The sequence below is a fragment of the Salvelinus fontinalis genome, chromosome 40 (genome assembly GCF_029448725.1).
Source record: "Salvelinus fontinalis isolate EN_2023a chromosome 40, ASM2944872v1, whole genome shotgun sequence".
Classification (NCBI taxonomy): domain Eukaryota; kingdom Metazoa; phylum Chordata; class Actinopteri; order Salmoniformes; family Salmonidae; genus Salvelinus; species Salvelinus fontinalis.
Window position 1 is genome coordinate 28,193,336 of NC_074704.1, and position 266,095 is coordinate 28,459,430.

At 43.9% G+C, this 266,095-nt stretch overlaps 3 protein-coding genes, 2 long non-coding RNA genes and 1 pseudogene across 10 annotated transcripts; 5 read left to right on the forward strand and 1 right to left on the reverse strand.

The window, feature by feature from the left end:
- Positions 1 to 2,973: 2,973 nt before the first annotated feature.
- On the reverse strand, positions 2,974 to 28,143 carry LOC129839140 (transmembrane protein 178A). Its single transcript, XM_055906418.1, has 4 exons — positions 27,274 to 28,143; positions 10,371 to 10,484; positions 8,162 to 8,299; positions 2,974 to 5,187 (listed from the first exon to the last, which is right to left on the reverse strand). The coding sequence occupies exons 1-4, from the start codon at positions 27,683 to 27,685 to the stop codon at positions 4,946 to 4,948; spliced, it is 906 nt and encodes a 301-aa protein (XP_055762393.1). The 5' UTR covers positions 27,686 to 28,143; the 3' UTR covers positions 2,974 to 4,945.
- Positions 28,144 to 32,278: 4,135 nt separating this feature from the next.
- LOC129839614 (mitogen-activated protein kinase kinase kinase kinase 3-like) lies at positions 32,279 to 117,503 on the forward strand (annotated as a pseudogene).
- LOC129839437 (uncharacterized) lies at positions 76,091 to 78,220 on the forward strand. Its single transcript, XR_008757022.1, has 5 exons — positions 76,091 to 76,344; positions 76,531 to 76,615; positions 76,953 to 77,008; positions 77,434 to 77,481; positions 78,026 to 78,220. It is a non-coding gene; the product is annotated as an uncharacterized LOC129839437 (long non-coding RNA).
- LOC129839438 (uncharacterized) lies at positions 93,639 to 101,693 on the forward strand. The gene is made up of 3 exons (XR_008757023.1): positions 93,639 to 98,472; positions 98,840 to 98,893; positions 101,654 to 101,693. It is a non-coding gene; the product is annotated as an uncharacterized LOC129839438 (long non-coding RNA).
- Positions 117,504 to 120,805: 3,302 nt separating the features above from the next.
- Positions 120,806 to 204,393, forward strand: LOC129839846 (son of sevenless homolog 1-like). 4 transcript variants are annotated; one of them, XM_055907517.1, is made up of 24 exons: positions 120,806 to 121,996; positions 141,439 to 141,564; positions 143,859 to 143,990; positions 154,295 to 154,459; positions 155,431 to 155,640; positions 155,972 to 156,115; positions 156,746 to 156,856; positions 158,945 to 159,043; positions 164,003 to 164,130; positions 168,465 to 169,126; positions 180,437 to 180,518; positions 182,900 to 183,022; positions 186,881 to 186,984; positions 187,149 to 187,371; positions 191,468 to 191,587; positions 193,109 to 193,271; positions 193,568 to 193,685; positions 194,035 to 194,207; positions 194,816 to 194,932; positions 195,857 to 195,907; positions 196,649 to 196,919; positions 197,584 to 197,628; positions 201,448 to 201,569; positions 202,665 to 204,393. In XM_055907517.1, the coding sequence occupies exons 1-24, from the start codon at positions 121,910 to 121,912 to the stop codon at positions 203,241 to 203,243; spliced, it is 4,155 nt and encodes a 1,384-aa protein (XP_055763492.1). In that variant the 5' UTR covers positions 120,806 to 121,909; the 3' UTR covers positions 203,244 to 204,393. The 4 variants fall into 4 exon arrangements, with proteins under 4 accessions (XP_055763492.1, XP_055763493.1, XP_055763494.1 ...); XM_055907518.1 differs by lacking the exon at positions 197,584 to 197,628; XM_055907519.1 differs by lacking the exon at positions 195,857 to 195,907 and having other exon boundaries at positions 120,807 to 121,996.
- Positions 204,394 to 207,638: 3,245 nt separating this feature from the next.
- Positions 207,639 to 221,691, forward strand: LOC129839123 (serine/arginine-rich splicing factor 7-like). Of its 3 annotated transcripts, XM_055906396.1 has the most exons (8): positions 207,639 to 207,749; positions 209,571 to 209,751; positions 210,097 to 210,273; positions 211,395 to 211,463; positions 217,139 to 217,210; positions 217,345 to 217,398; positions 220,846 to 220,866; positions 221,421 to 221,691. In XM_055906396.1, the coding sequence occupies exons 1-8, from the start codon at positions 207,722 to 207,724 to the stop codon at positions 221,473 to 221,475; spliced, it is 657 nt and encodes a 218-aa protein (XP_055762371.1). In that variant the 5' UTR covers positions 207,639 to 207,721; the 3' UTR covers positions 221,476 to 221,691. The 3 variants fall into 3 exon arrangements, with proteins under 3 accessions (XP_055762371.1, XP_055762372.1, XP_055762370.1); XM_055906397.1 differs by lacking the exon at positions 220,846 to 220,866; XM_055906395.1 differs by lacking the exon at positions 221,421 to 221,691 and having other exon boundaries at positions 220,846 to 221,104.
- The last annotated feature ends 44,404 nt before the right edge of the window (positions 221,692 to 266,095 follow it).

Here is a 266,095-nt window from a genome sequence, read left to right on the forward strand (position 1 = left end):
AAGCTTTAACTTCCTGACTGATTTTTTGAGATAATGCTTCAATATATCCACATAATTTTCCTTCCTCAATATGCCATCTATTTTGTGAAGTGCACCATTCCCTCCTGCAGCAAAGCACCACCACAACATGATGCTGTCACCCCCATGCTTCACGGTTGGGATGGTGTTCTTCGGCTTGCAAGCCTCCCCCTTTTTCCTTCAAACATAATGATGGTCATTATGGCCAAACAGCTCTATTTTTGTTTCATCAGACCAGAGGACATTTCTCCAAAAAGTACGATCTTTGTCCCCATGTGCAGTTGCAAACCGTAGTCTGGCTTTTTTATGGCGGTTTTGGAGCAGTGGCTTCTTCCTTGCTGAGCTGCCTTTCAGGTTATGTCGATATAGGACTTATTTTACTGTGGATATAGATACTTTTGTACCTGTTTCCTCCAGCATCTTCACAAGGTTCTTTGCTGTTGTTCTGGGATTGATTTGCACTTTTAGCACCAAAGTATGTTCATCTCTAGGAGACAGAACGCGTCTCCTTCCTGAGTGGTATGACGGCTGCGTGGTCCCATGGTGTTTATACTTGCATACTATTGTTTGTACAGATGAACGTGGTACCTTCAGGCCTTTGGAAATTGCTCCCAGGGATGAACCAGGCTGATTTCTTTTGATTTTCCCATGATGTCAAGCAAAGAGGCACTGAGTTTGAAGGTAGGCCTTGAAATATATCCACAGCTACACCTCCAATTGACCCAAATTATGTCAATTAGCCTATCCGAATCTTCTAAAGCCATGGCATCATTTTCGGGAATGTTCCAAGCTGTTTCAAGGCACAGTCAACTTAGTGTATGTACACTTCTGACCCACTGGAATTGTGTTACAGTGAATTATAAGTGAAATAATCTGTCTGTAAACAATTGTTAGAAAAATTACTTGTGTCATGCACAAGTAGATGTCCTAACCGACTTGCAAAAACTACATGTTTTATAGAGTTTTAGCTCTCATTCATATTCAGATCTCATTATTACCAGAATTGTCTTTCTTCATCTCCTCTAACTGACTCTCACTGGAACTCAGTCTGGCCTCCAAGGCTAAAATCTGAATTTTTTTGAATATTGAATTCAATAAAAGTGTTATTTAATAAAAGAACAACAGAAGGGTGGAGCATTTGATTTTATATTATGTTTGTTCTTTCACTACCTGCATTCCCATTCTTCAGTTCCTCCACCTGTCTGTCACTGGCTGTTACTCTGGCCTCCAAGGCTGGACAATAATGAATTCAAGAAATTACTTAAAGCGATAGTTCACACAAATTACAAAAGTTCCTCCAGCTGGCTCTCACTGGCCGTCACTCTATTGTCCAAGGCTGTTGTCACAAAATTGTTTGAAAATGATCAACAGTAGGCCGAACCATTCTTATGAAACTCATGATTTAGCACATTGAACATAGCTTATATTACCTGCATTTTCTTTCTTCAGTGTACTTCCGGAATTGACTGAATTGACCCCGACCAACCCCAGTCTCTCATGACAGGTTTAACTATTAAACGAATTGGAAGTGGCTGTGGATTAGAGCGTCTGCTAAATTATACCAAAACGGTAATGTTGCAAACCTGGGGCTGCTTAGAATAAATACAATGTCTTTTATGGTAAATAAGAATTTGTTCTTAACTGACTTTCCTACTAGCAGAAAGCAGCGGTAGAGCTGCAAGTGTAACAGTATAACTTTAGTACGTCCCCTCGCACCGACACGGGCGCGAACCAGGGACCCTCTGCACACATCAACAACGGTCGCCCACGAAGCATCGTTACCCATCGCTCCACAAAGGCCACGGCCCTTGCAGAGCAAGGTGCAACACTACTTGTAGGTTTCAGAGCAAGTGACGTAACTGATTGAAACGCTAGTAGCGCGTACCCGCTAACTAGCTAGCCATTTCACATCCGTTACACAAGCATTGTAGGATGCTGCATTTGCCTCTGACGTTAAGTGTGATGCACGTTGGCAACCGTCATTACACACACCTCCGACCAATCATTAGGCACACCTGGACTTCATCCCTACCCTGATTACTTCACCTTTATCTAGCACTGTAGAATTTATCATCAGACAGTATTGGTTCTGTTATCATGTCCAGACGCTTCTCCTCTTTTGTATTTGAGTTTAATGGTAATGTTCATTTACCATTAAACTCACCAACTGCACCTAATTCCTGACTCCCTGCGTCTCCATTACAGTGTGTTTGTGTGTGACAATTATAATTTAACAGCAGTGCTCCAAAGCTATGGTCTGCACAAATACTAATAATACATAGATAAATCGTTATGAGGCATTCTGCCACGACGTGACCTAAAACTGTTGAAGTTATGTTACAGACAAAGGGTTGGTCATGACACCCCTGGGTGTGGAGGAGGGAGACTTCCCCATCACCTACTCCATCGTGGTCCATGAGAAGATTGAGATGTTTGAGCGACTCCTGCGTGCTTTGTACACACCTCAGAATGTATATTCGTGCACGTGGACCGGAACTCCTCAGATGAATTCAGGACTGCAGTAGAGGCTGTTGTGTCTTGTTTTACCAATGTGTTTGTGGCAAGTCAGACAGAGAGTGTAGTTTACACATCCTGTTGAAGTCACCTGTCCAGTAGGCGCCGCTCCCAGCTCCCAACAAAGACGATTATGGCAATACTGCTCAAGATCTCTGGTATCTGGTATTTAAACCATGCTCTGATGTGCTACAATGGATTTACTGACAATACCTTGTCATGAGCGTATGAAGGATCCTTTATAATACCTTAAGAATAAAATAGGTTTTGTCAACTGATATGAAATGGTGCATTTAGTAAGGATCATTATGATACGATGATATGACATCATAAGGGGGTCTTGAAAATGCATTATAACAGCATCATGCAGGCCTTCGTAACGCCTGTAACACAGAGAGACAAAGCTCAACATAAGGCACGTCATAAAACTCTCCACATACGTTCTTGTTGATAATCTTTTATTTACAATTCATAGAGAAAACTTGAAGCTCATTGTACTGTTTCGGAAATGCTGCTCTGCTTCTGACACAGCACGCTGAGTCGAACATACATAACCTGCCAGGTCCACACGTGTCATGTAATGTCCCCACAAGCCATTCAAGGTCCCTACAAGTCGTCCAGGTCAGATAGAGTCGTTGCGAAAGCTGGCCCTTCCATGGGGCAGCAACTAACTTCCAGAGCCCACCCCTCACTGTTGGCTGCTCAGAATATCTGTGATGATGGTTCAGCACAAAAGTCTTACATCCATTCAAGCGGTGTCAACATGATCTCCTCCAGTTTCCACCGTTTTCACACTCCAATGTAGAATTGTGCACCGTTTGTGTCCATGGGCGAGAAATATGACTTTCCTCAACTATGTCAGCGACAAACCCTGTAGTCCTTCGTCTATCATTGTCAGCATTGTTCTCACAGTCTGGCGCACATTTTCAAATTATTTGTGATTATGCCTCGTCTGTTTGGGAAGGGACTGGTTAATGGGTTTGCTAAAAACTTTGTACAATTTGATTGCCACAACTGAAATGACCAATCGATCCATCGGATCTCATAGGCTGTGGGTTACAGTTTTTTTCAATCACGTCACAAGTATGTTGTACACAACTCCCAAGCACAAAAATCTAAACAGATAATGAAAATGGCTCATGTTTCAAAACTTCCAGCATAAATTGATGTCAAATTGATACATTTAGGTAAAAATATAGACATTTACAGTGTTCAACAGTTATCAAACTATATATGTTAGCTAGGCAGTACATAATTGTGGTTGTCATTTTGAGCAGTTTGATTAAGTGATAGTTTATAGCATTGTTAACAAATGACAAGAAACTCACATCAAAAGTAAAGTGGATATTGCGATTTTGAAAAGCAGATACTTTGATTGATTATGTATCCAACTTGAAAAAGTGATTTGGTGCAGTGAACAATTGACTTTGTGAATTTGTTTGTCGTACTCAGTCAATTGTAAATGTGCTTAAAGTTTTGAAACATGAGCGATTGTGATGATCTGTTTTGATTTTTGTGCTTGTTTTGCGAAAATGTACCACATACTAATGAAAATTGCGCCAAAGTGATTGAAAAAAATAATAATTGAATGTGGTAGTTCAAATGACTATATGGTGAGCCTATCATTATCTGATGTATTGGTGACAATTTTTTTTTACTTGTGGTATTTAAGGAAAACTTTGATTTTGCATTAATGACTCAGGGGTGAAATATGTGTGAAACCGCGATGAATGCACAGTCAAAAGTTCTGAACACAAGATAGGGGGCATTACACACGTTATCAGTTTTGTACTTAAGAGTTTTGTACTTAAGAGTTTTGAAAATATACCACTTACATCTGGAAAAAAAAGGATTTCTTGCTTTCAAAGTGATACTAGTATTTTTATACAATGTCCATTTGATTCAATCTTACCAAACCACCCATAAGAATGATGCCTTTTTCATATATATGGTAATATATACACACATGTTTTATGTGTGTGTGGTATGCCTGTGTGGGTATTTACGTTGTTTCATGTTTCATTCACTCTCATGTTGTTCTCCATGTCTTGGAGAGAGAGAGAGAGAGAGAGATAGTGAGAGAGAGAGAACTAACAATTTGTGTGTGTACTTGTGTACGGGTGTGTAGGTCCATATGTATGTGGGAGTTTGCCTGTGTGCACATACAAACACACATAAATAACACATCATAACACCTGCACCTTGCACAACACCTCGATAAAGGATGACGAGAGTCTACAAAAGAGCAACAAGATTCCCACATCTCACCGAAACACTATGTTTTCATCTCTGGTTTCGTAAAAATAAAACATCTCCTCTTATATTGGTTTTCAGTCAGCAACAAAATGTCCACACCAACAATTCATCCCCCCGCGAATCTACAAGGGGCATTCTCTCACACTGCTCATGCCGCTCATACTGAGGACTCCCGTGCGGTTTTGGAGTGCAGGGCCATGGTTTGGCTGAGGAACGGGTAGGTGGTGCTGAGGCAGCCTGATGCCACGGTCAGTCCCAGGCTGACCCAGGCGCAGAAGATGGACCAGCCGTAGCCATGGTCCACGTCGCCGGGCAGTCCGTAGATGAAGGGTGGGTTCCGGGAGAGGTCATAGGAGACGCTGGCGGCGTAGGTACACAAGGAGATGGTGCAGAAGATCCCTGGAGGGGACAAATTGTAACTTCCAAGATGTGTATTAAAGAGACATTGCAGGAGTAAAATAACAACAAAGGACAGGTTAGACAGTTGAAGTAAGATCATGAGGCATTTATAAATTGTATTCTTCAATGGCTTTATATATTAGTCATTTAAAAGTAAAAAAAATGGAGTACCAATCCGGATTGCCATTCACATGGAACGGAAATGAATGAGCATAACATAAATAAATAAAAAACACAAGTTGAAAGGAAATCTAAAACACAACTGAAATGAAAAATTAGCCGCCCTATTGTGTAATGTTATAAATATGTTACAGGAATGTTTGCATACAACCATAGAAAGTAGTCTCCTGTTTGTAGCGATGAGCTATTATGAATGCTTATGGCATGTTTTATTATGCATATTAACACCTGTCTGTAAGGTATTATGAATGCGTCTGTGTCCATTAGGCATTTACAAATTATGCTAAAAAAAAGAGCCTTTACTGTATGTGTTTGATGAACACTTTGGAGGAAGATTTGGACTAGAGAGAGAGTGTAATAACGGAGCTGTGAGTCGGGAAGCAGGTGCAGGTGAAACGTTTAATAAAACAACAAAAAACAGAAACGAGATAATTACATGTGGCTATACGCTGGTACACAAGAATAATACCAACTGGTAAGAAAACATAAGAGAGTGACATATAAAGGGGAAGAAATGATGAAGGTAATGAAGTCCAGGTGTGAATCATAATGATTAACAGGTGCGCGTAATGATGAGTGCTAGGTGTGCGTATTGAGGAATCCCAGGACCGGTGGTTAGTATTCTGGCAAAGTGGTACGCCGGAGGGGGGTAGCAGGATAAGATGTGACACGTGGCTCCAGCCGCAGAACGACTCCGCCAAGAGGGACGACCTGAAGATCTGACAGCGTATGCCGGACCCCCCCTCAATGTCCAAGGGGGTGGAGGTGTGTCGTGGGGGACAGTATCAGTTAAGGGACCAGGAACCACTGGCATGAGAAGGGAGACATGAAAGAGGGAGAGATGCAATAGCGACTGGGTAGTTGTAACCTGTACGTCACCTTGTTGACACTCCGGAGAACCTTGAACGGCCAAACCATGGGGCTCAGTTTCTTGCGGGATGGTTGAAGTGGGATGTTCCTGATAGAGCCAGACGTTGTCCCCAGAATGGAACACAGGAGTCTCACTGCGGTGGCAGTCTGCCTGTTCCTTCTAATGATGGAAGGCGCGCTGGAGTCTCACGTGCTCGTCGCTCCACACCTCCTCCGCACGCCGGAACCACTCATCTACCGCAGGAGCCGCGGTCTGACCCAGGGTCCACGGGGCCAGTCCTGGCTGGAAACCCAAAACACACTGGAAGGGGGTCAACCCAGTGGAGGAGTGACGTAGGGAGATCTGGACGTACTCTGCCCAGGGAAGGAATCGTGCCCAATCACCCTGATTCCTCAGGAACCTCCCCAGCTCCTGGCTCATCCTCTCCACCTGCCCGTTGGACTGAGGCCAATACCCGGAAGTGAGGGGGACTGTGACCCCGAGCTTCTCCAAGAAGGCCCTCCAAACTCATGATGTGAATTGGGGGCCACGGTCCAAGACGATGTCCTCCGGAAGGCCATAATGCTGGAAGACCTGCTGAAAGAGTGCTTCAATGACCTGGAGAGCAATGGGGAGACCAGGAAGAGGGATTAATCGACATGACTTCGAAAATCTATCAACTACCACCAGAATGGTGGTGAAAACATCAGAGCGGGGAAGATCGGTTACAAAGTCATTGGATAGATGTGACTAAGGTTGCTGAGGCACGGGAAGCGGCAGGAGCTTCCCAGCTGGAGCATTCCGGGGGTACTTGGTTTGAGCACATACAGAACAGAAGTTGACATACCGAGTAACATCCTGCACCAAGGTGGGCCACCAGTACTTCTCAGCAATGGAGTGGATGGTGCGAGAAATACCTGGATATCCAACGGCAACAGCTGTGTGTGCCCAGGTCAGCAGCAGATCCTTTATCCCTGTGGGAACATAGATGCGCGCGGGAGGACAATTCCAGGGTGCGGGCTCCCTCTCTAGAGCCTGGCGGATGTCCACATCTACGTCCCAAACCACTGGACCCACGACACAGCAAGATGGGATTATGGGTGCCCTCTGGACAGGAACCTCTCCACTGGAAGCTGCTACTGTCCGGAAGGTGAGCGCAGCAGCCATCTGATTCCCCTGCTGAAGCTGAAGCAAACACTCACTGCCCTCCGCGGGATGATCGACAATGCATTTAAACAGAGCCATGAAGCCCTCATAATAATCTAGCTCCTCCTCTCCTCTCTCCCAGACTTTCCTGCTGCTTCCATAGTTTGAGTTGGTATTCTGTAATAACATAGCTGTGAGTCGGGAAGCAGGTGCAGGTGAAACGTTTAATAAAACAACAAAAACAGAAACAAGACAATTCCATGTGGCTATACGCAGGTACACAAGAATAATACCAACTGGTAAGAAGACATAAGAGAGTGACATATAAAGGGGAGGAAATGACGAAGGTAATGAAGTCCAGGTGTGAATTGTAATGATTAACAGGTGCGCGTAATGATGAGTGCTAGGTGTGCGTAATGATGAGTGCTAGGTGCGCATAATGATGAATCCCAGGACCAGTGGTTAGTATTCTGGCGATGTCGTACGCCGGAGGGGAGGAGCAGGAGAAGATGTGACAGAGAGAGTGAAAGGGGGAGAAAACTAAAGATAGAGATATAGAGGAAGGCTGCAGTAAAAGAGGCACAGAGAGACAAAAGTTGAAAGCTGCCATCACAAAGAAACCAACAATGAAAGGGAAAGAGAACCACACACTCTCTATATCTCTCGCTGTCTCTCTCTCTCTCTAACACACACACAAACACACACACACACACATACAGGATAGGTAGGTCGTTGGCAATGAAAGCCCTAACACACACACAGGAAAGGTAGGGTGTTGGTAGTTGGCAGGCGATGTACCTGCCATGAGGAAGAGCAGGCCGGAGACGTGCTGGGTGAGGCTCTCCTCCCAAAAGAAGCCCACTGTGGCCACAATGCTGCCACACAGCAAAACGGCAGCCGCCATCCCCAGGAACCCTGCCGTGATTCGCCGCAGATCTGAGACACACACACATATAAACATAGCACTCACACACACACACACACACACACACACACACACACACACACACACACACACACACACACACACACACATATAGGTACACACACACAGACAAACACAAAGCGTACACACACACACACACACACACAAAAGAGCACAAACACAAGTGAAAACATTAGCACACGTGCACACACCAACATTTCCATGACAACCACCCCCCTGGTAAACCCGCTCGTGCTGCCCGTCAACAGTCTCCAAACAAACACGGGGAAAAACACACGTTTTTGTTAGGTAATACTATTCTTTTGATCACCCCTGTCCTACATTTGTTACAACCCTGTCATAAGAATGACACGATGCCTGTCATAACATAAAATGGCCAGCAACGACTGTTAAAAATAGGTGAATTTGAATGATTTCCTTAATGCATCATGACAGCATTGTTTTTCAGTAAGCATTATGTCACTCAACACACAGTTTTATAATGGGATATGTTGTTGGAAATATTCAATTCCTGCAACGTATGATATACTGTAACAACATTTTGACCCATTGATCATAAATCACATGTCCGATACGTTTAGGCCTGCTCTGCATCTCAGACATTTGTCAGATCGAGTTGCGGAATTCTATAACACGGGATCAAACTCGAACAGGAAAAACAAGGTCGGCGTCCCAAATAACACCGTATGCACTTAATAGGGAACAACTGTGCACTTAATAGGGAATAGGGTGCCATTTGGGATGCGGGCCAAAGAAAACCAAACGTATATTGACTTTGATGAATGTTCTTCCTCAGACTAGTTGTGCAGTAATAATAAGACTGTGTGGAGTTAATATGTTTTTCTTGTACGAGCTGACATTTACTTCCTCCCCGTGAACATGTTCTATAACCATGTAGCAATCCACTCATCAGGGGTTGGACATTGGAGTAGGAATACTAGCTTCGAAAAGGTTAACTTAACATATTCAGCATGTGGGTACCATAGTAGCCTTATTACAGATCATGGATGTCTGATGGGATCACTAGGGTTGTCTGAAGGATCTAAAAGTTCCACAGCATGAAGCCAAATGAATATGGAGCACTGAGATTTGGACCTCCACTGTTATTTCATTATCAAACCTAGACACAACAGACGGAACCGTTAGTCTGCAGTACTGTATGAAGCATTGAAAAACATATTTTTAAAAAACACACATACAAAACATGTAAATATTTATACAAAAAAACACACACAATACAAGGGACGGGAAGAGCAAGAACAGTACAAATATTTCCCAATAAATAATGAAATGATTGTTTGAGCAAAGATGGTGGTAGAAATTTGCCCCAAATCCGTAAGATGAACGTTCGGATCGCTAAGTTTTTGCACCAACCACTACCTGGAAAAGCTCATCTTGAAGGACCCGAACGCTACTCGTGACAGATGTCAGACTATCCCACCGCAGATCAGTTGTGGGGCACCTGGAATCAAACGTCTCACACCACACCAAGGCCATCTATCCATTGTTCAAAATACTTTTTGCTCAGACCCAGCTGGAAATGAGATAGCATTTTCTACCTCTGGTTCGTTTGGGGAAATGGGGGAAATGAATGGGGAAGGAGTGGGATTTTAGGATAAACACTGAAAATAAGATCTGAAGTTAACACAGGCTTAGGTGATCTTATATGTTTTGTTCTATGAGATAATATCAGTAAGATTACATGACCTTTATGAATTATAAAGTATTTATGTGCTTTGTGTGCTTGTTTTGATTACATAAATGCTTAAAAATTCACAAAGTGACGTTAGCTGAGGAAGATTATCTCATAGAACGAAACGTATAAGATCTCATAAGCCTGTGACCTTATACCACAGACATCATTTTTTACATTTATCCAACCCCCCCTCCAAAATAAAACATACATTTCCCCATAGGCTTTGGCCAACGATCTATGGTGCAGTTAGCCTCCTTTAGTTCCTACATAAAGACACAATTACTATTTCTCTCTATACAAAACTGCTAGCCATGCAAGCGGTTTTATTGCAGGTGGTTGTGGGACGTTCAGTCTGCAATACTTACGTAAGAGATGCCATTCATCTTGCTGAATGGTTCTCGTCAGGTTGAGCGGGATGTTTCGAAGCCGAATGGGCTGAGAGAAATGGTACTTGACAGTTGTGCATCGGTCCGCAATACCTGTGGAGAGAAAAGATTACTAAAAAGCTCTACGTTTTAACATTAGAACGCATTACTTTCGTTATGTAAAATCTTTGCCCGACTTGCATGTCTTTACTTGAAGTTACCATAATTACATTTAAAAAGGGATTACACTGGATTTTTACCTACATATCTACACAACCTACTCCACATATTTAAATTGAAAGAAAGTTTGAGAAAAATGTCTAAATGAATTCAAAATAAGATGTCTTGATTGCATGTGTCTTCACACCTCAGAGTTAATACTCGGTGGAAGCACCTTTGGCAGCCATTACAGCTGTGAATAATATTCTACCAACTTTGCACAACTCTTAGGACAACATACAGTACCAGTCAAAAGTGTGGACACACCTACTCATTCAAGGTTTTTTAAATAATTTTTTCTTATTTTCTACATTGTAGAATAATAGTAAATACATCAAAACTATGAAATAACACATATGGAATCATGTAGTAACCCAAAAATATATTTTATATTCTTCAAAGTAGCCACCCTTTGCCTTGATGACAGCTTTGCACACTCTTGGCATTCTCTCAACCAGCTTCATGAGGTAGTCACTTGGAATGCATTTCAATTCAACGAACAGTGAACCATCTGTTATAGCTGTCGCTCTCCTCATCCTCAGAAGAGGTGAGGAGAGAAGGATCTTCGGACCAAAATGCGGAGTCAGGGAAATATGCCATCTTTATTTATAACGATGAACTGATGGCAACACGAAACAAAACAAAATACTTTCAAAAAACTTACAAAATAAGAAAACGACGTACAACGGAACCTGAACATAAACTTACATGGACAAACGTAAACTTACGAACAGGAACGAACATCAAAACGAACGAACAGCAAAACAGCTCCAAATGTGAAAAACATCGACAACACGATAGACATCACAGGAGACAATCACCCACAAACACACAGTGATAACGCCCTACCTAAATATGACTCTTGATTAGAGGAAAATGCAAACCACCTGCCTCTAATCAAGAGCCATACCAGGCAAACCAAAACCAACATAGAAACGAATAACATAGACTGCCCACCCAAAACACATGCCCTGACCATAAACACATAAAAACAACATAAAACAGGTCAGGACTGTTACAGTACCCCCCCCTCAAGATGCGCACGCCGGGCGCACAAGCACAAAGTCCAGGGGAGGGTCCGGGTGGGCAGTTGACCACGGTGGTGGTTCCGGCTCAGGACGCTGTCCCCTTACCACCTTAGTCACTCCCCTCTTCTGTCTACCCCTTCTAATGACCACCCTAAAACCACTTTCCCCTAAATAAACGGCCAACACCAGAACAAGGGGCAGCACCGGGACAAGGGGCAGCACCGGGACAAGGGGCAGCACCGGGACAAGGGGCAGCACCAGGATAAGGACCAGCACCGGAATAAGGGGCAGCACCGGGACAAGGGGCAGCACCGGGACAAGGGGCAGCACCGGGACAAGGGGCAGCACCGGGACAAGGGGCAGCACCGGGATAAGGGGCAGCACCGGGACAAGGGGCAGCACCGGGACAAGGGGCAGCACCGGGACAAGGGGCAGCACCGGGACAAGGGGCAGATCCCGGCTGAAGGACTCTGGCAGGTCCTGTTTGGACGGCTCTGGCAGGTCCATGCTGGCTGACGGCTCTCTACGCTCATGGCAGGCTGACGGCTCTTGACGCTCATGGCAGGCTGACGGCTCTCGACGCTCATTGCAGGCTGACGGCTCTTGACGCTCATGGCAGGCTGACGGCTCTCGACGCTCATGGCGCTCTGACGGCTCTGGCTGCTCATGGCTCTCTGACGGCTCTGGCTGCTCATGGCTCACTGACGGCTCTGGCTGCTCATGGCTCTTTGACGGCTCTGGCTGCTCATGGCTCACTGACGGCTCTGGCTGCTCATGGCTCGCTGGCGGCTCTGGCAGATCCTGTCTGGTTGGCGGCTCTGGCAGATCCTGTCTGGTTGGCGGCTCTGGCAGATCCTGTCTGGTTGGCGGCTCTGGCAGATCCTGTCTGGTTGGCGGCTCTGGCAGATCCTGTCTGGTTGGCGGCTCTGGCAGATCCTGTCTGGCTGACGGCTCTAGCGGCTCCTGTCTGGCTGACGGCTCTAGCGGCTCCTGTCTGGCGGATGGCTCTGTAGGCTCATGGCAGACGGGCGGCTTTGCAGGCTCATGGCAGACGGGCGGCTTTGCAGGCTCATGGCAGACGGATGGCTCAGACGGCGCTGGGGAGACGGATGGCTCAGATGGCGCTGGAGAGACGGATGGCTCAGATGGCGCTGGGGAGACGGATGGCTCAGATGGCGCTGGGGAGACGGATGGCTCAGATGGCGCTGGGGAGACGGATGGCTCAGATGGCGCTGGGGAGACAGATAGCTCTGTAGGGAGGAGAAGGAGAGACAGCCTGGTGCGTGGTCTAGGCACCGGCTGCGCTGGAGAGGAGGAAACAGCAGGAGAGAGAACCCGGAGAGACAGCCTGGTACGGGGGGCTGCCACCGGAGGACTGGTACATGGAGGTGGCACCGGATATACCGGACCGTGAAGGAGGACACGTGCTCTTGAGCACCGAGCCTCCCCAACCCCACCAGGTTGAATGAACCCCGTAGCCTTGCCAGTGCGGCGAGGTGGAATAGCCCGCACTGGGCTATGCAGGCGAACCGGGGACACCACCTGTAAGGCTGGTGCCATGTACACCGGCCCGAGGAGACGTACTGGAGACCAGCTACGTTGGGCCGGCTTCATGGCACCCGGCTCGATGCCCAACCTAGCCCTCCCAGTGCGGCAAGGTGGAATAGCCCGCACTGGGCTAAGCACGCGTACTGGGGACACCGTGCGCTCTACCGCATAACACGGTGTCTTACCAATACGACGCCTTCTACCTCCACGGTAAGCACGGGGAGTTTGCTCGGGTATCTTACCCGGCTTTGCCACACTCCTCGTGTGCCCCCCCCCAAGAAATTTTTTGGTCTGACTCACCGGCTCCCAACCGCGTCGTCTCGCTGCCTCCTCATACCAGCGCCGCTCAGCCTTCGCTGCTTCCAATTCCTCCTTTGGACGGCGATATTCCCCTGGTTGAGCCCAAGGTCCTCTACCGTCCAAGATCTCCTCCCAAGTCCAGAAGTTCTTATTGCTCCGTCGAGCATTCCCATACCGCTTGGTCACTGTTTGTTGGTGGGTGATTCTGTTAGAGCTGTCGCTCTCCTCATCCTCAGAAGAGGTGAGGAGAGAAGGATCTTCGGACCAAAATGCGGAGTCAGGGAAATATGCCATCTTTATTTATAACGATGAACTGATGGCAACACGAAACAAAACAAAATACTTTCAAAAAACTTACAAAATAAGAAAACGACGTACAACGGAACCTGAACATAAACTTACATGGACAAACGTAAACTTACGAACAGGAACGAACATCAAAACGAACGAACAGCAAAACAGCTCCAAATGTGAAAAACATCGACAACACGATAGACATCACAGGAGACAATCACCCACAAACACACAGTGATAACGCCCTACCTAAATATGACTCTTGATTAGAGGAAAATGCAAACCACCTGCCTCTAATCAAGAGCCATACCAGGCAAACCAAAACCAACATAGAAACGAATAACATAGACTGCCCACCCAAAACACATGCCCTGACCATAAACACATAAAAACAACATAAAACAGGTCAGGACTGTTACACCATCGTATTCATGCATAAAAAACTAATAATGAAAGAAAAGCATTGCAAGTTTGAATTCTGTAAAGTTAGTGTGGGAGAGGTGGAAAAAATATTGTTATCGATCAATAATGGCAAACCTCCTGGCATTGACAACTTAGATGGAAAGCTACTGAGGATGGTAGCTGACTCTAAAGCCACTCCTATCTGTCATATCTTTAATCTGAGCCTAGAGGAAAGTCTTTGCCCTCAGGCCTGGAGGGAAGCCAAAGTTATTCTGCTACCCAATAGTGGTAAAGTGGCCCTTACTGGTTCTAACAGCAGACCTATAAGTTTGCTGCCGGCTCTTAGCAAACTGTTGGAAAAATTGTGTTTGACCAAATATTTCTCTGGAAACAAATTAACAACATACTTTCAGCATGCTTATAGAGAAGAGCACTCAACATGTACTGCACTGACACAAATGACTGATGATTGGTTGAAAAAAATTGATAGTAAGAAGATTGTGGGAGCTGTACTGTTAGATTTCAGTGCAGCCTTTGATATTATTGACCATAACCTGTTGTTGAAAAAACGCATGTGTTACGGCTTTTCAATCTCTGCCATATCGTGGATTTAGAGCTATCTATCTAATAGAACTCAAAGGGTTTTCTTTAATGGAAGCTCCTCTAATGCCAAAGCTCCTCTAATGCCAAACATGTAAAGTGTGGTGTACTGCAGGGAAGCTCTCTTGGCCCTCTACTCTTTTCTATTTTTACCAATGACCTGCCACTGGCATTAAACACAGCATATGTGTCCATGTATGCTGATGATTCAACCACAGATAATAAAGTCACTGAAACCTTAAACAAAGAGTTGCAGTCTGTTTTGGAATGGGTGGCCAGTAATAAACTGGTCCAGAACATCTCTAAAACTAAGAGCATCATTCCCTAGGTTCTAGACCTCAGCTGAATCTGGTAATGAATGGTGTGGCTGTTGAACAATTTGAGGAGACTAAATTACTTGGCGTTACCTTAGATTGTAAACTGTCATGGTCAAAACATAAAGATTCAATGGTTGTAAAGATGGAGAGAGGTCTGTCCGTAATAAAGAGATGCTCTGCTTTTTTGACACCACACTCCAAAAAGCAAGTTCTGCAGGCTCTAGTTTTGTCTAATCATAATTATTGTCCAGTTGTGTGGTCCAGTGCTGCAAGGAAAGACATAGTTAAGCTGCAGCTGGCCCAGAACAGAGAGGCACGTATTGCTCTTCATTGTAATCAAAGGGTTGATATAAATACTATGCATGCCAGTCTCTCTTGGCTAAGAGTTGAGGAGAGACTGACTGCATCATTTCTTCTTTTTATAAGAAACATTCATATGTTGAAAATCCCAAATTGTTTGCATAGTCAACTTACACACAGCTCTGACACACACACTTACCCCACCAAACATACCACCAGGGGTCTTTTCACAGTCCCCAAATCCAGAACAAATTCAAGAAAGAGTACAGTATTATATAGAGCCATTATTGCATGGAACTCCGTTCCATCTATTGTTGCTCAAATAAACAGCAAACCTGATTTAAAAAACAGATAAAGCAATACCTCACAGCACAACGCCTCTCCTCTATTTGACCTAGATAGTTTGTCTAAGTGTATGCATTAATATGTAGGCTACGTGGGCCTTGTTTTAAATGTATGTAGTTCAGGCCTTGAGCTGCTCTTGTCTATTAATGTTCTGTATTATTCCATGTTAAATGTTTTATGTGGACTTCAGGAAGAGTAGCTGTTTCTTTTGCAACAGCTTATAGGGATCCTAATAAAATACCAAATTGCTGTGCCTTGTTTAAAGTTAATTTGTAGAATTTCTTTCTTTCTTAATGCGTTTAAGCCAATCAGTTGTGTTGTGACAAGGTAGAAGTGGTATACAGAATAGACGTCGACCGATTAATCGGTATGGCCGATTAATTAGGGCCGATTTCAAGTTTTCATAACAATCGGAAATCAGCATTTTTGGACACCGATTTTTTTTCTTTTTTTAACACCTTTATTTAACTAGGCAAGTCAGTTAAAACCTCTACCGCTTCTCTCTCCCGGATCCGGGATCCTCCTCATCAAAAAAGCTGACTAGCATAGCCTAGCCTAACGCGACAGGGATATCATATAATATAATTTTCATGAAATCACAAGTCCAATACAGCAAATGAAAGATAAACATCTTGTGAATCCAGCCACCATTTCTGATTTAAAAAAAAGACTCAACCGCATATTTTCACCATTTTTCTACCGCATAGGTAGCTATCACAAAACCGACCAAATAGAGATATAATTAGTCACTAACCAAGAAACAACTTCATCAGATGACAGTCTTATAACATGATATACAATAAATGTATGTTTTGTTCGAAAATGTGCATATTTGAGGTATAAATCATAGTTTTACATTGCAGCTACCATCAAAAAAATCACTAAAGCAGCCAGAATAATTACAGAGAGCAACGTGAAATACCTAAATACTCATCATAAAACATTTATGAAAAATACATGGTGTACCGCAAATGAAAGATAAACATCTTGTGAATCCAGCCAATATTTCAGATATTGTTAAGTGTTTTACAGCGAAAACACAATATAGCATTATATTAGCTTACCACAATAGCCAAACACACAAATGCATTTATCAGCAGCAAAAGGTAGCGATCGCAAAAAAACAGCAAAGGATATAAAATTAATCACTAACCTTGACCAACTTCATCAGATGACAGTCCTATAACATCAGGTTATACAATACACTTATGTTTTGTTCGAAAATGTGCATATTTTGAGCTGCAAACCGTGGTTATACATTGTGAATATGTAGCATCGATTCACCAGAATCTCCGGAGATATTTTGGACACTCACCTAATCTGACCAAAGAACTCATCATAAACTTTACTAAAAAATACATGTTGGACAGCAAATGAAAGATACACTAGTTCTTAATGCAACCGCCGTGTTAGATTTTTTTAAATAACTTTACCATAACAAACAGCTTACGTTATAGCGAGACAGCGCCCGCAAAAAGGGCGGAAAATAGGACTCTACATTTTCCACAGAAATACGAAATAACATCATAAATGGTTCTTACTTTTGCTGAGCTTCCATCAGAATCTTGTACAAGGAGTCCTAGGTCCAGAATAAATCGTTGTTTGGTTTTAGAATGTCCTCCTCTCCTGTCGAATTAGCAACCTTAGCTAGCCATGTGGCGCGAACATGCCCATCTTCTCCTGACGCAAAGAAAGGAAAATGCCAAAAGTCGCAATAAACGTTGAATAAACTGATACAACTTGGTTGAAAAAAACTACTTTATGATGTTTTTATCACATCTATCAAATAAAATCAGAGCCGGAGACATCCACCGTCTATACCGAACGCTTTTCAGAAGCCAATGCTGATGTCCTTCCCGCGCCTAGGTAGAGAAAGGAAATTGTGGTCACGTCATTCCAAGAGCTCTTGTTCGACCTCAGATCAAGCTAGACACCCCATTCCACCTTCCACTGCCTGTTGACATCTAGTGGAAGGCGTATGCAGTGCATGCAAATCCATAAATATTAAGCAATTGAATAGGCAGGCCCTGGAACAGAGCATCGTTTTCAGATTTTTCACTTCCTGTCTGGAAGTTTGCTGCCAAATGAGTTCTGTTTTACTCACAGATATAATTCAAACAGTTTTAGAAACTTGAGAGTGTTTTCTATCCAATAGTAATAATAATATGCATATTCTACGATCTAGAATAGAGTACGAGGCCGTTTAAATTGGGCACGATTTTTTCCCAAAGTGAAAACAGCGCCCCCTATTCACAAGAAGTGTTTAAGAACACATTCTTATTTTCAATGATGGCCTAGGAACGGTGGGTTAACGGCCTTGTTCAGGGGCAGAACGATAGATTTTTACCTTGTCAGCTCGGGGATTTGTTTTTGCAACCTTCCGGTTACTAGTCCAACGCTCTAACCACCTGCCTTACATTGCACTCCACGAGGAGCCTGCGTGGCAGGCTGACTACCTGTTACGCGAGGGCAGCAAGAAGCCAAGGTAAGTTGCTAGCTAGCATTAAACTTATCTTATTAAAACAATCAATCTTAACATAATCACTAGTTAACTACACATGGTTGATGATATTACTAGTTTATCTAGCGTTTCCTGCGTTGCATATAATCGATGCTGGAGCCTGTTAATTTCTCATTGAATCAAAGCCTACTTCGCCAAACGGGTGATGATTTGAGCGCATTTGTGAAAAAAGCACTGTCGTTGCACCAATGTACCTAACAATAAACATCAATGCCTTTCTTAAAATCAATACACAAGTATATATTTTTAAACCTGCATATTTAGTTAATATTGCCTTCTAACATGAATTTCTTATAATTCGGGAAATTGTGTCACTTCTCTTGCGTTCCGTGCAAGCAGTCAGGGTATATGCAGCAGTTTGGGCCGCCTGGCTCGTTGCGAACTGTGTAAAGTCCATTTATTCCTAACAAAGACCGTAATTAATTTGCCAGAATTGTACATAATTATGATATAACATTGAAGGTTGTGCAATGTAACAGCAATATTTAGACTTAGGGATGCCATCCGTTAGATAAAATACGGAACGGTTCCGTATTTCACTGAAAGAATAAACGTTTTGTTTCGAAATGATAGTTTCCGGATTCGAGCATATTAATGACCAAAGGCTCGTATTTCTGTGTGTTATTATGTTATAATTAAGTCTATGATTTGATATTTGATAGAGCAGTCTGACTGAGCGATGGTAGGCAGCAGCAGGCTAGTAAGCATTCATTCAAACAGCACTTTCGTGCGTTTTGCCAGCAGCTCTTTGCAATATTTCAAGCATCAACTCCCGAGATTAGGCTGGTGTAACCGATGTGAAATGGCTAGCTAGTTAGCGGGGTGCGCGCTAATAGCGTCACTCGCTCTGAGACTTGGAGTAGTTGTTCCCCTTGCTCTGCAAGGGCTGCGGCATTTGTGGAGCGATGGGTAACGATGCTTCGGGGTGGCTGTTGTCGATGTGTTCCTGGTTCGAACCCAGGTAGGGGTGAGGAGAGGGACGGAAGCTATACTGTTACACTGGCAATACTAAAGTGCCTATAAGAACATCCAATAGTCAAAGGTACATGAAATACAAATGGTATAGAGAGAAATAGTCCTATAATTCCTAGAATAACTACAACCTAAAACTTCTTACCTGGGAATATTGAAGACTCATGTTAAAAGGAACCACCAGCTTTCATATGTTCTCATGTTCTGAGCAAGGAACTTAAACGTTAGCTTTCTTACTTGGCACATATTGCACTTTTACTTTCTTCTCCAACACTTTGTTTTTGCATTATTTAAACCAAATTGAACATGTTTCATTATTTATTTGAGGCTAAATTGATTTTATTGATGTATTATATTAAGCTAAAATAAGTGTTCATTCAGTATTATTGTAATTGTCACTATTACAAATAAATAAATAAAAATAGGCCGATTAATGGGTATTTTTTGGTCCTCCAATAATCGGTACCGGTATTGGCGTTGAAAAATCATAATCGGTCGACCTCTAATACAAAAGATAGCCCTATTTGGTAAAAGACCAAATCCATATTATGGCAAGAACAGGTCAAAAACCATCAAGCTCTATGATGAAACTGCCTCTCATGAGGACCGCCACAGGACTGGAAGACCCAGAGTTACCTCTGCTGCTGAGGATGTTCATTAGAGTTAACTGCACTTCAGATTGAAGTCCAAATAAATGCTTCACAGAGTTCAAGTAACAGACACATCTCAACATCAACTGTTCAGAGGAGACTGCGTGAATCAGGCCTTCATGCTCGAATTGCTGCAAAGAAACCACAACTAAAGAACACCAATAAGATGAAGAGACTTGCTTGGGCCAAGAAACACGAGAAATGGACTAGACTGGTGGAAGTCTGTCCTTTGGTCTGATGAGTCCAAATTTGAGATTTTTGGTTCCAACCAGTGTGTCTTTGTGAGATTTAGAGTAGATGAATGGATGATCTCCGCATGTGTTGTTACCACCGTGAAGCATGGAGGAGGAGGTGTGATGGTGTGGGGGTGCTTTGCTGGTGACACTGTCAGTGATTTATTTAGAATTCAAGGCACACTTAACCAGCATGGCGACCACAGCATTCTGCAGCGATACACCATTCCATCTCGCTTGCGCTTTGTGGGACTATCATTTGTTTTTCCCACAGAACAATGACCCAAAACACACCTCCAGGCTGGGTAAGGGCTATTTGACCAAGGAGAGTGATGGAGTGCTGCATCAGATGACCTGGCCTCCACAATCACGCGACCTGGATCACAGAGTGAAGGAAAAGCAGCCAACAAGTGCTCAGCATATGTAGGAACTCCTTCAAGATTGTTGGAAAACCATTCCTCATGAAGCTGGTTGAGAGAATGCCAAGAGTGTGCAAAGCTGTCATCAAGGAAAATGGTGGCTACTTTGAAGAATCTCAATATATGTCACGGCCGTCATAAGGAGGAGACCAAGGCGCAGTGTAGTAAGCGTACATTCTTCTTTATTAAAAGAACGAACACTGAACAAACGAAAAAAATAACAAAACGAACCGTGAAGCTAATATGTATAGTGCAGACAAGCAACTAAACATAGATCAAGAACCCACAAAACCAAAAGGGAAAATTGCAACCTAAGTATGATCCCCAATCAGAGACAACAATAAACAGCTGCCTCTGATTATGAACCAATTCAGGCCACCATAGACCTACATATACCTAGACTACCAAAACCCCTAGACATACAAAAACCCCTAGACAATACAAAACCAGCATACCCACCCTAGTCACACCCTGACCTAACCAAAATAATACAGAAAACATAGATAACTAAAGTCAGGGCGTGACAGTAACCCCCCCCCCCAAAGGTGCGGACTCCCGGCCGCAAACCTGAACTTATAGGGGAGGGTCCGGGTGGGCATCTACCCCCAGTGGCGGCTCTGGTTCTGGACGCCGCCCCCCTCTTTACACTGGTCCCTTCGCCTTTGTAGAGCCGGACCGCAGCTCTTCGCCGGAGGCCCCGGACTGGGGATCGTCGCCTGAGACCCCGGGCTAGGGACCGTCCCTGGAGACCCCGGGCTGGGGATCGTCGCCGGAGGCCCCGGGCTGGGGATCGTCGCAGGAGGCCCCGGACTGGGGATCGTTGCTGGAGGCTCCGGACTGGGGATCGTCGCTGGAGGCTCCGGACTGGGGATCGTCGCTGGAGGCCCCGGACTGGGGATCGTCGCTGGAGGCTCCGGACTTGGGATTGTCGCTGGAGGCTCCGGACTTGGGATCGTCGCTGGAGGCTCCGGACTTGGGATCGTCGCTGGAGGCTCCGGACTGGGGATCGTTGCTGGAGGCCCCGGACTGGGGATCGTTGCTGGAGGCTCCGGACTTGGGATTGTCGCTGGAGGCTCCGGACTGGGGATCGTCGCTGGAGGCTCCGGACTGGAGATCGCCGCTGGAGGCTCCGGACTGGAGATCGCTGGAGGCTACGAACTGTGGCCCGTCATAGGAGGTTCCGAACTGTGGCCCGTCATAGGAGGTTCCGAACTGTGGCCCGTCGTTGGAGGTTCCGGACTGTGAAACGTCGCCGGAAGCTCTGGACTGGGTACTATCGCCGGAAGCTCTGGACAGGGTACTGTCGCCGGAAGCTCTGGACTGGGTACTGTCGCCGGAAGCTCTGGACTATGGAAGCGCACGGGAAGCCTGATGCGTGGTGCCGGAACTGGTGGTACCGGGCTGAGGACACGCACCTCAGGGCGAATGCGGGGAAGAGGCACAGGCCGTATTGGACTGTGGAAGCGCACTGGAGGCCTGATGCGTGGTGCCGGAACTGGTGGTACCGGGCTGAGGACACGCACCTCGGGGCGAATGCGGGGAAGAGGCACAGGCCGTATTGGACTGTGGAAGCGCACTGGAGGCCTGATGCGTGGTGCCGGAACTGGTGGTACCGGGCTGAGGACACGCACCTCAGGGCGAATGCGGGGAAGAGGCACAGGCCGTATTGGACTGTGGAAGCGCACTGGAGGCCTGATGCATGGTGCCGGAACTGGTGGTCCCGGGCTGAGGACACGCACCTCAGGGCGAATGCGGGGAAGAGGCACAGGCCGTATTGGACTGTGGAAGCGCACTGGAGGCCTGATGCATGGTGCCGGAACTGGTGGTACCGGGATGAGGACACGCACCTCAGGGCGAGTGTGAGGAGCAGAAACAGGACAACAGGACGTACTGGACTGTGGAGGCGCACTGGAGGTCTGATGCGTGTTGCCGGCACTGGTGGTACCGGGCTGTCATAAACCAGGCATTGCATATTATACAGGGCATGCTTATAACAGTGTTATAAATTTGATGTGTCAGGTCGCATTGTAAAGGGCCATTGCAATACTCAATCTTTTTTTAACCCTCATTAACTGCCTCAAACTGTGACATTTGAGAGAGCTCTTGTATTTCCATGCAATGGCTCACTTGGTTGGAAAAGGGTAAACACTTTAACATTTACTTGGCTTTGAAGCAACCTATGACTTGGGTTGTCCAGTTTCCCTTACACACATGGTAGGCCTAGGTCTTCTGCAGAGTTGAATTGGTATAGTAATCAACTATATGCAGGACAAATTAATTTAACTTGGCCTGTGCTGTTGCTTACGTTGTTCTTTTTCCAAACTGGACAGGCTTAGACAGGTTCACATAGTGAGTGCTCAGTAACCCTTTATAAGGTACCCTTTTCAATTTGTTTATGATGCATTTACAAATGATTAAATAACTGTTATAAGCCATTTAGAAAATGTACCTTTATAAAGGCAACCTATGAAGTGTTACCAAGTTACCTGTGCTGCTGTTACGGTGTCTCTGTATGTGAGCTACTGTAAAACATTGTCTCTTTCTTGTTCGAGAGTACAGTAGACGCCCCATGAGTCCTATGTTGCTATGTTGCTGGTGAGAACGTCTGTCCTTATTTCAAGCTGAGCTCCCACAACTTGAATTGGTGGGACAAAATCTCGACAGTTTACCATCGAATGAAGCCCTGATGCTCTTTAAAACACTTGAATTATTCCAAATCTTAACACACATCCAAAAGCTCTATCATAGGTCTTGTGGTCAACATCTACATAATGCATGGGAACCGCTACCATTTCAGACTTGGTAGACATTACGAAACATCATCATGTGCATATCTGAGCAGGCACTTTGAAGTGAGCGCTGACACCTGTGTTTGGTCTCTCACTGCGAACGCGAGGCGTGTGAGGCTGCGAGCCGAGCATCTGCATCTCACGCTCAGAGAGTGGGGAGGTTGTTTGGTTATTTACAGTAGCCAACACACTCCGTGCCTTTGCATAGATATGAGTAGCTCTGCTCGCAGTCCCTGGCTGTGTCCCAAATGGCACCCTATTCCCTATACACTCGACTGGCCCCATAGGAGCACCCTTTTTAGTTCCAGTAGATAGTGATAGCGCTGACGTCATCCACGTATTCCTATGGAAAACCCTGGAAAACTCCCGATTGGCACATGGAGCCGGAAGTAAGTTCATTTTAAGCATGCCCTATGGCTAAACGGGGCTGAATGGCACTAAGGATCATAGTGAAAGTGGCTGTAACTAGCAAAGGATCGTGGTCGATGTAGTCGTTTTCATTCTGCCTGAGAGAGTGAACTGGGAGCCTCCTCGTAGCCCGTGATTGGTCTGTGTCAGCATGTGGTCCTGTGTAGTAGTCAGACCGGATCACTATTTAATTAAATACCTCAATTTGTAGGGAACTCTTAAATAATTCACTGTGGGGATCGAACTTGACCATAATAAACTAGATTGAGCCCAAAACGGCTGTCCACCCCAAACATTTTTGGCCGTTCTGACGATCGTAATTTACATACGTTTTCTAGGGCTTTTGGCACCACTATGTTGCTTCGCAGTAGCCAACCAGCAGAGCTCGTGATTTCACGCTCCAGACAGAACACTGGGAGCCTGGGTAGAACCCTTTTTGGTTCCAGGTAGAACCCTTTTGGGTTCCATGTAGAACCCTCTGTGGAAATGGTTTTGAAGGGAACCCAAAAAGTTTCTACCTGGAACCAAAAAGGGTTCTTCAAAGGTTTCTCCTATGGGGACAGCCGAAAAACCCTTTTAGGTTCTAGATCGCACCTTTTTTTCTAAGAGTGTATAGTGCACTACTTTTGACTATTGCTCTATGTGCCCTGGTCAAAATAAGTGCATTACAGGAAATAAGATGCCATTTGAGATGCAGCCACTGTGTAAATAATATGCTCATTGAGACATTATGCTGCCATTTAGGTCCAAGAAGGTCTAAGAGACAATGGTTTTGGTATGAGGTTGAGTAGCCTTAGTCTACACACTTAGAAAAATAGGTGCTAAGTAGAACCATACAGTACAGGGTTCTTTGGTTTGTCCCCATGGGGAACCCTTTTTGGTGCTGAATAGAACTCTTTGCGTAGAGTTCAGTGAAATACGCAACCGTCCCGTATTATATCTTACGGGTGGCATCCATAACCCATAATATTGCTGTTACATTGTACAACCTTCAATGTTATGTCATAATTATGTAAAATTCTGGCAAATTACAACGCAAGAGAAGCGACACAATTTCCCTAGATAATATTGCCTGCTAACATGAATTTCTTTTAACTAAATATGCAGGTAAAAAAATATATATTTCTGTGTATTTATTTTAAGAAAGGCATTGATGTTTATGGTTAGGTACATTTGTGCAACGATTGTGCTTTTATCGCAAATGCGCTTGTGAAGAAATGGTCTTCACACAGTTCGCAACGAGCCAGGCAGCCCAAACTGCTGCATATACCCTGACTCTGTTGCACAGAACCCAAGAAAAGTGAGACAATTTCCCTAGTTTAAAGAAATTCATGTTAGCAGGCAATATTAACTAAATATGCAGGTTTAAAAATATATACTTGTGTATTGATTTTAAGAAAGGCGTTGATGTTTATGGCTAGGTACACATTGGTGCAAAGACAGTGCTTTTTTCGCGAATGCGCTTGTTAAATCATCACCCGTTTGGCGAAGTAGGCTGTGATTCAATGATAAATTAACAGAATCACTGCATCGATTATATGCAACGCAGGACAAGCTAGATAAACTAGTAATATCATCAACCATGTGTAGTTAACTAGTGATTATGTTAAGATTGATTGTTTTCTATAAGATAAGTTTAATGCTAGCTAGCACCTTACATTGGCTCCTTGTTGCATTCGCATAACAGGTAGTCAGCCTGTCACGCAGTCTCCTCGTGGAGTGCAATGTAATCGGCCATAATCGGTGTCCAAAAATGCCGACTACCGATTGTAATGAAAACTTGAAATCGGCCCTAATTAATCGGCCATTCCGATTAATCGGTCGACCTCTACTCTGGAGACACCTGAAAATAGCTGTGCAGCGATGCTCCCCATCCAACCAGACAGATATTGAGAGGATCTTCAGAGAGGAATGGGAGAAACTCCCCAAATACAGGTGTGACAAGCTTGTAGTGTCATATCCAAGAGACTCGAGGCTGTAATAGCTGCCAAAAGGTGCTTCAACAAAATACTGAGTAAAGGGTGTGAATACCTATGTAAATGTGATATTTTTTAATTCATTTTTTTATACATTTGCAAAAATGTCTAGGCTGTAACATGGACAAAGTCAAGGTGTCTGAATACTTTCCTAATGAATTGTATATGTGGTTCTAAGTAGAACCCTTCTTGACTTCCAAAGAATCATCAAAGAACCCTTTTTTCCAAAAACGTTTTTTCGGATGTTAAAAGTTCTAGGTAGAACCCTTCGCCTTACAAAGAACCCTTCTTCTGATCAAAACGGTTCTTGGTATAACCCTATCCTTCCGCAAAGAACACTTTTGGAACCCTTTTTTTCTAAGAGTGTATGGGCACAATCCTTCACAGGTTGAAGCAGGTATCAAATTAAATCAACATTGACAGAAATCAAAGGGTAGGTGTTGAAGCTTGAGATCCTTCACATGACACCTTATCTGTTTTAAATGCAAGGTGGCAAGTGGGTTTCGGTGACATTGAGCCCCTGGCTTAATCAGGGCGACATTAATCTTGATGGACTTTACACCGTGGGGAAATTTCATCCCGATCGACCTTTTGAGTTTCAACCTTAAAAAGACTTTGTAGGGACTTGAACTTCAGCACATTGGGCATGAATTCACTGTAAGTTTTAGAAAAGGTTTATTCTGGCGTATCCCTGAAGGAGAAGCCTTTATGGCTGTAGGTAGAACACTTTCAATCAAATAAACCTTTTAGATCCCTTTTTTCCATAGAGATTATTCTTAAGAACCCTGTAGGATTCCATGTTGAACACTTCCCTGTAGAATAAAAAATGGCTTCAAAGGTTTTTTTTTGTGGGTAAAAAAAAGGTGCTATCTGTCCCTTCCAGGTAGAACCCTTTTGCGTCCAAGTAAAACCATTTTGGGTTCCATGTAGAAGCCTTTCCACATAGGGTTTTACATGGAACCCAAAATGGTTCTACCTGGAACCAAAAAGGGTTTAACTGGAATCAAAAAGGCTTCTCCTATGGGTGCAGCAAAAGAACCCTCTTGGAATCTTTTTTTCCCTAAGTGTAGTCAATCAACATTTTTGGCTTTTGTAGCCCTATGGATGGCTCTATTGACGATTTGACTGGGATAACAACATAAACAAACATTTCCAAGGCCAGTCTACAACGATTACCACTGTGGGAAAATGAGAGGGAAATAAATGTAAAAATGTTCTTCATAAATTAACCTCTTAATAACCTAAATCATTAGGCTATAATTTCCCAGCACCCTCATCATGATGCGACAATTATAGAAATAATAATAGCCTACTAAAGCAAGCTTTGGCAATGAGTTTGAAATGGCAATTCATGTTCCTGAAAATTAGTTTGGGCGTGTATAATCATGAGCCCTTGTGCATGAGCCCTCATAAACCTTGTTTTGACGCAATGCACGTATGCAGAATCATCACCACAGATGGAGCTACCTCGATTAAAGGAATGCAAAACAGTCCTTGCCTAATAGTCACGGATCATTGACAGAAAATTTCTGCAAACTGTTTTTCTTTTCTCACACTTTTTAGTGTGCACATTAAAACTTACCCTTTGATATGAGTTTATCGATATCTCGGTCCATGCCTTGAAAGTAGCATTTTCTCCACAGTCCAGAATATGTGGAGAACAACGGGCGCCCACATTCCGTCTCAAGAATCCCCATCCCCAGTATCGCCCTCCAGTTCTCAAGCAATTCCTCCTCTCTACTCCCGACGTGAATCGGCTTCATAAGCGCCACGTTCCGTTTGGAGTTACCGTTGTCCACAAGAGGCAAATGGTATATTGGCATCTCCCTGTTTTTCTGGTCGTTAGAATCCGACCCATACTCGTCGCAGTTCTCCTTATGCCTTCTGGTGTCTGTCTCGTACCAATGGTCGGTGAAGATAGCGGTGACCAGCAAGAGTAAAGAGACAACGCTCATGGACAAGCTCAGAGCCGTTGCAAGAGCTTGTTTCTCCATGGTTTGAACATCAGCGCTCGGCGCTATGCGCACAGTTTAGACGTGTTGACAGTCGGACGCCCTTCTTCCAGCACCTGCTATTCCAGTTACTAAGCATTTTTACGCATCCTCTGACCCGCGAGCACGGTCCACAGTCGAGAGCGCTTTGGCATTGGCTGCTTCCCACCCGCGGGTTGCTGAAACGGAAGATACAGCAACACAGGTGGATCGGTACGGTGTCCGCAAGCGTGCTGGGTGTGGGCTAAACTCCGCACTTGCCTCTCTGTGGTCGAGATTACTAGTGTTTACCTGCATAAACCACACCACCCCTCTCGCTCTTTCCCTCTCCTCAGCACCTGGACTTGAAGTCGTGTCCTCTAAAACGAAAGGCTCCTCCTATTCACATGGAGAGGGAAATGACTATCTCCCGGAGGCGCTTGTGTGAGGGAATGTCAAGGTTGTACTACTCTTTCAAAGTCAGTCTTAAAGATGGGTGTGTCTTTAAGATAAAATAATGGTTTCCTATGACTCCAAATGTAACTTAACCCTTGCGTCCTTATTTCGATGAAACATCAACACTCCCAAAACAACAAGTAACAGTTTGACAATTTTAATGTGTAAAACTTAAATTACTCGCTCTCTCTCAGATGCACACACATACATGACACACGCGAAACAGGCCAAAACATTTGTCTATCTACCTACCCCTGAATGAAATGAATACTAAAAAGAAACCTTGAATCTCCTTTTGAGTGAGGACCAGCTACACAATGTTGGAAGATGCACCTGTTCTGAACGCAATGGTCACACAAACTTTCAAGGAATGATAGGAGCCAATACTGCAGTACTCCCTCTCTCTATCTTACACACACACACACACACACACACACACACACACACATATGCACTACCAAACAATTGACTCCCATTCAAAATCCTATTTTCACTAACCCCTAAACCTAAACCTTAACCTAACCTTAATCCTAACCCTAGCCTTAACCCAAACCCCTAATCCTAAACCAGACCCTAACTCCTAACCTTTAGCCTACCCCCTAACCCTAATTCTAAACCTAACCCTAATTGTAACCCTAAACCTAACCCCTAAGCCTAAAATAGCCTGTCGAAAAGTCCCCAATTTTTCTTGTTTTACTATACTAGTGAGGATTTCTGGTCCCCACAAGGATAGTGAAACCAAAAACACACACACGCAAACAATGGACATATCAAAGTGAACTAATGAACGGAGTTCATGAACTGTATATTAAGCTTTCAGGGGACATATCCAAAATGTCCGGATTTTCAACAATCCCCTATCTGTCCCCAAACAAATGATCAATATACATTTCAGCATCATGCTATTGCAATTCTATTCTGTGACAGTATCAAAGTCTGAATTGAGCTCATAGTGATGAAATAATTGCCATCAAACGAGCATTGGTGAAATGGATTTGTGGGTGTTAACTTGGCTTGTTTGATCTGCGCCTTCGCCTGCTCTAATAATGGCCCATTAAAATGGAGCCTGGATGTGTGCCTGGCATGACAAAAATTATATAAATAAACATGTAAATGGGGACGACAAGGATTGCAATCTGTACTGGTGGAGTGGACATGGGAAAACATTGAGCAATTAAATTGGCACATTTGCTAGGTTAACCAAACTGGTGCAAATTACAAATCAAATGACATTTTATTTGTCACATGCGCCGAATACAACCTTAGTGAAATGCTTATTTACAAGCCCTTAACCAACAATGCAGTTTTCAGAAAAATTATTGTTAAAAAAGTATTTACTAAATAAACAGAAGTAAAAAAATATATATATATATATATTTAAAAGAGAAAATAGAAAATTAACAATTTATTAAAGAGCAACAATAAAATAACAGTAACGAGGCTATTTACAGGGGGTACCGGTACAGAGTCAATGTGCGGGGGCACAGGTTAGTCAAGGTAATTGAGGTAATATGTACATGTAGGTAGAGGTAAAGTGACTATGCATAGATAATAAAAAGAGAGTAGCAGCAGCGTAGAAACGGGGGGGGGTCAATGCAAATAGTCCGGGCTGTTCAGGAATCTTATGGCTTGGGGTGGAAGCTGTTAAGAAGCCTTTTGGACATAGATTTGGAGCTCCGGTAATTTTTAGGGCCTTCCTCTGACACCGCCTGGTATAGAGGTCCTGGATGGCAGGAAGCTTGGCCCCAGTGATGTACTGGGCCGTACCAACTACCCTCTGTAGTGCCTTGCGGTCGGAGACCGACAGTTGCCATACCAGACGGCGATGCAACCAGTCAGGATGCTCTCGATAGTGCAGCTGCAGAACTTTTTGAGGATTTGAGGACCCCATACCAAATCTCTTGAGGGGGAATAGGCGTTGTCGTGCCCTCTTCACGACTGTCTTGGTGTGTTTGAACCATGATAGTTTGTTGATGATGTGGACACCAAGGAACTTGAAGCTCTCAACCTGCTCCACCACACACCCGTCGATGAGAATGGAGGCGTGCTCTTCCCTCCTATTCCTGTAGTCCACGATCATCTCCTTTGTCTTGATCACGTTGAGGGAGAGGTTGTTATCCTGGCATCACACTGCCAGGTCTCTGACCTCCTCTCTATAGGGCTGTCTCATCGTTGTCGGTGATCAGGCCTACCACTGTTGTGTTGTTGGCAAACTTAATGATGGTGTTGGAATCGTGCTTGGCCATGCAGTCATGGGTGAACAGGGAGTAGGAGGGGACTGAGCATGCACCAATGAAGGGCCCCCGTGTTGAGGATCAGAGTGTCAGATGTGTTTTTACCTACCCTTACCACCTGGGGGCGGCCTGTCAGGAAGTCCAGGATCCAGTTGCAGAGGGAGGTGTTTAGTCCCAGGGTCCTTAGCTTAGTGATGAGCATTGAGGGCACTATGGTGTTGAACGCTGAGCTGTAGTCAATGAATAGCATTCTCATGTAGGTGTTCCTTTTGTTCAGGTGGGAATGGGCAGTGTGGAGCGCAATAGAGATTGTGTCATCTGTGGATCTGTTGGGGCGGTATGCAAATTGGAGTGGGTCTGGGGTTTCTGGGATAATGGTGTTAATGTGAGCCATGACCAGCCTTTCAAAGTGCTTCATGGCTACAGACATGAGTGCTACGGGTCAGTAGTCATTTAGGCAGGTTACCTTGGTGTTATTGGGCAGGGACCATGGTGGTCTGCTTGAAACATGTTGGTTGCAAAGTATATACTAGGAGTCAGGAAGCAAGTACAGGGAGTGAATATTTAATAAATAAACGAAAATGGAACAATACAAGAAACACGAGTAGCGTACAGACATGAAACACAAACAGAGTCAATAACGCCTAGGGAAAGAACCAAAGGGAGTGATAGATATGGGGAAGGTAATCAGGAAGGTGATGGAGTCCCAGTGAGGCGCTGGTGCGCGTAATGGTGGTGACAGATGTGCGTAATAATAAGCAGACTGGTGACCTCGAGCACCGGAGAGGGTGTATACGTGACATTGGTATTACAGACTTGGTCAGGGACAGGTTGAAAATTTCAGTGAAGGCACTTGCCAGTTGGTCAGCGCATGCTCGGAGTACACATCCTGGTAATCCATTTGGCCCTACATCCTTGTGAATGTTGACTTGTTTAAAGATCTTACTCACATCGGCTACGGAGAGCGTGATCACAGTCGTCCGGTACATCTGGTGCTCTCATGCATGCTTCAGTGTTGCTCGACAGTAAATGAAGTAGTTTGATCATTGGGGCATTGGAAAAGGTTACTTTCACATTGTGTGGGTGATTGCCTTTGTTTAATATAATTTTGTGCTGTGCATTCCTATTTTCCGATTAATGTAGGCCTAGGGAGTAGGGACAGATCCATCTAGTGACACCTGTTTTTCTCTGGAGGATAGTACACAAAGGCAGGACATAAATGGAAATTAAGAATAAGAGTGATTTGTGATATGGTCAAATGTAATAACGCATTGGCTTTGTATGAGTCATTTTTTCGATCATTCAGTAATAAGGACTTTTTATTGCAAACTTTCCACATGAACAAATTCTTAGTAATTCTGACTCACAAGGCAATAGAATATAATACATTAACACATTATGATTGTTTGTATGGTTATTATTTTGTGTGCTTTCTAGTTTTAATGACAAGTAATACATTCTATCAATATTGTTGCCTAATGCAACATATTATCTATTATACCATAATTATGGATTGATATAATCAAACTCATAAGATCGTTTTTCCAAGTTAATGATCTTCATTTTCCTAATTCTCAAAATCTATGCTATTCTACTCTATTGCACCTCTGGATATTTGTGAGAATGAGACGAAAGGATCCAGCTGTAATTAAGTAAAGAATTAAACCAAACCAGTCACTGGTTTCAGATCAGATCTGAAACCAGTTTTTCTGACGACGTGTTTTTTCAGATCAGATCTGAAACCAGTGACTAAACTCTGGTTTTAGATCTGATCTGTGTCCAGGGCAGACCCCAGCCAGCCCATTCCTTGCATTCCCTTCTTGGACAAGCCAGCTGGCTGCGGCGCACGCGCAGTGTGCAGAGAAGGCCAATGTGAAGTTTTTTTTGTTTTTAATATTGTATGTTTTTCGTTATTTGTCGTGTCAGTGTCCCAACAAATGTAACGACTGGATAACTAAACCGTGGACCTAAAAATGGCTTCCACTTTCGACCTTTCAAGGCGAAATCCGCAAGAGGATTTCGAGTTTTTACAGAGAATTGGGAGCGGGACCTACGGAGATGTATACAAGGTAACATGGGATTTTAGCTATACATTGTCTTTTTTGATAAACCATTGATATGTTACAAATAAAGACATTGTTATTAGTAACCTGACTACAATGTAGGAACTTGGAGTAGCCTTCAGGAGTTTAGCCAGTCGGGCAATAACTTGGCAACAGTGGTTGTTGAACTAGTATATCCAAGCTGTTAGCATTTTTACCAACCCGCTACAGATGTGTTCCAATTCACAAAGCCTAACGTAAGGAATTCGACCGGTTCTTGTGATAAACGCATACTTATCCCTGTGCAATTCCACGAACGATACTGTTACAATGTTTCAATTTACTTTCAGTGTTGTCGTCGCTATCCCTAGCACAATAATGGACGAAAGGAGTTCTAACATTACGCCTTAGAGTCAAAGGACCTTACATGTTCTGTTTCTTCTTCTATGGTATATTGGCGATCGCACAATGTAGTGTGCTTTCCGCCACCTACTGTACGGGATGGAAACAGGACCCCCCCCCCACCAAAAAAATAAACGAAACTAAATCAAACAACTTTTCTGATAAAACATCTAACAGATCTGATCACTGCACAGGCTCAAGGGGAAAGAGGAAGGGCGGGTCTTCTGGTACCAGTACCTCTTACAAGTCTTCCGATGTAAAAACTGTCCCAAAAACGGTTTTTCCCGCAGCCACAATAATATCCAGTTTCTTAGACTTCTTTGAGATCCGTGCCGTAGAGTTTATAACTGTGGCAATGAACGCCATAATATCCACCTTTTTAACACACAGTATCTTTTGACTGGCAGCAAACATTTACTACAGGCTGTGGTCGGTCCACTACCATGTCTTCACGAGCATCACTTGTTTTCTTTTCTTTTAATCTCCATTTGATTGACCGCTCTAACCTTTGCCACCTCAATCACCTTCTCCCTTACAGAGCACTTTGGGAACTCGGGATCGTGATCACCACCACAATTGCAACACCGCCGTCCTTCTACACACAGTATACTCTGTCTGTCTGCACCTCACTTGAACTTGGCCAAATCCTTTACAATTCTTACACTGCAATGGTTTGGGGACGAAAGCTCTTACATAACCAAGCTTCACATGCGTAGGTATTTGCTCTTTATCAAAAAAACAACAGGACCGACATATTTTCTTCTTTTTCTCCATTCACCCAATGGGTCAGACGCCGGGGAAACCAACCACACCAGGATTTCTCTTCAGGTATTCAACCTGAACATACGTCGTAACCCCTGAGATGATTCCTTTGACGGGTTCTCTACTCCGAAGTTCAAAACCTCTGCTATTCAGAAGAAAAAAACTAGACCACTCCCTGACAAACTCAACTTTTCCTTGTGCGTACTTCACCATTTTCGACACCACAAACGGGTCTCCCTCGTATGCATCCTTACTCAACAAACGCATCCCAACAAACAAGCAATTAATTATCATTCATATACGTATCCTCCACTCCAATTTGAGACAATTTCCTTTTTGTTCCAGATTTTGTTACTACTATTGTCCATTCAGAACATTCATCTTCACCAACTTTGCTCATCGCGGTGCTTGATTCAACCTCAGCAACCACTTCTGCCATCTTTCCCTCCTCTGTCCCCTCCCACGTGTTCTGTTTAACCCTTTAGACCTCAATATACTTCTAGAATGCTGCTGTAGATTACTGACAATTTAAGATAAAGTTAACATTTCAAGCAAACAGACATGGCTCAAAACAAAGAACAAATTACAATAACAAGTCATTATTATATATATATATATATTGCACACAAAAGTATGTGGACACCCATTCAAATTAGTGGATTTGGCTAGTTCAGCCACACCCGTTGCTGACAGGTGTATCAAATCGAGCACACAGCCATGCAATCTCCATAGACAAACATTGGAAGTAGAATGGCCTTACATCGTCATAGGATGCCACCTTTCCAAAAGTCAGTTCGTCAAATTTCTGCCCTGCTAGAGCTGCCACGATCAACTGTAAGCTCTGTAATTGTGAAGTGGAAACGTCTAGGAGCAACAACGGCTCAGCCGGGGAGCGTTATATGGAATGATGAATCACGCTTTACCACCGACAGACGAATCTGAGTTTGGCGGATGCCAGGAGAACGCTACCTGCCCCAATGCATAGTGCCAACTGTAAAGTTTGGTGGAGGAGGAATAATGGTGTTGGGCTGTTTTCATGGTTTTGTCTAGGCCTCTTAGTTCCAGTGAAAGTACATTTTAACGCTACTGCATACAATGACATTCTAGATGATTCTCTGCTTCCAACTTTGTGGCAGTAGTTTGTGGAAGGCCATTTCCTGTTTCAGCATGGCAATGCCCCCGTGCACAAAGTGAGGTCCATACAGAAATGGTTTGTCGAGATTGGTGTGGGAGAACTTGACAGGCCTGCATAGAGCCCTGACCTCAACCCCATCGAACACTTTTGAGATTAATTGGAACGCTGACTGCGAGCCAGGCCTAATCGCCCAACATTAGTGCCCGACCACTAATGCTCATGTGGCTGAATGATAGCAAGTCCCTGCAGCAATGTTCCAACATCTAGTGGAAAGCCTTCCCAGAAGAGTGGAGGCTGTTATGGCAGCCCATGATTTTGGAATGAGAGCCTCAACGAGCAGGTGTCCACATACATTTGGTCATGTAGTGTATGACCCCTCATTCATGTCAATAGGAATAACACTCATTTTGTAAAGACACTATCAAAAAACTATTAACACTCAATACAACAAAAAGCAGAGTAGTAAATTACTCACAAAAAAATGTACCAAGTATATTATACTTGTACAGTGGGAAGAAAAAGTATATGAACCCTTTAGAATGACCTGTATTTCTGCATAAATTGGTCAAAACATTTGATCTGATCATCATCTAAGTCACAACAATAGACAAACACAGTCTGCTTAAACTAATAACACACAAACAATTATAATTTTTCATGTATTTTTTGAACACACTGTGTAAACATTCACAGTGCAGGTTGGAAACCCTTGGATTTAATACAGGTTGACCCTCCTTTGGCAGCAATAACCTCAACCAAATGTTTTCTGTAGTTGTTGATCAGACCTGCACAATGGTCAGGAGGAGTTTTGGACCATTCCTCTTTACAAAACTGTTTCAGTTCAGCAATATTCTTGGGATGCCTGGTGTGAAATGCTCTCTTCAGATCATGCCACAGCATCTCAATTGGGTTGAGGTCAGGACTCTGACTGGGCCACTCCAGAAGGCACATTTTCTTTTGTTGAAGCCATTCTGTTGTTGATTTACTTCTGTCTTCTGGGTTGTTGTCCTGTTGCATCACCTAACTTCTGTTGAGCTTCAATTGGCGGACATATAGCCTTACATTCTCCTGCAAAATTTCTTGATAAACTTGAGAATTCATATTTATATAGATGATAGCAAGCTGTCCAGGCCCAGAGGCAGCAAAGCAGCCCCAAACCATGATGCTCCCTCCACCGTACTTTACAGATGGGATGAGGTTTTGATGTTGGTGTGCTGTGCCTTTTTTTTCTCTACACATAGTGTTGTGTGTTCCTTCCAAACAACTCCACTGTAGTTTCATCTGTCCACAGAATATTTTACCAGCAGCGCTGTGGAACATCCAGGTGCACTTTTGCAAACTTCAGACATGCAGCAATGTTTTTTTTGGACAGCAGTGGCTTCGTCCGTGGTGTCCTCCCATGAACACCATTCTTGTTTAGTGCTTTACGTATTCTAGACTCATCAACAGAGATGTCAGCATCTTCCAGAGATTTCTGTAAGTCTTTAGCTGACACTCTAGGATTCTTCTTAACCTCATTGAGAATTCTGCACTGTGCTCTTGCAGTCATCTTTTCAGGACGGCCACTCCTAGGGAGAGTAGCAACAGTGCTGAACTTTCTCCATTTATAGACAATTTGTCTTACCGTGGACTGACTTTTAGAGATATTTTTGTAACCCTTTCCAGCTTTATGCAAGGCAACCATTCTTAATCTTAGGTCTTCTGAGATCTCTTGTTCGAGGCATGGTTCACTTCAGGCAATGCTTCTTTTGAATAGAAAACTCAAATTTTGTGATGGTTTTTTATGGGGCAGGGCAGCTCTAACCGAAATCTCCAATCTCGTCTCATTGATTGGACTCCAGGTTAGTTGACTCCTGACTCCAGTATGCTTTTGGACTAGTCAGTAGCCTAGGGGTTCACATCCTTTTCCAACCTACACTGTGAATTTTTAAATTATGTATTCAATATAGACAAGAAAAATACAATTTGTGTGTTATTAGTTTAACCACACTGAGTTTGTCTATTGTTGTGAGTTAGATGAAGATCAGATCACATTGTATGTCAAATTTATGCAGAAATCAAGGTAATTCCAAAGGGTTGACATACTTTTTCTTGCCACTGTAAATATTATTTACATATAAATAGAACAATTATCCAAAATTTGACGAGAGGACAATTATTCCGAAAGTATTTCAAAACCCACACAAAGTATGCTATTTGATTGACAACGTTTCCTACTTCTGTAACAATGTAAAAATTAAAAAATATTCAGAGACTATTTCAAAATGTGGGTAACCTCTCTCAATAATATTTAGTATAGACCAGGCCTGACACAAAATGTAGAAATAGTAGCCTATTTCAACAACAGTTCAGTTAATGCATCAAGTATTAGATAGAGAAGATACAAAACACAACTGTTCCAGAGACAATAAAAGATTTTTAGGAGATTTCACACTGTCACTTTAGTATTGGCATTTAGCCTACAACATGTCATGGAACTTCTGGAAGCTCTGCCCCAGCCTGCAAAGTGGCACATAACACGTAGAGTACCCAAAAGAGATTTCTACACATCTCCTACTCTTTGCCCTGCGTCCACTCCAGATGCACACTCTCTAACGCCCTTCAAACTTCACCTGCTTTCAAATTAGTTACAACTCAGGCCTCCCCTCTTCCTGCTACTGTAGCCATGTCACAAAGTGAATGCACAAGCTGCATTTTGAACGCCTTCGGGGACCAGCGCCTGGGGTTTCTGGGAAGGGGCCTTTGCAGAGTCTCCCAAAATGTACGCATTTATGATGGCAATGTTGAGCATCCCCCAAAACACATACTTCCACCATTTCCTGCCTGTGCATCCAACATTGTATTAGCTCCTCAGTTGGTCAAGATGGTCAACCCCGCCCATTGTCTTGTTGTAATCCATTACAAGCTCTGGAACAGATAAAGGTTCGGACCACATTTAAAAACAACTCCGAAACCACTGTCGCTTTAGTCCAAGGCTGTGTGACAGTGGCAAATAGGCTCCCATTCCACACACACATTCTCTCTAGCTCTATAGCTATAGCAAGCAGCTTGTGCCATTTCCACATGAATTACATTGGTAGAAACAAGACAAAACAACCAACTAGTTAGCTGACTATATACAGCTTAACACGGCAACTATTTCCATGAGATAGAGAGCAGTCATTCTAGCTCCACCGCTGAAACCTACAGTGCTTTCAGAAAGTATTCAGACCCCTTGACTTTTTCCGAATTCTGTTACGTTACAGCCTTATTCTAAAATGTAATAAATAGATTTGTCCGCTCATCAATCTACACATAATACCCCATAATGACAAAGCAAAAACAGGTTTTTATTAAATGTATTACAATTAAAAAACTATCACATTTAAATATGTATTCAGACCCTTTACTCAGTACTTTGTTGAAGCACCTTTCGCAGCGATTACAGCCTCAAGTCTTATCAGGTATGATGCTACAAGCTTGGCACACCTGTATTTGGGGAGTTCCTCCCATTCTTCTCTGCAGATCCTCTCAAGCTCTGTCAGGTTGGATGACAGGTCTCTCTGGAGATGTTCGATCGGGTTCAATTCCAGGCTCTGGCTGGGCCACTCAAGGACATTCAGAGACTTGTCCCGAAGCCACTCCTGCGTTGTCTTGGCTGTGTGCTTAGGGTTGTTGCCCTGTTGGAAGGTGAACCATTACCCCAGCCTGAGGTCCTGAGCACTCTGGAGCAGGTTCTCATCAAGGATCTCTTTGTACTTTGTCCATTCATCTTTCCCTCGACCCTGACTAGTCTCCCAGTCCTTGCCGCTGAAAACCATCCCCACAGCATAATGCTGCTACCACCATGCATCACTGTAGGGATGACACCGTGTTTCCTCCAGACGTAACGCTTGGCATTCAGTCCAATCTGTTTCATCATACCAGAGAACCTTGTTTCTCATGGTCTGAGAGTTTAGGTGCCTTTTGGCAAACTCCAAGCAGCCTGCCGTGCCTTTTACTGAGGTGTGGCTTCAGTCTGGCCACTCTACCATAAAGGCCTGGTTGGTGGAGTGCTGCAGAGATGGTTGTCCTTCTGGAAGGTTCTCCCATCCCCACAGAGGAACTCTGGAGCTCTGTCAGAGTGAGCATCCCTGACCACGGCCCTTCTCCCCCGTTTGCTCAGTTTGGCCGGGCGACCAGCTCTAGGATGAGTCTTGGTGGTTCCAGATAGGGCTGGCCATCATATCATATGGTATTTTTCAAATTTATGATGGTATTTTATGTTTTGATTAATAAAAGTTCTACATTTGCTTTGTGTAGTGTGTGACCCTAGGGTGGCAACACATATATTCTAAATTATTTCAATGGGTCTTTCTCCATTCGGATTGTATTATACTGTTCAATTCAACTTCAACCCAAAATAATTTCCTGCATTTCTATCAATTTCTGCATTTCCTGCACTCATTTGAGATAATTTCCGCACTGCCATCCTAAGGGCAATGTTTATTATGATTCTGTAGTTAGAATATAAGTAATAGTAATAGTGGGCACAGTGCTGTTTGAATACAGTGCTGTTTGATATGACAACGAATGAAAATGCCATGGACGAGTTACTGTAACAGGGTAGGAAGCAAAGTGATGTTCAGTGTTTCCTAGGGGACCCTAAAATCTTTGGCTACATTAAATCTTTATTCATATAGCCAACATATTCATGCTTCGCCTATTACTCTTTGATTTAGAAGATACTGTTGCACAAACAACATGCTGATTTAAGCCTCCACCAGTGCTGCTATTATCAGGCTGTATTAGCTAACTACGCTTGCTCTGACTCAGTACTTCTATTAGCTAACAGACGCTAACTCCATTCTGTACAAATGTGCGGAACCGCGACATTCAAACGAGGCTGCAAAGAAAACTAATGGGACTGTAGCGACTGTGTTGACATCAAAATCTGTGGTGTTAACTACGTTTATATTCAAGCGTTGATTGACATGGTAATGTCTCTATAGTATTGGAGAAAAGTTGAAAAAACTGACCCCTCCGACGCTGTACGTTACATCGTGACGTGTCATGGCGTAACGTACAGCACGCATAAAGCAACTCATTCTGTCTTACAGCCTCTCTCCGCCAGGTGTAGCACTTCTCTCACCGTTTAAAACAAGAAAGGGACAGGGTAGGGTGGGGATACCTAGTAATTTTTTGCGTCCTCACTGCAAGCTATTATGACTCTCAAAAGCCGCTGTTTACTTCTGAAGATCACTTTAGCACCGCCCTAAAAACCCGACTCAAATTCGACACAAACCTTGAAATAGGTATGTAATGACACATTATATAAACTCTTTATAGTGTTTTATTTACATTTTAGAGGCGATAAGTTGGACAGATCGAGTGAAAAAAGCCGTTTCCCCACACGACATCTCTCCTTCTCACTATCACGCAATAGGTTTCGCTTCCTCACCCGCCATTTTTAAAAAGACCCGACGGAGCTCATTGCCTTCTTGAATCATGCAGAGATGGGCATCATGAAGGTCTCGTCATTGATTTTGTTGGAAAGGGGAGAAATTGTGCTTTACAATGGTATTGATATTACAGTTGATTTGGAAGTATTACATTTTTTGGGTGCTAAAATAAGGTCAATTGTACGAACCAGCGCGATGTACGAAAGTGAGTTAATTCACGTTAGTTAGCTAGCCAGCTAACTAGAGATTAGCATTAGTGGCTAACACGATTTAGCTCAACTTGCTTAGAAAATACAAACTAGCAGTTTGCAGACGTAAGAAACACAAACGAATATTGTAATTATAGAACGCCATTGGATTTATATTAAGATCAAAGTGGAAACAGCATCGATGTCATCAATATTGTTGCATGTGCTGTATTTACCATGCAGACTGAATGAAAGTGTCTCGTGGTCAAGCAAAAACAGGGTGGGACTAGGTCTGTGTGGAAAGCGGCATGGAGAGAGAGAGAGCAGAGCGGGATGACTCAAGTAGCGGAGTAAACTATAAAAATGGACGTTACACACGGCGTATCACATTTAACAAACCAAACATTAAAATACCGTTATAGAAGGTAAAGTAAAAACCCAAACCGGTCCGTGCATAAATACCGGTATATAGTAAAATACGGTATACCGCCCAGCCCTAGTTCCAGACTTCTTCCAAATGAGAATGATGGAGGCCACCGTGTTCTTGGTGATCTTCAATGCTGCAGACATTTTTTTGGTACCCTTTCCCGGATCTGTGTCTCGACACAATCCTGTCTCGGAGCGCTACGACAATTCCTTCGACCTTATAGCTTGGTTTTTGCTCTGACATGCACTGTCAACTGTGGGACCTTTATGTAAAAACACTGGAATGGTAGATTTGCAGTGGAAGAATGTGCAAAGTAGAGATAGAAATAATGGGGTGCAAAGGGCTAAAATAAATAAATAAATACAGTAGGGAAAGAGGTAGTTGTTTGGGCTAAATTATAGATGGACTATGCACAGGTGCAGTAATCTGTGAGCTGCTCTGACAGCTGGTGCTTAAAGCTAGTGAGGGAGATAAGTGTTTCCAGTTTCAGAGATTGTTGTAGTTCGTTCCTGTCATTGGCAGCAGAGAACTGGAAGGAGAGGCGGCCAAAGGAAGAATTGGTTTTGGGGGTGACCAGAGAGATATACCTGCTGGAGTGCGTGCTACAGGTGGGTGCTGCTATGGTTTTGGCTTTGTCAATATGGGATATTATGTGTAGATTGATGGGAAAAATGAATTTAAAAAGGCTGTAACGTGCCCAAACAACAAAATCTTGGCTGATTTCTTCTGATTTTCCCATGTCAAGCAAAGAGGCACTGAGTTTGAAGGTAGGCCTTGAAATACATCCACAGGTACACCTTCAATTGACTCAAATTATGTCAATTAGCCTATCAGAATCTTCTAAAGCTATGACATCATTTTCTGGAATGTTCCAAGCTGTTTCAAGGCACAGTCAACTTAGTGTGTGTAAACTTCTGACCCACTGGAATTGTGATACAGTGAATTATAATTGAAATAATCTGTCTGTAAACAATTGTTGGAAAAATTATTTGTGTCATGCACAAAGTAGATGTCCTAACCAACTTGCCAAAACCATAGTTTGTTAACTAGAAATTTGTGGAGTGGTTGAAAAACAAGTTTTAATGACTCTAACCTAAGTGTATGTTAACTTCTGACTTCAACTGTATCTATTTATATATCTCTCTCGCTGATATGAAAGATAAGGAACTGTTATATTTAACAATGTACAGTGTATATATCAAGATGGACAGGAAAAGTAGTTTACAGAGGATGACATTCGTTTTCCTATTGTTACATTCACAGTAGCCTATCTTTAACAAATTGTATTTTCAGGCCCAAGAAAACAATAGCTCAAGGGGCTCCCAAAGATAAAAATGCTGGCTTACACGGTTAATGGTTTCTCAGTTTTAACTTATTATGTGAATGTGGGTCATGGTTTGAAATGCACCCCAATATTTTTTCTGCTTAATCTTTGGCTAAGCTTGAATATTTTAAAAAGACTTCTAGCCTACTTTGTTTTTCTATCCCTTATGAAAGGTGCTTAGATGACTGGCCATATAATGAGTATCTATACATACTTCAACATTGGGATTCAACCCACTCGTCGATCCATTCATTCTGAAGGCTTTAGCTTACAAGCACCAGAGTGGACAGTTAGGCCCGAAAATGAGCTACTACACCAAAGTAAGTTGGCCCATATCACTTTAAATTACCAACAGTACACACTAAACCGTCCCTCTTGATTTGCATTTGTTTCTTACTTTTTTCATGAAATACTTTTTCAATTTTTTTATTTTATTTAACTAGGCAAGTCAGTTAAGAACAAATTCTTATTTACAATGAATGCCTAACCTGGCCAAACCCGGACGACACTGGACCAGTTGTGCGCCGCCCAATGGGACTCCCAATCATGTTCGAATGGGATACAGCCTGGAATCGAACCAGGGACTGTAGTGACGCCTCTGTGCTTAAGCACAGACAAAGGATATCAAGGATCTGGAAGGATTCTGTATGTAGGAATGGTCTAAGAATCCCTCCCAATGTGTTCTCCAACTCTTATAACATTTTAGAAAAAGTCTCCGTGCCCTTATCCTTGCAAGGTGAGGTATTGAAAACAGGGGTGTCAATCATTTTGACCCCTACCTTTTTTGAGGAAAAATAATATTACTTGTTGAACAAAATCTCTTTCTCTGGGCAATTGTATTAGTATAAAATAATAGAATTTCTGTTGCATACAATATAGCTCAGTATTTTCATAATTTTATACAGTCGTTCTTGTTAAATATTTTGATCAATAATTTTGGATCCCGCAGTATGGCGCTTTTAGACAAAAATGCCAATTGAGTTGATCACCAAAATAATTTGAAGTGCATTTTATTACTAATATATTGACAAAACCCAGTTGACGATATTTAAAAAAAAACTGCTAGGGGCAACTTCACCCAGTGGCTGCATTTGGCTCCATAAGATTGATCATCGTCTATCATCCTTGACTTTAAGATAACATTTTTGCATGTGAAAAAATGCTAACAAAATGTCTGAGTTCCTCCAGTGTTTTTTTGTGGGTAGGAGGACTTGGCTGTTCCAGACAGTGTGCAACTTGGTAACACCACTTCACTTGAAGTGTGTCATACTGTCGTAAGAATGACGGGACAAGTACAGTAAACAAATCAAATCAACGTTTATTTGTCACATGCGCCGAATACAACAGGTGTAGGTAGACCTTACAGTGAAATGCTTACTTACAGGCTCTAACCAATAGTGCAAAAAAGGTATTAGGTGAACAATAGGTAAGTAAAGAAATAAAAACAACAGTAAAAAAGACCGTGAAAAATAACAGTAGCGAGGCTATATACAGGCACCGGTTAGTCGGGCTGATTTGAGGTAGTATGTAGATATGGTTAAAGTGACTTTGCACATATGATAAGCAGAGAGTAGCAGTAGTGTAAAAGAAGGGATGGTGGGTGTCGGGGAAACAATGCAGATAGCCCGGTTAGCCAATGTGCGGGGGCACTGGTTGGTCGGGCCAATTGAGGTAGTATGTACATGAATGTATAGTTAAAGTGACTAGGCATATATGATAAACAAAGAGTAGCAGCAGCGTAAAAGGTTGTTGTCCTGTCACCACACGGCCAGGTCTCTGACCTCCCTATAGGCTGTCTCGCCGTTGTCAGTGATCAGGCCACTGTTGTGTCATCAGCAAACTTGATGGTGTTGGAGTTGTGCCGGGCCATGCAGTCATGGGTGAACAGGGAGGACAGGTGAGGACTGAGCACCCACCCCTAAGGGGCCCCCTTGTTGAGGATCAGTGTGGTGGATGTGTTGTTACATACCCTTACCACCTGGGGGCGGCCCGTCAGGAAGTCCAAGATCCAGTTGCAGAGGGAGGTGTTTAGTCCCAGGGTCCTTGGCTTAGTGATGAGCTTTGAGGGCACTATGGTGTTGAACGCTGAGCTGTAGTCAATGAATAGCATTCTCACATAGGTGTTTCTTTTGTCAAAGTGTGAATGGGCAGTGTGGAGTGCAATAGAGATTGCATCATCTGTGGATCTGTTGGGGCGGTCCGCAAATTAGAGTAGGCCTAGGGTTTCTGGGATAATGGTGTTGTGAGCCATGACCAGCCTTTCAAATTATTTCACGGCTACAGACTTGAGTGCTGCGGGTCAGTAGTCATTTAGGCATGTTACCTTAGTGTTCTTGGGCACAGGGACTATGATGGTCAGCTTGAAACATGTTGGTATTACAGACTCAGACAGGGAGAGGTTGAAAATGTCAGTGAAGACACTTGCAAGTTGGTCAGTGCATGCTCGGAGTACACGTTGACCTGTTTAAAGGTCTTACTCACATCGGCTGCGGAGAGCATGATCACACAGTCGTCCGGAACAGCTGATGTTCTCGTGCATGTTTCAGTGTTACTTGCCTCGAAACAAGCATAGAAGTAATTTAGCTCGCGGCTGTGCTTCCCTTTGTAGTCTGTAGTAGTTTGCAAGCCCTGCCACATCCGACAAGCATCAGAGCCGGTGTAGTACGATTCGATCTTAGTCCTGTATTGATGCTTTGCCTGCTGGAAAACCCCGAACGCAAGATTTGTAATTTCTGTGAGTCACACGGTGGAGGAACATGTTGCCTGTAGCCTACTGTACTGTGGTAAGCTGTAAGTGGCACTTCACTTTTTAATATGGGAAACTGCTGTGAGGATTTTTCTACAATATATCAATATTATGTGGAAATATGTGTTTGAGTGAACATTAGCAAGCTAGCAGCTCGATGAAACCAAGTGAATTCTCTCCTCCCTCTCTCCCCGGATTTAGCTTGTGGCTATCACTGTCTAGCTGGCTAGGTTTAGGATATTTACTTGTCCATACCAGTGACAAATTTAGCTATGTATTCGATATATGGCAACACAAAATCTATCTCACTTATTTTTCCAGCTCGAAAGAAATGGTCACAAATTGATTCAGAAAAAGAGGACAAGGATAGCATGGTAACGTTAGCATGGTAGCATGGTAACGTTAGCAGCTGCCTCTTCAAAGAGAAGAGACTGTGATGACATTGATCCTAAAATCAAAAAAGAAACTTCCACCCCTCCAAAGAAAGAATGGCTCTCGGGCTTCTCCAAATGCTGCCAGATCCGGATCCATGGCCGAAGCGGGGCATTTCAGTTGCGCTCGCACCTGGCAAGCTGTATAGATAACTCCCCCGGAGCCACAGAATGGCCAAATTACCACAACATGCAGCCCCCACAAACACCTTGTAAACTTGCTCTATACAGAAACGGTGACCTCCATCACGGCCAAAATTATTATTTCCCATAGGCTTGTACTGTCTATAGCAGTGATCACCAACCTTTTCTAAGTCAAGATCACTTTCGCAGTTAAAAAGCAAGCCGAGATCTACTGCTCAGATTTGTTTGTAAACATGACTTAAAATATAAGCCTATGCAACATTAATAAAAACAGTTCTGCAGGACTGAGGGGTGTGCAGTAGGCCATATTGTCACGCCCTGACCTTAGAGCTCCTTTTAATGTCTCTATTTTGGTTTGGTCAGGGTGTGAGTTGGGGTGGGTATTCTATGTTCTATTATTTGTATTTCTATGTTTTGGCCGGGTAGGGTTCTCAATCAGGGACAGCTGTCTATCGTTGTCTCTGATTGAGAACCATACTTAGGTAGCCCTTTTTTCCACCTGTCTTTGTGGGAAGTTGACTTTGTTTATGGCACATAGCCTTTAGCTTCACGGTTTGTTTTGTAGTGTTTATTGTTTTGTTCGGCGTCTTTTCTAATAAAAAGAAAATGTACGCTCACCGCGCTGCGCCTTGGTCCTCTTCTTTCAATGGCCGTGACACATATACTGTATTAACACTGCTTGGCCTGACAATATTGTTCTTTTAAGACCATATTATAATTCACAACTCAAGCTTTGATAACAAAATTGATCCCGTTGTATCACTTGCGAGGCACAGCTTTTTTATTTTACTGGACTGATGGTACTGTACCTGCATCTGTTGGTCAGTCTCAACGGGAGGGAGGGAGGGAGTGAGCAGCAGAGGGTCTGCCTCACTGTCCCTGCTCTTTCCTTTCCTCCATTGAGACTGACCAGAGTGGGGAAACCGTCCTCCCACTCCTTTTAAGTTGCTGAACTGCCTGTTTGGACAGTACGTCAGGCTTGGGTTTGGTTGTTTTGATAGTTCTGCGGCTTCTATGTGTCTAGAAAATGGTTTTGTATTGATTTCGACAATCTGAGGAAGCCCTATTGCCCGGGGAGGGAGTGTGTCAGTGTGGAGTTGGGATGGAAAGAGGAAAAATTGAGTTGGAGGAGGGCGAGGGAGGCAGATAAATAAATAGAGAAAAAGAGAGTGAGAGAGAGAGAACGTGGACAAGAGAGATATAGTGAGAGGGAGAGTGCGGGTCTAAAGGAAATATGGTGATGCTGCATATTTGCATCACAGCCCTGGTTTGAGTGGAATTTGTCCATTCTCTTTCTAAGGGCTGTAGTGGTTAACTGGGAAATGGATTGTGTAAGCAGATCTTCTCAGACAGGGCCTCCTTCAGACTCAATGGCCTTGTTAGAATACTTAAATGCATCCTTCCTTGTTTCCTTGAGGTAATCAACAGATCTATAAGTGATTGGATAGATGAAAGCAAGGTTACCACCCCGTTATTTTCACTGATCCAACCAATTCGGGATCTGTGATTACTTCAAGAAAGGGAGAAGGGGAAGGATGCATTTGAAGTATTCCAACAGGGCCCTTTGATTTTCCTGCATTTCATCTGCTACCTTAACTTTCAGGGGTGTATTCACTAGAAACCAAACAGAAGAAAACAAATGAAACGAGGAGGGACCTGCCTGAATTTGTCCAAACGAAGCTATCGTTGCGAAACGTTTTTCTACGGTGTGCACTGAATACACCCCAAGTCCAGCTCAACCCGGAATTCTTTGAAGTTTGGGGCCGAACTTTGAATAGACATTGACTGGGTGTGGTCCAGCAGCAGCCATTGTGTAGAGAGAGTGTAGTGAAGAGCCTACTTGGCATCCAGTCATCTCAGTCCATTTAAGCCATCCGGAGGCACGGCTATGGAGGGATGCGTTTAATTTGGTTAAGGTGATTAACACTTTAGCTTACTAATCCTCTTGTCTTGAGCCTTGTTGGCCTGCCTTCTTCACAACACGTACTACTCTCTCTCTCTTTCTGTTTCTCTCTTCCTCTGCCTCTCCCGTTCTCTCTTCTCCTCTTCCTAGCCTATTAGATACTAAACTGTTACATATTCAGTCTGTTGAGATCTCTCTCTCTCTCTTTTCTCTCTATCCCTCGCCATTCATCTCTCGGTAGGCATATATATCTCTTGGCATGTCTTTCTCATGGTGTGAGAATAAAATCAAAAGTCTACCCTTAGCTAGGAGACAGTGAGGCCATCCTTTTCATGTGTCAATACAAAGCATCTATTTTACCGTATCAATGAACTGTCTTTGTATAAAAAGCCTGTGGCGAAACACAAGCCGGCATCAATGTTCTTTTGCTCAACGAACCCTCATAAATGTGGTCACCCAATCCTTTCACACTTAGAATTTTTCATCAATTATTTACCCGAGTCCCACAACTGGGCCGTTGTCCCATTCCTGTTGCGCTATCACAGCGCCGAGATTGGAATCTCCCCATGCGGACCAACCGGGGCTCACAACCCTGACTTTGAACACCTCTGGCTCTGATACATCGTCAGCAGTGGTTTATTTGAAGGGTATGTACATAAGGCCTTCATAACACATTCATAACCCATACAGAACACATTCACAAGAGGCATATGAGCGGTTCATTCCAATTCTTACGTCACAACCGCTTTAAAATAGCCTGACACTTTGTTTAAATGTGTTGTCATAATGCCTAGCTACATAAGGTGGTCGCAAACACTACTTAATTGACATTACATAACAAGTTGACAAACGATGTCACATAACCAGACCCTAAACCCGTCTCCTTATTTTGTGCTTGAATGACATGCTTATGACATCTCTATGGAGGCATTATAAAGGAGCCTTTAAATAATGAATACATATTTCTAACATTACAGAATGGAGTTAATGATCAGACACTGAAGTCACACTAGACTGTCCTTCACAGGCACTTTGTATGAACTTGTATCCTCATCCTGGAATCATCTAAAACACCCTATTCAGGAGTCAAATGCCTAGAATAATAAAAGGCTTCCCTTTTCTGTCTTAGCACCCTTTAGGCCCCCCATCTACCCCTTTTCTGTCTTAGCACCCTTTAGGCCCCCCATCTACCCCTTTTCTGTCTTAGCACCCTTTAGGCCCCCCATCTACCCCTTTTCTGTCTTAGCACCCTTTGGGCCCCCCATCTAACCCATTTCTGTCTTAGCAGCCTTTGGGCCCCCCATCTAACCCATTTCTGTCTTAGCACCCTTTAGGCCCCCCATCTAACCCATTTCTGTCTTAGCAGCCTTTGGGCCCCCCATCTAACCCATTTCTGTCTTAGCACCCTTTAGGCCCCCCATCTACCCCTTTTCTGTCTTAGCACCCTTCAGGCCACCCATCTACCCCTTTTCTGTCTTAGCACCCTTTCGGCCACCCATCTACCCCTTTTCTGTCTTAGCACCCTTTAGGCCCCCCATCTACCCCTTTTCTGTCTTAGCACCCTTCAGGCCACCCATCTAACCCATTTCTGTCTTAGCAGCCTTTGGGCCCCCCATCTAACCCATTTCTGTCTTAGCACCCTTTAGGCCACCCATCTACCCCTTTTCTGTCTTAGCACCCTTTCGGCCACCCATCTACCCCTTTTCTGTCTTAGCACCCTTTAGGCCCTCCATCTACCCCTTTTCTGTCTTAGCACCCTTTAGGCCACCCATCTACCCCTTTTCTGCCTTTCTGGCTATAGTTAGCAGTAAGGATGTGCATCTTTCCCTTTCAAGACGATTCAATACGTATCTATTGGCCTCTGATACGATACAGGAACGATACGTTTTAGTTTGAATTGATTCGGTGCGATGCAGTTTGATTAGATGAACGAATGAAAGCAATTCGGCACAAAACGATTCAGCGCGCGAACATTTGTTGCATAAACACATTCATTTCCCGTTGTAAATTCAAAACCGCTGCTGATGGAACTCTGTGCTAGGCCTCTGAGCTGGATCTGTCTGAGCTGACCCCTCTCCCCGTCTGTCTGTCTGTCTGTGTGTGAGAATTATATACATGTGTACAGTATGTGTAGGCACCTGTGCTGAGCCATAATGCACCACCCCCACTGTCAGATAAGGGGGGCAATGTTTGCTTTTTGATCTGAAATCTACATCACCCACTAAATAATTTGTAATTTTTGCAGATTCAAAGTGTTTGAGCTAGTAATGTAATACAAAATCTGACATAGCCAATGACCATATAGCACAACTTTGGGTTTTATGCCCCATCTCAAAATTGAATGGTTCAGACCTTCTTGAGGTTTTCTGTCCTCGTTATGAAATGATCAACTTTACCCTGTATATCTATATAATTTATTTATTTATTTTTATTTTTATTTCACCTTTATTTAACCAGGTAGGCTAGTTGAGAACAAGTTCTCATTTACAACTGCGACCTGGCCAAGATAAAGCATACCAGTGTGAACAGACAAAAACACAGAGTTACACATGGAGTAAACAATAGACAAGTCAATAACACATTAGGAAAAAAACTAAATGAGTCTATATACATTGTGTGCAAAAGGCATGAGGTAGACAATAACTAGGCCATAGGAGCGAATAATTACAATTTAGCAGATTAACACTGGAGTGATAAATCATCAGATGATCATGTGCAAGTAGAGATACTGGTGTGCAAAAGAGCAGAAAAGTAAATAAATAAAAACAGTAAGGGGATGAGGTAGGTAAATTGGGTGGGCTGTTTACAGATGGACTATGTACAGCTGCAGCGATCGGTTAGCTGCTCAGATAGCAGATGTTTAAAGTTGGTGAGGGAAATAAAAGTCTCCAACTTCAGCGATTTTTGCAATTCTTGCAAATGACCATATACACTGAATGTTTAAAGCAAAGCTACCTAAACTATTGCTGATGGTAAACCTGAACAATCAAAAATGGAATGTAGCCTAAGCCCTGATCAGCAGGTAGACTATAGCCAGATGAGAGACATTTCTCAGGCAGTATCTTAGGCTACTTTATTCCTGTAAACACAACTTTCAACAGCGCATTTGATTACAATAACCTAGCAAATTACATTGGTTGTCACTCAACTAGTAAAGCCTAATAATGCGCAAGCCATTTTACAAATTTTTTTATGCTGAAGGTAATGCGCGGCCTACCTCTTGGTCAGCGTGCGAAGCAGCGCACAGTTTGACTAGGCTACTGATAATGTCCTGGTTGTTTGGCATGCAACATTACTTGTTGATCAATGACTGTCAACACAGTTGCTTAGTTCGACACCGACACACAAAAGGTTAGGTATTTTCGTAAAGGTAGAAAGTAATATGAGCAAAACATTTTTGTGAACCGCCGATTCGTAACGTTTGAATCAATTTCATAACCGATTCATGCTACGTTTGGATCGTTTTTTTAGAAAGCTGAGGAATATGCTCCCCCTGAGCTCTTAACGAACCTGTTCTTCGGTTGTCTTGAAAACCCAACCCTAAGCCGCAGTGATTTAGGGTATGGTTTCAATGATGGACTTCTTTAGGTATAGAGTAACTACGTCACTGCCTACGTCACTATCTTATCTGCTTGAATAAAATACAAAATAGTGGCTAGCAAGATGGAGATCAGTGAGTGCATTTCACAAGTGGCTAGTTTGCTTCAGCTACCTTCACTAAAACCACTGCAAAGGTTTTGCCAGCAAACTTACGCTTCGAATTGCGAACTTCTGGCATGTCTGACTCGTGATTTGTTGGGAAAGTTGTCTGTCTGAAGAGAACCCATCCTGGATTTATTATATTTTTTTCTTATCGAAGTTGCCAAAGGAGTCCGTCATTGAAACCAGCCCTAGGCTAGCCTAGGGTTGGATTTTAGAGACTAGTTTTAGAGACAACCCTTGAAATGAAATGATACCAGATTACTTTAGAATTTTTTGGGGGCGTTGACTGCTCAGATCAAATGATGTTGAAACACCGTGCGATGTTTAACGGTGAGAATCGCAGAATGGTGAACTTACTAAATGACTGAAGAGTTTGACTGTTTGATATTAGGTTGCTTCTTGTGTAAATATTTTCCGTCTGGATTTTAATGATTTTTTAAAAACATTTAAAACATCCAACCACCTGTTCATTGGTTTGACTAGTTGTGAGACTAGTTCATCAAGCCTTGAAGTTGGAAGACATTGCGCTAGCAACGTCAATATCGCCGGTTCAATTCCCCCAGTGATCACATGCACTTACTAAACTATAAGTCGCTTTGGATATAAAGCATCTACTAAGTGACATGTTTTATTATATTAGAAATATGTAATTCTGAGTGTCTGTCATAAGTACACTAACTCGGCTGGATTCTATCAAACCTACATTAAAAATCGTTGGCAGTATTTTGGTTGACATTTTTGTGCGTTACATATTTCAGATGTGAGTCTACTTGGTATTTTTTTATGGTTGCTACCCAAAACCATACACCAGTTTTACTTGACTCAGGAAAACGTTAAAGGGTTAGTTCACCCAAATTACAAAATGATCTATTGGTTTCCTTACCTTGTAAGCAGCCTATGGACAAGGTGTCTTGCTTTGGTTTTGTTTACCTGGCAACTGTCTCCAAGTGCTAACCTTTTAGCTTTTAAGGGACAACTACAATGCAAGTCAATGCATTCCATTTTGTAATTTGGGTGCTCTATCCCTTTAACGTGTGAAATACTGCATGGATGCCTTCTCTCCACTGTGAGTACAAGTTCAAAAGAGGGTCTTCTCTTTCCTCACCATGAAAAGTGAACATTAGCCACCCCTATCTGTCATACTCCCTTGGTAAACAAAGTTGCTGGATCAATGGTAGGTATTGTTTCACTCGGACCAGGAAGTGTGTGGAATTCCACAGCACTGCTATGAGCAGGCATGCAGAGGGGAAATAGGGTCATTCTGTGTGAAAATGGAACAACATATGACTTATTTCTCCATAATCCATTTGGAGACAGATGTGAAATATATGATAAACATATTTCCTCCAAAGGACATTCCTATGGATTACATTTCAGGAAAGTCCACAACGTCAGGGTCATTAGTTGCTCCATTTTCACATTAAATGACCCAATAAAGACGAGAGAGTTTCTGCCATGCGCGTCCTCTTTTAAGTCTCCCTCCGGACATGTCTCTGATGTTTGAATTTTGACATTCAGGACTGGATTGATCAGACACAGAAAGCGTGTCTCTCTGCATTTCTGGATAATATTTCCATCTGTTGTTCTTACGAACAATGACAGTAATTACATCACCTATTAAACACGACAAAACCGCTATAACTGACGACATCCAAAAGCAACACGGATACACATTGCCGTGAACATAGATACACGTTTTATCTCTCTCTCCTTTTCTCTCAATGCAGTGAAATAAATTCTGCCCTGGTGCAAAGGAAAGGTTGCTCCAGATTCTCCTCTACAGTCGGTGCGAACCCTGTGGCCCCTGGGGCCCGTGTTGCGTTGGCCTATGTTGTGATTTATTTTCTCCGGCTGTAATTACCTGAGATGGCAGCCAAATGCCCTGCTGCGCCCTGCACCTGTGCTGCCTGAGCTAGACTGAGTACATGTCGCTGGGACTGAGGAGAGTTGGGTCAGCGTTCTTGATTGGGGGGGGGGGGGGACCTGCAGGGGGAAGGTTGGCAGAAGGAGTAGAGGTTGGAGTTTTTAGACAGGTGTTAGGAAAGGTTTCATGGCCTGCCCCTTTACCCCAGTGATGGCGGTGGGTAATGATTTTGCCTCCATCTGTACCTTGCACCTGTGTTGCCTTGGCTGAGTGGTGCTGGCGCAGTTGGGGTGTAGTCTGTGGGGAAAGAGGCATGGGCAGCCTGCAGGGGAAGGTTGGAAGGAGTGGGGGTTGGAGTTCTTAGAGAAGTCGGAGTAGAAATAGTTGTGGGCCAGTCAGAGTAAAGGTTTCATGATCTGTCTGCTGCTGCTTTTCCTCCTCTTTGCCACCGTCACGGCGGTGGAAGGTTGGGTAATGTTGGTCGTGGAATGTCGCAGTGTGTGTTTGCAGTGGCATTTGCTGTAAGCTATTTTGCCTTAATCTCTCGTGGACAGACTACGTAGCATGAATGTTATTTTTGCGTCTATCAACAGACTGGGATGCGATGACTAGCGAGCAACATAGTTCCAGTACACTGGGTTTGAGTCACTGGTTATATCGACATTTTTTCAGAGAGGGGTATGAAGCCACCAAAGACTTTTCGGCTTATATCTAACACTTCTCCCCCCAGAACCTAATCAAGTACTTTGCGTGATTTTCTTGGTTCGGGGTTACTGAAATGATGTTCTGTTGAGAGCTAAAGAGTCTTGTTCTCTGCCCTTTGCAAGTGGCCCTTGACGATCAGAAATCTGAAAAGCCTGGATAGGTGGATCAACATGACAGCGACTTGTTTAATACTGTACAACTTCAAATGCGTGCACAATATATTGCATGTAATGGAACATAGCCTCTTGACCCCAGAAGGCTAGATGATGGTGCCATTGACATTCTGTCACCTATTATCTAACTTAACTTACCCCTCCTAAACTAAACACTAATCCTAAACCAATTTTGATTAACCTTTGAATCTGCTGGCTAAATGTCTGCCTTTTAAATCAAATCAAATTGTTTTGGTCACATACACATGGTTATAAGATGTTATTGCGAGTGTAGCGAAATGCTTGTGCTTCTAGTTCCGACAGTGCAGTGATGTCTAACATGTAATCTAACAATTCCACGACAAATATCTAATATCACAAATTTAAGTAAAGGACTGGAATAAGAATATATACATACAGTTGAAGTTGGAAGTTTACATACACCTTTGCCAAATACAATTAAACTCAGTTTTTCACAATTCCTGACATTTAATCCTATTCAAACTTCCCTGTCTTAGGTCAGTTAGGATCACCACTTAATCTTAAGAATGTGAAATGTCAGAATAATAGTAGAGAGAATGATTTATTTCAGCCTTTATTTATTTCATCACATTCCCAGTGGGTCAGAAGTTTACATACACTCAATTAGTATTTGGTAGCATTGCCTTTAAATTGTTTAACTTGGGTCAAACATTTCAGGTAGCCTTCCACAAGCTTCCCACAATAAGTTGGGTGAATATCGGCCCATTCCTCCTGACAGAGCTGGTGTAACTGAGTCAGGTTTGTAGGCCTCCTTGCTCGCACACGCTTTTTCAGTTCTGCAAACAAATGTTCTATAGGATTGAGGTCAGGGCTTTGTGATGTCCACTCCAATACCTTGACTTTGTTGTCCTTAAGCCATTTTGCCACAGCTTTGGAAGTATGCTTGGGGTCATTGTCCATTTGGAAGACCCATTTGCAACCAAGCTTTAACTTTCTGACTGATGTCTTGAGATGTTGCTTCAATATATCCACATAATTTTCCTACCTCATGATGCCATCTATTTTGTAAAGTGCACCAGTCCCTCCTGCAGCAAAGTACCCCCACAACATGATGCTGCCCTCCCCGTGCTTCACGGTTGGGATGGTGTTCTTCGGCTTGCAAGCATCCCCCTTTTTCCTTCAAACATAACGATTGTCATTATGACCAAACAGTTTTTGTTTCATCAGACCAGAGGACATTTCTCCAAAAAGTACGATCTTTGTCCCCATGTGCAGTTGCCAACCGTAGTCTGGCTTTTTTTATGGCGGTTTTGGAGCAGCGGCTTCTTCCTTGCTGAGCGGTCTTTCAGGTTATGTCGATATAGGACTCGTTTTACTGTGGATATAGATATTTTTGAAGGGTACTGTGGTGTTGAATGCTGAGCTTTAGTCAATGAACAGTGTTCTTACATATTTATTCCTCTTGTCCAGATGGGATAGGGCAGTGTGATGGCGATTGCGTCGTCTGTGGACCTATTGGGGCGGTAAGCAAATTGAAGTGGGTCTAGAGTGACAGGTAAGGTGGAGGTGATATGATCCTTGACTAGTCTCTCAAAGCATTTCATGATGACAGAAGTGAGTACTACGGGGCTGTAGTCATTTAGTTCAGTTACCTTTGCCTTCTTGGGTACAGGAACAATGCTAGCAATCTTGAAGCATATGGGGACAGCAGACTGGGATAGGGAGAGATTGAATATGTCTGTAAGCACACCAGCCAGCTGGTCTGCGCATGCTCTGAGGATGCGGCTAGGGATGCTGTATTGCATTTCTCCACAATAAAATTCACGTATTATCGAAATGGTGATTCCCTGATCCTGAATGATCATATGGTGGTTTTCAATCCATAATGACTTGAATATCTTTTCACTGAACACATGAAACATGAATCTCCTTGTGATCGACAATTCCTCACTAGACAGGTTGGGATAAAAAACAGAATATACAGTTGTCCCATTAGACCAGAGTCTCGAAAAACCGGAGTCATCATGACTATGCAAGTTTTATCTGTAGCTATTTAATGGCCCAGTGGGTTGGAATAATACTGTGAAATTTCAGCCTGTTTTGGTGGGATGGAGTTTTGTCCTGCCTGGTGTCATCACCTTAATAGACCAATAAGAAATAGAGTTTCAAATCGGTCTACCAGTAACAGCTAGTTTTCAGTTTTCCTCCCAACTCAGACCATTCCTCGACAGTCCTAGCAAAATTGTTGCTTGAGAAATTGCTCTTTGTTTAGAAAATATTGTTTATTTTTGACCATTTTAATTAAAAAATGATCACGGTAAGGTACTTAATTCTTACCCAGAAATGATTTGATATTCAGATAAAAACGACTGAATTGGACCTATGGGTCGAGCCCCGATTCCAAATCACGTCCTTCTCAAGGTGTGTTCTTGGTCAGCTCTCCATCGATCGCCCGTGGCTTTCTGTGTGTGTTTTTGGAGACTGGTCGATGTGCTCACCCTCTGTCTTGTTCGTCTTCCAGGCTCGGAACGTCACCACAGGGGAGCTGGCGGCCATCAAGGTCATCAAACTGGAGCCCGGTAAGAATCTTTGCCTCCCTCTTCACACACTCTGGGGTTAAGATTCCCCTACGTACAGATCTAGGATCAGCTAGACTGTCCTATTATTCCATTGGTCTCACTTAAACTTCTCTCCCCCACCATCCTACTTCTCCAGTCATTACTGTGCCTGTTTATGAGACCCACTAAACATTTGGAGGAATTGACTTAAGACCCTAGGCAAAATACAAAAGTGTTATGCAAATGAAGCCCACCTGGCTGCCCCAGGCCATATGCATACAGTATATTATGACCAAGTGGGAGCATAACATTAGTGGTTATGTTGGTTGGAGCATGTTGTTTACAGTAGAGTTGCGGGTTTAGATCCTGTATAGGCCACACACTGGCCTTATTAGTGTAAAAGGCATCTGCATCATACCTAACATATACAGTGGGGCAAAAAAAGTATTTAGTCAGCCACCAATTGTGCAAGTTCTCCCACTTAAAAAGATGAGAGAGGCCTGTAAAAGATGAGAGAGGCCTGTAAGAATTTGTTCTTAACTGACTTGCCTGGTTAAATAAAGGTTACACACACACACACACCACACTGACTAAAAAGTTATTTTGTTGGCATTTACGTATGTCCCCATTATCAGCAAGACATAATCAAAACCTATTTCTTTCACTTATTTGCTGTGCTGTTTTGTTGTTTATTTGTTCAGTTGTTTCAGTATCAACCAGCAATTCTATGGAACGCCTGTAACGGTAGTCCTCCTCCTCTTCAACCGAAAAGGAGGAGTAGTGATGAAACCAAGGCGCAGCGGGTTGAGAACACATAATTTATTTAAAGACAGACGAAAAACACGAACTTGACTATAAACTAACAAAAACAACAAACGGAGTAGACAGACCTGGACGACGAACTTACATTAAACACGAAGAACGCACGAACAGGGAAAATAGACTACACAAAATGACGATGTACAAAAACAAACCGAACAGTCCCGTATGGTGCGACAAACACTGACACAGGAGACAACCACCCACAACGAACACTGTGAAACAACCTACCTAAATATGACTCTCAATTAGAGGAACGCCAAACACCTGCCTCTAATTAAGAGCCATACCAGGCAACCCTAAACCAACATAGAAACAGACAACATAGAATGCCCACCCAAACTCACGTCCTGACCAACTAACACAAACAACAAACTAACAGAAATAGGTCAGGAACGTGACATAACCCACCCCATAAGGTGCGAACTCCGGGCGCACCAGCACAAAGTCTAGGGGAGGGTCTGGGTGGGCATCTGACCACGATGGTGGCTCAGGCTCCGGGCGAGGTCCCCACCCCACCATAGTCAATCCCAGCTTACATCTCCCCCTACAAATGACCACCCTCATATTACACCCACTCCATCCTTTAGGTAACATCGACACAAGGGGCAGCACCGGGATAGAGGGATAGCTCAGGACAGAGGGATAGCTCAGGACAGAGGGATAGCTCAGGATAGAGAGGTAGCTCAGGATAGAGGGGCAACTCCAGACTGAAAGGCAGCTCCGGACAGAGAGACAGCTCTGGACTGAGGGGCAGTTCTGGATAAATAGCCGCTCTGGGCTGAGGGACAGCTCATGACTGGCTGACGACTCTGGACGCTCATGGCTGGCTGACGGCTCTGGACGCTCATGGCTGGCTGACGGCTCTGGACGCTCATGGCTGGCTGACGGCTCTGGATGCTCATGGCTGGCTGACGGCTCTGGACGCTCATGGCTGGCTGACGGCTCTGGACGCTCATGGCTGTCTGACGGCTCTGGACGCTCATGGCTGGCTGACGGCTCTGGACGCTCATGGCTGGCTGACGGCTCTGGACGCTCATGGCTCGCTGACGGCTCTGGCAGATCCTGTCTGGTTGGCGGCTCTGGCAGATCCTGTCTGGTTGGCGGCTCTGGCAGATCCTGTCTGGTTGGCGGCTCTGGCAGATCCTGTCTGGTTGGCGGCTCTGGCAGATCCTGACTGACGAATGGCTCTAGCGGCTCCTGACTGACTAACGGCTCTGACGGCTCGGGACAGACGGGCGGCTCTAATGGCTCGGGACAGACGGATGGCTCAGACGGCGCTGGGGAGACGGATGGCTCAGATGGCGCTGGAGAGACGGATGGCTCAGATGGCGCTGGGGAGACGGATGGCTCAGATGGCGCTGCAGAGACGGATGGCTCAGATGGCGCTGCGGAGACGGATGGCTCAGACTGATCCTGTCTGGCGGAAGGCTTTGGCTGCTCCTGTCTGGCGGAAGGCTCTGTAGGCTCATGGCAGATGGGCAGTTCATGCGGCGCTGGGCAGACGGACAGTTCAGGCGCCGTTGGGCAGACGGCAGACTCTGGCCGGCTGAGACGCACTGTAGGCCTGGTGCGTGGTGCCGGAACTGGAGGCACCGGACTGGAGACACGCACTTCAAGCCTAGTGCGGAGAGCAGGGACAGGGCACACTGGATTCTCAAAGCGTACTATATGCCTGGTGCGTGGTACCGGCACTGGTGGCACCGGACTGAGTGCACGCACCTCAGGACGAGTACGGGGAGAAGGAACAGTGTGAACAGGGCTCCGGAGACGCACAGGTGGCTTAGTGCGTGGTGCCGGAACTGGAGGCTCCGGACTGGAGACACGCACCATAGAGAGAGTGCGTGGAGGAGGAACAGGGCTCTGGAAACGCACTGGAAGCCTGGTGCATGGTGTAGGCACTGGTGGTACTGGGCTGGGGCGGGGAGGTAGCGCCGGAAATACCGGACCGTGCAGGCGTACTGGCTCCCTTGAGCACCGAGCCTGCCCAACCTTACCTGGTTGAATCCCCCCCGTTGCCCGACCAGTGCGGGGAGGTGGAATAACCTGCACCGGGCTATGTAGGCGAACCGGGGACACCATGCGTAAGGCTGGTGCCATGTAAGCCGGCCCAAGGAGACGTACTGGTGGCCAGATATGTACAGCCGGCTTCATGGCACATGGCTCAATGCTCAATCTAGCCCTACCAGTGCGGGGAGGTGGAATAACCCGCACTGGGCTATGCACACGTACAGGAGACACCGTGCGCTCTACTGCGTAACACGGTGTCTGCCCGTACTACCGCTCTCCACGGTTAGCCTGGTAAGTGGGCGCAGGTCTCCTACCTGCCCTTGGCCCACTACCTCTTAGCCCCCCCCCAAGGATTTTTTGGGTGGTACTCACGGGCTTTTCGGGCTTCCGTGCTAGATGCGTCCCCTCATAACGCCGGTTCCCTTCTCCGATTGCCTCTGCTCTCCTCAGTGCCTCCAGCTGTTCCCATGGGAGGCGATCCCTTCCAGCCAGGATCTCCTCCCATGTGTAGCAACCTTTACCCTCCAAAACATCGTCCCAAGTCCATTCCTCCTTCTTGCGCTGTCCCTTCCTCTGATTACACCGCTGCTTGATTCTGGATTGGTGGGTGGTTCTGTAACGGTAGTCCTCCTCCTCTTCAACCGAAAAGGAGGAGTAGTGATGGAACCAAGGCGCAGCGGGTTGAGAACACATAATTTATTTAAAGACAGACGAAAAACACGAACTTGACTATAAACTAACAAAAACAACAAACGGAGTAGACAGACCTGGACGACGAACTTACATTAAACACGAAGAACGCACAAACAGGGAAAATAGACTACACAAAATGACGATGTACAAAAACAAACCGAACAGTTCCGTATGGTGCGACAAACACTGACACAGGAGACAACCACCCACAACGAACACTGTGAAACAACCTACCTAAATATGACTCTCAATTAGAGGAACGCCAAACACCTGCCTCTAATTAAGAGCCATACCAGGCAACCCTTAACCAACATAGAAACAGACAACATAGAATGCCCACCCAAACTCACGTCCTGACCAACTAACACAAACAACAAACTAACAGAAATAGGTCAGGAACGTGACAACGCCGTTTGGATCTTTGCGTGTCAAAAATTATACACGTGTCAAACAACACTATTTGACCAATCAAGACCTGAATATGACTGCACGTCACATAACTTGAAGCGTTCATGAATGTTTTACGTAGTTATTACACATTGATTACACTGTCACTCGTATTTCATATGTCACAACGATTCATCGATACATATGCTATGATGCTGGTAAAGTTGTCTTGCGCAACTACAGTAGAGGTCGGCCAGCTAATTAATCGAAATGGCCGATTTAATTAGGGTCGATTTCAAGTTTCATAACAATCGGAAATCGGTATTTTTGGACACCGATTTGGCAGATTTTTTTTAATGATTCTTTTTTTTACACCTTTATTTAACTAGGCAAGTCAGTTAAGAACACATTCTTATTTTCAATGACGGCCTAGGAACGATGGGTTAACTGCCTTGTTCAGGGGCAGAACGACAGATTTTTACCTTGTCAGCTCGTGGATTCAATCTGGCAACCTTATGGTTAACCAGTCCAACGCTCTAACCACCTGCTTTACATTGCACTCCACGAGGAGCCTGCCTGTTATGCGAATGCAGTAAGAAGCCAGGGTAAGTTGCTAGCTAGCATTAAACTTATCTTATAAAAACAATCAATCAATCATAATCACTAGTTAACTACACATGGTTGATGATATTACTAGTTTATCGAGTGTGTCCTGCGTTGCATATAATCGATGTTGTGCGCATTCGCGAAACAGGACTGTCGTAGCTCCCAACGTGTACCTAACCATAAACATCAATGCCTTTCTTAAAATCAATACACAAGTATACATTTTTAAACCTGCATATATAGTTAATATTGCCTGCTAACATGAATTACTTTTAACTAGGAAAGTTCCGGGTATACGCAGCAGTTTGGGCCGCCTGGCTCGTTGCGAACTGTGTGAAGACTATTTCTTCCTAACTAAGACAGCCAACTTCACCAAACGGGGGATGATTTAACAAAAGCGCTTTTGCGAAAAAAGCACAATCGTTGCACGACTGTAAAGGTAAAGGTAAAGTAAAAACCATAAACATCAATGCCTTTCTTAAAATCAATACACAGAAGTACATATTTTTAAACCTGCATATTTAGCTAAAAGAAATCCAGATTAGCAGGCAATATTAACCAGGTGAAATTGTGTCACTTCTCTTGTGTTCATTGCACGCAGAGTCAGGGTATATGCAACAGTTTGGGCCGCCTGGCTCGTTGCAAACTAATTTACCACAATTTTACGTAATTATGACATAACATTGAAGGTTGTGCAATGTAACATGAATATTTAGACTTATGGATCCCACCCGTTAGATAAAATATGGAACGGTTCCGTATTTCACTGAAAGAATGAACATTTTGTTTTCGAGATGATAGTTTCCGGATTTGACCATATTAATGACCTAAGGCTCGTATTTCTGTGTGTTATTATGCTATAATTAAGTCTATGATTTGATAGAGCAGTCTGACTGAGCGGTGGTAGGCAGCAGCTGGCTCGTAAGCATTCATTCAAACAGTACTTTCGTGCGTTTTGCCAGCAGCTCTTTGCAATGCTTCAAGCATTGCACTGTTTATGACTTCAAGCCTATCAACTCCCGAGATTAGGCTGGTGTAACCGATGTGAAATGGCTAGCTAGTTAGCTGGGTGCACGTGAATAGCGTTTCAAACGTCACTCGCTCTAAGACTTGGAGTAGTTGTTCCCCTTGTTCTGCATGGGTAACACTGCTTCGAGGGTGGCTGTTGTCGATGTATTCCTGGTTCGAGCCCAGGTGGGAGCGAGGAGAGGGACGGAAGCTATACTGTTACACTGGCAATACTAAAGTGCCTATAAGAACATCCAATAGTCAAAGGTATATGAAATACAAATCTTATAGAGAGAAATAGTCCTATAATTCCTATAATAACCACAACCTAAAACTTTTTACCTGGGAATATTTTAGACTCATGTTAAAAGGAACCACCAGCTTTCATATGTTCTCATGTTCTGAGCAAGGAACTTAAACGTTAGCTTTCTTACATGGCACATATTGCACTTTTACTTCCTTCTCCAACGCTTTGTTTTTGCATTATTTAAACCAAATTGAACATGTTTCATTATTTATTTGAGGCTAAATTGATTTTATTGATGTATTATATTAAGTTAAAATAAGTGTTCATTCAGTATTGTTGTAATTAGTTGAGAACAAGTTGTAAAGGCAGTCATTGTTGTTCTCCTCCTCAAACGAGGAGGAGCATGGATAGGACCAAGATGCGGATTGAGGGAAATAAGCCATCTTTTAATGAACACAGCAAAACAAGACACTACAAAACTACAAAACAACAAACGTGACTAACCTTCAACTGTCCTGTGTGGACACAGGAACAAACACCCACAAAACACCAGTGAAACCCTGGCTGCCTTTGTATGACTCTCAATTAGAGACAAACAATACACACCTGTCTCTAATTGAGAATCATACCAGGCCGAACACAAAACCCCACATAGAAATACAAACATAGACAAACCCACCCAACTCACGCCCTGACCAACTAAAATGAATACAAAACAAAGGAAAACAGGTCAGGAACGTGACAGAACCCCCCCCCTTAAGGTGCGAACTCCGGGCGCACCAGCACAAAGTCTAGGGGAGGGTCTGGGTGGGCGTCTGTCCACGGTGGCGGCTCTGGCGCTGGTCGTGGTCCCCACCCCACCATAATCAATCCCCGCTTCTTTATCCCCCTCCCAATGACCACCCTCCCACTAACCCCACCTAAATGAAGGGGCAGCACCGGAATAAGGGGCAGCACCGGGATAAGGGGCAGCACCGGGATAAGGGGCAGCACCGGGACAAGGGGCGGCAGGTCCTGGCTGAGGGACTCCGGCAGGTCCTGGCTGAGGGACTCCGGCAGGTCCTGGCTGAGGGACTCCGGCAGGTCCTGGCTGAGGGACTCCGGCAGGTCCTGGCTGAGGGACTCCGGCAGGTCCTGGCTGAGGGACTCCGGCAGGTCCTGGCTGAGGGACTCCGGCAGGTCCTGGCTGAGGGACTCCGGCAGGTCCTGGCTGAGGGACTCCGGCAGGTCCTGGCGTAGGGACTCCGGCAGGTCCGGGCGTAGGGACTCCGGCAGGTCCGGGCGTAGGGACTCCGGCAGGTCCGGGCGTAGGGACTCCGGCAGGTCCGGGCGTAGGGACTCCGGCAGGTCCGGGCGTAGGGACTCCGGCAGGTCCGGGCTGAGGGACTCCGGCAGGTCCGGGCTGAGGGACTCCGGCAGGTCCGGGCTGAGGGACTCCGGCAGGTCCGGGCTGAGGGACTCCGGCAGGTCCGGGCTGAGGGACTCCGGCAGGTCCGGGCTGAGGGACTCCGGCAGGTCCGGGCTGAGTGGCAGCTCCGGCAGGTCCGGGCTGAGTGGCAGCTCCGGCAGGTCCGGGCTGAGTGGCAGCTCCGGACTGTAGGGCAGCTCCGGACTGTAGGGCAGCTCCGGACTGTAGGGCAGCTCCGGACTGTCGGACGTCTCTGGCAGCTCCTGACTGGCGGGCGTCTCTGGCAGCTCCTGACTGGCGGGCGTCTCTGGCAGCTCCTGACTGGCGGGCGTCTCTGGCAGCTCCTGACTGGCGGGCGTCTCTGGCAGCTCCTGACTGGCGGGCGTCTCTGGCAGCTCCTGACTGGCGGGCGTCTCTGGCAGCTCCTGACTGGCGGGCGTCTCTGGCAGCTCCTGACTGACGGGCGTCTCTGGCAGCTCCTGACTGACGGGCGTCTCTGGCAGCTCCTGACTGGCGGGCGTCTCTGGCAGCTCCTGACTGGCGGGCGTCTCTGGCAACTCCTGACTGACGGACGGCTCTACTGGCTCGGGACAGACGGGCGGCTCTAATGGCTCGTGGCAGACGGATGGCTCAGATGGCGCTGGGCAGACGGATGGCTCAGACGGCGCTGGGCAGACAGATGGCTCAGACGGCGCTGGGCAGACAGATGGCTCAGACGGCGCTGGGCAGACAGATGGCTCAGACGGCGCTGGGCAGACAGATGGCTCAGACGGCGCTGGGCAGACAGATGGCTCAGACGGCGCTGGGCAGACAGATGGCTCAGACGGCGCTGGGCAGACAGATGGCTCAGACGGAGCTGGGCAGACAGATGGCTCAGACGGAGCTGGGCAGACGGGCCGTTCAGGCACCGCTGGGCAGACGGCAGACTCTGGCCGGCTGAGACGCACTATAGGCCTGGTGCGTGGTACCGGAACTGGAGGTACCGGGCTGAGGGCACGCACCTCAGGGCGAGTGCGGGGAACAGGAACAGTACTCTGGAGATGCACTGGAAGCCTGGTGCGTGGTGTAGGCACTGGTGGTACTGAGCTGGGGTGGGAAGGTGGCGCCGGATATACCGGACCGTGAAGGAGGACACGTGCTCTTGAGCACCGAGCCTCCCCAACCCTACCAGGTTGAATGGTCCCCGTAGCCCTACCAGTGCGGCGAGGTGGAATAGCCCGCACTGGCCTATGCAGGCGAACCGGGGACACCACCTGTAAGGCTGGTGCCATGTACGCCGGCCCGAGGAGACCAGATACGTTGGGCCGGCTTCATGGCACTCGGCTCGATGCCCAACCTAGCCCTCCCAGTGCGGCAAGGTGGAATAGCCCGCACTGGGCTAAGCACGCGTACTGGGGACACCGTGCGCTTTACCGCATAACACGGTGTCTGACCAGTACGACGCCCTCTTACTCCACGGCAAGCCCGGGGAGTTGGCTCAGGTATCCAACCCGGCTTCGCTACACTCCCCTTTAGCCCCCCCCCAAGAAATTCTTGGGTGAGCCTCTCGGGCTTCCAGCCTCTCATACGTGCTGCCTCCTCATACCAGCGCTCCTGGGCTGTGGCTGCCTCCTTCTCCTCCCGAGAGCGGCGATTCTCTCCCACCTTAGCCCAGGGTCGTTCTCCATTGAAAATTTGCTCCCAACTCCATTCCTCTTCTCTCCATTGCTTTAGTTCTTTTTCTCTCTCCTCAATCCGCTTGGTCCTGTTGTGGTGGGTGTTTCTGTAAAGGCAGTCATTGTTGTTCTCCTCCTCAAACGAGGAGGAGCATGGATAGGACCAAGATGCGGATTGAGGGAAATAAGCCATCTTTTAATGAACACAGCAAAACAAGACACTACAAAACTACAAAACAACAAACGTGACTAACCTTCAACTGTCCTGTGTGGACACAGGAACAAACACCCACAAAACACCAGTGAAACCCTGGCTGCCTTTGTATGACTCTCAATTAGAGACAAACAATACACACCTGTCTCTAATTGAGAATCATACCAGGCCGAACACAAAACCCCACATAGAAATACAAACATAGACAAACCCACCCAACTCACGCCCTGACCAACTAAAATGAATACAAAACAAAGGAAAACAGGTCAGGAACGTGACACAAGTTCTCATTTACAACTGCGACCTGGCCAAGATAAAGCAAAGCTGTTCGACACATACAACAACACAGGGTTACACGTGGAGTAAAACAAGGAGGAATTGGCCCTGGGGGTGACCAGTGAAATACACCTGCTGGAGCGCGTGCTACGGGTGGGTGCTGCTATGGTGACCAGCGAGCTGAGATAAGGCGGGACTTTACCTAGCAGGGTCTTGTAGATGACCTGGAGCCAGTGGGTTTGGCGACAAGTATGAAGCGAGGGCCAGCCAACGAGAGCGTACAGGTCGCCGTGGTGGGTAGTATATAGGGCTTTGGTGACAAAACAGATGGCACTGTGATAGACTGCATCCAATTTGTTGAGTAGGGTGTTGGAGGCTATTTTGTAAATGACATCGCCAAAGTCATAGGATGGTCGGTTTTATGAGGGTATGTTATACAGCATGAGTGAAGGATGCTTTGTTGCGAAATAGGAAGCCGATTCTAGATTTAACTTTGGATTGGAGATGTTTGATGTGAGTCTGGAAGGAGAGTTTACAGTCTAACCAGACACCTAGGTAGTTGTAGTTGTCCACATATTCTAAGTCAGAGCCGTCCAGAGTAGTGATGCTGGGCGGGCGGGCAGGTGTGGGCAGCGATCGGTTAAAGAGCATGCATTTGGTTTTACTTGTATTTAAGAGCAGTTGGAGGCTACGGAAGGAGAGTTGTATGGCATTGAAGCTCGTCTGGAGGGTAGTTAACACAGTGTCCAAAGGAGGGCCAGAGGACTACAGAATGGTGTCGTCTGCGTAGAGGTGGATCAGAGACTCACCAGCAGCAAGAGCGACATCATTGATGTATACAGAGAAAAGAGTTGGCCCAAGAATTGAACCCTGTGGCACCCCAATAGAGACTGCCAGAGGCCCCGGACAACAGGCCCTCCGATTTGACACACTGAACTCTATCTTTTGACTTTTGAAATTTGATTACAAAGTGGAGCTATTACCTTATTGCTTATACCTATCCAATCCAATTATTTCAGATCTGCAAATGGGTGGCTAGGGGTCAATGTGGAGTTTAGAACATCTCATTCTGTACAGTCATACGATATTGTATTGGTATTTTACAGGTATGGTGCTATTAGAATCTTATTAACATTGGTCTAAGTCGACTTTCATAATAATTTTACAGTTAACTGTTGCTGCTATAGTCGAACCAACCAAGGGGGTGGGAACTGGTGGGTGTAGGCTAGGCTACGCTAAAGAAATGTTTACTTACTTTTTCTTTCTATGAATCAACAGGGATTCACTTTGAGTTTGGCTTGTTAGACTGACAGTCAGCAAGCAGGTGGCAGGCTTGATGGACTTTTGAGTGTGTGTGTGTGCGAGTGAGTGTGTGTGCGAGTGAGTGTGTGTGCGAGAGTGAGTGTGTGTGCACGTGTGTATGGGCATGTGTGCGGTTATCTGTGCGTGCGTGTTTGCGTGCGTGCGTGTGTACGTGTACAGATATGCAGCCTGAGGCTTGTGGGGTACTATCTGATGTTGCGGATGGTAAGAGTTCAGACAGGAAGCAGCCTCTGCTTGTGCGAAGCACACTTGTGTGTGTGTGTATATGACCACTAATATTCAACTTTCAGGCAGTCTGTTAAATATACAGTACAGAATAGGATCTTGATTTGGATAGCCTGTTGCAAGAGTACATTCTTACAGTACAGGACATTTTAAACTTGTGGTGTATTTGAGGTTTTTAAAAAGGCTTCTGAAGTTTGTCATTTCCACTTTGACATTTGACTTAATTTTCCCTTACAAAAAATGTATCAACCCTTATGAAAATGTCCATTAATTATAATCCACATAAAGAAAATACATTTCCTGTTGCAGCAAACTGGCTCAAATGAAGTTCCTACATCTGTAGTTATCCAGTGTTGACTTTCATCATTTTGTGTGTATATGTGTGCGGCCGTGTGTGTTGTTGTCCTTGTTCTTCAACAACCAAAGCTATTCTTGGGTGAAAGGTTGAGGGGTCAGTCAGCATTGAACCGCCCCCTGACTCTCCCAATCCTCTCCTTTTAATGTCAAACCACCTCTTTACCATATCCGCTGTGACAGCTCCTGTCTTGCTTTTGGGGTTGTGCACTACACGCTTTTGGGGTTGTGCACTGCTTTTGGGGTTGTGCACACTAAAATTGTGCACTACATAGGGAATAGGGTGCCATTTGGGAATCAGGTTTGGTATAGACACTCAAGACTAGAGTATTTCTGCAAGGCTTTTGGACTGGGGGACCTCTGTCGTAGCGCTTTTAACTTTAACAGGTACTATTGATTTTGCTGCAACTTCCCTCTCCCTCCCTTTGTGTGTCTATTCTTGTAAGGACACTGCATAGTTCTACAATAACAGGAATTGATTTGGGGTTTATTTGTGGCATATTTTTAGGTTGTGCTCATGCCATGGTCACTTCTAACCTTTGATTTGTGTCAGTTGTGTTATCATCCACAGCTGACTGTAAACCATGTTTTATTTATATAAAGGGATAGTAAGCCAAAGAACAAAATGACATATTTGTAACCTTACCTTGTGAGCAGTTCTTACAGCATCATTGTCCATGGCATAGACTGCGTTCAGGTTAAGGTACCAAATAAGTAATTTTGTAATTTGGGTGAACTATCCCTTTAATCTCAAACAGGTGTGGATTCTAATACAACTGATATGCCTCATATCTTTAAATGTTCATTCATGAGTTCCATAGAACCATATTCTATACAACGTCACAGGATCTTCTATGCAGAGGCCTGTGTGACGATGGAGTTAACATGCAGGACTGGCGCCGAGGGACGTGCGTCAATCAAATCAATAGGCCCATAGGAGTGTATTTTGCCCTCTGCATGTAGTCGCTCAAGGCACTTTTTTCAAGGCCCCCTTTATGAAAGACCATCAATGTTAGGTGTGTGAGTCAGTTTATCATATAAGAACACTGTGCTGTGAAGTTGTTGGGAATACCAGTCACTTCAAGGTTGCGTCTCTGATGACTATTCCCTATATAGTGAACTACTTTTGACCAGGGCCCATTGGGCTCTGGTTATAAATAGTGGACTTATCATTTGTGACACATCCACGGGCTTAAGATAACGTCCGAGATTGGGTTTCTGATGTTGTTTGAACTTCCCTTGCGGATGTCTTTGGGTTAAATGCTTTATTTTCTTCTTACAGTACATTGGAGGTAGAGAACGCACCAGACAGGGCTTTGATGGATTGACAGTGACAATTGGAGCTGGAAATGGGTCAGAAGCTTTAAAGAGACAGAGATTGTGTGTGTGCCCAGATTTATCAGGTGGACCACATGCAGTTGATTTCGGCCCGGAGGTCTCTTATTAGCCATTCACGCTAACGCACTGCAGGAACCCCATCTATAATTAATGTGGCCAAGGTTTCCCCTATCTCCTTAAAATGCCAACAGCGAGGCATGACGAGGGGAAGGTGCCACAATCCACTGTGACAGCGTGGAGTGACATGGAGGTGCTTGTCAGCACGCATCACGGCCAGGGCAACTAGCACTCTTGACAGATTTCGCCATGATGTCGTCATGGTGTCCATGAGTGTGTTTCTTGGTGACAGGGTCGTTGGCTCGAGGTTCTGTTGCCAATTCCCAGGACCATGGAAACCTATGTAGCCTAGACATAGGCTGAGTGATTAACTATCATAGTGTGTGGAGTGGACTAACACTCCACACACTATGAAGTGGACTGACTTCCAAGGATGAGCGGCTGGGGCCAACCCGAGTGGCGCAGTGGTCGAAGACACTGCATTGCTACTAAAGATTCTGGGTTAGAGTCCAGGCTCTGTCGCGTGCCGTCCCGTGACCATGGGGCGGCGCACAATTGGCCCAGCATCGTCCGGGTTAGGGGAGGGTTTGGCCGGCAGGGATGTCCTTGTCCCATCGAGCACTAGTGACTCCTGTGGCGGGCTGGGTGCAGTGCACGCTGACCAGGTCGCCAGGTGTACGGTGTTTCCTCCGACACATTGGTGGCTTCTGGCTTCCGGGTTAAGTGGGCATTGTGTCAAGAAGCATTGCGGCTTGGTTGGGTCGTGTTTCGGAGGACGCACGGCTCTCGACCTTCGCCTCTCCCGAGTCCGTACGGGCGTTGCAGCGATGAGACAAGACTGTAACTACCAATTAGAAGCCACGAAGTTGGGGAGGACAAAGGGTTAAAAAAAAGACAAAATAATGGGTGGGCGGTTAACACCCTCTAACTTGTCACAGCTAACATGTCACAACCAACGCCGGACACCATATTCAGCACCTTGTTATATCTGCCAGTCTGTTTCAATCTCAAATGTAACACTGTTTCCCAAAGATGCTTTCAATGCAAGCCCAACTAATATTCCCTAGCAACAGTTTGCTGGGATCTCATTGGCTTATCTCGCTTTAGTGGCATGCTGTGCAGAATTCAAATAAGTCATTTAATATGTGCTTTTTTGACCTGTTCCAATTTGTTCTAATCTGTGTTTGATTTTCAAATGGCATCTCGGTCATAAATTCATTTTCATTTTGGCTGGCTGCCAGGCTTTATCTTCATCTTGTGCTTCGTGATGTCCATGTACAGTCCAAGAATCTGGGTTAGAGGCTGCCAAGATCTTTGTAACTGCTCTACTAGATTGCAACACAGCCAATCTGTTTGCACAAGGCCCCCTCACTCAAATCTGGATCCTGTTCATTAGGGCATGCAACTGGAAAAGTTTAAAAACATTTTGCAACGGAAAACCAAAATGAGCGTTTCCATTTAATTCCGTTTTTCTACCGTTTGGTGCCTAATGAGCACAACCCTGATGGCTTCCAGTCCTCCATGGTATTTGCCAACATTTGCTGTTCTTTTGCTGTTCTATTAGCCAACATGAGATCATATTATGAGGTCCTTGCTTACTGTCAGCGTATGTGAGCATCCCAAACGAGGCATCCTATTGCTTAGTACACTGCTTTGTTCCATGTCACCTTGGATGAAAGGAAAAATTCACTACTGTTGGCTAAATAGTCCAACTTAAAAACTACCATTGGTCCATACAGATACAATATGTAAGTGCTTAGTGACCAGAATGTAATTATTAAACACTGTTTTGTAACTGCAGATAAATACTTCATTCCGTGTATTTGTAGAATGTTGTGATCAAAAAGAATACATAAGAGTGAACGAATGACAAAATAAAAAGAATTACTTTTTGAGTTACTGTTTACGCCATGTTCTTAACTTTTAAAAAATGTAGGCAATTCAGCTAACATTACAGTTTATCCAAAGTCACTCCTTTGGTATTAGCACTTAGAGGTGATGGCAGTCCTACATACCCCTAGACCCTGATCTTGGGTCAGTTTAGCCTTTTCCCCACTAATGGTTAAGGTTATGATTGGAGCAGGAGACGCTAATCCTGAATCTGTACCTAGGGGAAACTTCACCCAGAGTATCCTACACAGTCAGTCCCTCTCTCCAATCCCTTCTGTACTGGGAAAATGTCACTGCGTCACCGGAGAAGGACAGGCTCACCACGACAGGAAGCGCCAGGGGCCATCTGACCTTGGTCACTGTTGAAAGTGAATCCGGGGACGCTCCCTCGGGAGGAGGCCGTAAGCAGAAAATGACCCGCAAAACCGCCCCTCCACCGATATTTAATTAATCATAGGGTCCGTGTAAACTTTATTAATAGGGCTTTTTCTTGCTGCAGCGCAAACTCTATTCACAACCCTCGCCTTGCATATCCAGCGTGTTCCATACATTTTAATGAGCCATTACATAAGCCGGCATACATATTTATTTTCATCTCTCATTGAGGCTACAGAAGGGATTTTGAACGCAGAGCGAATGACAGGCGTAGAAATATTGTAGAGTGGTGAGAGAGAGGTATAAAAAAAATAGATCAGCTTTTTAATGAGGCCTGGAGCGTCCATCATTAAGCCAGCAGTCACACTAAAGTGACTTTGTTCTCTCTCTCCCTCTCTCTCTCTCTCCTCCAAAGCGTTTGTGCCGCCGCGCATGAGATGACGCACATGCTTATAGATGTTGAGATCCGAGCCAGAGATCAAGGTCAGCCCAGATCGACGCCGTCAGGTCCACGAACCCCAGGGGACATTGTCGGAGGGAAAAAAAAACGTGATTCTCGCCCAATCAGCCAATCAACCGGGCCCTGTCTTCCGTCCCTTGGGCCAATCGAAGGCGAGGGAGAGCTTCATGGGCATTCATTTCTCGTTAAAACCAATAAACGTGCCCTGCTTCTCCCTCTGAAGAAGCATGGAGCTGCACACGATAGCTCTGCCTGGGAGGAATGCGCTGACACAGCAACAGTGCTGATGGAGAGTGCGGGGTTTGAATGGGCGGCACGCATCCCGTATTGACAGACATGCTGAAATCGGAACGCAACTATCCCCGCGGGTTTTAATCAAGGGCTATTTACTGCCGCCTTGTCATTGAGATCATTTCTTATCTGTGAGTGTGTGTGCATGTGTTTGAGTGCAACCTCGAGGAGACAGGCCTCCAAAACGTAGCTTCTATCGGTTTCTATATCCCCAGTTTCCAAGTCCATCGCACTCCCCCGCGTTAGAATAGCGTTGAGTGTCGGGAAACACTGGCCTTCTGGTGGTGTTGACAAGCTGCCAAACTGAACATTCCCAGCCTGTGTAATTATGATCTGTGGAATTGATTCCCCTCAGTGATCGTAGTTGGACGCCGTGCGGCTCATTGATTCTGAGATGTATGGTCCTCATTCGGGAGGTGTGTAGCTTAAAGTTTGCACCGATAGCTTCGCCGGTTTGACAGATGCCTTCATCAAAAGGGACTAGCGTAGATTACACACAACGCATTGATTCTGCTAAATCAATCCTCCGAGCCATTATCTCTGCGCATCGGGTCAGGTTGCAGACTATTGCACAGTTTAATTGTCTGCTTACTTTTTGGCCCATTCTGTAAGTTCCCAGCTAGTCTTGTCAGAGTGCTTTGGTTCAGCGAGGTTTATTTGGGCTATAATTTCTGAGGCTGGTAACTCTAATGAACTTATCCTCTGCAGCAGAGGTAACTCTGCGTCTTCCATTTATTTGGCGGTCCTCATGAGAGCCAGTTTCATAATAGATCTTGATGGGTCTTGCGACTGCACTTTCAAAGTTCTTGAAATGTTCCGTGTTGACTGACCTTCATATCTTAAAGTAATGATGGACTGTCATTTCTCTTTGCTTATTTGAGCTGTTCTTGCCATAATATGGACTTGGTCTTTACCAAATAGGGCTATCTTCTGTATACCACCCCTACCTTGTCACAACACAACTGATTGGCTGAAACACATTGAGAAGGAAAGAAATTCCACAAATTAACTTTTAAGAAGGCACACCTGTTAATTGAAATGCATTCCAGGTGATATCTCATGAAGCTGGTTGAGAGAATGCCAAGAGTGTGCAAAGCTGTCATCAAGGCTAAGGGTGGCTATTTGAAGAATCTCAAATATAATTTGTTTTTGATTTTTTTAACACTTTTTTTGGTTACTACATGATTCCATATGTGTTCTTTCATAGTGTTGATGTCTTCACTGTTATTCTACAATGTGGAAAATTGTAAAAATAAAGAAAAACCCTTGAATGAGTAGGTGTTCTAGACCTTTTGACCTGTAGTGTACACAAAACATTTTAAAGTTTGTATACATTTATGTGTGTATGTGTTTATAAATGTGTCTTTATGTACATATGTTAATTTGTCTCGCTCACCTTGCCTCACGTCTGCCGTCTCTCCACAGGGGAGGACTTTGTGGTGGTGCAGCAGGAAATCGTCATGATGAAGGACTGCAAGCACTCTAACATCGTGGCCTACTTTGGCAGTTACTTAAGGTAGCATATTTAAAGGCCCGCACCCCGTGCTTCCTCCGCCACCATCCCTAACCTACCCTTCCCTCCTCCACCCCTGCCCTGGCTCAGTCAATTCCCAGCCACTCTCGGGTTTTGAAGTACACACACACACACACACACACACAGGCTCAGCGTAGAGTCGTTCTCCACTGCAGCCAAGCTACGGTCAGAGCCTCCGTTCCAAGCCTAGCCGCACTAACGCTAGCATACTAACAATGTGGCTAATTGCTAGCTCCGGGGAAATGCTTTGTGTTGAACTGCTCAAGACAAGGGGAGGTGGAGGGTGGCCATTTTGAGAAGTTTTAACGCGTTGGTTGGCCGGAGGGCAGTTGTGGCCTAATAGCCAAACCGCATCATGCTGTGTCACAACCTAGAAAGACTCCCTAAAGCATTCATCCATACTCTCTCTCTGCCCCCCCCAGACTCCACCCCGCCTCTTTGCTTTTGCTTTTTACTCAGACTATTTTGAGCCGTACAGTATCGATTGTAATGTAATTTGTTCCCTTTTGCTCTTTACAGGAGAGATAAATGATGGATATGTATGGAATATTGCGGGGGAGGGGCCCTACAAGACATGTATCACGGTAAGCATACACAACAACATACAGCGCACAAACACACACACACACACCAGCATTTGAAAAATGACAGCTGGCTCAACCGGTTCGATGAAGCCAAATTCAATACGTTTCGGTGTGTGGTTTTAAGCTAATTCCTCACTCAAGCTAGACGTCCTCTTTCCTCTACGTCCCAAATGGCGCCCTATTCCCTTTATAGTACACTACTTTATACTACGGCCCAGGGGGAATCAGTTGCCATGTAGGACGTAACCTAGCTCCTACCACATAACCAGACAGACAGTGAACAGACTCTTATTATCTTGGTCGTTAAAGGGAAGATCTGCATTTGCTACATCCATTTTTGGACTTTAAAAGAGATGATATATATCCATTTTATTCTAGAAGAATATAACTTATATATTGCCTCACGCGCATAGTACAACTGTCTTACCACATCACAACTCAAAATATAAGCTGGTTTTACTCCAATCTTTGTAAACGTTGTAGTTGTAAACAAACACTGTATAGATTTAAAACATGGCTAAAACTATAAGTTTGATGTCATGGATGGTCAGTTTTTGCATCCATAGCTCCATCTATACATTTGAGTAGTTACATTTCTTCAGCCCCATCCCTGAGCTATTTTCGAAAGTACTGGTGGCGTGACCACTTTGTAATTGTTTGAACTGCAGATTGCCCATTTAATGAACAGGTCATTAGAGCGGCCGTCTTTAGCAGCTGTTGTTGCACTTGTGCGCACACACAGACACATACACACACTCGCACAGAGACGGTGTTGATTCTGCTCTTAATGACTGTGCCCGGGCTCAGTCGGCTGCGAGGCCCCTCGTTAGAGAGACAGAACAGCAGTCGACACCACCAACTACCGTTGATCTCATCCCTCCCACATATCGGCTCCCCCGCTGCCACGGAGACGACACGCTGCTCGTAATGTCCCCAACCCAAGGCTCCGTCTACGTCTCCGGAGTAAATAGAGGGTCATCGAAACGGGAAGGCTTACGTGCTCGGCGCACTGTCCCTCGTGACCTTCACAATGCCCAGTAGGTTTGTCGCAGCGTTACATTCCTTTAACCTCCATCGTTTTAGTCGTTGGGTATTCTTAACAAGGCTTAAGGGAGCATGTTGATTGGTCTAACATAGCTTCCTCTCCCTTTCTCCTTTCCATCTGCATTGATCTGAACATGGGGGATAGGTGAAAGCAGTATGGTAGACCCTAGCCGGGAGTATGCTGTCACCTGTGTAGGTTCTTTCAGGTCAGTGCCGATGAAAGAAAGAATGGAAAGGAAGGAGGTCATTTTAGACTGAGTTTTCGATTTGAAACACGTTAGGTTCTAACTCACGGACGATTAGTACATCTCAAACCAAGTTTATTCACCCTACGGATCAGACAGCTGAACTAACAAAGACATGTTTCCACCAGCACAAGTATATATATACCCCAATTTGGGTGAAGTCTCCTCCTTCCCTCTAAAGATGACGTCTTTATTGCTAGGTAGGAAGTTAAGTGATGCGGGTAATAAACTGTTCCTTCTCCCGTCATGTGACCTGACCTGACCTCTGCCCCCATTCCTCACTAATCCACAGCTCTCCAGCCTTATCAGTGACCCCAACCATGTGATTGCCTTTCCTTTACACATGTCCAACCTGAATTGCCTCCACCGTATACATTCCTCCTACAGATAACCATTAACTTCTGGTGTAGAAACCAGACTGTGGCCCTTCTCCTTTCCAAAGGATACCCGATGATTAACAATATTTCAAGTTAAGAAGTCAGAACCCATCAAACAGGATCAATGAGTTAGCCAGCTAACCTGTGTAACTATTTGGAAGTAAATCCCTCATTTTTTGGAACGATAAGCTTGAAAGGGGCGGCAGGTAGCCTAGTGGTTAGAGCGTTGGACTAGTAACCGAAAGGTTGCAAGATCGAATCCCCGAGCTGACAAGGTAAAAATCTGTCGTTCTGCCCCTGAACAAGGCAGTAAACCCACCGTTCCTAGGCCGTCATTGAAAATAAGAATTTGTTCTTAACTGACTCGCCTAGTTGAATAAAGGTAAAAAATAAAATGGGAATGTTATAAGTGATTCAACTGGCTAACTTGGTGACCCTGCTTTTTGATATACCCCACTTAAGAGAAAGTTAGATGAATTAGCTCCGTCATGTGACTAACTGCATCTTTTAATCAGACCCCAATCAACTGGTGCTATCATGACTTGCCATCTACTTAGTAGAACGTTTGAAGAAGATTCGTCTCTCAGTGGTATGGCCAAAGCACTCCCACCCACACAGCCTAGGATTGGAGCAGGATGGAGTACGATGTGTGTTCTCACTCGAACCGAAGACAGGCAGACAGACATGTGAGTCAATTCCGGAGGATCATGTTTGAATAGACCGTTATTTTATTTGTTTATACATGCGATCTCATTTGAGAATATGCAATTTACTGTATAGGACTATAAATGTTATTGAAATCTAAGAAGAACCTAGGAATCTAGCTCTTGTCTAATTCAGTAGCAAATATGTTTTTGTTCTGTTTTTAATAGGCTCCTGTTGTGCCTGGTCTGTTCAGTCCGGTCATAACTATTCTAGAGTCCCAATAATGACCTTCAAATAACCTAACGTTGCCAGGTAAAGCTGTCAGATCAACATCCAATTGTGAACCCTGAACCTACATTGCCCACATTGAACTCCTATTTTTGATTTGTGGTTGAAGCTGAGGTTAAATGACACAAAAACTGTACATTGATGATTTTGGGGGGCAAATTTAACCAACAAGCAATATTGATGTAACTTGAAATGCTGATGTGTGCCCACATAAGACTTTTAGCTGAAATAATACTAATGAAATACATGATACATTTGAGTTCAGGTACCAGATGTTGTCTCAATAACCAATGGCGAGGAACCTTTTAATAAAGCACCCAGTGCTTCTCAGGCTCCAACCATGTCTCTCCTTATCTTTCAGTGACGGGGCCTCTTACAGAATCACAAATAGCCTACGTGTCTCGAGAAACTCTTCAGGTACGTCCATTCAGTTTGCCTCCTCCAGCACTCGAGCATTCACTCCTCTTCAGACAGATGTCTTTCAGCTCAAAGCCTCTGAACTGCCTCTTACCTTTTCGATTTTATCCGTCCGCTCGAAATGAGATTGAAGACAGCCGTTAGCAATAGCAACATCGTAGGGCTATTGTTGTCATTGATTTGTTCGATTTTTGATACGCACAACTATTATATCATAATAAATCCATAATTACAAATCGCAAAAAAAATAAGCAAACAGACTATTGCTTTCCTGGTAAAATGACAATTCTGTTCTGCTTTGGAAAGGTATGTGGCTGATTTTAGTTGAATGTGAATTGGCTTAAAAGGGGCACCATATTAGGATGGGATGTTATTTGTGAAGAGGTCAATGGACTGACTCACTGTCTGCATTTTTCCCTTCACAGGGTCTCTACTATCTACACAACAAAGGGAAAATGCACAGAGACATAAAGGTAAGGTGGGAAAATGACAGGTTCCATTGCGTAGAATTGAGTGCACAAAGGTAAGGTGGGACTGGGACAATAACCATTTCAAGCAGGAATGCATTGTGTAGATTAGGATCGAATAGAGTTGATTGTCCTCTTCAAGAAAATAATTGTACACAAGCCTACACACAAGTAGACCAACACCTTCACCCAGACATGTACAAAAAAACATTTACAGTAGTTTAGTGTGTTCCTCTGGAATTTCTTGACATAGACGGGTAATAGCCATTATAAAAACATTTCTGACACCAATAGCCACCATTTGAATCCCCAACAAAACATCTTTCAAAGTCACTTCAGGCTTTTCCCGTTTGGTCGTTCCCATGCGAAGTGTCGTTCGATAGATAGCCTTGTTAAGAGACTGCTGCATGAATGAAACTGCATTGACAATGTGCAGATACAAGTTAGTTAGACATTTGATACGTTGTTGAGAAAAAATGCGTATAATCGTACTAAACGCTTACATAGGCCTATGCAACTGCAAATGTAATTTTCTTTTATCTGCACAAAGGGAGCAAACATACTGTTGACAGACAACGGGTACGTCAAACTAGGTAAGGAGTCCAGACGTCCAACTGTTTTCTTTGATGTGTGTGTTTCAATATGATGAATAATGGCAATTTGGTGAGTGTGTAATCGCCACCTGGCGATGATTGACAAGCTGTTAATTGCGCTTGGCTGTGAATAGCACCTTCTGCTTTCACGTTGTGTGTGTGTGTGTGTGTGTGTGTGTGTGTGTGTGTGTGTGTGTGTGTGTGTGTGTGTGTGTGTGTGTGTGTGTGTGTGTGTGTGTGTGTGTGTGTGTGTGTGTGTGTGTGTGTGTGTGTGTGTGTGTGTGTGTGTGTGTGTGTGTGTGTGTGTGTGTGTGTGTGTGTGTGTGTGTGTGTGTGTGTGTGCGCTTTTATATTCAATGTGTGTAGTAGGCTATATCAAGTCTGAGATGCTTGTACAGTGACTGGAATAATTGTATATCAGTGCTACCACTACAATTTATATCATATTCCTTTTGGGAATATTGCCTACACCAGCTTACAAAATATGTATAATTACTACAATACATGACTATTGCATGATTTTCATTGAGTTCAACATTGCTATGCATCATTTATAATTTACTACAGAGCGAACCAGGCTTAGGAATTGGTCATCAAACATGTATTAGACATTCACTGTATTAATGATAAACTGTTGATTGCATTTGGACATTTACAGTTGAAGTTGGAAGTTTACATACACTTAGGTTGGAGTCATTAAAACTCGTTTTTCAACCACCACACATTTCTTGTTAACAAGCTATAGTTTTGGCAAGTCGGTTAGGACATCTACTTTGTACATGACACAAGTCATTTTTCCAACCATTGTTTACAGACAGATTATTTCACTGTATCACAATTCCAGTGTGTAAGAAGTTTACATACACTAAGTTGAATGTGCCTTTAAACAGCTTGGAAAATTCCAGAAAGTGATGTCATGGCTTTAGAAGCTTCTGATAGGCTAATTGACATCATTTGAGTCAATTGGATGTGGATGTATTTCAAGGCCTACCTTCAAACTCAGTGCCTCTTTGCTTGACATCATGGGAAAATCAAAAGAAATCAGCCCAAGACCTCAGAATATAAATTGTAGACCTCAACAAGTCTGGTTCATACTTGGGAGCAATTTCCAAACGCCTGAAGGTACCACATTCATCTGTACATCTGAAATGTCCTCTGGTCTGATGAAACAAAAATAAAACTGTTTGGCCATAATGACCATTGTTATGTTTGGAGGAAAAAGGGGGAGGCGTGCAAGCTGAAGAACACCATCCTGTCAGAGCTGCTAGGAGTACTGGGTGGATGGAGTCAGGCGCAGAGAGCAGGTTTCAATAATGAGGATTTATTTTCCAAACGATCATGCCCTAAAACACACGGGCGCATGAAAAGACGAGTCCAAAAACACCGGACTAAACTGTAAACAGAAAATAACAAAATCCACATTACAATCCAACCACAACATAACAGAATACAAGCCCGCACAAGAGCCAGCGGGCTATCTGCCCTTAAATAGCCTATCCACCAAACTAAACTCAAAACAGGTGCACCCAATCAGCCCAAACTAACAGAAACAAAAATAAAGGAATCGATGGCAGCTAGTAGGCCGGTGACGACGACCGCCGAGCGCCGCCCGAACAGGAAGAGGCACCATCCTCGGCGGGATTCGTGACACATCCCAACCGTGAAGCACGGGGGTGGCAGCATCATGTTGTGGGGGTGCTTTGCTGCAGGAGGGACTGGTGCACTTCACAAAATAGATGGTATCATAAGGGAGGAAAATTATGTGGATATATTGAAGCAACATCTCAAGACATCAATCAGTCAGGAAGTTAAAGCTTGGTCGCAAATGGGTCTTCCAAATGGACAATGATCCCAAGCATACTTCCAAAGTTATGGCTTAAGGACAACAATATCAAGGTATCGGAGTGGCCATCACAATCCCTGACCTCAATCCTATAGAAAATATGTTGGCAGAACTGAAAAAGCGTTTGCGAGCATAGAGGCCTACAAACCTGACTCAGTTACACCAGCTCTGTCAAGAGGAATGGGCTGAAATTCACTGAATGTATTGTGGGAAGCTTGTGGAAGGCTACCCGAAATGTTTGACCCAAGTTAAACAATTTAAAGGCAATGCTACCAAATACTAATTGAGTGTATGTAAACTTCAGACCCACTGGGAATGTAATGAAAGAAATAAAAGCTGAAATAAATCATTCTCTCCACTTTTATTCTGACATTTCACATTCTTAAGATAAAGTGGTGATCCTAACTGACCTAAAACAGGGAATTTTTCCTAGGATTCAATTTCAGGAATTGTGAAAAACTGAGTTTAAATGTATTTAGCTAAGGTGTATGTCACCTTCCGACTTCAACTGTACATATGAGATGGGTGATGGAATATTTACACACAATTAAAGTGACTAAGATACCGTAGAATAGCGTGGAGCGCAGCTTATACATATGAGATGAGTCATGCTAGATACTGAAATGTTATTAAAGTGGCTAGTGATCCATTTCTAAAAGTGGGCAGTGATTCCTAATCTATGTCTATAGGCAGCTGCCTCTGATGTGCTAGTGATGACTGTTTAGCAGTCTGATGGCCTTGAGATATAAGCTGTTTTTCAGTCTTTAGTCCCAGCTTTGATGCACCTGTATTGATCTTGCCTTCTGGATGATAGTGGGGTGAACAGGCAGTGGCTCGGGTGGTTGATGTCCTTGATTCTTTTTTTGGTCTTCCTGTTTTCGCTTCAGGTGGTGTAGGTGTCCATGAGGGTGGGCATTTTGCCCCCAGTAATGCGTTTTGAGGCTATACAGTGTATGTTTTCAAGTAAAACAAGCTTACATTTTGGGTTCTGGCGGTGTACGGCAGTTGAGCTGAGCTCATGAGGCATTTAAAAGATTCTTAAAGAATCAATGGGTAAACATTTATTTAACAGTCCAAAAAAGGATGTCGCAATTGTAGAAAGTGCTTCAGTCTCCACGTAGCAACTCTGATTTACTATTAGCCTGCGGTTTGTGTTCTTAGAACTCGACCATGCTTATTACTCAAATAAACTTGGGACAGAGGAACCCGCCTAACTCTTACAGGCTCAACTGTTTTTACATTTTATCTTAGAAATCTTGTTTAGGTCTACCTCACTTAGAGTGCCTTTTTACACATTACTCTTTAGCCTTTTAATAATCTATTGCACAGGCATGTAATACAAATGTGATAATGTCTTGTGTCGTGCTTGTCTGAGGCAAATGGCACCGTATGCCCATATTTGGGTACGCAGCCTAAATGTGTTGTCTGTCTAGTGTTTGTATGCCAGTACATATCAGATGCACCACTTTAGCCCTGAATCTAATTGTCCTAAGGGGATGGATAAAGTTGTATCTTATCTCATCTTAGATAACATTTTCCCCAAGCCAAGCCAACTCCTATTTTTATTCAACTGCTATTTGGCTCAAGAGGGAACAACCACAGCAGGAAATGTATTATTTTTTTTTTATAATTGAGAGCTATGATTAATTTGTTTTACTCGATTGCATTTCTCATAATGCAAAATATCTGACACGTGGATTTTCTTGACTGAATCTGGCCCATAGTCTCCTATGGTTTGTCTGGTCCCAGATCTGTTTGTGTTGTCTTGCCAACTGCTATGCTCATTGCCCCATCAATAACCATAGGAGTTGGCAAGACCGCACAACCAGATCCGACACCAGGCTATCCTACAGTATGAACTCGGCTTCATTGTTGTCCCCTGATGTTTTCCCAGCATCCCTTTGTCTCGCAACCTCTAAGTCGCACGCTGGCCATCGAGCTCTTGGACAAGGCCAGCAACCCGGGACCACTCCTCCTACGACGACCACTTAGATGATGAGCCCGAGGAGCCCGAGGAGGTACAGTACAGCTGCAGACACTCCCGGGACACATCCTCCTTTAATCAAAACCGGTAACCTTTGCTAGTCTGTTAATACAATCTTTCCAACTCCTTGTCACTCAGTGTCAATCCAAACATTTGGCATAACTATTCCATAAGGAGTTGGCAAGATAGCAGAATCAGACTGGCACCCAGGCTAGGTTGCCTCTGAAGTCGCCATTTTTAAATGGTGACATCAATTCTCACAGCGGAAATAGTCATAATTTAGATTTTTTTTTGTCTTATCCTGTATTCCTGGTTACTGGTTTTGATTGATCAAGGCCCTAAATCATTTTAATTGACTATAAAGGACGATCATTGGTTGTAGAGCATCTATTGTACTTTGTCATACAGAACATTTTGTCACTGTAGGTTTTAGGGGTCAATTTAGTCTGTGTATAATGCACAGGAGTGTGTATAATTGTGTTATGTGTATAATTGACGGGAGTGCTTTTGCTATTCAAAGCCACGGTGTTCACACTCAGCAGTACTTTTATTTTTGTCAATATTATACTAGAATACACTGACTGAACATTCTGTCTTGTTCATTGGCACACTTAAATGCATATTTGTTAGACAATTACAGAATGTATAATATTATACAGCATCTATATATTTTTGTTTACATTTTAAAGATGTATTAGCCATAGCATAAGCATTAATTAGCCTCTTAGCTGCCTGCAAATTATTTTTTTAAATCTCAAAACATCGTCTCATCAAATGTACGCATGACTCATTCCAAAAAGTTGCACTGTCACTTAAGCTGGCAGTAGTCACATTGGCCAAGGCCCATAATAACTGACTGTAGGTGTTGACTCTGTGCCTTAAAGGAATTCTTTAGGCCGTTTCACCCCCTGCCCGGTCCTCAACTGCTCCGGGGTAAAGTTTCTCCTAGGTACAGATCTATGATCAGCTTCCCTTCCCCCAAGCCTAACCTTAACCATTAGTGGGGGAATTGCAAAACTGACCGAAGATCAGCATCTAAGGGCAATTTCAACCTACTCCTCTTCAACTCCTCTCATCAGTTGGGCTGAGTGTCTCTGCCTCTCTCCTTTGCCCTTAGTTGAAATACAACAGGGTGCTTTGGCTCATACTGGGGTGTGTTTCAACCCGTTGTCCCCCTATCTCGGCGACTCCCGCGCTTTTCCGTTGGCAGAGAGGTACCGTGTGTGTGCGTGCGTGTGCGGGCGTTGTGGGCCTATATGGGTGTGTTTGCTTGCTCTGGTAATTGAGATTGTGTGCACACAGACATAGATGTGTGGTTAGTTGTCTTTACGTTTGTGCATGGGAAGTGTGTTGGGGTGTAACATCAGAAATAGGCATGTGCTGAAGTTGTTTGACGTGGAGAATGGTGTGATACCATTGGGTCCTTGCTAAAGCTACAATGTATGTTACATTTACCATTTGAGTACTTAGTCCCACTTTACAGTGGGTGACCATAATAAAAAATGTACATCAGGTAGTGTAATTAGTGTACACAGTGTAGATACTGTAGAGCTGCATGTAAAAACAAAGGTATCGGGGACACTTATTGTAAATTGGAACCAAATGCTATTTGTCTTTAACGGTATGGATCAGTTGGTCGAGCATGACGCTTGCAACTCCAGGGTTGTGGGTTCAATTCCCACGGGGACCACTACGAAAAAGTATGAAAATGTATGCACTCACTGCTGAGTGCATACATTAGACAAGAATGGTCCTATATTATGTCCCAAGATTAAGTTGTGCTGGAGAAGCTACTTCAACCGCCCTTGGCTTCCGATGGTTTGGCTCTAAATGCTTTTAGTCTCTTCTTCAAAAACAGCCAGGCAGTGAAGGACGTCCTTCAACTGCCATTTTGTGCCCTGGAAATGTTAGTTCCACTGTGAGCCCTTCACATAAAGTAAAGTGCATGTCCTCTGATGCACGAGGGAGGACACACTGCTAAATAAATAACAGTGGAAGCCATCCTGGGACTGCCTTGGCGGCCCCCAAATGTCACCCTGGTCCCTACATGGGCTGTGCTCGTAATTAGTGCACTATATAGGAAATGGGCAGCCATTTGGGACGCCTTTCTTATAGTCAAGACACAGAAGAAGACTGGCAGCCAACTAATGATTTTCCCCACATGGCTTAGTGGAAGGGAGGGTCATTTTCATTACACGTGCCATCAAAGTGCGACATTCAGTGGTGTTATTTTTACACCAGCCTTTTTAATCAGGGAAATGTGGAAGGTTGCTAGGAAGACGTGACTCACTTGTGGATTGGGTCCCAAATGGAACCCTATTCCCTATATGGTGCACTACTTTTGACTAGGGTCCATAGGGGTCTGGTCAAAAGTAGTGCACTATAAAAGGAATAGCGTGCCATTTGGGATGTATGCGCCGGCTGCCAAGACGGTTTGAATTCTTGTTCTTCTCTCATCATCGTTATCGCTGATTGTCGTTACATTATACCGGTCTGTCCAGAGAGGAAGAGATGAAGCGAGAGGTTTCACTCGCGCCAAAATCTAAACTTGTCGCCTGCCTTCCGCAATGGACAAGACAACATGATCATCTCATCATTATATACAGATCTCTGATCTTACCTCTTGACGCTATATACAGTGCGTTCGGAAAGTATTCAGACCCCTTCCCCTTTTCCACATTTTGTTACATTACAGCCTTATTAAAAAAGAAATCCACATCAATCTACACACTACCCCACAATGGCATAGCAAAAACAGGTTTTTAGAAATGTTTACAAATTTTATGAAAAATAATAAACATAAATACAGGGCAGGGGGTAAATAAGTATTCAGACCCTTTGCTATGAGACTTGAAATTTAGCTCAGGTGCATCCTGTTTCCATTGATCATACTTGAGATGTTTCTACAACTTGATTGGAGTCCACCTGTGATAAATTCAATCGATTGGACATTATTTGAAAGGCACACACCTGTCTATATAAGGTCTCACAGTTGGCAGTGCATGTCAGAGCAGGATTGTGTCGAGGCACAGATCTGGGGAAGGGTACCAAAACATTTCTGCAGCATTGAAGGTCCCGAAGAACACAATGGCTTCCATCATTCTTAAATGGAAGAAGTTTGGAACCACCAAGACTCTTCCTAGCGCTGGCTGCCCGGCCAAACTGAGCAATCGGGGGTGAAGGGCCTTGGTCACTCTGACAGAGTTCCTCTGTGGAGATAGGAGAACCTTCCAGAAGGACAATCATCTCTGCAGCACTCCATCAATCAGGCATCTATGTTAGAGTGGCCAGACTGAAGCCACTCCTTAGTAAAAGGCACATGACAGCCCGCTTGGAGTTGACCAAAAGGCAGCTAACGAACTCTGAGACCATAAGAAGCAAAATTCTCAGGTCTGATGAAACCAAGATTGAACTCTTTGGCTTGAATGCCAAGCGTCACGTCTGGAATGCCAAGCGTCACGCCCTTCTCCCCCGATTGACTTTCACGGAGTAGGACATTTGATGCAACTATATAATCAAAAGTAGATGGACACCCCTTCAAATTTGTGAATTCGGCTATTTCAGCCACACCCGTTGCTGAGAAGTGTATAAAATCGAGCACACAGCCTTGCAGTCTTAATAGACAAACATTGGCAGTAGAATGGCCTTACTGAAGAGCTCAGGCACCGTCATAGGATGCCACCTTTCCAACAAGTCAGTTCGTCAAATGTCTGCCCTGCTAGAGCTGCACCGATCAGCTGTAAGTGCTGTTATTGTGAAGTAGAAACAGCTCAGCCGCGAAACACGTTCCCTGGAGTGATAAATCACGCTTCACCACCAACAGACGAATCTGGGTTTTGGCGGATGCCAGGAGAACGCTACTTGCCCCAATGCATAGTGCCAACTGTACAGTTTGGTGGAGGAGGAATACCGGTCTGGGGCTGTTTTTCATCTTAGCACTACAGCATACAATAATATTCTACACAATTCTTTGCTTCCAACGTTGTGGAAACAGTTCCAGCGTGACAATTTCCCTGTGCACAAAGTGAGGTCCATGCAGAAATGGTTTGCCGAGATCGGTGTGGAGAACTTAAATGGCCTGCACAGAGCCCTGACCTCAACCTCATCGAACACTTTTGGGATGAATTGGAACACCGACTGCGAGCCAGGCCTAATTGCCCAACATCAGTGCCTGATGCAAGTCCCCGCAGCAATGTTCCGTCATCTAGTGGAAAGCCTTCCCAGCAGAGTGGAGGCTGTTATAGCAGCAAAGGGGGACCAACTTCATATTAATAACCATGATTTTGGAATGAGATATTTGATGAGCAGGTGTCCACAAACTTATGGTCATGTATTGTAGAAGTGTACATTTTCTGTTGTTTAAACTTACTTCATAACATTTGCTTGCTCGTTTGCCATATTAGTCTGATGGGACCATACCCTACAACGGGAGCTAGCCTGCAACAACAGAACTTGATAGAGAATGTTTATTGGCAGGTGGAATGAGGTCCAATAAGGTTGCAAGGTTAAAGGGGGAGGCGGGATCAGGTCAGCACAGTATTGTCCAATGAGGTTGCTGGGTGAGCCCAACATGCACAACCCACATGCACTGATGTTGTACACAATTGTGCACAATGTTTGGGGACCCGTTTTGGGTTGTGAGCTCTACTTTCAAAACTACTGGCTGAAATTATAAAAACCTTTTTTATTTACGACTGCATCAAGTGAGTAGCCACAATCTAACATCTACTAAGGTCATTGTGACTGGGTATGACATCTATAATGTCACGTTTATAACAATGTAACGAAAGCCTTTTCAAATTTCTTCCCGAGCGGTCCTTCTCGTGACCTTTTGTGGTTAAGTATGGAAAACCACTCCTTCCTCTCTCTGCCTCTCCTTCACACTCGCTCCTTATCTTTCCAGCTCTCCTTTTTGTCACTCACTGAGTCGCTGAGCATCACTTTCCAAGAGACTTGAATATTCGCCCTGCATGTGCAAAAGGCGCATGGGGAACTGCTCACTGTTCATTCAGGGACTCTATATCTGAGGGTCTTAATCTTTGCCATTTAGTTTTGACTCAGTGCCCACAGGGATTATATAGGAGGGAAAGTGCCTGCACTAGTAGTAATATGCCCGTAAGCGATCTTTAGTGATATTTTGTGCTTTTTGTGCTCGAAGCATGCAGTTTTTAAAATGTTTTTATTGCCAGGCCACTGTGACTATATTTCGAAATGTGTTGTGTGTTCATTTCTTAGTACTGCAGTTTGTTTCATTCTCTGTGTTTCATTTTTTGACACTGATAGTCGATCAAGTCAAGTTTGATCCCCTGCTTAGGAAGGAGACTGAATCTCATCACGACCCAGCAGTGAGTGACTCTCCTAACACACACACACACACACACACAAACACGCACAGGCCTGCCCATCAACATTTCATACTTTTCGACCAACCAAATCACGCTTTGCAACAATAACGACTGTTTAAATTCAGAACCTCACAATTTCCATGGCTACTGCTATTGCTATTGCACTGCTCTCATACCATAACTGTGCATTGTATTTTGGATGAGGCATACTACAGTATTTGGTGATATGTTATATAGACTATATTAACTGTATGTGGTATTGTCACGTTCCTGACCTGTTTCTGTTAGTTTTTGTATGTGTTAGTTGGTCAGGACGTGAGTTTGGGTGGGCAGTCTATGTTTTCTGTTTCTATGTTTGTTTAAGGGTGACTTAATATGGCTCTCAATTAGAGGCAGGTGGTTTTCATTTCCTCTGATTGAGAGTCATATTAAGGTAGGTGTTTTCACACTGTTTGTTGTGGGTGGTTGTCTCCTGTGTCTGTGTATGTCGTTGCGCCACACGGGACTGTTTTCGGTTTGTTTGTATGTTCGTTCTTTTATGTAGTCAGTTTTCCCTGTTCATGCGTTCTTCGTGTTTCATGTAAGTTCGTCGTCCAGGTCTGTCTACGTCGTTTAATTGTTTTGTAATTTTCCAAGTGTTTTTCGTGTTCGTCTTCGTCTGTTCAATAAATCATCATGTCATATCACAACGCTGCGTTTTGGTCAAATCCCTGCTCCTCCTCTTCGGATGAAGAGGAGGAAGAAAGCCGTTACAGGTATAATAGCGACGACAGACGCCTGCATACAAAGATATATAGGAAACCCAGAGCGTGCACTCCAAATGACACCTTATGGTCCCTGGTCAAAGGTAGTGCACTATATATGGAATAGGGTGCCATTTGGGACGTACCCACAGTCAACAGATACGAGTTGTAGTTTGTATGTTGACTTCAAAATACCGAAGGGGTGAGAGTCTCACGTTGTTAAATACATTTTCTAACCCTTCCAATGAAATATCTAACCTAGCCTAAACAGTGTTTAAATGTAGCAGTGTTTGAATGTGTGTGTGTGAGTGTAAATCAACAACCAGTTATCAAGTCCTGTACACAGTACCTTCCAATCCTCCAGTCTTGAAGTATTCTCTTCTTTTATGCTTTTTTTTATAACCCCCCCAGCCACACACATTTGGGGGACTAAAGAATTTGTAAAAAAAAAAAAAAAAAAAAAAATGTTTCTTTATTATTCTAAATATATTTGTGTATTTTTTTGCAAGGAGAGTTTATTTATTTTTTATCATCAACAAAAAAAATCGTAGGCTTGTAATACCATGCTCTTTCTCTCTCTCAACTCTGTCTTTGATATGCTTTGGTTGGAGGGGAAGGTCGGTCACTTATTTTAGAAGCGCATGTCCATGAAAGATTATTTTCGGAAGGCCCCACTTGCATGGTATCCTTTTGGCACCTTGGCCAGCCTTTTGAGTCTCTCACCCCTTATGTGTGTTTTTGTTTATACATTTTTAATAACCCAACCTTCATCCCATCTCTTCAGAGAACTTAAACACAACTTTTTTTTTTAAACTGTGTGTGTGTGATTATTTTTTGAAATACCCCATGACTGTGAATAATCTGTGTTTTCTTGGTCTGTCTACTAAACAGCCAGAACAATACTACACTGCAAGATCCAACATGGTACTTCTGTTCCCATATTTTACCTCCGTTTTGTGTTGTCTCATCCTCATCGCAGTGCATACGTTGTCAGTTCACGTTTGGATGCTTTTCACTCGGTGAAGCCCTCTGTCTTGCTGCTTTCGTTGGCATCCCATAACACTTTCCCTTGTCATTGCATGTGTAACCTTTATTTAACAAGGCAAGTCAGTTCAGAAACAAATTCTTATTTACAATGACGGCCTACACATGTGAAGACATAAACCGTGCCCTTGCCACGTACCCTCCCTTTTGTAACATATAGTTTGCAGCCTATAGTTCCTTTTGGTTATTACAGTGTCCTGTATCACTGCACATGTATTAATGTCCTGTATACCTTACAGTGTGATCGATTTGTATTCCTACCTGGTTTTGACGTGAATGATGAAATAACACAGTAATATCAGCATGAACAATCACCAAACGGGTTACAATGATGAAATATCACATGTAAGTTGTCCCCTGGCCTATTTTGTAGTAAGTATTTTTTTTGACATACGCTTGTTTTTTTACAGGGGCACAGCAGCGATTTATTTTTAGGGCTTGTCACAATGCGAAGCGTCTCTTTTTTTCAAAGAGAGAAAGGTTGAAAGAGAGGGGGATGGTTATCAAAGTGCAAAGCCCTATCAATGATGGCAAACTCAGACAAGAGGGAGGACAGGGAGCTGGAGAGATGAGAGAGGGGTTGAGATGGAGATATAGGGATGGAGGTGTTGAGAAAGGGATAGGTTGAGAGCTAGAGAGCGAGGTTGAGAGAGAGAGAGCGAGGTTGAGAGCTAGAGAGCGAGGTTGAGAGCTAGAGAGCGAGGTTGAGCGAGAGAGCGAGGTTGAGAGAGAGAGCGAGGTTGAGAGAGAGAGCGAGGTTGAGAGAGAGAGCGAGGTTGAAATAGAGAGCGAGGTTGAGCGAGAGCGAGGCTGAGAGAGAGAGAGAGAGCGAGGTTGAGAGAGAGAGCGAGGTTGAGAGAGAGAGAGCGAGGTTGAGAGAGAGAGAGTGAGCGAGGTTGAGAGAGAGAGAGTGAGCGAGGTTGAGAGAGAGAGAGTGAGAGAGGTTGAGAGAGAGAGTGAGCGAGGTTGAGAGAGAGAGAGAGAGAGAGTGAGCGAGGTTGAGAGAGAGAGTGAGCGAGGTTGAGAGAGTGTGCGAGGTTGAGAGAGAGAGTGAGCGAGGTTGAGAGAGAGAGAGAGAGCGAGGTTGAGAGAGTGAGCGAGGTTGAGAGAGAGAGTGAGCGAGGTTGAGAGAGAGAGAGAGAGCGAGGTTGAGAGAGAAAGAGCGAGGTTGAGAGAGAGAGAGCGAGAGAGAGAGTGAACCAAAAAAGCCCAGTACAACAGAAAGCAGCTGATGCTAATTGAGGAGTCCATAAACACAAACAACTTCTGGCAAAATTGGAAAAAATTCAAGAAATCTAAACAAGAGGAATTAGCGATACAAAATGGTGACATATGGACAACCCATTTTAAAACACTCTACAACACCGTTCAAATTGACACAAACGCAGAACAACGCCAAATTCATGAGAAGTTGAATGGATTAGAAAAAGCTATAAAGGACAACCAAAATCCACTGGACTCCCCAATTACTGACCAGGAGCTCTATAAGAAACTTCAGGCTCTCAAATTTAAAAAGGCATGCGGACCTGATGGCATCCTAAATGAGATGCTCAAACTCACTAGTGCAAAATTTCAATTGGCCATATTAAAACTGTTTAATTTGATCCTGAGTGTAGGTTATTTCCCTGACATCTGGAATCAAGGACTCATAACCCCAATCTTTAAAAACGGAGACAAATTTGACCCTAACAATTACAGAGGCATTTGTGTGAACAGTAACCTGGGGAAGGTTTTCTGTAGTATTATAAATGTAAGAGTTCTAAACTTCCTTAATAAGCACAATGTCTTGAGTAAAAGCCAAATTGGATTTATACCAAAACATCGCACGACCGATCATATTTACACCCTACACACCCTGATAGGTAAACATGTCCACCAAAATAATACCAAAATATACGCTTGCTTTATCGACTTCCAAAAAGCATTTGATTCTATTTGGCACACAGGACTGTTCTACAAAGTTATTGAAAGTGGTGTAGGGGGTAAAACATATGACATAATTAAATCAATGTATACTGGCAATACGTGCAGCATTAGAATTGGCAAGAAAAGAACAGAATTCTTTAACCAGGGGCGGGGCCTTCGTCAGGGTTGTAATCTGAGCCCTGCACTCTTCAATATTTACATCAACGAATTGGCCACTATTCTAGATAAATCCTCAGCCCCTGGTGTTAGTCTCCATAATTCAGAGGTTAAATGCCTACTCTTCGCAGATGACCTATGCCTGTTGTCACCCACAGCACATGGCCTACAGCAGAGCCTGGATCTGCTAGAGCAGTACTGCCAGACCTGGGCCCTGGCAGTAAACCCCAAAAAGACTAAAATAATGATTTTCCAGAGAAGATCCAGATCTCAGGGAATTAGACCAAAGTTCTCAATTGGTACAAAATATATAGAGTACTGCACACACTACAATTACTTAGGTTTAAAAATAAGCTCAACTGGACACCTTAATGAGGCAGTGAATGAACTGAGAGAGAAAGCACGCAGGGCATTCTACGCAATTAAAAAGCAAATTCAAATTGAAATACCTATTAAAATCTGGCTAAAACTAATTGAATATGTCATTGAACCAATTGCACTTTATGGCAGCGAGGTGTGGGGTCCACTTGCAAAACAAGATTTCATCAAATGGGACAAACATCCCATTGAAACCCTGCATGCAGAGTTCTGTAAGATTCTCCTACATGTCCAGAGGAAAACTACAAACAATGCATGCAGGGCAGAATTAGGCAAATATCCACTAATAATAAAAACTCAAAAAAGAGCAATTAAGTTTTGGAAACATCTAAAATACAGTGACCCCCTCTCATATCACTACCAAGCCCTGCAATACCAAGAGCTGAGCAAAGAAAAGAGTCCCCTCATCCAGCTGGTCCTGGGGCTGAGTTCACAAACCTGTTCTACTAACACACTGAAGCCTCAGGACCAGAACATCCAATCAATCAGAATAAACCAAATTACAACACAGTCAAAACAAAACTACATTGCTTATTGGGAAACACAAGCACAAGCACAGAGCAAAATGCAGTGCTATCTGGCCCTAAATCGACAGTACACCTTGGCTAACTATTTGACTATGGTTACTGATCAAAACCTTAGAAAAACCTTGACAAAGTACAGGCTCAGTGAGCACAGCCTTGCCATTGAGAAGGGTAGACACAGGAAAACCTGGCTCCCTGTAGAGGAAAGGCTGTGCAACCACTGCACAACAGCAGAACTTGAGACGGAGCTGCATTTCCTGACAAAATGTCAAAAATATAAAACAATTAGAGAGTGTCATTTCCCCAAATTTGAAACTCTTATTCAAGGTTTCAAAGACCTCTCTGATGAGGATAGGCTAACCGTCCTGTTGGGGGAGGACGCAGAGAGCTGTGGGTTGGCAGCGCACTACATTGCTGCCTGCCATAAGTTGAGGGACAGTGTCTGACAGACCAATCAACCTGCACATGTACTCTACTGTATGTTTATTGTTATTGTTAAATGTATGGTTATTTTGACACTTAGTTATTGTTGTTACTGTTGTCCCGTTGACCATTTTGATTCTCATTTTTATATTGTAAATAAGCTTTGGCAATATGTACATTGTTACGTCATGCCAATAAAGCAAATTGAATTGAATTGAGAGAGTGAGCGAGGTTGAGAGAGAGAGAGTGAGCGAGGTTGAGAGAGAGAGTGAGCGAGGTTGAGAGAGAGAGAGAGAGTGAGCGAGGTTGAGAGAGAGAGTGAGCGAGGTTGAGAGAGTGAGCGAGGTTGAGAGAGAGAGTGAGCGAGGTTGAGAGAGAGAGAGAGCGAGGTTGAGAGAGAGAGAGCGAGGTTGAGAGAGAGAGCGAGGTTGAGAGAGAGAGAGCGAGATTGAGAGAGAGAGCGAGGTTGAGAGACAGAGAGCGAGGTTAAGAGAGAGAGAGAGCGAGGTTAAGAGAGAGAGAGCGAGGTTGAGAGAAAGAGAGCGAGGTTGAGAGAGAGAGAGCGAGGTTGAGAGAGAGAGAGCGAGATTGAGAGAGAGAGCGAGGTTAAGAGAGAGAGAGCGAGGTTGAGAGAGAAAGAGAGCGAGGTTGAGAGAGAGAGAGCGAGGTTGAGAGAGAGAGAGCGAGGTTGAGAGAGAGAGAGCGAGATTGAGAGAGAGAGCGAGGTTAAGAGAGAGAGAGCGAGGTTGAGAGAGAGAGAGCGAGGTTGAGAGAAAGAGAGCGAGGTTGAGAGAGAGAGAGCGAGGTTGAGAGAGAGTGAGCGAGGTTGAGAGCGAGGTTGAGAGAGAGAGAGCGAGATTGAGAGAGAGCGAGGTTAAGAGAGAGAGAGCGAGGTTGAGAGAAAGAGAGCGAGGTTGAGAGAGAGAGAGCGAGGTTGAGAGAGAGAGAGCGGGGTTGAGAGAAAGAGAGCAAGGTTGAGAGAAAGAGAGCGAGGTTGAGAGAGAGAGAGCGAGATTGAGAGAGAGAGCGAGGTTAAGAGAGAGAGAGCGAGGTTGAGAGAAAGAGCGAGGTTGAGAGAGAGTGAGCGAGGTTGAGAGAGAGAGAGCGGGGTTGAGAGAGAGAGAGCGGGGTTGAGAGAGAGAGAGCGAGGTTGAGAGAGAGTGAGAGCGAGGTTGAGAGAGAGGTTGAGAGAGAGAGAGAAAAAGAGAAAAATTGGGAGAGAAAAAAATCTTAACAAGAGGAATTAGCGATACAAAATGGTGACACATGGACAAGCCATTTTAAAACACTCTACAACACCGTTCAAATTGACACAAACTCAGAACAACCCCAAATTCATGAGAAGTTGAATGGATTACAAAAAGCTATAAAGGACAATCAAAATCCATTGGACTCCCCAATTACTGACCAGGAGCTCTATAAGAAACTTCAGGCCCTCAAATTTAAAAAAGCATGCCTACCTGATGGCATCCTAAATGAGATGCTCAAACTCACTAGTGCAAAATTTCAATTGGCTATATTAAAACTGTTTAATTTGATCCTGAGTGTAGGTTATTTCCCTGACATCTGGAATCAAGGACTCATAACCCCAATCTTTAAAAACGGAGACAAATTTGACCCTAACAATTACAGAGGCATTTGCGTGAACAGTAACCTGGGGAAGGTTTTCTGTAGTATTATAAATGTAAGAGTTCTAAACTTCCTTAATAAGCACAATGTCTTGAATAAAAGCCAAATTGGATTTATACCAAAACATCGCACGACTGATCATATTTACACCCTACACACCCTGATAGATAAACATGTCCACCAAAATAATTCCAAAATATACGCTTGCTTTATCGACTTCCAAAAATCATTTGATTCTATTTGGCATACAGGATTGTTTGTCACGATCGTCTTTGGGTGAGAGAGAGGACCAAGGCGCAGCGTGTGGAAAATACATCTTCTCTTTATTTAGAAGAAGAAAAAACAAAACAAAACAACGAACGTGAAGCTATAAACGACTAAGTGCAAACATGCAACATAGACACAGACACGGAAGACAATCACCCACAAACAAACAGTGTGAACAGCCAAACTATATATGGTTCTCAATCAGAGGAAAACGTCAAACACCTGTCCCTGATTGAGAACCATATAAGGCTAATTACAAGTGACCTAAACATAGAAACACAAAACATAGAATGCCTACCCCAACTCACGCCCTGACCAACTAAACACATACAAAAATAACATAAAACAGGTCAGGAACGTGACACTGTTCTACAAAGTTATTGAAAGTGGTTTAAGGGGTAAAACATATGACATAATAAATCAACGTATACTGGCAATACGTGCAGCATTAAAATTGGCAAGAAAATAACTGAATTCTTTAACCAGGGGCGGGGCCTTCGTCAGGGTTGTAATCTGAGACCTGCACTCTTCAATATTTACATCAATGAATTGGCCCCTATTCTAGAAAAATCCTCAGCCCCTGGTGTTAGTCTCCACAATTCAGAGGTTAAATGCCTACTTTTCGCAGATGACCTATGCCTGCTGTCACCCACAGCACATGGCCTACAGCAGAGCCCGGACCTGCTAGAGCAGTCCTGCCAGACCTTGTCCCTGTCAGTAAACCCCAAAAAGACTAAAATAATGGTTTTCCAGAGAAGATCCAGATCTCAGGGAATTAGACCAAAGTTCTCAATTGGTACAAAATCTATAGAGTACTGCACACACTACAATTACTTAGGTTTAAAAATAAGCTCAACTGGACACCTTAATGAGGCAGTGAATGAGCTGAGAGAGAAAGCACGCAGGGCATTCTACGCCATTAAAAAGCTAATTCAAATTGGAATACCTATTCAAATTTGGCTAAAACGAATGAAATATGTCATTGAACCAATTGCACTTTATGGCAGCAAGGTGTGGTTTCCACTTGCAAAACAAGATTTCATCAAATGGGACAAACACCCCATTGAAACACTGCATGCAGAGTTCTGTAAGATTCTCCTACATGTCCAGAGGAAAACTACAAACAATGCATGCAGGGCAGAATTAGGCCAATATCCACTAATAATAAAAACTCAAAAAAGAGTAATTAAGTTTTGGAAACATCTAAAACACAGTGACCCCCTCTCATATCATTACCAAGTCCTGCAATGCCAAGAGCTGAGCAAAGAAAAGAGTCCCCTCATCCAGCTGGTAAGGGGCTGAGTTCACAAACCTGTTCTACTAACACACTGAAGCCTCAGGACCAGAACATCCAATCAATCAGAATAAACCAAATTACAACACAGTCAAAAAAACTATATTGCTTATTGGGAAACACAAGCACAAACACAAAGCAAAATGCAGTGCTATCTGGCCCTGAATCGACAGTACACCGTGGCTAAATATTTGACCATGGTTACTGATCAAAACCTTAGAATAACCTTGACAAAGTACAGGCTCAGTGAGCACAGCCTTGCCATTGAGAAGGGTAGACACAGGAAAACCTGGCTCCCTGTAGAGGAAAGGCTGTGCAACCACTGCACAACAGCAGAACCTGAGACGGAGCTGCATTTCCTGACAAAATGGAAAAAATATAAAACAATTAGAGAGTGTCATTTCCACAAATTTGAAACCCAAAGGGAGAGAGGAGGGCAGAGAGGGGACGTTCACTGAGCCGGATCTTCTGTCAACTCTCCAGTCTTTACTGTGGAGGTAGAGTTTAAGCTCAGGAAAAGGGTTAAAAAGGCCTTTGCCATTAGTTTAACTGCCATGCCTGTTTTGTTCTGACCGTAAACTATGTCCTGAATTAGATAACTGCATTATTTCTGAGTTGCTGTGTCATTGTCGACCTTGGTCATTTGTCATCATTGTACTAAATCCTCACGTCTCACCTTTTAACGACTGTCTCCTTTTGACATGTTGGTGATACCTCAATTAGAGCGCCTGAAATGAAACCTTAAAAGATGAGTTGCCCCACTTAAAATACTTAGTTGTATCAACTAATGTGATATATTTAAAGTTTTGTCATATCAACTTGATTTCCTGAGTTTAAGGCTGTGGTCTAACCAATGGATGTATCTTATTGGGTGCATCTTATCTTTTAAAATGTATACTGTAAATATTAAAAATATTTTTATAGTGATCATTGTCATAACCAGTAAGGACAAGTATTGTGTCCAGCATGAACAGCTATTTGTTTGGTTCATATACAGTAGCTGCCATTACATGAAGTGTCAACCAACATGTATTTTGTTGACGTTCAAACAAACAGCTCAGCAGTCTTTATGGGAGTGCCATTGTTTTTCAATTCTCGGGTCGACTCTCTTCTCTGTATACATCAATGATGTCGCTCTTGCTGCTGGTGATTCTATGATCCACGTCTACGCAGACAACACCATTCTGTATACCTCTGGCACTTCTTTTGACACTGTGTTAACTAACCTCCAGACAAGCTTCAATGCCATACAACTCTCCTTCCGTGGCCTCCAACTGCTCTTAAATACAAGTAAAACTAAATACATGTTATTCACCCGATCGCTGCCCACACCCGCCCGCCCATCCAGCATCACTACTCTGGACGGTTCTGACTTAGAATATGTGGACAACTACAAATACCTAGGTGTCTGGTAAGACTGTAAGCTCTCCTTCCAGACTCACATTAAGCATCTCCAATCCAAAATTAAATCTAGAATCGGCTTCCTATTTCGCAACAAAGCCTCCTTCACTCATGCTGTATAACATAACCTCGTAAAACTGACTATCCTACCGATCCTCGACTTTGGCGATGTCATTTTGCAAAATAGCCTCCAATACTCTACACAACAAATTGGATGCAGTCTATCACAGTGCCATCCGTTTTGTCACCAAAGCCCCATATACTACCCACCACTGCGACCTGTGCGCTCTCGTTGGCTGGCCCTCTCGTTGGCTGGCCGCCAAACCCACTGGCTCCAGTCTCTGCTAGGTAAAGCCTCACCTTATCTCAGCTCACTGGTCACCATAGCAGCACCCACCCGTAGCACGCGCTCCAGCAGGTATATCTCACTGGTCACCCCCAAAGCCAATTCTTCCTTTGGCCGCCTTTCTTTCCAGTTCTCTGCTGCCAATGACAGGAACGAACTGCAAAAATCACTGAAGCTGGAGACTCATATCTCCCTCTCTAACTTTAAGCACCAGCTGTCAGATCACTGCACCTGTACATAGCCCATCTGTAAATTTACCCATCCAACTACCCCATCCCCATACTGTATTTATTTATCTTGCTCTTTTGCACCCCAGTATCTCTACTTGCACATTCATCTTCTGCACATATACCATTCCAGTGTTTAATTGCTATATTGTAATTATTTCGCCACCATGGCCTATTTATTGCCTTTACCTCCCTTATCCTACCTAATTTGCACACACTGTATATAGACTTTTTCTACTGTATTATTGATTGTATGTTTGTTTACTCCATGTGTAACTCTGTGTTGTTGTACGTGTTGAACTGCTTTGCTTAATCTTGGCCAGGTCGCAGTTGTATATGACAACTTGTTCTCAACTAGCCTACCTGGTTAAATAAACGTGAAATAAAAAAAAATCACCAATCAGCATAGTCTTTGCTTGTGTGTATCCATTACGTGCTTAACCAATTAAATGAATGCTATTATTAAGAGGTATTATGTATTTGCATGCATACATGAATGAATGACTGCCATGGGGCATGCCAATGAATAGATGTTCACCAACTGAATAAATCCAAAAAGCCATCACATTGCATTTCGACTAGAATTACAGTATACATAGCACCTCTGCACAACAAAACCTCTATCACCTATCAATCAAAGGAGATGGAGCTTTAGCATGTCATGATTTCATTTCAGTCCAACCTTATTCGTGTATCTTTCATTTCTAATACTCATCATCACGCAGTTATAATGACTTTCGGACTCTTGAGGAATAGAACATGCAAAGCGAAATGAAATAAGGCTTCTGTCTTGTACCCGTCTTCATTTCTCCTGGGACTTGCAGTTGGATTACGAAGCGGGATCTCCCGAAAGCTCCTTCTCGGGACGGCATAAGTAAGTGAGATTGCATGCATGGAGGTTTCAAGTTGTAATGTCCCGTGCACAAGTACAGTAAAATGCTAGGCTCTAAACCCAGCCAATGCAAGCATTTCGCTACACCCGCAATAGCATCTGCTAAACTTGTGTGTGCGACCAATAAAACATCATTTATTTGATTTGCGGTAATCGATAATGTCGTACTAAAGATAACACATGGTAGAACAAAAACACAGGTGAAATAAAAATAAGAACACAACGAAAGCTACAGAGTCAGTTCCAGTACCATATTTACAATGTGTTGTAGGGATACAGGAGTAGTAGAGGTAGATACAGTGCCGTGACAAAGTATTTGCCTCCTTTCTGATTTTCTCTATTTTTGCAGGCAGCAAGCTGAAGCTGACGCGCAGCTGGGTCATGCCGCAAGACTACTTGCAGGGTAAGGTGACTAGGCAAGTTGCATTCAGACCTGGATTCGATTATACTATTTGACATTTTTCAAATACTTTTACTGTTTTCTTCAGCTTATCTGGAGTGCACTTTTGCCACTAGGCAAGGCCAATCAAGCCCAGATAAAGTATTTGAAAGGATTTCAAATAGTATTTGAACCCAACTCTGGTTGCATTGCACTGAATCTTAATGGGCATCTTGAATATGTGTAGACTTTTCCCCAAAACTTTTCCACTCTCCGTTCGTATTTTATTGTTTATTTGTAGAGACAGCCATGAATGAAGGGGAGAGGGATAATAGGGGAAGATGGAGATTTGAGAAGGCCAGTGGGGCGTCGAGACAGATGGAATGACACACGAGTGAGCGATGGGCCTAGTCACAACCTGTGAAGTTTGAGCTTTTCACACAAAGCAATGTAGCACCCTTATATACATTATTAGTAATAATATGATAATTTGGTTATTTAGCTTAGCCACAACCCGTTAAGCTAGCGCTTTCCACACTAACAACGTACCATCCTGTCTTATACAGGACTAGTAATAATATAATATGGTTATTTAGCTTAGGCGCTACCTGTGTCGCTAGTGCTTTCCACACATAGCAATGTAGCATCCTTTCTACAGTACTAGTATACAGTATATTTGTTGGTAATTGACTTAGCCATAACATGTGAAGCTTGCGCTTTCCACACATAGCCTAGCAATGTGGCGTGCTCCCTCTGCTCTTATACAGTACTAGTAATAATGATTATGGTCATTTAGCTTAGCCACAACTCGTGTAGCTGGCGCTCTCCACACAAAGAAACATACTAGCATCCTCTCTTAAACAGTATCCTACTATGCAGACCCTGGCAACATCTCTGATCCAGTGCCACTATGACTATATCTCATGGTCCAGTGGCATAAAAAAAATCTGAAGGACAGACTTCAAATGGCCCAAAACCAACTGATGAGAATTATACTCGAGCTCAGCCCTAGAATGCACATTTGTCCTAATAAATTCAGGGAACTGAACTGACTTCCAGTTGATCTCTGGGTGGTGCAGATCAAACTGTTGATCGTTTTTAAAGTTATACATGACCTTGCCCCCAGTTACCTGTCTGGTTATTTTAATTTTATTAGAGACTCTCGTAGCCATCACACCAGAGCCAGAGTTACCAATATCAGATAAAATCCATCCCTACGCAAGGGTGTTTTACGATTAACCTTAAAGGGATAGTTCACCCAAATGACCAAATAACATATTGGTTTATGACAACAATCCATGCTTTGGTTTAGTTTCCCTGGGATTGTTCCAAGTGCATTTGTGGCACAAATCCCATTCAAGGACAAGGTATGACAGCAATGCATGATATGGTTTTGTGGGACAAATCCTAATCAAGTCATGGGACCGATATTAGTATTTTTCGCACATCATATTCAAAACATCTATAAGTGACTTCGTTAAGCTTCATAATCAATTTTAGATACTTTTGGATGATTTGAAAATGATGCACGAAAAATGCTAATATCGGTCCCATGACTTGATTAGGATTTGTCCCACAAAACCATATCATGCATTGCTGTCATACCTTGTCCATAGACTGCTTACAGGGTAAGGAAACCAATGTAATTTGGTGAACTATCCCTTTAAGAAATGGTTTATGAGCAAAATGTTTTAAAGCGACAGAGGCTATAAGAAAGTATAATTGTGTCAATGAACATTACTTGGTCATCTCTTTTATTCCGTTTGCTCTTTCTTCCCTATTGATGAGATGTATTTTGTTTTCATGTTGTATATTTTGGTTTTAAAGTATTTTCAAGAGGACCACAATGAAAATAAGTGTTTAAACTCATCCTCCATGATTTTAATGCCATTGCACTGTATCCACATGTGTGGTTGTATTGTGTTTAAATGGTCCCTCCCAAAAAATCTATGGTAATTTAGCGTAGCCACAACCTGTGCAGCTAGCACTTTCCACACAACGCAATGTAGCGTTCACTCTTATACAGTACTATTATTATGATATAATTTCGATGCATACATTTTAGCAGACCCTGCCAAAGCAATTTACAGTACACTGGGTATAGGTTAACTGTATGTGGCCCATGCAGGAATCAAACCCACAACTATTGTATTGCAAGCATCATGACATAATTGAGCCATTGGAACCACCAATAGAAAATTGAGTAGCTTACTGCTGAGCATAGTGTGTTTGAGAGGTTTTTGTTCACTAGCAGGAAACCCTTTCAGCTTTGATGTTTGTCTGCATTTGTTTTTGAATGTTCAGCCAACATTCTTCCTACCTATCGAGAGGTTTTGCAGAGTGCTAATTCATAAAACATAAATAGCCTTTTTTTTCTCCGACACAATCACTCTGCAATTTGTTTGTTGGAACTGCCCTCGTCGCACGACCCCGGTATGCACTAAATAATTTACAACCAAAACAAGGAGAATCGAGATTGGAGAAACAGGCGGCAAAGTTATTTTACAAAAAGGAACATGGCTCCACTGATATTTTTAGACAAGAAAGCGAAGGTGGTTGGGTACTTTCACAGCATCTTCCAAAAATCGGACACAAAACCTGCCTTTGAACAATCAACATCAATCTTTACAGTCAATAAAAGTCTTTTTGTAAAACCGTGTTTTTGTAAATCGTCTCCCTCATCCCCAACCACCCCCTGCAATTACCCATTGTGTTCAAATGTAAACAGCATCTCATCATTTTCTGTTTCATCTCTAATTATCTCCTGTCATTTTCTCGCAACAGGAGTCTTCTGAAATCGGTGGAGGAGGAGCTAAACCAGAGGTAGGCCCAACTATGTCTTTCCTTCCTGTCCCCATTTTTCTTGTTTTTACTCCCCTTTCTTTCTGTCTCTCTTTCTCACTGAAACTCATTTTTTTCCCATCTCTCTATATAGGACAGGGCTCAATTGGAAAAAAATAAACGTGACTTCCCTGGATAAATAAAAGTTATTCTTATCTCTGTCTTCTCTTTCTAGACTATTTTATTCTCATCCCTTTCCCCTCATATTTTTCTCATCTTCAGCCTCGCTTTCTCCTTCCCTTACTTTTTCGCTCTTCCTCCCCCCACCCCTCTCTCTCTTGCACTACTCAATATTTAATGTGACCTAACCTTCTGCCTCTGTGCTTGAGCGAGTGAAATGGACGACTAACTTGCTTTAGGACCACTTCCGCGGAGACCGGAGTGATTTCTCACCCTTGCTGAGGCGTTAAAGCCGTATGCCCAGTTATAGCGCAGAGAAAGCCGGCTGGGTGTCCCTGTATGTAGCCAACTCCAATGTTCGTTGTCTTGCCACACGTGATGTTTGGTAAGACAACTCAAATAGATAGCTAGACTCGGTTGAAAAAAAATAAGGCGTTGACTGTTTCGGGTGTCTTCTCTACTTTCATCTTTGTTGATGAAATGGCACTCTCAAATGTTGGCCGGTTCATTACTAAAGACGTCGGCTAGGCGAACAGAATGTGCTCTCATACTCCCTCAAAAGACCTCTGCTTGAAAAAAAGCGGAAATAGTACAGTTTGTTCGTTTTGAGACGCCATAGCCAGTATACGCTTCCTCAAAATAGTCCGAATGAATCCAAAATAACGCAAGAAACATCATTCATTTTGCCCTGGAGATCTTAGTCGTGCAATTTTACATCCTAACTAAGGTGTTTGGTGCAGTATTTCTCAACCAAAATAACTGCATGAAAACGAGTCACTGCTGAATGACAACAGACTTTACTACGGTTGAGCAATCACTGATGAAGGGACGTAGACTTCGGCTACCAACTTCAGTTTGCCTCAAGAAAAAAAACGTGTGCCCTGAAAAAACCCTCACCGAAGTCCAAAACAAATACATTATATGCACAAACTCTTCCGATCGGTTACGGCTTAAGGTAGACCTCACATTGAAATGAATAAGGGTGCATAGTATCACATTTCACTGTTGAAACGTTTTGGACATGAGGTGCCTATTAAGCATTTTTTTTACATTGGACATGAGAAGAGCATGCATCCCCACTGCTGAAATGCTGTTCAAAAGGATTGTTGTCATGGCGTGGATCTTTCCTCGTCTCTCATAAGCCCTTAGAAGGGAGCGCTCATCTGATTCTGAGCCACGATTGAGAAATGCCTCTATATGTGATTCATCAGACGCTTTTATCCAAAGCGACTTACAATAAAAACTGCTGTCGTTTATGTATGGGTGGTGACGGGAATCGAACCCACTGCCCTGGCATTGCAAACGTCATGCTCTATCAACTGAGCTACGAAGGAGCCTCTACCACTGTACCTCTTCAATTCAATACCGCTACAAATAGTTGGATTGTATTAATCCCAGAGGGGCAATTATAAAGGCATTAATAATTGAATAATTGAATTGAAATTGACACCCTCTTCTCCCTTAGGGGACACGAGACTCATTTAGATGATGATGATGATGATTGTGGTGACCATGATGATGAAAGGCAACAGTAAGTCCTACTGTCTTCAACCTCTTTCTCCTTTCAACTTAACAACTGTCCTCTTAATTCATAGATACAATTTATAGATTAAATGTTTTTTTGTTATGCAAATTATAGGAACTGGCTACTCTACCAGGGGCCAGGTTCATGTTCATTAAGCGTTTCTTATTGGACAAGTCCAGGTAGTCCGTCTTTTTATTTACTGTGTTTTCTTCCATTTGATGCCTTATAACGCCAAATAGTGCCTAATGAATGTGACCCAGGATATACACTGAGTGTATGAACACCTGCTCTTTCCATGACAGACTGAATCCAGGTGAAAGCTATGATCCCTTATTGATGTAACTTGTTAAATAAACTTCAATCCGTGTAGGTGAAGGGGAGGAGGCAGGTAAAAAAAAAAGATTTTGAAGCCTTGAGACAGTTGAGACGTGGATTGTGTATGTGTACCAGGGTCAATGGACAAGACAAAAATATTTAAGTGCCTTTGAACAGGGTATTGTCGCAGGTGACAGGCCCACCGGTTTGTGTCAAGAACTGCAACGCTCAACAGTTTCCCGTGTGTATCAAGAATGGTCCACCACCCAAAGGACATCCAGCCAACTTGACTCCTGTGAGATACATTGGAGTCAACATTGGCCAGCATCTTTGTAGAATGGTTTTGTTGCCTTGTAGAGTCCATGCCCTGACGAATTGAGGCTGTTCTGAGGGCAAAGGGAAGGGGGTGCAACTCAATATCAGGAAGGTGTACTTAATGTTTTGTGCACTGTATATGATACACAAATAAAGGTATAACTATTAGTACAATAGGTTGTTCTAATAGTTATGCCCTATCTCTCTCTTAGTGCCAAGGGCTCCACTATGCGGCCCAAAGAGCCTCCACCACCGCCTCCCAACTTCAAAAGAAGTATTCCTCAAATGACTCATTGTCCATCGTATGAGACTGAGAGTGTAGTGTTTTCTCACATATAAAGCTGCACGATGATCTATTTTCTACAGTGTACACACAGGAATCCTGTTGTGGCACCACTTTAAATTGAACATAGCACAACGTTTGTTTGTATTTCCTATAGCCCTATTGTGTGCAATAGAGCATAATATTCGAGGTATTTCTGGGTGTGACTTTACATCTAATAATGATGTTTTACATGTTGACGTGTGTGCTTTGATGCCGATCCTGTAGCGTTGGGGGTCAAATCAATGTCAACGTATGATTTTATTTTACAAATGTAATTTGTTTCAATTCAGTTGACTTCATTAAATGGGAATTTACCAGAACCCTGATATCCTATCTCTTTGTATTGTATTTTGCTCTTAGCCCATTCCCATTCCACAGGATGTTGCCAACTCCCCTGCACACTATGGCTCCCCTGCACACCATGGCTCCCCCGATGACCATGACGACAACGGGGGGACCATAAAGCGTTGTCCAGCCGCCGAGAGCCCCGCCCGCTCTGCCACCCATGTGCCGCCCAGGCCGCCGCCCCCCAGACTCCCCCCGCACAAGCAGCTTAGCTTAGGTAGGTAACGTAGTTTAAAGGCATGCTCACAAACTGAATGGGTGCATTCTGGGAGATGTAGACAATTCTGTCAAAAATGCATTAATGCGGGTTTTCTTATCTCCCCTGCACTTAGTTGGAGGGAAAGCTATGATCCCCTTGAATGAATGAATTAATGAATGAATGGGTCAGTGGGTGAGTGAGTCGAATGAATCAGTCAGTCAGTCACTTCAATTCATCACAATACCAAACCTGGACCACTTAGACAATAAGTGTGATGATGCTGAGATAAAAGCTTCCACTGTTTTCAGGGATCTCTCCTTCCTCCTTCCAACCCTGCCAACATCCTCAAGAGGCTCCGCCCCACCTCCTCCCTGTCTTAGCCAGTCAGATTTTTCAAAGTGGACCGTGCGCGTGTGTGTTTGTACACGCGCGGTTGCCAGCTAGTATTTATAGCCTGTCAGTTTAATTAGGAGCAGTGGTGTGTCTGGTGTTGGCATGCGATAATGTCACACGCCCTCTCTGCCACGAGTCACCCTCCAATGCACTCGCACAAACTTCCCCAGTTTCCACATCCTGTCCACTTCGAGTAGTCTGGTGGCAGGGGCCAACTTTCAAACGAAGTTGACTGTCCCTCACGTGTGCATCTCAATAGTTCTCCACCCCTCATCAGCTTTCCTTCATCTGCATTTGACATGAGAGAACTGGACTAGTACCTGAGCTATTCCATCCTATTCCATTCGCCCGTTCCTGTTGTTTTCAGATATGTCAAGGTGAAGGAGAAGAGACGAGGAGTGGACGCCACTTTAGACAAATCTTAGTTTAGTCACTGTGGTGATCTTAAGTCTTATCAGTGTCATGTTTCAGCACAATTGTTGGAATTGCTCAGTTCCCACAGAGCCACATACTCTCTTGCTTCCTCTTCACTCTCCACAGCACCATTCAGATTGTGGCGATTGGGGGAATCATTTCAATAAATAATGTAATATTTAATAATTAAGTTCCCTCCTAACAGGCAATGGGTTCAGCCCATCAGAAGTGAGCGGGGATGCTGGTGGTGCCGAGAAGCAGTCTACTATGCCACCTTGTGTCACCACGAGGAAGGACAGGAAAGAGATTCTGGTAACATCATAGTAATTTAGCCTTGGTCAGAAGCTGTGCGTAAAAATTGGTGGCGACACTTTTGGTGAATTTTCTGTATATAATTCACTTAAAGCGGATTCTGTCAAATCCATAGTGCATTATAAGACTTCCTGTAAGCATTATGTGTTACACATACAGGTAAGTGCATTATATTGATAACCGGTCATGGCTGTCATTAATTCATTAATATCTATAATGAGGTGTTCATTATGTACATAATGCGTTATTGCATAATTTATTCATAATGCACTGCACAGCGCTGGGTCATAGAAAGTGTTATTTAAAATGTTTCTGACCTTTTCACATTTTTAATACTAACTTTACTATGTGTTACCTGAAGGTAAGTTATTTGGTGAATAATTCATGTAAATGGTGATTAATTCATTAACATGTCCTAACAGCTAAGATAAGACTTACATTTTCATTGCAAAATAGATAATTATGCGGTTTTGCATTATGACTACACATAAATCTTCTCATTCTTCTTAGAAGTGTATTTCTATTTGCACCCAGAGCTCTGCACAAAGAGCATTTATTCTATGTTTACCTCATTAGTTAATCGTTAATAAGCAACGACTCATGAATTAAAGATCACTTATAGTTCAGTCAAAGTGCTACCGTGTCATTCCCAAGATATTACAGCACTGATGAAGACAGAATGATACCATTGTTAACGCATAGTTAAATAGAACTCTATAAGATCCACATATTATTTTCATATTGAATAATATTACAGTATAATATACAGTATATTTGAACTATGATTGTTAATTATTCTACGCTGACCTTGGTATGATGATGTCATTTCCTGTTTCCTCAGAAACCAATCAGTAATGGCCTTCCCCCCCACGCCGAAAGTGTGCAGGGTCTGACAGACAGAGCGCGGTTAATATTTTGACCAAACCCGCTGTGCGGTTTACCTTTATCTGCAATTGATTGGATTACTTTATTTTCAGTCTCACGCTACCAGGCGTCCCACTGTATTCTTGTTCGAGAAAGGCTTGGGAGAAACCTAGAACAGGAGTCTAGGCTAACTTGACTTTTGTCTTTGTCTTACTCACATGTCTTATTTGCAGTTTGCATGTGCTACTATTATTTTCCTTCTTAGGCAGAGTCCTAGGCAATGTGTGTATTGTCCAAGTTTACCGGCCTCTCTGTTATAATACTTCATTGTTTCATTCTCTGTTTTAGACCAATACCTGCTATTGGGTGCCGAAGAGGGCATTTACACTCTAAATCTCAACGAACTGCATGACTCCTCCATGGAACAGGTCGGTGTCTCAATATTTCATTTGAATGATCTTTTTGTCCGTACATTTCAATTGTTCCAACTGCTTCCAATGTTTTCACAGTGTAATGTATGAAATGGAATCTATGTATTTATGTAATGGTTGAAATATTCTCTATCACATCGTGTTACAGATTATAGTTCAATTTGAATGCTTGCTTCTCTGTGACGTACGTAAAGCATTTGAGGTTTGATCCAGAACTGGTCAACGAGACACGGATTACGATTTCATTTGACCACCTACAGAACTATTAAAAACAGATCAACATTTGTTTTATTTCCTAGCTCTGTCCCCGGAAGTGTATGTGGCTTTATGTCATGAGTAATAGTCTGCTCTCCATATCTGGTAAGGATTCATCATAGAAAACCTGTATTGCCACACATTGCTCATATATCTCAAGGATTAACTAGTACACACAAAGTTTTACGTTGTTTGTTTATAGTTTCCAGAATAGAATAGCTTCTCCAGACACGTCATTTAAATGCACCTTTGGCCACACACAATGGCAGTGACAGACATTAAAAACATAAATCATAAGCAGCAATCTGTCATCAAGAGCATTAGTCTAATTTTATCATGAAATATGCACTCGTAAATGTAAATACTACTTGTCAATACTTGCTCCAGATATACAAGCGGTTAGACGCTGCACTTTTTGCGTGAAATTTAAAGATATTATAATTGCCTTCAAAGCACTCAAAAGGTGTGTTCGTTGTGTTTTTTGGCAGGAAAAGCCACGCAGCTCTACTGTCACAATCTGGCGGGTCTGTATGAGCACGCTCGACAGATGCAGAAGCTGCCAATGGCCATCCCCACCCACCGGCTCCCAGACAAAATCATTCCAAGGTAAGAAGGTGGCGATGCCTCTGTGTGTAGGAGTTTTCTGTGGGTAGAGTCCTACTTTTCAGACTTTGTTATTGTGGTTTTTAGGAAATTTTCCATCTCCAACAAGATTTCCGACACCAAGGGATGTCAGAAGTGCTGTGTGGGTGAGTAGTCATGGACATACTCTTTTTCTCTCTCTCTCTCTCTCTCTCTCTCTCTCTCTCTCTCTCTCTCTCTCTCTCTCTCTCTCGCTCTCGCTCTCTCTCTCTCCCCCCCTTGGTTTTCATCTCTTTCTACGTCGGACCCATTACTTTCCCACAAGTTGCTACATAATCTTGCTACAAGATGGAGAGTAGATGCACCACTTCACTACGTGTAATAAACACAATAGTTCTCCATTCCCCTTATAACCAATTAGGACAACAACCTCTTCAACTGGGTACCAATAGTAGAAAAGTCTTTGAAATACATTGTGGTCACAGCTTAGTATGATTGACAACCCCGGCTGACCACCAAGTATTCCCCCTTAGTGAGAAACCCTTACACGGGCCACAAGTACTTGTGAGGAGGCTTCCAATCCAGTGTGGTCATGTTGGAATGGGTGGAGCCCATGCGGAAGTTCATGCTCATCAAGGTAAGAATTTTTGTGTCTGTGTGCATTTATTTAGCCATCTCCACGTGTTTGCCAGGCTCACTCTCCCCAAACCTTTTTGGAGTGCTGACAGCCCATGTCATAGCCATATAAGAGTTTGGCCATTGAGGTTTCAATCAAAAACAAAAAAGCATTCACACTAGCTATGATAATAGCTTCCGGGGAAGAATTGACTAATAACAGTCCACAACTTTCCCCTAACTGCCCTGTCAAATGGAGGTGTTTGAGAGATATGCTAAGAGACATCCCTTTACTTTGTAGCCTACATGCTAATGGAAAACACACTTCCCTCTTCCTAAAAACACTGACTTCCCCCTGCCCGCTGGCACCGGAGGTGGCTGTGTTTGAGATGAGCATGCTAACCCGCCAACATAGACTAAGCTACCCTTGCTTTGTAACCGATGAGCTAATGCTAACGCTTACCCTGTTATTTATGTTTTTTACGATATATATCATACATGTTGCCAATAATACTTTGATTGTAAGCCAACCCCGTCTGTTTTTACTTTGTGGTTCCGCGCGCATCGTTCTTGTTGGTAAACACCCCACCCGTCTACATGCCTAATGCTAACTCTCCTCCTCCCAAGAATAAAGAATTTGAGATTAGCATGATAACATGCTAGAGTCTAGACCATGTAGCATAATGATAATGCTAACCCTCTCTTCCTAACATTGACAAGGCTAATGTTAACGCTAACCCTCTCCTCCTAAGAACATTGACTTTCCCCTGCCGTGCCCGATGGAGGTTTAAGAGATGCTTGTGGTGCCCGAGCACCAGTACCCCCTCATCTGTATGGGCGTCAGCAAGGGCACGGAGCTCAACCAGGTGGTACGCTTTGAGACGCTGGACCCCAACACCGCTTGCCCCTGGCTCAAAGAGTCCGGTAAGGTCTCATTCAAAGACTGACCTTGAGTCCTCATTGACATAGACTTGACACAACTCTAGATTTTAGTGCTCCTTTAATATGGAACTTCATTGAAATTAAATAAACATTCAATATCATCATTTTTTTAAATCCCCATTTATTCTTTTTTTTTTTTATCGTAGCACACACTGAAGACTGACGTTCACATTCTACACATTGACCATACTGGAAATTGTTATAGAGAATTATACAATTATAGAGAAAATATAGTCCTATATCGTTGTGCACATTCATAATGGAACATGTTTGACGTTAATAAAGCAAAAGATGAAATGGTTAGTTGAGGTTTTTATGTGTTATCCATGTGACTCAACTGGAAAGAGACGCCATTCTTGTCTGCTTGGATCGTGAGTCTAGCAGCATGTCTTGACTATCCAAAAATCAGATTTGTATTGTAATATTATCCATATAGATTATACATGCATTGTACATTCATTCTATGCATTGCTAATAACATTATGACAATATTTGAACCGTGTATCATGTTTTATCACTGAGCTGTCCTTTAAATGACACGGGGGAAACTCACCTCAATAGCCACCAATATGTTGCACTCCGCCTGGATGGACGGCAGCCATTTTGTGCCTGGATGTCTTCAGTCTCATGTAATAGCATCATTGTTTAACTTCCATATGTCATTTTCCCCCCTCAGGATCCATTAAGATTGTGAATCTGCAGGGGAGGCTGGAGTCCAGTAGAAAGCTTTCAGCCGAGCTGACGTTTAATTTCCAGATTGAGTCGATAGGTAATCGCCCTTGCCCCCTTTGCTAGAGATTAGCTAACACACACACGTATCAACAGCTATTGAATGGAGAGGAGAGCAGAGTATCACAGTCATGTTATGATAAATGACATTGTGGTGAACTTTTGAATACGGTATATTAAATATCCATCTTTTCCGCAGTCTGCCTTCAAGACAGTGTTCTGGCTTTCTGGAGACATGGCATGCAAGGACGGAGTTTCAAATCTAATGAGGCAAGTTGTGTCAATGCTCCGGCGGACGCAATAACTGTGTATAACAATAGTATTTGAACTGTTTATTGTATTCGTTATTTTACCAGGTAAGTTGACTGAGAACACATTCTCATTTACAGCAACGACCTGGGGAATAGTTACAGGGGAGAGGAGGGGGATGAATGAGCCAATTGTAAACTGGGGATTATTAGGTGACCATGATGATTTGAGGGCCAGATTGGGAATTTAGCCAGGACACCAGGGTTAACAGCCCTACTCTTACAATAAGTGCCATGGGATCTTTAATGACCTCAGAGAGTCAGGACACACGTTTAACGTCCCATCCGAAAGACGGCACCCTACACAGGGCAGTGTCCCCAATCACTGCTCTGGGGCATTGGGATATTTTTTAGACCAGAGGAAAGAGTCCCTCGTACTGGCCCTCCAACACCACTTCCCGCAGCATCTGGTCTCCCATCCAGGGATTCACCAGGACCAACCCTGCTTAGCTTCAGAAGCAAGCCAGCAGTGGTATGCAGGTTGGTATGCTGCTGGCTCAAACTATACGATGAATATGATAATGACTGTGATGACGTGACTATTGGATCTTGTCCATATTCCCACCAGATTACACAGGAAATTTCCGACAACACCAGGATATTCCGACTCCTAGGATCAGACAGGTGAGAAATCCATTTTTAGATTGAGGCTAAATTCGTTTAGTAAGTATCATCAACTAGATTCAGCCTCGAGCCGGTTTCTTTTCATGAGCGCATGGTCAGGGGGCCGGAACATAATTACAAAGAATTTGTAACCTGCAAATTGACCACAAGAAGCCCAAACAGATATAACATTGACTAAAACATAATTATTGCAAACCTTCCTTACATTTGTATACAATCACATACTGTTACTGTGTATCTCTCTATTATGCGTGGGAATACTTTGGAACAGATTTCCAAAATTAAAATCACTTGGAGCTGATTTGCTGTTTTACAGTCTTATGTCTGGCAGTAAAATAATAACACATTTAAAATACAAATGTATTATTTTAAACTTCCTTAACTTAACTTCTTAACTTCTTCACTGTATCACAATTCCAGTGGGTCAGAAGTTTACATACACTAAGTTGACTGTGTCTTTAAACAGCTTGGAAAATTCCAGAAAATGTTGTCATGGCTTTAGAAGCTTCTGATCAAATCAAAGTTTATTTGTCACGTGCGCCGAACACAACAGGTGTGTAGACCTTACAGTGAAATGCTTACTTACAGGCTCTAACCAATATTGCAAAAAAGGTATTAGTTGAACAATATGTAGGTAAATAAATAAAAACAACAGTAAAAAGACAGTGAAAAACAGTAGCTAGGCTATATACAGTAGTGAGGCTATATACAGTAGCGAAGCTATAAAAGTAGCGAGGCTACATACAGACACCGTTTAGTCAGGCTGATTGAGGTAGTATGTACATGTAGATATGGATAAAGTGACTATGCATATATGATCAACAGAGAGTAGCAGTAGCGTAAAAGAGGGGTTGGCGGGTTGTGGGTGGGACACAATGCAGATAGCCCGGTTAGCCAATGTGATGGGAGCAGGGGGTGTTCGGCCTAATTGAGGTAGTATGTACATGAGTGTATAGTGACTATGCATATATGATAAACAGAGAGTAGCAGCAGCGTGAAAAGAAGGGTTGCGGTGGGGGGGGGCTCACAATGCAAATAGTCCGGGTAGCCATTTGATTACCTGTTCAGGAGTCTTATGGCTTGGGGGTAAAAACTGTTAAGGAGCCTTTTTGTCCTAGACTTGGCACTCCGGTACCGCTTGCCATGCAGTAGTAGAGAGAACAGTCTATGACTGGGGTGGCTGGGGTCTTTGACAACTTTTAGTGCCTTCCTCTGACACCGCCTGGTGTAGAGGTCCTGGATGGCAGGCAGGCAGCTTAGCCCCAGTGATGTACTGGGCCGTACGCACTACCCTTTGTAGTGCCTTGCGGTCAGAGGCCGAGCAATTGCCGTACGAGGCAGTGATGCAACCAGTCAGGATCCTCTCGATGTTGCAGCTGTAGAACCTTTTGAGGATCTCAGGACCCATGCCAAATCTTTTTAGTTTCCTGAGGGGGAATAGGCTTTGTCATGCCCTCTTTGCGGCTGTCTAACTGACATAATTTGAGTCAATTGGACAATTTAAAGGCAATGCTACCAAATTCTAATTGAGTGTATGTAAACGTCTGTCACACCCTGGCCTCTGTTATATTGATTTTCTTTATTAGTTTAGTTAGGTCAGGGTGTGACATGGGGGATGTTTGTGTGTTTTGTCTAGTTTAGGGTGTGTGTATTGTTTAAGGGGTTTTTAGTATGTATGGGGTTGTGTTCAGTGTAGGTGTTTAGGAAAGTCTATGGTTGCCTGATTTGGTTCTCAATCAGAGACAGCTGTTTATTGTTGTCTCTGATTGGGAGCCATATTTAAGGCAGCCATAGGCTTTAGGTGTTTGTGGGTAATTGTCTATGTTGAACGTTTGTAGCTTGTGTATGCACTTACGTTTGTAGCTTCACGGTTGTTTGTTGTTTTGTAAAAGTGTTTGTTTCGTCATCTTTAATAAGAGAAGATGTCTTCATATCCCGCTGCGCCTTGGTCCGCTTATTATGACGATCGTGACAGAATCACCCACCAACAAAGGACCAAGCGGCAGAATAAAAGCAACAGCAGCGATCGCAGGATTTCTGGACATGGGAGGAAATCCTAGACGGGAGAGGACCCTGGGCACAGCCAGGGGAATATCACCGCCCCAAGGCCGAGATGGAGGCAGCGCGGCGACACGTTAGGAAGCCCGAGAGACAGCCCCAAAAAAATATTGGGGGGGGGGGGGGCACTTGGAGCCGTCGGCGAAGTTGAGGGGTGAGTCTGAGATGGTCGAGGAGTTATTGGACAGATTGGAGGAGAGTGAACGAAAGGGAGATTATGAGACATTCGAGGAGTTGTTGACGAAATTGGAGGAGAGTGAAGAGAGAGAGCTGTTGATTTGGCAGAGTATGCATGGCATTTTCCCTGAGGAGCGTGTTAGCTGTCCGATGCCACCTGTGTCAGTTCCTCGTACTCAGCCTGAAACTTGTGTTAAAGTTCCGGAAGATTTGATGCCGGCTATACACACCAGGTCTCCAGTACACCTTCACAACCCAGTGTGTCCTGTTCCTGCTCCCCGCACTAGCCTTGAGGTGCGTGTCTCCAGCCCATTACCACCAGTGCCTACACCACGCACCAAGCCTCCTGTGCGCCTCCAGAGTCCTGTGTGTCCTGTTGCTGCTCCCCGCACTAGCCCTGAGATGCGTGTCCCCAGCCCGGTACCACCAGTTCCGGCACCACGCACCAAGCCTCATGTGCGTCTCCAGAGCCCTGTACGCACTGATCCTTCTCCCCGCACTCGCTCTGAGGTGCGTGCCCTCAGCCCGGTACCACCAGTCCCGGTACCACGCACCAGTCCTATAGTGCGTCTCGAGAACTCAGTGTGCCCTGTTCCTGCTCCCTGCACTAGCCTTGAGGTGCGTGTCTCCAGTCCGGTACCACCAGTTCCGGCACCACGCACCAGGCCTACTGTGCGCCTCAGCAGGTCAGAGTCGGACGTCTGCCCAACGCCGCCTGCACTGCTCGTCTGCCCAGCGCCGTCTGAGCTGCCTGCCTGCCCAATGCCATCTGAGCCATCCGTCTGCCCAACGCCGTCTGAGCTGACTGCCTGCCCAACGCCATCTGAGCCATCCGTCTGCCCAACGCCATCTGAGCCATCCGTCTGCCCAGCGCCATCTGAGCCATGCGTCTGCCCAGCGCCATCTGAGCCATGCGTCTGCCCAGCGCCATCTGAGCCATGCGTCTGCCCAGCGCCGTCTGAGCTATCCGTCTGCCCAGCGCCGTCTGAGCCATCCGTCTGCCCAGCGCCGTCTGAGCCATCCGTCTGCCCAGCGCCGTCTGAGCCATCCGTCTGCCCAGCGCCGTCTGAGCCATCCGTCTGCCCAGCGCCGTCTGAGCCATCCGTCTGCCCAGCGCCGTCTGAGCCATCCGTCTGCCCAGCGCCGTCTGAGCCATCCGTCTGCCCAGCGCCATCCGTCTGTCCCGAGCCGTTAGAGCCGCCCGTCTGTCCCGAGCCGTCAGAGCCGTTCGTCAGTCAGGAGCCGCTAGAGCCGCCAGTCAGCCAGGATCCGCCAGAGCCGCCAGTCAGCCAGGATCCGCCAGAGCCGCCAGTCAGCCAGGATCCGCCAGAGCCGTCAGCCAGCCATGACCAGCCAGAGCCGTCAGCCAGCCATGACCAGCCAGAGCCGTCAGCCAGCCATGACCAGCCAGAGCCGTCAGCCAGCCATGACCAGCCAGAGCCGTCAGCCAGCCATGACCAGCCAGAGCCGTCAGCCAGCCATGACCAGCCAGAGCCGTCAGCCAGCCATGACCAGCCAGAGCCGTCAGCCAGCCATGACCCGCCAGAGCCGTCAGCCAGCCAGGATCCGCCAGAGCCGTCAGCCAGCCAGGATCCGCCAGAGCCGTCAGCCAGCCAGGATCCGCCAGAGCCGTCAGCCAGCCAGGATCCGCCAGAGCCGTCAGCCAGCCAGGATCCGCCAGAGCCGTCAGCCAGCCAGGATCCGCCAGAGCCGTCAGCCAGCCAGGATCCGCCAGAGCCGTCAGCCAGCCAGGATCCGCCAGAGCCGTCAGCCAGCCAGGATCCGCCAGAGCCGTCAGCCAGCCAGGATCCGCCAGAGCCGTCAGCCAGCCAGGATCCGCCAGAGCCGTCAGCCAGCCAGGATCCGCCAGAGCCGTCAGTCAGCCAGGATCCGCCAGAGCCGTCAGTCAGCCAGGATCCGCCAGAGCCGTCTGCCAGTCCGGAGCTGCCCCTCAGTCCGGAGCTGCCCCTCAGTCCGGAGCTGCCCCTCAGTCCGGAGCTGCCCCTCTGTCCAGTGGCGCCCTCTGGGATGGTATTCAGTCCGGGACTCGCCGTTCCAAAGGCGCCACCAAAGCGGTTAGTGACTATGGTGGAGGGGGATCCACGTCCCGCACCCGAGCCGCCACCATAGGAAGGCCCACCCGGACCCTCCCCTTCTGTGTCAGGTTTTGCGGCCGGAGTCCGCACCTTTGGGGGGGGGGGGTACTGTCACACCCTGGCCTCTTATATTGATTTTCTTTATTAGTTTAGTTAGGTCAGGGTGTGACATGGGGGATGTTTGTGTGTTGTGTCTAGTTTAGGGTGTGTGTATTGTTTAAGGGATTTTTAGTATGTATGGGGTTGTGTTCAGTGTAGGTGTTTAGGAAAGTCTATGGTTGCCTGATTTGGTTCTCAATCAGAGACAGCTGTTTATTGTTGTCTCTGATTGGGAGCCATATTTAAGGCAGCCATAGGCTTTAGGTGTTTGTGGGTAATTGTCTATGTTGAACGTTAGTAGCTTGTGTATGCACTTACGTTTGTAGCTTCACGGTCGTTTGTTGTTTTGTTTTGTAAAAGTGTTCGTTTCGTGTTTCGTCATCTTTAATAAAAGAAGATGTCTTCATATCCCGCTGCGCCTTGGTCCGCTTATTATGACGATCGTGACAACGTCTGACCCACTGGGAATGTGATGAAAGAAATAAAAGCTGAAATAAATAATTCTCTACTATTATTCTGACATTACACATTCTTATAATAAAGTGATGATCCTAACTGACCTAAGACATGGAATTTTGACTAGGATTAGATTCAACTGTATCTCCCTCATATCTGACTGCAGTCAAATTAATTTTAAAAAACTATGCAAGTTAAAAAATATATATATATTTTTAAAGTTCCTCGATTAGTTGCCTGTAATAGATATTGTGGTGTTCCAGATCTTATTTTTTGCAGTCGCATCTCAGAAGATTAATATATCGTATTCTTGCAGTTCATGCTATGTTTAACACTTATCAAAGCATTGTGAGATCTGTGCCATCGAGACTGAAGTCTGTCTGTGGCCATAAAGTGACTCAGTGCTGTTCAGGAGGATGTAACAACATAAAAGGTTCAGATAGAAATGTTTTGTGTAGAACAGATATGATTGTCTGTCAGATGGAATAGGGACAGTAATGGGGCCAGCTCTATTAATTACATTTCTATCTGCAACATTCAGAACATTTCACATCACTGAATACACCCCTATTGTGCCTTTGATTGCAGGGTTGTAGTGCTGGAGAGCAGACCTACAGACAACCCCTACAGCGCACAGCAACCTATACATCCTGGCTGGACACGAGAACAGTTACTAACCACCCTGTGCTCTGGTAACCAGAGTCCTGTTCAGTAGGCACAAAACTTTCTGAAACAAAGTGATACAGAGATGTACTATCTGAACCTGTCCAATAAGAAACCTTAGGTTTCATTGTCGGTGTCAAAAACATTTTCCATTGTATGCCTTAATGAACATGGCCCGGGGTTGGTTTCAGTTACACTTTAAGAGATTATGAATCTGAATTTAATTCAGCCATTGAATATTGCAATTAGGTTTATTTTTCTGTTCATACATTGGAATTCATGTCCTGATGGGAACAGAATATGATGAGGAGGACATGTCTGACTCTGCAACTCCTTGGTCTCAGATGCAATCGGACCAGCCATCAAGCAAGCGACCTTGGATGTGTCCTATTTTTAGATACACCTTATGATTTTAATTGAAAGTCAACATTTATAGTAACACAAACCCACCTTCCTGGATATCGCACTATTTCAGTATTGACCAACTACTGAGAGCATGCGACCTTACCTAACAAGTGCTTGACCAATGTGTTTGTAATTCATGTAAATAGAATGTTGAGGTTGTACACTATGAGTATGTCATGTAGATAGCCATGCTGCATATATTTTGTACAGTTGCCCCCCCCCCCCCCCCCCCCCCCAACATTTGAGAGATATAAAGAGTTGTTGGCTAATCAATGTGGGGTACTACTTTTAAGGGCTTGTCAAGCAATGTAATTTTACAAAACTTAGTGGGAGGATGTCAAAGAGCAAAGTGTCTGTTCATTTTGATCATGAGTTGCCTTTTTTTTTTAATATGTTAGGCTCATTTTGATATGAAGCCATATGCAATGTCATTTTATTTTCACACTTCAATTCCAACCCCATCGAAAGTTGTCGATGCTCAGATATGCACTAGTTGTACGCAATGAGACACTTTATTCATACATTTAAGGTATGGTTCATTTGCACTTATAACAAAGTATCTGCATGGGTGCATTAGAATACATCATGCTATACACTTTAGATGTTAACTTAAGGCATTTAACCAGGCAATGTAAGGTTTATTTTTTTAAACTGCAGTAGAACTGAAGAGACTCTGGGCAGTTGTACCATCTTAGAGTCCCTTTCCTTATATGGTGGCCAATGAGTTGAATGTTGCCAAATTGCATTGTTCATATTGTATGTTATGGTGTTTGGGCGTGATAGTAAGACCTCTACCTCATGCGTTGGGGATTCAGTGAGAATATGTGGGGCCAAATTGAACATGTAACACTAAATGTCCCTCGCTGACTCCATGTAGCCTACACAACTAAAGGGGAGGGTAATGATGAGGTACAAGGATCTTCACACTTGGTTTCTTTCGCGATTGCTTTTGTGTCATGTAAAATAGGGTAAAATAAAAGTGCTTAATTGTTTAACTGCCAATATTTGGACATGTTACATATTACACATTTTAACTCGTGATGGGCTGAATTGATTGACTGATGAGCCGTAGGAAGCCTGTTTTATTTCTCTTTCAAATCTTAGATGATATGATGAAGTATAAGGAACGTCTCACTTGGTTTCTTTCCATGTTGCTTTTGTTTCATGTAAATACTGTAAAATAAAATTGCTTAATTTTGCCTGTACAACTGCCTATATTTGGACATGTTACATATTAAACATTTTAACCCATGCTGGGATACATTGATTGACTGATGAACTATAGAAAGCCTAAAGTTTTTCTCTCTGACATTTTAGTGGGTATACAGTTGAAGTTGGAAGTTTACATACACTTAGGTTGGAGTCATTAAAACTTGTTTTTCAACCACTCCACAAATGTCTTGTTATCAAAGTATAGTTTTGGTAAGTTGGTTAGGACATCTACTTTGTGCATGACACAAGTACTTTTTCCAACAATTGTTTACAGATTATTTCACTTGTAATTCACTGTATCACAATTCCAGTGGGTCAGTTTACATACACTAAATTGACTGTGCCTTTAAACAGCTTGGAAACAATGATGTCATGGCTTTAGAAGCTTCTGATATGCTAATTGAGTCAAATGGAGGTGTACCTGTGGATGTATTTCAATGCCTACCTTCAAACTCAGTTCCTCTTTGCTTGACATCATGGGAAAATCAAAATAAATCAGCCAAGACCTCAGAAAACACATTGGAGACCTCCACAAGTCTGGTTCATCCTTGGGAGCAATTTCCAAATGCCTAAAGGTACCACGTTTATCTGTACAAACAATAGTACGCAAGTATAAACACCATGGGACCACGCAGCCGCCATACCGCTCAGGAAGGAGACGCATTCTGTCTCCTAGAGATGAACGTACTTTGGTGTGAAAAGTGCAAATCAATTCCAGAACAACAGCAAAGGATCTTGTGAAGATGATGGAGGAAACGGGTAGAAAGTATTTATATCCACAGTAAAACGAGTCCTATATCGACATAACCTGAAAGGCTGCTCAGCAAGGAAGAAGCCGCTGCTCCAAAACCACCTTTAAAAAAGCTAGGCTACGGTTTGCAACTGCACATGGAGACAAAGATCGTACTTTTTGAAGAAATGTCCTCTGGTCTGATGAAACAAAAATAGAACTGTTTGGCCATAATGACCATTGTTATGTTTGGAGGAAAAAGGGGGATGCTTGCAAGCCGAAGAACACCATCCCAACCGTGAAGCACGAGGGTGGCAGCATCATGTTGTGGGGGGTGCTTTGCTGCAGGAGGGACTGGTGCACTTCACAAAATAGATGGCATCACGAGGGAGGAAAATTATGTGGATATATTGAAGCAACATCTCAAGACATCAGTCAGGAAGTTAAAGCTTGGTCGCAAATGGGTCTTCCAAATGGACAATGACACCAAGCATACTTCCAAAGTTGTGGCAAAATGGCTTAAGGACAACAAAGTCAAGGTATTGGAGTGGCCATCACAAAGCCCTGACCTCAACCCTATAGAATTTTTTTAGGCAGAACTGAAAAAGCATGTGTGAGCAAGGAGGCCTACAAACCTGACTCAGTTACACCAGCTCTGTCAGGAGGAATTTTGTGGAAGGCGACACAAAACGTTTTTCCCAAGTTAAACAATGTAATGGCAATGCTACCAATTACTAATTGAGTGTACGTAAACTTCTGACCCACTGGGAATGTGATGAAATAAATAAAAGTGAAATAAATCATTCTCTCTACTATTATTCTGACATTTCACATTCTTAAAATAAAGTGGTGATCCTAACTGACCAAAGACAGGGATTGTTAACAAGGATTAAATGTCAGGATTTGTGAAAACTGAGTTTAAATGTATTTGGCTAAGGTGTATGTAAATCCCGACTTCAACTGTATGTATTTTATGCCTATTAAACCTAACGAAAAATTTCTGCCAAGATGTAGATGTGTATTTTTAACATTTGGAATACTTTCTATAACATTAACTGCCTCACACATTAGTTATTGGAGGTGTCTTCTTTGGGAAGTCTCTACAAAAAGATAAATGGTTTCCATGATGTTTTCTCTGGGCTCTGCTAATCAAGTCTGCGACCTCACCGCATGAGTTAATCTAGCACTAGTTCGCATGCATCGTTGGCATGTTTCAAATTTCAGAAGTACAGTGAAATTACTTTCTTGCAAACTCAACACAAAAGTGCAATAATCCATAACTGGTTTACTAGAAAAAAAGCACACGAGAAATAAGAATAAGAAATACACAAAGTAATTAAGTAAGCATACGGTACTATATACAGGACATTTTTTTAATGTTAGTTCCAATACCATATTTACACGTGCAGGGATACTGGAGTGATGGAGGTAAATCTGTATAGGGGTAATGTGACTAGGCAACAGGATATAAAATATACAGAATAGTAGTAGTTTGTATGTGAGTGGGTGTGTCGAGTCAGTAGAAATGTATGTGCATATTATGTGTGAGTGAGCAAATGATGGTAGAGAGTGTGTGTGTGTTGGAGACAGTCAGTGTTTAGGGCCCTGTGAGTATGCAATGGTTTCAAGTGATCCTCATCAAGCGATCTTTTTCGTTCTATCGTTTAATCAATTATTGCTCTCGGTTTAGCCAGATTATATCCAGATTTTGGGCAGGCGCGATGATTATCGAAAACAAGCCCGAAGTACGTCATTAGCTATCCATTGCGCCTGTGCAATTCTTCTACCAACAACTGCACCCGACCAGAGTCATAACAATCGTCCAAATAAATAATTTTGACCAAAGCCAAACTGGTCATTAAAGCCAGCCTGTGCGTGGGATCTTGGTTTTCTCGATAACCTAACACAAAGCTAAATAGTCTGGAGACATGATTTGGAAATTATAAATTCATGAAGGATAACACGGGTATCAATATCCACCCTGTCGAAGATTCGGTGAAAATGGGCGATTATGCACCGAAGAGGTTTTTTTCCCCCAAAATATAGTGAATGATTCAACTGGCCGAAAAGGACGAACAGTATCGCAGTTCCCGAAACGTGAAGTGACACATTAATCTCCAAATTGGATACTAGCTAGACAGCTACGCCACTGTCCACAGATTGCTAGTTGATCACTACTGCCAACCATCTTCCGATTCGGATCGATCGGCTATGGCTGGTAACATCACCAGCTCGGCTGCAAGCTAGTTTGCTAAATTAGCGAGGCTAACGTTGTTGCCATCAACAACGTCCGTTCAGAACTTGGAATCATTTCCATTTGACAACGCAACGCAAGCTTGCTAGTTAGCATTTGAAGTATATTTGGTTTCGTGAATTTTGCCTTTTTTAAACTTAATGTCCGAAAGCGCAAGCCTGCTAGTTAACGATAGCTACTTGCTTAGGCAGCTGCAGACGGCTAGCTAGCGGCTATCAACATCTGCAGACGACCGATGCAATGGTCGCATTGTTAACTGTTTTGGTAGAGGAATGCTCATTGCGTGGATATTCTGAGGCAGCGGGCCGCACAGAATATTGCACCTCTCAGTTCCAACCACGGGCCACACTATATACTGTTTTGATGTGAAGAGTGGCCGTGAACACACATCGCTCGCTGGCTGCAAGATAGCGCACGAAGACGAACTGCTGAAGCTATGCAAGCGGCCCAGGTTCAGTACGACTTTTTCAGCGAGGAGAACGCACCGAAATGGCGGGGGCTATTGGTACCCTCCCTGAACAAGGTAGGCTAGGAAGTTGGCAGGTGCAAAGCGAACTAACTAGACGGCGGGGGTATACATTACAAGCAAAGTAGCTATTATTAGCTAGTCAGCTAACGTTAATTAGCTAACTCAAACTGTGTTGTCTTGTAGGAATAGATTTTGTTTGCAACATACATTGATGGTGCCATGTCAAAAACACACCATGTTGCCAGTGACACATGGTTTGGTTGGTCAAATCACATTTTATTGGGTGCATACACATATTTAGCAGATGTTATTACGGGTGGAGCGAAATGCTTGTGTGTGTGCTAATAGTACCAAGATAACGTTGTATATCGGCTACTGTTGTTAGCTGCCCCCTGCTCATTATTGGGGTGCACCCGTGGGGACCCGTGACAGAAGCACACATCCCTATGTTTGACTTAACTTTTTTTTGTTACACCTAAACTCGAACGTTGCTAGTTTCCCGTACATTACACCATTTCTACAAATGTCTCCTTTTATTTGTATCTGCTATCTCAGCGTCACTACATGCACATCTTGCCCACCGTGTCAGTTTGAGTGTGGTGGCACTGGCAGCTTCTGTGGGGGAGGACGCTGTCACACTCATAGAACGAGCTTCTGTGGGGGAGGACGCTGTCACACTCACAGAACGAGCTTCTGTGGGGGAGGACGCTGTCACACTCACAGAACGTTGTCCCCCCTCGGCAAGACTGCACTTTTTCCTAAGCTAAGGGACCCATAGCAACGTTCAAACTGGGCCCTCAATTTCAGACACGGAATAAATAAACGACTTGCCAGCAGCAACCCTGAATATTGTAGTATTAATCATCTTGAGAAATGCAAGAGTAGTCATAAGTGTCATTTATATTGTTGCTGTGGTACTCTGCTTGTCTGCTTCCACAGGTATTTAAAGAGAAATGAGGTTTTGAAACATTACATACTTGGGTCACAGCCCATCAAGATTGATGCAGCACATTTTTTTCAAGTCGATTCTGACTCTGTCTAGATATTTTGGGACACCCTCATATAGTCTCATAAAGGTGCTGGCCATGTTTTGGGCGATTTACCAACTCGCTGCTGAGTGAAATTGATGTTATTGATCAAACAAACGCATGTCGGCCTTTGTCGGGAGGGTTTGAAGTAACATGCCTGATGTGGGCAAATTTTAGTGACACACCACACATGTTACCTTGGTCTACACAGAGTGAACACTGACTAGAGCCTCTCCAGTTTGCGTGTGTTGGTAAATAGAGGCCTGTGACTGGCGTGAGGTGATCAGGGTGGGGGGGTTTTCAGCAAGATGCTGCGAGCAGGGGAATGCCGAGTCGGTGAACTTCAGTCACAGCCCTTAAGTGAGATGTTACAATGACAGCTGCGAAAATTGTTTCTTTAAAAAAAAAAAAATCTTTACATTTTTTTTGTTCACCCCAGTGCTTTCTCAAGATGAGTATTGTTAATGACTAGCATATATTTAGTTCACGACAGCCTAGGCCTAGCCCAAGTTGTTTTGCACTGTAAAGTGCTTAGCTAAACCCACTCCAGACTGACCAATTTAGGCCTAAAAAATAAAAGTATTAGGCCTATATAATGGCAGTGGTCAAGATGACGAAAAGGACACCTGAATGACAAACAAAATAAGTAGTCCAATTTACACTGGGGGTTTGACATGAAGGGGTAGGCCCAGCCTAAGCCCCACTATGTGTCATATTGGGCCAGAGGTAGTGATCAGGAAAAGAGAATGCTAAGAAGAACTGGGAGAATCAGAACAGTACTGAAACAGTAGGTTAATAATACTGAAACTGAATTCTAGCCTACTGAAAAAAAAACATCCTAATGGACCAGCTAGGACTGAATGATGTAATGATACAGTGTACCATTTGATATGAATCTGGAAATGACCTTTGACATGCCTCGGTTAATCTTTTAGCCAACGCCGCAGAAACAGTACACTGTTCATTATGTTTGAGAAGTTGGTCTTATGTGGGAGATTGAATGAACTGTGAAGGAATGCTGCAGAGAAACAGTTAAAGTCTTTGCTCGAGTTCCCACTGTTGGACGACTGGCACATGTGGCATCCCAACGATGGGGGATGGAATCTGCATTCCTGTTGTGTGTAGACTGGCAAGGGCCGGCAAATGCTAAAGTGCGATGATGCCGTAGCAGTGTAACGCCACAGGCATGGCAGGAATGTAGCCCGATGCATGAGGTTAGAGCAAGTCAGCCCTCGCAGAGAGCGGGAGTGAGAGACAACGGTGGGGAGGTTATAGCCCCAGTGGGTCGCATTAAGGAATTTTTTGCGACAAGCTTTTACCCCCTTCTCCACCCCCCTCGGATCCCTCAAGTGTGGCTTTCCCCGCTCAAGCTGTGTCAACAAGTCTAGGGGAGGTTATGGAAGACTTCAAAAGAGCCCCATGGCAAGACCAGCGTTTCCGCATTGAGCCGTTCAAAGTGGACACACTGTCTGTTAACCTTTATTGATTTAGCCATTGGCCTCTCGGCTTTAAAAAAAAGTGTTACATTTGTCTGGAACGTGCTGGCACAGGGAACTGAGAGGATTCGAAAACGTGCATGCGCTCCAGTGGATGAGCATTGTTCAGGTTTCTGCTGTGGAATGAAATGGGGAAATCGGGATTGTTTTGTCATGCCATTGTTTAAAAATGTATATTTCCTCCTTGGTTCATTGCTCAAGACATTTTGGCCAGCTTTGCCAAAGCCAAAAGGCCACGTTTGTCAGCTCTGCCATGAGAGTGCCATGAGAGGCTTTGTCAAGAGCAAGCCCTCATTTTATCCTCCCTGCACATTTCCAATGGAGTGAGTTTGCAAAGTCTTTCAAGTTCTCTGCTGAAATTTTTGTACTTAATGCGCAGAGTAATTTGCTCATTTTGTAGGCAAATTTGTGGTCAGGTTTTTCAGAAACCCAGCTGTAGTCTGTAGAATATTCCCTAATATTCTCCCAGCCCTGCTAAATATCAATGGAGATAATCTTAAATTGAAGATGGATAATGTCACACTAACTCAGCCATATGTACTTACAAAGACTTTTCACGTTACAATTGCATTTACATCCAAACATGCTGCATCTTGTGCCTCTACTCTTCGACAATAATTAATCAAATTAATCAGTTTAGCGTAGGCAATAATCACAATTTTCAAGCCCAGACAATTTTCCGTATAAACAGTGTGCCCCATTTTCCTCTTTTTGTTGTTCTCCTAGTCTGTTTGCTAGGGATGTAACTATTCACCGATACACATCAGTCCCCAATTCAAATGTTTAACATCCGCATTGGTCTGCGGACTCAAAACCGATCCAAATGTAGCTTGCATCTGTCAGAAAATAGATTTTAAACTTTACGAATCACCCGTTCGCAATTTTTTGGGGAGTCGTATTACATTATTTCTACCTTCTGAAAGTATCTAATCTTTTGCGACAACTGATGCGTCCTCTCCTTCAGTGTCGAACTGTGTGTAACTGTTAACAGTCATTGATCTACAAGTCATTTTGCATGCCGAACAACCCCAGACAAAATCAGTAGCCTAGACAAACTGCGCACTGTGCTCAGCTTTGGGCGCTGACCAACGTGGGGTAGGCAGCCTGTTCCTGATATTGCACATCTGCTCGGTACCTTCAGCATTCAAATTGTAAAATGGCTTGCGTTATATTAGGCTTTATTAGTTCAGCAACAACCTATGTGTTTGCTGGGTAATTGTTATCTATGCACTGTTGAAAATAGAGGTCGACTGATTTAATCGGCATGGCCGATTTCAAGTTTTCATAATCTATAATCGGTAATTGGCATTTTTGGACGGCGATTATGGCCGATTACATTGCACTCCACGAGGAGACTGCGTGGCAGGCTGACCACCTGTTACATGAGTGCAGCAAGAAGCCAAGGTAAGTTGCCAGCTAGCATTAAACTTATAAAAAACAATCAATCTTAACATTATCACTAGTTAACTACACATGGTTGTTGATATTACTAGTTTAACTAGCTTGTCCCGCGTTGCATATAATCAATGCGGTGCCTGTTAATTTATCATTGAATCACAGCCTACTTTGCCAAACGGGTGAGGATTTAACAAAACCGCATTCGTGAAAAAAGCATAATCGTTGCACCAATGTGTACCTAACCATAAGCATCAATGCCTTTCTTAAAATCAATACACAAGTATATTTTTTTTAAATCTGCAATTTTAGTTAAAAGAATTAAAAGAATGCATGTTAGCAGGCAATATTAACTAGGGAAATTGTGTCACTTCTCTTGCGTTCAGTGCAAGCAGAGTAGGGGTATATGCAGCAGTTTGGGCCACCTGGCTCGTTGCGAACTGTGTGAAGACCATTTCTTCCTAACAAAAACCGCAATTAATTTGCCAGAATTGTACATAATTATGACATAACATTGAAGGTTGTGCAATGTAACAGCAATATTTAGACTTAGAGTTGCCACCCTATAGATAAAATACGGAATGGTTCCGTATTTCACTGAAAGAATAAACGTTTTTTTTTTTTAAATGATAGTTACCAGATTTGACCATATTAATGCCCTAAGGCTCGTATTTCTGTGTGTTTATTATGATTTAGTCTATGATTTGATAGAGCAGTCTGACTGAGCGGTGGTAGGCAGCAGCAGGCTTTCATTCAAATGGCACTTTCCTGCGTTTGCCAGCAGCTCTTCGCAATGCTTGAAGCACAGCGCTGTTTATAACTTCAAGCCTATCAACTCCCGAGATTAGGCTGACAATACTATAGTGCCCATAAGAACATCCAATAGTCAAAGGTATATGAAATACAAATTGTATAGAGAAATATTCCTACAATTCCTATAATAACTACAACCTAAAACTTCTTAACTGAGAATATTGAAGACTCATGTTAAAAGGAACCACCAGCTTTCATATGTTCTCATGTTCTGAGCAAGGAACTTAAACGTTAGCTTTTTTACATGGCACGTATTTCACTTATACTTTCTTCTCCAACACTGTGTTTTTGCATTATTTAAACCAAATTGAACATGTTTCATTATTTATTTGAGACTAAATTGATTTTATGTATTATATTAAGTTAAAATAAGTGTTCACTCAGTATTGTTGTAATTGTCATTATTACATATATATATATATCTATATCGCCGATTAATCGGTATAGGCGTTTTTTGGTCCTGCCAGAGCCCTGCAAAATGACCTCCAGCAGGCCACAAATGTGCATGTGTCTGCTCAAACGGTCAGAAACAGACTCCATGAGGGTGGTATGAGGGCCCGACGTCCACAGTTGGGGGTTGTGCTTACAGCCCAACACCGTGCAGGACGTTTGGCATTTGCCAGAGAACACCAAGATTGGCAAATTCGCCACTGGCGCCCTGTGCTCTTCACAGATGAAAGCAGGTTCACACTGAGCACATGAGCACATGTGACAGACGTGACAGAGTCTGGAGACGCCGTGGAGAACGTTCTGCTGCCTGCAACATCCTCCAGCATGACCGGTTTGACGATGGGTCAGTCATGGTGTGGGGTGGCATTTCTTTGTGGGGCCGCACAGCCCTCCATGTGATCGCCAGAGGTAGCCTGACTGCCATTAGGTACCGAGATGAGATCCTCAGACCCCTTGTGAGACCATATGCTGACACATGCACATTTGTGGCCTGCTGGAGGTCATTTTGCAGGGCTCTGGCAGTGCACCTCCTTGCACTAAGGCGGAGGTACCGGTCCTGCTGCTGGGTTGTTGCCCACCTACGGCCTCCTCCACGTCTCCTGATGTACTGGCCTGTCTCCTGGTAGCGCCTGCATGCTCTGGACACTACGCTGACAGACACAGCAAACCTTTTTGCCACAGTTCGCATTGATGTGCCATCCTGGATGAACTGCACTACCTGAGCCACTTGTGTGGGTTGTAGACTCCGTCTCATGCTACCACTAGAGTGAGAGCACCGCCAGCATTCAAAAGTGACCAAAACATCAGCCAGGAAGCATAGGAACTGAGAAGTGGTCTGTGGTCACCACCTGCAGAATCACTCCTGTTTTGGGGGGTGTCTTGCTAATTGCCTATAATTTCCACCTTTTGTCTATTCCATTTGCACAACAGCATGTGAAATTTATTGTCAATCAGTGTTGCTTCCTAAGTGGACAGTTTGATTTCACAGAAGTGTGATTGACTTGGAGTTACATTGTGTTGTTTAAGTGTTCCCTTTATTTTTTTGAGCAGTGTATAAAAAGGGTAAAGTTGATCATTTCATAACGAGGACAGCAATCCTTTTTGCGAGGCCCACTGCGTGGTCGAAGCGAGAGTGGAAGAAAATGTCACTCTGTAAAAACTTCAAAAACTTCAAAAACCATTAGATTTTGAGATGGGGTGAAGTCCAAAGTATTGCTATATATTCATTGGCTATGTCATAGCTAATTTATAAATGATAAATATTGATACACTACTAGCTTAAACACTTAATCTGCTAAAATGACAAGTTAATTAGTGGGTGGTGGCGATTTTAGAAGAGGGGGGGACAAAAAACAGGCTCCATTACCCCCCCAGATCTGATAGTGGTAATGGGGTAGTAGATGCCTAGTCTCCCTTATTGCTCAGCTCAGGTGCCTACATAGTACACCATAGACATGCATAATTTACACACACACACACACACACATAAATCAGCTCAGACAGATCCAGCTCAGGGAGGCCCAGCTTATGAGTTCCATCAGCAGATTTGAATTTAGAATGGAAAATTAATGTGTTTTATACAACAAATGTTAGTGTATCGCATTGAACTGAATTGCATTGATTCATTCTCCAATCGAACTGAATCGTTTCAAACTGAAACGTATCATTCCTGTATGGGAAAGATGCACATCCCTACTATTTGCAAGTGGTGCCGTGCAGGCCCGCACTGGCTGGGGTTCCTGGGAATGAAATTCCTGGCATTGCTTTGAGTTAGTCTAGCATGCAGGAACCAGGGCCTTCTCTCCACCACACCCACCTGCCTGTGACGGGCAGCTCCAGCCCGGATTCCTTTTGCTCTTTTCCCCCATTTTTTCTAAACCCTTAGCCCATTCTCACATGATTCGCACAGACCTGACAGGACCTGGACAGGTGAAAGCAATATGGTGCTATTGAAGATCTACGTTGCAGATTAAGAGATCTGTCTGGTCCCTTCAGTTCTGCTAAGACTCTTGAGAAAAGGGCTATGGGCAAGGGTTGGGGACCGGAATTGAGCTGAGATTTGAAGGAGAAGCACCTGGGTACACCGGCTTGGTTGTCATCGGCAACCTCTGGGACAAGAGTGACACAGGATCATGTCAAGCGGTCATGTGGGGCTAGGGCTCACAAGGCCACCTTGCGCATCGGGAGTCAATTCACTTGAGCTTGAATTATCAACAAACTTGATTCACATGATCAGCAGCTTACTCTGGATTTGAGACTCCCGTACTACCTTCAAGAACGACACTCAGTCCACTCATAACTCGGGGTTGGAGAGTGACCTTGGATTTGCAACCAAGGGTTCAATTATACTCTTTACTTGATGTTATCTATCAGAGGACCACACTGCTCTACTACATATGTCTGGATGTGAGGACACAGACAGGCTGGAAGAACATTTAAAACATACAATACATTTTGAGTTGAAGTCCACCGTAGACATTGTTTCTGTGGGGGAGCATTGAGTTGCCTCCCAATTTTTAGTTGGAATAATGAGCCTTTCTTCCAATTTTTCTGGGAGAGTCCCATAAACCTATCCTCCATATATTATCTTGTGTGTGTCCAGATTTTATTTGCAACTCATTTATTCAGATTATTATTACCCTATTACAATGAGTTTAGAAAGTGAAAAGCATTAAGTTTATTTCTCATTTGACGTACAAGAAGGCAGAGCAAAGGAAGAAGACTAAAACGTTCTAAAGAATTGCAGCATGCAATGTATTCCAGCATACAGGTCCTCTACAAGCAGAGCTTTCTTGTCAATCTCCCTGTTTTTTCCCCCATCGGCAATCACGATGTAGCCTAACATGAGCCTTGTGTCCGGCTAGGCTACATCTTTTCCATTATCTCAGGACCTATGTTAGACCTTGATCGTTCCACACTCAAAACACACTGAAAGCACCTACGTATATGCCCAACAACAGATGAATACCTCCGCATTCCGACGCAAGCTGAGAAAGGTAGGTAGGTGTGTGTCAGTGGTCGTTGCCGTTTAAGATGAGGGAGGATTATCTTTTTTTATGAGCATTGTCTTTCTATTACAGCATATTGGATGACTCATTCATGTTCCATTCATCAAGCTCAATGTAACATCAATAGTTTCAGGCTACTACATGATACTCAAATGTATCCTGTACCCGTCATGAGGTTGCTACAACCTAGCCTATGAATGAAAGTTTACAACGTAGGTGCAGCGGTAGAGAGAATTTTCAGTAATCAAGATGAGAGACAGTGACGCATTCAGTACCACCTTGCCTGCATGTAGCTGATCTAGGGTATAATCATTAGTCCGACAGCTACAAATTAGTTTATATTGTACAAATTCAGGTATGTTTATCCCGGTTTTGTTTTCTTCAGTTAAAAAAAAAAAAAATTCAACAGAATCGGCGGGATGAATACACCCCTGATCACACGCAGACATAATTCACTTTCATAGCAGCCACATAAAAACAGCATGCTCACTTTGCTCGTTGTGTATATAATTCCTTCTCGCTGTAGACCTGTAGACCTTCATTGCAAAACAGTGTGTTTTAATCAATTATTTGGTGTTGTGAATATATTTATAGTTTTATCTTAAAAGAATAACTTTTTTTAAATGTTTCACCATTTCTATTAAATTCACTGAGGAGGATGGTTCTCATCAAATTTTATTTGTCACATACACATGGTTAGCAGATGTTAATGCGAGTGTAGCGAAATGTTTGTGCTTCTAGTTCCGACAATGCAGTAATAACCAACAAGTAATCTAACCTAACAATTCCACAACTACTACCTTATACACACAAGTGTAAAGGGATAAAGAATATGTACATAAAGATATATGAATGAGTGATGGTATAGAACGGCATAGGCAAGATCCAGTAGATGGTATAGAGTACAGTATATACATATGAGATGAGTAATGTAGGGTATGTAAACATAAATTGGCATAGTTTTTAAAGTGGCTAGTGATACATGTATTACATAGAGATGGCAAGATGCAGTAGATGATAGAGTACAGTATATACATATGCATATGAGATGAGTAATGTAGGGTATGTAAACTTTATATTAAGTGGCATGGTTTAAAGTGGCTAGTGGTACATTTTTACATACTTTCCATCAATTCCCATTATTAAAGTGGCTGGAGTTGAGTCAGTATGTTGGCAGCGGCCGCTAAATGTTAGTGGTGGCTGTTTAACAGTCTGATGGACACAAAAAGACAATAATAAAAAAAGACACAAAAGACAATAATACAAAAAACAACACTTCTATTGCCTCTCCCTCTACGATACGCACTTCCGGGTTGGAGCGAGTAGTTGCATTCCGCTTTGCTCCACAGGTAGTATAACATTTCATTTCATTACAGTACAACAGTTTGATTTGTTTGATCTTAGCTGGCTACATAGCCGTCTTTGTATCCAAGATAATTGTGTAGTCTAGAGTAATTGTCGAGGTTACCTAGCCAGTTAGAGGTTACCTAGCCAGCTACACTTTCAAACAAAGTCAACAACGCAGCCACTGCTAGCTAGCCTATTTCACCATCCAGCAGTACTATATCATTTTAGTCAATAAGATTTTTTGCAACGTAAGCTTAACTTTCTGAACATTCGAGACGTGTAGTCCACTTGTCATTCCAATCTCCTTTGCATTAGCGTAGCCTCTTCTGTAGCCTGTCAACTATGTGTCTGTCTATCCCTGTTCTCTCCTCTCTGCACAGACCATACAAACGCTTCACACCGCGTGGCCGCTGCTACTCTAACCTGGTGGTCCCAGCGCGCACGACCCACGTGGAGTTCCAGGTCTCAGGCAGCCTCTGGAACTGCCGATCTGCGGCCAACAAGGCAGAGTTCATCTCAGCCTATGCTTCCCTCCAGTCCCTCGACTTCTTGGCACTGACGGAAACATGGATTACCACTGATAACACTGCTACTCCTACTGCTCTCTCCTCGTCTGCCCACGTGTTCTCGCACACCCCGAGAGCTTCTGGTCAGCGGGGTGGTGGCACTGGGATCCTCATCTCTCCCAAGTGGACATTCTCTCTTTCTCCCCTGACCCATCTGTCTATCGCCTCCTTTGAATTCCATGCTGTCACAGTTACCAGCCCTTTCAAGCTTAACATCCTTATCATTTACCCTTGGCGTGATCCTGGACAACACCCTGTCGTTCTCAACTAACATCAAGGCGGTGACCCGTTCCTGTAGGTTCATGCTCTACAACATTCGCAGAGTACGACCCTGCCTCACGCAGGAAGCGGCGCAGGTCCTAATCCAGGCACTTGTCATCTCCCGTCTGGATTACTGCAACTCGCTGTTGGCTGGGCTCCCTGCCTGTGCCATTAAACCCCTACAACTCATTCAGAACGCCGCAGCCCGTCTGGTGTTCAACTTTCCCAAGTTCTCTCACGTCACCCCGCTCCTCCGCTCTCTCCACTGGCTTCCAGTTGAAGCTCGCATCCGCTACAAGACCATGGTGCTTGCCTACGGAGCTGTGAGGGGAACGGCACCTCCGTACCTTCAGGCTCTGATCAGGCCCTACACCCAAACAAGGGCACTGCGTTCATCCACCTCTGGCCTGCTCGCCTCCCTACCTCTGAGGAAGTACAGTTCCCGCTCAGCCCAGTCAAAACTGTTCGCTGCTCTGGCACCCCAATGGTGGAACAAACTCCCTCACGACGCCAGGTCAGCGGAGTCAATCACCACCTTCCGGAGACACCTGAAACCCCACCTCTTCAAGGAATACCTAGGATAGGATAAAGCAATCCTTCTGCCCCCCCCCCCCCCCTTAAAAGATTTAGATGCACTATTGTAAAGTGGCTGTTCCACTGGATGTCATAAGGTGAATGCACCAATTTGTAAGTCGCTCTGGATAAGAGCGTCTGCTAAATGACTTAAATGTAAAATGTAAATGTAATTTATCGCCCTCCAGGTTCCCTTGGAGAGTTCATCAATGAGCTTGACGCCCTGATAAGTTCCTTTCCTGAGGATGGCTCACCTCTCACAGTTCTGGGTGACTTTAACCTCCCCATGTCTACCTTTGACTCATTCCTCTCTGCCTCCTTCTTTCCACTCCTCTCCTCTTTTGACCTCACCCTCTCACCTTCCCCCCCCTACTCACAAGACAGGCAATACGCTTGACCTCATCTTTACTAGATGCTGTTCTTCCACTAATCTCATTGCAACTCCCCTCCAAGTCTCCGACCACTACCTTGTATCCTTTTCCCTCTCGCTCTCATCCAACACTTCCCACACTGCCCCTACTCGGATGGTATCGCGCCGTCCCAACCTTCGCTCTCTCTCCCCCGCTACTCTCTCCTCTTCCATCCTATCATCTCTTCCCTCTGCTCAAACCTTCTCCAACCTATCTCCTGATTCTGCCTCCTCAACCCTCCTCTCCTCCCTTTCTGCATCCTTTGACTCTCTATGTCCCCTATTCTCCAGGCCGGCTCGGTCCTCCCCTCCCGCTCCGTGGCTCGACGACTCATTGCGAGCTCACAGAACAGGGCTCCGGGCAGCCGAGCGGAAATGGAGGAAAACTCGCCTCCCTGCGGACCTGGCATCCTTTCACTCCCTCCTCTCTACATTCTCCTCTTCTGTCTCTGCTGCTAAAGCCAATTTCTACCACTCTAAATTCCAAGCATCTGCCTCTAACCCTAGGAAGCTCTTTGCCACCTTCTCCTCCCTCCTGAATCCTCCCCCCTCCTCCCTCTCTGCTGATGACTTCGTCAACCATTTTGAAAAGAAGGTCGACGACATCCGATCCTCGTTTGCTAAGTCAAACGACACCGCTGGTTCTGCTCACACTGCCCTACCCTGTGCTTTGACCTCTTTCTCCCCTCTCTCTCCAGATGAAATCTCGCGTCTTGTGACGGCCGGCCGCCCAACAACCTGCCCGCTTGACCCTATCCCCTCTTCTCTTCTCCAGACCATTTCCGGAGACCTTCTCCCTTACCTCATCTCGCTCATCAACTCATCCTTGACCGCTGGCTACGTCCCTTCCGTCTTCAAGAGAGCTAAAGCTAACTCTCTCTCCTCTGCTCTCATCCTTCTAGACCTATCGGCTGCCTTTGATACTGTGAACCATCAGATCCTCCTCTCCACCCTCTCCGAGCTGGGCATCTCCGGCGCGGCCCACGCTTGGATTGCGTCCTACCTGACAGGTCGCTCCTACCAGGTGGCGTGGCGAGAATCTGTCTCCGCACCACGTGCTCTCACCACTGGTGTCCCCCAGGGCTCTGTTCTAGGCCCTCTCCTATTCTCGCTATACACCAAGTCACTTGGCTCTGTCATATCCTCACATGGTCTCTCCTATCATTGCTATGCAGACGACACACAATTAATCTTCTCCTTTCCCCCCTCTGATAACCAGGTGGTGAATCGCATCTCTGCATGTCTGGCAGACATATCAGTGTGGATGACGGATCACCACTTCCGGAGACACCTGAAACCCCACCTCTTTAAGGAATACCTAGGATAGGATAAAGTAATCCTTCTAACCCCCCCCCTTAAAAGAGTTAGATGCACTATTGTAAAGTGGTTGTTCCACTGGATATCATAAGGTGAATGCACCAATTTGTAAGTCGCTCTGGATAAGAGCGTCTGCTAAATGACTTAAATGTAAATGTAAAAATTAATATGGTCGAATCCGGAAACTATCATCTCAAACAAAATGTTTATTCTTTCAGTGAACTACGGAACCGTTCCATATTTTATCTAACGGGTGGGATCCATAAGTCTAAATATTCCTGTTACATTGCACAACCTTCAATGTTATGTCATAATTACGTCAAATTCTGGCAAATTAGTTCGCAATGAGCCAGGCAGCCCAAACTGTTGCATATACCCTGACTCTGCGTGCAATGAACGCAAGAAAAGTGACACAATTTCACCTGGTTAATATTGTCTGCTAATCTGGATTTCTTTTAGCTAAATATGCAGGTTTAAAAATATATACTTCTGTGTATTGATTTTAAGAAAGGCATTGATGTTTATGTTTAGGTACACGTTGGAGCAACGACAGTCCTTTTTCGCAAATGCGCACTGCATTGATTATATATTTAAGTCATTTAAGTCATTTAGCAGACGCTCTTATCCAGAGCGACTTACAAATTGGTGCATTCACCATATGATATCCAGTGGAACAACCACTTTACAATAGTGCATCTAACTCTTTTAAGGGGGGGGGGGGATTAGAAGGATTACTTTATCCTATCCTAGGTATTCCTTAAAGAGGTGGGGTTTCAGGTGTCTCCGGAAGGTGGTGATTGACTCCGCTGACCTGGCGTCGTGAGGGAGTTTTATATGCAACGCAGGACACGCTAAATAAACTAGTAATATCATCAACCATGTGTAGTTATAACTAGTGATTATGATTGATTGTTTTTTATAAGATAAGTTTAATGCTAGCTAGCAACTTACCTTGGCTTCTTACTGCATTCGCGTAACAGGCGGGCTCCTCGTGAGGAAGGTGGTTAGAGCGTTGGACTGGTTAACCGTAAGGTTGCAAGATTGAATCCCTGAGCTGACAAGGTAAAAATCTGTCGTTCTGCCCCTGAACAAGGCAGTTAACCCACCATTCCTAGGCCATCATTGAAAATAAGAATGTGTTCTTAACTGACTTGCCTAGTTAAATAAAGGTGTAAAAAAAAATATATATATATATATATATATAATCCATTTTGGCGTCCAAAATTACCCATTTCCGATTTGTTATGAAAACTTGAAATCGGCCCTAATTAATCGGTCGACCTCTAGTAGAGACCATGCCCCCTCTAAGAGGAGGAGGGGAGTAGAGACACACAGAAATTGCTTAGTCATGCTCTGATAGGATGCCTTGGCTAGCGATGCGAACTGACGAGACAGGAGTGTCAGTGCAGTGTTCTCGTCGTTGGGCTCAGTCAATTACCAGTGACGGCTTTAGAGGCAGTAGTCCCACTCCATGGGCTTCGAACCCGTATACTTATTCCAACCTAAACTAAAGTAGCCTAATTGTGTACTTCTTCCCCTAATGTATTTGACCCATTACCAGCCATAAAGTCAAGATTGAATTCTTGTACCAACTCAATGGATGATGGTTTAGGAGATGCAGGACCAAAAGGTAGTAATGTGAGCAATGTGTCTTCATGGTTATGTTCGTAGCGACTGCGATAAACCTTCATCGCTGGTCATCTCTTTTTCTAGCCATGTTTGTTACTGTTTGAGTGACTGCATGAAAGTGGGCACAAGTTCGGCAGTAAGTCCACACAAAATTAGTTAGTGATAATGAGCACTTAAATAGCAATTTCCTGCTTGAAAAATATGAATTGACTTGGAAAATGGCTTTCATCAATATTCATGTAGCCTTTGTCTTGTGTTTGATTTTACAGCCAACCATGGGCTGTGTTTAAGGAGTTTGGAACTATGTTATGATGGGCGTGTTCTGCAAGAACTCCTCATGTAAGGTCTTTCTATACATTAACTTGTGACTGTTATGATTGAGTGCACTTGACTGGAATGCAGATGGGCCTATCCAACCAAAAGTATCTCTGAGAGTGTGAAGTCTAGCCTACTTTCAGTAAAACGTTGACTATTGTATTCTGTCTGTTTTTGAGTGGTCCAAATGAGAAATCCAACTTTTTTTCATAATTTTTTCTTTTTCACAAAGGGTATTTTCACACACAGTCCTTTTTCAACATGAACTCCGGGTTTATAAAATAAGGAAAGTAACTCTGTTCTCTTTGTATTCACACTGCCCTCGCCTTTGAATGAGGACTCAACTCTTTTGCCAGTTCACTTCACCTATTTTGTGTTCCGAGTTCTCTTTGTATTCACATTTGCTATGTTTAGTAAGGATCCTAGAGCATTTTCCAGCATTCCCTCAATGCACTCTGGGTTTTTACAAAGTGCAGGACAGGCCATTCCATCTGAATTTGTTATCAGACAGCTAGATTGGAAAGCTTAGAGATTCAGACACATTTTCGGAATGTTCAGGTCAGCAGAACCTTGACCATTGACCTCTATGGTACATAGCAGCAGTGGTGTAAAAATTACTCAATTGTTATACTTGAGTAAAAGTAAAGATACCTTTCTAATAGAAAAACACTCAAGTAAAAGTCAGTGACCCAGTAAAATACTATTTGAGTATTTAAAAAAATATATATACATAAGTATCAAAAGTAAATGTAATTGTTAAAATATACTTAAGTATTAAAAATTATAAATAATTTCAAATTCCTTATAAAGCAAACAAGACGTCACCATTTTTAAAATAATTGGAGAACACTCCAACAGACATAATTTACAAACGAAGCATGTGTGTTTAGTGATTCCGCAAGATCAGAGGCAGTAGGTAGATAGATGTTTTTGAGATCTGAAAGTCGTATTCCTATTAACTTCCAGTGTAGTGAGTGCAACTTTGTCATAGTGCTGCGTCATACCGGACGGATTCTGCCTGCTTGAATGCCAATAACTCCGATACACATTAAATCACCCAAGGGTATCGATAGAACATCACTCAGAGATGCACAAAAACAGTATAACATTCAAAATCGGTGAACCTTTCCTTTAAGTATTTTACACGAATGCCTGCATACATTTTGGAAGCTAATAGATTACAATTATTGGTAACAGAATAAATAGCAGAATAATAACTGCAGATTAAATAATGCTGTTATTGAAAATTGTATACCGAATGTAGGCTACTGCCTCTTTAAAAGCTTGAATTTATTTTGTACCCCATGTTGTGATTTTCACCAAATATGTTGTCTTCTCACACTATTCAAACCCCACAATTTAATAAACAGTGTATAAACAGTGTATGAAGCTATCTTAGCCTATAGATCACATATTGCAAACAAATACCGGTGACTAGAACCATTCAACGCTGGTCTGACCAATCGGAATTCATGCTTCAAAATTGTTTTGATCACCAGGACTGGGATATGTTCCGGTCAGCCTCAGAGAACAACATCGATCTATACGCTGACTCAGTGAGTGAGTTTATAAGGAAGTGCATTGGAGATGTTGTACCCACTGTTACTATTAAAACCTACCCTAACCAGAAACCGTGGATTAAGTGGCTTTCGCAAAACTGAAAGCGCGGACCACCGCATTTAACCATGGAAAGAGATCTGGGAATATGGCTGAATATAAACAGTGTAGTTGTTCCATCTGCAAGGCAATCAAACAAGCGAAATGCCGGTAAAGGGACAAAGCAGAGTCGCAATTCAACAGCTCAGACACGAGACATATGTGGCAGGGTCTACAGAAAATTACGGACTACAAAAAGAAAACCACCCACGTCACGGACACCGCCACGCTTCCAGACAAACTAAATACCTTCTCTGCCCGCTTTGAGGATAATACAATTGCCACCGTCGCGGCCCGCAAACAAGGACTGCGCCCCTCCCCCTTGGCCGGGTGTGAGTAAAACATTTAAACATGTTAACTCTCGCAAGGCTGCTGGCCCAGACGGCATCCCTAGCTGTGTCCTCAGAGCATGCGCAGACCAGCTGGCTGTTGTGTTTACAGACATATTCAATCGCTCCCTATTCCCAGTCTGCTGTCCCCACATGCTTCACGATGGCCACCATTGTTCCTGTACCCCAGAAGACAAAAATAACTGAACTAAATGACTACTGCCCCGTAGCACTCACTACCGTCATCATGAAGTGCTTTGAGAGACTAGTCAAGGATCATATCACCTCCACCTTACCGGCCACCCTAGACCCACCTCAGTTTGCATACCGCCCCAACAGGTCCACAGACGATGCAATCGCCATCGTACTGCACACTGCCCTATCCCATCTGGACAAGAGGAATACCTGTGTAAGAATGCTGTTCATTGACTACAACTCAGCATTCAACACCAAAGTACCCTCCAAGCTCATCAAGCTGGAGGCCCTGGGTCTGAACCCCGCCCTGTAGAATTGGGTCCTGGACTTTCTGATGGACCACCCCTAGGTGGTGAAGGTAGGAAACAAAATCTCCACTTCGCTGACCCTCAACACTGGGGCCCCACAAGGGTGCGTGCTCAGCCCCCTCCTGTACTCTCCGTTCACTCACGACTGCGTGGCCATGCACGCCTCCAACTCAATCATCAAATTTGCAGACGACACAACAGTAGTGGGCTTGATTACCAACGACGACGAGACAGCCTACAGGGAGGAGGTGAGGGGACTCGGAGTGTGGTGTCAGGAAAACAACCTCACTCAATGTCAGGAAAACAGAGGAGATGATCGTGGACTTCACGAAACAGCAGAGGGAGTGCCTCCCCCATCCACATCAAAGGTGGAAAGCTCCACGTTCCTTGGCGTACACATCACAGACAAACTGAAATGGTCCACCCACACAGACAGTGTGGTGAAGGTGCAACAGCACCTCTTCAACCTCAGGAAACTGAAGAAATGTGGGTTGTCACCCAAAACCCTGACAAACTTTTTTACAGATGCACAATTGAGAGTACCCTTTTGGGCTGTATCACAGCCTGGTACGGCAACTGCACCGCCCGCAGCCGCAGGGCTCTCCAGAGGGTAGTGTGGTCTGCACAACGCATCACCGAGGGCAAACTACCTGCCCTCCATGATACCTACAGCACCCGATGTCACAGGAAGGCCAAAAAGATCATCAAGGACAACAACCACCTGAGCCACTGCCTGTTCACACCGCTACCATCCAGAAGGCGAGGTCAGTACAGATGCATCAAAGCTGAGACCGAGAGACTGAAAAACAGCTTCTATCTCGGCCATCGGACTGCCAAACAGCAATCACTAACTCAGAGAGGCTGCTGCCTACATTGAGACCCAATCACTGGCCACTTTAATAAATTGATCACGAGTCACTTTACACAATGCCACTTTTAAATAAGGCCAATTTAATAATGTTTAAATATCTTACATTATCATATGTATATACTGTATTTTATACCATCTATTACACCTTGCCTATGCAGCTCGGCCATCGCTCATCCATATATTTCCATATATATACTCACTCATTCATCCCTTTTTAGATTTGTGTGTATCCGGTAGTTGTTGGGGAATTGTTAGATATTACTGCACTGTCGGAACTAGAAGCACAAGCATTTCGCTACACTCACATTATCAGCTGTTAACCATGTGTATGTGACCAATAACATTTTATTTGATTTCATCTGAACAAAACCTCCACACATTTTGGAATTTCTGTGCATCCTTAACAATCGCTAATCAGTATCCAAACATGCACTTCAAAAACATGTCATATCTCATAACAGCTGACATAACTTGTCATAACACTGTCATGAATCATATACTGCTCAAAAAAATAAAGGGAACACTTAAACAACACAATGTAACTCCAAGTCAATCACACTTCTGTGAAATCAAACTGTCCACTTAGGAAGCAACACTGATTGACAATACATTTCACATGCTGTTGTGCAAATGGAATAGACATAAGGTGGAAATTATAGGCAATTAGCAAGACACCCCCAAAAAAAGGAGTGATTCTGCAGGTGGTGACCACAGACCACTTCTCAGTTCGTATGCTTCCTGGCTGATGTTTTGGTCACTTTTGAATGCTGGTGATGCTCTCACTCTAGTGGTAGCATGAGACGGAGTCTACAACCCACACAAGTGGCTCAAATAGTGCAGTTCATCCAGAATGGCACATCAATGCGAGCTGTGGCAAAAAGGTTTGCTGTGTCTGTCAGCGTAGTGTCCAGAGCATGGAGGCGCTACCAGGAGACAGGCCAGTACATCAGGAGACGTGGAGGAGGCCGTAGGAGGGCAACAACCCAGCAGCAGGACCGCTACCTCCGCCTTTGTGCAAGGAGGTGCACTGCCAGCGCCCTGCAAAATGACCTCCAGTCACTTCAACGTTTAGATTTGCATTTGATTGCCTCGTCAACTAACGTGTAATCAACAAACATTTGAGCTGTGTCATTGGATTTAGGTTCAAAATTGGGTGAAAAAAATTACAAAATGTCTCATCCTTTAATGTTGATTTACTTTTTGCAAATTCAATCAGTTTTCCACGTTCATTCTATTCCATGGAAACACCATTGAGTCAACCAGTTTGGGCCCAGCGGCAATCTGTACTGAATTAGTAGCCTAGCCACATCTCTCTTAGTTTCTGTGTAAAGCTGCTGAGCCAGATGCACTCCAAGCTTTTTAACAGTTTATTTAAAAAATATGATAATCAACTCCACCTATACTGAACTCATACATGTTTACCACATTCTACCAATCCAACCTTTTTTAACAGTTTATTATTTTTTATTTTTTTGACACTTTTTTTTTTTTTTGACTCTTGAACTAATACACAACTCTGTCTCTGTGAAGGTGCTGAGCCAGGTGCATCCCAAGCTGTCGTCCCAGGAGGAGGCGCTGCAGTACATCGAGGAGCTGATCCTGCTGCTGCTCAGCATGCTCTGCCAGGCACAGCCACGCAGCGTGCAGGACGTGGAGGTGAAGATCTCCGTCAATAGCGCAACAAGACCTAAAACCTTGTTGACCCCCTTTTTTACAGAGGATAAACAGAGGGTGGTTTTGTACACTTCCAAAGCAATAACGGGAGCTTTGGACAAAAAGGTCCAATACATAGAGAAAAAGGGAATGTGTGCTTCAAATGTGATCTTTTACTAAAGCTTAGGCCCAGGTGATAAAATCACAACATTTCAATCACAATTAAGTTGAATCGTCGTGATTGTGTTGTCTAAGCTGTATTAAAAGATCCCGTTTGGGAGCAGAAAAAGAGTGAGCAGACCGTCCCTTTCAGAATCCCTCAGGGCATCAACAACAGATCAATGAACTGCGGCGAGGTAGAAGTTGCCTCTAAATCACAGGTCTGGGATCAGACGACTGTTCCCCTGATCCTCTCACTTGAACCTATTGTCCAGGAAATAAACTGACCCTTGACCAGTGGTTAGGGGCTACTTCTACTTAAAGGGGCAGTCAGCAGTTGCTACACTGAACAAAAATATAAACTCAACAAACACTATATAGCCTCAAAACATGGTTAAAACTATAATTTTGATATGATGGATGGCCAGTCCTTGCATCCATAGCTCTGTCTATGAATTTGAGTGGTTACATTTCTCTAGCCCCATCCCTCAGCTTTTTACCAAACCGGGGCAAGGAGTCCGCTTTGTTATTGTTTCAACTGCTGATTGCCGCTTTAACGTCGCTCACAGCGTATCATAGCATTCAGCTTAATTTTCTTCTGTAGCAGACCCACTTTTTATTGACAGCTGGTTAAGTCAGGGTTCCCGTAAAGGAGGATGTTGATTTATGTCCCCAACCAAAAAGGGGAAATTGTAAATGTTTGTGAAGTTGAATTTCTTTTCAGCTCAGATCACGGTGTTCTTTAGGCGGTTTGTTTTTGCACTGAGATATAACTCTGTTTTTGTCCATTTGTATTCTTATGAATCCAATCCAATCCATTTACCCAAAGTGAAAGGTAGAAAAGTTAAGCTATTTGCGGACAGGTATTTTGACTCCTATTGCTTTGACAATCATTTGAACAGAACTCGCAACAGTCTCATATTTTGAGTATGAATACCTTTTTTAGTTCTAGTTTGGTTTTATGTCATTTAACAGTAGAATGCTTTCTTGCGCATCATCACACTAATGGCCACTACTATTGTGTTGATTTTTTTGCAAATCTTTCTTTGTTCCGGCCATGTTTTAGAGGGCCAACCTGTTTTCACCTCTTGTTTTTTGTTTTGTCCACCTTGACTCATTTTCGCGAGCAGACGGATCACGTGAAATCCACAGGTGCTTTTTCGGGTCCATGGCCCTAGCCATGGGGCATGGTAAAGTCAAACCATGGATATGTGGTCTCTTTTTACCATGTTTACTCCTCCCTTAGTTCTGTGCTCTCACTTTCTGTTGACCTCTCCCTGTGACCCAGTCTGTAAGAACTTTAACCCTTGACCTGTGACCCCTTTTTAACCATTGACCTGCCAGGCTTGATGATTGGCCACACTCATTTGTGCTTGTGTGTATTGTAATACAAAAATGTGTATTGTTTGTTTACTATGTATGTACCCTACGTAAGAACTACATAACACATTCATAAGGAGTTCCTTAACACCTTTGTAGGCACAACATACATGTTTGATTCCCTCTAATGTACAACACAAACATGTTGTGAATGCCTAGGCCTCAGAAAGCCTATGTCGACTTGAAGTTGTTGACAAAAGCGCGTATTCATTTTTATGTAGTGCTTATGAAGATGTCCTCTGTTAACTGTGGATGTATTTTGTAGTGCTCACCCTTTTTTAAAGGGTTACAGTAACTCTTAGACCAACTCCTACGTCAAGGGAAGGACATCCTGGTAGTGCCTCTAGCGGAAAGTGTGACTTGACATGTACATGTCACGTACCCGCCCTCCCATTGACATAACCTGTTAATGTCCCTTTTTAAGGGAAAAGTCCCTTGTGAAATGTCTGCGACCATAAAAAAGTGGTGTAAAGTGTCATAGGGCAGCTTGAAGGAGAAGGAGGCATGTTTACCCCCAGTGAACGTCTTCGTTCACTGGGGGTAATGTTTGCTTTGCCTATGGATGCAGCATCAATAGAGTACCAGGAAATATGTAATTAAAGTAAATAAGAGATAAGTAAATCTGCAGCCCAAATGGCAACCTATTCCCTATGTATTCCACTACATTTGACAAGGGCCCATAGGGCTCTGGTCAAAAGTATTGCACTATTAAAGGGCTCTCGCTCTCCCTCACTCCTTCCCTCCTTTCCTCCCCTCAGGAGCGAGTGCAGAAGAGTTTCCCTCACCCTATCGACAAATGGGCTATCGCCGATGCCCAGGCGGCCATTGAAAAGAGGAAGAGGAGGAATCCTTTGGCCTTGCCCGTGGATAAGATCCACCCGCTGCTCAAGGTAACCCATAATCCCAAATGTCTGGGTCATGTTCAGTAGGGCAAAGCAATTTGAAAGGGAAAGCAAAAATGTACGTTTCTTACTGGACACTTTTAGCAGGATCTGACATTTAATGGTTGCCCGCTGGCCAGTAAAAACATGCTGGGCTAATATCTTCTCGGCACATTTTGTTTTTCCAGTTTACCTTCTGCGTCGCAGTATGCTATTGAAAACCTTTGAAGACTGCACATGCTCATGCTATTTGTATTTGAGCAAAATGATTGGCCGTTCATTCAACCACGCTCCTCGCCAATCACAACTTCTTGAGCATGCGAGCGGTACATGAGTTGATGCCTTCACACGGCACACATGAGCTGTCGAGAGTGAAAAGAAGTGCTCAACAATCTACTCACTAAGCTTATTTATTTTAGGGAAAGTAGTGAACATACTAGCAAAAATAATACATTGTCTATATTGCAAAATTATATTAGTTTTTTTTAATACAGTATATACCATAATGACCAAATGTAGCCTATTACTCGCTGAATATATATATATACACTGCTCAAAAAAATAAAGGGAACACTTAAACAACACAATATAACTCCAAGTCAATCACACTTCTGTGAAATCAAACTGTCCACTTAGGAAGCAACACTGATTGACAATAAATGTCACATGCTGTTGTGCAAATGGAATAGACAACAGGTGGAAATTATAGGCAATTAGCAAGACACCCCCAATAAAGGAGTGGTTCTGCAGGTGGTGACCACAGACCACTTCTCAGTTCCTATGCTTCCTGTCTCATGTTTTGGTCACTTTTGAATGCTGGCGGTGCTTTCACTCTAGTGGTAGCATGAGACGGAGTCTACAACCCACACAAGTGGCTCAGGTAGTGCAGCTCATCCAGGATGGCACATCAATGCGAACTGTGGCAAAAAGGTTTCCTGTGTCTGTCAGCGTAGTGTCCAGAGCATGCAGGCGCTACCAGGAGACAGGCCAGTACATCAGGAGACGTGGAGGAGGCCGTAGGAGGGCAACAACCCAGCAGCAGGACCGCTACCTCCGCCTTTGTGCAAGGAGGAGCACTGCCAGAGCCCTGCAAAATGACCTCGGTAGTCTAAACTGTGGCAGTTAATGGAGGAGTTTTCAGTCAGTCTCTCCTTTGGCACTAAAGTCCTGCATCATGCAACAACAACAAAAACGTTTGGTGGTCCTGGAGTTAAGAGAGAACTTGGGTAAATACAATGGGGGAATTTCACTTCATGTGGATTGATAATTTTCAAAAAAAAATAGGCACGGTAGTCTTTTGGTTTCTCTTCATCTAAAAAGAGAAATAAATCGTTCGAAATAACAAACTGAATTTATTTACAAATTAGTAAGAATGTCTCACCCCATGTTCAAGAATGGCCTTTTTCCCTTTATTCAGATTACAAATGCTCACTTTTGATTATTTGAAATGAAATCATATCCAACATATCCTTTTTTTTAAACAAGCCATAAAGTTAGATGCAATTTCAGTAAATACATTTTTAAAAATTGAAAAAAGTAATGAACTTGTCTGTCGGCCCTGGATTAAAGACCAAAATTGGTTAAAGAAAATTGTGATGAATAAAAATATACACCACCGTCTCTTGCGCATGTAATTTTCCTTTCATAATGCGTTCTTATTTACAAAGCGACTATTAACCCTCCATTATTATTAGATTAAGCCCCGTAGGGGAAATCTGGTCTGTGAGAATATCTAACGAAAAATGCCCCTTATATGTTCATTTTGAATCCCTCAATCCTCTAAATGTAATTATTGGCGGAGAGTCAGGCCGCATTGGCGTTGTTGAAGAGGGCGAGGAACGCGATGGTGTCACAATCCATGCCAGGCAAACATGCAGTTGTTGCAACTAAAATGTAGTTGAAATAAACAAGTTCGATCGGGTTTAAATCAGGAGACCTACAAAATATTTGTAGATATACTGTAGGCCTACCGTAGGCGACATGAGTCTCACTAGTGTTGAGTAATGTGCTGTTAAAAGTGGTGCAGGTCTTATTTAATTAATTAATTTTTATTTAACCTTTTATTTTACTTCATGAAGGTCTACTTACGGTACTCTGCTGGCATCTTGACCCAGTTTACGCCCTCATTTTCAATGCAAACCATAACGAATTACTGTGGGAATAAATGGAAGAGGCAAGTGGAAGGGGGGGAAAAGTAAGGAACTTCTCTGTCGGCCCTGGAGGCCTTTGGCTATTAGCAGGACAATAGACACGACGTTGTCCCAAAACCACCTCTCTCACCAGCTTTGATCCGGGCCTGCAGTAACCAAAGTTCTTAGATTGTCAGAAGAATTATTGGGTCAACTAGAGAACAGTTCAAAACAAGAGAACACACATGGTTAATGTTCTGGGGGGGGGGGGAATAAATATATATTTGAAAAAATGTCTTACAGAGCCTTTCCATAAGTCCACTTAAGTTTATTCAACTGTCTTCTGACTGTGATTAGAGCGATGTTGATTGCCTTTGCCGATCGCTCGTCATCTTCAACCATCAGTGAGTCCATCTTAGAGTCCACCAAATGCATTGTTTTCTAATAAGGTCACAGTTATGAAAACTTAGGACACTAAAGAGGCCTTTCTGCTGAAATCCCCAGGGTCCCTACTCATCTGCGTGAACGTGCCTTAGGCATGCTGCAAGGAGGCATGAGGACTGCCGATATGGCCAGGAAGAAGCCACTGCTCCAAAACCGCGATTAAAAAGGCAGACTATGGTTTGCAACTGCACATGGGGGACAAAGATCGTACTTTTTGGAGAAATGTCCTCTGCTCTGATGAAACAAAAATAGAACTGTTTTGCCATAATGACCATTGTTATGTTTGGAGGGAAAAGGGGGAGGCTTGCAAGCCGAAGAACACCATCCCAACCGTGAAGTATGGGGGTGGCAGCATCATGTTGTGGGGGTGCTTTGCTGCAGGAGGGACTGGTGCACTTCACAAAATGGAATGGCACAATGAGCAAGGAAAATTATGTGGATATATTGAAGCAACATCTCAAAACGTCAGGAGGTTAAAGCTTGTTTGCAAATGGGTTTTCTTAATGGACAATGACTCCAAGCATACTTCAAAAGTTGTGGCAAAATGGCTTAAGGTTGACAAAGTAAAGGTATTGGAGTGGCCATCACAAAGCCCTGACCTCAACCCTGTAGAACATTTTTAGGCAGAACTGATAAAGCGTGTGCTAGCAAGGAGGCCTACAAACCTGACTCAGTTACACCAGCTCTTCAGGAGGAATGGGCCAAAATTCACCCAACTTATTGTGGAAGGTTACCCAAAACGTTTGACCCAAGTTAAACAATTTAAAGGCAATTCTACCAAATACTAATTGAGTGTACGTAAAATTCTGACCCACTGGGAATGTGATGAAAGAAATAATAGCTTAAATAAATAATTCTCAACTATTATTCTGACAATTCATATTCTTAAAATAAAGTGGTGGTCCTAACTGACCTAAAACAGGGAATTTTTACTAGGATTAAATGTCAGGAATTGTGAAACTGAGTTAAAATGTCTTTGGCTAAGGTGTATGTACACTTCTGACTGTGTGTGTGTGTATATGTATAAACTCAGCAAAAAAAGAAACATACTCTCACTGTCAACTGTGTTTATTTTCAGAAAACTTAACATGTGTAAATATTTGTTTGAACATAACAAGATTCAACAACTGAGACATAAACTGAACAAGTTCCACAGACATGTGACGAGCAGAAATGGAATGTGTCCCTGAACACAGGAGGTGTCAAAATAAAAAGTAACAGTCAGTATCTTGAGATCCGGGCTCTTCGCTGGCCATGGCAGAACACTGACATTCCTGTCTTGCAATACGTCACGCACAGAACGAGCAGTATGGCTGGTGGCATTGTCATGCTGGAGGATCATGTCATGATGAGCCTGCAGGAAGGGTACCACATGAGGGAGGATGTCGTTTTCCCTGTAACGCTTAGCGTTGAGATTGCCTGCAATGACAACAAGCTCAGTCCCATGATGCTGTGACACACTGCCCCAGACCATGACGGACCCTTCACCTCCAAATCGATCCCGCTCCAGTGTACAGGCCTTGGTGTAATGCTCATTCCTTCGATGATAAAAGCGAATCCGACCATCACCCCTGGTGAGACAAAACCGCGACTCGTCAGTGACAAGCACTTTTTGCCAGTCCTGTCTGGTCCAGCGACGATGGGTTTGTGTCCATAGGTGACATTGTTGTCGGTGATGTCTGGTGAGGACCTGCCTACAACAGGCCTTCAAGGCCTCAGTCCAGCCTCTCTCAGCCTATTTCGGACAGTATGAGCACTGATGGAGGGACTGTGCGTTCCTGGTGTAACTCAGGCAGTTGTTGTTGCCATCCTGTCATTGTCCTACAGGTAAGATCTTCGAATATACCGATCCTGTGCAGGTCTTGTCACACGTGGTTTGCCACTGCGAGGACGATCAGCTGTCCGTCCTGTCTCCCTGTAGAGCTGTCTTTGGCGTCTCACAGTACGGACATTGCAATTTATTGCCTTGGCCACATCTGCAGTCCTCATGCCTCCTTGCAGCATGCCTAAGGCACTTTCACGCAGATGAGCAGGGGCCCTGGGCATCTTTCTTTTGGTGTTTTTCAGAGTCAGTAGAAAGGCCTCTTTAGTGTCCAAAGTTTTCTGTGACCTTAATTGCCTACCGTCTGTAAGCTGTTAGTGTCTTAATGACCGTTCCACAGGTGCATGTTCATGGTTCATTCAACAAGCATGTGAAATCCATTTATAATGGAGATCTCTGAAGTTATTTGGAATTTTACGAATTATCTTTGAAAGACAGTGTCCTGAAAAGGGGACGTTTATTTTTTTTTACAAATCTTGATTAGATCATTTTCAACCTACTGAGTCAATACATGTTAGAATCACCTGAGGCTGTGAGTCTTTCTGGGTAAGTCTAAGAGCTTTGCAGACCTGGATTGTACAATATTTGCACATTATTCAAAAGATTCTTCAAGCTCTGAAGTTGGTGGTTGATCATTGCTAGACATCCATTTTCAATTCTTGTCATAAATCGGCTTAAAAATCTATGTCTAACTAGGCCACTCAGGAACATGCAATGTTGTCTTGGTAAGCAACTCCAGTGTATATTTGGTCTTGTGAAAGGTGAATTTGTCTCCCAGTGTCTGTTGGAAAGTAGACTGAACCAAGTTTTCCTCTAGGATTTTGCCTGTGCTTAGCTATATTCCTACACTCTTTTTATTTATAAAAAAATTAACTTCCCTTGTCCTTGCCTGAGACGAGCATACCCATAACATGATGCAGCCACCACCATACTTGCAAATATGAAGAGTGGTACTCAGTGATGTGTTGGATTTTCCCAAAACATAAACCTTTTGTATTCAGGACAAAGTTAATTTCTTTGCAACATTGTGTGAAGTATTACTTTAGTGCCTTACTGGAAACAGGATGCATGTTTTTGAATATTTCTATTCTGTACAGGCTTCCCTCTTCACTATGTTATTTAGGTTAGTGTTGTCGAGTAACTACAATGTTGATCCATCCTCAGTTATCTCCTAAATGAAATCAAATGTTATTTGTCACATACACTTGTTTAGCAGATGTTATTGCAGTGATTTCAAGTCTATGTACATAGGGCAGCAGCCTCTGTGCTAGTGATGGCTATTTAACACTGATGGCCTTGAGAAACTGCTTTTCAGTCTCTTGGTTCCAGCTTTGATGTACCTGTACTGACTTCGCCTTCTGGATGATAGCGGGGTGAACAGGCAGTGGCTCAGTGGTTGTTGTCCTTGATGATCTTTTTGGCCTTCCTGTAGTAGTTTTCCCCCAGTGAGGCGTTGGGCAGACCACACCATCCTCTGGAGAGCCCTGCGGTTGCGGGCTGTGCAGTTGCCATACCAGGCGTGATACAGCCCGACAGGATGCTCTCAATTGTGCATCTGTAAAAGTTTGAGGGTTTTAGGTGCCAAGCCAAAAATTTTCAGCCTCCTGAGGTTGATGTGGCGCTGTTGCGCTTTCTTCACCACACTGTCTGTGATGTGTACGCCGAGGAACTTTAAGCTTTCCACTTTCTCCACTGCGGTCCCGTCGATGTGGATAGGGGGTGCTCCCTCTGCTGTTTCCTGAAGTCCACGATCAGCTCCTTTTGTTTTGTTGATGTTGGGTGTGAGGTTATTTTCCTGGCACCACACTCCCAGGGCCCTCACCTCCTCCCTCTAGGCTGTCTCGTCATTGTTCGTAATCAGCCCTACTGCTGTAGTAGTCTGCAAATTTGATGATTTGAGTTGGAGGCGTGCGTAGCCACACAGTCATGGGTGAACACGGAATACAGGAGGGGGCTTAGCACGCATCCTTGTGGGGCCCCAGTGTTGAGGATCAGCGAAGTGGAGGTGTTGTTTCATACCTTCACGTCCAGTTGGCAGCCCGTCAGGAAGTCTAGGACCCAGTTGCACAGGGCGGGGTTCAGACCCAGGGCCTCAAGCTTAGTGATGAGCTTAGGGCAGTGTAGTGCAATGGCAATTGCATCATCTGTGGATCTATTGAGCCGGTAAGCACATTTAAGTGAGTCTAGGGTGTCAGGTAAGGTAGAGGTGATATGATCCTTGACTAGTTTCTCAAAGCATTTCATAAAGACATAAGTGAGTGCTACGGGGCGATAGTCATTTTGTTCAGTTACCAATGCTTTTTTGGGTACAGGAAGAACGGTGGACATCTTGAGCATGTGGGGACAGCAGTCTGGAATAGGGAGAGATTGAAAATGTCCGTAAACACTCCATCCAGCTGGTCTCCGCATGCTCTGAGGACGCGGCTATGATCCTTGACTGGGCCGGCTGCCTTGCGAGAGTTAACATGCTTAAATGTCTTACTCAAGTCGGCCACGAAGAAGGAGAGCCCACAGTCTTTGGTAGTGGGCCGCGTCGGTGGCACTGTGCTATCCTCAAAGAGGGCGAAGGTGTTTAGCTTGTCCGGAAGCAAGACGTCGGTGTCCACGACGTGGCTGGATTTCTCTTTGTAGTCCATGGCTGTCTGTAGACCCTCCCACATACATCTATTGCCTGAGCTGTTGAATTGCGACTCCACTTTGTCTCTTTACTAATGTTTTGCCTGTTTGACTGCCTTACGGAGGGAATAACTACCCTGTTTGTATTCAACCATATTCCCAGTCACCTTGCCATGGTTAAATGTGATGATTTGCGCTTTCAGTTTTCCCGCGAATGCTGCCATCTATCCACGGTTTCTGGTTAGGGAAGGTTTTAATAGTCACAGTGGGTACAACATTGATACGGTGACTGAGTTCATCAGGAAATGTATCAGTGTGTATTAATTTATGTTATTCTTAGAGGCTACCCGAAACATATCCCAGTCCGTTTGATCAAAACAATCTTGAAGCATGGATTTCCGATTGGTCAAACAAGCGTTGAATAGTCCTTAGCACAGGTCCTTCCTGTTTGAGTTTATGCTTCTAGGAAGGGAGGACCAAAATGGAGCCGTGATCAGATTTGCCGACGGGAGGGCCTTGTAGGCATCCCGGAAGTTGGAGTAGCAGTGGTCGAGTGTTTTAGCAGCGCGAGTACTACAGTCAATGTGTTGATAGACCTTTGGCTGCGTTTTTCTCAGATTTGCTTTGTTAAAATCTCCAGCTACAATAAATGCGGCCTTAGGATATGTGGCTCCAGTTTGCATAAAGTCCAGTGAAGTTCTTTGAGGGCCGCCATGGTATCGACTTGAGGGGGAATATACACACACGGCTGTGACTATAACCGAAGAGAATTCTCTTGGATGGTAATACGGTCGGCATTTAATTGAGGTATTCTAGGCCGGGTGAACAAAAGGTGTTGAGTTCCTGTACGTTAACACAATCACGCCATGAGTAGTTAATCATGAAACATACACCCGTGCCCTTCTTCCCGGAGAGATATTTATTTCTGTCTGCGCGATGAACTGAGAACCCAACTGGCTGTACGGAGTCAGACGGTATATCTCAAGAGTGCCATGTTTCCTTGAAACAGAGTATGTTACAATCCCTGATGTCTCTCTGGATGGAAATCCTCGCCCTGAGCTCGTCAACTTTATTATCCAGAGACTGAACATTAGCGACTAATATACTCAGATGAAGAATATACTCTTCAAGAATATACTCTTGAATCAGTTCAATTGCCCTGGGGGGTATGAACAAAGGGTCCGGTGAGGGAAAGTTGTATTCCTGGTCGTAATGCTGGTGAGTTACCACCGCTCTGATTTCCAAAAGTTCTTCCCGGCTGTATTTAATAACACACATTTCCTGGGCTAATAATGTAAGAAATAACACAAAAAAACAAATACTGTAAAGTTTCCTATCTGTCGGCGCCATTTTCATTAATGGCTCTCACGGACATTCGATTCCGTAAATGTTCTAAAATCACTGTTGGCCTCATGGTGAAATCCCTGAGCGGTTTCCTTCTTCTCCGGCAACTGAGTTAGGAAGGATACCTGTATCTTTGTAGTGACTGTGTGTATTGATAACTGCACCATGCTCAAAGTGATATTCAATGTCTGCTTTATTTTTTTACCCATCTACCTACCAATAGGTGCCCTTTGCGAACCATTGGAAAACCTTGCTGGTGTTTGTGGTTTAATCTGTGCTTGAAATTCACTACTTGACTGGGGGACCTTACTAATTGTATGTGTGGGGTACAGAGATGGGGTAGTCATTTAAAAATCATGTTGAACTTCTATTTTTGCACAAGGTGAGTCCATGCAACTTATTATGTGACTTGTTAAGCACATGTTTACTCTTGAATTTATTTAGGCTTGCCTTATAACAAAAGGTTAAATACTTATTGACCCAAGACATTTCAGCTTTTTTAAAATTAATTTGTAAACATTTCTCAAAACAATTCCACTTTGAAGTTATGGGGTATTGATCAGTGACACAAAATCAAAATTCAAAAAAATGTGTAAAAACTCATGGGGTGTGAATACTTTCTGAAGTCACAGTAAAAAGTCCTGAATGTTGCAAGTAGGACTGTCTGTCATATATTAATTTATTCATTCATTCTAGCTGTTCTACACAGTATATCTGAAAGTGTTGTAATCCTCCTGCGCAGGGCCTGGTTACTGATGTCTGTGTTCTACACTTCAGGAAGTGGCAATGTTATGAAACAGAAAAAGGATTGATTGGACTGCTTTTGAAGTGACTCAATAAACAAAATAGACATTTTGTGTTGTCCAAAAAAAAAATCTGTTTCGGTTCTTACTAAAGGTATTGGCCACTTTTCTCACAATACCTATACTGACCAATAGAGGGAGACGTTGAACTGTGTTGTGGAATTGGTCACTTATTGAAAATCCAGGATGAACCGGTGATGCTTAACAAAATGTCTCCCCCCATGCCAAATACTTTGAAATTATATTAAAGGGGCAATCTGCAGTTGAAACAATAAAGTTTTGGGTAAAAGCTGTGGGATGGGTATGGAGAAATGTAGAAAGGCCAGTATGAGGTTTTGCACACAGGCTAGAATGAAGTGTGGCTGTAGAGATATCTGTAGAGTTCTCAAACCACGAGAAGTAAAATTCCAAGGAGAGGCAAAGATTGACTTAATTTAGACCATGCTTCAAAGAATACAAAAGGTTGAAGTTCTGAAAGACCTAAACTTTTTTGCACTTTTACGTTTTTGTACTCTTTCACCTATTGCCCCTTTAAATAAGGAATGATAGCAGTCTAAAATGTAAAGCCTAACTAACACCTAACCATAGATGCTTTGAGTGACCAAGCAACCTTTAAAAAAAAAAAAACATGCCTCTTTTTGGATACTTGAAGAATATTCCACTTATATTCTTTTAGACCTTTTTTGCTCTGAGCTCCTAGTGCTCTTTGTTTTAGAAATATACACATATACATTCATGTGCAGCAACAACAGAATTACTGTGGTTGACATCATTTTAAGAACACAGGTTATACAATTCTTAGCGAATTACCTTGCATCACCGTCTCACATGACTTAATTGCTATTCAAGTACCTGTTGTGCCCAATTGCTGTTCAAAGATGTGTACCGGTAACTAAAACGCTTGAAGGAATTCTTCCCCTGCACATTCTGCATTCTGTGGACCATTTAGGCCGACACCGTTTACATTAGTTTGAAAGTACAGTGGTCGGATTGTACAGTAGTTAAACCACACTGACCCTGCTTACCCAGGACTCATTTTGCCATGATTCCCGTTCTGTATTCAGGAGGCACTCGGGTACAATATCAACCACCAGTACAGTAGGTGGACGCGTACATTGTGGACTCATTTTCCCATAATTCCTCTCCCTTGTTCAGGAGGTACTAGGGTACAAGATTGACCACCAGGTGTCAGTGTACATCGTGGCCGTGTTGGAGTACATCTCAGCAGACATCCTGAAGCTGGCAGGGAACTACGTGAGGAACATCCGCCATTACGAGATCTCCCAGCAGGACATCACCGTGGCCATGTGTGCCGATAAGGTGAGAGGAACGCCTGTGTTGTGCATCACAGTGTGTTGTAATGCGTTATGAAGAGGGTCTTTAACATCGGCTACAATGAGATCTCCCAGCAGGACATCACTGGCCATATATGCCAATAAACAATTTCTAGTTATATAAGTGTTATTCTTCAAGATTCAATGACTACCAATCCCAGATTGTCCCTTTTTGTTGCTGTGAGTATGCAATTAGATTAGCTTGTAAATGCTATTGATCTTGTTGGCCTTAGTATGGCTGGTGGTGTGTGATGGTGAGAAGGCCCAGGAACCACACTGACTGGCCGATATTCCACTACAGCTGGAGTCCATAGGGTCATTTCTGAACATAAGCTGATGAAGAATGCCAGCTGTGTGTGTGTGTGTGTGTGTGTGTGTGTGTGTGTGTGTGTGTGTGTGTGTGTGTGTGTGTGTGCGTGTGCGTGTGCGTGCGTGTGTGTGCTCGCGCTTCTAAGCTTTGGTCTCTCAGGATCTATTTCAATTCAAGAAGTAAACTGAAATTTATAAAAAAAAAACTGTAAACTGAATTTTCTTTATAGACAATTACTGAAGAAAATTGGAATTTGAATTTCAGTTTACCTCCTGAATTGACTGAACTAAAATGAATTGACTCCAACCTGGTATCTATGCTGATGTCCCTCCTGTGTGACTATTCAACCAATAATTATTTATTTTTATGTAACTAGGCAAGTCAGTTGAGAACAAATTCTTATTTACAATGACGGCCTACACCGGCCAAACCCGGACGACGCTGGGCCAATTGTGCGCCACACTACGGGACTCCCAATCACAGCCGGATATGAAACAGCCAGGATTTGAACCAGGGACTGTAGTGACGCCTCTTGCACTGAGATGCAGCGCCTTAGACCGCTGCGCCACTTGGGAGCAAAAAGTATCTTTTTGAGTAATTGGTAAGAATATGTCTGGCCGCTTCTATCCCCTCCCCCCCATCTCCAGGTTCTGATGGACATGTTCCACCAGGATGAGGAGGACATCAGTGGTTTCCCCCTGATGGACGAGGAGCCATCCACCAATGAGGAGCAGACCTACTACGACCTGGTCAAGACCTTCATGGCCGAGGTCCGACAGTACCTGCGCGACCTCAACCTCATCATCAAGGTGTTCCGCGAGCCCTTCGCCTCCGACGCCGTGCTTTTCCCCCACCATGTGAGTAGTGATGGCGGTAGATGGAGATAGACACACACACACACACACACACACACACTTGCGCATACATGCACACACGTGTGCAACGATGGTCTTCCGTCATGACTTTGTTTGACTCTACTTTAGTCTTTTTACACTACTTCTCCCCTCTCTACCACCACTCTCTCACTTCTCTACTGCCCCCTTCCTGCATTACTGTGCTCCCCATCTCCCCCTTCCACCCATCTCTCTATCACCCCCCCCCTTCTCCCAACTCTCTCGCTGCCTCCCTCCCGTTCCTTAATTCCCTGTCTCCCATCCTCTCTCTCGCCCTCTCTACTACCCCCTGCAGGACGTGGAGAACATCTTCAGCCGCATCGTGGACATCCACGAGGTCACCCTTAAGCTGCTGGGCCTTATTGAAGACACGGTGGAGATGACAGATGAGGGGAGCCCACACCCGCTGGTGGGCAGCTGCTTTGAAGACCTGGCCGAGGTCGGTGTGTGTTTGTGTGGGGGTGTGTTTGTGGGTGGGTGGGTGCATGTGTGTATATGTGGTGTTTGTGGGAGCCCAGCTTGTTTGTGATGAGCAGCTGCTTCAAAGACCTAGCCATGGTAGGTGTGTGGTTGGGGGGATTGTTATGCATGTGTGTGTGAAGCTGTCTGTTAAGAAATTGATGTCTGCAAAAAAGTATGTTTGTGGGGATATGTGTGTGTTTACAAGCATATATATTGTGTGGGTGGGTGGGCTGTTTCTGCAAATAAATTGCTCCCAGGCACCCAAAGACAGCTAAGGCTTAGGCATTAGCTTGGGGAGCTAACATGAGTTTTCAGGTACCAGGCAAGGTTGCTCATTACACAAGTGTGGTTCACTGAACCACTTCTGTTACTCTTACACCCGTGTCTGAAAATACATTGCTCCTGTGCACCACAAGGCTGTGTTAGTCCGCCGAGCTTAAGCCTCGGACCTAGACATTAGCTCAGGGAGCTAACGCAAGTCTTCAGGTCCCAGGCAAGGTTACTTGTCCTTCACAGACCCCACTTACACCCTACGGTTGTGGCCAGTGTCAGCAGCACGACTGTTAAAGCACATGACATTTGATACAGCTTTCTTTTTTATTTCCAGGAGCTGGCCTTCGACCCCTACGAGACGTATGCTCAAGACATCCTGCGGACTGGCTTCCACGATCACTTCCTCAACCAGTTGTCTAAACCGGGAGCTGCCTTCTACCTCCAGGTCCGAGACCACAGCCCCCAGCCTATTGACCCCACTCCCAAGCCTGCTCATTACTCCCCCAGCCTATTGACCACACTCCCAAGCCTGCTCATTACTCCCCCAGCCTACTGACCCCACTCCCAAGCCTGCTCATTACTCCCCCAGCCTGCTGACCCCACTCCCAAGCCTGCTCATTACTCCCCCAGCCTGCTGACCCCACTCTCAAGCCTGCTCATGACTCCCCCAGCCTACCGACCCCACTCCCAAGCCTGCTCATGACTCCCCCAGCCTGCTGACCCCACTCCCAAGCCTGCTCATTACTCCCCCAGCCTACTGACCCCACTCCCAAGCCTGCTCATTACTCCCCCAGCCTACTGACCACACTCCCAAGCCTGCTCATTACTCCCCCAGCCTACTGACCCCACTCCCAAGCCTGCTCATGACTCCCCCAGCCTGCTGACCCCACTCCCAAGCCTGCTCATTACTCCCCCAGCCTACTGACCCCACTCCCAAGCCTGCTCATTACTCCCCCAGCCTACTGACCACACTCCCAAGCCTGCTCATTACTCCCCCAGCCTACTGACCACACTCCCAAGCCTGCTCATGACTCCCCCAGCCTACTGACCCCACTCCCAAGCCTGCTCATGACTCCCCCAGCCTACTGACCCCACTCCCAAGCCTGCTCATTACTCCCCCAGCCTACTGACCCCACTCCCAAGCCTGCTCATTACTCCCCCAGCCTACTGACTACACTCCCAAGCCTGCTCATTACTCCCCCAGCCTACTGACCCCACTCCCAAGCCTGCTCATTACTCCCCCAGGCTACTGACCACACTCCCAAGCCTGCTCATTACTCCCCCAGGCTACTGACCACACTCCCAAGCCTGCTCATTACTCCCCCAGGCTACTGACCACACTCCCAAGCCTGCTCATTACTCCCCCAGCCTACTTACCCCACTCCCAAGCCTGCTCATTACTCCCCCAGCCTACTGACCACCCCCCCAAGCCTGCTCATGACTCCCCCAGCCTACTGACCACCCCCCCAAGCCTGCTCATGACTCCCCCAGCCTACTGACCACACTCCCAAGTCTGCTCATGACTCCCCCAGCCTACTGACCCCACTCCCAAGCCTGCTCATTACTCCCCCAGCCTACTGACCCCACTCCCAAGCCTGTTCATTACTCCCCCAGCCTACTGACCACTCCTTATCATAACCCCAAAGTCAGGCTTGGTTACTCCATTGTTGATGTTTATGTCGTCATAGGAGACGTTGTAAACAACTGATGTATTCAAATGATGTTTTAAAGTTCTGAGTTGCTCTGATGGAATGTAAGTAATCGCGTACTCCAAATATTATTGGTCACGTGCTATTTACATGTGAATTTCATTGGAAGCATTTGCTCATGAACTTTTTTTTGTTGGTTGCCATTCTTGGATGTGCATCTGACACAGTTTGGCATTAAATTATGACTGTAAGGGCAACCAGGCAAGGTCCACGCCAGGAAGGCCCAGAAAGAGAAATACATTGAGAGTCAAGATGAAAGTGGACATTTTAAGCCCTTTTCTAGACCTGTACATGCCTCATGTACACGTTTTTGATTTGTGAACCGTACATGATACAAGACAGTGTCTTGGTGTCAGTGTGCTCCAAAATTTTTATTAGAATGAATGTGAACAATTGTATTTCAGAATCGAGACATACTCCTTATTTTAGAGGACACTATAATGAGTATAATTGCATCACGATGTTGGCATCGTGTACAGTTCATGGATCATAAGGTCTTACAGGAGGCATGTATAGGTCTAAAAAGGGCATAAAATATACACTTTAATCATAATTTTAAAAAATTATTGTGATTTATTAAAAAAAAGTACGTCAAACATTCCTCCCAATGCAGTTCCTGTGAGAATTGCCAGAACAATCTGAGATACTAGAAATGTTATTGGCCCTTTCTGGGGTGGATTTTCCCACAAGTAAGACATTTGTTTAAGAATTTCCCTCCCAGACCACTGTTTGCGTATATCACTGGTCTATATACCTTGATAAGATTTGACACTTTATTACCTGCCCAAGTTAACCCTCATCTCCCTCTGTCTCTGACTCCCCAGTCTATATGCGAAGGCTTTAAGGAAGCAGTCCAGTACGTCCTGCCCCGGTTGCTCCTCACGCCGGTCTATCATTGTCTCCACTATTTCGAGATCTTAAAGGTAAGCATGTATGAGGATTCCTAATGCGGTCCTCTGTAGTTCAATTGGTTGAGCACGGCACTTGCATTGCCAGGATTGTGGGTTTCGATTCCCAGGGCCACCCATACGTAAAATGTATGCACGCTGGACTGGAAATCACATTGGATGAAAGAGTCTGCGAAATGGCATATATTATAACGTTTAATAATAATAGTGTATTAGCGAAGGTACTGTATAGGGATCAGAATGCCTTGGATGGATGCAGGGGGCTGGTTTGTCCCCGACGATGATCCACCAGCCCACAGTGGATGTGGAATCTCAATGTTTTTCTTTTCTTTTTTTTCTTAACGTAATGCAGTTCAAAACGACTAAGGGATGGGGCAGGAGAAATGTAACCGCTCTCAAATTCATAGACGGACCTATGGATTCAAGGACGTGAGATCAACATGATCGTTCCTAACCGTGTTTTGAGGCTGTAAAGTGTTTGTTTACAAACAATGGAGTACAACAAGCTTATATTTCGGTTTCTGATAGGGTACGACAGTTGAACTGAGCGCATGAGGCATTTAAAAAATATTTCAAGAATTAATGGGTATATGTCATTCATTTAAAAGTTAAAAATGAATGTATCAATTGCAGATTGCCCCTTAGGAGGTTCCACACTCCTCCTCGTATTGTTTAACTTATTCAGACAGGTTTGAAGTCAGAGAAGGGAGTGTAGGTGGGAGGGACACGGGAGGATGCGACGATTGGTCTCTGGTGGGTAGTCGTGCGTGTGTTTAGAGCAGAAAGTGTTACCGCTGGACCACATGATCTGTACTAGTGTGGAATATCTGCTAAAAGTCACAAGGGCATGAACCGTGTGCCCCCTCCGAGAGAGCCTTAGTGGCGGGCTCCTTGTTCACACTTAAGGCCTAGATTTGGCCCACACAGTCCTTATTCTCCCCTAAGCCTCTTTCCAGCAAGCCATGGAAGTGGCGGCTGCTCCGGAGAGGGCTTTTTTTTTCTACCCCTAGCTTACTTGCTGCGAGTCCACGGTAAAGGGAAAGTGGGTGTGGAGAGGAGTCTCTTTCTGCATAGCCAAAGGGACAGCCATAGGATGCAAACACATGGGTCATGCAACTCCGTGGAAGGTTAGTTCCACTCCGCTGGCATATAGTAGAACACTCCTTCCACGTCGTTCATGATTTCCCATAGAAGGCATAGCCACTCATTGATAATCCTTTACATGTCATGCGTTTGCGCAGGTATACAAGACTATATCAGACCATGGGGCTCCCGAGTGGCGCAGCGGTCCAAGGCACTGCATCTCAGTGTACGAGGTGTCACTACAGTCCCTGGTTCGAATCCAGGCTGCTCAACCACATCCGGCCGTGATTGGGAGTCCCATAGGGCGGCGCACAATTGGCCCAGCGTCGTCCAGGTTTGGCCGGGAGTAGGCCGTCATTGTAAATAAGAATTAGTTCTTAACTGACTTGCCTAGTTAAATAAAAAATATAGAATAATAATATAGACACTGTTGCTACAGATGCAAAAGGTAGGGCCTTCTGTACTTTAACCACAGCATGCTAGCTACCTTATTAGTTTAGAGACTTGAATAAAACTGCAAAGAAGATGACATGGTTTAAGGATAGAGAGAGGACAAACTGACGGTTACTTTATGTCCGCTCACCTAAACACATTTGACTACCAGAGCCATGTACGTCTATATATGGCTTATACATTGCATTCAGAAAGTATTCAGACCCCTTGACTTTTTACACATTTTGTTACGTTACAGCCTTATTCTAAAATGGATTAAATCGTTTTTTCCCCCCTCATACATCTACACACAATACCCCATAATGACTATTCAGACCCTTTACTCAGTACTTTGATGATGCGCCTTTGTCAGCAATTACAACCTTGAGTCTTCTTGGGTACAAGCTTGGCACACCTGTATTTGGGGAGTTTCTCCCATTCTTCTTTGCAAATCTTCTCCAGCTCTGTCAGGTTGGATGGGGAGCGTCACTGCACAGCTATTTTCAGGTCTTTCCAGAGATGTTCGATCGGGTTCAAGTCCGGGCTCTGACTGGACCACTGAAGGAGATTCAGAGATTTGTCCCGAAGCCACTCCTGTGTTGTCGTGGCTGTGTGCTCAGGGTCATTGGAAGGTGAACTTTCACCCCAGTCTGGGATCCTGAGCGCTCTGGAGCAGGTTTTCATCAAGGATCTCTCTGTACTTTGCTCCATTCATCTTTCTCTCGATCCTGACTAGTCTCACAGTCCCTGCCGCTGAACCCCACCATGCTTCACCTTAGGGACCGTCCCAGGTTTCTGCCAGACATGGTGCTTGGCATTCAGGCCAAATAGTTAAATCGTGGTTTCATCAGACCAGACTTGTTTCTCATGGTTTGAGTTTTTAGGTGCCTTTTGGCAAAGTCCAAGCGGGCTGTCATGTGCCTTTTTACTGAGGAGTGGCTTCCGTCTGGCCACTCTAACATAAAGGTCAGATTGGTGGAGGGCTGCAGATATGGTTGTCCTTCTGGAAGATTCTCCCATCTCCACAGAGGAACTCTGGAGCTTTGTCAGAGTGACCAGGCCCTTCTCCCCCGATTGTTCAGTTTGGCTGGGCGGCCAGCTCAAGGAAGAGTCTTGGTGGTTCCAAACTTCTTTCATTTAAGACTGATGGAGGCCACTGTGTTCTTGGGGATCTTCAATGATGCAGTAATTGTTGGGTACCCTTCCCCAGATTTGTGCCTCAACACAATTCTGTCTCGGAGCTCTACAGACAATTCCTTCGACCTCCTGGCTTGGTTTTTGCTCTGACATGCATTGTGAACGGTGGGACCTTCTATAGACAGGTGTGTGCCTTTCCAAATCATGTCCAATCAATTGAATTTACCACAGGTGGACTCCAAGTTGTATAAACATCTCAAGGATGATCAATGGAAACAGGATACACCTGAGCTCAATTTCAAATCTCATAGCAAAAGGGTCTGAATAATAAGGTATTTCTGTTCTTAGTTTTTTTTTTATATACATTTGTTAAAGTTTCTAAAAACCTGTTTTCACTTTGTCATTATGGGGTATTGTGTGTAGATTGATGAGGGGAATATTTTATCAATTTTAGAATAAGGCTGTAAAAAAAATCAAGGGGTCTGAAAAATTGAATGCAGTCGTGGCCAAAAGTTTTGAGAATGACACAAATATAACATTTCACAAAGTCTGCTGCCTCAGTTTGTATGATGGCGATTTGCATATACTCCAGAATGTTCAGATGAATTGCAATTAATTGCAAAGTCCCTCTTTGCCATGCAAATTAACTGAATCCACAAAAAACATTTCCACTGCATTTCAACCCTGCCACAAAAGGACCAGCTGACATCATGTCAGTAATTATCTCGTTAACACAGTGTGAGTGTTGACGAGGACAAGGCTGGAGATCACTCTGTCATGCTGATTGAGTTCGAATAACATACTGGAAGCTTCAAAAGGAGGGTGGTGCATGGAATCATTGTTCTTCCTCTGTCAACCATGGTTACCTGCAAGGAAACACGTGCCGTCAACATTGCTTTGCACAAAAAGGGCTTCACAGGCAATGATATTGCTGCCAGTAAGACTGCACCTAAATAAACCATTTATCAGATCTTCAAGGAGAGCGGTTCAATTGTTGTGAAGAAGGCTTCAGGGCACCCAAGAAAGTCCAGCAAGCGCCAGGACCGTCTCCTAAAGTTGATTCAGCTGCGGGATCGGGGCACCACCAGTACAGAGCTTGCTCCGGAATGGCAGCAGGCAGGTGTTAGTGCATCTGCACGCACAGTGAGGCAAGACTTTTTGGAGGATGGCCTGGTGTCAAGAAGGGCAGCAAAGAAGCCAATTCTCTCCAGAAAAAACATCAGGGACAGACTGATATTTTGCAGAAGGTACAGGGATTGGACTGCTGAGGACTGGGGTAAAGTCATTTTCTCTGATTAATCCCCTTTCCGATTGTTTGGGTTATCTGGAAAAAAGCTTGCCCGGAGATGACAAGGTGAGCGCTATCATCAGTCCTGTGTCATGCCAACAGTAAAGCATCCTGAGACCATTCATGTGTGGGGTTGCTTCTCAGCCAAGGGAGTTGGTTTACTCACATTTTTGCCTAAGAACACAGCCATGAATAAAGAATGGTACCAACACATCCTCCGAGAGCACCTTGCCATAAGCCAAAAGTGATAACTAAGTGGCTCGGGGAACAAAACATCAATATTTTGGGTCCATGGCCAGGAAACTCCCTTGGAGTTAATCCCATTGAGTTAATCCCATTGAGAACTTGTGGTCAATCTTCAAGAGGTGGGTGGACAAACAAAAACCCACAAATTCTGACAAACTCCAAGCATTGATTATGCAAGAATGGGCTGCCATCAGTCAGGATGTGGCCCAGAAGTTAATTGACAGCATGCCAGGGTGGATTGCAGAGGTCTTGAAAAAGAAGGGTCAACACTGCAAATATTGACTCTTTGCATCAACTTCATGTAATTGTCAATAAAAACCATTGTCACTTATGAAATGCTTGTAATTATACTTAAGTATTCCATAGTAACATCTGACAAAAATATCTAAAGACACTGAAGCAGCAAACTTTGAATATGTATATTTTTGTGTCATTCTCAACTTTTGGCCATGACTGTGTATATATAAAGTAGGGAGAGACTTGCGTGGTATTTCCCAAAGGGTCATGCGGTTTTAGTTCAATGTTGGTAGCCATTTTGTTCCTTGGTCGTCGCTCAAGAAAGTAAGAATTAAGGGGAAACACTGGAGTTGAGGGGGTTGGGAATGAGAGAATGATGGAGAGATTATTTTTTTTTCCCTCAGCCGTAATCTCGCTCATGAGTTTGGCCTTACACCGCATCATGATCCTTCGCTAGACTCCCCCTACCAGCGAAACCACCTGATCCAACATTTTATTCTCTACCCCTCTTTCTCTGCCCCATCCCCTCTTTCCCCCCCTCCTTTCCACAGCAACTAGAGGAGAAAAGTGAGGACGAGGAGGACAAGGAGTGTCTGAAACAGGCCATCACGGCGCTGCTCAATCTGCAGAGTAGCATGGAGAGGATCTGCTCCAAGAACATGGCCAAGAGGAGGCTGAGGTAGGCAGGGGAGCGCCAACTTACAACCCCTCCTGGTCCATCCACACCTGGTTCTCTTTACCCAAGAAGATACAAAGCTAGCTCTGTCACACACAGTACATATGCACACACAATAATAGAAATCCACAAGCAAAATATGGAAAGATAACTCACACACACATAATGGCACAGACCAGACAAGCACCAAAAGGTGGATATGTCTCATATGTGCACTATATATGCTCAGAGGTGTTAACACTTGCACAGCAAAATACACACCTCACAATAGACACCCACACGAACACACACACACAGCAATTCATACTACTGCCTCATTGGTGTACTCCTCCCATCCTCTGCACACCCCCCCACCCTAAGCTCAGTCCTGAGTTCCCCTCTGGACCTAAAATAGTCTCGTGGGGGGGGGGGGTTTGGAGGGGGGCTCGCCACTGTGTTGTCGGAGGGAAGTTGTGTCAGGATTTGGGCTGTCCTGTTCTGCTATTATTGTTCCCGGCTTTGAGGGGAAAAAAAGGTGAGCATTTGAAAGGGGGGAGAGAAAAAATAATTCCCTTGCTTTCGACAGTGGACTTTAGCATCCAAACCTTGCGGACCATTTTTATCTCCATCCCTCCTTTTGTATTGGTGAAGAAAACTGTGTTTTTTTGGCTACATGCGGTTGTCACTCGTTATTTACTGGAGTGGAGGACTTAGGGTATAAACAAGAAGAAGATTACCCCTTTGCTGCTCTTTTTAAGTCGTTTTTTTGTTTATTTTTCATGGGGAAAGGATGGCTTATCTTACGGTATGTCTTTGCACCCCATACTTTGGCGGGAACGTGGGGACGGCGACACACATAGGAGGCTAAAATGGATGTTCCGAGAGGACACACTGAGTTGGGGTACCCGACAAGGGTTACCTTTATTGACTTTGGCCGTTTCGCTACACCTTTCCTGTCTCTAGGGGTCTTTTTGTATTTCGAGAGCCAGAACAAAGAACAACCCAAGAGCTCTGTCACAGCCATTTGAATTATGCCTGCTCTTTCGCAAGCTTGCTGTTCATTAGGAGAAACGTAATAAGCTCTTTGTCGCCAATGCTCTGGCAAGGTCCATCGCTGCCTGGGATAAATGATAGTTTGATAATGATGCTCATTATAATGTTTTGCTTTAATTAACTACATGATTCAATTCATTGCAAGACTGCTAGTTTAAAGATGAATGTGAATGCACGTCAAATATAACCTCTTTGATCAGACTTGAGAGTAGACGAAGTTTTGACAGTTTCTTTGAGTTTCACACTTAATGGATTGGGAAATGGAAATTGTAGTTTCTGGGGTGAGTTTTGTGTGTAGTCTATCCCTTGCCCTTCAGAGGTGCCCCTTGTCTCTCAGCGAAGCTAATTCGGGCCAGGTGAAAGTCATCCTGTACTTTGAGGTGCTGGTATGAAGACAAGCGCGAGTGAGTTGGCTTCGCCTGCCTCCCCCTCCTCTCAGGAGCACTGATGCAAGTCGTCGTGCCTCCACGAAAAACAAAGTAAGCCCTCCCGCGATTGTTTACAAGTAGTTTTAGTTCAGACGCACTGTACTAGCTAGCGGGTGTTAAATCCTTGTTGATTTTTTCCCTAATCACCCTCTCACTCAATCAATTTGTAGAATCCCCCCCAACAAATTTTTAACCACCCCAAAATAAAAATAAAAAATTTGGATATCTGAAATCAAGCCCCAGTGGCGCAATGCTGTTCGATTATTCTAAGTAGGTGGTTTTAGAAGTGATCATTGGAATTATTGCTCAGCTGATTTGTCATGAGCAGTACGGGTGAGGTTCTGGTGGGCCGCAGAGCTTTCTCGTCTTCTGTATACTTAAGTTTTGTCATTCTGGTTTTGAAAGAGCACCCGTATAGTGCTGGTTTTCACAGCAGTCTTTTTGTATTGAATTGCTAAAAGAGTTTTGAACTTCGTCCTCACATTACCTAATTATTACAGGGGGCATGGTCCTTAATAATAAATAAATACTGAAAATAGACATTGGTATAATATGAGAATAAAGATTGATTAAAACAGACTAGTCTACATTGTGGTCCTAAAAGAACTGGAATGAGAGATGCTCATTTTGAATATGATAATCATACCATAGACCATATTAATGGTACGACGAACCAAAACAATATTTAAATAGTGTCTGGCTCAAAGAAATATAATCAGATGCTCTTTATTCTTTTAGACTCATTCTATTCGTAGGCACTTTCTCATTTGGTCCTCCAAGGCACCCTGTTAACCAATGGGTTGTGGGCCCTTCCTCGGGAGACTACCGTTTTGTTTAACTGCTGGAATGGTGAGGAAGTTTAGTCAAATGGCCTGCTGGTCCACCAGTGTTGGGTGTAAACTGAAGGGACATGCCTGACCAGCATACTGATATTGAATTACCTAATTGGTTCTGGTTAAGTTTCGGGTTATTGGTGTGGTTAAAGGAAAACTCCATCCAAAAACGTTTAGTATTTATTGCTGACATGCAAATCATTTAGGGACTATATCAACAATGGACTAATGAAACAAAAACTAAAAGGTAGTTTTTGGGTGGAATTTTCCTTTAAGGTTAGGGTCAGGATTATAAAGTCAGCAAAAATAGAAACGTCCCTTTTTCAGGACCCTGTTTTTCAAAGATAATTCGTTAAAATCCAAATGGATCTTCATTGTAAAGGGTTTAAACACTGTTTCCCATGCTTGTTCAATGAACCATAAACAATCAATGAACATGCACCTGTGGAACGGTCGTTAAGACTAACAGCTTACAGACTGTGAAACTTATGAAAGTTTCACAGTTATGAAAACTTAGGACACTAAAGAGGCCTTTCTATTGACTCTGAAAAACACCAAAATAAAGATGCCCAGGGTCCCTGCTCATCTGTCTGAACGGACCTCAGGCATGCTGCAAGGAGGCATGAGGACTGCAGATGTGGCCAGGGCAATAAATTGCAATGTCCGTACTGTGAGACACATAAGACCGTGCTACAGGGAGACAGGACAGACAGCTGATCATCCTCGCAGTGGCAGACCACGTGTAACAACACCTGCACAGAACTGGTACATCCGAACATCACACCTGCTTGACAGGTACAGGATGACAACAACAACTGCCCGAGTTACACCAGGAATGCACAGTCCCTCCATCAGTGCTCAGACTGTCCGCAATCGGCTGAAACAGGCTGGACTGAGGGCTTGTAGGCCTGTTGTAAGGCACCAGCAACAATGTCACCTATGGGCACAAACCCACCGTCGCTGGACCAGACAGGACTGGCAAAAAGTGCTTGTCACTGACGAGTCACGGTTTTGTCTCACCAGGAGTGATGGTCGGTTTCGAGTTTATCATAGAAGGAATGAGCGTTACACCGAGGCCTGTACTCTGGAGTTGGATCGATTTGGAGGTTGAGGGTCCGTCCGTCATGGTCTGGGGCAGTGTGTCACAGCATCATCGGACTGAGCTTGTTGTCATTGGAAGCAATCTCAACGGTGGTCGTTACAGGGAAGACATCCTCCTCCCTCATGTGGTACCCTTCCTGCAGGCTCATCCTGACATGACCCAATGCCACCTGCCATATTGCTCGTTCTGTGTGTGATTTCCTGCAAGACAGGAACGTCAGTGTGCTGCCGTGGCCAGTGAAGTGCCCGGATCTCAATCCCACTGAGCATGTCTGGGACCTGTTGGGTCGGAGGGTGAGGTCTAGGGTCATTCCCCCCAGAAATGTCAGGGAACTTGCAAGTGCCTTGGTGGAAGAGTGGGGTAACATCTCAGAGCAAGAACTGGCAAATCTGGTACAGTCCATGAGGAGATGCACTGCAGTACTTAATGCAGCTGGTGGCCACACCAGATACTGACTGTTACTTTTGATTTTGACCCCCACTTTGTTTACGGACACATTATTCCGTTTCTGCTCGTCACATGTCTGTGGAACTTGTTCAGTTTGTCTCAGTTGTGGAATCTTATGTTCATACAAATATTTACACATTTTCTGAAAATAAACCCAGTTCACAGTGAGAGGATGTTTCTTTTTTTGCTGAGTTTAGTTATGGGTGGGGATGCCAGTCACGTTGCTTGTTATTTGTAGGAACCCCCTCCTGGACCAGGTTTAGTTGTACCGCTGCTTTAGCCACCCACACCGACCCTCCACTCAATCTCAGTCTCGCTGGCTTTGTTTTCCATTGTCAATGTGCTGTGAACATCAGACCCACATTTCCCTTCCTCTCTTCTCCCCCTCTTTCCCTTTTTTCTCTCACATTCTTTTTCTTACATTCAACTTTCTGTCATTTTATCTCTTTTTCATCTTTTCTTTCTCTCTCTCCTCAAACTCTTCGGCGGCACCAGCGAGTCGGCCTGCCGCTTCTACAGCCAGCAGATGAAGGGCAAGCACCTGGCCATCAAGAAGATGAACGAGATCCAGAAGAACATTGACGGCTGGGAGGGCAAGGACATCGGCCAGTGCTGCAACGAATTCATCATGGAGGGGACGCTGACACGCGTGGGCGCCAAGCACGAACGGCACATCTTCCTCTTCGACGGCCTGATGATCTGCTGCAAGTCCAACCACGGCCAGCCGCGCTTGCCTGGCGCCTCGTCCACCGCCGAGTACCGCCTCAAGGAGAAGTTCTTAATGCGCAAGGTTCAGATCAACGACAAGGACGACAAGGAGGGCGAGTACCGGCACGCCTTTGAGATCATCCTCAAAGACGGCAACAGCGTGGTGTTCGCCGCCAAGTCGGCCGAGGACAAGAATGGCTGGATGGCGGCGCTCATCTCACTGCAGTACCGCTCAACGCTGGAGCGCATGCTGGACTCGGCCATGCTACAGGAGGAGAAGGAGGAGCAAATGAGGCTTCCCGGGGCGGAGCTTTACCGGTTCGCCACGCCCGACTCTGAGGAGAACGTGGTGTTCGAGGAGAACGTGCAGTCCAAGTCGGGCATCCCCATCATCAAGGCGGGTACAGTGCTCAAGCTCATCGAAAGGCTCACCTTCCACATGTATGCAGGTGAGAAAAAGCACATGACACAGCAAAGGTTTCCTATGATGACCTGTTATGACCTTTTTGAAATGTGTGCCTTTTCCATACAGTAGGCTATACAAATACCTCCCTCAGATGTGTGGAATAACAGTAGTTGCTAAATCCTAGTAGAGAACATCTCGCAGACCCTTTCCTATCGTAGAACAGGGGGAAGGGGCCGGGTTTTGGTTTTAGAGAGGAGGAGAATCCTGTGGAAAAAGTAGTCGGTAGGAGTCAAATTTGGTGTTCAACAACAGGTGTGAAGGTTTAACCCTTTACAGTCGTGGGATTTGGCCTATATGGATAGGGCTAAATTGAAATGTTTTTTTTTAAAGAAGAAATATGAAATGCATAAGCATAGTAGCAATTGAAAGGGAACTGGAGATTATGGGAACATTATTTGACCAAAGTTGAGGATACGACAGTTCACCTTTCACAAGACTGAATCCAAACATTACACTGTTGATTTTATGTCCGTTTTACCTTTACTGTACTTTTCGCCGCATTTGTTGATAAGGAAATCTGAAATTACTCTGGATACATTCAGTAACATGATAACAATATTCCGGGAAAATGTGGGGTAGGTGCAACATAAGACAAAAAAATTGTTTGAGTGAGAGGACCAACTGGCGTGCAGAGTTCCTAAGTAATTTCAGTGCACTTTAATGACTCAAAGAAGAGTCTTCAACTATAAGATGATTTTTTTTGCGTTCTCCTAGCTGAGCCGTTGAGCAACAAGAGCAAGCACACTTGTAGTTGTTTTGTTTGTAACACAGACATGCTTCGCCGCCAATTACTGTTGTTCATGCAATCCAAAAACAGCCCATTTTATAAATTGCAATCGGAGTCAGCTGGGCGTCATGAAAGCTTGTTCTATTGCCAACATGACTAGCTAAATTATAAAATGCTATCTTACGGTGTTAGGCCTTCACAGGGCAATTCAGAGAAACGGATCGTAATTTTGGTGCGCATAGAAAAGAGTCATGCTTTAGACTGTTAGGTTCTAATTGTTCAGAGTAAATAACTCACGGACACTAGAGAAGCTTAACCAAGTTTAATATCCCACTTAAGACACTCCTCCTTCTTTCCAATCCTTATTATTCCCTTCAGGGGATCTGACCTGACCTCAACCCCTCCTTCGCCTAATCCACAGATGTCCATCCGCTTCCCCTATAGCAATCCTGTGATCTCCTCCCGTCCACCCAGCACATTCCAAAGCCACTCTGTCTTTCTACAGATCTCGCTCCTTTATATACTCTGCGTCTGATCTATCATGTCTTTAATATCTCAATGTTCAACGTTTAGAATCCAACAGGACAAACAGGCTCATTCTGTTCAGAACAACCGAGGGTATGACACCATGTCATCTTGTAATTGTACATCAAACATAGTGGTCATAAACGTTGACACTGCATGTTATTGTATAGCCACTGTTGTTCCAATTTAGGCGCTTAGCAGTGCCCGAATACGCCATTTTCAACCCGTATACAGGTACGAGTGTAAAGAGCTACAGGGAGCAGGAAGTAGATATGGGTCACATCTCAAATTGCTCCCTCTCCACATTTAATTTATTTAAAGTCAGAGAACTGGACAGGCGAAAGCGAATGCCAAGAAACCTAGATATTTTCTGTATCTTGTTCATTTCCGTCCTGACTTAGGGCCTGGTCTCTTACTCGCGTTTCCCAACCATTGTACACCTCCATTGTTTGTGTTTATGCAATACGCACTTGCCCAGTGCCTGGAGTGCCTGTTCCTGTTATCACCTTGTTGTTCTACACACAAAACCTTGAGCTTGGCACAGACGCAGTTTGTGCCTAAACATAAAAGACAAGATAGTGGAAGGCCTATTTCTTCCCCCCACTTTCGTCATCCCCACATCCATTTATAGCTGTTTTCACACGGCTTGTAAATATTTGGCCACACTTGACGTCAGAACGCGGGATGTGATAACCTGCTTCGTTTCAGTGTCAGTTTAGCCCCAGATAACACAACGAGAGCTGATAAAGAACAAAAAACAAGAGGACGAAGCCTATTTATCGTCACTTCGCCATTTTGTAAGTGACCGGTAGTAGCAGATCTTTCCTGCCTGTTTTTAGTGTTTTAAAGGGGAAGTTCAGTATCCTCACCTTGTGTGTAGCTGTTTACAGAAAACCATGGGTTACAGTTTCTCCGGGCCCATAGACTACTTTCAGGGTCATGAACCGTCTAGCATCATGTTATAAAATACTGAACTTCCCCTTTAAACACAGCCCTTTGTGGAGTGTTGGTGAGCTAGCCATTAGTGTTGTTGAGGTAATCACTTTGCAGACTTCAGTGGCACCTGAACTCCTTTAGTGATTCCTCACTAAAGCCCAAACAAAAAAATTACATTCTTTTTGGAATGTTCATGAAATGTAATCCATAATATAGTCCTTTTGGAGGAAGAATTGTTGACATATATCTTGTATCTAGAAGTTGGCATATTTATGACATTTTGGCCCAGGCCTCCTTTAAGACTCCATAATGCTTCATCTGTAGGTGCTACAAAGCAAAAATGGATGTCATATGAAGCTTTACCACTTGCTCTGTAATACGAGTAGTATTTTAATAGTAAAAAATAGGAATTTATTTAGTTCCCCTCTGGAACTTTGATATGCCCGTAGAATAGGCTATATTATGTTCAACAATATATGTTTTTAAGCAAATCAAACATTTCTATATTCATATTTATATTTTTATATATTCAAAAATGTATGAAAAAAAAGTGATTGAAACCAAAATACTACTCGTATTACAGAGCAAGTGATAAAACTTCATAAGACACCAATGTTTGTTTAGTAGCACCTACAGATGAAACACTATAGAGTCATAAAGGAGGCCTGGACAAGGCCAAAATATCAGAAAAATGGCAACTTGTATTAAATATTAACACAATTATGCTTTTAGACACATGTCAACAATCCTTCAACCAAAGGACTATTTTATGGACTATATTTTGTGAACATTTCAAAAATCATGGTCTTTCTTTGACGTTTCGTGAGCAATCGCTCTTAAGAAAGGCTGAATGACCCAGCACACACAGCAGTTGTTAGACCGTGGGATCTGTATTCTTCTCCACTGACGGGTGCCGTTGTACCTAACCAGATACAAGGATGCGATTGGACTAATAAGCTCTTCATTAATTAAAAGTCATGATGTCATTTTGGGGAAATAAATCACCAAATCCAATCGCTCAAAGTCCCAAGTGGATGTGGCCTCTGGTAATCCGGGGAGCAAAACATTTAAGGCCAATCGCTTTTGAGATTTGTTCTGTTTCTCTGCGTTGTTATGCAATGTCATGCAAACATACAGGTGTTGTATAAAATCCTCTTAAAGACACACGTTTTCCTTTGTTTCGCACGGAAGCCTTTCTGAACTCTTACACAAGTTTGTGTTTTCATCTCGTTTGTTTCTGGAAGTCTAGAGCGGGGTTTCTCAACTGTGGTAAGTGAGTACCCCCAGACTGTACACATTTCTGTTGACGCACACCTGATTCAACTCACCCGGGTGCTTGATAATTAGTTGACGAGGTGATTCAGGTGTGCTTGTCCTGGGCTACACCAAACCTGTGTGCTGTTGGGGAGTAGTGAAGGACTGGAGGTTAAAAAACACTGGCCCAAGGTTAATGCAGCACAATACAAGGCCAGAAGAGAACATTCCTCGTATGGGCGGACTGTCCAGCTCACACCCCTGTGTAAACTTCCTCCCCCGAATAAAGGGTAGGGTGTAAATTTAGGCCACTATTTTCCTTTTTAGTTTTCAACCGTCTGTGTGCCACTGATTTCCAAATAAGCCAAGGGAAATGAGCCTTTTGAGGAAAAAGTGTGTCTGTGTGGCCAGGGTCATTTGAAAAAGGTGCTTCCTGTGGGAAAAAGGTACTTCCTGTGCGATGCACCTCATGCCTGGACACACACCCTGCTCCCACCCAGGAGACAGCAGGGGAGGGACAACGCACGCTTTCTCTCTTGTCTCTCTGTCCCGACTATCTGCATTACAATTTGCATGGATCTACGCTTCTGTTTTTGCCATAAATTGTCATCAAGAATCCATATAGTGATTTTTTTTGAAGGTCTATGTCCCTAGAGTTGGAAAATGTGTGATAGCAGTGTAGCAATGGTAGCTTTCTGCGTGTAATCTTTCATCCCTCCGTCCCATCAATTTTTCCCATAGGGGTTTTACCCTATGGCAAACAATATCAGTATTGCTCACTTGTACTCTTTAATCTTGTATCATTGGAAAGCTTAGAGATTCAGACACATTTTCAGGAATGTTCAGGTCAACAGAACTTTGACCATTGACCTCTATGGTACATCGCAGCAGTGTTGGAAAAAGTACTCAATTGTTATACTTGATACCACAGAAAATGACTCAAGTAAAAGTGAAAGTCACCCAGTAAAATACTACTTGAGTAAAAGTCTAAAAGTATTTGGGTTTTAAATATACTTCAGTATCAAAAGTAGATGGAACTGCTAAAATGTACTTAAGTATCAAAAGTAAAAGTATAAACCATTTCAAGTTCCGTATATTAAGCAAACCAGACGGCACAATACTTATTTTTCTGTTTTTTATTGATGGATAGTCAGGGGCACACTCCAACACTCAGAGGCAGTAGGGATGACCAGGGATGTTCTCTTGATACCATTTTCCTGTCAAAATGTAGTACTTTAGGGTGTCAGGGAAAATGTATGTTAAAAAAAAAAAAAAAAAAAAATGTAAAAAGCACATTATTTTCTTTAGGAATGTAGTGAAGTAGAAGTTGGCAAAAATATGAATAGTAAAATAAAGTACAGATATCCCAGATATTTTTACTTAAGTACTTTACACCACTGCATATCAGAATGACCTGTAAGCCATTAAAGAGGAAACCCTGATATATTTTCAACTTTGTTTGACAAGTGGTTCTGAAAGGACATGAAATTACCTTTCAAATGATATTTAATATAGTGCATTCGGAAAGTATTCATACCCTTTGACTTTTTCCACATTTTGTTACGTTACAGCCTCATTCTAAAATGGATTAAATCTATTAAAAATAAACTGATCACATTTATGTAAGTATTCAGACCCTTTACTCAGTACTTTGTTAAAGCACCTTTGGCAGTGATACAGCCTCGAGTAATTTATTTTAATTTTATTTAACCTTTATTTAACTTGGCAAGTCAGTCTTCTTGTGTAGGACTCTACAAGCTTGACACACCTGTATTTGGGGAGTTTCTCCCAGTTCTTCTCTGCAGATCCTCTCAAGCTCTGCCAGGTTGGATGGGGAGCGTCGCTACACAGCATTTTTCAGGTCTCTTCAGAGATGTTCGATCGGGTTGAAGTCCGGGCTATGGCTGGGCCATTCAAGAACATTCAGACACTTGTCCCGAAGCCACTCATGTGTTGTCTTGGCTTTGTGCTTAGCGTTGTTGTCCTGTTGGAAGGTGAACCTTTGCACCAGTCTGTGGTCCTGAGCGCTCTGGAGCCGGTTTTCATCAAGGATCTCTCTGTACTTTGCTCTGTTCATATTTCCCTTCATCCTGACAAGTTTCCCAGTCTCTGCCACTGAAAACCATCCCCGCAGCATGATACTGCCTCCACCATGCTTCACCGTAGGGATAGTGCCGGGCTTCGTCCAGATGTGACACTTGGCATTTAGGCCAAAGAGTTCATTCTTGGTTTTATCAGACCAGAGAATCTTGTTTCTCATGGTCAGAGTCCTTTAGGTGCCTTTTGGCAAAAATCCAAGTGGGCTCTCATGTGCCGTTTTACTGAGGAGTGGCTTCCGCCTGGCCACTCTACCATAAAGGCCTGATTGGTGGAGTGCTGCAGAAATGGCTGTCCTTCTGGAATGTTCTCCCATCTCCACAGAGGAACTCTGGAGCTCTGTCAGAGTGACCATGAGGGTTCATGCTGGGCGGCCAACTCTAGGAAGAGTGTTGGTGGTTCCAAACTTCTACCATTTAAGAATGATGACAGCCAGTGTGTTCTTTTGGACCGTCAATGCTGCAGAAATGTTTTGGTACCCTTCCCTAGATCTGTTTCTCGACAGAATCCTGTCTCGGAGCTCTACAGACAATTCCTTCGACCTCATGGCTTGGTATTGCTCTGACATGCACTGTCAACTGTGAGACCTTATATAGACAGGTGTGTGCCTTTCCAAATCATGTCCAATCAATTGAATTTACCACAGGTGGACTTAAAGTTGTAGAAACATCTCAAAGATGATCAATGGAAACAGGATGCACCTGAGCTCAATTTAGAGTCTCATAGCAAAGGGTCTGAATACTTATGTAAAAAGGTATTTCGGTTTTTTATTTGTAATACATTTGTTAACATTTCTAAAAACCTAGCTTTTGCTTTGTCATTATGAGGTATTGTGTGTAGATTGATGAGGAACTATTTTTATGTAATCCATTTTAGAATAAGGCTGTAACGTAACAAAATGTGGAAAAAGTCAAGGGGTCTGAATACTTATCGTGTGTGTGAGAAACCATTTGCTCACACACACATAACATGCACACACATTTATACTGACTCAACACAACTCAAAAGTTTGGACACACCTACTCATTCAAGGGATTTTCTTTATTTGTACTATTTTCTACATTGTAGAATAGTAGTGAAGACATCAAAACTATTGAATAACACATATGGAATCATATAGTAACCAAAAAAGTGTTAAACAAATGAAAATATATTTGAGATTCTTCAAAGTAGTCACCCTTTGCTTTGATGACAGCTTTGCACTCTTGGCATTCTCTCAACCAGTTTTATGAGGAATGCTTTTCCAACAGTCTTGAAGGAGTTCCCACATACGCTGAGCGCTTGTTGGCTGCTTTTCCATCACTCTGCGGTCCAACTCATCCCAAACAATCTCAATTGGGTTGAGGTCGGGTGATTGTGGAGGCCAGCACTCCATCACTCCTTCTTGGTTAAATAGTTCTTACACAGCCTGGAGGTGTGTTGGGTCATTGTCCTGGTGAAAAACAAATGATAGTCCCACGAAGCGCAAACCAGATGGGATGGCGTATCGCTGCAAAATGCTGTGGTAGCCATGCTGGTTAAGTGTGCCTTAAATTCTAAATAAATCACAAACAGTGCCACCAGCAAAGCACCATCACACCTCCTCCTCCATGCTTCACGGTTGGAACCACACATGCAGAGATCATCCGTTCACCTACTCTGCGTCTCACAAAGACACGTGGTTGGAACCAGACATCTCCAATGTGGACCCATCAGACCAAAGGACAGACTTCCACCTGTCTAATATCCATTGCTTGTGTTTCTTGGCCCAAGCAAGTCTCTTCTTATTGGTGTCCTTTAGTAGTGGCTTCTTTGCAGCAATTTGACCATGAAGGCCTGATTTACACAGTCTCCTCTGAACAGTTTATGTGTCTGTTACTTGAACTCTGAAGCATTTATTTGGGCTGCAATCTGAGGCTGGTAACTCTAATGAACTTATCCTCTGCAGCAGAGGTAACTCTGGGTCTTCCTTTCCTGTGGCGGTCCTCATGAGAGCCAGTTTCAGCATAGCGCTTGATTGTTTTTGCGACTGCACTTGGAAGAAACTGACTGGCCTTCATGTCTTAAAGTAATGGACTGTCATTTCTCTTTGCTTATTTGAGCTGTTCTTGCCATAATATGGACTTGGTCTTTTACCAAATAGGGTTATCTTCTGTATACCACCCCTACTTTGTCACAAAACAACTGATTGGCTGAAACGCATTAAGATGGAAAGAAATTCCACAAATTAACTTTAACAAGGCACACCTGTTAATTGAATTTAATTCCAGGTGACTACCTCGTGAGCTGGTTGAGAGAATGCCAAGAGTGTGCAAAGCTGTCAAGGCAAAGGGTGGCTGCTTTGAAGAGTCTAAAATCTATATTTTTTTGTATACAGTGGGGAGAACAAGTATTTGAAACACTGCCAATTTTGCAGGTTTTCCTACTTACAAAGCATGTAGAGGCCTGCAATTTTTATCATAGGTACACTTCAACTGTGAGAGACGGAGTCTAAAACAAAAATCCAGAAAATCACATTGTATGATTTTTAAGTAATTAATTTGCATATTATTGCATGACATAAGTATTTGATCACCTACCAACCAGTAAGAATTCCGGCTCTCACAGACCTGTTAGTTTTTCTTTAAGAAGCCCCCCTGTTCTCCACAAATCGGCAGTGTATCAAATACTTGTTCTCCCCACTGTATATGTGTGTTTTTTATATCCTTTTTTCTCCCCAATTTCGTGGTATCCAATTGGTAGTTAGTCTTGTTCCATCGCTGCAACTCCCTTATGGACTCGGGAGAGGCGAAGGTTGAGAGCCGTGCGTTCCCCGAAACACAACCCAGCCAAGCCGCACTACTTCTTGACACAATGCCCGCTTAAGCCGGAAACACCGTACACCTGGCGACCTTGTCAGCGAGCACTGCGCCCGGCCCGCCACAGGAGTGCGCGATGGGACAAGAACATCCCTGCCAGCCAAACCCTCCCCAAACCAGGACGACGCTGAGCCAATTGTGCGCTGCCCCATGGGTCTCCCGGTCGCGGCCAGCTGCGACAGAGCCTGGACTCAAACCAGGAACTCTAGTGGCACAGCTAGCACTGCGATGCAGTGCCTTAGACCACTGTGCCACTCGGGAGGCCAATATATTTAGATTTTAACACTTTTTTTGGTTACTACATGATTCCATATGTGTTATTTCATACTTATGATGTCTTCACTATTGTTCTACAATGTAAAAAATAAAAACCCTTGAATGAGTAGGTGTCAACATTCGACTGGTCCTGTGTGTGTGTATAGTGGCAAGAAAAAGTATGAAAACCTTTTTGGAATTACCTGGATTTCTGCATAAATTGGTCATAAAATGTGATCTGATCTTCATCTAGGTCACAACAACAGACAAACACAGTCTGCTTAAACTAATAACACACAAACAATTATATGTTTTCATGTCTTTATTAAACACACTGTGTAAGCATTCACAGTGTAGGGTGTAAAACGTATGTGAACCCTTGGATTTAATAACTGGTTGACCCTCCTTTGGCAGCAATAACCTCAACCAAACGTTTTCTGTAGTTGTGGATCAGACCTGCACAATGGTCAGGAGGAATTTTTAACCATTCATCTTTACAAAACTGTTTCAGTTCAGCAATATTCTTAGGATGTCTGGTGTGAACCGCTCTTTTCTTCTGTTGCAGCCATTCTGTTGTTGAGTTACTTCTGTTTTCTAGGTCGTTGTCCTGTTGCATCACCCAACTTCTGTTGCGCTTCAATTGGCGGATAGCCTTACATTCTCCTGCAAAATGTCTTGATCAACTTGGGAATTCATTTTTCCGTCGGTGATAGCAAGCTGTCCAGGTCCTGAGGCAGTAAAGCAGCCCCAAACCATGATGCTCCCTCCACCGTACTTTACAGTTGGGATGTGGTTTTGATGTTGGTGTGCTGTGCCTTTTTTTTCTCCACACATAGTGTTGTGTGTTTCTTCCAAACAACTCAACTTTAGTTTCATCTTTCCATAGAATATTTTGCCAGTAGCACTGCGGAACATGCAGGTACTCTTTTGCGAATTTCAGACGTGCAGCAATGTTTTTTTTGGATAGCAGTGGCTTCTTCCGTGGTGTCCTCCCATGAACACCGTTCTTGTTTAGTGTTTTACGTATTCTAGACTCGTCATCAGAGATGTTAGCATGTTCCAGAGATTTCTGTAAGTCTAGCTGACACTCCAGGATTTTTCTCAACCTCATTGAGCATTCTGCACTGTGCTCTTGCAGTCATCTTTGCAGGACAGCCACTCCTAGGGAGAGTAGCAACAGTGCTGAACTTTCTCCATTTATAGACAATTTGACTTGGACTGATGAACATCAAGGCTTTTAGCGTTACTTTTGTAACCCTTTCCAGATGTATGCAAGTCAACAATTCTTAATCTTAGGTCTTCTGAGATCTCTTTGTTCGAGGCATGGTTCACATCAGGCAATGCTTCTTGTGAATAGCAAACTCCAATGTTGTGAGTGTTTTTTTATAGGGAAAGGCAGCTCTAACCAAGAACTCCACTCCACTCTCGTCTCGTTGATTGGACTCCAGGTTAGCTGACTCCTGACTCCAATTAGCTTTTGGAGAAGTCATTAGCCTTGGGGTTCGCATACTTTTTCCAACCTACACTGTGAATGTTTAAATTATGTATTCAATATAGACAATAAAAATACAATAATTTGTGTTATTAGTTTAAGCACACTGTGTTTGTCTATTGTTGTGACTAAGAGGAAGATGCTGAAATCCAGGTAATTCCAAAAGGTTCACATACTTTTTCGTATGTGTGTGTGTGTGTGATAACTAAGGTTTGGGGTGTTAAAACGTTTTCAGTGTGAACTTTAAACGTTTAAAGCCAGATATAAAGTATGTAGAAAATATAATGGAGCTGTATATTTTTTTAATAAGATCATCTTTGAGAACTAACAACCACCAGAATAACTGTCTGAAATACATTTTGTTATAAAGTTTGAATCACTCAGATGGCATAAGAGCACAACATAAGCCAAGGCGAAATGTCTAGAATTGCAGGAAATTGGCAATAAAACTGGCAATATCTCTCTGCCCCATTGCAAAATGCGTAGAATTGCAGGAAGATAACTTTAAAGTAACTACCCAGTGAAAATCGAACCTTTAAGTTAATATTCTGTTATGTCATACCCAAATAATGTTGTTGACTTGTCCTATACTTGTATTTGTGGTCAATGCCTAGTAGAAACACTGCAGTGTGTATGTCGGTGGTGGGGAGGGCAGGCGAGTGATCTATTTTCAAGCGTGTGTGGTGGAGTGGCAGCTGCGTGCGTCAGAGCAGCGTCTGTTTCCTGGCTGAAATAGTTCCAGGCCGATTGTTTGTAAATCCACACTGAGGCAGCTATTGTCTCCCCCCCACCACTGCCCGCCAACCCCAGCCAGACCCCGGTGAAAGGGCTTGGACAGATCCAACATGTGAACCACTAGCTAACGGTCCTGTTCTCCCGCATAACCACAGTATCAGCACTCCTAATATACACACAGACCTGGGTCATGTTCACTAGGGAATGTTTGACATTTTATTTGTCTGTTCTGTTTGGTGCCTAATAAACATGACATTGGTTAGCATATCTTAGACTGTTAACTTAATAGTTATAAGATGTCTAGCTAGCAAACGGTAGCGAATTTCATACAAGTCATCACCGCAAAGTCATGAAAGAACAATAGCTACTTGCACACCGCTGAGAATGATTGATTAACAAAATGGCTGACAATCCCCTTGTTTTTCCTTCTCGCAGATCCAAATTTCGTCCGAACATTTCTAACAACCTACAGGTCCTTCTGTAAACCTCAGGAGCTGCTGGGTCTTCTTATGGAGAGGTGAGGTCAACTGGATGCACCGACGCTTTCGTGCTAGCAAACTTGCAACATTGTAATAGTCTGGGCCCTCAGAGTTTCCTGAGCCAGTGAGCTTGGGACACATCTGTAGGGATAAGAAGTATTCAGGTATTTTATGACGTTTGCACTGGATCAGACAGCATTACATTTTTCCCTTTCATGCTGAGTGGTTATTGAAAGGGGGAGAGATGGATTTTTTTTTTTAAATATACATTGAGGAACCATTGTCATTCTCAATAAAAAACACACCTTTACTCAGTTTGAGGTGAATGTGCGGGGGGGCACTGGTTAGTCAAGGTAACATGTATATGTAGGTAGAGTTAAAGTGACTATGCATAGATAATAACCAGAGAGTAGCAGCAGTATAACAGAGGGGGGGACACACAATGCAAATAGTCTGGGTAGCCATTTGATTAGCTGGTCAGGAGTCTTATGGCTTGGTGGTAGAAGCTGTTTAGAAGCCTCTTGGACCTAGACTTGGCGCTCCGGAACTGCTTTCCGTGCTCCGGAACTGCTTTCCGTGCGGTAGCAGAAAGAACAGTCTATGACTAGGGTGGCTAGAGTCTTTGATTTTTAGGGCCTTCCTCTGACACCGCCTGGTATAGAGGTCCTGGATGGCAGGAAGCTTGGGCCCAATGATGTACTGGGCCGTATGCACTACCCTCTGTAGTGCCTTGCGGTCAGAGGCCGAGCAGTTGCCATAACAGGCTGTGATGCAACCCGTGAGGATGCTCTCGATGGTGCAGCTGTAGAACCTTTTGAGTATCTGAGGACCCATGGCAAATCTTTTCAGTCTCCTGAGGGGGAATAGGTTTTGTCGTGCCCTCTTCACGACTGTCTTGGTGTGCTTGGACCATGTTAGTTTTTTGCTGATGTGGACGCCAAGGAACTTGAAGCTCTCAACCTGCTCCACTACAGCCCAGTCAATGAGAGTGTGGGCGTGCTCGGTCCTCATTTTCCTGTAGTCCACGATCATCTCCTTTGTCTTGATCCCATTGAAGGAGAGGTTGTTGTCCTGGCACCACACAGTCAGGTCTCTGAACTCTTCCCTATAGCCTGTCTCATCGTTGTCAGTGATCAGGCCTACCACTGTTTTGTCATCAACAAACTTAATTATGGTGTTGGAGTTGTGCTTGGCCGTGCAGTCATTAGTGAACAGGGAGTACAGGAGGGGACTGAGAATGCACCCCTGAGGGGCCCCCTTGTTGAGGATCAACGTGGCGGATGTGTTGTTACCTACCCTTACCACCTGCGAGATGTCCCTCAGGAATTCCATTATCCAGTTTCAGAGGGAGGTGTTTAGTCCCAGGGTCCATAGCTTAGTGATGAACTTTGAGGGCACTATGGTGTTGAATGCTGAGCTGTATTCAATGAATAGCATTCTCTAATAGGTGTTCCTTTTGTCCAAGTGTGAAAGGGCAGTGTGGAGTCCAATAGAGATTGCATCATCTGTGGGTCTGTTGGTGCGGTATGCAAATTGGAGTGGGTCTAGGGTTTCTAAGATAATGGTGTTGTGAGCCATGACCAGCCTTGCAATGCATTTCATGGCTACAGATGTGAGTGCTACAGGTCGGTAGTCATTTAGGCAGGTTACCTTAGTGTTCTTGGGCACAGGGACTATGGTGGTCTGCTTGAAACATGTTGGTATTATAGACTCAGACAGAGAGGTTGAAAATGTCAGTGTAGACACTTGCTAGTTTGTCAGTGCATGCTCAGAGTACACGTCCTGGTAATCCGCCTTGTGAATGTTGACTTATTTAAAGGTCTTACTCACATCAGCTGCGGAGAGCGTGATCACACAGTCATCCCGGAACAGCTGACGCTCTCATGCATGTTTCAGTGTTACTTGCCTCTATGCGAGCATAGAAGTAATTTAGCTCCTCTGGTAGGCTTGTGTCACTGGGCAGCTCTCGGCTGTGCTTCCCTTTGTAGTCCATAATAGTTTTCAAGCCCTGCCACATCCAACAAGTGTCAGAGCCGGTGTAGTACGATTCGATCTTAGTCCTGTATTGATGCTTTGCCTGTTTGATGGTTCGTCGGAGGGCATAGTGGGATTTCTTGTAAGAGTCCAGATTAGTCTCCTGCTCCTTGAAAGCGGCTACTCTACCCTTTAGCTCAGTGCGGATGTTGCCTGTAATCCATGGCTTCTGGTTGGGGTATGTACGTACAGTCACTGTGGGGACGACGTCCTCGATGCACTTTTTGCTAAAGCCAGTGACTGATGTGGTGTACTCCTCAATGCCATCGAAAGAATCCCGGAACATATTCCAGTCTGGAACCTTGACTGTCTTGTTAAAGGTGTATACCAGATTCCACACTGCTGTGTCTTCTCAGTTGTGATTTTGTTTTCTGGAACCTTCCAGGTTTGAAATTCCCGAGCCGAAGCCCACAGAGGCGGACCAGATGGCCATAGAGAACGGAGACCAACCTCTCAGCGCCGAACTCAAACGATTTCGCAAGGAGTTTGTCCAGCCAGTCCAACTCAGGTACCTCTGCACCCCTCCCCATTTACCACACCTAATTCCAGAGGTTGTGTTCATTAGGGACTATACCAGAAAACATTCAACAATTAAAGAAGTTATTCTTTCATTTTGGTGCCTAATGAACTTGACCTAGGGGTCAACAGTACATCCTGGTTTTCTTGTGATACACTTGGAAGGTAGTCTGTCCTGATTAGCAGAGAAAGGTTTCAAACTTTTTCAATGCTGGGCTGAAACAAAACTCTTTATGTGTTTTATATATATTTTTTTTAATGCTCCATATGCTGTGCGTTCGGGAAGTATTCAGATCCCTTCCCCTTTTCCACTTTTTGTTACAGCCCTATTCTAAAATAGATTTTTTTTTAATGTAAAAATCCTGATCAATTTACACATGATACCACGTAATGACAAAGCAGGTTTAGAATTTTTTGCTAATTTATTACAAATAAAAACAGACATACCTTATTTACATAAGTATTCAGACCCTTTGCTATGAGACTCTCTAAATTGAGCTCAGGTGCATCCTGTTTCCATTGCTCATCCTTGAGATGTTTCTACAACTTGATATAAGTCCACCTGTGGTACATTCAATTGATTGAACATGATTTGGAAAGGCACACACTTGTCTATGTAAGGTCCCACTGTTGACAGTGCATGTCAGAGCAAAAACAAAGCCATGAGGTCGAAGGAATTGTCTGTAGAGCTCCGAGACAGGATTGTGTCTCGGACTCTTCCTGGGGAAGGGTACCAATTAAATTTTTTGCAGCGTTGAAGATGCCCTACAACACAGTGGCCTCCTTTCTTGAATGGAAGAAGTTTGGAACCACCAACACTCTTCCTAGAGTTGGCCGCCCGGCCAAACTGAGCAATCAGGGGAGAAGGGCCTTGGTCAGGTGGGTGACTAAGAACCCGATGGTCACTCTGACAGAGCTCCAGAGTTCATCTGTGGAGATGGGAACCTTCCAGAAGCACCGCCATCTCTGCAGCACTCCACCAATCAGGCCCTTATGGTAGACTGGCCAGACTGAAGCCACCACTCAGTAAAAGGCGCATGACAGCCCTCTTGGAGTTTGCCAAAAGGCACCTAAATGACTCTCAGACCATGAGAAACAAGATTCTCTGATCTGATAAAACCAAGATTGAACTCTTTAACCTGCATGCCAAGCTTCATGTCTGGAGGAAACCTGGCACCATCCCTATGGTGAAGCATGGTATTTTTCAGCGGCAGTGACTGGGAGACTAGCCAGGATCGAGGGAAAGCTGAATGGAGCAAAGAACAGAGAGATCCTTGATGAAAACCTGCTCCAGAGCACTCAGGACCTCAAACTGGGGTGAAAGTTAATCTTCCAACAGGACAACAACCCTAAGCACACAGCCAAGACAACGCAAGAGTGACTCAATGTCCTGGAGTGGCCTAGCCAGAGCCCGGACTTGAACCCAATCGAACATCTCTGGAGAGACCTGAAAATAGCTGTGCAGCAACGCTCCCCATCCAACCTGACAGAGCTTGAGAAGATCTGCAGAGAAGAATGGGAGAAACTATAGGTGTGCAAATACAGGTATGCCAAGCTTGTAGTGTCATAACCAGGAAGACTTGAGGCTGTAATCATTGCCAAAGGTGCTTCAACAAAATACCGAGTGAAGGGTCTGAATACTTATGTAAATGTGAAATTTCAGTTTTACATTTTTTATAAATTTGCAAACATTTCTAGAAACCTGTTTTTGCTGTGAATTTTTTGGGGGTGGGAAAGTCAAGGGTCTGAATACTTTCAGAATGCATTGTATATATTTTTTTGTAAATATATATTTTTTATATATATTTTCCTACTTTATTATTCCCCCTAACCCTTACACCCCTCCCATAATTGGAGTAAACTAATGGACAACAATACTTAAGCTTAAACTTCAGGTCATACATACTACATAGATTTCACAGACAGTATATTTTAAATTAGCTATCTTTATGTTTTTTTGGTCCCAGCCTTCAGCTACCCTCAACCCTTCCCACCTACAGTTGAAGTCGGAAGTTTACATACACCTTAGCCAAACACATTTAAACTCAGTTTTTCACAATTCCTGACATTTAATCCTAGTAAAAATTCCCTGTCTTAGGTCAGTTAGGATCACCACTTAATCTTAAGAATGTGAAATGTCAGAATAATAGTAGAGAGAATGATTTATTTCAGCCTTTATTTATTTCATCACATTCCCAGTGGGTCAGAAGTTTACGTACACTCAATTGGTATTTGGTAGCATTGCCTTTAAATTGTTTAACTTGGGTCAAACGTTTCGGGTAGCCTTCCACAAGCTTCCCACAATAAGTTGGGTGAATTTCGGCCCATTCCTCCTGACAATGCTGGTGTAACTGAGTCAGGTTTGTAGGCCTCCATGCTCGCACACACCTTTTCAGTTCTGGCCACAAGTTTTCTATAGGATTGAGGTCAGGGCTTGTGATGGCCACTCCAATACCTGGACTTTGTTGTCCTTAAGCCATTTTGCGACAACTTTGGAAGTATGCTTGGGGTCATTGTCCATTTGGAAGACCTATTTGCAATCAAGCTTTAACTTCCTGACTGATGTCTTGAGATGTTGCTTTAATATATCGACATAATTTTCTTTCCTCATGATGCCATCTATTTTGTGAAGTGCACCATTCCCTCCTGCAGGAAAGCACCCCCACAACATGATGCTGCCACCCCCGTGCTTCACGGTTGGGATGGTGTTCTAAAGGCTTCTAAGCCTCTCCCCTTTTCCTCCAAACATAACGATGGTCATTATGGCCAAACAGTTCTATTTTTGTTTCATCAGACCAGAGGACATTTCTCCAAAATGTATGATCTTTGTCCCCGTGTGCGGTTGCAAACGGTGTCTGGCTTTTTTATGGCGGTTTTGGAGCAGTGGCTTCTTCCTTGCTGAGCGGCCATTTAGGTTATGTCGATATAGGACTCGTTTTACTGTGGATATAGATACTTTTGTACCCGTTTCCTCCAGCATCTTCACAAGGTCCTTTGCTGTTGTTCTGGGATTGATTTGCACTTTTCACACCAAAGTACGTTCATCTCTAGGAGACAGAACGCATCTCCTTCCTGAGAGGTATGATGGCTGCGTGGTCCCATGGTATTTATACTTGCGTACTATTGTTTGTCCAGATGAACATGGTACCTTCAGGCGTTTGGAAATTGCTCCCAAGGATGAACCAGACTTGTGGAGGTCTACATTTGTTTTTCTGAGGTCTTGGCCGATTTCTTTTGATTTTTCCCATGATGTCAAGCAAAGAGGCACTGAGTTTGAAGGTAGGCCTAGAAATACATCCACAGGTACACCTCCAATTGACTCGAATGATGTCAATCAGCCTATCAGAAGCTTTGAAGCCATGACATCCTTTTCTGCAATTTTCCAAGCTGTTTAAAGGCACAGTCAACTTAGTGTATGTAAACTTCTGACCCACTGGAATTGTGATACAGTGAATTATAAGTGACATAATCTGTCTGTAAACAATTGTTGGAAAAATTACTTGTCATGCACAAAGTAGATGTCTAAACCGACTTGCCAAAACTGTAGTTTGTTAACAAGAAATTTGTGGAGTGGTTGAAAAACAAGTTTTAATGACTCCAACCTAAATGTATGTATACTCCTGACTTCAACTGTATCTTTTTGATGTGCATCCCATTTTCATTTCTAGCTGTGGCTCTCTGGTCTCTTATCAGTCAACTAATCTCTCTTCCAGTCTCTTAGGAGTTAGTTTAACTTCCTAAGTCAGGGGCAGATTTATTTAGGTTTTAGGTCAGGATTTGTAGTTAGCGCTCTCTTGCTGGTCTGTAACTGGTATCTTAACTGGTTTTGACCTACTCGCTCTTCCTGCAGGGTACTGAATGTATGTCGCCACTGGGTGGAGCACCACTTCTATGACTTTGAGCGGGACTGTCAGTTACTCAAGTGTCTGGAGGAGTTCATTGCATTGGTGCGAGGTATGTGTGGATGAATCGGGGCAAGGACTTTCTCTTCTTTCGTTGCATATCCTCTCTTTTTGTCTTGTATTTTCTCCTCTCTTTTTTTCTTATTTTCCTCTCTCGTATCTCTCCTCCACTTCTCTTCTCTGAGTGACAACCTCCCTCTCTGTGACCCCTCCCAGGCAAGGCCATGAAGAAGTGGGTGGAGTCCATTACCAAGATCATCCAGAGGAAGAAGCAAGCACAGGCCAATGGGCCCAGCCACAACATCACCTTCGAGAGCTCGCCACCGCTCATCGAGTGGCACCTCAGCAAGTCGGGCCAGACAGACCAGTTTGACCTCATGACCCTCCACCCCATTGAGATCGCCCGGCAGCTCACACTGCTCGAGTCCGACTTCTACAGGTAGGCCTACAGTACCGTATTGCTCTCCACGGCAGTGTTTTTTTTAAACTCCAGTCCTTTTTGTTCCAGTCCAGTACTAAAGCACCTCAATTTATCACTGGCTTGATGATTACTTGGATCAGCTGTGTAAGTGGTGGACTAGAGCAAAAATGTGACTCACCACCTGGATTCGGTGCTATGGAGCAAAATGTGAAATGGTGTCTTTTACATTGGATAAAAGTATAGACACGGAGATAGAAAATGGTTTATCATACACTCTGCTTTGAAAGTTGATGAACTTGTAACACCACTTTTGAGAAAATGGCCCTTGAATGTTTTTGGACACCTACTTGGAGAACTCTTCTTTGTCTACACCCATTCAGCATTGTTCACACCCTCTTAAGCCTTAGCCCCGCCCATCTCTTTAAGAATTAAATGTGAGGCCATGTGCTAAACAGAGTGAGTAGTGTAGTAAACAACTGAGGATTTCAAGACAAAAAGTGGTAAAAGTAGTAGCCTACAATAAGGAAAAGCTCCAGCTAAGAATACACTTTATCTAGTCCTTGTCCTATATCCTAATTTGACTTTGGTGCAGGTCATGTTCTTCACATTACCGTCTCTGGTAAACACACACTATATCAAATAAAATCTTAGTTTATTTGTCACATGCACAGGATACAGAAGCTGTAAATGGTACAGTGAAATGGTTACTTGCATATTTGCATAGTAGCAATATCAAAAATAGAAAGGACAGAATTCCGGAGTTGCGTCTTCACTGTTGATGTTGAGACTGGCGTTTTTCAGGTACTATTTAATGAAGCTGCCAGTTGAGGACTTGTGAGGCGTCTGTTTCTCAAACTAGACACTATTGTACTTGTCCTCTTGCTCGTTTGTGCACCGGGGCCTCCCACTCCTCTTTCTATTCTGGTTAGAGACACTTTCTGCGCTTTTCTGTGAAGGGAGTAGTACACAGTGTTGTACGAGATCTTCAGTTTCTTGGAAATTTCTCGCATGGAATAGCCTTGATTTCTCAGAACAATAATAGACTGACGAGTTTCAGAAGAAAGGGCTTGGTTTCTGGCCATTCTGAGTCTGTAATCGAACCCACAAATGCTGATGCTCCAGATACTCAACTAGTCTAAAGAAGGCCAGTTTTATTGCTTCTTTAATTAGCACAACAGTTTTCAGCTGTGCTAACATAATTGCAAAAGGGTTTTCTAATGATCAATTAGCCTTTTAAAATGATAAACTTGGATTAGCTAACACAACGTGCCATTGGAACACAGGAGTGATGGTTGCTGATAATGGGCCTCTGTACTCCTACGTAGATATTCAATAAAAAATCTGCCATTTCCAGCTACAATAGTTATTTACAACATTAACAATGTCTAGGCTGTATTTCTGATCAATTTGATGTTATTTTAATGGACAAAAAATGTGCTTTTCTTTCAAAAACAAGAACATTTCTAAGTGACCCCAAACTTTTGAACGGTAGTGTACTTACACACATGCATACAGTTGAAGTTGGAAGTTTACATACACTTAGGTTGGAGTCATTAAAAATCATTTGTCAACCACATTTCTTGTTAACAAACTAGAGTTTTGGCAAGTCGGTTAAGACATCTACTTTGTGCATGACACAAGTAATTTTTACAGCAATTGTTTACAGACAGATTATTTCACTTATAATTCACTGTATCACAATTCCAGTGGGTCAGAAGTTTACATACACTAAGTTGACTGTGCCTTTAAACAGCTTGGAAAATTCCAGAAAAGGATGTCATGGCTTTAGAAGCTTCTGAGGCTAATTGACATCATTTGAGTCAATTGGAGGTGTACCTGTGGATGTATTTCAAGGCCTACCTTCAAACTCAGTGGCTCTTTGCTTGACATCATGGGAAAAAAAAATTTAAATCTGCCAAAACCTCAGGGGGGAAAAAAGTCTGGCTCATCCTTGGGAGCAATTTCCAAACGCCTGAATGTACCACGTTCATCTGTACAAACAATAGTACGCAAGTATAAACACCATGGGACCACTCAGCCGTCATACTGCTCAAGGAAGGAGACGCATTCTGTCTACTAGAGATGAACGTACTTTGGTACTTTCCAAAACCACCATTAAAAAAGACAGACTACGGTTTGCAACTGCACAAAGATGGTACTTTTTGGAGAAATGTCCTCTGGTCTGATGAAACAAAAATTGAACTGTTTGGCCATAATGACCATCGTTATTTTTGGAGGATAAAGGGGATACTTGCAAGCCGAAGAACACCATCCCAACCGTGAAGCACGAGGGTGGCAGCATCATGTTGTGTGAGTGCTTTGCTGCAGGAGGGACTGGTGCACTTCACAAAGTAGATGGCATCATGAGGATGTAAAATTATGTGGATATGTTGAAGCAGCATTTCAAGACATCAGTCAGGATGTTAAAGTTGTGGCAAAATGGCTTAAGGACAACAAAGTCAAGGTATTGGAGTGGCCATCACAAAGCCCTGACCTCAATCCTATAAAACATTTGTGGGCAGAACTGAAAAAGCATGTGCGAGCAAGGAGGCTTACAAACCTGACTCAGTTACACCAGCTCTGTCAAGAGGAATGGGCCACAATTCACCCAACTTATTGTGGGAAGCTTGTGGAAGACTACCCAAAACATTTGACCCAAGTTAAACAATTTAAAGGCAATGCCACCAAATACCAATTGTAAACTTTTGACCCACTGGGAATGTGATGAAAGAAATTAAAGCTGAAATAAATCATTCTCTCTACTATTATTCTGACATTTCACATTCTTAAAATAAAGTGGTGATCCTAACTGAATTTTTACAAGATTGAATGTCAGGAATTGTGAAAAACTGAGTTTAAATGTATTTGGTTGAGGTGTATGTAAACTTCCGACTTCAACTGTACATATACACAAACGTGCAGCACCAGAGAGGGGACACACTTCCCCGTCTGACGTCGCTGGGCCTGTGGGAACAGCTAGGGTGGGCCGTACCCAAGGTTATCCCCTCACCTCTTTCCCACGCTCCGGGGTGAAGTTTCCCCTTGGTGCAGATCTATGATCAGCTTCCTCTCTCCCAATTCTAACCGTAACCATTAGTGGGGGAAATTCAGAACTGACCCGAGATCAGCATCTATGGTAACTCAATGTATATACTGTAAGAATATCAATTGAAATGTCCATGAATTGAGCTGGTCCTCATTAATGTGCCGTAGGTCACTTCATTACTCCCTCTTTGTTTACTACACAAGCTTCTGACTCAGCTGACTTTGTTGTTGAAGTATAAAAACATGAGTTACAAAACGCATTCACAGGGTTGGTAAACTCTCGAGGTTCCTCGGGTCTCCACCGGATTAGGTAAATCCGCTTTTTTAGTTTTAATGCGCCTCACTGCTGGAACAATTTACAGCTCTCATTAAGATGAGATGTTCTGTTGCAGCTCGGGCAGTTTAGGGAGTTGATTGAAAACCTAGTAGCTGAGAACTGTAACTGTTGTTTATGAGTCTGTATTTACTTTCTGCGTATTCTTTTTAATATTAGCCCTTATTTATGCATGTTTAGTTTTAAATGTGTATATTGATGTGTATTGTGTACACAGGGCTCACCTGGAAATGAGACCCTTGGCTACCTGTTTAAAATAAAGTTAAAATAAAAACATTTAAATTGCCGTACTCCATTTCCTACGACGATGTCACAACACACCGGCCTTGTGGCCCAACAATGGTCGCCGGTATTGTCCGAAAATCTTACCACAATTGCTGGCACAGAAAACTCCCTTAGCTGCCAAGACTGGAGTCAGTAGAAGTTTGCACCTAACCACTGACACAAGGCCTGATTTGTTTTGTTGCTGTCATATAACTAATAATGGTGGTCCTCTGTGGACACATGGTGCTAGCAACACTACAGTTGTGGCTTCAATTCCTGCTGGGATCACATAAACATACAGTATAGTGACTGCATAAATGTTTTGTAAGACTCTTTGAATAATGGCATATAATAGTTTGGGTATATGGTAATCTCCTCCTAGATCTTTGGTTCGGAGCATCTACTTGAAGCGTCGAAGCAACTGACCTCTGCATTATTGTCCTCTCTCTGACCTCTGACCTATATCTACAGGGCGGTGCAGCCGTCAGAGCTGGTGGGCAGCGTGTGGACGAAGGAGGACAAGGAGCTGAACTCGCCCAACCTTCTGCGCATGATCCGCCACACCACCAACCTCACGTTGTGGTTCGAAAAGTAAGAGCACCCGTTTTTGTTTTTTTGGCATCACAAAGAAGCGGTCCTCGTGAAACGAGACCATGATATTCCTTACAAGTGCACTGTTGACAAAGCATATTCTATGATGAATTTAAGGCATGATAATGTATATCATGTAGCTCAATGTATACTGAACAAAACTATAAACACAACATGTAAAGTGTTGGTCCCATGTTTCATGAGCTGAAATATAAGATCCCAGACATTTTCCCTGAGCACAAAAAGCTTATTTCTCTCAAATGTTGTGCACAAATGAGTTTACATCCCTGTTAGTGAACATTTCTCCTTTGCCTAGATAATCCATTCACCTGACAGGTGTGGCATATCAAGAAGCTGATTAAACAGCATGATCATTACACAGGTTCACCTTGTGCTGTGGACAATAAAAGGCCACTCTAAAATGTGCAGTTTTGTCACACAACACAATGCCACAGATATCTCGAGTTTTGAGGGCGCTTGCAATTGGCATGTTGACTGCAGGAATGTCCACCAGAGATGTTGCCAGAGAATTGAATGTTCAGTTCTCTACCATAAGCCGTGTCCAACATCATTTTAGAGAATTTGGCAGTATGCCCAACCGGCCTCAACAAACGCAGATCACGTAACCACGCCAGCCCAGGACCTCCACAATCCGGCTTCTTCACCGGCGGGATCGTCTGAGACCAGCCAGTTGGACAGCTGATGAAACTGAGGAGTATTTCTGTCTATTAAAGCCCTTTTGTGAGGGGGAAACTAATTCTGATTGGCTTGGCCTGGCTACCCATCCATGGCTGCGCCCCTGCCCAGCCATGTGATATCCATAGATTAGTGCCTAATGAATTTGTTTAAATTGACTGATTTCCTTATATGAACTGTAACTCTGTAGAATTGTTAATTGTTGCATGTTGCGTTTTTGTTCAGTATAGTTATGTCATGTCCTTTAGTGCACTGCATACAGGTGTTATGAATGCTTTAGGTGGCCCTAAATAAGGCTGCGATTACTCCTATCCTCCCCATGTTGATTCTCAAGGTGAAAAGGAAAGAAAGAATTTGGGACTGTTCTTTGCGTATGAGCTGCTAATCCCTGTCTGATTTAACGTGTGATATCACACCAGGCTTGATATCTCCAGAGACTTCCTGATTAGTTTTCAGGGGCCACTGAATTGGTTGAGTGAAATGTGTCCTTACACTGACTTAATAGCTCACCAAATGAGGACTGACAGGTCAATATGTTGTTACTAATTAATACGTTTGGGAGCATGAAAATGTACCAATATGTATTTTCTTTCCCCCACTTACCTTACACTTTGTCATCCACCGGCTGTGGAAATAAAATGACCGAACTATGCAGACCTGAGTCATGTTTATTAGGGCTTGCAGCGGGAAAACGTTTTGCGACGCAAAACAAAAAGGTCGTCCCTCCCTGTTTGTCCGTTGTCCGTTTAGTCCCTAATGAACACGGACCTGGCCCCTGGGCTTAAATAGCATTCTTTTTTTCTCACTGTACCACGTTCTCCACAGGTGTATCGTAGAGACGGAGAACCTGGAAGAGCGGGCAGCGGTGGTGGCGCGTATCATCGAGATCCTCCAGGTGTTCCAGGAGCTCAACAACTTCAACGGCGTGCTGGAGGTGGTCAGCGCCATGAACTCCTCGCCCGTCTACCGGCTAGACCACACCTTCGAGGTGATGAAGGCCGGGAGGGGTTCTTTCTGCAAGATTCTTTTGAAGTTGTTGTTAGGAAATGGTGTGATAACACTATCTGGCCATTGCATGAATCCAATGAAAATTGCAGTACCAAATAAGTGCCTAGTGTTGATGAGTATTGTAATTAGTAATTCTCTATGTTGGGGTAACATAAAGTTACGGATTTCTTATCAATAGAAAGCATGACACAATGTGTGCCTCTGTGTACCATAGAGACACGTCTGTAGGACGAAAGATATACAATTGTTTTGACTGAGCTTTCGGCCCCTCTCCAGCAAATTCCAAGCCGACAGAGGAAGATTCTGGAGGAGGCCCATGAACTGAGCGAGGACCACTACAAGAAGTACCTGGCAAAACTACGCTCCATCAACCCCCCCTGTGTCCCCTTCTTTGGTATGCTCCAGAGCAGTGTTTCTCAACCTTTTTGATACCAGGGACGAGGAAGCTTTGGTCCTTTTTGTGTCTTGGGACTCACAAGTAATGTGCCGTTTTTATTTTGTACACAGCAGTACTGTGCAGCTAAGACAATTTCCCCCTTGGGAACATTAAAGTTGATCCTGTCCTATGCTATCCAAAGCTATCCTAAGCTAGGGTTTTTCCTCCTTGGAGCACCGCTTACATTAAAACTAGTGTTGGTTAACCATCTCGGGGACCGGCCAGCAACATTCCACGAACCGGGTGCCAGTCCATCGACATCATTATTCCACTCTCATGTCTTTTCTCTCTCTAACTCTGTCCTCAGGGATCTACTTGACGAACATCCTGAAGACGGAGGAAGGCAACCCCGACTTCCTGAAGAGGCACGGCAAGGAGCTGATCAACTTCAGCAAGCGACGGAAAGTGGCGGAGATCACCGGGGAGATCCAGCAGTACCAGAACCAGCCCTACTGCTTACGGGTGGAGAGCGATATCCGGGTGAGGAGTGAAAATGGTGATGACGCACGTTCCGTGGAAGTTGGTCACCACTCTATGGCCAGCCTGCATAGTCAAAAAAAAGGGAGAAATTGCCATACTTTCCGGCTTTGCAGCATGGTCCCAACCCATCAACGTTTCACAAATACCATTTAGTTACGTGGAATATGAATGGGTATAAATATGATTAACACAAGGGAGTAATTTAAAACATAATTTGGCCTGTTTCCTTTCACGATTTCATCTCTACAGTGCCCATGTACAGTTGACAGTTTTCCAAGTCATAGCAACCTCTTCGTTTTTGATTAGATATACATTTGGGGGTGATTCCTGGCGTAAACGTTAGTCTCATTGACATCAATGACATCAATGCATGACTGAGCAATGCATGACTCATTAATGAGTGAAAATTCGAAAATGTAGAAGTTAGAATTCACCGCTTAGTAGCGAGTTACTGTCACTCAGCTCCCGACATGTACTATTTGGTTATTTATCCAATTGTCCCCAATCACCCACACACCCTTGTCTGTAGTCATTAGGACAACAAGGTGTATTTCACAATGGATCTGTCCTTCTGACGACTCTCCGTTTCTCTCATTTGTGTTAAACAGAAGTTCTTTGAAAACCTCAATCCAATGGAGGACAAGGCAGAGAAGGAGTTTGCTGACTACCTGTTCAACAAGTCGCTGGAGATCGAGCCTCGGAATGCCCGGTCGTTGCCTCGATTTGTAAGTGTCTTGTTCCTCACCTTACGGTTCACATGATTATCCTCTCTCGGACTCCCGATGCAGTTGGATCAGTTATGGTATTTCAAACCTTTTGTTAGAATGACATTGAAACTTCATGAGTTAAGATGAACAATCATGTTTTGTCCACTATTCATTGTTTTACATTTTAGTCATTTAGGAGACGCTCTTATCCAGAGTGACTTACAGTAGTGAGTGTATACTTTTTCGTACTGGCCCCCCGTGGGAAATGAACCCACAACCCTGGCATTGCAAGCGTCATACTCTACCATCTGAGCCACGGGACCACACTGAGCCACACTTCAGCATGTGTGCCCTTAAGCAGTGGCGTCTCGTGAACTATCCAACAAGTGGGGCTGACAAATAAGTCCACATTTCCAAACGGAATAAGTAGGCTACTGCAAATGTTCAGCTTCAAATTATTTGCTAGACGTACAAGCATGTGGGAATACAATAACAGACGAAAACTTGTAGTAGTTTAGTTACAGCTAACGTCATGGCTTGTTTGAGCTTTGCTGTAACAGCTGTTTAGACAGTGTCATCTTCTGTGTCTGCGCTCACTTCATACCCGACAACAGCGCAGCGTTTTTGTCGAGCATCGCCATCTGGTGTACAGAGTTATAATTGCAAACCAGAGGCTCTTTGGATAGGTTCAATACGAGTGGCTAAAATCCTATGATAACCGCAAGGGGTATAAGGATAACTTTGAATGGCATTGAATGAGGTGGCTCGAGAAGCTCTCTGGACTGCTGGAACTACGCGGCCAATTACAGCAGCACATTTTCTTTTTGAAAACTCCAATTTGTAATCTAAATGTCGTTATTTATATACACAAACTTGATATTATTACAATATTTGATCATTATATTAATTTTTGTAAATCCATTTTTATCTCGTTGCTGCCAGGTGGGGCGGCGTCCGAGCGCCCTCTATGGACGCAACGCCCCTGCTATTAAGGTAGAAAAAAGACTGAAAAATTTGTCAGCAGAATTTATACCTCTAACAGTTACAGGTAGCTGCCAAAATAAAGGACTCACTTGAGTAAATGAGGGATATTGAAATCAGTTGCTTCCCCACAGGTGTTCCTGAGCTAATTAAGCAATTAACATACCATCATGTTTAGGGTCATGTATAAAAATGCTCAGTTTCCCATTATTTTGGCTGCCATGGCTAGAGGAGATCGGTGACTTTGAAAGAGGGATATCAATGGTGCATAGAGGGTTTAAAGAGTGTGTGTGTGTGTGTGTGTGTGTGTGTGTGTGTGTGTCAGCCACCAGATCCCACCCAATTGAACACTTATGGTAGATTCTGGATCGGAACCTGAGACGGCGTTTTCCACCACCATCAACAAAACACCAAATGATGGAATTTCTCACGGAAGGATGGTGTCACATCCCTCCAAATAAAGTTGTCAACACTTGTAGAATCTATGCCAAGGCATATTGAAGCTGTTCTGACGGCGTGTGGCGGCCCAACGCCCTATTAATACACTTTATGTTGGTGTTTGTTTATTTTGGCAGTTACCTGTAGGTAACACACTAACCAGATAGTCCCCCAATCTCTGACATGAATTGAACAATTAACTACCAGAACCAGCAGTACTTGAGGGCTGAGGTTCTGCAGTTGAGTAGCCCTGACATTGTAGAAGTGTTGCCCTGACCCCTCCTTCAACTCCCCCCTCTCCCTTTCTCTTTCCAGCCCAAGAAGTACAACTGCCCGCTCAAGTCCCCCGGCGTGCGCCCGTCCTCTGTGCGCCCGGGCACCATGCGCCATCCGACGCCACTGCAGAATGAGCCGCGCAAGATCAGCTACAGCCGCATCCCTGACAGCGAGATGGAGAGCGCCGCCTCTGCACCCAACTCGCCGCGCACGCCCCTCACGCCGCCGCCGGCCTCGGCTGCCTCCAGCTCCACAGATATCGGCAGCGTGTTCGACTCGCCCCAGGGCCCCTCCAGCCCCTTCCACTCCAGTAGGTGGTCCTTCAAGCTGGACGAGGGAGCGGGTTGGGTGGGGATTGTGGAGGAGGGAGGATAGGTTGGGTGGGAGCGTAGCTAGAGCTTATCGAGAAAGTGTTTAAACACAGTTTGAGGTGGTACCTAAAGAAAACTGTCAAAATGCTTCCTTCCTCCCCTTCTTGGATCTAAGATGATAAGTGATTAGATGGGTGAATGCAAAGTGTTTCACTTCGTAGCTTTCACCAATCCAGTCATGTCAGATCAGGGATTACTCCAAGGAAGGGAGGAAGGAACAAACCATTCAAGACCAGTCAGAGTGCAATCAATGTGAAATGTTGGCGCCAACATGGATAATGCCAGTATTCCAATGTATGTACAGTACATGGTACTGAGCACATCCGACGGAATACAACACAACCACTTGCCCTAAAGATACTAACTCTGAACTAACCCATTCTACATTACCCTGTAACTCGCATTATATCAGTAACTTTCCCATTTTCAGAACTCCGTTGTAACAAGGAGTGTGTGTGGGGGGGTGGAGGCTTGACACCCGCAGTCCTTTCAGAATTGTGAACAGTTTGGGTGGTCCGAAATGAAACTGGTCCTTCCGCCTCAGTCTCTCATTCTCTCTGGGCCTTCTCTCTTTTCTCTCCTCCGGCCTGTCCCTCCGTCCAGACTGCGACAGCGTCTTTGCCCAGGTCTCCTTACCACACGGCCCACGTTAGTATGACCCTCAAAGCCTTCCTGTTGTCAGTGTCCCCTCACTACCCATCCACCCACACCGCATACAAACTACTACATCAACCCACCCCCGTCTCTCACTCATTCTGACCCTGCCAAGCCCTACTTGCCTCTTCCTACCCGCATGCACCTGACTTCCACCTCATTGCTCCCATCTCCGCCCACCGTTGCACCTGTCCGTCTCCATGGCAAGGAATGCTCTGTTGTCTGTGTGTGTGTGTTTCCAAGTAGACGTTGCCCACAGAAACAGATCTAGGATCAGCTCTAAATCCTGACCCTAACCAGGCTCCTGACCAGCTGAACTGACCTTAGATCAGTGTCACTGCGAGGTTTTGCTCTATGCATCCTTGTACAACATCACTCTGTGGTATACAGTGCATTCGGGAAGTATTCAGACCCCTTGAGTTTTTCCACATTCTGTTACGTTAGAGCCTTACTCTAAAATGGATAAAAAATAAATCAAAATCCCTCATCAATCTACACACAATACCCCATAATGACAAAACCTTTTTTTGACATTTTTGCACATTTGTTACAAATAAAATACTGAAATATCACATTCACGTAAGTATTCAAATCAAATCACATGTTATTTGTCACATGCGCCGAATACAACAGGTGTAGACCTTTACAGTAAAATGCTAACTTACAAGCCCTTAACCAGCAATGCAGTTTTAAGAAAAATACCAAAAATAAATAAAAGTAACAAATAATTAAAGAACAGCATTAAAATAACTATAATGAGGCTATATACAGGGGGTGCCGGTACAGAGTCAATGTGCAGGGCACCGGTTATGTAGATAGAGTTAATAAAGTGACTATGCATAGATAATAACAGAGTAGCAGCAGTGTAAAGAGAGGGGGGGAATGCAATGAGTCTGGGTAGCCAATTGATTATATGTTCAGTCTTATGGCTTGGGGGAAAAAGCTGTTTAGAAGCCTCTTGGACCTAGACTTGGCGCTCCGGTACCACTTGCCGTACGGTAGCAGAGAGAACAGTCTGGCAGGAAGCTTGGCCACAGTGATGTACTGGGCCGTACGCACTATCCTCTGTAGTGCCTTGCGGTCGTAGGCCGAGCAGTTGCCATACCAAGCAGTGACGCAACCCATCAGGATGCTCTCGATGGTGCAGCTGTGTAGAACCTTTTGAGGATCTGAGGACCCCATGCCAAATCTTTTCAGTTTCCTGAGGGGGAATAGGTTTTGTCGTGCCCTCTTCACGACTGTCTTGGTGTGCTTGGACCATATTAGCTTGTTGCTGATGTGGACGCCAAGGAACTTGAAGCGCTCAACCTGCTCCACTACAGCCCAGTCGATGAGAATGTGGGTGTGCTCGGTCCTCATTTTCCTGTAGTCCACGATCATCTCCTTTTGTCTTGATCACGTTGAAGGAGAGGTTGTTGTCGTCCTTGCACCACACGGTCAGGTCTCTGATCACCTCCCTATATGCTGTCTCGTCGTTGTCGGTGATCAGGCCCTACCACTGTTGTCATCGGCAACATTAATGATGGCGTTGGAGTCGTTCCTGGCCGTGCGGTCATGATTGAACAGGGAGTACAGTAGGGGACTGAGCATGCACCCCTGAGGGGGCCCCCGTGTTGAGGAGCAGCGTGGCGGATGTGTTGTTAGCTACCCTTACCACCTGGGGGTGGCCCGTCAGGAAGTCCAGGATCCAGTTGCAGTGTTTAGTCCCAGGGTCCTTACCTTAGTGATGAGCTTTGAGGGCATTATGGTGTTGAATGCTGAGCTGTAGTCAATGAATAGCATTCTCACATAGGTATTCCTTTTGTCTAGGTGTGAAAGGGCACTGTGAAGTGCAATAGAGATTGCATCATCTTTGGATCTGTTGGGGCGGTATGCAAATTGGAGTGGGTCAAGGGTTTCTGGGAGAATGGTGTTGATGTGAGCCATGACCAGCCTTTTAAAGCACTTCATGGCTACAGACGTGAGTGCTGCGGGTCGGTTGTCATAGAGGCAGGTTACCTTAGTCCCTTTGCCCACCCAAGAGCACTGTGGTGGTTTGCTTGAAACATGCTGGTATTACAGACTCAGACAGGGAGAGTTTGAAAATGTCAGTGAAGACACTTGTCAGCGCATGCTCAGAGTACACGTCCTGGTAATCTATATGGCCCTGCGGCCTTGTGAATGTTGACCTGTTTAAAGGTCTTACTCACATCGGCTGCGGAGAGCGTGATCACACAGTCGTCCGGAACAGCTGATGCTCTCATGCATGTTTCAGTGTTACTTGCCTCAAAGCGAGCATAGAAGTAATTTAGCTCCTCTGGTAGGCTCGTGTCACTGGGCAGCTCTCGGCTGTGCTTCCCTTTGTATTCTGTAATAGTTTGCAAGCCCTGCCGCATCCGACGAGCATCGGAGCTGGTGTAGTACGATTCGATCTTAGTCCTGTATTGACGCTTTGCCTGTTTGATGGTTCGTCGGAGGGCATAGTGGGATTTCTTATAAGCTTCCAGGTTAGAGTCCCGCTCCTTGAAAGCGGCAGTGCTGGTTGGGGTATGTACGTACAGACAACGTCATCGATGGACTAATTGATGAAGCCAGTGACTGATGTGGTGTACTCCTCAATACCATTGGAAGAATCCCAATGAAGAATTCCCTGTACACCCACGACTGCGTGGCCAAACACAACTCCAACACCATCATTAAGTTTGCTGACGACACAACAGTGGTAAGCCTGATCACCGACAGCGATGAGACGGCTTGTAGGGAGGTCGTCAGAGAACTGGCAGTGTTGTGCCAGGACAACAATACAAAGGAGCTGATCGTGAACTACAGGAAAAGGCGGGCTGAACAGGCCCCCATTAACATCGACGTGGCTGTAGTGGAACGGGTCGAGAGTTTCAAGTTCCTTGGTGTCCACATCACCAACGAACTATCATGGTCCTAACATACCAAGACAGTCGTGAAGAGGGCACAACAAAACCTTTCCCCCCCTCAGGAGACTGAAAAGATTTGGAATGGGTCCCCAGATCCTCAAAAGGTTCTACAGCTGCACCATCGAGAGCATCCTGACCGGTTGCATCACCGCCTGTTATGGCAACTCTTATTGTGTTACTTTTTATTATTACTTTTTATTTTAGTCTACTTGGTAAATATTTTCTTCTTCTTGAACTGCACTGTTGGTTAAGGGCTTGTAAGTAGGCATTTCACGGTAAAGTCTACACTCGTTGTATTCGGCCCATGTGACAAAGTTGGATTTGATTTCTGTTTTTTTATTTTTAATACATTAGCAAACATTTAAAAAAAATCTGTTTTCGCTTTGCCATTATGGGGTATTTTGTGTAGATTGAGGATTTATTTTTTGTTATCAATTTTCGAGTAAGGTCTGAATACTTTTTGAACGCACTCCACTGTATAGTTAGTAGTAGTTGTATGTAGTAGAACCCGTAATATTAGGCATCATTGAAGTTGGTTGATGTGATTGCTTCCTCAAACATAATACTTTAGGGTTGTCTTTGTATACTCTTCCTGAAATAGTTTCTATCACCCATCCATTCATCATCCTCTATTCTATTATTTGTTTCATTTTCTGTGTTTTCAATGCTTGTATTTACTCCGTTCTTCGTGGGCCTGAATGTCTTCCTTTCGTCTCTTTCTTTGAAATGAATGTGTGATTTAAAACCTAGGAAACGGTCAAGTGCCAGGCAAAAGAGAACCCCCAGACACTCAGTTGCCCATCCCTGAGTTGTAGAGTCCTGTATGGGATGAATTGGGGTTAAATATGTGTAATTGCTGTCTTCTTGTAAGGCTTAATTTTAGTTAAGTTTCCTTCTATTCCAGGGTCCTCCTCGGTTTCCTCCATGGTGAGTCTCCACAGGAACACTGAAGACACCACCGTCCCCCCGCCTGTGCCCCCTCGCAGACGCCCCGAATCCGCTCCCGCGGAATCTTCCCCTTCGAAGGTGACTCTATTTTTACCTGTTTGCTACCTAAAGTTTTTCTGAGACTGTACCATTAATCAAATTAAAATCACATTTTATTTGTCACATGCGCCAAATAGACCTTAGAGTAAAATACAGGCGTTGACCTACACCTTACAGGTGTAGACCTTACAGTAAAATGCTTACTTACAAGCTCCAGGGTGGCGCAGCGGTCTAAGGCACTGCATCTCAGTGCATGAGGCGTCACTGCAGTCCCTGGTTCGAATCCAGGCTGCATCACATCCGGCCGTGATTGGGAGTCCTATAGGGCTGTACATAATTGGCCCAGCGTCGTCCGAGTTTGGCCAGGGTAGGCCGTCATTGTAAATAAGAATTTGTTCTTAACTGACATGTCTAGTTAAATAAATACAAGTAACAACAATGCAGTTTAAAAAAATACCTTAAAAAGAATAAGAAATAAAAGTAACAAATTATTAAAGAGGTGGCAGCGTAGCCTAGTGGTTAGAGCGTTGGACTAGTAACCGGAAGGTTGCAAGTTCAAATCCCCGAGCTGACAAGGTACAAATCTGTCGTTCTGCCCCTGAACAGGCAGTTAACCCACTGTTCCTAGGCCGTCATTGAAAATAAGAATTTGTTCTTAACTGACTTGCCTAGTTAAATAAAGGTATAAAAAAAAAGAAGAAAAAAAAAAAAAAAGAGTAGCAGTAAAATAACAATAGCGAGGCTATATAGACGGGGTACCGGTACAGAGTCAATGTGGAGGCTATATACAGGGGGTACCGGTACAGAATCAATGTGGAGGCTATATAGACGGGGTACCGGTACAGAGTCAATGTGGAGGCTATATACAGGGGGTACCGGTACAGAATCAATGTGCGGGGGCACAGGTTAGTCGAATTATTAGGATGATTCTTGATTGATTGATTCTAAAGTTTAGATGTGGAATGCTAAATATCCAATGAATGCTAAAGTTCCACTGTCAGTTATTTGCTAGTTATTTCTTGAGATTTTAGATTACATTTTTGAGAGTTTGTCGAGTCATACTCCCTCACTCTTCATAACGTTTGTGCTTCTCCTTCTTTCTCCTTTTCCACCTGCACGTCTCTCACATTCCAGATGATGTCAAAGCACTTGGACAGCCCCCCCGCCATCCCCCCACGGCAGCCCACCACCACCAAGATCTACTCGCCTCGCTACTCGCTCTCGACCGAGCGCACCTCCGTGTCGGAGCCGCCTGACAGCCCACCCACCCTGCCGCCGCGGGAGCCCTTGAGAACGCCGGACGTCTTCTCCAGCTCAAACAGCCCCCTGCACCTGCAGCCACCCCCGCTGGGCCGCATCCGCAGCAGCGAACCCACGCTGAGCCAGACCTTCTTCCCACCCTCGCCGTTCGGCCCGCTCACCTCGCCGCCGCCCCCCACTCCCTCGCCCTCGCTGGGGCCGCGCAAGCACCTGCCCTCCCCGCCCTTGCCACTACTGGGGCCCAGCGGCCCAGACTGCTGCAGCGACTCAGCCCTCCTCCCTCTGGGGGGTGCAGCCGGCCCCCCTGTGCCCCCTCGCCAGAGCACCAGCAGTGCCGCCGCCCAAGCTATACCCAAGCTCCCTCCCAAAACATACAAAAGGGAGTCGGTGTCACACCCATCCCTAGTGCATCGGGACGGCCCACCCCTGCTGGAGAATGCCAACCCCTCTTAAAAATACTTGTATATGTGATATTGGGGAAATCATTGAACACTAAAGACTTTAGACTTGAACAAAAACAACATTTAATTGTGATGTCGACTCTAAGAAAAAACAGACAATGCCAGTGTAGGTTCTTAGCTACCTGGAAAAATAATAATGTGCCCTTATAAAAAAAATACTTCAACGAATGACGATTGTCCTTTTTCATTTGCGCAGACCATTGGAGAGTCCCTATAAAAACCCTTTTGGGGGGGGGGGTATCTTACTGTTTGTTTGTTTTTGTTGTGTGTATGTACAGTATGTTGTTTGTCATCGTACAATGTTTATTTCATTTGGTTTATTTTTTTTAAAAGTGAATCGATTGCAGCATTACTTGTCAATAAGCTCGGTGGCCTACCCATACACATACAGCTTGAACCGTAATAAACCTTGAACCAGGACCACACAAGTCCACCGCACGCTGGATGATGGAACGATAAAGACTGTAGACCAGTTTGAACAGACTCCAGGAGAAATCCACAAACTTAATAGTGTTTTAACTCACTGTGTATGGGCTAAAGAATCTAATAAAGGGGCCCATATTGACCAGAGACGGACCAGAGAGGACTCAAGCTATCACGGTGTTGTAAACCCATTTCAACTCCCCAATAACGAATGTCTGCCGTTCAATCCACCTCACTCAGATTGAAAAAGGGACTTGGGACATCATGTTGTTAAATGGGGTTTAAGGCTTTGTGTAGAGAGACAGTCCGAGGCAAATGTTTTTTTTTTTTGTGCCAGTAGATCGACCAGAGTACCATGATTTAAGGCAGGGTTTCCCAAACTCGGTCCTGGGTGCACATTTAGTTTTCTGCCCTAGCACTACACAGCGGATTCAAATAATCAAAGCTTGATGGGTTGGGTAATTGAATCAGATGTGTAGGTCGAGGGCAAAAAACGAAATGTGGGGGGCCCAGGACCGAGTTTGAGAAACCCTGATTTAAGGTACCCATCCACACCAAAGAGGTACTTTTCAAGCATTCAAGAAACACAAGAAGTGATTGTTCTTAAGTTTGTGTTAGTACTTTTATGTTCTGATTTTAATTCTGCCAATGAGTATGTAAAGAAAATTATGATTGACTTCTTTAAACAAGGGAATAAAAGTATTTCTACCACTATGAAACGAGTGAAGAGCTGGCTACCGCCCTGTACGCGAATGCCCTGAATATATTTGTTTAATGATTCCTTCCTTCCTCGAAGTGGTCACTCATCTGACGTGACTGAAGCCTTATGTAGGGTTATGTACTGGAGACCTTGCTCTCTCAGTATCATCATAAAGAGTCATGGGGCATTTACACGTTAAGGTTTTTACATTTCTGTCATTTCGCAGGCGCTCTTATCCAGAGCGATTTACAGTAGTGAGTGCATACATTTTTTTCCAGACTCTTTCGTACCTGTCCCCCCGTGGGAATCAAACCCACAACCCTGGCATTGCAAGCGCCATGCTCTACCAAATGAGCCACACGTTATATTTTCTTAACTCATGAAACCACACAATCCTTAAAGGAAGGATGAAGGGATACCTTTTTTTTAAAGCATCCAAAAAGGGCCCTAGCAAAATGCTGTTGAATTCCTGGGCATGAATACAGTACATTTAATCACAGGTAGACCCCATTCCAGTCAAACGTTACCAACTCGTTATTGGACATACAGTAACAGTACATCTTGAATAGACCCGATTTTAAATAAGAGAACAATAGCCTGTGAGTTCGGCAATAGTTTATATGTGTAAAATCAAACGATTAAGTGTACTTTTTAATCATTTTTGGTTTATTTGAACATGTACAAGTGTTCCACCTTTCAGTTTATACTATGGTTTGTTCTCTAGGGTCAAAATGTGGGCTGTGAGTCACCCAAAGTGCACTGTGTATGGAATAGGGTGCCATGTATATGGATCCTGGTCAAAAGCAGTGCACTATATAGGGAATAAGGTGCCGTTTGGGATGCGCCCGTGATGAATAGCCTAAAGTAATTAATCTGGGTTTGTTGTCTTCATTGTAATAATTCCTGGCTATTCTCCCTGGTTTCCTCCCATTGGACTAAGTTCCATAGGGCCATCCTGTCAGTTGCTTTCAAAAACATGTTATTTTTCTTGCCCATACACTATGTAATGGTTGGAGTTTGAGAGTCATAGAAATAGAAATAGAATGACTAGAACGTGCATTCACGTTCCGCGATGGGTCAACTGACGGCAATATCAGTGCACCAATATTCCATCTAGGAAAGTAATGATTACCTTTTAAGGAATTTGCAACCAGGTTGTATGTGTGTACTGTATGTATGTGATAACTCTCATTCCCAGTGACCTTGTGTTTACCAGCAATACTGTGAAAATGCCTTGGCAACCGAAGGTCTCTTCAACCCACAACACATTGATGCAGTGTCCGAAACGCAATCATTGTGCCACGTTGGGAATGAACATATACTGCTGACCATGACTTCCAAGCATTTTAAGTCGACTGCAGCAGTGCGATGTGCAGTCAGGTAAAATTAGATGAGTAAATTCATTTGTATCACTGCTACGTTGAGTTAGAATGTGAACAGAGACTCATATTTGGCTGTCACGTTAAACTACATACACACACTTAGGTTAGAAATAGCCCATTTAGCCATTAGCCCGGGGCACTTAGAGCATAAGTGCCAGGGGATCACTTGGTTGACTGTTTGTTAGAGTTGTACTGAAGATCCTGACTCAGTGCAGCTGGTCACTTAGAGACTGGCTAATATGTGTGATTTGACTGTATCTGATAGTATTGAGAGTTGATGACGCCGTTTCAGGAGGAGCCTTGAATCAAACGACACATCCCGTGCACAGCTGGAGTCTTTCTAAGCAGTAACTTCCGGGCACAACCTTCCATCGTCTTGCCCATATCAGGCTTCCTGCAACTGGGGGCTGATCCTGCCGGGAGGCCAGCTACCAACCGGGGGCTGAACACTCATACCCTACTCCATCTACTACCACCCTTTCCAACATGTTTGTCAGATGGCGAGAAGCCAAACTAGTGAAATTTGGTTTTCGGTAATGATATATCACCATGATCTTGGGTGTATCTGGAATGACGCCACTAGTCTGTCTGTCCCTCTTGCCGATAGTCTATACATGTGTTATGATTGATTCCTTATTAACGTATAAATATGTATACCTTAATCTGTTTACACTAATGGTTTTACCATCTGTTTAATAGTGTGCAGTGTGTGTGTTTGTTGATACTCCTGTGTGTTTCAAATGTTTGCCTCTATGAATGGGGGTTGTCCTTCTCTTTCTGCTTTGTCTCTGGGCTTGGCGACAAGATGGATGCTCTGACCAGTGAAGCAAATTTAGCGATACGGATTACAGAGATGAAGAAATGAGTGCTTCTCTGTTTCGTTGTAATCATATACTCTCCGTTTTATTACCACACTTCTGACCCACTTCTGACCCAAAGAAACCCATGCATTAATATACTATAGGGAATTGTCCCCAAACTCTACAAGTAAGGTCAACCAAAGTATGTGCTTCATGTTCTCCCCTCTGTGTCTCATTTTTTCTGCTGTCGTTCAGGTTCGGACTGCAAAATCGCCAGTATGCCATGGCTGTGTCGGAACGCTGTATTGATTGTGACGACTGCTGTTCATCGAATGATTAACTGTTTATAATTACGTGATTAAATGAATTGGGTAACTATTAACTCAATAACCTGGGGCACCATGGAAAAATTTGGCTTTGTTGAGTTTCTATTTCCCAAATTAACTCAGAATATCGATTTTACAACAGTCGCTAATTAATTAATTTCCTCTACAGTCTCATTCTGAACGTGGCATAATCCGGGAATTTGCACAAACAGAGTCCCACTAAATAAGTCTGTCCCACACCAGTTGAGTTGATTATTTATTTACTAACAAGCTAAAATTATAATATAAGATGCACATACACAAACACACAGTCTAGGCTATTGATTAGAACTTAGGCCAACACAATATGAGCTTGTTACACAAAATGGGGATTTAAAAAGAGAGAGAAAAAGAGTGCACGAGAGAAAAGCACACTTGGGTACATTTGTAAACTATGATTATTTTAACCCTAACCTTGCCCCGTTTTGGGGTTACAGGTCATCGGACCTTGGCTGCAGCTCGTGGTCACCTAGTCATAATGTTAATTGTTAACTTACATGTTTTATACCGTGTCAAACGCATTCTCCTGAGAGGACGGTCAGACAGGACGGCTCACAAAATGTACTCTTGCAATACAATAAAATGCTAAATCACTCATATTTCATACCATGAATCACACAGTACACTATTAGGTTGGTGAAGGTATTTAATTATTCGGGCCAGAACCTTTGGAATTGCATCACTGTTTACAACGACACATTTGACCGTCGGACAAATCCAATCACAGGCTCAAACCAGCTAGCCAGCTCTAGCACTTGACACGCACATGCGCAGATTGATTGTAAAGCGGGCCTTGAATCATGTCAAGACACGGTCGAAACGGAGGAGGTAAACTAAATAGCAGAACGGATTTTAACATCACAAAATAATGCCCCAAATGCTAACCTAACGCATGTTCAATAGTAGACAAAATATATATTGACGTCAAACTCCGTATTCGTGCAGATAATCTCATGCTTGGTTAACTAGCTAGCCACATTAGGCGTATTTAGCTTTCCTAGCACACCCGATTCGCTAATCAATTGCTTTATTATGTATCTATTTTTCGATCGAAATGTTTTAATGGGGGCAATCTGCAGTTGCTACATCCATTTGTGGACCTATAAATGAATGAAATGTGCCCATTGTTGCATTGATTCTTGAAGAATTTAAAGGCGCAATATGCAGATCGCTCCGCAATTTCCTGTTTGCTAAAATTCTAATAATTTACTTAATTTCAGTTTGTGACAAAACAATCAGTCATTGTGTAGAGAATCATTGTACTATCTAAACCGCTGTGAAATATATTTTCCATAACAAAAAAGTAACATATTGTGGCTTAAATGCCTCATGACCATAGTTCAACTGTTGTACACCATCAGAACTCAAAATATAAGCATGTTTTACGCCAATGTTTGCAAACAATGTAAATGTTAACAAACACTAGATATAAAGCCTCAAAACATGGTTAAAACTATACATTTGATATCATAGATGGTCATTCCTTATATCCATTGCTCTATGGATTTGAGATTGGTTACATTTCTCCAGCTTTTTAACAAAACAGGGGCGGGGATCGCTTTGTTTCAACTGCACTGTGATAGCTCTGGTTCACAGTCTGAGATTAATGCCATACATTTGTTTGGAAAATGTCCTCACAAGCCAGAATGTTGAATGACTTAACAGGTTGTCTGTAAGAATATGAGACATATACACAGGAAAGTATACTTCAATTAACTTTAAGGCGCTGGTAGTGCGTTCAGATATCTATCACGTGAAGCATGCGCAGAACCATGTAAACACATGCACGAGCATGCGTCTCTTGTGCACATACTTCGAGTGATCGAAATCTGAACACACTACCAGGGCTTTGAAAAGTTTATGTAATTATACTTCCTGTCGATCTAATGTCTCACATTGCTACCTGCAAAATGACAAACCACATGGACAACCGATAAAGTGAGTAAAAATATAATTTAATCTGTCTCGCAGCCGGCCGTGACCGGGAGACCCATGAGACAGCGCACAATTATCCCAGCGTCGTCCGGGTTAGGGGAGGGTTTGGCCTGCCGTGATTTCCTTGTCCCATCGTGCTCTAGCGACTCCTTGTGGCTGTAAGCTTACCTCGGTCGCCAGTTGGACGGTGTTTCTTGGATATCACGAAATTGGGGGGAGTACGAAAAACTAAAAAATCTTTTTATTCAACATTTTGGCTTGTAGAGGTCGTGAGAGGAAACTTTCCTGATCCAAACGCCAATTTCTGCCCGACGTAGAATTCAATGCAATTCAATGCCGGGTCTTCAGGCTAAACTGCTTCAGGCTAAACTGCTTAAGGTTGATTCTTTGTTTAATTTATCACATTTTCAGGCTTCAAATATTTGGTCAAGTGTGATTTAGGGGATACCTAATTGCAGTAAATCACTACATGCAGCTCATTGTTATGTGGAAAAGCACACAATATTATGTTCATATGCCTGACACATAATTTAATTTAGACCATAGCATGAGGAACTGCCTCAGGCCAACTCTATGCTAATCGTTCGCTGACCTCAATTCATGGCGTTACTTTTGATACTGAGCTTAGGGGAGTGGGAAATCAAAGGCCTCTCGGGAAACAGAATCAGTGAGTTGCAGCAGTGGTTGGCACCTCTTTCTATTTTTCCTTTGCAGACGCTAAGGTTTACGTCGGTAACCTGGGCACTGCTGCAGGGAAGGGAGAACTAGAGCGGGCGTTCGGGTATTACGGACCCTTGAGAACAGTGTGGATTGCGAGGAACCCCCCGGGCTTTGCCTTTGTGGAGTTTGAAGACACCCGGGATGCAGAAGATGCGGTCCGTGGCCTTGACGGCAAGTAAGTGGTACCTCAAGACTCCAGACTTCGCCCCCAAGTTTAGCCTACTCTCCAAGACCTACAAGCTGAAAGGGCTCAGAGGGCACCAGTGTTGTTGACGTTTGCCAAGTCAATAATGTAGTTTGCTCTTTGCAAATATTGAAGCATTTGATTGGTTTAGGGACATCTATCAGTAAGCTGGTAGCTGGTATGACCTTGTTACTCATTTGCTGCTATCCAGATGAAACACTTTAGGCATGTTCCTAAATGCTTGTTGCGCTTTAGATGGGTTTCCTCATGTCCTCTTTTTGAAGTGAACTATGCCATTGTGCAATTTGCTTACCATTGAACTGACTGTTCTTTCAGGTTAATTTCTGGATCTCGAATTCGAGTTGAATTATCTACAGGGTTGCCGCGACGATCTCGGTACGAGCGTGCGCCCACCAACCGGGCCTTTGACTCCAACGACAAGTGCTATGAGTGTGGTGAGCGGGGGCACTATGCCTACGACTGCCACCGCTACAGTCGACGCAGGAGGAGCAGGTAAGCCTCCTTAACCAATGCTTCAGATTTAGCTTGTTTTTGGTCTTTTTTCATATTTTGGTAGTTGTCGCTTATTTTTCATTGTCTTGATTTTTCAGTGTCTATGTCGATAAAAAAAATTAAAAAAAAGTAAAGATGATTATTATACAATCTTGACAAACTGCCTGTGTCTAGGCTACCTGTTGTTGTTGCTACTTTTGTCTCCGTCTGTCACTTAAATCCCTTTTAAAATATGGAAATACTTCTGAACTGTTATGTGGGATTTTTTTTGTTAACAACTCACCTGGTCAAAACATTTCAGGTTTCGTCGTTTGATTCAGAGTGTCACGATCCTTAACGATTTCATGAGGCATCTAGCAAATTCCACACTTTCGATCCTTCTATGACCATGGGGTTGATCGATCAGCCAGACCTCCCCTTCTCAAGCAACTGCCACATCTAGCTGCACCTTAAAGATTTCATAGAGGGCTGACAATGCACCAGATGATTTGGTTATCAATTTGGGCCTGGGGTTTTGTAAAGAGGACAACCTGGTAGACCATGGTCCCATCTAGAAAAATCACCTTGCATCGATCAAGTCTCAATCAAGCGATTTGGCTGTCAATACGACCATCATCGTTAGAAATCGAAGAACACGACTAGATGCAGAGGTCGGCTGATAGATACTTCTAGATCGCCTAGATCTGCTCGAACCTTGGTCCAAAGTGGGTCAACCGGGCAAACTTGCAAGGTTTATTTCAAGTACCAATTAATGTGTTTTTATCTCCAATGTAATGTATGACTTGGCAATAACATTCCTCTCTTCCACTCTTTACTAGAGAACTGAAAGGCCTGCTTTAAGCAGGATACGTTAGCTCCATGAACAGCTATGTCTATATAGTGACTCCTACTACCAGTATCATTGCACGTGTAATGTTAAATCTAATGTAATCCCCCCCCCCCCCCTTTTTGTGTGTTGATTTGAGCCAGTGTCAGAGCGTCAGTGGGCTTAGGGTGATTGTTGTTGTCAGTGGTCAGGTTAGAAATAAAAACAGACTAAGGCAGTCTTATGTGGGGCTTCGCGGGGCCTGCTTTGAACTGTCCTTCTTTCCCTCCCTCCACCTCGTTTGGATGTGGTTTAGGTCCCGGTCTCATTCCAGGTCCGGTGGGAGGAGGTATTCTCGCTCTCGCAGCCGGGACCGTAGCAGGAGGTGAGCGCTCTTATGCATTGTCCTTTCTTGTTCCAAAGGCGCTGTTGTCCAACTTCCTCAATCATCAATGGAGTTCCTCAGGGGTCTATTCTTGGTCCTCTTTTTTCATAACACTTATGATGAAATGAAAATGATTGTACAGTGCATTCGGAAAGTATTCAGACCCCTTGACATTTTGTTACAATACAACCTTATTCTAAAATGTATTTAAAAAATAATAATAATCTCCCTCATCCATCTACACACAATACCCCATAGAGACAAAGCAAAAACAGGTTTTTAGAAATGTTGCAAATGTAAAATAAAAATATATACACTGCTCAAAAAAAATAAAGGGAACACTAAAATAACAGATCCTAGATCTGAATGAATGAAATATTCTTATTAAATACTTTTTTCTTTACATAGTTGAATGTGCTGACAACAAAATCACACAAAAATGATCAATGGAAATCAAATGTATCAACCCATGGCGGTCTGGATTTGGAGTCACACTCAAAATTAAAGTGGAAAACCACACTACAGGCTGATCCAACTTTGATGTAATGTCCTTAGAACAAGTCAAAATTATGCTCAGTAGTGTGTGTGGCCTCCACGTTGCCTGTATGACCTCCCTACAACGCCTGAGCATGCTCCTGATGAGGTGGCGGATGGTCTCCTGAGGGATCTCCTCTCAGACCTGGGCTAAAGCATCCGCCAACTCCTGGACAGTCTGTGGTGCAACGTGGCGTTGGCGGATGAAGCAAGACATGATGTCCCAGATGTGCTCAATTGGATTCAGGTCTGGGGAACGGGCGGGTCAGTCCATAGCATCAATGCCTTCCTCTTGCAGGAACTGCTGACACACTCCAGCCACATGAGGTCTAGCATTGTCTTGCATTAGGAGGAACCCAGGGCCAACCGCACCAGCATATGGTCTCACAAGGGGTCTGAGGATCTCATCTCGGTACCTAATGGCAGTCAGGCTACCTCTGGCGAGCACATGGAGGGTTTGTGCGGCCCCCCAAAGAAATGCCACCCCACACCATGACTGATCCACCGCCAAACCGGTCATGCTGGAGGATATTGCAGGCAGCAGAACGTTCTCCACGGCGTCTCCAGACTCTGTCACGTCTGTCACATGTGCGTGTGAAGCTGCTTTCATCTGTGAAGAGCACAGGGCGCCAGTGGCGAATTTGCCAATCTTGGTGTTCTCTGACAAATGCCAAACGTCCTGCACGGTGTTGGGCTGTAAGCACAACCCCCACCTGTGGACGTCGGGCCCTCATACCACCCTCATGGAGTCTCTTTCTGACCGTTTGAGCAGACACATGCACATTTGTGGCCTGCTGGAGGTCATTTTGCAGGGCTCTGGCAGTGCTTCTCCTTGCACAAAGGCGGAGGTAGCGGTCCTGCTGCTGGGTTGTTGCCCTCCTACGGCCTCCTCCACGTCTCCTGATGTACTGGCCAGACTCCTGGTAGCGCCTCCATGCTCTGGACACTACGCTGACAGACACAGCAAACCTTCTTGCCACAGCTCTCATTGATGTGCCATCCTGGATGAGCTGCACTACCTGAGCCACTTGTGTGGGTTGTAGACTCCGTCTCATGCTACCACGAGAGTGAAAGCACCGCCAGCAGTCAAAAGTGACCAAAACATCAGCCAGGAAGCATAGGAACTGAGAAGTGGTCTGTGGTCACCACCTGCAGAACCACTCCTTTATTGGGGGTGTCTTGCTAATTGCCTATAATTTCCACCTTTTGTCTATTCCATTTGCACAACAGCATGTGAAATTTATTGTCAATCAGTGTTGCTTCCTAAGTGGACAGTTTGATTTCACAGAAGTGTGATTGACTTGGAGTTACATTGTGTTGTTTAAGTGTTCCCTTTATTTTTTTGAGCAGTGTATATATATATATTAAATCACATTTCCATAAGTATTCAGACCCTTTACTCAGTACTTTGTTGAAGCACCTTTGGCAACAATTACAGCCTCGAGTCTTCTTAGCTATGATGCTACAAACTTGGTACACCTGTATTTGTGGAGTTTCTCCCATTCTACTCTGCAGATCCTCTCAAGTTCTGTCAGGTTGGATGGGGAGCGTCACTGCAAAGCTATTTTCAGGTCTCCAGAGATGTTTGATCGTGTTCAATTGGTGCCTCTGTCTGAGCCACTCAAGGACATTCAGAGACTTGTCCCGTAGCCACTCCTGCGTTGTCTTGGCTGTGTGCTTAGGGTCATTGTTCTGTTGGAAGTTGAACCTTCGCCCCAGTCTTAAGGTATTGAGCGCTCTGGAGCAGGTTTTCATCAATGGTCTCTCTGTACTTTGTTCCGTACATCTTTCTCTTGATCCTGACTAGTCTCCCAGTCCCTGCCGCTTAAAAACATCCCCACAGCATGATGCTGCCACCAGCTTGCTTCCCCGTAGGGATTAAGGCCTTATTGGTGGAGTGCTGCAGAGATGGTTGTCCTTCTGGAAGGTTTTCCCCATCTCCACAGCGAAACTTTGGAGCTTTGTCAGAGTGACCATTGGGTTCTTGGTCACCTCCCTGACCAAGGCCCTTCTCCCCCGATAGCTCAGTGTGGCCGGGCGGCCGGCTCTAAGAAGAGTTTGGTGGTTCCAAATTTCTTTCATTTAAGAATGATTGAGGCCACTGTATTTTTGAGGACTTTCACTGCTGCAGAAGGTTTTTGGTACTCTTCCCCAGATTTGTGCCTGGACACAATCCTGTCTCGGAGCTCTAGGGACAGTTCCTTCGACCTCATGGCTTGGTTTTTGCTCTAACATGCACTGTCAACTGTGGAACTTTATATAGACAGGTGTTTGCCTTTCCAAATCATGTTCAATCCATTGAACTTAGCACAGGGGGACTCCAATCAAGTTGTAGAAACATCTCAAGGCTGATCAAGGCTGATCAATGGAAACAGGATATTTCAACAAAGGAGCTGATTGTGGACTTCAGCAGAGGGAGAATCCCCCCCCCCCCCATCCACGTCGACGGGACCACAGTAGAGAAGGTGGAAAGCTTCAAGTTCCTCGGTGTACACATCACTGACAAACTGAAATGGTCCACCCACACAGATAGTGTGGTGAACAAGGCGCAGCAGCGCCTCTTCAACCTCAGGAGGCTGAAGAAATGTGGCTTTACATCTAAAACCCTCACAAACTTTTACAGATGCACAATTGAGAGCATCCTGTCGGACTGTATCACCGCCTGGTACGGCAACTGCACCACCCGCAACTGCAGGGCTCTCCAGAGGGTGGTGTGGTTGCCCAACGCATCACCAGGGGCAAACTACCTGCCCTCCAGGACACCTACAGTATCCGATGTCACAGGAAGGCCAAAAATATCATCAAGGACAACAACCACCCGAGCCACTGCCTGCTCACCCCGCTATCATCCAGAAGGCAAGATCAGTACAGGTGCATCAAAGCTGGACCGAGAGACAGAAGCTGTTTTTCAGTCTCAAGTCCATCAGACTGTTAAATAGCCATCACTAGCACATTAGAGGCTGCTGCCTATATACATAGACTTAAATCATCACTGGCCACTTTAATAATGGAACACTAGTCACTTTAATTTTATATTTACATTTTAAATGCTCTTTAACAATGTTTACATATTTTGCATTACTCATCTCATGTATATACTGTATTATATCCTATTCCTCTATATCTTAGTCTATACCGCTCTGACATTGCTGCTCTGATATTTACATATTCTTAATTCCATTCCTTTAATTTAGATTTGTGTGTATTGTTGTGAAATTGTTAGATCAGGGCTGCCCAACCCTCTTCCTGGAGATCTACCATCCTGTGGGTTTTCAGTCCAACCTTAATACCCTGACTACACTGCTCGCGTGCGTGAGCGTTGCAAAGTAAATGTAGGAATCTATATTATTCAATTATTGCACCCACGCTGCTCGTGCACGGCAACATGTGTCTGCGTTGCTAAGGGCTAAAATATAAGTCAGTTCTATTTGTGACGAAGATCGCGCTGCAAGTCCTGCCTCTCCCATCTCCTCATTGGTTTATAGAAGCAGGTATCCACGTGCCATCTCCTCATTGGTTATACCCCCTGATAAACGAACGAGGTCAGTGGCGGTAATGCACCTAATTTATGAGAGTTGCCAATCGCAGTATAAAGTCAAGAGAAGAAAAGGCCTAGAAGGAGGAGAGATGACTAGAAACGATTCGGTTGACCGTTTTATGTGAAGATTAATTGTCGGAGTAGAAGACCTTGTGCATTTCAGGTAAAATAACAACTATTAATAACAGCTATATTAATAACAACTATATTTAGCTAGCTAGCAACAGAAAGCTAGAAAATAGCACAAATTTGCAAGCTAAATTGCCATAAATGTTTAATGCTTTTCGACCTGTCCCCAAATTAATGTAATTGGTTTAGAGTTTGTTTTGATATTTTAACCTGCGTGTCGTTATCGCGTTTGGTGTGGGGGTACAAAATGTATTTATGCACGATGGCGCACACGCGCAGCCGGTTTGGGTTCCGTGTAATTTAACACACCTGGTTCTACTTATTAGCTGCTCAACAAGACCTTAACTAGCTGAATCAGATTTGCTAAATTAGGGTTGGACTGAAAACCTACAGGACAGTAGATGTCCAGGAAGAGGGTTGCGCAGCCCTGTGTTAGATATTACTTGTTAGATATTACTGCACTGTTGGAGCTAGAAACACAAGCATTTCGCTACAGCTGCAATAACATCTGCTAAACACGTGTATGTGACATACAATTGGATTTTATTTATTTACCTGAGCTCAATTTCGAGTCTCATAGCAAATACTTATGTAAATAGGTTTTTATATATAATTTTTGCTAAAATTTCTAAAAACCTGTTTTCGCTTTGTCATCATGGGGTATTGTGTGTAGATTGATGAGGAAATTTTTTTTTTTTATATATATATATATATATATATATATAAGGCTGTAACGAAACAAAATGTTGAAAATTGGAAGAGGTCTGAATACTTTCCAAATGCACTGTATATACACTGAGTGTACAAAACATTAGGGACACTTTCCTAATATTCAGTTGCACCCTCTTTTGCCTTTAGAACAGCCTCAATTCATCGGGGCATGGAGTCTACAAGGTGTCAAGTGTTCCACAGGGATGCTGGCCCATGTTGATTACAATGTTTCCCACGGTTGTGTCAAGTTCTCTGGATGTCCTTTGGGTAGTGGACCCCCTTCATCTCTACACTAATTGAAGTGGATTTTACAAGTGACATCAATAAGGGATCATAGCTTTCACCTGGTCAGTCTGTCACGGTTCTCCAACCCTGTTCCTGGAGAGCTACCTTCCTGTAGATTTTTGCTCCAACCCCAATTGTAACTAACCTGATTCAGCTGCTCAACCAGCTAATTATTAGAATCAGGTGTGCTAGATTAGGGTTTGAGTGAACCTACCGGACGGTAGCTCTCCAGGAACAGGGGTTGGAGAGCCCTGGGTTGTCATGGAAAGAGCAGGTGTTCCTAATGTTTTGTACACTCAGTGCAGAGTAAACTGTCATTACACTTATGCTATAGACAACTCCACATACATACATTCACCACATAAACATATACAGATGTGTATGTGTTACGGTAGTACGATAGAGTAGTTGATCAGGAATGGCAAGTTTACCGGGTCTGCATGTATGTTAGCTAACAGCTTTGATATCTCTGTTCTAGATCAAGGTCCTTCTCCCCACGCCGCTCTCGTTCTGCTAGAAGATCTAGAGCCCTTACCCCCAAGAGATCAAGGTAAATTGTAGAAAAATGGATTTAAAGATCCCACATTGTGTATAAATAAATAAAGGTTAAATAAAAATAACATTGTTCACGTCTTTATTAAATGATGGGTGTTGATGCTTTTTCTCCCCCTCATTTCTTTTTAGATCTCGGTCAAAGTCCAGATCAAGGTCTAGGTCACTTTCTCGTGCAAAGACCAGGTGAGAAATATAACTGTTTCAATGCTTTGATCAGCGTTTCGGTGCTGTGGTCAACAATGCAGCTACATAAACTGCTGCATTAAGTGTTAATTACTCAATTTATGTCAATCCCCAAAGATTGTCACTACCGCAACAAAATACAATTTTGTGTTGGAGTTGACCGTTTCGGATATTACAATTTAGACATTTGTCCCCTTGATATATTATGTCACTGACTTAAGAGACTAAAGCAGGTGTCAAACTCATTCTATGGAGGGCATGGTGTCTGCGGGTTTTCCCTTTTTAAATGAAGAGAGAGACAACCAGGTGAGGAGAGTTCGTTAGTACATTGAACAAAAATATAAACATAAGTGTTTGTCCCATGTTTCATGAGCTGAAATAAAAGATCCCAGAAATGTTCCACAAAAAGCTTATTTCTCTCAAATTTTGTGCACAAATTTGTTTACATTCCTGTTAGTGAGCATTAATAGTTTGCCAAGATAATCCATCCACCTGTGGCATATCAAGAACCTGATTAAACGGACCGGATCATTTTTCGGATCAGCAAAAAAAAGGGAGACAAATATAACTTTGCTTTCCATTTTATTTAAAGAACACTTAAAGCAAGGAACTTTTCAATGTTTAAATAAAATCGTAAAATAAAATATTCAATACTTAATTGTTAAATTGAAGTGCAATATCAGGCATGATACCTTCTTCCTTTTGTTAGGTTCTTATTTTTGATGGTAAATGACTCACGGACACTAGAGAACCTTAACCAAGTTTAATTCTTCCCAAAGGTTCTGTACAGCTGTATTCAGACAGCAAGACATTTCTCACCATCAGTTACATACATCCCACTTAAGACACTCCTCCTTCTCTCCAATCCTCTCCAAAAGGGTAACAGGATACCAAACCCTTATTACTCCCTTAAGGGGATCTGACCTCACCTCCTGACCTCAACCTCATCCACAGATGTCCATCTGTCTTTCGTGTATCAACACGGTGCTCTCCTCCCGTCCCCCAACACATTCCAAAGCCACTCTGTCTTTCTACAGATCTCACTCCTTAATATACTGTGCGTCTAATCTATCATGTCTTTAACATCTCAATGTTCAAAATGTCGAATCCAACACTGAACAATAGTGAAAAAATTGCCCGTGTCCACGTCATCAAAAAAAAGTTAAGCAAAGCAGACCTGAGCTTATAACTTCAAATTCTTTTTCAAAAAGATGAGGATGTCTACATTGTCTGGGGAGAGGGTAGACCTCTTTGCAGTCACTATGTCCCCTGCCGTGGAGAACACCCTCTAGCTAGGAACTGAAGTGCCAGGCACAGCCAGGTAGGGTTTTGCCATCATGGCAATGTGAGGGTATTTACACTCATTGCTTTTCCACAATGCCAGTGGATCACCATCCACTGGAATGCCACTTGCTGCTTGTAGGATGCCTCCTCCTCTTTGATGGTGTTGGCAAACGTCTTGCCTGTGTCCTTGCTCGCAAAGGTCTCCCCGAAACGCTCCTTCATGGCCAAATTATTTTGTGGAGGAGTTGCCTCTGAGTCTGCTCCTGTCGGCTCTGTGGCTTGACCCTGCAGAAAAAATGACTTGATCTATTAAGCAAATTATTTATTTTCGTATTTCATGGAACTATAATTGTGGCAATAACATTTAATAAAAGCCATTATTATTCCAAATCAAAAATGGATGATTCTAATAGCAATAGCATAGACTAAGATTAGACTGCAGTATATTTATTATTTAAGTAATTCATCCTTATTTTTTATTTTGACCTCTTCAGTGGCCACAATCTCAGTGGTGAGACCACTGTATGTCCTCCGGTGCAGGGCAGGGACTTGAACCTTGGATCCAGTGCAGTAGATCTATGAAGGTAGTCCTGTACATTAGGGGGTATCTGGTGTTCAGCTATGGACAAGGGACACAATTGCATTTTATTGATGGCAATTTGAATACACAGAGATACCGTGACGAGATCCTGAGGCCCGTTGTCGTGCCATTCATCCGCCACCGTTACCTCATATTTCAGTATGATAATGCACGGCCCCGTGTTTGGGATGCTTCTGGATCGACGTGTACGACAGCGTGTTCCAGTTCCCGCCAATATCCAGCAACTTTGCACAGCCATTGAAGAGGTGTGTGACAATACTCCACAGGCCACCTTTTAATTTTTTCAAGATATCTGTGACCAAGTGATGCATATCTGTGTTCCCATGTGAATCCATAGATTAGGGCCTGAATAATTGATTTCAATTGACCGATTTTCGTTTAATGAACTGTAGCTCAGTAAAAAAATTGAAATTGTTGCATGTTGATTTATATTTTTGTTCTGTGTAATTAGTGACTTATTTCATCAATCAGATACAAGGGAAGAGCAAAACCTCGCAGATACTCGGCTCTCCGTGGATTGAGTTGAAGTGAGGGCTAAAGCCTTGTTCACACTGCAGGCCTTAATGCTCAAATCAGTTTTGTTTTTCAAATGCGTTTTGTAATAGCGACTGTCGTACTTGCGACCAAATCGCACTTGCCCTTTGGGCTGTTGTCTGTGCCCAATAATGTTTGTACTATGTTTTGTGCTGCTACCATGTTGTGCTGCTGCCATGTTGTTCCTACCTTGTGTTTCTACCATGCTGTGTTTTCGTGTGTTGCTGCCATGCTATGTTGTTGTCTTTAGGTCTCTCTTTATGTAGTGTTGTGGTGTCTCTTGTCGTGATGTGTGTTTTGTGCTATATATATATATTTTTTTATCCCAGCCCCTGTCCTCACAGGAGATCTTTTGCCTTTTGGTAGGATGTCATTGTATATAAGAGTTTGTTCTTAACTGACTCGCCTGGTTAAATAAAAATACATTTGTGTGTGTGTGTTCAGACAGCGGTCATTTGCTGTCATGGCTACGCTAGTTGTCATAGTAACAACGGGTGTGTGCACGGTGGTGTAGGCTGATTGGTGGTGGTGCTCGTGCTTCCCATCACTCAGAAGTTTTGTAGAAAACTAAGGTGACAACAATGCCTGCCGTGGACGTTTCCCAGTTGCTTTGAATGTTCAAAATCATTGTGTAAGAACACTTTTAAAGCCTCAAATGATAAGATGATCCAACTTTCACAGCGAGTCCTTTTCGGCTAGCCACAGCAGTCAACTAGCTAGCTAGGTAGCTGTTCAGCTTTCTAGTACATTCACTCATTTGTTTCTAAACAGTTAGCAAGCTAGTTAGCTACAATGTCATGTTCTTGTCAAACTGTCAACAGAGGAGCTTGAGGGCAAATAAATCAGATTTGACAAGTCACGTGGCCAGCAATCAGATTGAAGGTGGTTTGAAATATCCGATTCCATGTAGCTTTCGAATGTTCACACTGCAGGAAAAGTAACAGAAGTGATTTTTAAAATGACATACCCGGAAAAAGGGACACTTTAAACCTAAAGAATCTGAATGCCTTGTATGTTTACTTCTTCAGGTCTGGTTCCCCCACGAGGAGGTATGCAGAAGCATTGAGTCTGACCCCAATTTTCTCCTCTCTAAACGAGCTGTGGAAGAGTGTGACAATGCATGATAAGCAGCGAAACGAGACGATGAAAACGTTGTCCGTCCATACAGTTTAAACGGTGTAGATGCATGATGGTTCATTAAGTCAGGCTACTTAAGCATTACAACTGAAAGGTAGACTCGGCAATAAATCAACAGCAATTACATTCACATCTTTCAGTTCAATATGTGAAATATGTGTTAAAAGGTTATTTGAATGGTATTCTTTAAATTCACCCAAATAATACATTTGCACGACGAACTTATATTAAATGCATGGTCTTTAAATACTTTGCTTGCTACCAGTTGCCATTGTCGAAGTCTTGTAAGAATGAGCTCTAAAATTTTAAATGATATTTTAAATCCCAGCTGTTCAAAATCTAAAGCGTCACCTCAAAAACTAAGGTGCCTTTTTCCTCCCAGCTGAGGTAATGACTTTAATTTGTGTTTAATGCACAGCAAATATATGAAGACGGGAAAACTCATTTCTCTTTTTCTCTCTTTCAGCCACTTTACCTCGAGGAGTCCTCGTCGAGGTGACAGCTCGGAGAGAGACGACTGAACTTGGAAGTTTTTTGTTTCTTTTTGTAAGCATCTCTCGTGACTAAGTTCTTTGTTAACCCATTGTATTATTTGAAAATATATAGCTTGTTAATTTCCTCTTGAGGGATATTACTGACATTTCAAAAAGAAGCAATTGGGACCCAGTTTGGAATGCTTTTGTGTTTGTGTTTTAGAAATAGTTGTTGGTTAATAAAGTATATTTGATTTAAAACTGTTTGGTGGTGTGTTGTCCATCTGGGCACAGTTGGTTTGTATATAGCACAACTCAGTGGAATGGTTGATGAATAAAAGGTTTTTGATTGAGTGATTGTGTTAACTCTGCCTATAGAGGGCAATGTTGCACTTGCGAAATGTGCTCTTCGAAATTTGAACTCAGGATCATAGCACACTGTTCCTGTCTTATCCTTGATACAAACGGCTACTAAACTCAGCAAAGAAAGAAACATTGTTTTTTCAGGACCCTGTCTTTCAAAGATAATTTGTAAAAATCCAAAATAACTTCACAGATCTTCATTGTAAAGGGTTTAAACACTTTCCCATGCTTGTTCAATGAACCATAAACAATGAACATGCACCTGTGGAACGGTTGTTAAGACACTAACAGCTTACAGACGGTTGGCAATTAAGGTCACAGTTATGAAAACTTAGGCCACTAAAGAGGCCTTTATACTGACTCTGATGTACACAAAAAGAAAGATGCCCAGGGTCCCTGCTCATCTGTGTGAACTTAGGCATGCTGCAAGGAGGCATGAGGACTGCAGATGTGGCCAGGGCAATAAATTGCAATGTCCGTACTGTGAGATGCCTAAGACAGCGCAACAGGGAGACAGGACAGACAGCTGATCGTCCTCGCAGTGGCAGACCACGTGTAACACCTGCACAGGATCGGTACATCCGAACATCACACCTGCGGGACAGATGGCAACAACAACTGCCCGAGTTACACCAGGAACGCACAATCCCTCCATCAGTGCTCAGACTGTCCGCAATAGGCTGAGAGAGGCTGGACTGAGAGCTTGTAGGCCTGTTGTAAGGCAGGTCCTCACCAGACATCACCGGCAACAACGTTGCCTATGGACACAAACCCACCGTCGCTGGACCAGACAGGACTAGCAAAAAGTGCTCTTCACTGATGAGTCGCGGTTTTGTCTCACCAAGGGTGATGGTCGGATTTGCGTTTATCGTCGAAGGAATGAGCGTTACACCGAGGCACAGGCCTGGAGCAAGATCGATTTGGAGGTGGAGGCTCTGTCATGGTCTGGGGCAGTGTGTCACAGCATCATCGGACTGAGCTTGTTGTCATTGCAGGCAATCTCAACGCTGTGTGTTGCAGAGAAGACAACATCCTCCCTCATGTGGTACCCTTCCTGCAGGCTTATCCTGACATGACCCTCCAGCATGACAATGCCACCAGCCATACTGCTTGTTTTGTGCATGATTTCCTGCAAGACAGGAATGTCAATGTTCTGCCATGGCCAGCGAAGAGCCCGGATCTCAATTCCCTTGAGCACGTCTGGGACCTATTGTATTGGATGGTGAGGGCTAGGGCCATTCCCCCCAGAAATGTCCGGGAACTTGCAGGTGCCTTGGTGGAAGAGTGGGGTAAAATCTCAGAGCAGAAACTGGCAAATCTGGTACAGTCCATGAGGAGGAGATGCACTGCAGTACTTAGTATCTGGTGTGGCCACCAGCTGCATTGACTTTAACTTTTGATTTTGACCCCACCTTTGTTCAGGGACACATTGTTCCAATTCAGTTAGTCACATGTCTGTGGAACCTGTTCAGTTTATGTCTCAGTTGCGGAATCTTGTTATGTTCATACAAATATTCACACATGTTAAGTTTGCTGAAAATAAACGCAGTTGACAGTGAGAGGACGTTTCTTTTTTTGCTGAGTTTATTACTACTACTTCTAATTTAAGCTCTCTTCAGACGTGACCTACTTGTGTGTATGGATTGACATCTATGTGTATCTGATAGTTGCAGATCAGTGGCGGTCAGTGCCGTTTAAGATGAGGGAGGACACTTTTTTTTTTCAGGAGCATGGCCTTATTTATATTACAGCATATTGGATGACTCTCATTCATATTCCATTCCCCCAGTTCAGTGTAACAGCTATAGGTTTAGGCTGCTACATGATACTCACATTTTCCCTATAACCATCATGAGGTTGCTACAACCTAGCCTATGAATAAAAGTTTACAACGCAGCTGTACACAGGTCGAGAAACAAATTTAAGGTGACAGACAGGGACACATGGACAGACAGTGACATTCAATACTGCCTTGCACACTCTTGCCTGCATCTAGCTGATACAGTGCCTTCGGAAAGTATTCAGACCCCTTGACTTTACACATTTTGTTACAGCCTTATTAGAAAATGGATGACATCATTAAAAATCCTCAGCAATCTATGCACAATACCCCATAACGACAAAGCGAAAACAGGTTTTTAGACATTTTTGCACATTTATTACAAATAAAAAACTGAAATACCCTATTTACATACGTATTCGTACCCTTTGCTATGAGACTCGAAATTGAGCTCAGGTGCATCCTGTTTCCGTTGTACATCCGTGAGATGTTTCTACAACTTGATTGGAGTCAACCTGTGGTAAACTCAATTGATTGAACATGATTTGGAAAGGCACACACCTGTCTATATAAGGTCCCATAGTTGTGTATGTCAGAGCAAAAACCAAGCCATGAGGTTGAAGGAATTGTCTGTACAGCGCCGAGACAGGATTGTGTCGAGGCACAGATCTGGGGAAGAGTACCAAAAAACTTCTGCAGCATTGAAGCTCCCCAAGCACACAGTGGCCTCCATCATTATTATATGGCAGAAGGTTGGAACCACCTAGAGCTGGCTGCCCGGCCAAACTGAGCAATCGGGGAGAAGGACCTTGGTCAGGGAGATGACCAAGAACCCGATCGTCAATCTGACAGCTCTAGAGTTCCTCTGTGGAGATGGTAGAACCTTCCAGAGGGACGACCATCTCTGCAGCACTCCACCAATCAGGCCTTCATGGCCACTCCTCAGTAAAAGACACATGACAGCCCGCTTGGAGTTTGCCAAACGACACCTAAAGACTCAGAAACATGAGAAACAAGATTCTCAAGTTTGATGCAACCAATATTGAACTCTTTGGCCTGAATGCCTACTGTCACCTCTGGAGGAAACCTGGCACCATCCATACGATGAAGCATGGTGGGGGCAGCTTCATGCTGTGGGGATATTTTTCAGCGGGAAGGACTGGGAGACTAGTCAGGATCGAGGCAAAGTACAGAGAGATCCTTGATGAAAACCTGCTCCAGAACGCTCAGGACCTCAGACTGGGGCAAAGGTTCACCTTCCAACAGGACAACAACCCTAAACACACAGCCAAGACAATGCAGGAGTGACTTCGGGACAAGTCTCTGAATGTCCTTGAGTGGCCCAGCCAGAGCCCGGACGAACTCAATCAAACATCTCTGGAGATACCTGAAAATACCTGTGCAAACACACTCCCCATCCAACCTGACAGAGCTTGAGAGGATCTGCAGAGAAGAATGGGAGAAACTCCACAAATACAGCTGTGCCAAGCTTGTAGCGTCACACCCAAGAAGACTTGAGGTTGTAATCACTGCCAAAGGTGCTTCTCTAAAGGGTGTGAATACTTATGTAAATGTAATATTTCCGTTTTTTTGTTTTCAAGAAATTAGCGAAAATGTCTAAAATCCTGTTTTTGCTTTAAATAAGAATAAGGCTGTAACCTAGCAAAATGTGGAAAAAGTCAAGGGGTCTGAATACTTTCTGAAGGCACTGTATAGGGTGTAAACAGTTGCAAACACGAGTTTCTATTGGACAAATATACGTATGTTTATCCCTGTTTTGTTCTGTTTGTTTCCGTTCACACGTAAACACAGTTCACTTTCATAACAGCCACGTTGTGTTTCTTATCGCATATTAGGTAAAGTAATGTCATAGTCAGCATAGCTAATATAACTAATGCGTTAGTAAACCCCATACAATCATGCTTTAACAGTAGTGTACAGTCAGTAAGCAGTGGTCCCCGGTGGCATTAAATTAGTAATACCAAAAGCTTGACTTGGAAGAGTTCCAGTGTTGTGTTTAAAAGTCATAGCCAGTTAGCTAACATAACATCCATCTGTTTGAGTATGCTAAGCTAGCTAGCTGCATTTGCTTGCTAAGTAAGTGAAACTGGGGGAAAAAATGACAATCTCTCTCTATCTCTATTTCTCTCTTCTCCTTCATTTTGGAAGATATTAATTTGTTCAAAACTGTTCAACTATTGTCTTTCTTTCTCTTTGAGTCAACTACCCACCACATTTAAACACTGCAGTGCTAACTAGCTATAGGTTATGCTTTCAGTACTAGATTAATTCTCTGATCCTTTGATTCAATGAACAACATGTCAGTTCATGCTGCAAGAGCTCTGATAGGCTGGAGGACGTCCTCCGGAAGTTGTCATAATTGCTGTATAAGTCTATGAAACGGGGTGAGAACCATGAGCTTCCTAGGTTTTTTATTGAAGACAATGTACCCAGAGGAGGACGGAAGCTAGTTGTCCTCCAGCTACTCCATAGTGCTACCTTACAGAGTGCTGTTGAGGCTACTGTAGACCTTCTTAGCAAAATAGTGTGTTTTAATCAATTATTTGGTGATGTGATTATATTTAGTATAGTTTTATATAAAAAGGATAGCTTTTACATTTTTTTTTATGAAATTCACTGAGGAGGATGGTTCTCCCCTTCCTTCTATGAAGAGCCTCCACTGATGCACACTACAGGTAATGTTTTTACATTTAACTAAATTGTAAAGTATTTTGTCTGTAATGTCTTTTTCGTTATGCGTCGAACCACAGCAGAACTAGCTAATGGGGATAAAAATAAAATCGTTAACACATTTGATTGTGAAAATGCCCAAGGCCACAGAGACAAAGGAAGAACTGGACTGGCTTAGCAGTTCAGACGTCTTTTCCGTATTGTCTTGTCGTGTCCTGTATATATATATATATTTACACCTTTTCTTCACATATCTTTTATTTATTTTATTATCCAAGAACTCAACTACAAAAGCTTTCCTGCAAAAGCTTTCCTGCAACCCGCTTCACCAATTACATTAAGTATTATTTATCTCAATCTGAAAATCCATCGTGGAAGATAGCCAGGGGCTAATTCAGAAGCTAGCCTGATAGCTAACCAGAAGCTACTCCGATAGCTAGCCAGAAGCTAATCTGTAGCTGCCCCGAAATTAGCCGGTTTGCTAGCTAGCGTTGGTGTTTCAGCTGCCCACGTTTTGCGGTCATCAGCTATTCCTTTAGCTCGATAATCTACCGGCACTTTTGTGCAACGCGACTCGGACCGGAGCATTCCGGGACTTTTTTTCTCTCAGTTTCCCCGGATTCCAACTGCAGGCTCTGGACACTTGCACCTTGATTTCGCAGCTAGCTAGCTGCATACCGTGTGACTATTGGCTTACGTCGACCCCGGAGCAAACTCAAATCATGCTGGAGCTAGCCAGCTGAGGAGTTCCATCACCATCCGGACCCGTTTCTTTTGTTGCTGCTGCAGATACGGAACCCCACCGGGCCTTCACGACTGACTGCCGACGTTATCTGCCCGAGGGATTTATCCAACCGGCAAATCCGTCCTGACGTTACCTGAACGCTCACCTGAGGCCCGCTAATCGTTAGCTGTCCTATCGGCTGCTATCTGAACAAAACCCCACTACACGGAACCTACCGACGGAAACGCACGAGGTATCTACAAACAGACCTCCATCCTATGCTGCTACCGATAGCCATATACCCGGCCAGCTGTCTGGATCGCCACGACCCCAACCAACCTCTACTCACTGGACCCTTACTGATCACTCGATTAAGCATGCCTCTCCTTAATGTAAATATGCCTTGTCCATTGCTGTTCTGGTTAGTGTTTATTGGCTTATTTCACTGTAGAGATTCTAGCCCTGCTCTCTATACCATATCCAACCTATCAGTTCCACCACCCACATATGCGATGACATCACCTGGTTTCAATGATGTTTCTAGAGACAAGATCTCTCTCATCATCACTCAATACCTAGGTTTACCTCCACTGTATTCACATCCTACCATACCTTTGTCTGTACATTATTCCTTTAAACTATTTTATCGCCCCCAGAAACTTCCTTTTACTCTCTGCTCTAGTAGCTCTAGGCGACCAATTCTCATAGCTTTTAGCCGTACCATTATCCTACTTCTCCTCTGTTCCTCTGGTGATGTAGAGGTGAATCCAGGCCCTGCAGTACCTGGCTCCACTCCTATTCCCCAGGCGCTCTCTTTTGATGACTTCTGTAACCGTAATAGCCTTGGCTTCATGCATGTTAACATTAGAAGCCTCCTCCCTAAGTTTGTTTTGTTCACTGCTTTAGCACACTCTACCAACCCGGATGTTTTAGCCGTGTCTGAATCCTGGCTTAGAAAGACCACCAAAAATTCAGACATTTTTATCCCCAATTACAATATTTTCAGACAAGATAGAACGGCCAAAGGGGGCGGTGTTGCAATCTACTGCAAAGACTGCCTGCAGAGTTCTGTTATACTATCCAGGTCTGTTCCCAAACAATTTGAACTTCTACTTTTAAAAATCCACCTCTCTAAAAACAAGTCTCTCACCGTTGCCGCCTGCTATAGACCACCCTCTGCCCCCAGCTGTGCTCTGGACACTATATGTGAACTGATTGCCCCCCATCTATCTTCAGAGCTCGTGCTGCTAGGCGACCTAAATTTGAACATGCTCAACACCCCAGCCACCCTACAATCTAAGCTTGATGCCCTCAATCTCACACAAATTATCAATGAACCTACCAGGTACCACCCCAATTCCGTAAACACGGGTACCCTCATAGATATCATCCTAACAAACTTGCCCTCCAAATACACCTCTGCTGTTTTCAACCAAGATCTCAGCGATCACTGCCTCATTGCCTGCATCCGTAATGGGTCAGCGGTCAAACGACCTCCACTCATCACTGTCAAACGCTCCCTGAAACACTTCAGCGAGCAGGCCTTCCTAATCGACCTGGCCGGGATATCCTGGAAGGATATTGATCTCATCCCGTCAGGAGAGGATGCCTGGTCATTTTTTTTAAATGCCTTCCTCACCATCTTGAATAAGCATGCCCCATTCAAGAAATTTAGAACCAGGAACAGATATAGCCCTTGGTTCTCTCCTGACCTGACTGCCCTTAACCATCAGAAAAACATCCTATGGCGTTCTGCATTAGCATCGAACAGCCCCCGTGATATGCAACTTTTCAGGGAAGCCAGAAACCAATATACACAGGCAGTTAGAACAGCCAAGGCTAGCTTTTTCAAGCAGAAATTTGCTTCCTGCAACACAAATTCAAAAAAGTTCTGGGACACCGTAAAGTCCATGGAGAATAAGAACACCTCCTCCCAGCTTCCAACCGCTCTGAAGATAGGAAACACTGTCACCACTGACAAATCCACTATAATTGAGAATTTCAATAATCATTTTTCTACGGCTGGCCATGCTTTCCACCTGGCTACCCCTACCCCGGACAACAGCACTGCCCTCCCCTCTGCTACTCGCCCAAGCCTTCCCCATTTCTCTTTCTCCCAAATACAGTCAGCTGATGTTCTTAATGAGCTGCAAAATCTGGACCCTTACAAATCAGCCGGGCTAGATAATCTGGACCCTTTCTTTCTAAAACTATCTGCTGAAATTGTTGCCACCCCTATTACTAGCCTCTTCAACCTCTCTTTCGTGTCGTCTGAGATCCCCAAAGATTGGAAAGCAGCTGCGGTTATCCCCCTCTTCAAAGGGGGGGACACCCTTGACCCTAACTGCTACAGACCTATATCTATCCTACCCTGCCTTTCTAAGGTCTTCGAAAGCCAAGTCAACAAACAGATTACCGACCATTTCGAATCACACCACACCTTCTCCGCTATGCAATCTGGTTTCAGAGCTGGTCATGGGTGCACCTCAGCCACGCTCAAGGTCATAAACGATATCGTAACCGCCATCGATAGGAAACAATACTGTGCAGCCGTATTCATTGACCTGGCCAAGGCTTTTGACTCTGTCAATCACCACATCCTCATTGGCAGACTCGACAGCCTTGGTTTCTCTAATGATTGCCTCGCCTGGTTCACCAACTACTTCTCTGATAGAGTTCAGTGTGTCAAATCGGAGGGTCTGTTGTCCGGGCCTCTGGCAGTCTCTATGGGGGTGCCACAGGGTTCAATTCTTGGACCGACTCTCTTCTCTGTTTACATCAATGATGTTGCTCTTGCTGCTGGTGATTCTCTGATCCACCTCTACGCAGACGACACTATTCTGTATACTTCTGGCCCTTCTTTTGACACTGTGTTAACAACCCTCCAGGCGAGCTTCAATGCCATACAACTCTCCTTCCGTGGCCTCCAACTGCTCTTAAATACAAGTAAAACCAAATGCATGCTCTTCAACCGATCGCTGCCTGCTCCTGCCCGCCTGTCCAACATCACTACTTTGGACGGCTCTGACTTAGAATATGTGGACAACTACAAATACCTAGGTGTCTGGTTAGACTGTAAACTCTCCTTCCAGACCCACATCAAACATCTCCAATCCAAAGTCAAATCTAGAATTGGCTTCCTATTCCGCAACAAAGCATCCTTTACTCATGCTGCCAAACATACCCTTGTAAAACTGACCATCCTACCAATCCTCGACTTCGGTGATGTCATTTACAAAATAGCCTCCAAAACCCTACTCAATAAATTGGATGCAGTCTATCACAGTGCCATCCGTTTTGTCACCAAAGCCCCATATACTACCCACCACTGCGACCTGTACACTCTCGTTGGCTGGCCCTCGCTTCATACTCGTCGCCAAACCCACTGGTTCCAGGTCATCTACAAGACCCTGCTAGGTAAAGTCCCCCCTTATCTCAGCTCGCTGGTCACCATAGCAGCACCTACCTGTAGCACGCGCTCCAGCAGGTATATCTCTAGTCACCCCCAAAACCAATTCTTCCTTTGGACGCCTCTCCTTCCAGTTCTCTGCTGCCAATGACTGGAACGAACTACAAAAATCTCTGAAACTGGAAACACCTATCTCCCTCACTAGCTTTAAGCACCAGCTGTCAGAGCAGCTCATAGATTACTGCACCTGAACATAACCCATCTACAATTTAGCCCAAACAACTACCTCTTTACCTACTGTATTTATTTATTAATTTATTTTGCTCCTTTGCACCCCATTATTTCTGTCTCTACTTTGCACTTTCTTCCAATGCAAACCAACCATTCCAGTGTTTTTTAGTTTTTATTTTACTTGCTGTGTTGTACTCACTTCGCCTCCATGGCCTTTTTATATTTTATTTATTTATACATATATCTGTTTGCCTTCACCTCCCTTATCTCACCTCACTTGCTCACATTGTATATAGACTTATTTTTTTTCACTGTATTATTGACTATGTTTGTTTTTACTCCATGTGTAACTATGTGTTGTTGTATGTGTCGAACTGCTTTGCTTTATCTTGGCCAGGTCGCAATTGTAAATGAGAACGTGTTCTCAATTTGCCTACCTGGTTAAATAAAGGTTAAATAAAAAAAATAAAAAAGAGATGGTCATAAAATATGATAATCATGATGCAGTTGATGAGCCTCCAGTTACCCTCTCCACTCATTTTCACTTGGCCAAAGATTTGACAATAATAATAAAAAATCTCATGGCGCAGTAATATCTGAAGTGTTTTTCAGACACGCCAATATGCTCTTGAGCAAGTAAAGACCAGGGAGCGTTTAGCCTGTAACAGCAGTGGGAACGAAGGCATTAAATGCATCCCAAATCGCACCCTATTCCCTATATAGTGCACTACTTTTGACAAGAGCCCTATGGCCCCCTATCGGCACTAGTCAAAAGTACTGCACTATATAGGGAATAGGGTGGCCTTTTGGGATGCACATATTGATATGCAGCTGTTTACCGCTTGTTTCTCCCCCCTTGTTTTCCCCGTTTCTTCCCAGCTGTTTGATCATAATCCAAAGAGACTGCTCATATCTTTTAATAGCCTCATTAGCCAAAGGCAAAATGCCAACTACCTAATGTGCGTGACCTTATTCTCTCACATGAGGAAGACACGCATTAGACAAACAACCATCTTCGACGCCTAAATTTCTTTTATAATGTCCACCTATATTTTGTTGATATGGCAAGTGCTGTTTCCTGCTGCTTGTGTTTATCCATGTAAACCCTCAAAACAATTGAGATAATTGAAACGTAGAGCTCAATCTATTGGTATGTTGTTTTCTATAAAGGCAAAGGATCAGCACTGGAAAAGAACACAACCAAAAGTGAATCACGGGGGATTTACGGATTTAATGCAAGGATTTACGTTATAACTTAACTTCATGTCGGAATACCAAGTAATTTAACCAGCTCATAACAAATACAGTTTTCATAACCCTTGACTTATTGCACATGTTGTTGTGTTACAGCCTGAATTCAAAATGGATTAATGGAAGGGAAAGCAAACATGTTTTTAGAATTTTCTATCAAATTTTGTGAAAATGAAGTACAGAAATAGCTCATTTACGTAAGTATTCAGACCCCTGAGTAGATTCATCTTTTGCAGCGATTACAGATGCTAGTCTTTCTGGGTAAGTCTAAGAGCTTTGCACACCTAGATTGTATACTGAACAAAAATATAAACGCAACATGTAAAGTGTTGGTCCCATGTTTCATGAGCTGAAAGAAAAGATCCCATATGTTCCATACGCACAAAAAAAACATTTGAAAAAAATGTTTGCACTAATTTGTTTACATCCCTGTTAGTGTGTATTTCTCTTTCGCCAAGATAACCCATCCGCCTGACGGGTGTGGCATATCAAGAAGCTGATTAAACAGCATGATCATTACACAGGTGCACCTTGTGCTGGGGACAATAAAAGGAGACTCTAAAATGTGCAGTTTTGTCACACAACACAATGCCACAGATGTCTCAAGTTTTGAGGGAGCATGCAATTGGCATGTTGACTGCAGGAATGTCCACCAGAGCGGTTGCCAGATAATTGAATGTTAATTTCTCTACCATAAGCCGCCTCTGATGTTTTAGAGATTTTGGCAGTAGGTCCAGCCGGCCTCACAACCGCAGACCATGTGTAACCATGCCAGCCCAGGACCTCCATATCAGGCTTCTTCACCTGCGGGATGGTCTGATACGAGCCACCCGGACAGCTGATGAAGCTGTGGGTTTGCACAACAGAAGGATTTCTGCACAAACTGTCAGAAACCGTCTCATCTGCATGCTCGTTGTCCTCACCAGTGTCTTGACCTGACTGCAGTTCGGTGTCGTAACCGACGTCAGTGGGCAAATGCTTACCTTTGATGGCCACTGACACAATGCAGAAGTGTGCTCTTCGTGGATGAATCACGAATTCAACTGTACCGGGGAGATGGCAGACACATGAATGGTGTTGTGTCGGCGAGCAGTTTTTTAATGTCTATGTTGTGAACAGAGTGCCCCATGGTGGTGGTGGGGTTGTGGTATTGGCAGGCATAAGCTGCGGACAACAAACACAATTTCATTTTATCGATGGCAATTTGAATACACAGAGATATGAGACGTGATCCTGAGACTCATTGTCGTGCCCTTCATCCACCGCCGTCACCTCATGTTTCAGCATGATAATGCACGGCCACATGTCGTAAGGATCTGTACACAATTCTTGGAAGCTGGAAATGTCCCAGTTCTTCCATGGCCTGCATACTCACCAGACATTGTCCCTCATGTTTGGGATGCTGTGGATAAACGTGTACGACAGCGTGTTCCAGTTCCCGCCAATATCCAGCACAGCCATTGAAGAGGATTTGGACAACATTCCACAGGCCACACTCAACAGCCTGATCAACTCTATGCGAAGGAGATGTGTTGCCCTGCATGAGGGAAAATGTGGTCACACAAGATACTGACTGGTTTTATGATCCACCCCCCTACCTTTTTTTAAAAGGTATCTGTGGCGAACAGATTCATATCTATTCCCAGTCATGTGAAATCCATAGATTAGGGCCTAATTAATGTATTTAAATTGACTGATTTCCTTATATGAACTGTAACACAGTAAAATCTTTGAAATTGTTGTATGTATTCATTGATATTTTTGTTCAGTGTACAATATTTGCAAATTATTCTTTCAAATATTATTCAAGCTCTGTCAAGTTAGTTGTTGATCATTGCTATCATTGACAGACATTTTGAGGTCTCGCCATAGATTTTCAATCCAATTTAAGTCAAAACTGTAACTAGGCCATTTAGGAACATTCAATGTTGTCTTGGTAAGCAACTCCAGTGTATATTTGGTCTTGTGTTTTAGGATATTATCCTGCTGAAATGTGAATTTGTCTCCCAGTGTCTTTTGGAAAGCAGACTGAACCAGGTTTTCCTCTAGGATGTTGCCTGTGTTTTGCTCTATTACGTTTCTTTTCATCCTAAAACTCCCTAGTCCTTGTCGGAGACAAGCATACCCATAACATGATACAGCCCCCACCATGCTTGAACATTTGAAAGTGGTACACAGTGATGTAGTGTTGGATTTGCCTAAAACATAACGCTTTGTATTCAGGACATAAAGTTAATTTCTTTGTACCATTTTTTGCAGTTTTACTTTAGTGCCTTACTGCAAGCAGGATGCATGTTTTTTAAATATTTTATTCTGTACAGGCTTCCTTCTTTTCACTGTCATTTAGGTTAATATTGTGGAGTAACTACAATGTTGTTGATCCATCCTCAGTTTTCTCCTATCACAGCCATGAAAGGCTGTAACTGTTTTAAAGTCACCATTGGCCTCATGGTGGAAGCGTTTTCCTTACTCTCCGGAAACTGAGTTAGTAAGCATGCCTGTATCTTTGTAGTGATTGATACACCATCCAAAGTGTCATTTATACTAATAGGTGCCCTTCTTTGCGTGGCATTAGGAAACCTCCCTGGTCTTTGTAGTTGAATCTGTGTTTGAAATTCCCTGTTTGTCTGAGAGACCTTAAAATGTATTGTTCGTGTGGGGTAAAGAGATGAGGTAGCTCTGTTCAAGTTAAACACTATTTTTGTACACAGAGTGAATCCATGCAACTTATTATGTGACTTGTTAAGCACATTTTGACTCCCGAACTTTGCCATAATAAAAGGTTTTTTTTGTTTGTTTTTTTTTACCGTTATTTTACCAGGTAAGTTGACTGAGAACACGTTCTCATTTGCAGCAACGACCTGGGGAATAGTTACAGGGGAGAGGAGGGGGATGAATGAGCCAATTGTAAATACTTTTTTCACTCAAAAACATTTCTTCTTTTCATTTGGAATGAATTTGTCAGCATTTCTAAATACACAATTTTACTTTGACATTATAGGGTATCGTGTGCAGGCCAGTGACACAAAATCTCGATTGAATTCATTGTACATGTAGGCTGTAACGCGACAAAATGTGGAAAAAGTCAAGGTGTGTGAAAACATTCTCAGGGCACTGTATGTCTCAGGCCTGCTCGTAGAATCATGAAGCCGACTTGGGACACTGGCGCACATTGTACATTGTCTTCTCAACGTAAATAGTTGGCTACATTTAAATATAGTATAGAATAGGACACTTCATTATCCATAATTTGCATCCAAATACTGGCAGATGTGGCACACAGACATCGCGAGACATTTTGACCAGGCAAATAAACACAATATACTGTATATATGGTCCTTGTTTGTGTCAATGAAATAGAATTGAAATAAAGATAGTGAAAGTAACCAGTCTGTGGCGATAAAACTAGGTCTGCATCGTGTTTGTGTAACGATATATCAGACTGCCTCTGAAATGTACATTATCGATCATTGTCCGCTGCTGGGAAAATGTATTTGTTATGGCTTTACACCCCCCTGCTATAGTGTGGATAAAGAGTTACCTGTCTAACAGAACACAGAGGGTGTTCTTTAATGGAAGCCTCTCCAACATAATCCAGGTAGAATCAGGAATTCCCCAGGGCAGCTGTCTAGTCTGTGTCTGTGTGTGCAGATGAATCAACACTATACACGGCAGCTACTACAGCGTCTGAAATGACTGCAACACTTAACAAAGAGCTGTAGTTAGTTTCAGAATGGGTGGCAAGGTATAAGTTAGTCCTAAATATTTCAAAAACTTAAAGCATCGTATTTGGGACAAATCATTCACTAAACCCGAAATCTCAAATAAATATTGTAATGAACAATGTAGAAATTGAGCAAGTTGAGGTGACTAAACTGCTTGGAGTAACCCTGGATTGTAAACTGCCATGGTCAAAACATATTGATACAACAGTAGCTAAGATGGGGAGAAGTCTGTCCATAATAAAGCGCTGCTCTGCCTGCTTAACAGCACTATCAACAAGGCAGGTCCTACAGGCCCTAGTTTTGTCACACCTGGACTAATGTGCAGTCGTGTGGTCAGGGGCCACAAAGAGGGCCTTAAAATTGCAATTGGCTTAGAACAGGGCAGCACGGCTGGCCCTTGGATGGACACAGAGAGCTAACATTAATAATATGCATGTCAATCTCTCCTGGCTCAAAGTGGAGAAGAGATTGACTTTATCCCTACTTGTATTTGTGAGAGGTATTGACATGTTGAATGCAACAAGCTGTTTGGTAGAACTACTGGTACACAGCTCGGTAGTCGAGTAGTGGCCTAAGGGCACACACTTAATTGTGTTGTGAAACCTGTTGTGAATGTATTGTAATGTTTTAAAATGACTGCCTTGATTTTGCTGGACCCCATGAAGTGTAGCTGCTGCCTTGACGGCAGCTAAAGGGGATCCATAATAAATACAAACACATATACAGTGTGAGTCATAACTACTGGGACATAGTGAGTCATCTAAGATCAACCTCTATTTGCCTGACTCTTATCTTAGCGTCTGCTTTTAGCGTCTGCCCACTGCAGAACATGGTTGTGTTCCGTACGCACAGAACAGAAGAAAACAGACTGTTGCAAAAGATACCAGTAATTTACCAAAGCTACTGTAATCTTTAGTAATTTTGGTAATTAATCAGCTTCTTGATATGCCACACCTGTCAGGTAGATGGATTAACTTGGCAAAGGAGAAATGCTCACTAACAGGGATGTAAACTCATTTGTGCACAACATTTGAGAGAAATAAGCTTGTTGTGCAAATGGAACATTTCTGGGATCTTTTATTTCAGCTCATGAAACATGGGACCAACACTTTACATGTTGCGTTTATATTTTTGTTCAGTATAGTATTCAATTTTATATGTCTTTGTCCATATTTTCCATGACTTTCTAGTGGATAGGCGATATGTTTCAAGACTAAATAGCCTCGTTAAAAAGCATATAATCGAAAAGGGCCTTATTTTCAATTAACTTTGCAAGTCCTTCTTCAACCATTGACTTTTTCACAACTGCTGCCAGTTTGGCGACAAAACATTGACAACAAAGACATATTGACATAGTCAAACAAATAACAGATATTTCATGCTAAAACCCTCATATTTAACATCAATGGTGTTCACTAAGTTGAAGTTTTATATTTAGGATAAAGTTTTACAGCTTTGTCATTCTATTCTTTATTTTAAAAGCCTCCTTTTTGGTTGTTCTATATATTTCACATGTGGTAAGGCCACACAGCGAATTCCAAGATGGCGTAGCAGTGCAGACGTCTTTGTCACGATCGTGTGGAAAAACAGACCAAGGCGCAGCGTGATTGGAGTTCCACATCTTTATTTTTAGTGAAACTTAAAACAAACCGAGGTGCAACATGCACTCACTCAAAAACAATATCCCACAAAGCAGGTCGGAACAAGGAACCCTTTAAGTATGATCCCCAATTAGAGACGACGAACATCAGCTGCCTCTAATTGGGAACCATACCAAGAGCACCAACATAGAAATATATAACCTAGAACACCCCCTAGCCACGCCCTGACCTACTACACCATAGAGAACCAAGGGCTCTCTATGGTCAGGGCGTGACAGTATCCCCCCCCCCCCCCCCCCCCCCAAAGGTGCAGACTCCGGCCGCAATACCTGATACCAAATGGGGAGTGGCGGTGGCGGTGGTGGCTCCGGTGCAGGTCGTAGCCCCCGCCCAGACCCCGGATCCGGCCATGGCGCCGGGCTGAACGCCGTGCCAGTGTTTGTCGTTGACCCATGTTAATTTAGTCTTTTTTTGTATATATTTTAATATATTTCAGCCTCTTTTTCCATTTTTAAATTAAATATACCTTCCGGCAACCCGCCTCACCCAATGTGATACAGATCTGCTATTTTTTAGACCTTATAGCTAGAACCTCCATCAGCAGCTAGCCATCAGATGCTAACCAGATAATTAGCTACTAGCTATTTAGTCATTGTTAGCCACTGCTAGCGGCCTTTACCTCTAGCTCAGACACCAGCCGCTTTAACCCTGGATAATACCCGCCAGTCTGCACAGCACGATATCAACCCTGAGCATATTGGACTGCTTATCTCCACCATTACTCCAGATTACTCCATTACTGCACCATTACTCCAGATCATCAGAGATAGCTACATGCTACTGAGTGGCCCAGCCCCGAAGCTAGCTTTTGAGCCAGGTCCATCTCCTGGCCTGCTCAGTGGACCCTATGAACACTCGACTACACAGCTGATGCCTCCCGAACTCTTCACTAACACAACTAGAAGCCACTACATCGCCGGATTCCTGCTGTAAGCTCTGGACCTTTGCATCGGATCATCGCAACTAACTAGCTGCTACCTAATGCCCTTGTCCTGAAGCTAGCACAGTTAGCCTCGAGCCAGGCGCATCTCCAGGCTAACAAACAAAATTACTCCAGCTACAATACCTCTTTTCCCAATTGGCCTGGACCTTTTGTTGACATGGAGCCCTGCCGATCCATCACGTCTGGTCTGCTGACGTAATGCCGTCTGATGTGCCTTCAACCGGCCCCACTCAACATGCCTCAGATACCTCTTTTGTCCCACCTCCCATACATGGGGTGACCTCACCTAGCATAACTAGTGCCTCCAGAGATGCAACCTCTTATCGTCACTCAATGCCTAGGTTTACCTCCACTGTACCCGCACCCTACCATACCCGTCTGTATATTATGCCCTGAATCTATCCTACCACGCACAGAAATCTGCTCCTTTTATTCTCTGTTCCCAACACACTAGATGACCAGTTTTGATAGCCTTTAGCCGTACCCTCATCCTACTCCTCTGTTCATCAGGTGATGTAGAGGTTAACCCAGGCCCTGTGTGTCCCCAGGCACTCTCATTTGTTGACTTCTGTAACCGTAAAAGCCTTGGTTCCATGCATATTAACACCAGAAGCCTCCACCCTAAGTTTGTTTTACTCACTGCTTTAGCACACTCCGCCAACCCTGATGTCCTTGCCGTGTCTGAATCCTGGCTTAGGAAGGCAACCAAAAATTCTGAGATTTCCATCCCCAACTACAACATTTACTGTCAAGATAGAACTGCCAAAGGGGGAGGAGTTGCAATCTATTGTAGAGATAGCCTACAAAGTTCTGTCATACTTTCCAGGTCTATGCCCAAACAGTTTGAGCTTCTAATTTAAAAATGTATCTTTCCAGAAATACATCTCTCACTGTTGCCACCTGTTATAGACCCCCTCAGCTCCCAGCTGTGCCCTGGACACCATATGTGAATTGATTGCCCCCCATCTATCTTCAGAGTTCGTTCTAAACCTAAACTGGATATGCTTAACACCCCGGCCGTCCTACAATCTAAGCTAGATGTCCTCAATCTCACACAAATCATCAAGGAACCCACCAGGTACAACCCTAAATCCGTAAACATAGACACCCTCCATAGATATTATCCTGACCAACTTGCCCTCCAAATACACCTCTACTGTTTTCAATCAGGATCTCAGCGATCACTGCCTCATTGCCTGCATCTGTTATGGGTCCGTGGTCAAACGACCACCCCTCATCACTGTCAAACGCTCCCTAAAACTCTTCTGCGAACAGGCCTTTCTAAAAAACTGAGTATCCTGGAAGGATATTGACCTCATCCCTTCAGCAGAGGATGCCTGGTTGTTCTTTAAAAGTAATTTCCTCACCATTTTAAATAAGCATGCCCCTTTCAAAAAATGTAGAACTAAGAACAGATATAGCCCTTGGTTCACTCCAGACCTGACTGCCCTCGACCAGCACAAAAACATTCTGTGGCGTACTGCACTAGCATCGAATAGTCCCCACGATATGCAACTTTTCAGGGAAGTCAGGAACCAATACACACAGTCAGTTAGGAAAGCAAAGGCTAGCTTTTTCTAACATAAATTTGCATCCTGTAGCTGCATCCAAAAAGGTCTGGGACACTGTAAAGTCCATGGAGAATAAGAGCACCTCCTCCCAGCTGCCCACTGCACTGAGGCTAGGAAACACTGTCACCACCGATAAATCCACGATAATCGATAATTTCAATAAGCATTTCTCTACGGCTGGCCATGCTTTCCTCCTGGCTACCCCTACACTAGCCAACAGCTCTGCATCCTCTGCAGCAACTTTCCCAAGCCCTAGCTAGCTGCTACCCCCCACATCTCCTTCGCCCAAATCGACAGCTGACGATCTGAAAGAGCTACTACACATCATGATCCCTACACATCAGCTTGGCTAGACAATCCGGACCATCTCTTTCTAAAATGATCAGCTGAAATTGTTGCAACCCCTATTACTAGCTTGTTCAACCTCTCTTTCGTATCGTCTGAGATCCCTAAAGATTGGAAGCTGCCGCAGTCATCCCCCTCTTCAAAGGGGGAGACACTCTAGACCCAAACTGTTATAGACCTATATCCATCCTGCCCTGCCTTTCTAAAATCTTTGAAAGCCAAGTTAACAAATAGATCACCGACCATTTCGAATCCCACTGTACATTCTCCACTATGCAATCTGGTTTCCGAGCTGGTCATGGGTGCACCTCAGCCACACTCAAGGTTCTAAACTATGTCATAACCGCCATCGATAAAAGACAGTACTGTGCAGCCGTCTTCATTGACCTGGCCAAGGCTGTCGACTCTGTCAGTCACCACATTCTTATCGGCAGACTCAATAGCCTTGGTTTCTCAAATGACTGCCTCGACTGGTTCACCAACAACTTCTCAGATAGAGTTCAGTGTGTCAAATTGGAGGGACTGTTTTCCGGACCTCTGGCAGTCTCTATGGGGGTGCCACAGGGTTCAATTCTCAGGCTGATTCTTTTCTCTGTATATATCAATGATGTCGCTCTTGCTGCTGGTGATTCTTTGATTCACCTCTACGCAGACGACACCATTCTGTATACTTCTGGGCCTTCTTTGGACACTGTGTTAACAACCCTCCAGACGAGCTTCAATGCCATACAACAGTCCTTCTGTGGCCTCCAACTGCTCTTAAACGCTAGTAAAACTAAATGCATGCTCTTCAACCGATCGCTGCCCGCACCCGCCCGCACGAGTAGCATCACTACTCTGGACGGTTCTGACTTAGAATATGTGGACAACTACAAATACCTAGGTGTCTGGTTAAACTGTAAACTCTCCTTCCAGACTCATATTAAGCATCTCCAATCCAAAATGAAATCTAGAATTGTCTTCCTATTTCGCAACAAAGCCTCCTTCACTCATGCTGCAAAACATACCCTCGTAAAACCAATCATCCTATGACTTTGGCGATGTCATTTACAAAATAGCCTCCAACACTCTACTCACTAAGCTGGATGCAGTCTATCACAGTGCCATCCGTTTTGTCACCAAAGCCCCATATACCACCCACACTGCGACCTGTATGCTCTCGTCAGCTGGCCCTCGCTACATATTCATCGCCAGACCCACTGGCTCCAGGTCATCTATAAGTCTTTGCTAGGTAAAACTCCGCCTTATCTCAGCTCACTGGTCACCATAACAACACCCACCCGTAGCACACGCTCCAGCAGGTATATCTCACTGGTCATCCCCAACAACTCCTTTGGCCGCCTTTCTTTCCAGTTCTCTGCAGCCAATGACTGGAACGAATTGCAAAAGTCGCTGAAGTTAGAGTCTTTGATTTCCCTCACTAACTTTTAGCATCAGCTATCTGAGCAGCTTACCGATCGCTGCAGCTGTATATAGCGCATCTGTAAATAGCCCATCCAACTACCTACCACATCCTCATATTGTTTTTATTTACTTTTTTTCTCTTTTGCACACCAGTATTTCTACCTGCACATCATCATCTGCATATCTATCACTCCAGTGTTAATTTGCTAAATTGTAATTACTTCGCTACTATTGGCCTATTTATTTTACATACCTCCTTACTCCATTTGCGTATATATAGCTTTTTATATTGTGTTATTGATTGTACTTTTGTTTATCCCATGTGTAACTCCGTGTTGTTGTTTATGTCGCACTGCTTTGCTTTATCTTGGCCAGGTCGCAGTTGTAAATGAGAACTTGTTCTCAACTGGCCTACCTGGTTAAATAAAGGTGAAATAAAAAAACACAGGACCAGATATGATTAGACACATGTGATCCTCTTAAATACACAAAAAGGCCACAAGATGTCATTTTATAAAATAATTCTGATAGTGTAGTGGTAAAGTTGGAACATTTCCAGTAATATGTCATCGCCTTGCAACCCTCGTGCTGAGACATGGCTAGTCTCAAGTTACATTTTTTGGGGCCCTAGCTGTTATTCTCAGCTAAATAATTTGGTAACACCCTCGTAATGCATTTAACCTACCTGCAGGCTACTACAGTGTTAAAAATATTTTCATTCTCGATATTGCTAAACAGAAAGCCAATATACAGCAAATAAAATATGATTTGCCTGAAGCATTTGGCATATTTAATATGCCACTAGCTGTATTGCAAAGAGCCTTTTAACAATGTCCGCCATTAGACTGAAGAGACTTGACGCGCGTGGACACTCTCTCTGCAATATTCATAGCCTCGTTCTTCCTTTTTATTGTTTTCAGGTCAGACCTCACGGCCATCTGAATCCCAGCCGTGTGTCTCTTAAATAATCATTGCATCGGGCCTTGTAATAAGAGCATTAAAGATTTATAGCACAATAAATACTCCAGCTACTGTTCTGTGTTGTTCTCCCACCTGTTCTCTCTTCCGAACAACACAACGCAACACTAACAGAGATTAAGCATCCAGTTGGGAGATGAGTTTCTTTTGGGGGGGCGGATTTGTGGACGGGAAGACTTTTTAAATGTCATCACTGAATACATTTGAATAATGTATTCATTGTTACCAAAGCACCTTGAGCCCCTGTAGTTGTGAGCATGCCAAGGTGGTCGTATTAGAGAACACGCATGGGGGCACAGTGGGACTCAGGGAATTAGATGAAGCCTTCATTCACACACACCCAACGGGAGTGTTGTCGGATAGGCGGAAACCAAAGGCTTTGGCAAAATACTTGGCCTTTTCTTGTCTGGAGCCCACCGTCATCGCTGTGTGGATTTGTGTGTGTGCTTGTTCACTGACACTGGTGGCCTCAGTGGAGGCTTTTGTTAGCTGGACAATTCAGCCATGGATCCTATTCAGAACAATGTTTACTTTTATTCTAAGAAACCATATTTGATTCCATATTCAGTGGACTTTCTTTTTGCCTCCAACAGCAATCATTGTTTTATTGATTAAACAAGCTCCCTCGGCACAAGAATATTTTGGTTTTATCGAACTCTGGAGACTTGAGATTGAGAGTACGGAGTGCAATTGTAATGTATGGAAGTATGTATTGGTTTCTATGGCTCATGCAGAGGACAATGTTGAAAGACAAGTATAGATGTTTTCGGGGGTAACTTCTCAGCAGAGGTGTGTGTGTGTGTGAGTTTGGGAGTTCCTGGAACTGATTCAGGGGGTGCAGTGTGCCTCTTGTCCATTTTCTCTCACCTCTCCTCCTCTCTCTCACATGCTGCCCTTCACCTCTTCCTCCCCCTCTTTCTCCTCCTTCATCCATGCCTTTCTCTTTCACTGAGCACTTCTTCACAGGGATGAGAGCCTCATCGATTTTTATCTTCCCCAGCCACCCACTCGGCCTCCAGAAAACTGTTCAAGTTTTGACTTATCGCATAGACAATCCAGCTAGTGTAGTCAATCACAGAGTCATTTGTGCTCATCTCGTTTGGGGGGAATATTCAGTGTTTTAGTGGAGCAACAGCTTTGGTGGAGCAACGGCTTTGAGTTCATGGTAATGCCATTCAATCTGTTCTGTTACACTCCATCATCTACCTAAATGTCTGCCCTTAACACTGTTGTTGCCCAGATTCATGACCCTCTTAATGGGGTGCTTGTAAATATTTCTCAGGGGTCCTTTCAAATTAGCATTAAATGTCAGGGGGGTAATAAATAACAAAGTCTAATTGAATTATAAAGCTCCCCAGGGAAAAAAAAAGGAAATTATCGTGGGTTCATTTGTCTAAATTACTTTCTAATGACACCCTTAAGGTCTTTCTGCTGCAACTGAGTTGGGAGACGGAAGCTCATTCAGTTCCTTCAGCTAGTTCGTCTTCCCGACGACGTTCAAGGCCAGCCTCTGTACAGTATACCTTTGGGGCTGACCAAATTGGCTGCTCCTATCTTGGGCCTCCCGTGGTGCCAGTTTTGAGCTGTCGGGCAGTGCTTCAGTTCCGCCGGGGTAAAGCCACTGGCACTGCCGGTGCTTATGACAGCTAATGCTGAGCAAAGTCCTGAATGCATACAAGTTATTTTAGATGATTGGCCCCTAACTGACTGCACTCTTAACTGTCCAACTGGGATGCCTTGGAATATCCGAAGTCCTCCCTTGGGTTGCTGATCTGATCCATTTTTTGGGCGGACGCGTCTCAAGAAAGACGCTCCGGTAGTCGAGGATAATCCCGCTGCTTTCTCTGGAACTTCTGGGCAGCGCAGAGTTGGCAGTGGGCAACGGGCGAGAAAGCAAAACAAGGACTCCATTGAGGAGGACTTGGTTGCCAGCGGCCCTTTGGCGCCTCGCTCAGTGAGTCAGACTGCGCCAATTCAGGAGTACACAAGGGGGGAGAGGCTGATCATCGGGGCACAATGGTCTAGTACATATCAACTGAAGACATTGTAACACGCTCGCCAAAGTGAGGCAGGGGAATGACCAAAACTCCTCTTGAGATTTTCTTAATATAAAAATGTTTTGGGTATCCTAGCAGTTCAGTGAATCTTCTTTTTCATTTGCTCTGTGTAGGAATTGAGTATGTTACACCACTCGCACCTTTTTAATAATGCAGTCGGCGTGTCACCTCTTCCAGGTAAAAAATGTTTTTCGAGGGGGCAAAGGAGCGTGTTACGGAGAGGAGCTTGGCAGGTGTAGAGTAAAGCAGAGAGAGAAAAGCAAAGGGCCTTTGAGCCCAACTGTCAGCCTATTTTTTAAGTGTCAGGGACCAATGTGCACCCCAGCGCTATGGCTCCATTTGACACAGAGGCTGAGGTCTGCCACAGAGAAGACAAGCAAGCAAGGTTGCCCAGAAAACAAACAAAAGCAAGTGAAGCAAAAACAGACCCAGTATGGAGGAGAACTAGTCTGTTCCCAGATCTGTTTGAGCTGTCTTGCCAACTCCTATAGTTCCAGTGACAGCACAAACAGATCTGGTAGCAAGCTAGAGGAGAGCACAGAGGAACCATGAGTGGGGCAGTAAGTAGAAGGTTGGAAGGTACTTTGGACAGAGACGGACAAGGTCTAGACTTCTTAACTAGGTGAATTAACTTAAATTAAAGTAAATTAACACATTGTTGGACACCAGAAGAGGTACATAAACGACTCATTTGTATGCCCTATAGTGGAAATAACAACACACACACACTTATCGTCAAACTTTCTCAGAAGAGGTACTTATTTGTAAGCCCTATAGCAGAAATAATAAATTGCTATGACTTTTGTTTGCTTTGGTCACACCACACACACACACACACACACGCACACACATACTGTCAAACTTTCTCAAACTCTTGCTCCCACTAGTTGACAACACCATAAGCAAGGCTAATTGGGAATTGCACCAAAATAGCTGTCAGAAAGAACAGAAGAACAAGACTCTCGAGTGCATCTGAAAACCACTCGGCTCTAATTTCCTCTTTGTCTCTCCCCCTTCGACCATTTTCTGTCTCTCCGCCTTTGACCATGTCTCTTCCCCATTGACCATTTCATGCTCTATTTTATAGTGGTTTCATTAGAGTGAGAAAGGCCTGAAATGGGTCATAGTTGGCCTTTTTTCTCTCACCCGAGGGGACTGATAGTCTAGACTTCAAATTAGACCACTATGTGAAGTGCATTGAGCTGTACCTGATAAACTTGAGGAAATGTCTGACATCCACCTTCACATTTACATTACATTTAAGTCATTTAGCAGACGCTCTTATCCAGAGCGACTTACAAATTGGTGCATTCACCTACACTTGTACCATTATGCAATTTGATTGTGTGATGGCTGTTTCTGCATAGCATGACATAACATTCATCTATAAAATCACTCAAATGTTTTTGTTTCCATATTATTGTTGTCTGTGTAGGATTCACATTTTAGAAGACAAATGATTGATCCATCCATCAAGTTATAGCACATTATTGCATCCCATTATAAAATCAAAATCTGTCTAATCAATACATCTATTGTCCTCTATATGGCCATGCTGCGGCCTGTGTAGGCTGATCGACATTCAATGTCATACGCCTTCAGGGCCGGACATTCACTCTCGCCACAGTTCATTCCTAACTGTAAGAGATCTGAATCTGATGCTTTGCCAGCGTGAGGACAATTTAGCATGAGTTTGTCCGTGTTTACCTCAAGGGGACTGGCGGAGGGCCTGGCATATGGCATCATTTAGCACACGACGGCTGCGGTTCACATGTCCCCGCTCCGACAGGCACACCAACCACGGCACCTCGTCTCTCACAAACTCTCACATTACCGTTTTTCCCAACCGCTTACACACAAAATCTTTTCATGTCACACGATTTTTGAAACCTCTCACTCAAAGTGCGAAACTACACACCAAAAAGCCAAAACCATAAGCTATTTCTCAGCCTTTGACTCAGTTGTCAATTGCAAAAAACACTTTTTTCAAAACACTACACACAATTCTCTACCTAAAACACACAAATCTAACAGGAAGTGACTTGCTTTCCTTTTCAAAACACAAGCAATCAAAATGCTACACTTATTCACCAGGTCACACACACACTCCTCACATGTGCAAACACTAATAGCTTAACTGATCACTAACCAATCACTGCTTTACTGTAGTATAGGCCTATAAATAGGTCAAAGGTCAGATTACCTGTTTTGAACAATGGATGCCAACAATGGACAGAGAGCAAGAGGAGTAGGAGGGAGAGGAAGAGGAATAAGAGGATGAGGGCAAAGAAGAGAAGGAAGGAGAGCCATCTCTGATGAGATTAGGGCAACACTTGTTGATCATGTGATCAACCACGGTTTGACCATGAGAGAGGCTGGACTGAGAGTCCAGCCCAACTTGAGTCGATTTACAGTGGCGTCCATAATTTGAACCTTCCGAAATGAGAACAGGTATGCAACTATCGAATGACTATTTTAGCATTACAGTAATGTACTGTAAAATACGTATGACTGCATAGTATTGCATAAACATTTGTAACTCTAAGCCATCCATTTACTGCACTGCATTGAATGAATGAGGTTGGTTATCATGCTGTACTACATTTTTTGGTACATTGTTTACAGTTCCTATGCTGAACACAGACTGTGTTTGAATTCTGTACATAGTGGAAAGGCAAAGACATCATGGAGGACGAGGATACTTGTTCACAGATGTACAAGAGACAGAAATTATAAATATGGTTTTGGCCAACAATGCAATTAGGATTCGAGAGATAAGAGAGCATATCTTGAATAATGACACCATATTTAACAACATCAATGCTGTAAGCCTGTCGACCATACAACGCATCCTCCAACAGCACCGAGTGACGATGAAACAACTTTACAAGGTGCCATTTGAGAGAAACTCTGACAGAGTCAAGAATATGCGACATGCCTTTGTAGAGGTATGTATGCAACACTACTTCCAGTACTTCAGACATACCATATTTACTCATCGGTATATCCTTTTGTCTGTTACAGAGAGTATTGGAGCTGGATGCCCATGTAATTCGCCATGAATTTATTTATGTGGATGAGGTTGGCTTCAACCTCACGAAAACCAGGCGCCGCGGAAGAAATGTAATAGGACAGAGGGCAATTATCAATGTCCCTGGACAGCGTGGGGGTAATATAACTATGTGTGCTGCCATCACTCATTACGGGGTCCTCCATCACAATGCCACACTGGGTCCGTACAACACCGGCCATATGCTCACTTTTCTGGATGCAATTTACACAATGCTTGTCCCTGATCCAGATCAGGAGCCTGCTAGATTTGTGGTTTTATGGGACAATGTTAGTTTTCACCGGGCTGTTCTGGTCCAAAACTGGTTTGCCACCCATCCACAATTTGTAGTTTTTTTTACCTACCCCCATATTCACCTTTTCTAAATCCCATAGAGGAATTCTTCTCAGCCTGGCGCTGGAAAGTGTATGATCGCCAACCCTATGCCCGCATGCCGCTTCTCCAGGCAATGGAGGACGCATGTGGGGACATAGAGGTTGCCTCTGTCCAAGGTTGGATACTCCATGCTAGGACATACTTCTCTCGATGTTTGGCAAGAGAAAACGTATCTTGTGATGTGAACAAAGTATTGTGGCCAGACCCAGGCCGGAGAAGAGATGAAGCGTAGCTTAGCACTGGTGACTGCCCCCCCCCCCCCTACCAATTCCTGGACTGCCCCCCCGGGACCCCACAAACACAATTGTGTTCTTTACTGTATTCTAAAGAATATACTTTTGGTTTACATATGTTTATGGTTTTGTTGTATGCTACTGTATACAACAGTAATGGTTGGCCTAATAAATATGTTCTGTTTCTACATTGCATTGGTGTTTACAGTGTACTTGTTACCCCTCTCAGCAGATTACTTTCACTGTAGAACATTGTATTGAAATGTAGATATGAGGCTATGAAAGACCAAAGAGCTTTAGATTTAGAACAACAGTGTTTACATGGTATATCCAAACATGTACTATTATGAAAGCAGTGTTTGCCATTTGATGCAAATGCTTCATTCTGACATGTGTTTATGGCATTTTGAATGCAGTGTTACATTTTGAAGGAGATGTGAGGCATTTTGCAGTTTGTGTGTGCAGTTTTTGGGAATTGTGTGTAGAGTTTTGAAAAAAGGAGTTTTGAAAAAAGGAGTTTTGAAAAACGTGTGTAAGCGGTTGGAAAAAACTGTAACACCCATTATGCTGAACGCTGTTGACGATCAATAGGTGCAGCTGCCTCTTACTCTCTTCTCCCCCCCTCTCTCTTTTTCTTTCTCTCCCTCTTCTCTCCCCTCCAATAAAGCAGTGTGCTGAAAAATGAAACAAGACTAAATGGATGGACTTGGAGGTAAACTTCTTTCTACCCAATGCTTGTGATTCACGGCTGAGCCACCGCTGCGCAAAAGAGGGATACATGAAAAATCTGTTTCAACCTTCCGCCCAGCTGTACATGCAAATGAGGCAGACAGGTTTTTTTAGTCCCCATCACACACATAATTGCGAGGCTCATTTGGGAGTGATGTATTCAGAGCGAGAGAGAGAGAGAGAGAGGTGCGTGATGTGCACGTGTCAGTTCGATGAGTCTACTGGCTCTGTGTTTGAATGGTACGTGTGTATGTGTCTGCGCCCACATGTGTGTGTACGTGGGTGCCTGTGTGCGCGTGGGCACTGGCAGAGGTGTAGCCTGCTCTTCTCTAGGCTCGGTGTTGACCACAGTGGGTCCGGGACATCAAAATAACGAAGCGTCTTTCAGCTAACATAATCCCAACCACACACTGAGCGTCCATGAGTCCATGCATTTTACATACACAATGTTTACAAACGGGGTATTTCAGTCGACCAACTGGATTGGCTACATTTAAATGGAATTGACCCAATGCTGGTTTGAAACAAATTTGACTCTGTCGCGTCAGTAATTCTGCAACTCACTGTTGTGTATTTTATGGAAGCCTATTTTATAAACAACTACTGTAGTGAAGCAGGCCTATCTTGCTCCTCATTCAAAAAATGTCATTGAATTTGGGCTGGCTTAGATTTAGAACAATATATTTTTCTGTCTTCAAGCAATAGCCTACTGTGTCACCGGCTATCGTGAAATTTGATTTCCTCCATCTTCCAGTAAACAAATTATCCTGACTCGCTGCTACACTAATTTGCATGGCATGATCGAGGCTAAGATAGAGAGAGAGAGAGAGAGACGGAGGGAGAAGGGAAACAGACCTGGGTTAAATTCATTTTTGAAATCTTTTAAATTCTTTAAGCATTTGCTCTAGCCTGCCTGGAGTGCGATCTGGCCGGGGTTGACTATTTTGGGACTATTCTATTGGTCCATTAAGCCAGGCAAGCAGTTTAATCAAGCACAGATAAAGGATTTGAAAGAATTGAAATAGTATTTGAACCCAGGTATGTGGGGAAACGACTTATGTCTGTGGGGAAACGACTTATGTCTGTGGGGAAACGACTTATGTCTGTGGGGAAACGACTTATGTCTGTGGGGAAACGACTTATGTCTGTGGGGAAACGACTTATGTCTGTGGGGAAACGACTTATGTCTGTGGGGAAACGACTTCTGTCTGTGGGGAAACGACTTCTGTCTGTGGGGAAACGACTTATGTCTGTGGGGAAACGACTTATGTCTGTGGGGAAACGACTTCTGTCTGTGGGGAAACGACTTATGTCTGTGGGGAAACGACTTATGTCTGTGGGGAAACGACTTATGTCTGTGGGGAAACGACTTATGTCTGTGGGGAAACGACTTATGTCTGTGGGGAAACGACTTATGTCTGTGGGGAAACGACTTATGTCTGTGGGGAAACGACTTATGTCTGTGGGGAAACGACTTATGTCTGTGGGGAAACGACTTCTGTCTGTGGGGAAACAGCCTATGTTTGTAGGTAGATGAACAAACACCCACAGGATGTCATCTCACAGTTGGATGCACCGATCCTACACCGTCATTGTCCTCCCAACAGATTCACGCAGGTTTTAGAGCTTCATCATTGTTCGTCCACTCAGCACGGGGTGGTACTCGAGTGTGGGGACCATACGGGAACTGGACAAAAGGCAGCAGGAGGTGCCCTTGAGGGTCTTGCGGTAATGCTGCAGCCACCGGTACACATGCATTCAGTGTAAGCTTAGGTTCCAAACTGTCCTTTGACACAACCTCTGTTCGTCTTTCAGCATTGTCATCCTCTCACTATGTGTTCAATAAAACCAAAGGAATACCTTAAAATATACTTTAAAAAAAGGTAGCAGTAAGATGTAGCCATATAAATAAAATGGCATAAAAATGAATTACGTTCTATTTGTGTGGTTGTCTACAACCTAGGAGGCCTGGACTGAAAGGCGATATGTGGACTTTTTGGAAATCTATGCGAGCCAAATTCTAGGTGACCCTAAAGTAAATGGACATGTTTTGTGTGTGTGTGTGTGTGTGTGTGTGTGTGTGTGTGTGTGTGTGTGTGTGTATGTGTTTAGGTGATTGTGTTTTGGTGTAAATCCATTCAATGAAGGTAAAATGAAAACCATTAACAGAAAATAGCCACATTTTTCTTTATGTGGTTTTCCCTCAACTCACATTATTAACAAATGTGACTTTTTATAGCTCAACTAGAATTGAACCCTCCTGGGTCTCTTGAGATTGGTTTAAGTTATTTTATGCTTTTTTTATTCATTGAGGCAACAAGAGAAAAATATTCACTCAGAAAATCAACATCCACAAGGGTCCAGGAGGACAAGTATGAATAAAAATAGATTTAATCCATCCTACCAATTCAAAATCCTCCTTCGGCAAACAAGCAACATTGATATTTTACCTCCATGGATCAATGAATCATTTGGGTTGTGCGTAACAGCAGTAAAAAGCAACACTGTGAAAATACAAACCTTATTTGCCAATGAATGCTAATGAATAGTCATTATTAAAAGGATTACAAATGTACTGTAACTCGACCACATTGCACTCTTTCCCCCTGTCATTAAACTGTTTCCACAAATGAGTCTCTTTTAGCTTCCAGCTGAAAAACAATGACAAACAAACCGTGATGGACTGAGAAAACCATCAACTGTAAAAAAGTTCAAAACAACTTCATTACAGATGAATTAATACATTCTCCCATGACTGCCTTTTCCAACCATCACTGAACTTTGTCATTTTTACTCGCTGGGTCCCTGTGATTAATTATGTAGGCGTAATTGCCTTTACTTTATTTTGTGTTTTTAGGAACTTACAGCAACAATTTATTTGAAAGTGACATAATATACTGTAAATCAAATTATAGTCATGCATAATTGTTAAATGTGTGGCCCCAGTGTGAATTTAATGTGTGGCCCCAGTGTGAATTGAATGTGTGGCCCCAGTGTAAAATGAATGTGTGGCCCCAGTGTGAAATGAATGTGTGGCCCCAGTGTGAAATGAATGTGTGGCCCCAGTGTGAAATGAATGTGTGGCCCCAGTGTGAAATGAATGTGTGGCCCCAGTGTGAATTGAATGTGTGGCCCCAGTGGGAATTGAACCCACTACCCATGCCGTTGCAAGCACCATGATCTACTAACTGAGCCACACAGGACATCCAGTCGACTATATGAGACACAAACATGTGTTAACTGGTCACATTACTGGTCTCCATCGCTAATCGGCTATAACACATTCGGATTCCAACGTTTCAGTGCATCGTGCTTCAGAACAGGGCAAAGACAGACAAAATGACATAAATTGACATAAACGGCTATATAAAGCTTCAAGTTACAACAACCGTATGTAGGCAAGTGAGTGAGCTGTACAGGAAGTCTTAGCCATGGGTCCTAGAGAAGTGGAGAAGAGAAGTGAGAGCACTGCTCCCTGCAGCACACATACATCATGATACACGTTGCTTGCTGTAACATAGAATTTCAACAAAATATTTGAATCAATGTTTTTTTGTTAGTCAGTTAAGTTAGTCCTCTTCGTTCCCACGTTGAACATAAGGCTTCCAACGAGAGAGAGCCACTGCTGCTGATCTTCTGCCTTTTTTGGGGATGATTTTCCACGACAGGCCCCTGTCCTTCATCTGCTTCTCCACAGCTTTTTGCCAGGTTTCTTTTGGGCAGCCACGCATCCTTTTTCCATCTGCTGTCCAGTGACGGGCTGTCTTTGGGAGCGCAGGCTCATTCATTCAGCATACACGCCCTAGCCGCCTCCTTCTTGTCATTGTTTGGGGTTTTTGTGATGCTGTCTTTCGGTGTAACTCTTCGTTTGATATCCTGTTTGGCCAGTAAATGCCAAGTATCTTTCCGGAGACACTTGTTTTGGAAAGTCTCGAGTTTTCTAGACAGTCTGGATGTTCGCCTCCCACATTCATAGTTGTACAGGAGCACACCGAGGACATTACTATTGAACAGGATGAGTTTGCTTTTGATATCGAGTTGTTTGATTTCCATGTGGTTTTTTTAACATGTCAAAAGTGTAGGTTGCTTTTATGATCCGGGTGTTGGCGTCCTTTTCCGAATCTCCGCCATTAAGGACCTCGCTGCCTCGGTAGAGGAATTCTTGAACTTCCTCCACCGCTTCTCCGTTTATGTTAATGAGCGTGCGTGTCTTGTGGTCTTTCCTCGTGAGCTTAGTTTCCTTTGCATTGATTTTCCAACCAATTTGTAGGGACGTGTTTGTGAGCTTGTCAACATTTCCTCGCATGTCAGATTGTCTGCTGGAGAGCCGGGTGATGTCATCTGTATTATCCAGATCTTCCAGAGTTGAGGGTAGTGTCCATCTGATGCCACTTTTTCCGTTTGTCAGGGTCTGTGTCATAAGCCGGCGTTAATGACCAGGGTGGAGGAGAGGATGCATCCTTGTTTAACTCCAGTGTTGATTCCCGAAACTGTTGGTTACATGTCTCTTACAGACAACCTGACAGTGGAAATCGGTTTACAAGGTCTTGATGACGTTGACTGTTTTGGGAGGGATTCCATAGTGGTGAAGTATTTTCCACAGGGATATTCGGTGGAGAGTGTCAAAGGCCTTTTCAAAATCAAAAGGTGGTGTGGAACTGGTACCCGGGCTCAATATTGAATATGGAATTCCCAAACCGTAACCAGTAGACCTGTTATCATGTAGCAACAGGGAGCAGTCAGTGCCACATCATTGATTCACATGCAAACTACATCCCAAAGGCACCCTATACTCTTTAATAGTGCCCTACTTTTGACCAGGATCTATAGGGCTCTGGTCAAAAGTTGTCCACTACAGGGAATAGGGTGCCATTTGGGACCCTTATTCTTATTGTATATTGTCAGTCACACACTGTTATTGGAGAAATGAAGCCTCTACAATGTAACATGTGTCCTACACTTGTATTGTACAATATTGTTCAGCTGGAGTATTTCCATGGAAACCTAACCTTAACATTTGTCTCAAGTCTGTGGTGTGACGTGAAACAATGTTATGGTACAGAGTCATCTCCATCGTCCTCTTAAATTCTTCAGCCTTCACTTTTTAAGTGAAATCGTAAATGTTGGCTACTGGGGTAAATGGAGGTTTGAAAATAATGATGTGCATTCCACTTACTGTATTAAATGATCCCAGTGATTGGAATCAGCTGCGTATGGTGGCAAAATACCATTGGAAACATTCGCACACATACAGTGTACTTTACTTTTAAGAAAATATCTATTCTAAACATTTTTAAATCTGGAATGGATGTGTTATTTATAAAACAAGTGAACGATAGGAAATTGAGGGCAGATCTTGAACCAAGAGGTGAGCAAAAATATCTATTGAATCCATTTTTGAATTCAGGCTGTAACACAACAAAATGTGGAATAAGTCAAGGTGTATGAATACTTTCTGAAGGTGGGGCCAGTTATCCCCAACATAGTCGATTATGTATCTTTAGGCTCGCCTAATGGAATAGATATATATACACTTTATAGATGTCATTTAATTAGCTTAAATATAACTTTTTCTAAATGACGAAATGTTAGACCAATTTACCTCAGAATCGTTTTGTTAAAGTGACTTAAACATTTTCGATAAGAGAGATAACATTTCAGTTGAGCAAGAGTAGTGGCAGCCAGGGAAAGTGTTGGGAGAAAAATTGGTGAGATAAAGTGGTTTCTGTGAGAATTACAGGGGGGATGCAGTTACCTCTGGGGCCTAGTTACCCCACGTTACTCTGCTGCCTACAATCTATGACCTCTAACAAACATTGAAATCATAAAATAGCTTGTGAGATCTGTCTACAGTGTCTACATAGTTAAGAACAGGCCTAGCTGGACTTGCAATGTGGTTTGCAAGAAAGCAAATGCAAACCATGTGAATGTAATGAAACCTGCTACCGTGTACTGCATCAAATTATATAACCATTTGTTTGACAGGAAACTCGTCTATTGACAATTATGTAGACTTCTGGATCCGTGAGAAGGTTGGTGAAATAGTAGGACGTTTGAAAAATCCCTTTTGATTGCATATTTTTCTGTGGAGGCCAGTACCATTGTTTTATGATACGTAGTCTCTGAAACACCGCATCGTCTCTGAAACACCGCATAGTCTCTGAAACATTTTGAACTGTGTATGTGTGTGTGTGTGTGTGTGTGTGTGTGTGTGTGTGTGTGTGTGTGTGTGTGTGTGTGTGTGTGTGTGTGTGTGTGTGTGTGTGTGTGTGTGTGTGTGTGTGTGTGTGTGTGTGTGTGTCTGTGTGTCTGTGTGTCTGTGTGGGTGTGCATGCATTTACATTATTCATTTTTTGACACAACATACCCTCATAGTTTCTGTTTTTTATTTAAATTATTGAAGGGAATGAGTGGGCTAAAACGACCTATTTTCATGCTGAATGAGTTAAGACCCTCTTTGAGGTGAAAGCGGAAGTGCCCTATGGTCTACTCAGTGGGGGTGTCCCAATGGCACCCTATTCCCTACACACAGTAGTGCACTACTTTTGTTCCCTGTATAGTACACTAATTTTGACAAGGGCTCTGGTCAACAATAGTGAGAATATGTTGCCTTTCGGGAACACAGGCTCAGTATGTCTGGGCATATTTTTCTCCTGGCACATTATAAAAGGACGGTTGTCAGAGGAGTTGACTCTGACCTTGAGATGAATAAATCCTCTTTTCATCTCTGGCTGGGAGATATACTGCCCTCACTTCACAGTAACAGGCTCACAGCATACTTGAGTACTGGAGTTCTAAGAGAAGCATGCTGTTGTAGGTGGAATTTATTTTTCAGGGATTCTGAAATGAAGACCTAAGTACATGATATTAGCAGGGCCTTTGGTGTAGACCTGTATCAAATACAAAAGTTCTTACATTTGAGAGCAAAATAGCTGTCATAGATATGTATGTCAAGAAACTATTTGACACCATAAAAGTAAAGTACAATGTCATCATCATATTATTGTTATTGTTATTACCTAAAATTTCATGAGGGATAAATTCAAACGTGTACGACCAAATATTTAGTAACATCTCAACAAGAGATCTTACCGCCATCTTGGACTGAATATTTATTTTATCTCTCCGTTGCAGTACTGAAGATAATATTATTGAATTGGGGAACAGCTTATCTGTAACGGTTGTTCTCCTCCTCTTCGTCCAAAGAGGAGGAGTAGGGATTGGACCAAAGCGCAGCGTTGTTATATGACATAATGATTTATTTAAACGAATAGACGAAACACGAAAACACTTTAACAAATTACCAAAACAAATAAACGATGTAGACAGACCTGGACTTGAGAACTTACAATAAACGAAGAACGCACGAACAGGAACCGACTACAGGAAACACAAACGAAACAGTCCCGTGTGGTAGACATACAGACACGAGATACAACCACCCACAACAAACAATGAGAAACAACCTACCTATATATGGTTCTCAATCAGAGGAAAACGTAAAACACCTGCCTCTGATTGAGAGCCATACAAGGTCAATTAAACCTGACACTTAACATAGAACAAACAACACAGACTGCCCACCCAGCTCACGTCCTGACCCACTAAACACAACTATACAAAAGGAAAACAAGGTCAGGAACGTGACATTATCTCATATTTCTAGTGACATTTAACTAGCAGCTTGAGGGGAATTCTACCCAGAAAAGCCTAATTGAATAACAATTTAGATTAATCAAATCTTTAAACATCAATACAATAAATTAATTCCGCCGAAGTCGGCCCTTCTCCTTGTTCGGGTGGTGTTCGGGGGTCGACGTCACCGGCTTTCTGTCACCATCGATCCATTTTTCAGTTTCGTTTTGTTTTGTCTGTATTATACACCTGGTTTCAATTCCCCCATCATGTTCCCTATTTAACCCTCTGGCTTTCATTTCTGTTTTGTCCGTGATTGTTTGTGCGTTAGTGGTTGTGATGATTACGTGTGTGTTTGTGATTATTTCCATTTGTGGAACTTTTGCCTAAAACACTGTGGTTTCGCTCAACACCTGTGTCCTGCGCTTGACTCCGATACTTCTCCGCACACAATCCTGACATTAATACTATACCTAATTTACCATTTCTCACCCAGGTGAGCAGAAATTCCAATTCCCAATTCATATCTTGTAGTAAATCATTGTCGTTACTCAAATGAACCATAGCTCCATGAAAATGGTGTTAGGTCATGAATGCAAAGAAGGAATGTTCCCTCGAGACCATGGAAATGAGATTTTTGTGTTCTCAAGGCGATTTACTTCATTCATTCATTTTACGTGAACAACCCGAGGCCCTTTCAGTAGAACTGTTGACTTTCAGAGGGTTCGTTGTCCAGCAGAGGTGAAAGAGAGAAAAGGAAAGAAACAGAGAAGTAGCAGTATCTGGATAAGAGGAAGGAAAAGAGCCTAGTAGATGGATTTTTTAGGTAGATAAAAGACTTGGCTGGGAGTGTTTTTGTTTCAATCTAGCTGAAAAACAAGATGAGTATCCACAGATGGAGAGAAAATCTTGTTGAAAAATAGAGGAAAGTACTCTGAACAGAACTGTCCTGTGTTCGTCTTTGCCTTTCTTCTCATACAGTCCCCTAAAATGGAGACAGAAAATCAATTGACACTCACAACCCTTTGTTGCCTTGTGTACATTCTGAACACAGCCACTCCAAAGTACAGACCGCCACAAAGCGTAAAAGATTGATGCTCAAAGCTTTTATCCTTAGCTGCTCACTCTGTTCCAAGGCTCCTTGGCATGGAACAGAATGTCCTTAAAGGGGCTATCAGCAGTTGAAATAATAACAAACAATTTTCACCGCCTCTGTTTTGGTAAAATGCTGAGGGATGGGGCTGGAGAAATGTAACCACTCTCAAATGCATAGGCAGAGTTATGGATGCGAGGGCTCACCATGCATGACACAAAATTATAGTTTTAACCAGGTTTTTAGGCTATAAAGTGTTTGTTTTCATTTACTTTGTTTAGAAACATTGGAGTCAAACAAGCTTACATTTTGGCTTCTGTTATATTCTTCAAGAATCAATGGGTGAGCCTCCCAGGTGGCGCAGTGGTCTAGGTAACTGCATCGCAGTGCTAACTGCGCCACCAGAGTCTCTGGGTTCGCGCCCAGGCTCTGTCGCAGCCGGCCGCGACCGGGAGGTCCGTGGGGCGACGCACAATTGGCATAGCGTCGTCCGGGTTAGGGAAGGTTTGGCCGGTAGGGATATCCTTGTCTCAGCATGCTCCAGCGACTCCTGTGGCGGGCCGGGCGCAGTGCGTGCCAACCAAGGGGGGCCAGGTACACGGTGTTTCCTCCGACACATTGGTGCGGCTGGCTTCCGGGTTGGAGGCGCGCTGTGTTAAGAAGCAGTACGGCTGGTTGGGTTGTGCTTCGGAGGACGCATGGCTTTCGACCTTCGTCTCTCCCGAGCCCGTACGGGAGTTGTAGCGATGAGACAAGGTAGTAATTACTAGCGATTGGATACCACGAAAATGGGATAAAAAAAAAAAGAAAAAAAAAAAGAATCAATGGGTACATATAAGTAATTTACAAGTCGAAAAATGAAATGAAATGAAATGAAATGCAATTTTATTTGTCACATGTCACATGCACATGCACCGAATACAACCGAATACAGCAGCTTACAGTGAAATGCTTACTTACAAGCCCTTAACCAACAATGCCGTTTTAAGAAAAGTAAGTGTTAAGTAAAAAATAGATAAGTAAAAAATAAAAATAAAATAACAAATAGTTAAAGAGCAGCAATACAATAACAGTAGTGAGACTATATGTCACACCTGCTCCTGCAACGCCCTCTACTGCTCATCCTGTGTCTACTTGACCTGCCGCCACTCGCCCACTCCCCCAGTACCCTCTCCCTCTCCCTCTCCCTCTCCCTCTCCCTCTCCCTCTCCCTCTCCCTCTGTGTGTGTGTGTGATTGTATGGGCGGAGTCAGGTGTGCTGGAGTCAGAGCAGATCCCCACCAGCTGCAACCTGTTCCATAATCAAGACCTCTACAAATACTCAGTCCTGCCACTTCCACGCTGACAGATCGTAATCTCTGCTCAGTCAGTCTACACTTCTAGCCGTTTGTTACGATTAGATCCTGTTATCCTGTTGTGCCTGTTTCCCTGCCTGACGCTGTTTTCCTCTCCACTGCATTTCCGCCCGCTCTGACTCTGGTCCCTGTCTCCAGTTCCACGTTTCGTCATCCTGCTACTCTGTCCTGGATTCCCCACTCTACTACTCCCTTGGATTCCCCTCAGGACCTGCTTACCCTGTCCCAACCCCTCTAGCTCCAGCGTCAGCCTCCGCACATGGTATCCTCTCCCGAGCTTCCCCTGGCCTGCACTCCATCTTCCCGTTGTGTTTCAATAAATACCTTGGTTACTTCATCCCAGTCCCCTCGTCTGAGTCTGCTCTTGGGTTCCCCTGTTCCACTCCGCTCCGGGGCACTGGTTAGTCGAGGTAATTGAGGTAATTATGTAGGTAGAGTTAAAGTGACTTTGCATAGATAATAACCAGAGAGTAGCAACATTGTAAAAGAGGGGGGAGACACAGTGCAAATAGTCTGGGTAGCCATTTGATTAGCTGTTCATGAGTCTTATGGATTGGGGGTAGAAGCTGTTAAGAACCCTTATGGAACTAGACTTGATGCTCCGGTACCACTTGCCATGCGGTAACAGAGAGAACAGTCTATGGCTGGAGTCTTGGACAATTTTAAGGGTCTTCCTCTGACACCGCCTGGTATAGAGGTCCTGGATGGCAGGAAGCTTGGCCCCAGTGATGTACTGGGCCGTACACACTACACTCCGTAGTGCCCGTATCCGTGTCCGTAGTGTTGGAGGCCAAGCAGTTTCCATACCAGGCAGTGATGCAACCAGTCAGGATGCTCTCGATGGTGCAGCTGTATAACTTTTTGAGGATCTGAGGACCATGCCACATCTTTTCAGTCTCCTGAGTGGGAATAGGTTTGGTGGTGCCCTCTTCACAACCGTCTTGGTGTGTTTGAACCATGATAGTTTGTTGCTGATGTAGACACCAAGGAACTTGAAGCTCTCAACCGGCTCCACTACAGCCCCATCGATGAGAATGGGGGTGTGCTCGGTCCTCCTTTTCCTGTAGTCCACAATCCTCTCCTTTGTCTTGATCACATTGAGGGAGAGGTTGTTATCCTGGCATCACACAGCCAGGTCTCTGACCTCCTCCCTATAGGCTATCTCATCAATGTCAGTGTTCAGGCCTACCACTGTTGTGTTGGCCATGCAGCCATGGGGGAACAGGGAGTACAGGAGGGAACTGAGCACGCTCCCCTGAGGGACCCCCATGTTGAGGATCATTGTGACAGATGTGTTGTTACCAACATTTACCACCTGAGGGTGGCCTGTCAGGAAGTCCAGGATCCAGTTACAGAGGGAGGTGTTTAATCCAAGAGTCCTTAGCTTAGTGATGAGCTGTGAAGGCACTATGGTGTTGAACGCTGAGCTGTAGACAATGAATAGCATTCTCACGTACAGTAGGTGTTCCTTTTGTCCAGGTGGGAAAGGGCAGTTTGGAGTGCAATAGAGATTGCATCATCTGTGGATCTGTTGGGGCGGGACGTAAATGGAGTGGGTCTAGGGTTTATGGGATAGTAGTGTTGATGTGAGCCATGACCAGCCTTTCAAAGCACTTCATGGCTACAGACGTGAGTGCTACGGGTCGGTAGTCATTTAGGCAAGTTACCTTCGTGTTCTTGGGCACAGGGACTATGGTGGTCTGCTTGAAACATGTTGGTATTACAGACTCCGTCAGGGACAGGTTGAAAATGTCAGTGAAGACACTTGCCAGTTGGTCAGCGCATGATCAGAGTACACGTCCTACAAAAGAACGGTTAGTTTTTTCTTTGTGTTATCTTATACCAGATCTATTGTGTTATATTCTCCGACATTCCTTTCACATTTCCACAAACTTCAAAGTGTCCTTTCAAATGGTACCAATAATATGCAAATCCTTTCTTCAGGGCTTGATCTACAGGCAGTTAGATTTGGATATGTCATTTTAGGCAAAAAAATAAATAAAAAAAGGGGCAGATCCTTAAGAGAGCGTGAAAACACAGTCGTCCGGAACAGCTGAAGATCTCATGCATGCTTCAGTGTTGCTTGCCTCTAAGCAAGCAAAGAAGTAATTTAGCTCGTCTGGTAGGCTCGTGTCACTGGGCAGCTCGCGGCTGTGCTTCCCTTTGTAGTCTGTGATTGTTTGCAAGCCCTGCCACAGCCGATGAGCGTCATAGCCTGTGTAGTACGATTCAATCTTAGTCCTGTATTGATGCTTTGCCTGCTTGATGGTTCGTCTGAGGGCATAGCGGGATTTCTTATAAGCGTCCGGGTTAGTGTCCCGCTCATTGAAAGCGGCAGCTCTACCCTTTAGCTCAGTGCGGATGTTGCCTGTAATCCATTGCTTCTGGTTGGGGTATGTACGTACGGTCACCGTGGGGACGACATCATCGATGCACTGAAGCCAGTGACTGATGTGTTATACTCCTCAATTCCATCGGAAGAATCCCTGAACATATTCCAGTCTGTGCTGTACCAGAGATTTCTTTCCTCTGGTTGCACATTTAACATGCTGGTAGAAATTAGGTAAAACGGATTTAAGTTTGCCTGCATTAATGTCCCCGGCCACTAGGAGCGCCACCTCTGGATGAGCGTTTTCCTGTTTGTTTATGGCCTTATACAGCTCATTGAGTGCGGACTTAGTGCCAGCATTAGTTGTAGTGGTAAATAGACAGCTACGAAAAATATAAATGAAAACGCTCTTGGTAAATAGTATGATCTACAGCTTGTCATGAGATACTCTGCAGGGGTATATACCTCAGGCGAGCAAAACCTCGAGACTTCCTTAATATTAGGTTTCGTGCCACAGCTGTTATTTACAAATGTACACAGAACGCCATCCCTTGTCTTTACCGGAGGCAGCCGTTCTATCTTGGCGATGCAGCGTAAACTCCGCCGGCTGTATTTGATCCTTTTCGTTGTTCAGCCACGACTCGGTGAAACATAAGATATTACAGTTTTTAATGTCCCGTTGGTAGGATATTCGTGATCGTAGCTCGTCTATTTTGTTATCCAATGATTGTACGTTGGCTAATAGGACTGATGGTAGAGACAGATTACCCACTCGCCGTCGGATCCTTACAAGGCACCCTGACCTACATCCCGGATATCTCTATCTCTTCTCCTGCGAATGACAGGGATGAGGGTCTTGTCGTGTGTCTGAAGTAAATCCTTTGCGTCCGACCTGCTAAAGAAAAAATATTTGTCCAGTACTAGGTGAGTAATCGCTGTCCTGATATCCAGAAGCTCTTTTCAGCCATAAGAACGGTGACAGAAACATTATGTAAAAAATAAGTTACAAATAACGGGAAAAAACACACACAATTGCACAATTGGTAAAGAGCCTGTAAAACAGCAGCCATCTCCTCCGGCGCCATTCTATCTGGATGTAGCAAATGCAAATAGCCCCTTTAACTATTTTAGGGCTATACATTGTAGGGTTATACAAAAGAATAGGGCTTGCATACTGCCATGCCATTTAGAATGCATGTACATTGCATTGTTACCACAAGGGTGCGTTCTCAGCCCTCTCCTGTACTCCCTGTTCACCCATGACTGCGTGGCCATGAATGCCACCAAATCAATCATCAAGTTTCTAGACGACACTACAGTGGTAGGCTTGACTACCAACAACAACGAGACGGCCTGCAGGGAGGAGGTGAGGGCCCTCGGAGTGTGGTGTCAGGATCACCTCACCTCACACTCAACGTCAACAAAACAAAGGAGCTGTTCGTGGACTTCAGGAAACAGCAGAGGGAGCACCCCCCTATCCACATCGACGGGACAGTAGTGGAGAAGGTGGAAAGTTTTAAGTTCCTCGGCATACACATCACGGACAAACTGAAATGGTCCACCCACACAGACAGCGTGATGAAGAAGGCGCAACAGAGCCTCTTCAACCTCAGGAGGCTGAAGAAATTTGGCTTGTCACCGAAAACACTCACAAACTTTTACAGATGCACAATCGAGAGTATCCTGTCGGGCTGTATCACCGCCTGGTACGGCAACTGCTCCACCCACAACCGTAAGGCTCTCCAGAGGGTTGTGAGGTCTGCACAACGCATCACCGGGGGCAAACTACCTGCCCTCCATGACACCTACAGCACCCGATGTCAGAGGAAGGCCAAAAAGATCATCAAGGACAACAACCACCCGAGCCACTGCCTGTTCACCCCGCTATCATCCAGAAGGCGAGGTCAGTACAGGTGCATCAAAGCTGGGACCGAGAGACTGAAAAACAGCTTCTATCTCAAGGCCATCTGTCTGTTAAACAGCCATTACTGACATTGAGTGGCTGCTGCCAACATACTGACTCAAATCTCTAGCCACTTTAATAATAAAAAATTGGATGTAATAAATGTATCACTAGTCACTTTAAACAATGCCACTTTATATAATGTTTACATACACTACATTACTCATCTCATATGTATATACTGTACTCTATACCATCTACTGCATGCCGCACGGCCATCGCTCATCCATATATTTATATGTACATATTGTTATTCATTCCTTTACACCTGTGTGTATAAGTTAGTTGTTGTGAAATTGTTAGATTACTTGTTAGATATTACTGCACGGTCGGAACAAGAAGCACAAGCATTTCGCTACACTCACATTAACATCTGCTAACCATGTGCATATGACCAATAACATTTGATTTGATTTGGTGTAGATATGAGAATGGGAACAGAACTGAGTAGTTACTCAGTTGTTTGACAGCTAACTACTGTTTGACATAACCATTTAAATTACTAAAGAAAGAGTCAAACTGAAAATGCTTGATAGATAATTAAATAATAATTTGTTATTCAATACATGTTGTTTTAAGTTGATTGTTTGCCTGAAAGAAAATCTATTTTACCCTGTAGCACTCTAAGTAAGCATGGTCAAATTTGACCAATCATTATTTTAGGATAGATATAATGGAAGTTACGCAACTAGTTATGCAACAGCTAGTTGTTTCAACAAATCTTTATTAAGTAACTGGTTCCATAGCCTTTTATTGCTTACTCAACTTTTCAGTCCAAGTGTTACCTGAACTAAAAAAAATGTGTTGGCCAAACTTATCTCCAACTTGAGAAAGTGAACTTAAAATGATGTGTTTGCTCAAATTGTCTCATATGTTCATTCAACTAGAAATTATTATTTGGGCATTTTACCTAAAAATGGTAGTGGAACTAGTTACACACCCATAGTGCTTGTAACATGCAATGATTACATGATTACATTGTGCATGTTCATTTAGACAGTAATTCATATTCAACATTGGATTTAAAATCACCACATAATGGTTTACGGCATTCCAATCTTCCTGCTTTGTAACTGTGTCAATTACTGATTTCACCTGTATTGCTACACTTTGCGCTTCAAAGTACATCTCAGCTCTGTTAAAAGTACACTCAAGAAAATACATTTTATTTATCATAGTGTTTAAGGAGTAACATTAAAACAGAGCAATATGTTCCACCAACATTAGACTATACAGAAAAACCTAACATTGCAGAAAAAAGTAAATCAAATCAATAATGAGAGAAGAGTCAGATTAAGTGAAAATTGACAGAGACATGGTGGCCTAGCAGGACGATCGGAATGTCATGAACCAAGAGGTTGTTAGTTCAAATCCCTGTTGAGGAAATGTTAAATAAAAATGATTGTGTAAATGAACATGCACAATGTAATCATGTGTGTCAAATATGTAAGTTTACATTGTATGTTAAAAGCACTGTGTGTGTAACAGGTTCCCTAACAGGGCCAGTTTAAGAAATCCCCTTCCCGGCACACCATCATTTTCTGTAATCAAATCCGTGCACCAAGAAGCAATTTGATAAAGTCACATTTACTTATTCCGTTTTTTAAATTATTAATCAATTACCCAATCAAGGTAGGGTCCACCAGTTACCCATGTGGCCCCTTACCTATTCTCCTCCCCAATCTGATGATTAGCAGAGTGGCAGCAGGCTGCAGGCTGTCTACACTCATTGAGAGCGGGCTCCTAAGTCTTCCTGTGGTTGGCGGTTGCAGTGAAAAAATATAAATCGTATACTGTATATCTAATAGACACCGTATATATTTCCATTACATATATATACACACAGTACCAGTCAAAAGTTTGGAGACACCTACTCATTCAAGGGTTTTTCTTTATTTTTACTTTTTTCTACATTGTAGAATTATAGTGAAGACATGAAAACTATGAAATAACACATATGGAATCATGTAGTAACTTAGAAAGTGTTAAAACAAATCAAAACATATTTTAGACTTTAGATTCTTCCAAGTTGCCACCCTTTGACTTGATGGCAGCTTTGCACACTCTTTGCACACTCAGCTTTGCACACTCTTGGCTACTCTTGGCCAGGTAGCCACCTGGAATACTTTTCCAACAGTCTTCAGGGAGTTCCCACTTTGCTGAACACTTGTTGGCTGCTTTTCCTTCACCCTGTGGTCCAACTCATCCAAAACCATCTCAATTGGGTTTAGGTCGGGTGATTGTGGAGGCCAGGTCATCTGACACAGCACTCCATCTTCTTGGTCAAACTCTCCTTCTTGGTCAAATAGCCCTTACACAGCCTGGAGGTGTGTTTTGGTTCATTGTCCTTTTGGAAAACAAATGATAGTCCCACTAAGGGCAAACCAGATGGGATGGCGTATTGCTGCAGAATGCTGTGGTAGCCATGCTGGTTAAGTGTGCTTTGAATTCTTAATAAATCACTGACAGTGTCACCAGCAAAGCACCCCCACATCATCACACCTCCTCCTCCATGCTTCACGGTGGGAACCACACATCCGTTCACCTACTCTGTGTCTCACAAAGACAAATATCAAATTTGGACTCATCAGACCAAAGGACAGATGTCTAATGTCCATTGCTCATGTTTCTTGGCCCAAGCAAGTCTCTTCTTATCATTGGTGTCCTTTAGTAGTGGTTTCTTTGCAGCAATTCGATCATGAAGGCCTGATTCACGCAATGTCCTCTGAACAGTTGATGTTGAGATGTGTCTG

Excerpts from the sequence above, each read along its gene's own strand:
- LOC129839846 (XM_055907517.1), top strand. The coding sequence starts at position 121,910 with ATGCAAGCGGCCCAGGTTCAGTACGACTTTTTCAGCGAGGAGAACGCA. Across the intron at positions 143,991-154,294 it reads AGATCCACCCGCTGCTCAAG|GAGGTACTAGGGTACAAGAT; the intron begins GTAACCCATAAT and ends TCCCTTGTTCAG. Across the intron at positions 154,460-155,430 it reads TGGCCATGTGTGCCGATAAG|GTTCTGATGGACATGTTCCA; the intron begins GTGAGAGGAACG and ends CCCCATCTCCAG.
- LOC129839140 (XM_055906418.1), bottom strand. The coding sequence starts at position 27,685 with ATGGAGAAACAAGCTCTTGCAACGGCTCTGAGCTTGTCCATGAGCGTT. Across the intron at positions 10,485-27,273 it reads CGATAAACTCATATCAAAGG|GTATTGCGGACCGATGCACA; the intron begins GTAAGTTTTAAT and ends TTCTCTCCACAG. Across the intron at positions 8,300-10,370 it reads AGATGAATGGCATCTCTTAC|ATCTGCGGCGAATCACGGCA; the intron begins GTAAGTATTGCA and ends TGTGTGTCTCAG.
- LOC129839123 (XM_055906395.1), top strand. The coding sequence starts at position 207,722 with ATGTCAAGACACGGTCGAAACGGAGGAG. Across the intron at positions 207,750-209,570 it reads ACACGGTCGAAACGGAGGAG|ACGCTAAGGTTTACGTCGGT; the intron begins GTAAACTAAATA and ends TTTCCTTTGCAG. Across the intron at positions 217,399-220,845 it reads CTTTCTCGTGCAAAGACCAG|GTCTGGTTCCCCCACGAGGA; the intron begins GTGAGAAATATA and ends TTACTTCTTCAG.